Source organism: Anomaloglossus baeobatrachus, chromosome 12 (assembly GCF_048569485.1).
Source record: "Anomaloglossus baeobatrachus isolate aAnoBae1 chromosome 12, aAnoBae1.hap1, whole genome shotgun sequence".
Taxonomy (NCBI): Eukaryota; Metazoa; Chordata; class Amphibia; order Anura; family Aromobatidae; genus Anomaloglossus; species Anomaloglossus baeobatrachus.
Window position 1 is genome coordinate 114,470,701 of NC_134364.1, and position 288,358 is coordinate 114,759,058.

Genomic DNA, 288,358 nt, shown 5'->3' on the forward strand with positions numbered 1-288,358 from the left:
CCTGTGGGGAGCAGTACCACCATTGCTGCCATTCCATCACCCCGGAGGCCTCACACAGCTTAATAGCCGCAAACCACAGGTGGCGTCACGAACATTATAAACTTTAACAATCACCCCCACTGAAGCCATCTTAATTGACCCCACCAGGGCCACGGAGTCGGGCCCAGCCACCACTGACAAACCCCGGACTAGTCCGGCCCGGCACCGGGTGTCCCATAGCCCTGGGGTGGGCGAGTCAATCAGGACTTTCAAGAGCAGAGGGTATAGATGGATTGACTTGGAACAGTCTACTTAATTAGTAGACTTTGGAGAAACTGGTCACTGACGCTGGAAAGGAGCTGTCCAGCACTCCAGATAGCTCAGTAAGCAAATCATTGGGATCATATCCTGATGGTAATGCTTCATTTGCCCTGTAGAGGCACTGTTGGGAAAATTAACACTGACTTCATGCTTGCTTCCCCACATATTACAGCTGTCATGGTTGACAGACAACCCTGTGGTGTCCGGCTGCAGAAGGTCGCTACGTTTGACTGCACAAACTGCTCCTTAATATTCCATTATTTCTTCCGTGATGTGAATGGAGTTAGGGTTAACTATTTCCCATGGTTTTATTTTACCAGAGGTCACCATGTTTCCCCTTCCGTAGAAACAAGGTTCCCGCCCCCCCGTTGTCAATATTCGTCTGGTATTCCCTCACACCAATCATGAAAACAGCCAATGGCAGCAGTGGGAAAAGCTTCTACCAATCAATATTTTTAGGGCTGGAAACCCCTCTTTTCATGGCCCCTAAAGCTGTGAAGGGGTCTGTCCCTATCATAGATGCTGTCACTTAGGCTGCTTTCACACATCTGGTTTTTGCCATTAGGCACAATCTGGCAAAATGCAGATAAAATGGATCTGGCGCCAGATCCGTTTTATTCCCCATTGACTTCTATTAGTGCCGGATGTCCTTGCGTTGCATGAGGCGTCCGCCGGATCCGGCAAAATTTCTTTGTCCAGCTGCCGGAAAGGACGCAGCATGCAACGTTTTTTGTCTGCGGCAAAATCCGGACCACGCCTGATCTGGCGCCGTCCAGCATGTTGTATAAGGTTGCTTTCACACATCAGTTTTTTGCCATCAGGCACAATCCGGCAAAAAAACTGATGTGATGGATCCGTCGAAAAAACAAATCCGTTGCATCAATTTTTTCCATTTGTTTCTTCCGTTTTTTGACGGATCCGTTGTGATACTGAGCATGCTCAGTTTAAAAAAAACGGAAACCGGCGCCGGATTCTGGCATATGACAGATGATGACGGATCTGGCGCCCATAGGCTTCCATTATAAAATACGCCATATGGCGCGATACGGTTTTTCGCCGGAGACAAAAAATGCTTCATTCAACGTTCCATCCGGCCGCCGGACAAGCAAATTTTGCTGGCGAAAGCCGGATGGAACGCAAGGCCATCTGGCGCTAATAAAAGTCTATGGGGGAAAAACGGATCCAGCGGCAACGGACGTCAGATCCGTTTTTTCATGTTTTTGCCGGATTGTGCCTGGTGGCAAAAAACTGTTGTGTGAAACTGGCCTAATGGAAGCCTATGGGCGCCGAATCCGTCGTCGTCCGGCATATGATTGAATCCAACGACGGATCTGTTTTTTTGATCTGAGCATGCTCAGTATCACAACGGATCCATGAAAAAACGGAATGTATAGAAAACACTGATGCGACTGATCCGTTTTTTCGCTGGATCCGTCGCATCAGTTTATTCGCCGGATCGTGCCTGATGGCAAAAACCGGATGTGTGAAAGCAGCCTTAGGAAGAAAGTTGCTGAAGAAGTAGCTAGCTTCTCCTATTACTTCAGGAGGAATCAATAAGACTTAAGGGGGCTTTACACGCAACGACATCGCTAACGAGATATCGTTGGGGCCACGGAATTCGTGACACACATCCAGCCTTGTTAGCGACGTCGTTGCGTGTGAAACACAGGAACGACTGTTAATGATCAAAATTACTTACCTAATCGTTGATGCGTCGTTCCTTTCCCGATTATTGTTGCTGCTGCAGGACGCAGGTTGTTTGTCGTTCCTGCGGCAGCACACATCGCTACGTGGGACACCGCAGGAATGATGAACATCTCCTTACCTGCAGCCGCCGCCAATGAGGAAGGAAGGAGGTGGGCGGGATGTTACGTCCCGCTCATCTCCGCCCCTCCGCTTCTATTGGGCGGCCGCTTAGTGACATCGCTGTGACGCCGAACGTCCCTCCCCCTTAGAAAGGAGGCGGTTAGCCGACCACAGCGACGTCGCTAGGCAGGTAAGTAGTGTGATGGGTCTGAGCGATGTTGTGCGCCACGGGCAGCGATTTGCCCGTGATGCACAACCGATGGGGGTGGGTGCTTTCACCAGCAACATCGCTAGCGATGTCTGTGTGTGTAAAGCCCAATTTACGCATTCTAACATTGCAGTGAGAAAGGTAAAACAATTCTATAGCAGATTCATTGTATATCCTTGCTCTATTGGATCATCTCTGTATATAAGCAGGAAAAATTTAGTATTTTACTTGGAATCCTGGTTGATCAGAGGTCAGCTCAATCTGCAGTATAAAATGAAGGATGGCTTTTTTTACGGGGCCGTATAATCTGTCTCCACTTGTGAGATGTAAGACACATCCTTATTTACCGCTCCGAAGCGCACAGTCATGGTTATACAAATAGACTTTAAATAGGATTACTAATTATGGCCGCTGATCTGTAGGCTTGAATCATGTTGTTTACCTGCACCGTCGTCTGTTCTGGGAGGGTTGGAGTAAAAAAGACAGCTGCAGACCCAGCACAATCTGTTTTCTCTTACTCGCCCGGGTAGACATATGTTAGCTGCACACCATCGTTGATTGCAAAACAGTCTGTCCTTAGCCACAGCCTTATCACCAAGCCACCAGATCATGCACATATCTATACTATATATACGTGCATTTGTATTCAACCCCCTGAGTCAATACTTTGTAGGACCCCCTTTCACTGTAATTATTGCTACAAGTCTTTTGGGGGATATCTCTAGCAGCTTTGCACATCCAGAGGTGACATTTTTGCCCCTTCTTCGCACGTCAGCTCTAGCTTAGTGAGATTGGATGGGGACGTCTGTGAACAGCAATTTTGAAGTCTTGTCACAGATTCTCAGTGGATTTCGGTCTTGCCATTCACACACTTGAATATGATTTGATATAAACCATCCATTGTAGTTCTATCAGAATGTTTAGGAGCATTGTCGTGCCAGAAGGTCCCATCTTTTGCAGCCTCTAACACGTTTTCCTCGAGGATTGCCTTATATTTAGCTCTATCTTCCCATCAATTCTGACCAGCTTCCCTGCCCCTGCTGAAGAAAAGCTCCCTCAAAGCAGGATGCTGCCACCACCATGTTTGGCTCTGGGGATGGTGTTTTCAGGGTGATGAGCAGTGATAGTTTTCCGCCACATATAGTGGTTTCGCATTTAGCCCAAAACGTTCTAAAGGGGTCTCATCTGAGCAGAGCACCTTCTAAAATTTGCTTGCTGTGTCCACTACATGGCTTTTTGCAAGAACAAGTTATTATGGCTTTCAAAAATGGCTTTATTCTTGTCACTTTTCCATAAGGGCCAGATTTGTTGAGTATACGACTGATCATCCTGGTCATCCTGAGGATAGATTCTCCCCCCTGAGCTGTGGATCTGCGGCTCCTCCAGAGTGACCATGGGCCTCCTGGCTGCTTCTCTAATTAGTACTCTCCTTGCTTGGGATGTGAGTTTAGATGGACAGCCATGTCTTTGTAGGTTTGCAGTTGTAACATACTGTTCCCATTTTCAGATAGTGGATGAAACATTGTTGTTTTTTTTTTTTATATATATATATATCCTAACCCTGCTTTACTCTTCTCTTGATCCCTGACCTGTCTGGTGTGTTCCTGTTCCTTGGCTTTCATGAGCCTGTTTGATGTTTGATCCCTAATGTTCTCAAACAAGCCTCTGAGGCCTTCACAGAACAGCTGTAGTTATAATGAGGATACATTACACACAGGTAGACTTAATTTACTAATTAGGTGATATATATATATACGTACAATACACAAGCAGTCAGCAAAAAAACTCCAAAGGTGTGTGCACAAGACGTCTTTTAAACAACCGTATACCAGTCACATATCTCTAAAGGACGCACGAGTTGAAAGGTGGTGTTTTTGCTGAAGCCTCTTTTTTTTGGCAAACTCTGTCGTTTTTTGTCTACATTTTTTTGTTTTACAGTACTTCTACGAGTGTTTAACTGAAAAAAAAACCTCGGATCACGTTCCATTTTTTTTCCCACCGTTTTCCAAGCAGAAGACACTTTAGGAAACTTTCCTTTTCTCAGCATTTCTTTTGTTGTTTTTTTCTGAATGTTTTATTTTTTTGTGGGTTTATTTTCTCAATTTTGAATATTCTTCTAGCATTTTTTTTTTAACGTTATGTTTTTTTTTTAGTTATTTACTTGCTATTTAGTTTACGTCAGCTATTTTTTTTTTAGCTATTTATCTGCTATTTAGTTTACGTCAGCTATTTTTTTTTTAGCTATTTATCTGCTATTTAGTTTACGTCAGCTATTTTATTTATTTATTTATTTTTTTAGCTATTTACTTGCTATGTAGTTTACGTCAAGTATTTTTTTTTTTAGCTGTTTTCTTGTATCTCAATTTATTGATCGTCTTCAGAGCGGGAAACAGAAGCGACACTTGGCATCTTTTGAAGACCTGAAGCACCTTAAAGGGAACCTGTTAGGTCCTGTTTGCACCGGGAACCACGAGCAGTTCTGGGTGTATATTGCTAATCTCTGCTTAACCGTCCTTGTATACACTAGCATAGATAAAGAGATTTTTAGCGACGCTCCAGCGATCCCACCAGCGATCTGACCTGGTCAGGATCGCTGGTGCGTCGCTACATGGTCACTGGTGAGCTGTCAATCAGGCAGATCTCACCAGCGACCAGCCCCCAGCCAGCAGCGACGCGTGGAAGCGATGCTGCGCTTGGTAACTAAGGTAAATATCGGGTAACCAAGCGCTTGGTTACCCGATATTTACCTTGGTTACCAGCGCACACCGCTTAGCACTGGCTCCTTGCACTCCTAGCCAGAGTACACGTCGGGTTAATAAGCAAACCGCTTTGCTTATTTACCCGATGTGTAGTCTGGCTACGTGTGCAGTGAGCAGGAAGCTGGCACTGACAGCCTGAGAGCGGCGGATGCTAGTAAGCAAGGTAAATATCGGGTAACCAAGCAAAGGGCTTCGCTCGGTTACCCGATATTTACCTTGGTTACAGCTTACCGCAGGCTGTCAGAAGCCGGCTCCCTGCTCCCTGCACATTCAGATCGTTGCTCTCTCGCTGTCAAATACACCGATGTGTGCTTCACAGCAAGAGAGCAACGTCCAAAAAATTAACCAGCAGTGTGTGTAACGAGCAGCGATCTCACAGCAGGGGCCAGATCGCTGCTCAGTGTCACACACAGCGAGATCGCTAATGAGGTCACTGCTGCGTCACAAAAACCGTGACTCAGCAGCGATCTCGCTATGTGAGAAGTACCCTTAAAGATCTTTTATCTTATACTAATGAGCGTGGGGACTAGTCCCAAGGGTGTTATATTCCCTTGACTAGTCCGTCCTCTAATCACGTTAGTACGCCCACAGGGGTGTACTAACATGCTATTCAATGCAGCGTCACCAGTGGTGATGTGTGTACCTGTGTCCGCGGTGAATGCTGAGCTGAATCCCGGGCACTTCTAATCATGCGCAGTATGAAGGCGGGTATCCGTGTTCTGGCTTCAGAGAGGTCTAGTGCGCATGACTGGAAGTGCTGGGGACTTCTGAAGAGCGGTCACAGCAGACACAGGTACGCACAGCACCACTGGTGATGCTGCATTGAATAGCATGTTAGTACACCCCTGTGGGTGTGCTGCCATGTTAAGTGGGCGGACTAGTCGGGGGACATAACTCACTTGTGACTAGTCCCCTCGCTTATTAGCATATAAAATACTTTTTTCTATAGACCCCTTTATCTATGCTAGTGTATACAGGGACGGTCAGGCAGGTATTAGCAATATACACAGACCTGCTCGTGGTCCTGGTGCATATTACACCTGACAGGTTCCCTTTAAAAGTCTAAACTTATGAGCAGCAAGTGGTTTTTCGGGTATATTTTCACGCAGAGGTCTCTTTTGGTTCATTCTTCTCCTAAATCCACCCGAAAAAAAGTGCTATAAAAGAATAGACCCTACAATGCTGAGACGGCTTGCTGGGCACGGCTTTGACCCCTCGCAGTTTTCCTGAGAAGAAATGGGGCAGAATTTTGACGTTTCGGGGCATTTTTGTGGTTTTGAGGAGGATTTGGAGACGTTCTGCTTATTTTCTGCCCCCAAAAAATAAAAAAAAAATTATCTGCATATAAAAACGAAGTGAAAACGCCTCAAAAACGTTCGGAAATACGTCTGGCATTATTTCTTAATCTTTTCTTTTGTTAGATATGGAGGGGCTTCCATTTGAAAAGCTGAAGCCTGAACAGCAAGTTGTGAAGTGTCTTTCAAGTGTTTTTGAGTGATTTTTTTCAGACTCCTCCAAAAAAAACCAAACAACTATATGTAGCAACCAATCACAGTGCAGCTTTCATTTACCAGAACAGTTTGAAAGAATGAAAGCTGAGCTGTGATTGGTTGCTATGGGCAATAGCTCTGATTAGGCCTCATTTATTTATTTAATAGAAGAGCTGTTGGTTAACCCTAGCAACCAATCGCAGTGCAGCTTTCATTTACCAGAACTGTTTGAAAGAATGACAACTGAGCTGTGATTGGTTGCTATTGGCAATAGCTCTGATCAGGCCTCAGCTGTTGGTTGACCCTAGCAACCAATAGCAGTGCAGCTTTCATTTCCCAGAGCTGTGTCCTGATTGGCTACCACTAGCAATAGTTTTAATTGGGTCTCATTTATAAAAAAAAATAATGTCTATTAATCACAGCAACCAATCAGATCTCGACTTTCACGACTTAATCTGGGTTAGTAAAATAAAAGCTGCTCTGTGATTGGTTGGGAATGGGCTATTGCGTAACGGGCAGGATGATGGCTGAGTCACTGTCCGCAGTGGATTAGTGCTCGGTGTGAATCATGGTATCGGTCCCCCGTACATGGCGCAGGAAGCTGATGACGAGCACATTCCAGCATCACCTGCCGCCACCGGCTCGTTCTGGCCGCAGACACAAATGCTACTACGCAGAGGGGCGTATGGCGGGCAGTGTCCCACACACCTCCGCATCGCGCCCCCCGCATTGGTGGAATGGAACAGCCACGCTGACGTCACAGAGTGGGCGGAGCCCGGAGTGCTCTGGAGTAGCCTATGAAATCCCGCTGTCAACACATTGTGCTGGATCATCAGCAACAAAGAGCAGCAGAGACTCCGCAACCGACCATGGCGCTGCGCACCGGCATCCTCAGCCTGCTGCACCGGAGCCTGCCCGGGAGCCGGCCGCACTCCACCGCCGTCATCGGGGCGCCCTTCTCCAAGGGGCAGGTGAGACAGCTCCAGACACCATCAGTGTTTTACTGTCATCTCCACACAGCATTGTAATATTACCTGTCACTGCGACATCTTTACACAGCATTGTAATATTACCTGTCACTGCGACATCTTTACACAGCATTGTAATATTACCTGTCACTGCGACATCTTTACACAGCATTGTAATATTACCTGTCACTGCGACATCTCCACACAGCATTGTAATATTACCTGTCACTGCGACATCTCCACACAGCATTGTAATATTACCTGTCACTGCGACATCTTCACACAGCATTGTAATATTACCTGTCACTGCGACATCTCCACACAGCATTGTAATATTACCTGTCACTGCGACACCTTTACACAGCATTGTAATATTACCTGTCACTGCGACATCTTTACACAGCATTGTAATATTACCTGTCACTGCGACATCTTTACACAGCATTGTAATATTACCTGTCACTGCGACATCTTTACACAGCATTGTAATATTACCTGTCACTGCGACATCTTTACACAGCATTGTAATATTACCTGTCACTGCGACATCTTTACACAGCATTGTAATATTACCTGTCACTGCGACATCTCCACACAGCATTGTAATATTACCTGTCACTGCGACATCTTTACACAGCATTGTAATATTACCTGTCACTGCGACATCTTTACACAGCATTGTAATATTACCTGTCACTGCGACATCTTTACACAGCATTGTAATATTACCTGTCACTGCGACATCTTTACACAGCATTGTAATATTACCTGTCACTGCGACATCTTTACACAGCATTGTAATATTACCTGTCACTGCGACATCTTTACACAGCATTGTAATATTACCTGTCACTGCGACATCTTTACACAGCATTGTAATATTACCTGTCACTGCGACATCTTTACACAGCATTGTAATATTACCTGTCACTGCGACATCTCCACACAGCATTGTAATATTACCTGTCACTGCGACATCTTTACACAGCATTGTAATATTACCTGTCACTGCGACATCTTTACACAGCATTGTAATATTACCTGTCACTGCGACATCTTTACACAGCATTGTAATATTACCTGTCACTGCGACATCTTTACACAGCATTGTAATATTACCTGTCACTGCGACATCTTTACACAGCATTGTAATATTACCTGTCACTGCGACATCTTTACACAGCATTGTAATATTACCTGTCACTGCGACATCTTTACACAGCATTGTAATATTACCTGTCACTGCGACATCTTTACACAGCATTGTAATATTACCTGTCACTGCGACATCTTTACACAGCATTGTAATATTACCTGTCACTGCGACATCTCCACACAGCATTGTAATATTACCTGTCACTGCGACATCTTTACACAGCATTGTAATATTACCTGTCACTGCGACATCTTTACACAGCATTGTAATATTACCTGTCACTGCGACATCTTTACACAGCATTGTAATATTACCTGTCACTGCGACATCTTTACACAGCATTGTAATATTACCTGTCACTGCGACATCTTTACACAGCATTGTAATATTACCTGTCACTGTGACATCTTTACACAGCATTGTAATATTACCTGTCACTGCGACATCTTTACACAGCATTGTAATATTACCTGTCACTGCGACATCTTTACACAGCATTGTAATATTACCTGTCACTGCGACATCTTCACACAGCATTGTAATATTACCTGTCACTGCGACATCTTTACACAGCATTGTAATATTACCTGTCACTGTGACATCTTTACACAGCATTGTAATATTACCTGTCACTGCGACATCTCCACACAGCATTGTAATATTACCTGTCACTGCGACATCTTTACACAGCATTGTAATATTACCTGTCACTGCGACATCTCCACACAGCATTGTAATATTACCTGTCACTGCGACATCTTTACACAGCATTGTAATATTACCTGTCACTGCGACATCTTTACACAGCATTGTAATATTACCTGTCACTGCGACATCTTTACACAGCATTGTAATATTACCTGTCACTGTGACATCTCCACACAGCATTGTAATATTACCTGTCACTGCGACATCTTTACACAGCATTGTAATATTACCTGTCACTGCGACATCTTTACACAGCATTGTAATATTACCTGTCACTGCGACATCTTTACACAGCATTGTAATATTACCTGTCACTGCGACATCTTTACACAGCATTGTAATATTACCTGTCACTGTGACATCTTTACACAGCATTGTAATATTACCTGTCACTGCGACATCTCCACACAGCATTGTAATATTACCTGTCACTGCGACATCTCCACACAGCATTGTAATATTACCTGTCACTGCGACATCTTTACACAGCATTGTAATATTACCTGTCACTGCGACATCTTTACACAGCATTGTAATATTACCTGTCACTGCGACATCTTTACACAGCATTGTAATATTACCTGTCACTGTGACATCTCCACACAGCATTGTAATATTACCTGTCACTGCGACATCTTTACACAGCATTGTAATATTACCTGTCACTGCGACATCTTTACACAGCATTGTAATATTACCTGTCACTGCGACATCTTTACACAGCATTGTAATATTACCTGTCACTGCGACATCTTTACACAGCATTGTAATATTACCTGTCACTGCGACACCTTTACACAGCATTGTAATATTACCTGTCACTGCGACACCTTTACACAGCATTGTAATATTACCTGTCACTGCGACATCTTTACACAGCATTGTAATATTACCTGTCACTGCGACATCTTTACACAGCATTGTAATATTACCTGTCACTGCGACATCTTTACACAGCATTGTAATATTACCTGTCACTGCGACATCTCCACACAGCATTGTAATATTACCTGTCACTGTGACATCTTTACACAGCATTGTAATATTACCTGTCACTGCGACATCTCCACACAGCATTGTAATATTACCTGTCACTGCGACATCTCCACACAGCATTGTAATATTACCTGTCACTGCGACATCTTTACACAGCATTGTAATATTACCTGTCACTGCGACATCTTTACACAGCATTGTAATATTACCTGTCACTGCGACATCTTTACACAGCATTGTAATATTACCTGTCACTGTGACATCTCCACACAGCATTGTAATATTACCTGTCACTGCGACATCTTTACACAGCATTGTAATATTACCTGTCACTGCGACATCTTTACACAGCATTGTAATATTACCTGTCACTGCGACATCTTTACACAGCATTGTAATATTACCTGTCACTGCGACATCTTTACACAGCATTGTAATATTACCTGTCACTGCGACACCTTTACACAGCATTGTAATATTACCTGTCACTGCGACACCTTTACACAGCATTGTAATATTACCTGTCACTGCGACATCTTTACACAGCATTGTAATATTACCTGTCACTGCGACATCTTTACACAGCATTGTAATATTACCTGTCACTGCGACATCTTTACACAGCATTGTAATATTACCTGTCACTGCGACATCTTTACACAGCATTGTAATATTACCTGTCACTGCGACATCTTTACACAGCATTGTAATATTACCTGTCACTGCGACATCTTTACACAGCATTGTAATATTACCTGTCACTGCGACATCTTTACACAGCATTGTAATATTACCTGTCACTGCGACATCTTTACACAGCATTGTAATATTACCTGTCACTGCGACATCTTTACACAGCATTGTAATATTACCTGTCACTGCGACATCTTTACACAGCATTGTAATATTACCTGTCACTGCGACATCTTTACACAGCATTGTAATATTACCTGTCACTGCGACATCTTTACACAGCATTGTAATATTACCTGTCACTGCGACATCTTTACACAGCATTGTAATATTACCTGTCACTGCGACATCTTTACACAGCATTGTAATATTACCTGTCACTGCGACATCTTTACACAGCATTGTAATATTACCTGTCACTGCGACATCTTTACACAGCATTGTAATATTACCTGTCACTGCGACATCTTTACACAGCATTGTAATATTACCTGTCACTGCGACATCTTTACACAGCATTGTAATATTACCGGTCACTGCGACATCTTTACACAGCATTGTAATATTACCGGTCACTGCGACATCTTTACACAGCATTGTAATATTACCTGTCACTGCGACATCTTTACACAGCATTGTAATATTACCTGTCACTGCGACATCTTTACACAGCATTGTAATATTACCTGTCACTGCGACATCTTTACACAGCATTGTAATATTACCTGTCACTGCGACATCTTTACACAGCATTGTAATATTACCTGTCACTGCGACATCTTTACACAGCATTGTAATATTACCTGTCACTGCGACATCTCCACACAGCATTGTAATATTACCTGTCACTGCGACATCTTTACACAGCATTGTAATATTACCTGTCACTGCGACATCTTTACACAGCATTGTAATATTACCTGTCACTGCGACATCTTTACACAGCATTGTAATATTACCTGTCACTGCGACATCTTTACACAGCATTGTAATATTACCTGTCACTGCGACATCTTTACACAGCATTGTAATATTACCTGTCACTGCGACATCTTTACACAGCATTGTAATATTACCTGTCACTGCGACATCTTTACACAGCATTGTAATATTACCTGTCACTGCGACATCTCCACACAGCATTGTAATATTACCTGTCACTGCGACATCTTTACACAGCATTGTAATATTACCTGTCACTGCGACATCTTTACACAGCATTGTAATATTACCTGTCACTGCGACATCTTTACACAGCATTGTAATATTACCTGTCACTGCGACATCTTTACACAGCATTGTAATATTACCGGTCACTGCGACATCTTTACACAGCATTGTAATATTACCTGTCACTGCGACATCTTTACACAGCATTGTAATATTACCTGTCACTGCGACATCTTTACACAGCATTGTAATATTACCTGTCACTGCGACATCTTTACACAGCATTGTAATATTACCTGTCACTGTGACATCTCCACACAGCATTGTAATATTACCTGTCACTGCGACATCTTTACACAGCATTGTAATATTACCTGTCACTGCGACATCTCCACACAGCATTGTAATATTACCTGTCACTGCGACATCTTTACACAGCATTGTAATATTACCTGTCACTGCGACATCTTTACACAGCATTGTAATATTACCTGTCACTGCGACATCTTTACACAGCATTGTAATATTACCTGTCACTGCGACATCTTTACACAGCATTGTAATATTACCTGTCACTGCGACATCTTTACACAGCATTGTAATATTACCTGTCACTGCAACATCACCAGACACCGTGACATCTCATGCCATCACACTCCACCAGACACCGTGACATCACCAGACACCGTGACATCTCATGCCATCACACTCCACCAAACACCATGACAGCACCAGACACCGTGACATCTCATGCCATCACACTCCACCAGACACCGTGACATCACCAGACACCGTGACATCTCATGCCATCACACTCCACCAGACACCGTGACATCACCAGACACCGTGACATCTCATGCCATCACACTCCACCATCCACCGTGACATCACCAGACACCGTGACATCTCATGCCATCACACTCCACCATCCACCGTGACATCACCAGACACCATGACATCTCATGCCATCACACTCCACCATCCACCGTGACATCACCAGACACCGTGACATCTCATGCCATCACACTCCACCATCCACCGTGACATCACCAGACACCGTGACATCTCATGCCATCACACTCCACCAAACACCGTGACATCACCAGACACCGTGACATCACCAGACACCGTGACATCACCAGACACCGTGACATCACCAGACACCGTGACATCTCATGCATCACACTCCACCATCCACCGTGACATCACCAGACACCGTGACATCTCATGCATCACACTCCACCATCCACCGTGACATCACCAGACACCGTGACATCTCATGCATCACACTCCACCAAACACCGTGGCATCACCAGACACCATGACATCTCATGCCATCACACTCCACCATCCACCGTGGCATCACCAGACACCATGACATCTCATGCCATCACACTCCACCATCCACCGTGACATCACCAGACACCGTGACATCTCATGCCATCACACTCCACCATCCACCGCGACATCACCAGACACCGTGACATCTCATGCCATCACACTCCACCAAACACTGTGACATCACCAGACACCATGAAATCTCATGCCATCACACTCCACCATCCACCGTTACATCACCAGACACCATGACATCTCATGCCATCACACTCCACCATCCACCGTGACATCACCAGACACCGTGACATCTCATGCATCACACTCCACCATCCACCGTGACATCACCAGACACCGTGACATCTCATGCATCACACTCCACCAAACACCGTGGCATCACCAGACACCATGACATCTCATGCCATCACACTCCACCATCCACCGTGACATCACCAGACACCGTGACATCTCATGCCATCACACTCCACCATCCACCGCGACATCACCAGACACCATGACATCTCATGCCATCACACTCCACCAAACACTGTGACATCACCAGACACCGTGAAATCTCATGCCATCACACTCCACCATCCACCGTTACATCACCAGACACCGTGACATCTCATGCCATCACACTCCACCATCCACCGTGACATCACCAGACACCATGACATCTCATGCCATCACACTCCACCATCCACCGTGACATCACCAGACACCATGACATCTCATGCCATCACACTCCACCATCCACCGTGACATCACCAGACACCGTGACATCTCATGCATCACACTCCACCATCCACCGTGACATCACCAGACACCATGACATCTCATGCCATCACACTCCACCATCCACCGCGACATCACCAGACACCATGACATCTCATGCCATCACACTCTACCATCCACCGTGACATCACCAGACACCATGACATCTCATGCCATCACACTCCACCATCCACCGTGACATCACCAGACACCATGACATCTCATGCCATCACACTCCACCATCCACCGCGACATCACCAGACACCATGACATCTCATGCCATCACACTCCACCATCCACCGTGACATCACCAGACACCATGACATCTCATGCCATCACACTCCACCATCCACCGTGACATTATCCACCACGTCATCACCCGTCACATCTGCCACATCTCCAGACATCATTAGTAATGTTATCTTATTATTTCACTGCAACATCACACATCATCACTGCTACATCACCATACACCCTGACATCACCATCCGCCGCGTCATCATCTGCCGTGACATCACCCGCCATCACTACTGTCTGCGACATCACCCGTCACCATCTGCCTCAACATCATACGTCACCGTTAACCGCAACATAATCTGCCGCGACATCACCCATCACCATCCGCCTCATCATCACCATCCACCGCATCATCACCCCCATCACCATCCACCGCATCATCACCCCCTTCACCATCCACCGCATCATCACCATCCACCGCATCATCACCATCCACCGCATCATTACCATCCACCGCATCATCACCATCCGCCTCATCATCACCCCCTTCACCATCCACCGCATCATCACCATCCACCGCATCATCACCATCCGCCTCATCATCACCCCCATCACCATCCACCGCATCATCACCATCCGCCTCATCATCACCCCCATCACCATCCACCGCATCATCACCATCCACCGCATCATCACCCCCTTCACCATCCACCGCATCATCACCATCCACCGCATCATCACCATCCACCGCATCATTACCATCCACCGCATCATCACCATCCGCCTCATCATCACCCCCTTCACCATCCACCGCATCATCACCATCCACCGCATCATCACCATCCGCCTCATCATCACCCCCATCACCATCCTCCGCATCATCACCATCCACCGCATCATCACCCCCTTCACCATCCACCGCATCATCACCATCCACCGCATCATCACCATCCACCGCATCATCACCATCCGCCTCATCATCACCCCCTTCACCATCCACCGCATCATCACCATCCACCGCATCATCACCATCCGCCTCATCATCACCCCCATCACCATCCACCGCATCATCACCATCCACCGCATCATCACCCCCTTCACCATCCACCGCATCATCACCATCCACCGCATCATCACCATCCGCCTCATCATCACCCCCTTCACCATCCACCGCATCATCACCATCCACCGCATCATCACCATCCGCCTCATCATCACCCCCATCACCATCCACCGCATCATCACCATCCACCGCATCATCACCCCCTTCACCATCCACCGCATCATCACCATCCACCGCATCATCACCATCCGCCTCATCATCACCCCCTTCACCATCCACCGCATCATCACCATCCACCGCATCATCACCATCCGCCTCATCATCACCCCCATCACCATCCACCGCATCATCACCATCCACCGCATCATCACCCCCTTCACCATCCACCGCATCATCACCATCCACCGCATCATCACCATCCACCGCATCATCACCATCCACCGCATCATCACCATCCACCGCATCATCACCATCCACCGCATCATCACCATCCACCGCATCATCACCATCCACCGCATCATCACCATCCGCCTCATCATCACCCCCTTCACCATCCACCGCATCATCACCATCCACCGCATCATCACCCCATCACCATCCACCGCATCATCACACATCACACCACGATACCAGATGCCGCGACATCTTACGTCACCATACGCCGCAACATCACGTCACCATCCGCCATGATATTACCCATCCGCCACGTCATCATACGCTACCATCCGCCGCAACATCACCCACCATCACCATCCACTGCGTCATCACACATTACACTGCAACACCAGATGCTGCAACATCACCTGTCACCATCCGCCATGACATCACTTGTCATGATCTGTTACGACATCACACTGCATCAGGGGAGAATAGGGGCAGTAGTCCTGTGTGTAGTGGTCTGTCATCTATAGGTGATAATGCGTCATCAGGAGGCGTCACACGTGATCCATAGAGATAGCTGTAGAGGGGATTGTATAAGAACAGCCACAGGAAGAACCTATCTTTCCTTATCTGTCTATCCATCCCACTATCTATCATCTATCTATCTATCCCTCTATCTATCCCTCTAGCTATCTATCTATCCCTCTATCTATCTATCTATCTATCCCTCTATCTATCTATCTATCCCTCTATCTATCCCTCTAGCTATCTATCTATCTATCTATCTATCTATCTATCCCTCTATCCCTCTATCTATCCCTCTATCTATCCCTCTATCTATCCCTCTATCTATCCCTCTATCTATCTATCTATCTATCTATCTATCCATCTATCCCTATATCTATCCCTCTATCTATCCATCTATCCCTCTATCTATCCCTCTATCTATCCATCTATCCCTCTATCTATCCCTCTATCTATCTATCTATCCATGTATCTATCCATGTATCTATCTATCTATCCCTCTATCCCTCTATCTATCCCTCTATCTATCCCTCTATCTATCTATCTATCTATCTATCTATCTATCTATCTATCTATCTATCTATCTATCTATCTATCCATCTATCCCTATATCTATCCCTCTATCTATCCATCTATCCCTCTATCTATCCCTCTATCTATCCATCTATCCCTCTATCTATCCCTCTATCTATCTATCTATCCATGTATCTATCCATGTATCTATCTATCTATCTATCTATCTATCTATCTATCCCTCTATCTATCTATCCCTCTATCTATCTATCCCTCTATCTATCTATCCCTCTATCTATCTATCCCTCTATCTATCTATCTATCTATCTATCTATCAAATCAAATCAAATCAAATAAGTTTTATTGGCAGGACCAAATACAAATTAGTTTTGCCAAAGCAAGTGTACATTAGGGACTGGGGCTGTGGGGATGGTGGGTGGGGACTGTAGGAAGGATGGATGGGGCACATCCAGGGTGGGGACTGTGGGGAACTTCTAGGATGGGGGCTATGGAAGTCCATGGCTTATGATGGGGCATATCCAGGGTGGGGACTGTAGTAACGGTGGTTGGGGCATATCCAGGGTGGGGATTGGGGGGGCCACATCTGGGATGGGGGGCTATGGAAGTCCATGACTTATCATAGTTCTCTTTCTCGAAGTCTATGACATTCGCTCACATACCGCGCTGCTATCTCCACTGCGCTCTCTTCTTCCCCCAGCAGGATATATATTTTCTCTTCCTCCTTCATGGAGCTGAAATCCGGGAAGAGATGGGAGAGTCTCCTGAAGTGAGTGTGCCTCACTGCTGAGTACTTGGTGCAGTGTAGCAGGAAGTGGGTTTCATCCTCCAGGGCCTCCAGGTCACAGTGTTGGCACAGTCTGTCCTCCCTGGGCTTGTAGCTCTGCTTGTGTCGGCCGGATTCGATGGCTAGACTGTGGGCACTGAGTCTATATCGGCTCAGGGTCCTGCGGTCTCTGGGGTCCGGGAGTTTCTCCAGATATGGGGCCAGTCTGTAGTCTCTCTGTAGTCTCTGGTACGTGGTCAGTTTCTGTGAGGTGTTGATGTCGGTCCTCCAGTCACTGACATACCTCTCCTGGCCCTCGTCTACCATCTTCCTGATTCTGGTTCTTGTCAGGCTGCTGTGATTGGTTATTTTGTCCAGTTGGGTTTGGGAGAGCTGTGCCAGGGGTCCTGGTTCATCTGGCCCACGTATATATAACAGAGCTTTGTGGTGATGGGAGCTTGGATTGCTACTCTGTAGGTGAGCCTGAAATGATAGTGACCTCTTCAGAGCTGCTAGGTGTAGAGGGAATCTGCCCAGCTCGGCCCGACAGGCGCTGTTGGAGGTGCTTCGATGGACCTGGAGAAGGTGCTTACAGAATTCCAGGTGGAATATTTCTGTTGGGCTGGAATCCCACCTTGACCAATCTGGGTAAGTGTGAGGGCCCCAGACTTCGCTGCCGTACAGGAGGATTGGGACGATGATGGAATCGAAGATTTTTAGCCAGACCCTCACTGGTGGCTTCAGATGATACAATGTCCTTCGGATGGCATAAAAGGTTTTGCAGGCCTTGTTTTTCAGGGTCTCTATGGCTTGTTTGAAGCTCCCTGACTGGTGAATTTCCAGGCCCAAGTAGGTGTATTTGTCTGTTCCTGTTAGAGTGCAGCCGTTTAGGACAAATGAAGGATGCTGGTCAAATCTTCTTTTTCTCTTCTGGAACACCATGATGTTGGTTTTCTTTAGATTGATCGGTAGTGCCCATGTGGAGCTGAATTTCTCCAAGATCTGTAGGTTGTCTTGGAGGCCTTTCTCGGTTGGTGACACCAGCAGTAGGTCATCTGCATAGAGCAAGAATTTCACCTGGGCGTCATGGAGTGTGAGACCTGGAGCAGGTGAAGATTCTAGAGCAGTAGCCGCTCATTGATGTAAATATTGAAGAGCGTTGGACTTAGGCTGCAGCCCTGTCTGACTCCTCGGCTCTGCTGGAAATAAGCCGTTCTTCTACCGTTCACACTCAAAAGCAGAGGTTCTCGGTGTAGGAGCTTTTGATGACATCGTAGGTCTTTCCTTCTATTCCGCTTTCCAGCATTTTTAAGAACAAGCCCGGGTGCCACACTGAGTCAAAGGCCTTTTTAAAGTCTACAAAGCAGGCATATATCTTCCCATGCTTTGTATTGTGGACATGGCTCTGAATGAGACTGTGCAGGGTGTAGATGTGGTCCGTGGTGCGGTGGTTTGGCACGAATCCTGCTTGGCTTTTGCTCAGGACATTGTGCTCGGTAAGGAAACTGATGATCCTTTTGTTTAGGATGCTGTTGAACAGTTTTCCCAAGTTACTGCTGACACATATGCCTCTGTAGTTGGCAGGGTCATACCTGTCCCCACTCTTGTGGATCGGTGTAATGAGTCCTTGGTTCCAGGTACGAGGGAAGTAACCACCACTCAGCACAATGTTGAACAGTTTAACCATTGCAGCTTGAATTTCTGGTGGGCTGTACTTCAACATCTCTGGGGGGATTCCATCCAGACCACTAGATTTTTTACACTTTATGGAAGTGATTTTCTCTGCAACTTCCTGTAATGTAATTGGTGTGTCCAGTGGGTTTTGGAAGTTTTTGATTTTCTCTTCCATTGCCTTTAGTTTTGATGTTATGTTTTCCTGCTCTTGGCTTAGTCCTTCTTTTGGGATGTCTTTGTAGAGGTCTCTGAAGTACTGGAGCCAGATGTTGCCATTTTGGATATGGGTGTCATTCTTTTTCTTGCTCTTTGTGTCCATGTGGCTCCATATTTCCCAGAAGGAGTTGTCTTGGAGGGCGTCTTGGAGTTGGCTAAGTTTGGTAGAGATGTAGCTCTGCTTCTTCCTCCTGAGGATGGTTTTGTACTGCCTTTGTATGGTGTCATAGGCTTCCCTCAGGTCTGGGTTGTTGGGGTCTCTCTGTTTATTGTTTGAGGCTGTTCTATCTATCTATCTATCTATCCATGTATCTATCTATCCCTCTATCTATCTATCCCTCTATCTATCTATCCCTCTATCTATCTATCCCTCTATCTATCTATCCCTCTATCTATCTATCCCTCTATCTATCTATCCCTCTATCTATCTATCCCTCTATCTAGCTATCCATCTATCTATCCCTCTATCTATCTATCCCTCTATCTATCTATCCCTCTATCTATCTATCCCTCTATCTATCTATCCCTCTATCTAGCTATCCCGCTATCTAGCTATCCCTCTATCTATCTATCCCTCTATCTATCTATCCCTCTATCTATCTATCCCTCTATCTATCTATCCATCTATCTATCCCTCTATCTATCTATCTATCCCTCTATCTATCTATCTATCCCTCTATCTATCTATCTATCTATCTATCTATCTATCTATCTATCTATCTATCTATCTATCTATCTATCTATCCCTCTATCTATCTATCCATGTATCTATCCATGTATCCATCTATCCATCTATCTATCTATCCCTCTATCCCTCTATCCATGTATCTATCTATCTATCTATCTATCTATCTATCTATCTATCTATCTATCTATCTATCTATCTATCTATCTATCTATCTATCTATCTATCCCTCTATCTATCTATCTATCTATCCCTCTATCTATCTATCCCTCTATCTATCTATCTATCTATCTATCTATCAAATCAAATCAAATCAAATAAGTTTTATTGGCAGGACCAAATACAAATTAGTTTTGCCAAAGCAAGTGTACATTAGGGACTGGGGCTGTGGGGATGGTGGGTGGGGACTGTAGGAAGGATGGATGGGGCACATCCAGGGTGGGGACTGTGGGGGCACTTCTAGGATGGGGGCTATGGAAGTCCATGGCTTATGATGGGGCATATCCAGGGTGGGGACTGTAGTAACGGTGGTTGGGGCATATCCAGGGTGGGGATTGGGGGGGCCACATCTGGGATGGGGGGCTATGGAAGTCCATGACTTATCATAGTTCTCTTTCTGGAAGTCTATGACATTCGCTCACATACCGCGCTGCTATCTCCACTGCGCTCTCTTCTTCCCCCAGCAGGATATATATTTTCTCTTCCTCCTTCATGGAGCTGAAATCCGGGAAGAGATGGGAGAGTCTCCTGAAGTGAGTGTCCCTCACTGCTGAGTACTTGGTGCAGTGTAGCAGGAGGTGGGTTTCATCCTCCAGGGCCTCCAGGTCACAGTGTTGGCACAGTCTGTCCTCCCTGGGCTTGTAGCTCTGCTTGTGACGGCCGGATTCGATGGCTAGACTGTGGGCACTGAGTCTATATCGGCTCAGGGTCCTGCGGTCTCTGGGGTCCGGGAGTTTCTCCAGATATGGGGCCAGTCTGTAGTCTCTCTGTAGTCTCTGGTACGTGGTCAGTTTCTGTGAGGTGTTGATGTCGGTCCTCCAGTCACTGACATACCTCTCCTGGCCCTCGTCTACCATCTTCCTGATTCTGGTTCTTGTCAGGCTGCTGTGATTGGTTATTTTGTCCAGTTGGGTTTGGGAGAGCTGTGCCCGGGGTCCTGGTTCATCTGGCCCTATCTATCTATCTCTATCTATCTATCTATCTATCTATCTATCTATCTATCTATCTATCTATCTATCTATCTATCCCTCTATCTATCTTTCTATCTATCTATCTATCCCTCTATCCCTCTATCCCTCTATCTATCCCTCTATCTATCTATCCCTCTATCTATCTATCTATCTATCTATCTATCTATCTATCTATCTATCCCTCTATCTATCTATCCCTCTATCTATCTATCCCTCTATCTATCTATCCCTCTATCTATCTATCCCTCTATCTATCTATCTATCCCTCTATCTATCTATCTATCTATCTATCTATCTATCTATCTATCTATCTATCCCTCTATCCCTCTATCCCTCTATCTATCCCTCTATCTATCTATCCCTCTATCTATCTATCCCTCTATCTATCTATCTATCCCTCTATCTATCTATCTATCTATCTATCTATCTATCTATCTATCTATCTATCTATCTATCTATCTATCTATCTATCTATCTATCTATCCCTCTATCCATCTATCTATCCCTCTATCTATCTATCTATCCCTCTATCCCTCTATCTATCTATCTATCTATCCCTCTATCCCTCTATCTATCCCTCTATCTATCTATCTATCTATCTATCTATCCCTCTATCTATCTATCGATCCCTCTATCCCTCTATCTATCTATCTATCCCTCTATCTATCTATCTATCCCTCTATCTATCTATCCCTCTATCTATCTATCCCTCTATCTATCCCTCTATCTATCCATGTATCTATCTATCTATCTATCTATCTATCTATCCCTCTATCTATCTATCTATCTATCTATTCCTCTATCCCTCTATCTATCTATCTATCTATCTATCTATCTATCCCTCTATCTATCTATCCCTCTATCTATCTATCTATCTATCTATCTATCTATCTATCTATCTATCTATTCCTCTATCCCTCTATCTATCTATCTATCTATCTATCCCTCTATCTATCTATCCCTCTATCTATCTATCTATCTATCTATCTATCTATCTATCTATCTATTCCTCTATCCCTCTATCTATCCCTCTATCTATCTATCCCTCTATCTATCTATCCCTCTATCTATCTATCCCTCTATCTATCTATCCCTCTATCTATCTATCCCTCTATCTATCTATCTATCTATCTGTCTATCTATCTATTCCTCTATCCCTCTATCTATCTATCTATCTATCTATCCCTCTATCTATCTATCCCTCTATCTATCTATCTATCTATCTATTCCTCTATCCCTCTATCTATCCCTCTATCTATCTATCTATCCCTCTATCTATCTATCCCTCTATCTATCTATCTATCTATCTATCTATCCCTCTATCTATCTATCTATCTATCTATCTATCTATTCCTCTATCCCTCTATCTATCTATCTATCTATCTATCTATCTATCTATCCCTCTATCTATCTATCCCTCTATCTATCTATCCCTCTATCTATCTATCTATCTATCTATTCCTCTATCCCTCTATCTATCTATCTATCTATCCCTCTATCTATCTATCCCTCTATCTATCTATCTATCTATCTATCTATTCCTCTATCCCTCTATCTATCCCTCTATCTATCTATCCCTCTATCTATCTATCCCTCTATCTATCTATCCCTCTATCTATCTATCTATCTATCTATCTATCTATCTATCTATCTATCCATCTCCCTATAGACCGGTCCGCAGTGTAGGTGACTGTTCACACTGTGCCTCGTTACAGGCGGTTGTCTTGTATGTTTTCGCTATTTCGGGTAATTGCTGCTGTTGCTATTTCTGGAGTTTTCTGGAGTTTTCTGGTCGGGGGCAGATATTTCGTCAGTGTTACATCAGGGGGTTTCTCGGCTTGTTTTGGTCGGACTCACTTTAGACATGTGACCCCTTCCATCAGGACTGAGCTATTTCATCCTGTAATCTGTATGGTCTAATGCGAAAAATAGCAACTAAATCCTAACTTTTATTAAAAATCAGTGATTGTGTTACACTGAATGCCTCTACTAATATAACAACCGGCGGTGACTGTCATCCGGCATCCTGAGGAGTAATATACTGCAGTTTATGCAGATCTATCACCAGATTTCACAATATAAACTGCATCCATTATCAAGTAGATCTCTTAGACCTGATGGAGCTGATGTATTTACTCTGAAAATCCAAGTCTAAATCCTAACACTCCTTTTTAATATTAGGTTTGGAAACTTTCAAAGGGGGTTATACAGCAATTACAATGTGTGTGTGTGTGTGTGTGGGTTTCATAGCAAGTCCACCAGCCTCATCAGGTCCAAGAGATGTGATTTATGATGTTGGAGTTTGTTTTGTGAAATGTGGTGACCGATAAACCCACTGCAATAGTCGGATCCCTCCATGTCATGTCTTGGGACCTATATGGCATGGTAAACTAGCCGCGATTTCCCGACAGTGCCTCCGCAGGTGGAACGGAGCATTACATCAGCAGCTTTAATCTTTTAACAGGTAATAGGCCACATTGCCATCTTGGTGCAGTGTCGGGTCACGAAAAATGGCAAAGGGGTGTTATGTTTTATCCAGAGCTTAAACATCTTAATTTTTCAAGATTCTTATTATATATTGTATATACTATGCAATATTAATAGCGGATATTTTTTTAAAGGGTTTTTTCTCCTCTCCATAAATAGGTATTATCAGATAGAGCTAGCAAAAACAAGCACTTTTGCAATTTACTGCTTTTTAAAATTTTCAGCCGTTCTTGAGATATTAACACTTTTTTTGTGTCGTCATGGAGACCGACCACCTCTGTAGACAGCAGAACATGCGCAGCTCTTACAAGCTTTTTTGTCTTTAGCTAGTAAGCACAGTTTTGATGCTGGTCAGGATCATTGGAGTGCGCTTTCAGCATTTAATAATGGCCAGCTTCAGCGCAGAACTTATAAGCTGGATAACAGCGGTGGTCGGTCTCCTTGACAACGAGCTGTAAACAAAAGAAAAGTGTGAATATCTCAAGAACGGCTGCAAATTTTAAGAAGCAGTAAATTGCAAAGTGTTTGTTTTTACAAGCTCTATCCAAAAATATCCATATCGCAAGATGCGAATAACCCCTTTAAGTGCCTCACCTCCATTGCAAACCCCATTTTTAGACATAGGAATCCATATACCTTCTTCTCAGACCCTCTTTCAGGCCTTTTAAAAAAAAATCAAATTTTTATTTTGAGAAGTTCTTTGCATATCTTTTTCTACATTTTCTTCCAACGTGTAACTTTATTCCAAAGGAAACGTTCTATTCCTAGGACCTGTTTTTCCTCCGATGCCGGTGCTAAAGCATCTAATTATAGAAAGATTGTGCAATTGTAGCGGGTTCTTTCTCCGGCACCGTCTTATCCAGGACGAAAAATAAAAGCAGCTGCCGCATATTAATTTCGCTTGGCACAGAGTTTGAAACTCTGCAAGCACAAGAATTTGCTGCGTGGGGCACGGCCCGACCTGGTCACCTTCGTACCTATCAACTTCCAAAAAGGGGCACCCGATAATATGGAGTTAGGCTGCTATATCAGCTTTTTTACAAGATCTTGCCCATTTGTGAGGTCAGACACTGATGTTGGGAAGACGTTGGCCTCACAATCCTCATTCTTGGAGTTCTAGGTGGCCAGTCGGTCATGTTCTTCCACCCCAAACTCCCCTCAACCAAGTCACTCATTACCTTGGGATGGACACACTCCTTTCAGCCCATGTCCTCGTATGACCCGAGATGAAGCGGTCGACTGATTTCATGTCCTGGACAATGTCCCGGAAGATGAGATGTTTCCGGACCTTACCCTGCCAAGTGGGTAAAGTTGTGAAGAATCTTCTTCAGTATATGTTATTGAAGTCCGGTTAGTGTCCTACTCATTTCTTCTTTTCAACGTCGCCCCCTAGCCTTTTCAAAATGGCCACATTATATAGATCGAACCATCCCCATGAGTCACAATCTCCTGATTTACCTCTTGGGTTGGTGCTCTACCAGGTTTTTAAGATTACTCTTCCTGGATAATTTAGAAGGCCAACTCCAACTACAGCTATACCTCTCAATCTACCACCTCTGGTCAGTGTGTTCTCAATAGGCACCTCCCTTGAGAATAAAAGGATTGGGCATGTTCTGTTCTAGCATGCCCAATCCTTTCCAGGATAACCCCCTTAAACTGCAACATTCCCTTGAAATCAGAAGGTCCAATAAATGATTATCTCATGTATAATTCGAGGGATTGTCCACCTTTTGGTGACACATCTCTTTCCTTACTTGAATTCATGTATCTGGTACTTTGCTATTGATCATCTAACCTTAGGATAGTTCATCAATATCAGATTGGTCAAGGAATCACACCGGCCACCCCCAATGATCTGCTGTGTCAGCCAGATATCCTTCGCCAACTGCATAGTGACCGTAGTGCACATCCAGTCCCATTCTATCAAATAGGGGCAGATGCATTATACCTGGTCGCGCCCATTGTGCACCTGATGGCGCTCCACAACTGATCACCTCCAGCCACCTGGGGGTGTGTAACGCTGCGTCCCTTCCTCTCCCCTCTTGCTGGGACACGCATTGGCTCACCACCGCGGTCGGCTCCCTTGCTGCCCGGCGTCCCTGTTCACTCCTCCACTTGAGTTCCTCTTCCGCCCGCCTCCCGGAGTCTGTGCAAGTCACAGGACCCCCAGGAGCGCTCCTTGGAAGTGTGCGCATGCCCCTGCCCCGCTCTTAAAAGGCCAGCGTGCTACTCCCAGAAAGTGTCTCTCTGCCTATCGCTGAGAGAAACTGAATATTTAGGGCAATCTCCCTGTAGCGGAGTTGCCTGTTCAACACCTGTTAGTCAGTTCGTTCTGTCTATTCAGTTGTCAGGTCACCTGTTCCATCTGGTCCTGTTCCTGCCTGTCCCATATGGTCCTTTATTGTATTCAGCCCTGTCCTGCCCGTACCTGATCCCAGTCTGTTCCGCCCTGTTGGGCACCTGGTTCCAGACTTGTCCTGCCCATACCTGGCTACTAGCTCGTCCTGCCTGTTGGCGCCTGGTTCCAGTCCCTTCCTGCCTGTACCTGGACTGCCTGCCCTGTTGGTATTAGAGACTCTGCCTGCCCTGGCCATTCCTTCTGCCTTGTTGGTAACTTTACCTGTCCGTCCGGCCGTGTTAGTGGTAGAGACTCTGCCTGTCTGTCTTGCCAGTACTACCTGTTGGGAGCTACTCTGGTGGTGCCTGTCCATACTTGAGACTCAGTCTTGTCTACCCCTGTCCTGGGGGTCAGCTGCCACAGTCCCGGTCCTCTACCTCATGGAACGGTATGCCCGGTTTTCCCCTGTGGTCCACTTCAGCTCGTCACAGCACCATCTTCCGGCGGCAAGCATGACAGTGTGGAATCTCTACTAATCTGGTGCTGATGATCTATCCTAAGGATGGGTCATCAGTATTAAAGTACCGGACAACCCCTTTAGACCCAATATATTTCATGTAATGTCTTCTTATTTGTCACCTTCACTTAGGAGCAGTTACTCCATCCTCTCGGCCTGACTCGCCCCCGTACAGGAAGGACTATGCTCGTAATCTGAGTCAGACTACATGACTAATCTCATTTATTTTAGGAAGTGACGTTCTAGCAGCCGCACTTAGCATGAGAAGGTTCTCGGCTGGATCGCTAGCTGACAGTCTCTTGAAGATTATACATACCGCATTAGTATGATGATCTGCAAGTAGGGATTATTTTTGGAGGAGGGCTTATATTTTAAGCATACTCCGGAAAGACCGAAAAATCCTGCTAGGGCTTATTCTTGGAGTAGGAACTATATATATCATATGCAAATACTACAGCTAAAGTAGGATATATATAGTCATGCCTCATTCTACTAATGTTTTTACTGATTTTTAGCTCCTGAGCAATGAAAGCACTTGAAAAATGAAAATTCTCTTTGATAACAAGCTTGTAAGTGCTGCTCTGAAGATTCGATGTCCCTGTGCTCTGATGCTGCAGCATTAGCAGTTGCACAGCTCAGACTGGAGGTCTTTAGACCATGTGGTGCTAAAGGGGAAGTGGCAGTGCGACCTCACGTAGCAGCAGATATTGGTTTGGATTTTTTAACACTAGCTCTCGGGAATAATACCAGAACTTGCCAGAAGTCCCGATTTTTGCAAGGATAATCCTAAGAACCGAACCATAGAGAGATAAGGCTCATACCAGAAATGGGTATTTTGAAGGTTTAAATGTCTCATTTTGGGACATCAAAAGGTTGTTAAGATTTGGCGACCTCATTCCAGTCTGAAATGGCTTATAACAAGGAGAAATAACGCCAGGTTATTCACCTACCCTCCCAAAAAATGAAGACAGTTCTTAGTGCTAATCAGTCATGCGTTGGAGGAGAAGGAAGTTGCAAGGAGGGACAGAGGTCGAAACAAAGCTCAAAGCCTCAACCATTTCTAGGGTTCTACATAGAAGCAGTAGGTTGGCCGTCGATCCCTGGGGGAGGGGGAAGGATGACTATGATGATGGGGCACTATCTTGGTATAGTCCCATCCGTGCTTTCCAGACTCAGTGTTTGAGGACCACCTGATGTTTGATGGTAACCCTAAAGTCCCTAACGATGTCTCACGATCATCCTATATCTCCTGTAGGGCGGTAGAACATAGTATCCAGCTTCAGTTTTCTTAGTAGTTCTTTACATAGGAAGCTCATTTTAGATGACCGCTTTCACTCAAGGCAAGACATCTCTCGGAAGGACACGGGGCACTGAGTTCAAGTTATAATTACCTACAGCAGACATAGACCTCCTGCCAACATTTGCTCTCAATGATCCCTATTCTAGACAATACCCAAACACTTACGGAAGATTACAAGATATCCATAGGATAGGGTATGAGGTTCGGATTGGTTGGAGGCTCTATATTCATGTCTTGGATGGAGCAGAGGTGTAAATTCTTGATCTCTTCTCCACTCATCGCCTATGGGACTGGCCGAGTACCGCACTCGGCTCTTTCCGACATTCCCCTAGGATGAGTGTCTGCACCACCACCGCTCCGTTCTTGACCGTAGTCCCATTAGTTGGACCCCAAGTGATCAGTAATTTCTCTCTTATCATATTTGTCACTTTGGGAATAACCATTGGTCAGAGCTGGGCAAAAATGGCATGAGTTCGGAAAATCATTGTATTTTAGCGCAGCCTTGAGAGTCGCCAAAATGTTGCTAATTTTTGAAGCTTTGATTACTTGGGCTTTCAAAGCTTTTGGAGCAAAAACGAAGTGGAAAATCTATATTTTCTAAGGAAGATTTGAGAGAGTTTCTAGTAAAAAAAAATGTTCAGACGCCATCACCGATGCAGCCACCGACTTTACCCAGGAAAAGCGGGCAACTGCTTGACTAATGAGCATGTCACTTCTTTTAACATCTCCAGGGCTTCCGAGACTTCAATCTCAACCCTGTACTGCAACCAGAGGACTATAAATGGTTGGTGGAAAGGTGAATCCAATGTGTACATCATGTTCTTTCAGTGATCAGGCAGAGTATGAGCGCTCTGCCTGATCACTAAAGAAGTGGTTAGGGGGGTGGTGACCTGACTACAAGTTATAAGACTCAGGGACTTTTTAACAAGAACTATTTAATTTAGAGAGTCAGAGAAACGCGTATAGACGCCCGACCAGTGACCGTCCGGTATCTATTAACGAGCTATGTATTAACCAACTTTAGTAATTCAGGTTCAGCAAGTTGCACATAGGAAACACCCAAACACAAGTCTGATCAACCCCATCATTACATCATTCTAGAGTCTTCTGATCCACTTATTATTCACACTCAATGTGATAGTTATCAAATTAGCACCAAGCATAAGCTATGTCAGTAGCACATGGCCTACTTATTGATGGTTTCCATGTAACAACAGATTTCATTTTTTTTCTTGCACAAACTGAAAAATACATAAACCCAGTCATGGTTCCGGTACATCGATGATCTAAAACTTTGCACTTTTATTTTTCAGAAATGGCAAGGCGTAGAACACGGACCAGCAGCTATCAGAAGTGCCGGACTCATTGAAAGATTGTCAAGCATTGGTAAGAGTCCGCTTGTGATTTTTAGGAGTATTCCACGCTTCAAAAATGTGGTCGAGCGTGACGCCAATGACTTATGAAAAAAATAAATGTCATCCATACAGATTTGATGGAGCTTCTGCTAGTCAATTTTATTGATATTTCAGTCATCTGTACTTTTCTTTATCTCTTACCAACCACCTAAATATTCCCTGCCGTTAAAGTGGTCAGCTTTTCCTTTTTTTTTTTTTTTTTATTCCTTCTCCTCCCCTATTTCATAGTTTGTTTTTTTATCTTTTAAATCCATCATACGGTTCTAGAAATATGGACCGTTTTATGGTTTTTATTATGGGGGTGTGGCTCATTGGGTATTTATGCAAATCAGCCTAAAGACACATATCCGAGGATCATTCCTTACATTAAAAATTAGCATAAAATTAAATAGCCCATATGTTGGTTTAAAAAACCCAAAGGTATATTCAGGGGATCAGTGAGAATAAAACATGAGCAACATCTCGCCACTTTTGATCATGTGACAGATTCTCTTTAAGTGAAAAATATCCACTTGAGAGGGGGACCTGTTGTGAATACATTTTCCAGTTTGGGGCTCCCTCTTGTGGTTAGTGCTGGCTGTGCAGTTGACTTGTGGAATGAGAGCCACACACATGTAGAGGACTGGTAATCAGGTCTTTCAGATTGGGCCTATATAACTGAGTAGTTTTCTCCTGTTACTTGCCGGTGCTCAATGGATCTCCTGTGTGCTAAGGACATTCTGAAACCAGCCCTTTTCTCTACCAGAACTTCTCTCAGATAAGTGGTCTTTGTACCTCTGTTTATTGTTTCCACTTTCTTGGTGTTTTTTCTGTTTTGATACTAATGCTTGATTCCTATTTTGCCTGTGCGGAGTTCTTGGTGGAATTGGATCATTCCCTGCTGGGAGTGTGTGTATACTTAACTCCGTGATTCTGCTATGTTTGGTGTTTTGTCATGCTTGGTATTAAATTCAGTCCCTCATCTATATTAGTGTTTTTGGCCTCAGGGTCTTGCCATATCAGGCGTGCTGAGATTTATTAGCGTTTTTATGGCTGCAGGCAGTGCTCTTTCCTATCCTTTCCTATAAAGATAGTTTGGGCCTCATCTTTGCTGAATCTGTTTTCTGGCTTTGTATTGTGTTTTCCTATATCACAGTAGTCTTTACATGTGGGGGGCTATCTATGTCTTTGGGGATTGCTCTGAGGCAGATTAGCTTTTCTAATATTTCTATCTGTAAGAATATTTAGTTCTCCGGCTTTGTCGAGATGACTAGATTATTGTAGGCTCGTCCCACGGCTACTTCTAGTTGTGTGTCAGGATTAGGTCTGCAGTCCGTTAAGGTTCTAGCCACTCTGGTTACTTTTTGGGTTTCCGCATTTTTGATCCTCCTCGGTCACTGAATCATAACAGGGACCCACACCATTTAAAAACTGGTAGGGGGACCCACACCATTTAAAAACTGGGAGGGGGATCCACACCATTTAAAAACTGGGAGGGGGACCCACACCATTTAAAAACTGGTAGGGGGACCCACACCATTTAAAAACTGGGAGGGGGACCCACACCATTAAAAACTGGGAAGGGGACCCACACTATTTAAAAAGTGACAGGGGGACCCACACCATTTAAAAAGTGACGGGGGAACCCACACCATTTAAAAAGTGACAGGGGAACCCACACCATTTAAAAAAGTGACAGGGGGACCCACACCATTTAAAAGATGGGAAGGGGACCCACACTATTAAACTAGAAGGGGGACCCACACTATTAAACTGACAGGGGGACTCCCACTATTTTAAAACGGACAGGGGGACCTACACCATTTAAAAACTGGTAGGGGGACCCACAACATTATAAACTGACAGGGGGACACACATTATTTTAAGGCTGACAGGGGGACCCACACCATTTAAAAACTGGGAGGGCGACCCACACCATTTAAAACTGGGAGGGGGACCCACACCATTTAAAAACTGGGAGGGGGACCCACACCATTTAAAAACTGGGAGGGGGACCCACACCATTTAAAAACTGGGAGGAGGACCCACACCATTTAAAAACTGGGAGGGGGGCCCACACCATTTAAAAACTGGGAGGGGGACCCACACCATTTAAAAACTGGGAGGGGGACCCACACCATTTAAATAGTGACAGGGGGACCCACACCATTTAAAAGATGGGAAGGGGACCCACACTATTAAACTAGAAGGGGGACCCACACTATTAAACTGACAGGGGGACTCTCACTATTTTGAAACTGACAGGGGGACCTACACCATTTAAAAACTGGGAGGGGGACCCACACCATTTAAAAACTGGGAGGGGGGCCCACACCATTTAAAAACTGGGAGGGGGGCCCACACCATTTAAAAACTGGGAGGGGGGCCCACACCATTTAAAAACTGGGAGGGGGGCCCACACCATTTAAAAACTGGGAGGGGGACCCACACCATTTAAACAGTGACAGGGGGACCCACACCATTTAAAAGATGGGAAGGGGACCCACACTATTAAACTAGAAGGGGGACCCACACTATTAAACTGACAGGGGGACTCTCACTATTTTGAAACTGACAGGGGGACCTACACCATTTAAAAACTGGGAGGGGGACCCACAACATTATAAACTGACAGGGGGACCCACATTATTTTAAAACTGACAAGGGGACCCACACCATTTAAAAACAGAGAGGAACCCACTGAGAGGAAGACCCACACCATTTAACATCTGGGAGGGGGACCGACACCATTCTAAAAATTCTTAGGAATTTAGGGGATAATTGATTATATTTGAAGACTGGGATACCCTTTAAGCTTTAAAGAATCTTAGAATAACCAAATAATATAATTTGTGTCCAGTTTTGGCAATTTCTTTTAATATTGTTGTTAGTAATAATAGTAGTGAGGAGCCTGGTAGTTATTGAGCCTCTGTTTTCTTTCCCAGGATGCAGCGTATATGATGTCGGAGATCTGAACTTTGTCCAGGTCCCTGATGATGAACTGTACAATAATACCGTCAAATACCCGCGGACAGTCGGGCTCGCCTGTCATAGGCTGGCTAAAGAAGTGAACAGAGTAATCGGAGCCGGTCACACATGTGTAACCCTGGGAGGAGATCACAGGTGCGTCTGAGGGCCGCGTTACCCAACATTAGCAGTAGCCATAGGCTAATGTGCGGTCACTATGGCGGTGGACATTTTACTATGTACACTACTAACATTTATTTATCTTTTGTCTCTCAGTTTGGCCCTTGGCTCCGTGAGTGGCCACGCTCAGCATTACCCAGACCTGTGTCTGATCTGGGTGGACGCACACGCAGATATCAACACACCACTGACCACGCCATCGGGGAATCTGCACGGGCAGCCGGTGTCCTTTCTTTTAAAGGAGCTGCAGGAGAAGGTGATTAGAAATAAACAAATGAATTGGTCAATCGTCTATGGCCATCAGATCAAAGGTCTCCCACCGCCCGGCTTCCCAGATCCTTATTTGATTTGTATGCCTGGTGCAACTTTGCGCAGTAACAAAAACTACAAATCAGAAAAGCCGGGAAACTGGCAGGAAGGAGGCGTTTCGCAGGGCTCTGCATCATCAGGGGCCTGTGAATCAATTACTGGTGATATTTTTTTTTTCAAGCTATATATACAGTATATATCCATTATTTTGAGGTAGAAGGAAATCTATTAGACACAAAGGAGAATTTTGTTACATGCGGCCCCTCAGATCTGCAAGATTATTGCTTTACATTATTGCTTTATTTATACATTTAGGCCGGTGTCCCACTTGCGATTGCCTCGCGTGTATCTCACGCGAGTTTTCACTGTGCATCACCCTTCACGGACTCACTCTGCTCACAGGAGCTGGTCGGTTGCATAGAGATGCACGCAACCGACCCGCTCCTGTGAGCAGAGTGTGAGTCCGTGCCGAGTGATGCACAGTGAAAATCGCGCAAGATACACGCGAGGGAATCGAAAGTGGGACACCGGCCTGACTTGAACTCTAGCGTCATCTATTGGAAGTAGCAATTCGAAAAGTCAGTATCAACCCCTTAACAAGCCTTGCCTCTTAACCAGAATCTCTATATGGTGACACATTTTTCAGGGTATTGTCCCTCATCAGTGCAAAGTCCTTTTGCACAACACTAAAAATAATAATAAAAAAAAGTACAGTATAATATTTCCAGGGATTCTACTAATTCTCCCCCTTTTAGTGAAAGTGTCCTTCTTTTCGGCATTCTGCCAGCACTATAGGTGCTGGAGCATCCCTTCCTCCGAATTCTATTGCTGCTGCCATTTTCCTATGGATTGGATGCCCTGACCCGAAAGCTCGCATGTTACTGGTACATCTGTATGCAATATGACAGACAGGAGAGCAGGAGCAAATAGATAATGTCTCACCCCCTCTTCTTGTAAAGAGAAAAAGATCCGTACCCCACTTCCTGTAATATATTTCGGTGTCTGCCCATATAAAATAAAACTCTGGGCAATATTTCAGGACTGATTTGGAGCTACTGTGGTCACTTAGTATACTGGAGTTGTATCATTTTTCACTCGGTCCCCTATATACACACACACAATACCTTCTTTATACCACATTTGTTTCTATCTTATTTTTTGTAGGTGCCTTTAATTCCTGGTTTCTCTTGGACAAAACCCTGTATTTCCACATCGGACATCGTATACGTCGGATTACGAGACCTGGACCCAGCTGAGCAGTAAGTTGAGCAATCATTTTTTTATATAACATACGATTCAGTCACATTTCAGAAGAATTTGACTTGTTTAAAAATTAGTAGGGGCTTCAGACTCTTCCAGATGTTATGCCATGCTATAAAACATGGGAATCTGTCCTTAGATATTTGCCTAAAATGAGAGTAGTATGATGTAGAGAAAGAGATCCTGATTCCAGCAGTGAGGCACATACATGGCTGCTTGCTGTAGTTTTTATAAAATCAATGTTTTATCAGCAAGAGATTATCAGTACAGGACTGGTTGTCTTGTGCCATGTAGTCCTCCTGCTCTGTGTGACCACGCCCCCAAAACTAATTGGCAGCTTTTTGCCTATGCACAGTGCACAAGAAAGCAGCTAATCAATGCTTTCTTTACACAGGTGACATCAGGACACTGTTTTTCACATCCATGGAGGTCCTAGCATTTGGACCCCCACGGATCATACCTTTTATCACCTGTCCTGCTGTTTGCAGGGTTAAACGTTTTTTTTTTTTTTTTTATTCTAACTAGGCCTTTAACCCCCAGGAAAGTTTACAGCCCGTGCAATGCTCCTCTGAGAAATTAAATGTGCACATATTCTCTTCAGGCAGAAACAGGATAGGAACTTTAGTGCCACGGAATGGCGCAAGACATCCTAAAAATGAATATTTACCCGTTATAGAAGGGCCTTGCCACACAACTTAGGTTAAAAAGCCAAATCAGACACTACTTCCGGACGCGTGTTTCGGGGTTTTTGCTCCTCATCAGTGCAAAGCAGGAGAAAAAGGTTGGCTGGATGATACACAATAACAGTAAAGGGCCTGTCACACACAGAGAAAAATCTGTGGCAGATCTGTGGTAGATCTGTGGTTGCAGTGAAATTGTGGACAATCAGTGCCAGGTTTGTGGCTGTGTACAAATGGAACAATATCTCCATGATTTCACTGCAACCACAGATCTGCCAAAGATTTATCTCGGTGTGTGATGGGGCCTTTACTGTGCATTATCCAACCAACCTTTTTCTCCTGCTTTGCACGGATTGTCTGGATGAGAGGCTGTTGATTAAGGGGGGAGGGGGTCCTCAATACTTGGACTCAGTCTTTGTAATTGCCCAGGACGGGGTCTTATTGAGAGTGAATGTAGCAGAGAAGCACATATGGGACCGTCTCTCTATCCAAAGGAGCGCTGCAAAGTCCTCCTTTCGGGATTGGGGGGCGATTGGCAAGTTATGTATCCTGTAAAGTTCCTTCCATAGGCAAATGGTCAATATGAACATGGACCTTTTTGTATTGCAATCTACTTTTACAGCACATTCACCAGTCGTCTGTCATTTCAGGTTCATCCTGAAGAAGTACAATATCACATATTACTCAATGAGGCAAATCGATCGCATTGGAATCCAGAAAGTGATGGAGAGAACATTTGATCAGCTACTGGGAAGGTAAGAGTGGATGATGATTTATGATGTGTGTATAATAATCAATATCTACTGGATATTGTCTACTGGATATTGTCTAGAAGATATGTGGCACCGCAGTGTCTTCTGGAGATTACATCCTGGGCTTTCCCAGTGACGGTGTGGGTGGTGACGTGAATGGATCTCACAGAGTGTATCCCTTTCCTATTAGGAGACAGAGGGCCATCCACCTAAGCTTTGACATCGACGCCTTTGATCCAACCTTGGCCCCAGCTACAGGAACCCCGGTGATTGGAGGACTAACCTACAGGGAAGGAATATATATAACAGAGGAGATCCACAACACTGGTGAGTATCGGAGAAGGAAATCAGGGGGAAGAGGCGGATGATATACACTGGGGGGAGAAGAGGCGGACGTTATACAAGGGAGAGCGAGGGGGAAGGGAGAGTGTGAGGGGGAAGAGGCGGATGATATACACTGGGGGGAGAAGAGGCGGACGTTAGACAAGGGAGAGCGAGGGGGAAGAAAGAAGATGAGGGGAAAGAGCCGGATGTTATACACTTGGGGGAGAGGAGGCGGACGATATACAAGGGGGAGCGAGGGGGAAGGGAGAGTGTGAGGGGAAAGAGACGGATGTTATACACTGGGGGGAGAGGAGGCGGACGATATACAAGGGGGAGCGAGGGGGAAGGGATAGTGTGAGGGGAAAGAGCCGGATGTTATACACTGGGGGGAGAGGAGGCGGACGATATACAAGGGAGAGCGAGGGGGAAGAGAGTGTGTGAGGGGAAAGAGCCGGATGTTATACACTGGGGGGAGAGGAGGTGGACGTTACACATGGGGGAAGGGGGAGGGGGGGGAGAGAGAGAGTTCGAGGGGAAAGAGCCAGATGTTATACACTGGGGGGAGAGGAGGCAGACGTTATACACTGGGGGAGAGGAGGAAGGGCCAGATGTTATACACTGGGTGGAGAGGGGGTGGATATCATACAGTGGGTTTACACAGGGAGTGAAGGGCCGGATCTTATACACTGAGGACAGAAGGTGAACATTATACACGGGGGGGGGCTGGATTGCTGGGGGGAGAGACGGATGTTATGCACAGGGGGAGAGGGGGAAGCGCTGGATGTTATACACTGGGGGGAGAGAAGGCGGACATTATATACGAGGGGGGGGGGGGGGGGGACTGAGGGGGAACCGCTGGATGTTATACACTGGGGGGGAGAGGAGGCAGACATTATATACGAGGGGGGGGACTGAGGGGGAACCGCTGGATGTTATACACTGGGGGGAGAGGAGGCGGACATTATATACGAGGGGGGGGGGGGACTGAGGGGGAAGCGCTGGATGTTATACACTGGGGGGAGCGAGGGGGAAGGGCCAAGGGCCGGAAGTTATACACTGGGGGCTGTGTGAGGGGGAGGGGGGGTGGCGAGGGGCTGGATGTTGTGCATGATGAGGGGAGTTTTGGGTGAGGGGTCGGATGTTATACACGAGGGGGTGGGGGTGTAAGGGGATGGTTGAGGGGCTGGGTGTCATACATGAGAGGTTAGTGGTTTAGGCGAGGGGCCAGATGTTATACACTGCGGGTTGGGGGCTAGATAGGAGCCGGATGTTTTCTACTCTCCACTCAGCAGTAAGTCCTGTTACTACTTTCTCCCTCCAGGAATGCTTTCCGCTCTAGATTTGGTAGAGGTCAACCCCATCTTAGGAGCTACCTCTGATGAAGTGAAGGCCACCGCCAGACTAGCCGTGGACGTAGTTGCGTCATGCCTCGGTCAGACAAGAGAATGTGCTCACGGGATCATAGACGAGCTGCCGACCCCTGGCGCGGCCTTCGACTCCGACAATGAAGAACAGATACGGATTTAAAGGGACGAGGCTGCTCCACGCACAATGACTTTTTAGGAAAAGAACAAAGCACTTACGGACATCACTTAAACGCACCTTTGCGACTTTTGCCAGTGACTGTAATAAATAGAGACCAACGGCAATAGCAGATCAATAGTTTGGAGGATTAGGCAGCAATAGAGACCGTTCCAATGTTATAGTTGGGCGGCACACTAGCCAAAATAGTCTACCAATGGCGCAATCTACTGACACCTTAGGGTTCTCTTATATCTTATTCCTTCTTGCATTTTTTTTGTGTTCGTTTACTTTAAAAGGGAACCATCGTTCTTGAAGATTTTAAGCCCCGGCGCATGGAGAAGTGTTTTTTGTTTTTCCCGGGAAATACCTTACTAATGCAGTAGAGCAAACTTTCATGCAATTTCATGGACTGAAATCCACCGTCATTCACACTGGACACTGAAGACCCAAAACCACTGACAGTACCGACGACGAGGGTCGTTAGGAGCATTACCTGGTGCTACATTAATGCTGTTTTATAAGGTTTGCATGAGAAATATAAATCTTTGAAGATGCTGGGAATTGTAGTTCTACCAGCAGGTCGTACACCACTAAAGACTCCACTACACATATGTAATATGGCTCCCTATGGCACAAGGTGGGCCGGAGACTCCAAATAGAAAACTGCATGAATGGGATCACAACGGAGTATCCTCATCTGAAACAATACCTTTGGAGACATTATAAATATATATTTATTAAATTAAAATTATTTGGGACCAAAAAACATTTTTGCAATTGGATTTCATTAAAAAAAATTGCAGTCAACTTTGATGTGGTCATAAATTAGCCATTTAAAAAAAAAAAGCAAGAGTTTCAAACGCTCTTACAAATGTCAAAATGAGCTCACTGATGGTTTCTCAGTTTACTCAATCTGCACCCAGCATTAGAAAGTACAACATTTTTTCTTGAAACCCAATTGCAAAAATGATTTTTGTCCCCAAATACATGCATTTAAACAAAAATAGTCCCCCACAGATGGACAACCCCTTTAAAGCGCACCAATCACCAGGATTTTCCTATGTAACCTAAAGCCAGTGCTATACCTGCGCTATCAGGCTGATTCTATACATACCTTTAGTTGTCAGCTAGGATGTGTAATGTTTTGAAACACAAGCAAGTTTGTAAAATGAGCAGCTTTTTTAATAACAGCCGCTGATAGCTGGGGTGGGTATTCATAGAGAGTCCCGCCCCCCTGCCTGTTACTCCCCCTTTTATTTATGCTAATTCTATTATAGAATCATTTTACTAAGTGACTTAAAGGACCTGTGCTGATGTCATACCCATGTGACAAGAAGGGGCGGGGCTTCAGCCAACATAACTGATACCAGGAAGTCGTATTTGTTGTTGGCTGAGGCCCCGCCCCTTCTAGTCACATGGGTATGACATCAGCACAGGTCCTTCTAGTCACTTAGTAAAACGATTCTATAATAGAATTAGCATAAACAACAGGCGGCGGGGATAACTATGAATACCTACCCCAGCTATCAGCTGCTGCCACTCAAAAATGTGCTCATTTTACAAACTTTAGCTGTCGGCTCGGATCTATAGGTTTTGAAACACAAGCAAGTAAAAGGTATATATAGAATCAGCCTGATAGTGCCAGTATAGCACTGGCTTTAGGTTGTATAGGACAATCCTGGTGATTGGTGCGCTTGAAGGCTACACCAGATAAACTATTAAATATAGAGGCCTATAAGCTACAAAATGAATGGAGAGAGTATGGGATAGCTGAGAATTTTTTTGGGAACTCCAATATAAGTGAGTGAAGGCAGCTGCGCATCCACTAAAGGAGTCCCTATATGGGACCGGCGTATTGTAGAATTGTCCCATCCTTAGTAAAACCCAAGCACCCATGTTGGAGAGAGAAGAATAGCGAATACGCAGACCAAATAGCCGTCGTAGATGTAGATCTATCGATGGCCCCTATTTAGCGTTGTGTCTAACGTCTTACTACAGATAAGTATTAAATATATTCTCTAAATTATAGTTTGAATTTACATATTTTTTAATAAAACTTCTTGAGAATGGAAATTGTCTGGTCTTGTGTGTCTTATATTCTTCAAAAGGGTCCATTCAAGCCGACCAACCCCTACCGGAGGGAAAGGGGGGGGGGAATAGGAGGTGGGAGTGTCACTGGGAGTCCTCCTTAACCAGCATGTTGTCACCCACCACTGGAGGAACTTAAGGGGACAGAAGCCGGCGGCATCCAATGAGTTACCCAGTTTCAGAGCAGCGCTTACAAGCTCTATGGTAAAGTGCTTGTATGTGCTGCACTCCTTGCCTATCAAAAAAAAAGCAGAAGTGGCTAGTCAGGTAGACAACTAGCCGTAAACAAACTACAATCCTTTATTTCTTCACAACGGAGATTTTTTTTTTTTATTCCTCACCTTTTTCACCCAAAAAATAAACTAGATGTGTTATCGTACTGGGACGACATGGAGAAAAAAACCGAAAGTGTAAAAATGGAATTTGGCCAAGTTGGGAAGGGTTTAAAGAGCCCAAGAATAATCCTCTAAGAGTTGTTATCGATTGGGACAGCTCCCGACTACATTCCCCAGGATCCGTGCTTACGCCTTCCTTCTAGGCCGCAGAAATACAGCGATTTTCACTTTGGCAGTGACCAAATATCCATGGTCACCCACAAGTAGATCTTCAAAAGGAGTTTTCCGAGACTTAGGTCATCAATATCAAGTTTGTGGGGGGAGGGGATGTATTCAGACCACCGATGACTGTAACCAAACATGGAGCCAGAGCGCCGTGTAGTGGCCGTTTTTAGGTAGTGCAGCTCAGGTCCCATTCACCTCAATCCGAGCCTTACCACTATACGGTGTAAGTCCAGCTCCACCATGGGACCTGCAAACCAATTAATCATGAGGGGTGCTGGATCTCATCCCCCTGACAAGCCATCAATATGTACGTTTTGGACAATCCCTTTAAGTCCTTGTTCATACATGCAAAAAAGAGACATATAAGAAAGGCTTGTTTGTTCTTTTTTAATGGACTTTCAGAAGTATAAATAGCAGCAACAAAATGTAATCATTTCTTATTAATTTCTGTAATTATCAATGTGTATAAAGTAAGACATAACGGTTTCTTCGGACTCCTTGCGAGTGACCCATCGAGACGTCTTCATCGTCCGCTTAGCCGGAGAAGTGATCCAGAAACACTGCCGGCTGCACCAGGGTGATTATTTTCTGTACATATATACATCATTACCCTCCGACGGGCACAGTCACACTTCACGGCCCATCAGAAATCCATAACCGGCTCACGTTTTACGGAAGAACTTGACGTAGACCACGCCGCCGAGGATGGCCAGTTCTAGGATGATGATGATGGACAGGAGGAGTTTGTTGGTCACAATTCTACAGAAGAGACGAAAAAAAGGTAAAAGCCATAAAACATCAATTTATCAGCAGTAACTTGTAATTGTGAGGCTTCACGCAGGAAGTTCTAGGACAGAAGTGGCCACTGAGCTTAGAGTGTCACCAGCAGGTTGTCCAGAGACACAGAGAGACTGGAAGAGTCACAGAAAAGCAGAGAAGGATTTTTAGGGGATGGGGGACTGTATTTTTCGCTTTATAAGACGCACCCCAAATTTACAGATAAAAAAAAAATACATAATATGGGGTCACACGAGGCAAGGGTGGTACAACAGTACAGTGATGCTGCGGGCTGTGCAAAGGGGGGGCCCCGAAATACTCACTGCTGGCTGCGGCAGCGGCTCTGTGCTGTGGCAGCGTCTCTGTGCTGCGGCAGACTGCGTCGGCTCTGTGCTGCGGTAGCGGCTCTGTGCTGCGGTAGCGGCTCTGTGCTGCGGTAGCGGCTCTGTGCTGGTGCTCGCTGCGGGCGGTGAGGCACTGGCCATTCCGAACATATCAGTGGTGTGGGCTTCAAAAAAATGGCAGCCGGAGTCGGCGTGTGCGTAGATGAGAACCTGAACCAAGAGCGCCATCTGCGCACGCGCCGACTCTGGGCGCTATTATTTGAAAACCTTGCTTCCCGTCGCACAGAGCAGGCCCGCAGAGAGCAGCACAGCACTGCCCTGTGACTGACTTGATCAGTATCAAAACTTTGGACACACTCACTTCCGAGACATGGCGCGCAGAATCTTCCGACTTCTGCTCAAGTTTTCACCGGTATTGATAAGCTGCAAGAAAACACAAATCATTTGTTAACAGCCACGATCAATAAACCCTTCCCACAGCGGGCAATGTTCACTTTTGCAGTTGACTTTTTTGTTCTCCTCCCTTTAACCATTCGCTTTAGGCTATGTGTCCACGGTAGAATGTTGCTGCGGATTTTTCTGCATGAAAATCCGCGGCTTTCCCGCAAAATCTGCACCTTTTCAAAAGGTGCGGATTTACCGCGGATTTTTTTTTTTCCCAATTCTATAGCCAAAATCCGGATCAAAATCCGCAACAATAATTGACATGTTGCAGATTTTTCCGGATCAAAATCCGCGGCAAATCCGCCGCGGAAAAATCCGCAGCATGGGCACAGCATTTCCAAAATGCCATAGAAATGGCTGGGAAGTGCCGCTGCTGCAGATTTTCAGAAAATCTGTGGCTTTTCCGCGAGAAATCCGCGGCAAAATCCGCGCATTTTCCGCAGCGTGGACACAAAGCCTTAGTCTTTTCTGTTACAAGCGGATGGTGACTGTGTAACACAGTCGGCATCTGAGTCGGCGCCAAACATGGGAACCAAGGTGTAGCGCTCACTCACACGATCCTTGGTTCGCTCCAGCTGCTCCCTTTGTCCTCCAAGCTCTTCCACAATATTCTGGCCAATAGTATCGGTTTCGGCCGCTATACGGTGGGATCTGGCGACACTGTCTGTGGTCCTGTTCAGACTCTCGTGACCTTGGAGAAACAGCGATCTTTGTGGATCCATCACCGCCTGTAATAACATACTATAGGCTGTAAGGATAAATGTAGTATGCAACAGCACCTGTGTGCTACAAGTAGTCACAGCAGCGCTCCTCTACATTACAGAGCTTCTAGTAGTCACAGCAGCGCTCCTCTACATTACTGAGCTTCTAGTAGTCAGAGCAGCGCTCCTCTACATTACTGAGCTTCTAGTAGTCACAGCAGCGCTCCTCTACATTACTGAGCTTCTAGTAGTCACAGCAGCGCTCCCTCTACATTACTGAGCTTCTAGCAGTCACAGCAGCGCTCCCTCTACATTACTGAGCTTCTAGCAGTCACAGCAGCGCTCCCTCTACATTACTGAGCTCCTAGTAGTCAGAGCAGCGCTCCTCTACATTACTGAGCTTCTAGTAGTCACAGCAGCGCTCCTCTACATTACTGAGCTTCTAGTAGTCACAGCAGCGCTCCCTCTACATTACTGAGCTCCTAGTAGTCACAGCAGCGCTCCCTCTACATTACTGAGCTTCTAGTAGTCACAGCAGCGCTCCTCTACATTACTGAGCTTCTAGTAGTCACAGCAGCGCTCCCTCTACATTACTGAGCTTCTAGTAGTCACAGCAGCGCTCCTCTACATTACTGAGCTTCTAGTAGTCACAGCAGTGCTCCTCTACATTACTGAGCTTCTAGTAGTCACAGCAGCGCTCCTCTACATTACTGAGCTTCTAGTAGTCACAGCAGCGCTCCTCTACATTACTGAGCTTCTAGTAGTCACAGCAGCGCTCCTCTACATTACTGAGCTTCTAGTAGTCACAGCAGCGCTCCTCTACATTACTGAGCTTCTAGTAGTCACAGCAGCGCTCCCTCTACATTACTGAGCTTCTAGTAGTCACAGCAGCGCTCCTCTACATTACTGAGCTTTTAGTAGTCACAGCAGCGCTCCCTCTACATTACAGAGCTTCTAGTAGTCACAGCAGCGCTCCTCTACATTACTGAGCTTCTAGTAGTCAGAGCAGCGCTCCTCTACATTACTGAGCTTCTAGTAGTCACAGCAGCGCTCCTCTACATTACTGAGCTTCTAGTAGTCACAGCAGCGCTCCTCTACATTACTGAGCTTCTAGTAGTCACAGCAGCGCTCCCTCTACATTACTGAGCTCCTAGTAGTCACAGCAGCGCTCCCTCTACATTACTGAGCTTCTAGTAGTCACAGCAGCGCTCCTCTACATTACTGAGCTTCTAGTAGTCACAGCAGCGCTCCTCTACATTACTGAGCTTCTAGTAGTCACAGCAGCGCTCCTCTACATTACTGAGCTTCTAGTAGTCACAGCAGCGCTCCTCTACATTACTGAGCTTCTAGTAGTCACAGCAGCGCTCCTCTACATTACTGAGCTTCTAGTAGTCACAGCAGCGCTCCCTCTACATTACTGAGCTCCTAGTAGTCACAGCAGCGCTCCCTCTACATTACTGAGCTTCTAGTAGTCACAGCAGCGCTCCTCTACATTACTGAGCTTCTAGTAGTCACAGCAGTGCTCCTCTACATTACTGAGCTTCTAGTAGTCACAGCAGCGCTCCTCTACATTACTGAGCTTCTAGTAGTCACAGCAGCGCTCCTCTACATTACTGAGCTTCTAGTAGTCACAGCAGCGCTCCCTCTACATTACTGAGCTTCTAGTAGTCACAGCAGCGCTCCCTCTACATTACTGAGCTTCTAGTAGTCACTGCAGCGCTCCTCTACATTACTGAGCTTCTAGTAGTCACAGCAGCGCTCCTCTACGTTACTGAGCTCTTAGTAGTCACAGCAGTGCTCCCTCTACATTACTGAGCTTCTAGTAGTCACAGCAGCGCTCCCTCTACATTACTGAGCTTCTAGTAGTCACAGCAGCGCTCCTCTACGTTACTGAGCTTCTAGTAGTCGTCTATGTACCCTTCGTCACCCGAGCTCGTTTCTCACCTCACTTTATACTCACCCTCTGCTCATTTTCCTCGCTGTAAAACCCTTTTCTGCCGTCATCTTTCATAAATCCAACGTTCGCATTTCTCGCGTCTCGCTGCACATCTCCGAGGCCTTTTCTATACGTGCGCATCTTATTTGACATTTGATTTTGGAACAATCTTGGGGCACCTTTTAGTTCTTCTTCCATTTGCGAAAGCTAAAATAATATAATAATAATTAAGAAATTATATTCCTATATAAAATTGTCATAGCTTGATGAAGCGTGAGTGTTGCTGACTGGTAGTATTTATTAATACCATTTGGGGGTAAATAGGATGTTCTGATCCTTTTTTATTGCATTTTTGGATGGAATTGTGCTGACCACCCCCCTCTGGGTATGAAAAAAAGATTTTTGGGTACTCACCGTAAAATCTCTTTCTCTGAGTCTTCATTGGGGGACACCGGAAACTATGGAAGGTTTAATGTAAATTTATGCTGCTGCCACTAGGAGGCGACACTAGGCAAAAAATGAAAGTTTAACTCTTCCGCCATAGTATATACCCACCTACCGGCAGGAAGTTATTTAGTTAGTGATAAAGCAGGAGGAGGGGACGTAGTGCTAGTAATTATTTTAATGTACATTCTCTTTGAATGTGCATAAATATATATATGGGCGGGTGCTGTGTCCCACCCAATGAAGACTCAGAGAATGATTTTACGGTGAGTACCCAAAATCTTCTTTTCTCTTTTGTTTCATTGGGGGACCCAGGAAACCATGGGGCGTCCTAAAGCAGTCACTTAGGGTGGGACGTCTGTTATACATTTACATTACACATTCCATAGTTTCCTGTATCCCCCAATGAAATGAAAAAAAAAAATGGAGGCGACAGACCCCTGCGAGGAAGTGATTGTACAATTATAACGTTAATTAGCTGCTATCGGCCCCCTGCCCTGTATGGAGCGGGTCTGGCCTCACGTCGGCAAAGAGTTAAGGGGGCTTTACACGCAGCGATATCGCTGATGAAAGCACCCGCCCCCGTCGTTTGTGCGTCACGGGCAAATCGCTGCCCGTGGCTCACAAAATCGTTAGGAGTTGTCACACTACTTACCTGCCTAGCGACATCGCTGTTGCCGGCGATCCACCTCCTTTCTAAGGGGGCGTTTTGTGCGGCTTCACAGCGACGTCACTAAGCGGCCGCCCAATAGAAGAGGAGGGGCGGAGATGAGCGGCCGTAACATCCCGCCCACCTCCTTCTTTCCGCATTGCCGGTGGACGCAGGTAAGCTGTAGTTAGTCATTCGCGAGGTGTCACACGTAGCGATGTGTGCTATCACGGGAACGACGAACAACCTGCATCCTCAACAGTCAACGATTTTTTGAAAATGAACGACGTGTCAACGATGGACGATAAGGAGTATTTTTAATCGTTAACAGCCGCTCGTTGGTGTCACACATGCAACGATGTCGCTAACGATGCCGGATGTGCGTCATGGAATCCGTGACCCCTGCGATATATCGTTAGATACGTCGTTGCGTGTAACGGGGCCTTTAAGCTCCTCATTGCCTGAAATAGAATATTATTTCCACCCCGAGATTCGGCTGAGACTTGGTAACACTGGACACAGACGGGCGGTGACAACTCAGGGCTAGAATACATTTACCATCTCGTTTGCTTCTAGATGCTTCTTGTCAAATTCTCGGAGTAAACTTTTGTGTTGCTCTGGGGAAAGAGAAATAAAAAATATGGTTTAGGTCGTGTAAACAAAAAGGCCTGAGCACGTCCATTTTTCCTCACTTTCCATTGAGCCGAACTGAGCAAATGGGAGTGTGCCGGTGTGATCTGCGCACGGGTGCTGAGGAGTGAGCAGACAGCCAGGTTTATGTAAAGGAGGGAGGACCCACGGGACGGGCTCAGTGCTCCGCTCTGCCCCACCACCCCATGCATTTAGGCCCTGTGCGCACGCTGCGGTTTGTACTGCGGTTTTGCAGAAAATGTTTATAATCTTGCTGCAGTCAATACCCAGCAAAACCTATGGTAAAAAAAAATAAAATGCTGTGCGCACAGTGCGGTTTTTTCACCAACAGGTTTTGCTGCATGTTTTCTGCAGCAAAAAGAATTGTCACTTTTTTTTGCGCAGGTACCTGCGGTTTTCACCATAGATAATGGTCAAAAACTGCAGGGAACAACCCTGCGGAAAATTTGTAGCAAAACCACGGCAAACCATGGCAAATTGCGGTTTTCGGGTGCGGTTTGCTGCGTTTTTTTTACCTCGGGTGCGGTAATCTTTCAGAGCCTGCAGAATTTTCTTCAGAAAATTCCATTTTCTAGTGCGCACAGGGCCTTAAGGCCCATTTACACACAACGATATCGCTAACAAGATATCGTCGGGGTCACGGTGTTGGTGGCGCACATCCGGCCTCGTTTGCGACGTCGTTCTGTGTGACGCCTTTTTGCGATCAGTAACGATCGCAAAAAGGTGTCAAATCGTTCGTGGTGTACACATAGTTCATTTTTAAAAAATTGTTCCTCGTTTGGAACGCAGGTTGTTCGTCGTTCCTGCGGCAGCACACATCGCTACGTGTGACACCCCGGGAACGAGGAACATCGTATCTGCGGCTGCCGGCAATGAGGAAGGAAGGAGGTGGGCGGGATGTTACGGCCGCTCATCTCCGCCCCTCCGCTTCTATTGGGCGGCCTCTTAGTGATGCTGCTGTGACGCCGCACGAACCGCCCCTTTAAAGGAGAGATTGTTCAGCGATCACAGCGACGTCAGTGAAGAGGTAATTGCGTGTGACGCTGCCATAGCGATATTGTTCGCTACGGCAGCAATCACCCCGTGACGCGCCACCGACGTGGGCGGCTGCTATCGCTAGCGATGTCGCAGCATGTAAAGCCCGCTTTACTCTTTTACTAATTGTGCACAAGAGCACGGTCAGACAGAGCGCTGCCCAAAATTAATCCGTGGCTATGACCATGCACTGCCCAAGAACAGCAAGCGAGCGCACGCAGGCACACATGGTAAGGCGAGTGTCCACTCATTCCCCATATTCTTTCTGCTGCTCCCTCCTCACCGTAGCAGACAGGAAAGAGGCATGTGAGCGTGCACTGACACTGCTCACTCACTCATGCTTCTGCAGTGTCAGTGTGAGCACTTTCTTCTATCTACATTGGTTAGAAGCTACTGTGTGACCCTATGTGCAGCAAACAAACAGAGAAGGATTAAAGTGCAGACTGTCACTGTGTGCAATCTCTGTGCTTCTGCAGTGTCAGTGTGCGTATCCTCATACCTCTCTTCTGTCGTCTTTGGTCAGTAGTTACTATGAGATCCCATGTACAGCGAGCAGAGAGGAATGAGAGGGTGCACTGACACTCTGTGCTCACTCACTCATTGTGATCTGCAGTGTCAGTGCGCGTTCATCCCTCTCTTCAATCTGTGTTGTTCAGAACGAGTTGTGTTACTATATATGCAGTGCGTATACAGAGAAGGAGGACAGCATGCCTTGACACTGTGCTCACTCAAACATTATGTTTCTGCAGTGTCAGTGCACACTCATTATCATTTTCTTCTGTCTGCACTGGGCTCATGCTGCTATGTGACCCTGTGTGCAGTGAGCAGACAGTAGAAAGAGATAAGAGCACATCACCAACACTGTGCTCACTCACTGTGCTTCAGCAGTGTCAGTGTGAGCGCACTTTCTTCTATCTGCGTTGTTTATAAGCTACTTTACCCTATGTGCAGCCAACATACAGATGGATGAACGTCCAGACTGTCACTGTGTGTGCGCTCATCCCTCTCTTCTGTCTGCTTTGGCCAGTAGTTACTGTGAGACCCTATGTACAGTGGGCAGAGAAGAATGAGAGGGTGCCCTGACACTGTGTGCTCACTCACTCATTGTGCTCTGCGGTGTCAGTGTGCACGCGTTCATCCCTGTCTTCAATCTGTGCTGTTCAAAATCTGCTGTCTTACCCTATATGCAGCGCGCATACAGAGAAGGATGAGGGCGTGCACTGACACTGTGCTCATTCACACATTGTGCTCTGTAGTGTCAGTGTGCGCGCATTCTGATCCCTTTCTTCTGTCTGCATTGGCCTCATGCTATTATGTGACCCTGTGTGCAGCAAGCAGACATTAGAAAAATGAGAGCACATCACTGACACTGTGCTTAATCTCAGCACTTCTGCAGTGTCAGTGTGCACACGCTCTCATCTGTCTTCAACACCAAACTACTATGTGACCTAAGTAAATCAGAGAAGGCATCACTGACGCCATGTGCACACACTAGCTGTCTGTCTGCAGTGTCAGTGTGCTCTCATCCTGCTCTACTATCTACTTCGACTGCAGACAGTGGATTGATGGGAGCGCACCTGCACTGACACTTTTTGTGCGCATTAAGTCATTGGACTCCTGCAGTGTCAGTGTGGCCGGGGATTTCAATCCTGGTCCATCAAGCTCAGGGGGAACAGTTGAGGATGATAAAGGGGGTGGAACAGAGGAACCCTCTAGTGCACATGTACTAAAACTCTGCTTACTTACAGTCTATGTGCACGTGACCGCTGCAGACAATCACTGGATGTCACTGTTGAGGCAAGCAATTAGCTGCAGCAAGCGATTAGGTGCAGCGGTCATGTGCTCACTGATGCAGGAAGTAAGCAGACAAGAGGCGGATGGATACCATTTCCTGGTATAAGCGGTGCATCCCTTTAAGATACCGCAGACCAGGCTTCCTGCACTCCTCTAGAGCACCCCTTTACCCTGCATTGTACACACTCAGCTGATACCCCCCGCAGTCACCTCCTCTGCAGCTCTCCAGCCGGGCCGGCATCCTCTTCAGCTGCTCATATCTCTCAACGAACAGATCATGCAGCGACTCGAACTGCTCAGACGACATCGCTGTACCGACACCGACCGGTCACTGAGGGGTCATGTGACTACAGGGGCATGCCGGTGACGTCACCTGCTCACGTGACCAGGCGCCCTTCCCCTTCCTGAATCAACTGTGTTGATGTGCGCATGCGCACACAACGAAGCCGCTCTCGACACCCTCAGTCAGAGGTGCCCTGTTCTTGGTGCAGTGCAGACATGTTTTGGTGTCTCCTCTGCGGCTTTTAGTCTATAACTGAGGCCCTGTCATAAAAAAAAAAGGAAAATTAATCAGTCTAAAGGGGTTGACAACTACTTAACCCCGTAATGACCAGATGAAATTTTAAAAATGTGACCAGTGTCACTTTATGAGGTGAAAAAACTAAATTATGAGGTAAAATCTCAAACGCGTCAACGAATCCCACTGACCCTTACTTTCCTTACATATTGTACCTCATGTCAGTGGTAAATTTAGGATATTTTGTGTAAAAAATGAAAATTAGCAAAAATTTCATCAATTTTCCAAAGTGGAATTTTTAGGCCCTTAAATCCGAGCGTTCTGTCACACAAAATGGCTAATACATAACATTTACCACACAATTTTGGAAAAATAATTTAAGGGGGTCAAAGTTTATCAGCAATTTCACATTTTGGCTACAAAATAATATTTTTTTAGGGACCACATCACATTTGAAGTGACTTTGAGGGGCTGAGGTGACAGAAAATACCCAGAAGTGACCCCATTCTAAAAACTGCACCCCTTACACTGCTCAAAACCACATCCAAGAAGTTTATTAACCCTAAAGCAATGTGGAAGGAAAAAAAATATAATTCATTTTACCATAAAATATTACTTCAGCCCCAAATCTTTTATATTCACAAGGGTAACAGGAGAAAATGTACCAAATTTCTCCTAAGTACACTGATACCTCATATGTGGTGGAAATACTGTTTGGGTGCTCGGCAGGGCTCGGAAGGGAAGCAAGGAGCGCTATTTGACTTTTAGTACACAATTTGGTTGAAATAGATTGCGGACGCCATGTTGTAGCATGTAGAAACACCAACAAGTGACCCCATTTTGGAATCTACCCCTCAAGGATCTTATCCAGGGGTATAGGGGGCATTTTGAACCCATAGGTACTACCCAGAACTTTCTAAAATGTGAAAAAAATATTTTTTTTTCTGCTAAAATGTTGTTTTGTAATTTTGACAATAGATAATAGGACAAAACAGACCCCATAATTTGTTATTGGAATTTTTTTACCAAAGTACAATGATGCCCCATATGTGGTGGGGAACTACTATTTGGTCACATGGCAGGGCTCGGAAAGGGAAGAAGTGATATTCTGCTTTTCGAGCACAGATTTTGCTTATATAGTGTGTGGTCGATGTGTGCAGAGCCCTGTAAAGGGCCAGTATAGCAGAAACACCTCAAAAGTGACCCCCATTGTAGAAATGGCACCACTAAAATAATCTACAACTGCAGTAACTATTTTGTGGCATCCACACCGCACTCTTTTCTGGAGAATTACAAATATGCCAGTTTAGTGCCCATACATTTTGCCCACATACATGGTGCCCACATATATTATAGCACCCCCATACATTGTGTCCTTATATATTGTAGCACCCCCATACATTGTGTCAATATATATTGTAGCGCCCCATACATGGTTCCCCCTTACATGGTGCTCACATATATTGCAGCGCCCCATACATTGTGCCCCCTTACATAGTGCCCACATATATTGTAGCGCTCTCATACATTCTGTCCCCCTATGTTTTAGCGCCAACATACATTGTGCTCCCATGTATTGTAGCTCCCCCATACATTGTGCCTCCATATATTGTAGCACCCCCATACATTGTGCCCCCATATATTGTATTGTCCCAATACATTGTATTCCCATATATTGTAACGCCCCCATATATTGTGCCCCCATACATTGTGTCCCCATACATTTTAGCGCTCATACATTGTGTCCCCATACATTGTAGCTCTCCCATACATTGTCGCGCCTCCATACATTGTGTCCCTATATATTGTAGCGCCCCCATATATTGTGTCCCCATACATTGTAGCGCCCCCATACATTGTGTCCCTATATATTGAAGGGCCCCCATATATTGTGCCCCCATACATTGTGTTGCCTCCATACACTGTGTCCCCAAATATTGTAGCGCCCCATACATTGTGTCCCTATATATTGTACTGCCGCCATACATTGTGTCCCTATATATTGTAGCGTCCCCATACATTGTGTCATTGCATTTACCCCATAGATTGTGCCCCTATACATGGTGCCCACATATATTGTAGCACCCCATACATTGTGTCCCTATATATTGTAGTGCTCCCACTGTTCCCATCTTCTGCTTCTGGAGACATGCACCCTGTATATAAAGTGCGCTTGCCCCACTACAATAATGCCAAACAAGTAACCACTTATTGCCGTTTAGGCACAGGGGGTTCAGAAGGAGGGGGGCATTTAGCTTTTGGGTGCAGAGATCACTGGATTATATTTGGGGGTGGGCATTTTAGCGCTGTGTTTCCAGTGACAGATGACTGCCCTGAGTGGGAGCTGGTTTTGTGGGGGTAAGTTAGGCATACCTCACAACTTCTGAAAAATATAACTGTATAAACTGTGGAGGAAAAAGCACAATAGGGTCTTATCAAAATAGACCTAAGGTAATAAAAAGAGTGAAAACTCACTTCTAGGAGTTGTGCCAGTCACAACCCCTATAGCCGCATTTAGTATCCAGGTGAAACGCTGCAACCCCGGTTTTAGCGGATGGAAAAGGAAGAAGGAAGAAATCGGTTTGTGTAGCTGCGCTAGTCACCACCTCCGGAACTTATGAATGATTAATGTCTTCTTATTTTCATGCACAGGTCATCGTGTCTCAGGAGTACTCAGCTCCCTTCATCAGGACAACGGGCAAAAAAACCCTTCAAATCCCCCTCACGAGGGTAATCTCCACGGCCGTCGGGTTGATCTGCAGGACCCGCCTTTAATTCTGATATCCAGCTCTGACTTTTTTACATGCAAGTTTGATTTTGACCGATATGCAGGTCTTTTGTGAGTGATACATCTTTGCTTGATGTCATAATCTATCATGAGGATGCTTACAGCATTGGTTTAGGTTGCCGGTGTACATATTTGTTGTTTTTGTATATGGGGACATCTTGTGGTAGCAGGGAATATTACACTGCCCATATTTAATTACCCATATAGTTATTATGTAATTGCTAGGACGGGTCCAGGATATATCTTGGGGTTCATGGAATTTTATCCTGTGTTTGTTGTTTTTCTCCACCCAATTCTATGTCTTTTTGATCTCTAACAATAAAATTTGTAATGTCATATATTTGGGCGTTTGATCGTGTTTTCTCTTTCTTTTGCTTTGGCAGTAGCTCAGTGGTAGAGCTGCTGTCTATGGACAAATGAGTTTACGAGTTTGAGTCTCAACCGTCCCGGTAAACCAGAGCAGAAGAGAATTTAATTTATTAACTGCACTGAGGGGAGGAGCCGGGACAACAGCTGTGAGCCGCGGGACTGCGGGAGAGAGCCCAGATATTGGGACAGTCCAAGGACGGTTGGGACATATGAGTTAGGTGTTTTAGTGGTAACATTTTGGGGTGCAGAACATTTTTTGAGCCCTTTCAGTATAAGGCTGGGAATGACACTTTTGTGTTCTGTGCTATATATATATATATATATATATATATATATATATATATATATATATATATATATATATATATATATATATATATATATATATATATATATATATAGATATCTATATAGATATCTATATATATATATATGTACCGACCAAAAGTTTGGACACACCTTCTCATTCAAAGAGTTTTCTTTATTTTCAGGACTTTGAAAATTGTAGATTCACATTGAAGGCATTAAAACTATGGATTAAAACATGTGGAATGAAATACTTAAAAAAAAGTGTGAAACAAGTGAAAATATATGTCTTATATTCTACGTTCTTCACAGTAGCCACCTTTTGCTTTGATTACTGCTTTGCACACTCTTGGCATTCTCTTGATGAGCTTCAAGAGGTAGTCACCGGAAATGGTTTTCCAACAGTCTTGAAGGAGTTCCCAGAGATGCTTAGCACTTGTTGGCTCTTTTGCCTTCACTCTGCGGTCCAGCTCACCCCAAACCATCTCGATTGGGTTCAGGTCTGGTGACTGTGGAGGCCAGGTCATCTGGCGTAGCCCCCATCACTCTCCTTCTTAGTCAAATAGCCCTTACACAGCCTGGAGGCTGTCCTGTTGAAAAATAAATGATGGTCCAACTAAACGCAAACCGGATGGAATAGCACGCCGCTGCAAGATGCTGTGGTAGCCATGCTGGTTCAGTAGGCCTTCAATTTTGAATAAATCCCCAACAGTGTCAACAGCAAAGTACCCCCACACCATCACACCTCCTCCTCCATGCTTCACTGTGGGAACCAGCCATATAGAGTCCATCCGTTCACCTTTTCTACAAAGACACAGTGGCCCCTACATCTTGCTGGTCTCAGATTACATAGCAAAAACCTGCAGACAGATTCACTTTAAATAAGACAACTCAAATTTAACCCACTCACGAACAGTGACGTACCTGTACATCATCAGCCATGTCCCTACCTTTGAGGGCTTACACGCTGAGTCTACATCTTTCCCTGTGCATGGCAACTGATTTAACCAGCACCCGAGTGCCTTTTAGGCCATGTGCGCACGTTGCGTTATTTCACGCGTTTCCGCAGCGTTTTGAGCTGCAGCATTTTAACGCAAAATTGCACGAGTTTTGATTTCCAGGCAAAGTCTATGGGAAATAGGGCTTTCTTGTGCGTACGATGCTTTTAAAAACGTAGCGTTTTTGGTGTTAAAAATTTGTCAAAATCTCTGCGTTTGAAGAAGCAGCATGTCAATTGTTTTTGCCATTTTGGCAGCGTTTTGGCTAACATTGAAGTCAATGAGAATTATCAAAACGCATCCTTAAAGAAATTTCTAGCGGTTTACATGCTTTTTTGACAAAATCAGTGCATGCGTTTTTGGTATTATAGTGAGATCAAGAGGTTTCCATTTGCCCTCACATCCATTCCGACTTTAAAAAATATGAGTCAAACAATACTTTATTTTTTTTTTCTTTAACATAATTATTAAATCTCAATAATCATTTTCGGTAAATTATCATTATAGTGTTTGATTTATAGGTTATTCATTTTTTTCATACTGTTTGAATGCTCAAACTTTATTTAGTTGTGTATTTGTATTGAAAACGCATCTCAATTTAAGCACTGAAATGCATGTAAAACGTGGTCAAAACACAGCAAAAACGCTATAAAACGCATTCGTATTTCCTGCGTTTATGTGGTCAAAACCAAATTTGACAATGACAAATTCTGCCAGAGAATGCGTTCATTTCTGCAAGTTACTGAACGCAACGTGCGCACATGGCAGTAGCTGCAAGCGACTTTCATAGGAAATAATGATTCTGCTGTACAGATTCTGCTCTGTACAGCACAAGTGATCGGATGATTGCAGCTTCAAGTCCCCTAAGGGTATGTGCGCACGTTGCTTTTTACCTGCTTTTTACCTGCTTTTTTGCTGCTTTTTCTTCTGCGCTGTTTAATGCCAAAATGGATGTGTTCTTCTATTCAAGCAAAGTCTATGGGAATTTGGGTTTCTTGTTCACACTATGTTGTTCAAAATGCTGCCTTTTTGTGGCAGAACTTTGGTCAAAAACTCAGCTTTTCAAAGAAGCAACATGTCAATTGTTTTTGCCATTTGGGTTTTGCACTGCAAAGCTGAGTTTTTGACCAAAGTTCTGCCACAAAAAGGCAGCATTTTGAACAACATAGTGTGAACAAGAAACCCAAATTCCCATAGACTTTGCTTGAATAGAAGAACACATCCATTTTGGCATTAAACAGCGCAGAAGAAAAAGCAGCAAAAAAGCAGGTAAAAAGCAGGTAAAAAGCAACGTGCGCACATACCCTTAGGCTATGTGCGCACTTTGCGTTTTCCTATTTGCAGTTGTAAACGCACGTTTTAGCCTTAATTGATTTAGCCAAAGTTGCCTTTTCCAGAAATTTAGCGCAGAAAACGCATGCGTATTTACCGCGTTTTAGATGCGTTTTCAGCGCTTTTTACATGCTTTTTCCCTTGCGTTTTGACAGATGCGTTTAGAACATCAAGACTGATAAATAAAGTTTAAATAGTCAAACTCAATGAAAAAAATGGAAAAAAAGAAACAAATTATATTTTTGTGAAAAATAATGGAAATAGATTAATTTAATAAAATTATAGCGGTCATATGGTATTTATTGGAAAAATAGCAAAAAATTATTAAAAATCTTAATTTTAATTGTCGGAATGTGTGTGTGTGTAAAGGGACATATGAAATCATTATATTGATGTCCAAAACGCATGCGTTTTTGTAGTCTAAAACGCATCTTTTCTGCACTGGAAACGCAGGTAAAACGCTGGAATTTGCAGGAATCTTGTTTTTTGCCATTTCTCATTGACTTCAATGTTAGCAAAACGTACCCAAAATGGCAAAAACAATTGACATGTTGCTTCTTTGAACGCATGGTTTTTGCCACAAAATATGCAAATTAAATGCAGCGTTTAGAAAAGCAAAGTGGGATCAGGAAATCCACTATTTCCATAGACTTTGCTGGGGAATCAAAACGCATGCCTTTTGGCATGAAAAAGGTGCTTCTCAAAACGGACCTAAAAAGCACCTAAAACGCAGGTGGAAACGCAAAGTGGGGCCCTAGCATAAGGGGACTAGTAAATACTCTAAAAAGTTTAAAAAAAAAAAAAAAAAAAACAACAAACCTTTTGCCCCATCGAAAATAAAATAAGAAACACTGCACATATTTGGTATCATCGCTTTCAGAAATGATGCTGTCTATCAAAAGAAAAGAAAAAAAATAAGAAAAAAAAACACCAAAATTCCGTTTTTTTGGTCTCCACAACATTGCACTAAAATGCAATAACAGGTGATCAAACCATCACATCTACCCAAAAATGGTATAATTAAAAACATCAGCTCCAGACGGAAAAAAAATAAGTCATTACTGAGCCCCAGATTCCGAAATATGAGAACGCTGCGGTTCTCGGTAAATGGCAACAAAAGGAAAAATGTTTTGTCAAAAATTCTGACTTTTTTTCACCACTTAAAAAAAAAAAAAAAAGCACCTATATATGCTTGGTATCTGCATACTTCTGGCTGGTGGAATCATAATGCCAGGTCAGTTTTATAAAATAGTGAACATGGTATATAATATATACAGTGCCTACAAGTAGTATTCAACCCCCTGCAGATTTAGCTGGTTTAGACATTCGGAATTAACTTGGCATTGTGACATTTGGACTGTAGATCAGCCTGGAAGTGTGAAATGCAGCAAAAAAGAATGTTATTTCTGTTTTTATTTTTTGTTTTTAAATTGTGAAAAGTTTATTCAGAGGGTCATTTATTATTAAACCCCTCAAACCACAAGAATTCTGTTTGGTTCCCCTAAAGTATTAAGAAGTATTTCAGGCACAAAGAACAATGAGCTTCACATGTTTGGATTAATTATCTCTTTTTCCAGCCTTTTCTGACTAATTAAGACCCTCCACAAACTTGTGAACAGCACTCATACTTGGTCAACATGGGAAAGACAAAGGAGCATTCCAAGGCCATCAGAGACAAGATCGTGGAGGGTCACAAGGCTGGCAAGGGGTACAAAACCCTTTCCAAGGAGTTGGGCCTACCTGTCTCCACTGTTGGGAGCATCATCCGGAAGTGGAAGGCTTATGGAACTACTGTTAGCCTTCCTCGGCCTGGACAGCCTTTGAAAGTTTCCACCCGTGCCGAGGCCAGGCTTGTCCGAAGAGTCAAGGCTAACCCAAGGACAACAAGGAAGGAGCTCCGGGAAGATCTCATGGCAGTCGGGACATTGGTTTCAGTCAATACCATAAGTAACGTACTCCACCGCAATGGTCTCCGTTCCAGACGAGCCCGTAAGGTACCTTTACTTTCAAAGCGTCATGTCAAGGCTCGTCTACAGTTTGCTCATGATCACTTGGAGGACTCTGAGACAGACTGGTTCAAGGTTCTCTGGTCTGATGAGACCAAGATCGAGATCTTTGGTGCCAACCACACACGGGACGTTTGGAGACTGGATGGCACTGCATACGACCCCAAGAATACCATCCCTACAGTCAAGCATGGTGGTGGCAGCATCATGCTGTGGGGCTGTTTCTCAGCCAAGGGGCCTGGCCATCTGGTCCGCTTCCATGGGAAGATGGATAGCACAGCCTACCTGGAGATTTTTTCCAAGAACTTCCGCTCCTCCATCAAGGATCTTAAGATGGGTCGTCATTTCATCTTCCAATAAGACAACGACCCAAAGCACACAGCCAAGAAAACCAAGGCCTGGTTCAAGATGGAAAAAATCAAGGTGTTGCAGTGGCCTAGTCAGTCTCCTGACCTTAACCCAATTGAAAACTTGTGGAAGGAGCTCAAGATTAAAGTCCACATGAGACACCCAAAGAACCTAGATAACTTGGAGAAGATCTGCATGGAGGAGTGGGCCAAGATAACTCCAGAGACCTGTGCCGGCCTGATCAGGTCTTATAAAAGACGATTATTAGCTGTAATTGCAAACAAGGGTTATTCCACAAAATATTAAACCTAGGGGTTGAATAATAATTGACCCACACTTTTATGTTGAAAATGTATTAAAATTTAACTGAGCAACATAACTTGTTGGTTTGTAAGATTTATGCATCTGTTAATAAATCCTGCTCTTGTTTGAAGTTTGCAGGCTCTAACTTATTTGCATCTTATCAAACCTGCTAAATCTGCAGGGGGTTGAATACTACTTGTAGGCACTGTATATGTGTGTGTGTATATATATATATATATATAACACCATTGTGCACACTTTTTTTGCAGTTTCACTGCACTTGGAATATTTTCTCCATTTTCCAGTACGATATGGGACAGAGTGAATGGTGTCATTCAAAAGTACAACTCACCCTACAAAAAAACGTAGCCCTCATATGGCTATCTTGGTAGCATAATAAAAAAAAGTTATGGGTCTTGGAAGAAAGGGAGGGGAAAAAAAAACGGAAAATCGTCAGCTGGTGAAGGGGTTAAAAGTGGCATAAAACATATAGAGAATAAGGAGCAATTGTTATGTCAGAAATCACAATAATGAATCGGGGACATGAAGTTGTGGCGATTGCTGTAAAAAAATAAAAAATGAATATATATTTTTCCAATACATTATTGGTGCCATTAAAGGGGACTTCTGTCACAATGCGTAGTGAATGATCACTGCTGGGTCAAAGAATAAGAGCTGGCATGCAGCACCCGGCAGTGAGCACTACACTGATGGAGACTGGAGAGGAGCTGCCGAATACTGGGGGTGACCGGAGTCGGATCCCACCAATCTGATATTGATAATATGTCCAATTAAAAAGGAAAAATTGCAACATGCACTAGTCTTTAATTTTTCTGCGGAGACAAGCCTAGGTTGTTGTGGGTCTGACCACTGGGATCCCCCATTAATCACAATAGTCTCAAAGTCCGTAGTGTGATTAGAGCAGTATGACCAACTCTCCATAGACTTTTCATATCTAGGCTGCTATTAATCTAACACCAAAATGTCTCCTTAATCATAACCCAGAATAAGGTGACAAATGCTCTAACTATCTCAAGTCTATTAAAGAAAAAAGTGCTTTACCAAGTCTTTCCACTAGATGGCGCTGCAGCATAAGAAAAAAGTTAAAAATATGCATTGCTTTTACTGTCCACTAGAGGGTGCAAGGTACAAAAGAGATGCATATAGCCAGAAATTGGGATTTAAAGGGGTTGTCTGGGCATGTGGAGACTGGTGTGGGTGTTGTACTCTCCTTAATCAGCTTAGACCAGCCACTATTTTCTTTACCTCCATAGCTAATAGATGGGGTTGCCCGATCGATCTGACATTAATGACCTGTCCTAAAGATCCGATCTTTACTTCTTTTAGACTCCAGCTTCCTGTTATTTCAGGAAGAGTTTTCATCAGTCTCCTTATCATCAGGGGCAGATAATGACAGATAAAACTTCTACACACAGCTAGTGACATATGATCCACCAATCACTATAGATGATATAACTGACCCAGCAGATCAGGGAACGTTTATGTCCAATGGTGAACTTTAATACCGCTGCTCCGCTCGTTCCCTATGGGGTGAGCGTAGTGCTCGACCGCCACATAGGGAATGGAGGGCTGGTGCACTTGGTCACTGACACTCCTTTCTTACAGGGGTAAGTAATCGCTTGTTATATCAGACGAACCTTCCATTCAGTTGACTATCATTTCCCTAGATGCCTTCAGATTTGGCTCTGACTTCAAAGGGTTGGTCAAATTCCTGCACTTTTCCCTGATCTCAATAACATTTATTTCTCACTCATTTTAAAGAAGGTGTGGGGAACAGCCTCTCCTTTGTCCACTACTATATTAATGAACCTATTCATGGGATGGGTCATAAATATATGAATCGCGGGGGTTAGATAACTGCTGTTGTAAACAGTTTATCATAATTATGTACACTGGGGGCGCTGCAGATCTGCTCCAATTGACAGGAATAGGCAGAGTGTTCTTTCAGTCTGTGGTTAGCAAAGGAAAGCTCAGCACATTGTAGAGAGGGTCCCCATAGTGGGCAGATGCCACTGCATCTATTCAATATGTGGCCGCCGGCACTCGTAGAGGTCCAACAGTGAGCAAAGACTATGTGAAATGCCAATTAACGTGTGTGATGCAGCTTTGAGTTGGTGTAAGGGAGTACTGCAGTCTTATTGATATTGTTTTATGGAAAAAACTATGGATGGATGGATAGAGAAAGCGAGAGCGCGAGAGAGAAGGAGCAAAGAGCGCGCGCGAGAGAGAAGGAGCAAGAGAGCGCGCGCGAGAGAGAAGGAGCAAGAGAGCGCGCGCGAGAGAGAAGGAGCAAGAGAGCGCGCGCGAGAGAAGGAGCAAGAGAGAGAAGCAGCAAGAGACAGCGCGAGAGAGAAGGAGCAAGAGACAGCGCGAGAGAGAAGGAGCAAGAGACAGCGCGAGAGAGAAGGAGCAAGAGACAGCGCGAGAGAGAAGGAGCAAGAGACAGCGCGAGAGAGAAGGAGCAAGAGACAGCGCGAGAGAGAAGGAGCAAGAGACAGCGCGAGAGAGAAGGAGCAAGAGAGCACGGCAGAGAGAGAAGGAGCAAGAGAGCACGGCAGAGAGAGAAGGAGCAAGAGACAGCGCGCGAGAGAGAAGGAGCAAGAGACAGCATGCGAGAGAGAAGGAGCAAGAGACAGCGCGAGAGAGAGAAGGAGCAAGAGACAGCGCGAGAGAGAGAAGGAGCAAGAGACAGGGCGAGAGAGAGAAGGAGCAAGAGACAGCACGAGAGAGAGAAGGAGCAAGAGACAGCGCGAGAGAGAAGGAGCAAGAGACAGCGCGAGAGAGAAGGAGCAAGAGACAGCGCGAGAGAGAAGGAGCAAGAGACAGCGTGAGAGAGAGAAGGAGCAAGAGACAGCGCGAGAGAGAAGGAGCAAGAGACAGCGCGAGAGAGAGAAGGAGCAAGAGACAGCGCGAGAGAGAGAAGGAGCAAGAGACAGCGCGAGAGAGAAGGAGCAAGAGAGAGCGCAAGAGAGAAGGAGCAAGAGACAGCGCGAGAGAGAAGGAGCAAGAGACAGCGCAAGAGAGAAGGAGCAAGAGAGAGCGCAAGAGAGAGAAGGAGCAAGAGACAGCGCGAGAGAGAGAAGGAGCAAGAGACAGCGCAAGAGAGAAGGAGCAAGAGAGAGCGCAAGAGAGAAGGAGCAAGAGACAGCGCAAGAGAGAAGGAGCAAGAGAGAGCGCAAGAGAGAAGGAGCAAGAGACAGCGCGAGAGAGAGAAGGAGCAAGAGAGAGCGCAAGAGAGAGAAGGAGCAAGAGAGAGCGCAAGAGAGAAGGAGCAAGAGAGAGCGCAAGAGAGAAGGAGCAAGAGAGAGCGCAAGAGAGAGAAGGAGCAAGAGAGAGCGCAAGAGAGAAGGAGCAAGAGAGAGCGCAAGAGAGAAGGAGCAAGAGAGAGCGCAAGAGAGAAGGAGCAAGAGAGAGCGCAAGAGAGAGAAGGAGCAAGAGAGAGCGCAAGAGAGAAGGAGCAAGAGACAGCGCGAGAGAGATGGAGCAAGAGACAGCGCGAGAGAGAAGGAGCAAGAGACAGCGTGCGAGAGAGAAGGAGCAAGAGAGAGCGCAAGAGAGAAGGGGCAAGAGAGAGCGCAAGAGAGAGAAGGAGCAAGAGAGAAGCAAGAGCGCGCAAGAGAGAAAGAGCAAGTGAAAACCTCCATAAGTTACTTTAACGCGTGACAGCAAACTAATTTGCACACGAACATAAAAGAGAGCCATTAATACCTGCCATACTTTAAAGACTGCCGAGACCCACCAACCGGTTCCCCCTCCCCACCGCGCAATGAAGGAGACCACACATGGAATATCTTTCTTTTGTACTTTATTGAAGGTATCCACGTAACACCATTCAATGTTGATATAAAAGGGGGTTGCTTGTTATTTTGGCCACAGCTTTAACCACAGGCACAAATCCGCCTTAAACCTGAGGGAGGAGGCCCGATGCCTACGGCCGTCCGTGGCAGGTTGGCTCTCACCAAATCCCTCTTCCACCGGCTGTGACTTTGAAATTGAACCATAACCTTTTTCCGTAGGCACAAAACCGCCTTAAACCTGAGGGAGGAGGCCCGATGCCTACGGCCGTCCGTGGCAGGTAGGTTCTCCAAATCCCTCTTCCACCAGCTTTGACTTCCGAACTTGTAACAAAACCTTCTTAAGGGAGGGAGGGCGGGCGATGCTCACCCTGAGGGCAGATGTGGTAAGAGGAAGGAGGGACTCCGGCAGCTGTTTATATGCCCTGGAGGAGGTCCCAGCAGGGAAGGGGGGTCAGCGGGGGGCATTGCACAATGGGAAGGAGGGAGAGGTGACCATGGGGGACGTAGCGAGGGGCTCAGCAGTCAGGGGCAGCGGCATCGGCCGCAGTGCCCTGCAGACTGCCGAGACCCACCAACCGGTTCCCCCTCCCCACCGCGCAATGAAGGAGACCACACATGGAATATCTTTCTTTTATACTTTATTGAAGGTATCCACGTAACACCATTCAATGTTGATATAAAAGGGGGTTGCTTGTTATTTTGGCCACAGCTTTAACCACAGGCACAAATCCGCCTTAAACCTGAGGGAGGAGGCCCGATGCCTACGGCCGTCCGTGGCAGGTTGGCTCTCACCAAATCCCTCTTCCACCGGCCACGGAGTGGCGAAGGCCCAAGCCTGAGCTGCGACCCCCACACAGGGCCCTTATGGCCCGCTCAACCCCGTCCTTACTGTCCGACAGGAAATTGTCTAGGCCTATATCATTAAGGCTAAAACCATCCTCTAGCACCAAACGGCTGACCTCTGATTCCAGCATCTCGTGTCCAGGCACTATCCCTCTTCCTGACGCTATAAATTTGGCGATCTGCATATTAACTTGTTGCCTTGACCTTTCCACAGCTGCTATGTTCCTTGCCCCTGTACAACTCAATCTCGGTAATATACTGGACCGTACCCCACTACGTTGCTAAAGAAGCTTCTGAACTTATCTAGGAAAGAAGCTGCTGAACTTATCTAGGAAAGAAGCTGCTGAACTTATCTAGGAAAGAAGCTGCTGAACTTATCTAGGACCACTTGCATGACCGCAAGCAGATCCTGGATCCTCACATTTACTAGGTCATTTCCACCCGTGAATGACCAGCACCAGTAGGCCAGTGGCTACTCTGGATATGCTCACTACCACGGGCAGGACCTGGGCCCAGGCCAGGCCCCGAACTCTTCTCCAGTGAAACTTGAGGTCACAAACTCCCAGCACGCTTCCACCCGGTCTCGACTCAGTCCGCCGTGCTGCCCAGAATATGTGTGAGTGACCTAGGATCCAGATGCTAGGTCTCGACAGATCTAAAAGAAAAACGGTTACTTCTCTTGTATGCAAAACATTTTCCATCATCGTGTCAGTAAACATCATTGTATTAATGTTTCTTTAGGTTTGAAGGTGCTTAGATAAATAAATATATGTATATCATTTCGGTTAACAATTTTTTTTTTTTTTTTTGTGTAATATATAAACGTGCCAAACAGTGGACAACTGGTGGCAGGGAACTACAGGACTGCACGGATAGGTATGAAGCTGGCCCTTGCTGCCTCGGTTGTCGTGTCGATGCGGAAGGAGTGCATGCCATAATCTCCTGGTTGTAGGTCCAGGTAGGAAATAGACATTTTGAGCAATGCCGAAAGTTGTGTCGCCATGAGCGGGATCACTCTGCGTGCTCCAAGAAGAATTTGTTGGGAACCCAAGACTCTAAGTGTCGCTGCAAGGTAAGGATGGGACATAGGATACCTGAAAACGGGAAAATAGGGAACCAAACTCCTCTACCGAGCTGATCTGTTTTGGAGCGCCTTATGCGAACCCGTACTCCACCATTGCAAACTATAACATTGTCGCGTAACAGACCACCGGTGCGACCTAGGGACCTGCTAACTAATTCGCTGACCATCAAAGCTCCGAAGAATGCTAGCGAGAAGGCGGCCGAGAACAAGAGGACCTCGCTGTCATTGGTGCAAACGTCACCTAGCTGGTTTATTATGCCGGAAAGGATGGCGAATGAATTGGCCTTCCTGTTCTCCGTGCACCAGCGCTTTCAGCCTTTAACGGCCTGTTTGAACAGAAAGGCCTTGGTGACATCGGTCCATCCACGAACCTGAAAGTGAGAGGCTATTCCTGCAACCCGCAACTACGCTACTGTGCCCGGCAAGCCACTGGTATGTAGATGCGTTATGTCTCGAGCAACGGAATTGCTAAGAAAAACCGCGGACACCTGGCTAGGCAGCGGTTGAACTATATTGAAATCATTCGTCCCCAGCCTTACCATACAAATGCCACGTTGATGGGATGCCTTAACCAGCGGAATCAACTGTCCACAGGGACCGTCCAGAGGGACTGTGGACACTTTTGGCCATTGTTGTCAGATTCTGGGTGCAATGCTCGAAACTTCTGAAAATCAAATGCAGTAAGGCATCAGCGATAGTATTATCAATCCCCGGTATGTGGATGGCCCTGACCCAGATATTATGTTCAAGGCACTTAAGAACTAAGTATCGTAGCAAGCTGATCACCGGTGGTGAGGAAGATGCGAGGTGGTTAACGGCGTGGACGACACTTATGTAGTCAGTCCTGAAGCGGGTCCGATTGTTCGCCAACTTTTCTGCCCAAAGACTTGTAGCTACTATTATAAAGAACAGCTCGAGTAAATTTTTTTTTTTTTTTTTTTTTTTTTTGTCCACCCAGACAGGTGCCATGTGTTGGGCCAGCGATTAGCGCACCAATTGGGACCAAGGTAAAGGCCGAATCCGGTGGACCCGGCAGCATCCGAAAATAGATATATCAGCGCTGGAAACTTCCTGTTCCTGGAAACATGAACGCCCATTGTAAGTAGCTATGAAGGACCTCCATACACCGAGCTCCTCACGTAGAGCGCTGGTGATGCAAATCCTTTGATGGGAGGCAGTTATGCTCCTAGTGGCCAGGCAGAGCCTCAGGGAAAAGCCCCTTCCCATTGGCATGACTCTAAAGGCGAAGGCGAGCAAGCCTAATAGAGATTGCATTTGCGCCAGGGTTACCTTACGAACCGCGCAGAACCCGTCAATGAGCGATGTGGTTTTTTCAACCTTTTCGAGTGGTAGCCGAAACATCATGATAATTGAGTCTATTTCGATTCTCAAATGAAAAGGCAGGTCACAGGGCCAACTGTTTTTTCGGCCAACAGCGGAAACCAAACTTGTCCGCTATGACCTGGACAGATTTTAACGCGGTTGAGCATGCTTTAGAGTTGGTGTGGGAAAACGAACAAGAAATCATCCAAATAATGGGTGACCAATTTATTCTTTGCCACGTCCTTAACCACCCATTCCAGGAAAGAGCTGAAGAGCTCGAAGTGTGAGCAGGATATGGAGCAACCCATGGTAATTCACATGTGGTAACAGAATTTTTTGTTGAAATAGCGCCCTAGCAGGTGGGACAATCGGGGTGCACTAGTAGCGGGTGAAAAGCAGATGCTATGTCCGATTTTGCCATTAGTGCTCCTTACCCTGCTTTTCGCACCAGTGCGACCGCTTTGTCAAAAATGCGTAGGAAACTGCTGAGTCCTCTGTGGGGATGCCGTCATTGACTGACCGCCCAGCCGGGAAGGACAAGTAGTGTATGAGGCGAAATTCACCCTTTTCTTTCTTAGGCACTATCCCTAGGGGTGAAACGCGAGGGTTTAAGAATGGTAAATCTATAAATGGGCCTGCTAGTCGGCCTAACGCCACTTCCTTCAGTAGTTTGTTCGCCAGGACCTGTGGGAGGTCCCGGGCCGATTTGAGGTTGGGGGCGAAGGTTAGTTCTGAGGAGAACATAAAGGGGGATAAAGAAACCGTGGTTGAAACCGTCCCTAATAGCGTTGGCCGCAGCCTTATTGGGGTAACGTTCTAGCAATGGCTCCACCACGTGCACGTTCACTGGAGTCTTTGGGACTTGGTGGTGCATTTTTAGTGTGATGCCAGTCTGGTTGCTTATCGCATTTGGAGGAGGTGTGATTGCCTCCGCACGATGAGCATTCGTGCTTGTATTTGCGGAGTCCTTGAAACCTGCGATGGCCTTCATTGAAAAGCCAACAGCGACCTGGTCTACGGACATTTGCAGCTCCAGGTGTAGCGTGGTGAGAGGAAAAGTTTGGTGGGCCTGGAAACGACTGGTGGGACTTTTGCGCCATCATAAGCCACGAATCGGTGGCCTTAACTTCCCAACGGTTGGAATGCCAAGCATCTTCTAAATTCTTCGTCGTACTTCCACCACGCAGAACCCCAATGGGTTTTATAGGAGTTGAAAATGGTATTGCAGTATTTTGCGAATTGACTCTTTTCTTTGTTGACTGTTTTTTGGTCCACTGATATTAGGGAACAGATATCGCCGTATTCGTTTGCGCGAATTTTTTATTTATTTATTTATTTTAACTGTATCTGGTGTTAGGTGAGTTCCCAGCTGTGATACACAGCAGTAGAACACGTCCCTGTGTAAGTCGGGCGCTGCTGCGTTACATCCTGATGTTGTACAAACGCGGGGTTAACCAGAACTACTCCTGATGGTGTTAACAAGATCGCCCAATAAAAGTGGCGTACGTTTTGCGCCATTTTCCGAAACCCGTAGCGTTCTCATTTTGGGATCTATGGCGCAATGACTGCTTATTTTGCGTCTCGAGTTTACATTTTTTAATGGTACCATTTTGCGCAGATGCTACTTTTGATCGCCTGTTATTGGATGTTACGCAAAACACGCGGTGACCAAAAGCGTAATTTTGGGTGTTTCTCGTGTTTTTTTTTTTTTTTTTTTTGCTGCTACGAAATTTAACAATCAGATTAGGGACTCTAGATTGTGAGTTCCAATGGGGACAGCGTCGCCAATGCATACAAAGCGCCGTGGACAGCGCTACCCAAGTGAATAAAATTATTAGCATTATAGCATTATTATTCTTTAATTGACTTTATATTTTGATAGATCAAGCTTTTCTGAACTTGGCGATACCAAATATGTGTATATATGTATACATATTTATTTATTTATTTATTTTTTTTTTTAATTTTATTTATTTTTTTATTTTTTTTCTTATTTTATTTTATTTATTTATTTTTTTTTTTTTATTTTTTTTTTTTTTTTAAACTTGTCCCTTTAGGGGGATGTATGGATCAACAATTCGATCGCTCTGCACTATCTGCAGATCTCAGCTACACAGCTGAGATCTGCAGATACACTGCTTTACCCTCAATGCCGGAAGTATGCCGGCACTGAGAGCAAGTGACTCAAGGTAGCTACAGGCGTCATCACATGACCCTGTGCTACCATGGCAACCAACGAAAGTCATGTGATCACGCACGTGACTTTCGGTGGGGGCGGTGGTACGTGATAGTAATGTCCGCGCATATACATCTCGCTGCCAGACTTTGGCAGCGAGATGTAAGGGGTTACAAGTTGCAGGTGGAAGCGATTCCACCCGTAACTTGTAGTCACACATGTCAGCTGTTAAAAACAGCTGATATGTGCGCCGAACACCGCATTCTGTTGCTTTTCAGGATTCTGACGTCACTTCCGGTCCGGGACCCGAAACCGGAAGTGACGAGTTATCATGTGATCGCCGCATCACAGGAAGTGACGCGGCGAACATGGATAGCAGGATGTGACGCGACCTCCGTATGCCACAGGGAGTCACACGGGGCCGCGTCATCCCGGCGGGGGGAGGTGCGCGAGGTGGCCATGGCGACCGGCGTGATGTTGGGGGGGGATCAGGGGCTAGGGCCGGGAGCTAGGGCCGGGAGCTAGGGCCGGGAGCAGGAGGTGAAAGCGGACCGGACCTTCTGGACCGGGCCGCCCTGCGCCTGGAATCTGTGGTGGGGCTTAGACGCTGCGGTGGACGGGAGGGTCTGGAAGACCTGCGCCCACCGCTGCTGGGAACCGGCAGGAGGGAGCTGGTGCCCACAAGGGAGGCAAGCCATTCGGCTCCCTCCCGCCCGCTCCTTTCTCTTACCGCTGCTTCCAGGGGGTCCATCGGCGATGCTCACCCTGAGGGCAGATGTGGTAAGAGGAAGGAGGGACTCCGGCAGCTGTTTATATGCCCTGGAGGAGGTCCCAGCAGGGAAGGGGGGTCAGCGGGGGGCATTGCACAATGGGAAGGAGGAGGAGGTGACCATGGGGGACGTAGCGAGGGGCTCAGCAGTCAGGGGCAGCGGCATCGGCCGCAGTGCCCTGCACAACCCAATTTTGTGACTTTTTAAAAAGTTGCAATTGTTGGGAAACAAAGATCTCAGTTCATCATTGCAGTTTTTGTTTTAAGTGTTTTGCGCCTTTTTTTGTGTTTGCATCAAATTTATCTTTCCATTTATACCTTTTTTAAATCTAATTTTAGATGGCGTCTTTTCCCAGATTTAATAGTTTTTGAAAAACATTTCAATTTTTCAATGACCATGTGTGCCATTTTGATGTACTTGGTGCAAACAACGACAGCCAATACCACAAAACGACAAAAGGGACTTAAAGAATAAAAAAAATCATGCAAATGAAAAATGGAGAACATTAAAAAAGGGAACATTTAAAAATAGGTGTGATTGCAAAATCAGCAAAAAAAAAAATCATCTTAAAATTGAGCACAGTAATAAATATGGGCCCATAGTTTTTAAAAAAACTGGGAGGGAAAAAAAAAAATAATGGAAGAATAGAAAGAAAGAATTTGGCACCAAAGTAGAAATGAGCTCGGATGAGAAACAATGTCAGGATATCATTGAAGGACAGAAAGGCATTTTAAGACTTTGGCTATGGGCTTGACATTTTCACCTCGGCAAATGGATATGATAATTTTAGAAGCATTTTAATCTGGGAAGATAAACACAATAAAGTGCTCGGATCGTTCTTACGCTCTGGCAGTTCATTTGAGAACTTGTGCGACACCCAGCAAATTTGCCAAAAATGGAGGGGGGATGGGGGCAGCGATTGAAACCGAAGAGGATAATATCTCGGAGGGATTTAGTGCGTTTAGAAGGAAATGTAATGTGGAGAGGTGTAAGCTCAGGCACTTAGGACGTGAGAACGTATGTCATTATTACATGTTTAATGGGATACACTTGTGTAAAAGCAGACGTGGGAGAGGATTTACAGATATTAGTGTACGTTATTGCTAAATCGTGCCAGTGCCAAGGCAAATAGAATCACATAATGCAAGAAAATTGAGATAAAAACATTGCACTACTAGTCACCGGGACCAGGAAAACCTTCTCTAAAAATTACAGAGCCACCTCTCTCCATATATCTTATTTCCTACACTTGGGGTATACAGTCCCTGACAAAAGTTCTGTTGCTTGTCCATGTTATGTAAATAAAAGCTTATAACCTGACTTTAAATTCATCCATTGGTTTTATAAATTACTCTTTTGAAAGCTGAAACCCTCCCAAATTTGGTTTAGGTTATGAAAATAAAGTTGCTGCAAAGCTGAAATATTGATCATTTAATGAACACAGAAAGGTCAGATTTTGGCAAGACAAAAGTTTTGTCTCCTTGTCATATAATGCACCCAATTCTAGTTTACATCCTCACCTGTGCTCACTAACTGATCGGTTAATTAGTGGGTGTGTATAAAAAGAATCCCAGCACCCCAGACCTTCACTTGAACTGCAACTTGACCTCTGACAACATGCCAAAAATCCACCCTGCGACCAAAGCCTTGATTATCAAGAGGCTGGAGACCAGATCCACTGCAGAGGTGTCTGGCACCTTTAATGTGTCTCAGCGTCAAGTGCAAAAAAATAAAAAAAAAGATTTGAAGAGACTGGAGATGTTTTTGACAAGCCCAGGTACGGCAGACCCCGCAAGACAACTGCTCAGGAAGAACGTTTGTTGGTTAGAAAATCCAAAACGAACCCCTCTTCCACTGCAGCAGAGCTCCAACAGGCCTGGTCACCTCAAGTCCGTGTGTCAACTAGAACAGTTTGTATGGTGCATGTGAACTGAGAGAGGCTACTGACACAGAGTGTCCGGAATGGGCATTTTATTCTTGTGAAGACGGCCACAATGATGATAAGGATGACTATTTAAACTGGCAGATTTCCATGAGCACGGGCTCCCCTGATGATTTCTATGTGGGGATGAAACGCGTAGGTAGTGACCGGAGGCCTGCTGCTAACATTTTTTGAGAGATAAATATGAAGAAGATTTATCAGTGAATATCCTATCCATGAGAATTTTGAAGCTTGCAAGTCCTTGGCGAGACCGTTCCAACTATTATAACCATATTATTTAAAGAAATGGTATATGTTTAATGGCGGTCGTTTACACCAGTTATCTACACATAATATTGGAGGTACAGGGTGGAGGGCGGTTCCCTGTACGTGTGACCTCTAATATAGTACTGAGGTGACATAATAGTGACCCAGTCTAGATAGTGTTTTGTGCGCTGTACCCAAACCAGGGTCCATTTGAGCTTGGTGACCACTGCTTTGGGTATTCTCATTTTATACTCATGTTTTTATGAGGTTTACTCGTTTTAAAGGAGCACCATTAAAAGTTATATTTTAATGTTTAGTGTGCGGTTGCACAATGTCCACACATCTTGCAATATAAATTTGTCTTTTGGTAGTGTGAGTTGGTATCTTGCTATATAAGTAGAACAGTTTGTAGGATTCTGTCTCGAAATGGCCTCCATGGTCGAATCAGTGCCCAGAAGCCAGCACTAAACAAAAGGCAATTAAAAAACATGTGGCATTTTTCAAGTCCCACAGCCTGCTAAACAGATGGATGCTGGGAAAGTGGCAGAAGGTGGATTTCTCTGATGAATCTTCGGTTGAATTACACCACAGTCACCACAAATACTGCAGGAGACCTACTGGAGCCCGTATGGATCCAGAAAACAGTTAAGTTTGGTGGTGGAAAGATCATGGTCTGGGGTAACATTCAGTATGGTGGTGTGCGAAACATTTGCAAGGTGGAAGGCAATATCAATAGTCCAAAATATCAAGAAGTATTAGCTACCTCTTACATTCCCAATCATAAAAGGGGTCAGATTCTGCAGCAGGTGGTGCTCCATCTCATACATCCATCTCTACAACAAAGCTCCTCCTGGCAAAGAAGATCAAGGTGCTCAAGGACTGTCCAGCCCAGTCACCAGACATGACCATCATTGAGCATGTTTGGGGTACGATGAAAGAGGAAGCTTGGAAGACAAAACCAAAGAATCTAGATGAACTCTTGAGGCGTGTAAGATGCATTCTCTGCTATTCCTGATGACTTCATCAATAAATTGTATGAATCATTGTTGAACCGCATGGATGCCGTCCTTCAGGCTCATGGAAGTCACACAAAATATTACATATGGCTCTAATAGCTCCACAACTTCATTCACCAATGTTATGCAACATATCTCTGTATTAGAAGTTAATTATTTGTTTGAATTTCACATTACTTTCTGTGGGCGACAAAACTTTTGTCTTGCCAAAATCTGACCTTTCTGTGTTCATTAAATGATCAATATTTCATCTCTGCAGCAACTTTATTTTCATAACCTAAACCAAATTTGGGAGAGTTTCAGCTTTCAAAAGAGTAATTTATGAAACCAATGGATGAATTTAAAGTCAGGTTAGAACCTTTTATTTACATAACATGGATAAGCAACAGAACGTCTGTCAGGGACTGTATACACATGATCAAAAACTAGAAGAAATGTTCCCCCTTTTTTGCGGTTTATACGTTAAGGCTTTTCGGGTTTTTACCACTTCAGGTCTCCAAAAATGGCAAACTGTTAAAAGAGATGAGGGACCGGTTCTGCTGGAGTTTTCCCACTAGGAAGTCGCTCCATACTTTACAATAGAAGGCAACAAAAAAGGCCACCAATCTGCCCAGTGTAAACAAGGATTCCGAAAAGCAGAAAAACTCAGCAAAAATATACATATCAAGAGCATCGCAACAAGTAGACATGATGCACAGCAATATAAAAACGACGTTGCTGTGCACGTTCCGTCTTTTCTTACCTCTTTTAACCACTTCTGTTACAAGAAGTAGGATGTTCATTCTTCTGCTTTGTCTTAGGCCTCTTTCACACGTCCGTGAAAAACACGCAAGGTTTTTCACATGATTTTGGCACATGAGTGTTCTCCGTGTGCTATACGTGATAACACATGGAGAACAGAAACATTCTGCTCACCTGTCCTGGTCGTTGCTGTCCGTGGTGCAGATGTTTTCCGCTCTGCGGTCTCCGGCCCTGCTGACTCCCAGCTGCTGCTGCTTCCGGTCCTCGGTGCAGTGAATATGCAATGAGCATAATGAGTGGTGGTCGGAAGCAAGTGACAGCAGCGGCAGAGACGGCAGGGCTGGAGGAGGTGAGTAATTTTATTTCACAGAAACGTGGTTTTCTCCGGTACGAGTCATACTGATGTCACACGGATCACATCCGTACAGTCCGTATGACACCCGTGCTGCTGGAGAAACATGGACATGTCTACGTTTGGAGCACACAGACACATGTATACTCCACACAGACACATGGTCCATGTGAAAACACGCACGTGTGCGCAAACCCATTGATCTTAATGGGTGCCGTGCCCGTGTCTCCAGTAAGTGTGAAAACGGATGACACAGATGTGTGAAGGGGGCCTTAAAGACGTCCACAAGACTATGTCCACACATTGCGTTTTTACAGCATTGTTTTTGCAGTTTTTTATGCACATTAAAAGCTGACTTTTACAGTACCAGCAAAAGCTATGAGATTTCAGAAATCTCATGCATACAATTGTTTTTATTTCCCTGACAAATGGAAAACTGCGTTTGTGAAAATTTCAGCACGTCCATTCTTCCAGCATTTTTTTCACCATAGAACTCAATGAGAAAAAGCAAAAACACAATTGTTGCAATTTTTTTTCTGCTTTTTATGGTGAAATTTATTAAACATGTTCTTTAGACAAATGACACAAATAATCTGCCCCAAAAATGCTGAAAAATCCAAAGGAAAAACAAAACAGCCAAGCCTTTTTGTAAGCAAGGTTTTTTTACTACTACTAAGAGAGCAACTTTTAGCTGCAGGAAAAAAGCAACGTGTGAACATGGATTTGAAAATATTTTTGCTGAAATTCTCCAAAACCCTACTCAAAAACACAGTTTCTGCTCCAAAAATACTAAGGCTATGTGTCCACGGGAGAATGTAGCTGCGGATTTTTCTGCATCAAAATCCGCAGCTTTCCCGCAAAATCCGCACCTTTTCAAAGGTGCGGATTTACCGTGGAATTGCCGCGGATTTGATGCGGATTTTTTTTTTTTTTCCCCAATTTTAAAGCCAAAATCGGGAGGAAAATCCGCAACAATAATTGACATGTTAAAGATTTTTCCGGACGAAAATCCGCACGATTTCTGCTGCAGAAAAATCCGCAGCGTGGACACAGCATTTCCAAAATGCCATAGAAATGGCTGGGGAGTAGCTGTGCTGCAGATTTTCGGGAAATCCGTGGCTTTTCCGCGAGAAATCCGCAGCAAAATCCACGCATTTTTCCGCAGCGTGGGCACATAGCCTAAGCGGGCTCACTCTGATTTCTTCTTTTTTTTAACCCTTGTTTGGTACCATGGGGTCAATGTGACCCCTTGCAGGCTGGTACCACTACATTTTTTTTCATGGTACCAGACAAGGGTTAAGGAGCAGAAACGCTATCAAAACTGGTGTTTGTATGTTTTTTTACTCTTCGTGGAATGTGGAGAGTTAAGCCTAAGTACTTGGTGCCTTTTTGACACTCAAAAGATATGTATTTCTATGGTAAAATTCAAAGTACAGTGTTTTAAGCACTTTTTTAGGCAGATTTCATAGCAGACCTGCGTGGATAAGCCTACATTCACACTTACATTGTTTTGCATCAGTCACAATACAGCGACTTGAGAAATTACAGTATCCTGCAAAATATTTCGCAGGAATCCGTTTTTTCCCCATACACTTCTATTAGCGACGGATTGTGACTGATGGCCTTACGTTGCATCCGCCATGTGACGGATCAGCCGTTGACTGACCGTCAGGTGGGAGCAACGCTGCATGTAACGTTTTTTGGAGCGCCAAAAAAAAAATGCACTCCGCAGGTGTCCGTCGCAATCCATGAAGAGCTATAATGGATGTTTATGGTGCTGGATTCCATCATGCTCTACTGAGCATGCCCAGCATCTCTGGCACACCCACTGGACTGTCCCAAACACAAACGGATCACGACGGATGCGTCAAAAAACGGACGCACAGCGGATGTAACAGAAGCGACAGATGAGTTTTTTCACTGCATTCCTGTGAACGGATTCCTGTGAAATAACACATCCATTCCGTCAGTTGACATCTTAAAAATGACGGATCCGTCATTGTGTCGCAACGACAGACCTGAAGGATTTAAAACAATGGAAGTGTGAATATAGTCTAAGACGTTGTGTGCACTGGTACCTGCTCTTACCAGCTCCTGCCTTACGAAAAGAAAAATGTTTCCAGCTCACCCGATTAATGATCCTGGTTTCCTCTATTCAGGACGGTGCAAGGAGGTGGGCTCCAGGTGCAGGAGAACTGGTAGAAGAATTGGATCCAGCAGCATGTCCAAGATAAATGATAAAATGTAACTTTATTTCAAAAGACTAAAAACATGTTGGATGGACATCCAGGGGTGATTAAAAAACGTCTTACGCGTTTCTGGCCTAGTGGCCCTTAATCTTAGACATATTACAACCAAATAGAACACAATATATACAAGAGTACCCAGCTACTCCTTCAAACAGAAAAAAAACAAAACACAGCATTTCCGATTTAAACGTGCCCAGGTTGAATCAATCAGGCTGTTGAAAAAAAAATCACAGCATGGAAAAATCCAATTCATGGTTCCCATGCTGGCAAATTAACCCTTCCATTGATTGTGTCGGGTCCATGGATCATATTATATAAGCTTGTAAATAATTCCAGTTGTTGTATTTAATTTTTAATTGTTTGTTAATATTTTTTTCTATATTTTGTTTTATTTAATTTTTTTCTGTTATCTTTTCTATAACACCAAATAAATAATTATAATTGTTAAAGAATAATAATAATCCACGGATATCAACAACTGAATTGACTACAACCCGTTATGACAATCATGTTTTAACAGACATTTCAAAATATTAGTGAAAAAACTAGTAAATATACATAAGGTCACTTCTAATATTCATGCCGTTGGGCATACAAGAATTATACATCAGAATCCACTTGGCTTCTCTATCCCACAAAATGCGGGAGCGATCCCCCTCCTCTTCTAGGAAAGGGGATCTGCTCAATAGCATTAACCCGGAAAGAGCGAACATCGCCATCATGTTCATAAAGAAAATGTTTTTCGTCCACGGAGCTGGACACTACGGAAGGGGAGTCAGATCCCGAATGCTTGCCCACAACATCTGATAGGAATTTTTTAGGCCAAGGTTGTAGAAAATCAAAAAACCCACAAGGAGGTCGGGCAGGAAACACAAGTCAAATAAAGACACACAGTTACACGTTCAGGAATCGCAAATAACGGATGGAAATGAATTTACAGTTTTAAACCTATCAGCCACCATTCTGTCTGCTGACCAGATCAGTGTACTTAAGTAGGGTCTGAATTTTGCACCTATGAGAAATTTTGACTTGTATTCTACCTTTAAAGACGTAAACAGGTTTATTAGACGACTAACTGTGAAAAAACATTTTTTTCAATCTTCTGTGGAAAATGATGGGAGAGTTGACAGAAGGAAAGAAGGTTTTATTAACCCCTTCACGACCATGGACGGAAAGATCCGTCATGGTGCCCTGGGCCTTAACGACCAAGGACGGATCTTTCCGTCATGGCGTAATCGCGGCACCGGAGCCTCCGGTGACTGCGAAAAGTTAGCATAAACCGCAGATTCGGGGAGGAGGGGACCTGTACCTGACCTCAGGAGCTCTGATTGGAGAGATCGGCCTTGTGACCGCTGTCTCCAATCACAGTGGACCTGTTGCCGGTGACCCCCCATCAGCTTCACTTCCCGTTCCCTGCAGCACGCCAGCACAGTGAGTGTACACAGTGCAATGGCAGGGCGACAAGCTCTGGTCCCATGCTGTTATGTGACCGGAGCATGGGACCCGGAAGTTGCCGCGCTGCCATTGCACTGTATGAAACCGGCCTCCCGATCCGCCGCTGCCCTCCGCGATCTGCCACCCGCACCCCCACCCCTTGTATCTGCTGCCCGCACCCTCACCCCCACACCTCCCGATCCGCCGCTGCCCTCCGCGATCTGCCACCTGATCTGCTACCCGCACCCCCACCCCCACACCTCCCGATCCGCCGCTGCCCTCCGCAATCTGCCACCCGATCTGCTGCCCGCACCCCCACCCCCACACCTCCCGATCCGCCGCTGCCCTCCGGGATCTGCCACCCGATCTGCTGCCCGCACCCTCACCCCCACACCTCCCGATCCGCCGCTGCCCTCCGCGATCTGCCACCTGCACCCTCACCCCCACACCTCCCGATCCGCCGTCGCCGCCCTCCATCCGCCACAGCGCCACCGGTCCCCCCCGATCTGCTGCCCGGCCCCTTTCCCTCGTGATCGGCTGCTCGTCCCCTCACCTCCGTGATGTGCTGCCAGCCCCCTCCACTCGAGATCGGCTGCCCGCTTCCTCCTCCGTTATGTGCTGCCCGGCCCCGCCCCCTCTTCTTCGTTATGTGCTGCCCGGCCCCCGCCCCCTCTCCTCCGTTATGTGCTGCCCGGCACCGCCCCCTCTCCTCCGTTATGTGCTGCGCACCCCCTCTCCGTTATGTGCTGCCCGTCCCCTCCCCTCTGTTATATGCTGCGCGCCCCCTCTCCTCCGTTATGTGCTGGCCGCTCCCCCCCACCTCTCACCCCCGTGATCGGCTACTCGCCCCCTCCCCTGTCACCCCCGTGATGTGCGCTCCCTCCCCTGTCACCCCCGTGATGTGCGCTCCCTCCCCTGTGACCCCCCGTGATGTGCACTCCCTCACCTGTCACCCCCGTGATGTGCGCTCCCTCACCTGTCACCCCCGTGATGTGCGCTCCCTCACCTGTCACCCCCGTTATGTGCGCTCCCTCCCCTGTCACCCCCGTGATGTGCGCTCCCTCCCCTGTCACCCCCGTGATGTGCGCTCCCTCACCAGTCACCCCGTGATCTGTGCTCCCTCACCTGTCACCCCCGTGATCTGCTGTCCGCTCTCCCTCACCTCTCACCCCCGTGATCTGTGCTCTGCTCACCTGTCTCCTCCGTGATCTGCGCTGCGCTCCCTCCCCCACCTCTCACCCTCCCCGATCTGCTGCCTCCTTCATCTCCTGTGATCCAGCTGCCTAGATCAATCCTGTAGGGTAACTATCCCCAATCTCACCTCCCACTCCCCTTCCCATCCATCCCCCCCTCCCCCCATCCTCTGCCGCTCCTGTATCCACTGCGCCCTCTCCCATCCGCCCCCACCCTATCCCAGCCGCCGTCTCACAATCACAGATGCTCCCTTTATATGCCGCTGCCCCCCCATCTGCCGCCACCCCATCTGCCGCCCCCCCTCATCTGCCGCTGTTTTTTTTTTCTATGCCATGGGGGTCTAGTTTCCAAAATTGGGTCACATGTGGGGGAGCTCCACTGTTTCGGCACCTCAGGGGGTCTCCAAACACAGCATGGAATACGCTAATTATCCCAGACAATTTTGTGTTTGAAACGTTAAATGACGCTCCTTGCCTTCCGAGCCCTGCTGTGCGCCCAAACATTTTATTTCCACCACATATGAGGTGTCTGTGTACTCAGGAGAAATTGCACAATACATTTTATGGTGCAATTTTTCCTGATACCCTTGTGAAAAAAAAGCTACCTGGTTGAAGTAACAATTTTGTGGTAAAAAAAATGTTTTTATTTTCACGGCTCAACTCTATTAATTTTTGTGAAGCCCCCAGAGACTTAAAGTGCTCAATAAACATCTAGATAAATTCCATGAAGGGTCTAGTTTCCAAAATGGGGTCACATGTGGGGGAGCTCCACTGTTTCGGCACCTCAGGGGCTCTCCAAACGCAACATGGTGCGGCTAACGATTCCAGCTAATTTTCTGTTCAAAAAAGTCAAATGGCGCTCCTTCCCTTCCGAGTCCTGCCGTGCGCCCAAACAGTGTTTTTTCGCCACATATGAGGTATCTGCGTGCTCAGTAGAAATTGCCCAACAAATTTTGGGGGTTCAGTTAATCCTGCTACCCTTGTGAATATGCAATATTTGAGGCTAAATTAACATTTTTGTAGCAAAAAGTAAAATGTTCATTTTTTCCTTCCACATTGCTTTAGTTACTGTGATGCACCTGAAGGGTTAATAACCTTCTTGAATGTGGTTTTGAGTAGCCTGAGGGGTGCCGTTTTTGGAATGGTGTCACTTTTGGGTGTTTTGTGTCATGTAGACCTCTCAAAATCACTTCAAATGTGATGTGGTCCCTAAAAAAAGTGGCTTTGTAAATTTTGTTGTAAAAATGAGAAATTGCTCATAAACTTTGAACCCCTATAACTTCCTTAAATTTTTTTTTTTTCCCCAAAATTGTTCTGATGTAAAGTAGACATGTGGGAAATGTTATTTATTAATTATTTTGTGTCATATGTCTCGTTGGTTTTAGAGCATAAAAATTCAAAGTTTGAAAATTACAAATTTTCCGTTTTTTTCACAAAGAAACGCAAAAGATATCGGCCTAGATTTACAACTAACATGAAGCCCAATATGTCACGAAAAAAAACAATCTCAGAATCACCGGGATCCGCTGAAGCGTTCCAGAGTTATAACCTCATAAAGTGACACTGGTCAGAATTGCAAAAAATGGCCTGGTCTTTAGGGTCAAAATAGGCTTGGGGCTGAAGGGGTTAACCAGTATGACCATTTATTGTTTAAAGAGCAGATGGCCTTGCAGAACCTGACTTCCCTCAATACTCCAGGTGACAAGGAAGATCTCATTACTGACACGGACTTTTCCAGGAGGGTTCCGGATCCGGAATTTTACCCCCTGGCCTCACGTTCAACTGTCATGGACGATTATCAGCATGTTGTTTTTGAGGAATTAAAAAACTACATACTGTAAGCGCTAAAACCCCAGGTCGCAGTAACCTGACGTATTCTGAGCGAACCGCCCTTGATCAATTAAAATCAAATGACCGAATTATTATAAAAAATTCTGATAAGGGCGGCTCAGTCACGGTTTTAGATCGAAGCTTATATGAAAGGCAGATACAACTTATGCTGGAAGACAATAAAACATATCGTAAGATTGATGGGGATCCGACATGTCATATACGTACTATGTTACAGGAATTATTGTAGAGGGGAGTGGATTTGGGTCTGTTAAATGAGAGGCAGATGGAATACATGACCCCGGAACATCCCAAAGTCCCTTTGTTTCATGCATTGCCAAAGACCCATAAGGACACCTTCTCTCCATCCTTTAGACCCATTGTGTCTGGGGTGGGTGCCCTCTTGGAGAACATTGGGGCATGGGTTGATGAAAGGCTACAGCCTCTCATGAAATTATCTCCTGCCTATATTAGGGATTCCCAACATGTTTTAGTCACAATGCAGGGCATTGAATGGAAGGACAGCTATTCCTGGATCTGCAGTGATGTGACGGCGTTATATTCTTCCATACCACATGCTCTTGCCATGACTGCACTCCAGGAACAGCTGTTGACGTGCACTGCTTATTCCGAAATTCTGCAGGATTTTATCATAGATGTCACCCCCCTTTTTGCTGAGAAACAATTATTTTATTTTTCTGAAGCAATATTATATCCAGGTTTGTGGATGCAGTATGGGGGCCAGATTCTCACCTTCATTGGCGAACATCTATATGAATTGGTGGGAAAAACAGTACATCTACAACATCTGGAATCCTTTCTTATCTGATATTCTCTGGTATGGTCGCTTCATAGACGACATTTTGATTGTCTGGAGGGGACATGAGGCGACCATACCGGAATATTTCGGATATCTGAATTCAAACGACTATAATCTCAAGTTTGTTTCCAATCATCAACATGAAACCATTTCTTTCCTAGATCTAACTCTAACAGGGGACCCAGTTAATAACCGGATCAACTCAGAGCTTTATAGAAAGATTATTGCAGGTAACTCTATCTTACACGCTACCAGTAACCATCCGAACCATGTAGTGAAAAACATTCCAACCGGTGAATACACCAGGGCAAAAAGATCCTGCAGCACCCAAAGTGCTTATAGCAAAGAATGTGAGCGTATTGGTAGGAGATTATCTAGTAGGGGTTATGATAAAGCTCTTATTGATAGGGCTAGAATGAAAGTGGATCTTAAGCCAAGAACACATTACTTGCGACAAGTGAGCTCCTGTAAAGAACTAAATGATGATAATAGCTTGTTCTTTTCCACTCAATATAGCCACAGTTTTTCTAGAATTGTAAACATCATTCGCAAGAATTTGCCCATTTTATATGTTGATGAGAATCTTGGTAACATCTTGGACATGGGCTGCCGGTTTATTCCAAAACGTGCGGCCACGGTTGGCAGCATAGTTTCCCCTAGTGATTGTTTTCTGAAAAAATCTATGTGCATTAATGGAGGGAACTGGTTGCCTACATGTGGCTCGTACAGATGTGGTAGGAAGGCGTGCGGCACATGACCACATATGTATAGCACTAGGGAAAGTGTCAATTTAAACACTGGAGGACATTATGAGATTAAATCTTTTATAAATTGCGGTACTGAGTATTGTGTCTATGCCATTACTTGCGAAAAATGTCATAAACAGTACATAGGATCTACGAGTCGCACCTTGAGAAAGCGCATTGGTGAACACCTCTACGATATTTTGAATCCTACTTCTAGAAGTCTGTCCGGAGCATCAAGACATTTTCTTTATGAACATGATGGCGATGTTCGCTCTTTCCGGGTTAATGCTATTGAGCAGATCCCCTTTCCTAGAAGAGGAGGGGGATCGCTCCCGCATTTTGCGGGATAGAGAAGCCAAGTGGATTCTGATGTATAATTCTTGTATGCCCAACGGCATGAATATTAGAAGTGACCTTATGTATATTTTCTAGTTTTTTCACTGCATTGGTTGTTCACATGTTGCGTTTACTCAGGGTGCGGCTTTTTTGGATTTAACATGGTGTCTAATATGACGTTTCATGTTTTATGGTTGGAAAATCATGTTAGTGCCTTTTCAACCTTGCGGCAGACTGTGTTGTCATTGCCTTTATTATATGAATTATGTATATAGGGGTTTTTTTTGTTTTTTTTTTGTTATAGATAGTCTAGCTGGTAACAAACCAATAATATTTTGAAATGTTGTCTGTTAAAACAATGATTGTCATAACGGGTTGTAGTCAATTCAGTTGTTGATATCCGTGGATTATTATTATTATTCTTTAACAATTATAATTATTTATTTGGTGTTATAGAAAAGATAACAATGCTGTGTTTTTTTTGTTTTTTGTTTTTTTTTGTTTTTTTTCTGTTTGAAGGAGTAGCTGGGTACTCTTGTATATATTGTGTTCTATTTGGTTGTAATATGTCTAAGATTAAGGGCCACTAGGCCAGAAACAAGTAAGACTTTTTTAATCACCCCTGGATGTCCATCCAACATGTTTTTAGTCTTTTGAAATAAAGTTACATTTTATCATTATCTTGGACGTGCTGCTGGATCCAATTCTTCTACCGGTTACAGCTCCTGCTTTAGACGATTTTATTTTATAGTTTAAGGCTATGTTCACACACTGCATCTTTTACTGCATTTTGGTGCGTTTTTGAGGTCACGAAGATGCACCTATATGCATGCACTTCCTTCTCCCAGCAAAGTCTATGAGATTTTTATTATGCTGACCACACAGTGCAGCCTTGTTTGGCTGCATCTTGGCTGCGTTTTTGAAGATGCACCCAAGATGCAGCATGTCAATTCTTTTTGCCAGCGTTTTTGAGCCCTTCCAGTCAATAGGTTTGACTGAACGCATTGGGCAAAATGCGGTAAAAACGCATCACAAACGCATGCGGTTTTTTGATGCATTGTTGCCGCAGGTGTGTTTTTTGGGGCCATAAATGCTGCATCTTTGTAGTTAAGAAAAGATGCAGCGTGTGAACATAGCCTAAGGCTACTTTCACACTTGCGTTCAGTGCAGTCCGTCACTATGGAGAATAGCGCAGTCCGTTAACGCACTGCGCTATTCTCCATAGACTTGTATGGACGACACACTGTAACGCAAGTGTCAGCGTTGCATCCGCTGGACGACGCAGCGTCGTTATTTTGACGCTGCGCCGGGCGGATGGAACGCTGCATGTAACGTTTTTTGGAGCAGCAGAAACCTTTATTTTTCACTGCGCACGCTCTCTCTTTTTTCTTTTTTTTAATCCCAAACTTTATTTTATTTCTCGGTGGCCGAACGTTCAGCTGAGCGCTCGGCCGCCGGCATGTCAGGGCACTCAGCTGAGCGCTCGGCCGCCGGCATGTCAGGGCACTCAGCTGAGCGCTCGGCCGCCGGCATGTCAGGGCACTCAGCTGATCGCCCGGCCACCGGCATGTCAGGGCACTCAGCCGATCGCCCGGCCGCCGGCATGTCAGGGCACTCAGCTGATCGCCCGGCCGCCGGCATGTCAGGGCACTCAGCTGAGCGCTCGGCCGCCGGCATGTCAGGGCACTCAGCTGATCGCCCGGCCGCCGGCATGTCAAGGCACTCAGCTGATCGCCCGGCCGCCGGCATGTTATAGCGCTCAGCTGAGCGCTCGGCCGCCGGCATGTGAGAGCGCTCGGCCGCCGGCTATTAAGAGCGATCAGCTGATCGTTCACAATAGTCGGCTGCCGGTACTGTAAAGAAGAAAAAAAAAAATAAATAAATAACGCTTTCCGTTATTTTGTACGATCCGTAGCATTGCGTTGTGCCACTATATGCAACGCATCCGTTGCATCCGTCACACAACGCAATGCTACGAAAGCCGTCCAACGCAAGTGTGAAACTAGCCTAATACTTCTGATGGAAAAGAAGGCTTGTCCTCTGAAGACCTTTCTCCAGACAGAGGGAGCGACCCTTTCTCTTTTGAGGGACTTAGACAAGTTAGGACCCTCATTTGCACAAGTCCACCATCTTCTAGCTCAGATGATTTCATTTCCATCACAGGTGTTTATGAGGCAGGTGAAAGCTGCAGGTGAACTCACACCATTGTCCATTCCAGGTTGCATCTGCTGCAATAGTTCCAAGACAAAAGTTTGTGAACTGTCAAAAAAGTGATCACTTTTAGTGGGGGGAAAAATAAAATAAAAATACTTTGGTTTTGCAATATTGTTTTACAGGTCCATTGTTACCTCTGATAAAACCTAAAATAATTGCATTTTAAAAAAATAAATAAATGTGTTTTTATATACCATGCTCCAAATATATCCCCTCCAAAATTCTGTTACCTTCCTGGAATGTTTCCTAGTACCATTACCTCGAGGACACGTTCACACGTAACTTGCTTGGTCCAGATTTTTCGTAAGTAAACTACACAACAAAGTGTATTATTGTCAACTCAGTTTCATTCACTTGCTGTGTTTTCATTTTTCCATGGAATCTGCACGGAAAGCCTAATATATATATATATATATATATATATATATATATATATTCGCTTTTGGCTGAAATCTATGTAAAAAGTTCGCACCACAGTGTAATATTTTATCATGACAGTTGGTCATATAAGTAGAAGCTGCAATGGGGATTTCCTCATCTCAAACAATTTATTGAAACAAAAGCCAATAACAGTGGTGGGTATACCCCCAAAAAATGTCAGTATCTCAACTTGTCCTGTGGCCTTGAGCATCATTTACAGCTGCCAACGACGTCTCCTGCTAGTCATGTCGCGGGCGGAGGAGGGGACGCTGCGCTCTCCCACTGCTCGGGTCCGGCAGCTGCTGCTGCTCGGTGGTGGCTCGAGTGGTGGGCCGGATCCCGGGGACTTGAGCGGCGCTCCTCGCCTGTGAGTGAAAAGGGGGGATTGATTGTGGGGATTTGATATTGTCCGTGACGCCACCCACGGTTGTGGTGAGATTGGTGACACCACCGCTGCTCTGGACGGGGATCCCGGGAGCGATGACAGGGAGCAGCCTGGATGTTAGTTCTCCCCTCCGTGGGTAGGGGGTTGGTTGTCCCGGGGCCCGATGAGGTAGGTAGGGATGGATGGCAGGCGGGTTACGGGGCCTGGTGAGGTACAGGGTCGCGGGGGCAGCGCTGTGCCGCACGGCACGGTGGTACTCACTCAGCCAATGACGAATGCAAAGTCTCCGATAAAACAAACGGCTGGGTGGACGGGTCCCACAGACGGCTGCGGTGTTTATCCTCCCGTCAGGTTGGTGGTGACTGCCTTTCCCTGCACCTGTGTAGTGTGTACGGTTCCAATGGGTTCCCACCGGTAACCCGCTCCCCAGCTTGGATATGTGCTGAAGGAGCCCCTTTTGCCCGCAGGCTGTGGCCCTGGGAACTTTAGCCTTGGCGGTGACTGTGTTTCCCTCTCTCGGTTGGACTGTTGCCTTCTGTCGGGACTTGGCTGCTGGGAAACCCAGGAGGTTCCCTTTGCTAACGGATTTGACAAATTGCACGGCGACTCCAAGCCTTGTCGGGGTCCGTAAGCCCCTGCCGGATGGTGCTGGCTTCTCTTTGCGTACCGGTCTGGTACCGCCGGGCCACCGCCCGTCCACGGTCCTTACGGCTAGCTCCAATAAGCCTCTCCTGCAGACGGTCACCACCATCTGCCAACCTTGCTGATCCGTCCGGGCCACACGCCTGGACCAACTTCAGGCTCCTCAACTGCCACTTCACTCCTCTCACTTTCACTTCCAAACTCTAATCTCCTCTGCTTTTCCCGCCTCCAGGACTGTGAACTCCTCGGTGGGCAGGACCAACCGCCTGGCCCACCCCCTGGTGTGAACATCAGCCCCTGGAGGAAGGCAACAAGGGTTTTTGTATGACTTTGGTGTGCCTGACCGGGAGTGTGGGGTGTGTTGGTGTAGTGCTTGTGACGTCCTGGCTTGCCCAGGGCGCCACATTCCCCCTTAGTAAAATGCAGACCGTCCGCGGGCTGCCCGTCCATCACCGGTTTTATTTTCACAACTGAAAAAGATAAACGGTAAAACATATAAAACAGCTTGCAATCTTCCCACATCGGGAAGTATATTCTTAAACGTTGCTAACGGTAACGGCTTCCGCTCTCTCCCACCCAAGCAACCTGGCCCTGATGCTGCCCCTAAGCAAATGGGCAGCACCCCTTGACCCCAGTCCAGCACAAGTTACCCGAGCGGGTTCTGTCCTTTTCAGGGGACCCACGTCCATGGGGAACCCCTGAAACCCCCGGAGGATCGCCACCGGTTGCGGTAGTGGCGGGCCTGGGCTATCACTTCCCTCCAGGCCCATCCTCCAAATCAGCCTCTCCGGAGGCGGTAACGGTTTAGCCATAAAACATATTTTTATTTACAGACCACAAGTTTGTGGTTGCCCTGCCAGTTCTCGGGCTTGTCCGTAGTAGTTCCTACCCATAACATGTAAACAGTCCCCACGGGGACAACGGTTGCCGGCAACGACCGGTTCAATCAAGTTTTGTCAATCAGGTGAACTTCGGTTGATTACTCTTATCATTGTTTTTATTTGTTAAAACTTTCAAACAGTACTCTGGTGGTCCCAACGGGGACAACTTGCAATGGGGCTCCGCTGCCATCACTCAGACTCTTCGGCATCGGTGTGGGGAGGGGGTGCGGTAGACACTCGGGCCTCTTGGCTGCCCCTCAGCTTTGCATCCAACGCAAACTACCCCCTCTCCCCGCAGTGTCGGGTGTACTGTACTAGGTCGCCCGGCATTAGATTGCGGCCCGGGTGTAGGTGGGCGTTGACATCCCGCCGAGCTACAAAGACTTCGGCCTCCAGGCCCGGCTCATAGATAAAGCCGTAGCCCCGGCGGACATCAAACCGCCTCACCTGCCCTTCGTAGAGTGGGCCTCGGACACAGAAGGTTGCTTGACGGAGGCTTTTTCCCTGATCGTGCGGGCCACCAACTCTGCTTTCTTCCTCTCCCTTTCAGCGATCTCCGGGCCCAGCGGCGCTGGCTCCCTGTCCCAATACGGGGCTGCTGCGAGCTCCGGCGCACGGGTCGGGCCCCGCGAGACCTTCTGGACACTGCCCACCACTGGCAATCTGGGTGGAAGGTCCCGCAGTGAGTTGGCCTGGGGTGCTGCCCTGCAGCGGCAACCCGGCGCAATCTCAGCCGAGGTGTGGGGGATAGGCGCAGGGGTCCTCTTCCGCCGGGCCTCCTGCACGGAGCAGCCTTTCGGCTCCGGCTCGGGGGAAGTCTCCGCAGATACCTCCGGTTCAGGCTTCGGCACCTTCCACGGTAGCTGTTCTGGTCGATCACGGGCTCCGGCTGCAGGCCGATCCGCCTGGGCGGACGTGCGGGGTACCGCTACCGGTTGCGGTGGTAGCGGGCCTATTGGCGGGGGCGCGGTGGCCAGTACGGGTAGCGGGGGAGGTAGCTGGGCGAGCGGGTGTGGACTGGGTCCCTCGGCCGCGATGACCGACCCACTAGGGGCACAGGGGCGTGGGTCACTCACCCTCCCTTCTGAAACTCCCTCTTCCACGCGTCTCCGCACGGTCGCCACAACCTCTGCCATGTCGGCCTCCCACTCCTCCAGGAGGAGCTGCATTTTGATCTGCAGCCGTTGTTGGAGCTGAGCGGTCCGGATCTCCACCCACACCGCGGTTCCAGGCGCGGGGGCTACAGTGCTGCGGGACGGCATAAACATGGCTCTTCCAGGAACCAGCAAAAAAATGGCCGCAGGGTCCTGGCGTCCCTGCTTTTATAGCCGCGGCTACATGCGGCCAGACGCCATCAGTCCCCCTTAGTCTCTTTCCGGCTCCTCCTCTATAGGGGCGGGGTTTAGGCCTTCGCGCCTCCACTGCTCGAGGAGACGCTCGAGCGGGAACTTTTCGTGCCCAAAATGGCGGCTTCTGCAAATTTTCGGCCGGACACCTCTGGCGGTAACAATGCGCACCTCTACCAGACGGCAGAGCGGTAAGATCCTGTTCGTGACGCCAAGTTGTCGCGGGCGGAGGAGGGGACGTTGCGCTCTCCCACTGCTCGGGTCCGGCAGCTGCTGCTGCTCGGTGGTGGCTCGAGCGGTGGGCCGGATCCCGGGGACTCGAGCGGCGCTCCTCGCCTGTGAGTGAAAAGGGGGGATTGATTTGATATTGTCCGTGACGCCACCCACAGTTGTGGTGAGATTGGTGACACCACCGCTGCTCTGGACGGGGATCCCGGGAGCGATGACAGGGAGCAGCCTGGATGTTAGTTCTCCCCTCCGTGGGTAGGGGGTTGGTTGTCCCGGGGCCCGATGAGGTAGGTAGGGATGGATGGCAGGCGGGTTACGGGGCCTGGTGAGGTGCAGGGTCGCGGGGGCAGCGCTGTGCCGCACGGCACGGTGGTACTCACTCAGCCAATGATGAACACAGAGTCTCCGGTAAAACAAACGGCTGGATGGACGGGTCCCACAGACGGCTGCGGTGTTTCTTCTCCCGGCAGGTTGGTGGTGACTGCCTTTCCCTGCACCTGTGTAGTGTGTACGGTTCCAATGGGTTCCCACCGGTAACCCGCTCCCCAGCTTGGATATGTGCTGAAGGAGCCCCTTTTGCCCGCAGGCTCTGGCTCTGGGAACTTTAGCCTTGGCGGTGACTGTGTTTCCCTCTCTCGGTTGGACTGTTGCCTTCTGTCGGGACTTGGCTGCTGGGAAACCCAGGAGGTTCCCTTCGCTAACGGATTTGACAAATTGCACGGCGACTCCAAGCCTTGTCGGGGTCCGTAAGCTCCTGCCGGATGGTGCTGGCTTCTCTTTGCGTACCGGACCGGTACCGCCGGGCCATTGCCCGTCCACGGTCCTTACGGCTAGCTCCAATAAGCCTCTCCTGCAGACGGTCACCACCGTCTGCCAACCTTGCTGATCCGTGCGGGTCACACACCCGGACCAACTTCAGGCTCCTCAACTGCCACTTCACTCCTCTCACTTTCACTTCCAAACTCTAATCTCCTCTGCTTTCCCGCCTCCAGGACTGTGAACTCCTTGGTGGGCGGAGGTCGGCATCCCACTTTTCTTGAAGGGCGACCCTCAGGTCATTGAGGTTCTGGGGCACAGAGTTACGGCCTCTATGCGGCGACTCAGCTGATCCCATAGGTTTTTTATGGGATTCAGGTCTGGAGAAAGTGCAGGATGCTCAGTCTGAGGTCCCCCAGTATCCAGCAGCCGTTCCCTAATGATGAGATCTTGATGAGCTGGACCAATGTCTTCCATGAAGAGGACATTAGGCCGGTGACGTTCATGCTGAGGCATAATGATGGGATTAATGATATTATTCAAGTAGTAGGGGCTTGTCACTGCACCGTACACAGTATAGAACCGATCACAGAAATAAAAGGGGAAAATAACATTATATACCGTTATTCAAAATCAATTATAATTCCCCTATATTAGACATTAAGTCTGAAAACACTCCTACCATGACATTGAAAACCGTGTTAAAAAACACTAACTGAGTACTGATTTCATGAAAAAGTATGACATTTTTTAACAAAAAATATTGATTCATGATAAAAACATACAATTCATCACACAAGGTATTCTTAGGGAGGACTTCACAACCTCACTCACCCCTACACTCACACAGTGTAGGGCCGTTCTGTACTGACTAGACACACCGGCCCACACTGTAACACCACCCCTGCCAAAGCCTCATCTGGCGACAGCAGTGTCTGATGCATAGCGCTCTCCTTGACGTCTCCAACAATGTTGGCGACCATCATTTCTGCTGAGCGTGAATCAACTTTCATCAGTGAACAGCACTGAGGCCCACTGGTCCCTCGTCCAGTGTAGATGACGCCTGTATCTGGTGGTGTGGTCAGGTACCCTTGTAGGTCATCTAGTACGCAAATGTAAATGGTTTTGAATGGTCAGACGTGACATTAGGGAGCCTCTCACCTCCCTGAAATGTGGCTGGAGGTGTGTGGCACTCATCATCCAGTTTCTGCATTGCAATGTTCACAATGAAGCGGTCATCAATGTGGCATGTGGCCAAAGTACATCCACTTCCCTGCCTTTCTATGACTCCTTCAGTCTCTCTGTACAACCTGCTGGTGACACTCTAAGCTCAGTGGACACTTCTGTCTTAGAACATCCTGCTTGAAGCCTCACAATGCTGAGGTGTTGCCAATCAATTGTTAGGCATCATCTTGGTCTCAATGTCAACAGCGTGATGAGGACAGTTTAATACCAATTCTATTTCAACACCGAAACTCATTGGGAGATTCATAGATCAAACACCTGCTGTGAATATTGCCAATATAGAACAGTAAGGTACTCAAACATTGAAAAGTTGGACATGGACATCCAAAAGAGTAGGTCATAATGAAGGTACCTGAATAGGTTAGAGGGAATTTTAGGATCATTCTGCAATGTAAATATATATATATATATATATATATATATATATATATATACACACACACACACATATATACACACAGTGGCGTAACTAGAGTTTGATGGGCCCTGGTGCAAAATTTGGACCGGGGCCCCCCCTCCACGCACACCGACACTTAGGGTACGGGATACTGACACGGACACTCGGGGTACAGGATAATGACGCTGACACTTGGCTCTTACCCTCAGCACCCAGGTTTCCCATGATCTGAAATCCCTCTATCAGAACACAGCTTTCCCATGTTCTGATATCCATCTTGTCCTTGGCACCCTGCATCCTCATGCTCTGCTATACATCATTACCTCAGCACCCATCTTTCCCATATCAGAGCATGGGAAAGCTGGGTGCTGAGAGATGTACAGCAGAGCATGGGAAAGCTGGGTGCTGAGAGAAGATGTATAGCAGAGTATGGGAAAGCTGGGTGCTGAGAGATGTACAGCAGAGCATGGGAAAGCTGGGTGCTGAGAGATGTACAGCAGAGCATGGGAAAGCTGGGTGCTGAGGGGAAGAGCCTTTTTCTCTCAGCACAAAATATTCCCATCCCATGCTTGTATCTTTGTCCCCCCTTGTATATAGTTCTCCAAATACTATAATGGCCCCCACATAGACTTCCATATAGTATAAAGGGTCCCACATAACCCTTCATATATTAGAATGCATCTCCATAACCCTTCATATATTAGAATGCATCTCCATAGTCCTCCATGTATTATAATTCACCCTATAGTTCTCCAAATATTATACTGCACCACAGTCCTCCATGTTTTATAACGCACCCCCATAGTCCTCCATATATTATAATGTAGCCACCATAGTCCTATATGTATTACAATGCAGCCCCATAAACCTTCATATTGTATTATGCAGCCCCATACTCCTCCATGTATAATGCACCCATATAGTCCATGTATAAGGTGTCCTTCATGTTTATTATGCATCCCCATAGACCTCCATGTATCATGCAACCCCATAGACCTCCATGTATCATGCAGCCAGCCCCCCCAGGGCCTCCATGTGTCATGCAGCCAGCCCCCTCCAGGGCCTCCATGCGTCATGCAGCCAGCCTCTCCCCCCCTCCCCCCAAGGGCTCCATGTGTCCTGCACCCAGCTCCCCCCCCGGGCCTCCATGTGTCCTGCAGCCACCCCCCCCAGGGCCTCCATGTGTTGTGTCCTGCAGCCAGCCCCCCCCAGGACTCCATGTGTCCTGCAGCCAGTTCCCCCCAGGGCCTCCATGTGTTGTGTCCTGCAGCCAGCCCCCCCCAGGACTCCATGTGTCCTGCAGCCAGTTCCCCCCAGGGCCTCCATGTGTCCTGCAGCCAGTTCCCCCCAAGGACTCCATGTGTCCTGCAGCCAGTCTCCCCGTGTACTCACTGATTTATAAAAAAAAAAAAAAAAAACAAACAACAAGTACTCACCTCTCTTCTCCTTCCATTGCAGTTCTGTCCTCATCTCCTCTACTTGTTTCACCGCTGCCCGACCTCACTTCTGTCCTCGTTCCCCCGTGGCTACGGTCGGCATCCTGCTACGCTCTGTGCTCTCACAACACACACCAGTCGCATAGAAGTGACGTTACCGCGCAGGCACGGTGGAAGACTGATGATGCATAGAGCGGTGCCGGCCGCTCTATGCAATATCAAGGCAGTGTGCGGTGATGGGAGTGCGGTGACGGGAGCACGGTGAGTGACGGGAGCGCGGTGACGCCACCGCTGACACCATGCAGGGGGCCCAGTGTCAGCGGTGGCGACTGGGTCATATAGCGGCCACCGCGCCGTGTGGTCTGCGGCAGAGCAGCGCATCTCCTCTCATAGAGAAGAGCTGGCTGCTGATCTGCCGGGCGGCTGCGGGCCCCTAACCTCCCGGGCCCAGTCGCAATCGCGACCGCGGTAGTTACGCCTACATATACACATTGTATATATATATATATATATATATATATATATATATATATATATATATATATATATATATATATATACAAAGCAAGAAGGCCTGCAGAGACACTATCACATGTTTCTCAACGCTGGCAGGAAACTAGCCAGGTCTTTCACCGGGAAGGAACAACCACGGGAAGGGCAGTCTCCAGTCAAGGAGACCACCTATGCCAAACATGGTATCCATCCACAGACAGCCGTTTCGGGGTATTTGCCCCTCATCAGTGTGGAGTAGGAATCTGGCTAGTGGGACATTGCCTAGTAAAAGACTATGTGAGCAAGGATGGTTGACCTTAGGGAGATCAACATCCACCACTGCGGAGACACCATCACGTGTTTCTCAACGCAGTGATTCTAGAGCAATGCACCCTGGGAAATATTCAAATACCCCGAAGCGGCTGTCTGTGGATGGATACCATGTTTGGCATAGGTGGTCTCCTTGACTGGAGACTGGCCTTCCCGTGGTTGTTCCTTCCCGGTGAAAGACCTGGTTAGTTTCCTGCCAGCGTTGAGAAACATGTGATGGTGTCTCCGCAGGCCTTCTTGCTTTGAATATTTCCTAGGGTGCATTGCTCTAGAATCACTGCGTTGAGAAACACGTGATGGTGTCTCCGCAGTGGTGGATGTTGATCTCCCTAAGGTCAACCATCCTTGCTCACATACATATATATATACACACACACACGCACACGCACACGCGCGCACGCACGCGCGCACACACGCGCGCTGGAATCACACTTGCGAGTGTAAAATTGGTCCGATTCTCATGCCAGAACGTAGGACGATTTTAGTTCACTTTTCATCAGTGTGCTGTCAGTGTGCAATCAGTTTTTACCCTCAACAGCTGCTACTCATGTACTGTTATGTACCGGATCATTTACAGTGGTCTCTGCTACATGCGTGAAGTGTATTGAGAAAAACGGATGTCACTAGGATCGTGTATGTGCCGTCCGTGTGACATGCTTTTTTTTTTCACGCACCCATAGACTTGCATTGAAGAGACTCGTGCGAGAAACCCACCAAAACGCAGCATGCTGCAATTTTTTTCTCAGTCCGATTTGGACTGAGAAAAAAAATAGTAGGTGGGAGCTGCCTCATTGCTTAACATTGGTCCGAGTGCAATGCGAGATTTTCTCGCATTGCACTCGTGCGAGTTAATCGCAAGTGTGAAGCCGGCCAAAGGGGCAGCACAGTGACAATTTACCTGTGGTGCAAATTCTCTGGTCATCATCCAAATAATCTCACAAATAGTAAAGGCAGCACTCAAATAGAAAATGCAAAAAAAGAGGAATATTTTTAGTGGAAGGGGAAAAATCTGCAACGAAACCCCCCAAAAGTTGCAGATATGCTGACGAAAAAGCAGTACCAAGTATGCGATGTGTGAACCTAGCCTTATGGTATAGACTCAAGATTGCATAAAAAAAATTATATATATATATACACTGCTCAAAAAAAATAAAAGGTACCGTAACACTTAAACAAGGATTTTATATTTTGGTTTTCCCGTTATTTACTTGAGCAGTATATATTTTTTTTTTTATAATTTTTTTTTTTTCTGTGCATCTATTACAGAATCCAATTATTGTTCCTCCACCAACTTTCAGCAAATATTGCTAACGAGCTGCATGTGAAAGGTTTGGAGCCAAACCACAGAATTTTTTTTTTTCAGGGGGTAGGTTACTTGAAAACCAAATATTGTGGGGACAACGGAGGAAAAAATAAGGGATTTGACAGTGGGAAGCAGATTGTATAGTCACGTGTCCCTATGTTTGCCTACGACTGAATTCCCAAAAAACGGTAAAGTCCAACATATAAAACTTTGGACTCTGACCTCCTTTCCAGTGATAGCCGGACATAGTGGGCAAAAGAAGGACCCTGTCAGAAAGGAGGTAAGAGGAAACTCAAAATGTCTGATTTCAGAAGTTGGGGTCAGGCCTAAACACTTGTTCTCTAAGGCTACTTTCACACATCCGGTTTTTGCTCTGCGGCACAATACGGCGCTCTGCAGAAAAACCGCAACCGTTTTTTTTGCCGCCGGTTGCGTTTTTTTTTGCATAGACTTACATTAGTGCCGTATTGTGCCGCATGGGCTTGCGTTCGGTCCGGTTTTTGCCGCATGTGTTAGATTTAGCCGATGCCGCGGCCGGATGGAACGTTGCCTGCAAACGTTTTTTGCTCCGGCAAAAAAAAAACGCATCACGCCGCATCCGGCCGCTGCGATGCATTTTTCAATGCATGCCTATGGATGCTGGATGCGGCGCAATGTGGAAAAAACCGCATCCGGCCGCCGCATGCGGTTTCTTCCACTGCGCATGCTCAGTAGCGTGCCGCAACCGGAAAAAAACGGACCGGCCGCATGTAAAAACTTATGCAAAGGATGCGGTGTTTTCACCGCATCCGTTGCATAGGTTTCACAGCCGGATTGAGCCGCACTGCTCAAACCGGATGTGTGAAAGCAGCCTAATAGAAGCCCCAGAAGGAGCCTGATATAAATGCGGATTCCAGGACTATAGAGGTGTGTTCACACTGCCTGTGAGGCGCCTATCAAATATAGCCCATAAAGGAGCAATATGGCAGCTTAAGGACATGAGACCGGGGTGGGATACCTGCTGATCAGTCGTGTACACCTCCCTGCCGGTATGAGGACTCAATGCCCCTCACCGTCCATGAGAAAGTGAGTGGCGCTAACCTGACCCTTTTAAAATACCATCCGACAAGTCAGGTACTGATAAATTTTCTACGGCCAGAATTTAACACCTCGGAAGCCGCCAAAACCTGACTTATAAAACTTGATGTTTCTTCTCCAAAATAAAATCTCATAAAAAAAAAAGGAGTTTTTGAGGCAGATCTGATAAAAAAAACCCCCCAAACCTCCATGCATTTCTTTGTCTCTGATCCGCTTCAAAAACTTTTTCTATTGACTTCTATGGCAGTCTTTTGAGTGCCCCCCGCCCTCCCCCCCTCAAGCATTTGGTGGGAAAAAAATGCTTTTTTGAGGTTGACCCTGATGGAAAAAAACGCCAAACTTTTAAGGGTCTGTTCACATTGAGTTTTTAAAGGAGAGGAAACGGAGCGGAAACTCTCCAAAAAAAAAAAAAGAATTAAAAAAACCCCTCTAAATTTGGAGTTTTTTTCTTAAAAACTAAGGGCAGGTGCATACGTTTGGCAAATACTGAGGTAAAAAAACGCACCAAAATGCTGAACATGTGGACATGGCCTGAAAAAAAAACTGTGTGCACATACGCTTAACACATCAAGTCAAAATGGCTGCAAAAAAACATTTGAAGGTGTTTTACGCCTCAAAACTGCCAAAAAAACACCATTTTCGAGAATCAGGGGAAATTGAGCGGGAACTTCTAAGGTTTAAGGAGCTTTGAGGAAGATTTCAGGGAAGCTCCTCAAAAACTCATTGTCCTCGGGGTCAAGAACAACAAGTAACAGCGGAGTTTTTTGGTGGTTTTTTTTTATATATATATTTGTTGACGTTTTTTGTAAACATTTTAATTATTTTTGGTCATTTTTTTGCAGATTCCTTAAATCAATGAATGAAAACACTGACAAAATGCTCAAAAAACCCATCTGAGCGTGTGTTTGGGCACTTTCTAAGCATTTTCAGCTCAGAAAACGCTAAGGTTTTCGGAAAATGGCAATAAAAAGACACAAGAAAACGTTTGTGGGGAAAAATGTTGAAAAAACCCACAGAGAAATGCTGAAAAAACACCAGAAAAGGAAGCATTTCCTCAAAAAGATGTACGAAAAAAGCAAGGTTTTTTTTTTTTATTCATAGAAGTGAATAGGAAGATTATTTGTAAGTGTTTTTCCACAGAGAGACAGAAAAACCCTTGGAATTTTTCTTGTCTTTCTGTGGATTTTGGAGCTGAATCTGTGGCGGATTTCCAGGCACGAGAAATGAAAGGATGACAGGAAAGTCTTCATATTGTCACAGTAAAATGCACTGAGATGATGGATTTTTGTCTTTTTCGCCCTCGTGTAAATTGAGCCTCTCATTTTGATTCCCTCTGCAGAAAATGGCATTTTGACAGACGGTAGCCTGTGAAGTAGCAGAGAGGAGATAATGGCGGGCGGGGCCGCCGGCTGCTGGTGCCAATAGGAGGCTGAGAGGCACGGAGGGAGTGACAGGAGGAGCAGCCACTGACGTGCACCCAGAACGTGGGAGGCTGGTAGCGGCCACAGCACCCGGAGCCTGTGCCACAAAGGACGCGCCGCTCCAGCATGGCATCCAAGTGCCCGAAGTGTGACAAGACCGTGTACTTCGGTAAGACGCCATTACTGACTGCTGCACCTGCCAGAGATGTGACGGGGCAGCGCTGCTGACAATCATTGCCCCATCACCATACATTAATATGCATGTGCCTCCATTGCAGGATGCTGCACCTGCCATCAATGTCCCTGTCTGTTCTAATACATTTGCATGCCAGTGCCAGGCATCCTCACCCCTGCCAGTGCCCATCCATGCCAGTGCCAGGCATCCTCACCCCTGCCAGTGCCCATCCATGCCAGTGCCAGGCATCCTCACCCCTGCCAGTGTCCATCCATGCCAGTGCCAGGCATCCTCACCCCTGCCAGTGTCCATCCATGCCAGTGCCAGGCATCCTCACCCCTGCCAGTGCCCATCCATGCCAGTGCCAGGCATCCTCACCCCTGCCAGTGTCCATCCATGCCAGTGCCAGGCATCCTCACCCCTGCCAGTGTCCATCCATGCCAGTGCCAGGCATCCTCACCCCTGCCAGTGTCCATCCATGCCAGTGCCAGGCATCCTCACCCCTGCCAGTGTCCATCCATGCCAGTGCCAGGCATCCTCACCCCTGCCAGTGCCCATCCATGCCAGTGCCAGGCATCCTCACCCCTGCCAGTGTCCATCCATGCCAGTGCCAGGCATCCTCACCCCTGCCAGTGTCCATCCATGCCAGTGCCAGGCATCCTCACCCCTGCCAGTGCCCATCCATCTCCATTCCAGTGCCCATCCATGTCCAACCAGTGCATATCCATCTCTGTCAGTGCCCATCCATCTCCATGCCAGTGCCCATTTGATGCACTGCCTGTGCCCATCCATTGCCTTGCCAGTGCCCATCTATCTTCATGCCATTGCCTGCCATCCATCTCCATACTAGTGCCCATAATTTTGGCACCATTTACAGCACCTGCATCACATAAATAAGCAAAAAAAATTGTAAAATATGCAAAAAAAAATCAGATTTAGATAATGTAAATAGGAGTAATGGACGTAGATGACTATAAGAGGGCATTGATATAATATTCAATTAGTAATTTGTTTTGTAATATATGTATATATTTTTTGCAATAAAATAATTTATATTTTTTTGTAGTATAAATTTTATATAGTATTAATATTAAGTATTAATATATACATATATTTTTATTTTTTTGTTTTGCATCTTTTATTAGACATAGTTCTGTCATATATATATATATATATATATATATATATATATATATATATATATATATATATATATATATATATATATATATCTATCTATATATATATATATATATATATATATATATAGATATATATATATATATATATATATATATATATATATATATATATATATATATATATATATATATATATATATATAGTAAAAGATATATATTTAAATTAATAAAAAAAACCTAAAATATTATAAATGAGCGCTATAATGGTGGCATGTACCTCCGACCCAGATAGATAGATGGATATCTATCTGGGGCGGAGGTACATGCCACCATTATAGCGCTCATTTATAATATTTTAGGTTTTTTTTATTAATTTAAATATATATCTTTTACTATATATAATATATATATATATATATATATATATATATATATATATATATATATATATTGTGTGTATGTATGTATTTTTTTTTTTTTTTTTTAGTAAGTTATGCTTTATATATGCATATACATGTGTATATTTATAAATGAAAACCATAAACTATTTTTATTGCAAAAAAAAAAAAAAGAAGATATATAGATTATATTTATGTGTTATATACTATACTTATCTTTATATCTTATGTAAAAAATAAATATATGGGCAATGAGGATATAGACCAGCTCACCCGTGACCTCTTGTTGTCCTGAATGATGCACAGATCCAGACCGGGAGTAGGTCTTGAACAATGTGGTAAAAGAAGGAGGGATCCAGCAATTATCAAGAGGTTCGATTGGCATAAAACAATGAATGTATTTATTAGTAGGAAAACTAAAAAAATATAACAGAGCTGTAAATAATAAGTTGCAGGAAATAGTGCGTTACGGACAACGCGTTTCGGCGGTATAAACAGTCTTCTTCATGGTCCAAGCCAAAACAGTTACGGCTTGGACTGTGAAGACAGCGGTCTATACCGCCGAAACGCGTTGTCCGTAACGCACTATTTCCTGCAACTTATTATCTACAGCTCTGTTATATTTTTTTAATTTTTCTACTAATAAATTCATTGTTTTATGCCAATCGGAGCTCTTGATAATTTCAGGATCCCTCCTTTTTTATATATATATATATATATATATATATGTCATGTTTTACATAATTATAAATTGTGTAATGGGGTGTTGGGTGGAGGGCATGCCAAGGGGGCACCAGTATAATAATGAATATTCTAGGAGCTATTTTATTAGATTTTTTTATTTATTTACATATATTTTTTTTTGTCTGTCTATAATATTTATTCACTTCCCTTATATAGAACCATTAATTCCATAACACTTGCTTTTTATATACTGTGTGTTTTTTGCCACCATGCTTGGTGTGCTGCGTCCATTTATTATATTAAATGAAATAATCAACATATTAAAATATATTTATATATTTTTTAACAATAAAACATCTCTTTGATCTCTGTAATGATAAATTCCCGTTTTCTGGCCTCTTCAGAGGTTTTGCCAGGCATACACAGGAGTCGGGCGTGTCAGGAGATTACGTGTGGCACCCCAGCCACGCCAAGATCCTAGCAAAGGGATTTGTCTTCCAGACATACAAACAGGCGGCTTAATACGACGGACGCGAGTCACTACAATGGATATATCTACCATAAAAGCCAAATAAATGAGCTAATAAAGTTGATTGTAGTGAGCGGAAGCTTCTGCTTTCCGGATGTTTTTCTCTGTGTAGTAGTTGTGCCCGCAGCAGCCCCTGCGCTTGCTTAGTATCAGGTTTTGCATTTTTATATGATCTTTGTATTAATATTATTGCACTTTGTAGTTATAGCAGTTATACGGCTACTTGGTTTATCCACGAGGGCGTAGGACACGTCCTGCATTTATGAAAAATGGCGTAATTTGCACCAAATCTTAGAGCACTCACTTCTCCTTCACCACTTAAAAAAAAGTCTTATCTTAAAGGTGTTCTCTAGTTTGGGAAAATCTCTCTCCCCCGGGTGCAGTTTTTGTTTGTTTGTTTTTTTTTTTTGTTTTTTTTTTTTTTATAACAATGTGTTTTGCTCCCTCTCTCCTGGTCCAACGCTGAGTCTCCACCACAGCTTCCAGTGTCTGTTATAGTCTGCGGCGCTGACATCACATTGACCACACTATAACTAGTCAGTGAGCGCAGTGACTCGTGCCATCAACTCAGGTAGAACCACTGTGCACAGCGATTGGCTGCAGCACTGTCAATGTGATGTTATTCATTGATGTCAGTGATTAGCTGCAGCTCTGTCAATGTGACGTCAATTAGTGGCTGGTGCCATCAACTCAGCCAGAACTGGTTAGCACAGTGATTGGCTGCAGCACTGTTGATGTGATGTCATTCATTGACCTCAGTGATTAGCTGCGGTGCTGTGAATGTGAGAGCAATCAGTGGCTGCTGCCATCAACTTTAGCAGAACCGCTGAACTCTGTGATTGGCTGCAGTGCTGTCAATGTGATGTCATTCATTGATCTCAGTGATTGGCTGCAGCATTATCAATGTGATGTCATTCATTGATCTTAGTGATTGGCTGCAGTTCTGTCAATACGATGTCATTCATTGATCTTAGTGATTGGCTGCAGTTCTGTCAATATGATGTCATTTATTGATCTCAGTGATTGGCTGCAGCATTATCAATGTGATGTCATTCATTGATCTCAGTGATTGGCTGCAGCGCTAACAGAAACAGGGAGGAGCAGCAAAGATTCATCAATGGACCTGGGGATGGGGGAGAGGGTGAAGAACTGTTTTGTTTGGTTTCTATAATGAATCACAGCCGGGGGGGACAGGGGATCTCTGAAATCAGGAAAATCCATTTACTGACAAATTTGGAGAAAATTACTCAAGTACAATTTATTATTTTTTTTTTTATCCATGGTAGTACATGGCAATGACTTCTATGTAGAAATACACTCATATACTGTGTGTCGAAACCTCACACCAAAGGGTAAACACCTCGCCTCCTTTCCTCCATCATTTTTCCGTTTTGGCGCAGGTGTAATAAATGGAGTCGGATAGTGATAAATACGTTTTGGGCGTTTGTGACAATGACATTTCACAATTTATGTAGAGATGTTGGCGCGACGGTAATGATAAATGCCCTCCTTTATTATTAGTATTGCATTTTGGGATCCTGAAGAAGGGCTTTTGCCCGATACGTTACTGCTATATGCGAGCTACCACTGGGGTGATACGGAATCAAATGTGCATTGAAGGGATTGTGCCAGGGGGCACAAGGGGGTGTCTGCCCATTGCGACCCCCAGCGGTATCCAGACATCACATGGACCGTGGTTTGTAGAGGTGGCGTGGGAGCCGAGCTGCCGCTCCATCAGACGGGGCACCACAAGGGTCCTACCGGTCAACCTTCCAACAATCAGTATGTTCTCACCAGACCTTGCAAATTAGGGGTCCCCAATCCATGGCACGTGGTTCGCAGTTATCTGCTGGCTCAGTGCATTAGTTGTGGGAATAGTGGAAACGTGGGATGAAATGAGAGGAGTTATTAAAAGCCATATTGCTGCCTCCTCCTTGTTGGTGCCTCCAAATTTTCTTAGCTTGTTCCCACGCCATCTTCCCCATCATTGTTAGCATTCCTGTGTGTGGAGCACACTCGGAAGCGGGTGTCAGCTGTTTTCCACAGTCTGCACTCACAGGCAGGTCCCAGGACTGGAGTTAGCTCCAATCCCGGAACCTTAACCCCCCCCCCCCAAATATGCTAAGGTCAATAGGAGCTGGGATTGTTTGGGTACCCTCTTACCTTTTTATTCTAGTTGTTTCCTCTTGGTTTTACGGCTTCTATGATTTAATTAACAGAATGTGGCTCACGATTCTTCCTCGGAGCTGAACATGGCCCTCATGGTACCGAATGTTGTGGACCACTGCTCCAATCCACAATCCGCAAAACGTATTAATGGAACATGATACTGCCTCGCTGCCGAAAATTTACTCAAGTCCTGGCTGCTGGGTGTCAGCTATTTACTGTTCCCTGCCTGTTGTAAAGTGTAATCCACCTGTAGCAGCAGAGAAGCAGGCGCCGATTACAGGGGAAGAGCTTTGTGGGGAGGGTGTCACGCTAGGTACGGGGAAGTACCAAGCAGAAGGGAAAGGAAACCCTGCGTCTAGGGAAGGGAAAGATGGTGACCCCTGACCAAATCTACTACAGGTCCCTATGGTTCCTCACTACCCTAGGTAGGTTCCACGCCTATGCATTGAGACGGATACCTGACCCTAGGCATCCCTAGTGCTGGGCCCTAAATAGGGAACAGGTGGGATGAGCTCTTCATCAACCACACTAAACCCTATAGAATACACAAGGAGGTCACACTGTGGCGGTGGGGAGGAGGCATGACTTACTTATCCACAGATGACTCAGGTAGACATGCTGCAACAATACTACAGATGAGTACAAGCCACCTGCTTGCAACCAGAGCTAGAATGAACTGAATAATATCACCAGCACCAGTCCAGGGAAGATGGGTGTATTTAAGCACTAGGGGAGTACTGATAATCAGCAGCTGGATAGGAGAGATCCGCTGGGTCCTAAAGAGATGAAAACCCATCAGGAAAGCTATCTATTACGATAAATACTAACAGCAGGAACAAAAGAAAGTCAGGGAGCATTCTGCGCAGCCAAATGCTATGACCTTCTACTGCCAGAAAACACATGACGGTCTGTCACCTGTGACACACCTGTGACAGAGGGTCTCCTGTCTGCCAAACAGTTTTTGACAGACAGGAGAAAAAGAGACAAACAGCATACAGTCAAAACAGACTTTGGGGCCATTGAACGATGGCTAGAAAATGAGGTATGGGAAGTTCCAGCACCTAGTGTGCTGGCAGAATGCTGTTACAGGGAAGACACGGGATCCAGGCATTAAGGTTCACAGCACACGGTTTTAATGTCCAAACAAAAAAAAGTCCACAACAATATATACATGTGCCTCTCCAGCAGAGAGCTCAGGGAGTTGTGTTCACTCCCTCACACCTGGCACACCTGCCCTCGTTCCTGTTTCCATTTAACCCTTCCTTCAGCCTGTAGGGAAACAGGATTAACCCTAGAGTGGATTTACTTTCTATCATGGAGTGAGCACAACCGGGGCGAGACATACCGGCCGTCATAGATAACCCCGGTCACAGTCTCACATACCCCCCCCCCCCCCTCAGTTCAAGCGTGCGGGGTTGAACTCCCGCCATCAAACACGGGCCGCGGGACAAGGCATCGGCGTTGCCCTGCAACCTACCGGCCCTATGTTCAACCGTAAACCGGAAGTTCTGCAGAGAAAGGAACCACCGGGTAACCCGGGCATTCCGTTCCCTGGCGGACCTCATCCAGACCAGTGGAGAGTGATCCGTCACCAAGCGAAACTGCCGTCCCAGCAGGTAATAGCGTAGGGACTCCAAGGCCCACTTGATCGCCAGGCACTCCTTCTCCACTACGCTATAATTCCGCTCGGGAGGGGTGAGCTTCCTACTTAAGAAGGTGACGAGGTGTTCCTCCCCCTGAACCACCTGAGACAGCACTGCCCCCAGGCCGACCTCTGAGGCGTCAGTCTGTACTATGAACTCCTTCCGGAAATCAGGGTGTACAAGAACGGGCTGTCCGCACAGGACCTCCTTCAGGGCCCGGAAGGAGTCCTCTGCCTGCGGAGTCCAGCGCACCATGACGGACTTCTTGCCTTTGAGAAGGTCCGTCAAGGGGGCTGATAGTCCCGCAAAATCCTTTACAAACCTCCTGTAGTATCCCACGATACCCAGGAAGGCCCTAACCTGCTTCGTGGTCAGGGGTCTAGGCCACTTCTGGATCGCCTCAACCTTGTTAATTTGGGGCTTAATCACTCCTTGGCCTATCACGTAGCCCAAGTAGCGGGCTTCCGTGAGTCCCAACGCACATTTCTTGGGATTGGCTGTCAATCCGGCTGTTCGAAGCGCGTCCACCACCGCTTGTACCTGTTCCAAGTGGGTCTGCCAATCGGAGCTGTAAATAATGATGTCATCAAGGTACGCTGATGCATACGCCTGGTGGGGTTCCAGCACTAAGTCCATCAACCTCTGGAACGTGGCTGGAGCGCCATGTAACCCAAAAGGCAAGACAACATAGTGGAAGAGACCCTCCGGCGTAACAAAAGCGGTTTTCTCCTTGGCGGACTCCGTCAGTGGCACCTGCCAGTACCCCTTGGTCAGGTCGAGCGTGGTAAAATACCGCGCCTGTCCCAGCCTATCAATCAGCTCATCCACTCTGGGCATGGGGTAGAGATCGAACTTGGATATTTCGTTCAATCTCCTAAAGTCATTGCAGAACCTTAAGGAGCCATCGGGTTTTGGTATTAGGACGATCGGACTAGCCCATTCACTCCGGGATTTTTCGATGACCCCCAGGCGTAACATTGTCTTTACTTGCTCCGATATGGCTTGTCGTCGAGCCTCCGGTACCCGGTATGACTTCAGGCGTACCTTCAGGTGGGGCTCGGTGACAATATCATGTCGTATCAGACTAGTCCTACCGGGCAGCTCGGAGAAGACATCGGGGTTCTGCTGAACCAACCGTCTGGCCTCTCGCCTCTGAGTCTTGGTGAGGGCTTCTCCAATCCTTACTTCCGGTTCGTCCTCTCCGGAGGTCGCTGGAGCCGGAGGTGAACGACCCGAAGAAGAGGGAGATGGGGAAAAAACAGCCATCAGGCTTTCCCGTTCCTGCCAGGGTTTTAATAGGTTGACATGGTATATTTGTTCAGGTTTCCGCCTACCGGGCTGCAATACTTTATAGTTAACCACCCCGACTCTTTCCTTTATCTCGTAGGGGCCTTGCCACTGAGCCAGGAATTTACTCTCTGCCGTGGGGATTAATACCAACACCCGATCCCCGGGTTTAAAGGTCCGCATGGTAGCTTGTCTATTGTAGCGGCCGCTTTGCGCGGCCTGAGCCTCCTGTAGGTGCTCCTTCACAATTGGCATGACCGCGCTTATGCGGTTCTGCATACCCAAAATGTGTTCAATCACACTTTTATGGGGGGTGGGCTCTTGCTCCCATGTTTCCTTTGCCAGGTCCAACAATCCCCGGGGATGTCGCCCGTATAACAACTCAAAAGGCGAAAACCCCGTGGATGCCTGTGGCACCTCACGGATGGCAAACATCAAATAGGGAAGCATCATATCCCAGTCTTTCCCGTCTTTTGAAATCACCCTTTTTAGCATGGTTTTCAGGGTTTTATTGAAACGCTCGACTAAACCGTCCGTTTGAGGATGATACACAGACGTACGCAACTGCTTGATCTGGAGTAGCCGGCATAGCTCTTTGGTCACTTTAGACATGAATGGGGTCCCCTGATCTGTAAGGATCTCCTTGGGCAACCCCACCCGGCAGAACACAGCAAACAACTCCCGAGCTATAAGCTTTGCTGCAGTATGTCTGAGAGGTATCGCCTCGGGATACCGGGTGGCATAGTCAACGATCACTAGGATGTGTTGGTGCCCTCGAGCAGACTTTACGAGGGGCCCCACCAGATCCATCCCTATCCGTTCAAAAGGGACTTCTATAATGGGTAACTGTACCAACGGACTGCGAAAATGGGTCAGGGGTGCGGTAAGCTGACACTCCGGGCAGGTTTCGCAGAACCGTTTTACCTCCCCAAAGACTCCGGGCCAATAGAACCTTTGCAATATTCGCTCCTGCGTTTTCTTGACCCCTAGGTGGCCACTCATCAGGTGTTTATGAGCCAAGTCGAGGACCCGCCGACGATGCGGCTGGGGCACCACCAACTGCTCTACCCCCATGCCCCGTATTTCATCTACCCGGTAGAGTAAATCCTGCTTAAGAGCGAAATGGGGGTACCTTACCTGGGCACCGGGCAGCTGTGCCACTCCGTCAATTACTGTCACCCGACTCCGGGCATGTATTAATGTAGGGTCCTGGAGTTGGGCAGTCCCAAACGTATCCGGGGACGCCTCCAACTCCGGGATGGGTTCGACCGTCTCAGCCTCTCCTGCCAATACCTCTAGGGGCGACCTATCGGGTTCACATTCTGTCCCTATCATGGGGACGCCTACGGCAGGTGTCCCGGATTCATGATTGTAGGGCTCAGGTCCCGGACTGACCAATATCTGAGGAGACTTAGGGGGTCCCTTCCATAAAGTCCAAAAATAGGGCAGATCCCTTCCTAGGATCACGTCATAAGGAAGAGTGTTAAGAAGTCCCACCTCATGTTGCACCTGACCGCAAGGTGCTGTGATGGTGACAATCCCTGTGGGATAGTCTCGGCGGTCCCCATGTATGCAAACCACCCCCACGGTACGTCCTGTGGCCTTTACTTTAGCCCTCAAGGTGGATCGCACAAGGGTCACTAAGCTTCCGGAATCCAACAATCCTGTAACCGGACATCCATTCACCTGTATTTGGCACAAGTGGGGCTCCTTCTCTGGGGAGACCAGGTCAGCGGTACACACCACCTGAGCATACATTGAACCCCGCCGGGTAACCCCACAATCCATGGGCTCCGTGGTGAGTGGACACTGGGCTTCCATATGTCCCACCCGCTGGCACCGCCAACATCTAATGGGGACGGAAACCCCCTTGACGGGTTGTCGTTTAGGGTACAGAACCTTCCGGACCTCAGGATTGGCGGCCTCAGGCGGGACGGTAGGGGACTCCTGCACCGTTGTCGGCGGTGGGTCCTTGGCCCTAGGCTTGGAGGGGCCGGACCGACGGGCGGTACGCAAAGTCTCAGTGTCCCGTATCAAGTCCTGCGTAGCCACATGCCGCTCTACCAGGGACACTAATTGGTCCAGGGTACTCGGGTCACCCTGTCCTACCCACCGTTGAACGGTGACGCGTAAAGTGCGCACAAAACGATCCACTACTACCCTTTCCACCATCTGCGCCGGGCTCAGAGTGTCAGGCTGCAACCATTTTTTTACAAGATGCAACAAGTCATAGGCCTGGGAGCGTACGGGTTTGGCTTCCTCATAGAACCACTGATTTACCCGCTGAGCCCGTACATAGGTATTCACCCCCAACCGTGCCAGTATTTCGGCTTTTAGGGTCACATAGTCAATGGCGTCCTCGGTACAGAGGTCCAGGTACGCTTTTTGGGGTTCCCCCGTCAGATAGGGCGACAATACCTCAGCCCACTGGGGGGTCGGCAGCTTTTCCCGCTCGGCCACCCGCTCAAACACCGCCAGGAACGCTTCCACATCGTCCCCCGGGGTCATCTTTTGCAACGCTTGTCTCACCGCTTTCCGGACGCTGCCGTCATCACCCGGTCCCGGGGTTGTTGCTGCCGGTCCGGCACGGATCGACTTGGCCAGGAGAACCATCTGTTCTTGGTGCCTTTTTTCCTGCGCTTGCAAGGATTGCTGCTGACGTTCCAACGCCCGGAGCAGGTGTGCATTGGTCTGTTGCTGCTGTGCATTAGCCTCTTGTAGCTGTGCATTAGTCTGTTGCTGCTGCCTTAGTATGTCCTCCATGGCGTCACCGGGTTTGGGCTGTAGTATAGCCGCTCGGATCCAGGACATGTGCTGCTGGGTCACCAGGGATGATGCTACACCTCACCGGCTGTCATGCCCGCATTCTCCACCATATGTGAGGTAGCACGGTCGGCTGCGCTGCAGAAGACACGGGATCCAGGCATTAAGGTTCACAGCACACGGTTTAATGTCCAAACAAAAAAAAGTCCACAACAATATATACATGTGCCTCTCCAGCAGAGAGCTCAGGGAGTTCTGTTCACTCCCTCACACCCGGCACACCTGCCCTCGTTCCTGTTTCCATTTAACCCTTCCTTCAGCCTGTAGGGAAACAGGATTAACCCTAGAGTGGATTTACTTTCTATCATGGAGTGAGCACAACCGGGGCGAGACATACCGGCCGTCATAGATAACCCCGGTCACAGTCTCACAATATATATATATTATATTTAGATATATATCATGTGTGTGTGTGTGTGTGTGTATGTATGTATGTGTTATATTATATATTATATATTTTTATGTTTTGTTTTCCTCAAATATAAGAGCAAACACAATGTGATTGTAACCCAGCTTGCCCCATTTTCTCTAGGCCGTTTCCTGGCTCATTTCCCTTGGTAATTTGTGCATTCATGGTCCTGACGTCTTACGTCGTGTCCTTGTTGGTGCCAGACGCACTTATTAGAATAAACATATAGGATGCACTGTGCAGACTTCAATAGCGTCCTTTGTACTTGCCGTAAGGGCAGGGCTATTTTTTAGCCTTTTTTTTTTTTTGCAAATCATGGTAATATTGGAAGGAGCTTTGTCACCATTGCAAAAGGATTGAGACGGGGTTTGTGTACTTTTTGGCGGTTTCAGGGAGGTATATTTTAACAGTACTTGACAGCTTTTTTTTTTTTTTTAACCCAGTTATATTAATTATAGGATAACGGATAAATGTGTCACATGGGAGGCATACTGGTAAAACAACGTATACTCGCCTCCATAGTTTACTGCCTGTGCAAGCACAGCCTTTATATTGATCTTGGCCGGGTCGTGAACTGTGGATGTTGTCTGCTGGGTCAGGGGTAGTCAACCAGCGGTCAGGTTACAGGCCCACTGGAGTTTGGAGGTGAAAGTGCAGCACCCAGGGATATGGGGTACTCTGTTCTGGGCAGTGTCTCTCTTGGGGGATGTCTCGGTGGTGGCTGCTGCCAGGTTCCATGCCCTGGGCACTTTTTGTAATGGGGATATATTTACAAGGGATTAGATTAGAGGTCATACGTGACACCACTTGCGGTATTGCGGCTATATATCTAGGTGGAGCCGCCGCTGCAGAATGTCACTACAGGGGCTGGTGTTATTTGCAGCCTGAATGGTAGGCCCTCTGCAAGCAGGGCCGGGCCCCAGAGGATGGGTGATGTGACAGGTGTTAGAAGAAGGGAGTCCACACCAAAGTTTAGTGCAACAAACTGCTTTTACTCACGGCTGGCTGGTAATAACTGGTTGCCCGAGGCCGGCTGGTTTCACCTCCAGGTCCCCTTCGTCCTAGTGCCAATCTGGTTCTCTGGTACCTTCTTCCCCTGCACCTGTCTCTGGTAAGTGGGTCCCCGTGGCGTAGAGCACCTGGGGGTCCCCATCCGGTGGCTTGTCCACTTCTGTCTGCCTGATAGTAGTGTGAACCCTGTGGGGATGGAGTCTCTGGTCCTGTCCCCAGTTCTCCCTTTGCTATTGAGTCTTCGGATTCTTTTAGGGTCAGCAAGGTCCTTGATGGTCCCCTTGCTGTGCAGGTGTTCACAGGTCGGCTTGGAGCTCTTTCCTGTCTTAGGGTCCTGTACCCCATCGGTGCGTAGTTCCGGAGGTACTCCACCGTACTCCACTGGCAACTACTTCTCCTGGGTACCAGGTCACCGTTAACCCACGTCAGACCGTCCCTTCACATCCATCTTCACACACCACAGTCACAGACTACTCTCAACTACCCTCCACAGTCTGCCTCTCCCACCTGGTCAACTAGTGGACTGGAGTGGCTCCACCTCTAGGCGGCCATCCATTGGTCTAACCCTAGCTTAGTACCATTGTATGGGGGATTGTTGGGGAAAACTGGGATTGCCTGGGTTTTTGGTGTTACCGGCACTGGATCTCTGGGTCCCTAAGGGGGTAGGCCCCGAATCTTTGTGGGAATGCAGAACCTTGTAGCTCCCTGAGGCCTTCAGGGGCGCTACAAAAGTCTTTTTTACTTCTTGGCTGCCCTCTGGCTGACGAGGCCTTTAAGTCCCTATGTAAATTGCAGGTGACATCTGTGTTTATACAGCCGACACATCACAGCTAGGATCAGAGATCACCTCCAATCCTGGATGTTTATTCCCCTTGTTAACGCTTCGGATCGCGGCAACTAAGTGGTAAGACTCGGCGCTGATAGTTTGCCATGGTAGTCGGGGCTTGTTCAGACAAGTGTATAAATCGGTCCTTGTGTGGAAATTGCCTCTTCAAAAAGGACAAGGACTTTTAACGCTTTTAGGCTATGTGCTCATGGGACTCTGTACCCGCGGATTTTGCCGTGGAAGACCTGCGGATTTATCTGGATTTTCTATATAAATCGGCAGGTTTTAGCAAGTACACACACTCCCCTTGTTATCCTATGGGACATGGGGAGTGCTGTGTCCGTGCTGCAGTATGTGCGGAATATGCTGCGGATGTGCCGCAGCCGCACGTAACGGCATGTCAATTATTCCTGCGGAAATACTTGCGGAATTCCCGCTCCTCCACTATGGAGATAGAGGCCGGGACTTCCGCAGGTAAATCGCACGAATGTCCGCAGGTTTACCGCAGATATATTGCTAGAATTCCGCAGCACTGGATAGCTGCTGATTCCAGGGAGCGGCTGCGGGTAAGCTGCGGACGTACCTGCGGATATATCCGCGGGCACAGAGTCCTGCGGGCACATAGCCTTACTGGAATCCTAAAAGTCAACATCGACCCTTTTTAATGAGCTTTGGGATAAAAGCCAAAGCAGAATCTCTATTTCCAGACACATGTTTCGGTTCTTTTGCTCCTCATCAGTGCAAAGCAAGAGTTGAGATTTGGCTGCATGAAAGGCCTCTGACTGGGTTTTTTTTTTTTTCACATTCTTGCTGATTTTTATTGAGCACGTTAGATCCATCTCTTGGGCAAAAATGTACAGGTGTACTTTTTCTTTCTCTTTTAATTCCCAGACACTCGATCTGGAAAAAACACTGACAGATGTTAGACTATAATGGATTATATTATGGGGAAAAAAACTATACACAACTGGGTATCGCCTCCATCAGTTACCAACGCCGTAAAAAAAAAAAAAAAAAAAAAAAAAAGAAATGGTGTTATCAAAGCCAGAAAAAGAAATTGTAAAAAAAATGAAGTTTTCATTCATAGAAACATTCAAAGTAAAGAATAAAAAGTGCAAAAATAATTTCTCCCCCCCCCCCCAAAAAAAAAATATCTAATGAAAAATAAAATTTTTACTGGACTTGGAATAAACAGTAAAGCCTTGTTTTATCGTGCGAAGATAAAAAAAAAAAAAAAAAAAAAAATTGCTGAATTTTTTCTTTTAATTGTCAAAGAAGGCAATGCATCGCTTCTAAGTCCCGGGCTGTTAAAAAGCTTAATTGCTGTTATAAAACTTTCCACATGAAGACGTTGTGAGATTCTGTAACGTAAGAGCCCACCCGTCCCCAGAATGGAGGCATTGTGATGTGATCGCACGGGAAAATATGTCTCATACCTCCGCTGGACAGAACAAACACTGGCAGCATTTACTAATTGGATGTGAGGAGCTTCATGACTAAAGTGATGATCTCACCGTGACTTTCGAGACAAGTTGTGGAGAAAACCTAATGAAATAATGCTTTCTGAGTGGCACTGTACGGAATTAAAAAAAAAAAACCACAAAACATTGGCCGCTTTCATCCAAAAACGGTGCCGCACATTTCTGCAGTTGGTTATGCTTTCTATATACCTGCTGACTTAAGCAATGTGTGAACAGAGTTTTTCAAGGAGTTTTTGGAGCAGAAACCGAGAGGAAACCTTTCAATCTTGAAAAGCTTTTTAAAAAAATCGGTGCAGACAGAGTATTTTAGAGCAGAAACTCTCCAAATCCTTCTCACAGACTTGCAGTTTCTGTCATGAGTGTATCACGTCTACAGGTTACATCTTGTATGAAAGTGGATTTACTTTCTTTTGATACTGAAGGGGTTAAGGACTTTTTTTTTTCCTGCTGGCCGAGATTACTCTTGGCAGTATTTTGTCATCACGCCCTTCTGCTATGTATACCCACTCCTGGCTTTACTCCATGCCGGCAATAGATATTCTCTATACTGACCACGTTGAAGGAGCTAGTCTCTGCATAGCTGTAGTGTTGTTTCAGTTGCAGCTGCAAAGTTTTCTGCTGAAGAAACCCAATGAGTGCTTTTTGTTTTGTCTTTCCCCACCCATTTGTCTTACCTTTTCTTGTGGTGCTTTATTGTAAGGCTGATGTCACACTTGCGAGTGCCTCGCGTGTATCTCGCGCGAGTCTTGCATTGCATCACCCGGAATGGTCTCATACTCTCCTCACAGGAGCGGGTCAGGTGCATGCATCTCTATGCAATCAACCCACTCCTGTGAGGAGAGTGTGAGTCCATGCCTGGTGATGCAATGCGAGACTCACGCGAGATACACGCAAGGCACTCGCAAGTGTGACACCGGTCTAATAGTGGAAGTAGTGTCCCACTGGGCAACGCCCTAGTCAGGGTAAGTTCACTGTCAGAGCTTGGCTAGGCACATGATGGTGCACGGGGGAAGGCCATGTCTAGGACATTAGGGAGTGCAGGGATCAGTCACAGCTATCTCCCTATTGCCAGGGCTTTTATTTACATATTACCTGGTTTTCCCTCTGCTTATAAATGCAATGTTGCAAATTTTTGTTGTGGAATCCTGGGTAACAATAGGTCTGACAATGCCAGCCTTACTTGTAATGGGTCAGTAGCACTGCTGTTTTAAAAAGCACCAATCAGCAGGATTTTCCTATATAACCTAAAGCCAGTGCTATACTGGCACGATCAGGCTGATCTATACATACCTTTAGTTCTCAGCTCGGATGTATAGGTTTTGAAACACAAGCAAGTAAAGTTTGTAAAATGAACAGCTTGTTGAGTGACAGCAGCTCATAGCTGGGGTGGGTATTCCTAGTTATCCCCTCTCCCTGTTAGTTATCCTATTTCTATTATAGAATTAATTTACTTTGTGACTAGAGGGACCTATGCTGATGTCATACTCATGTGACCAGAAGGGGCGGGGCCTCAGTCAACACAAAAAATGTTGCTTCCTGGTATCAGCTATGTTAGCTGAGGCCCTGCCCCTTCTGGTCACATGGGTATGACATTAGCACAGGTCCTTCTAGTCACAAAGTACATTGATTCTATAATAGAATTAGGATAAATAACAGGGGGAGGGGATAACTATGAGTACCCACCCCAGCTATCAGCTGTGGTCATTCAAAAAGCTGCTGATTTTACAAACTTTACTTGCTTGTGTATCAAAACCTATACATTCGAGCTGACAACAAAAAGTGGTGTATAGAATCAGCCTGATAGCGCCAGTATAGCACTGGCATTGGGTTATATAGGAAAACCCTGGTGATTGGTGCGCTTTAAAAACAAAAACTAAAGGTGTGTATCTGGCGGCATGGCAAAAACTCAAAGGGCTTGCAATTTTGTCTTAAAATCTAACCTTACCTTTCATGCAAACTAGCACTTTTTTATCATGGAGTTTGTGATGGAAAAGTCTTCACAAGTGAGACACTTTAAAGAGATTCTTCATTCATTTTCATCAGGTATTGCTTGCCCTCACCTCGACATGTTTTATACTTTACATGCTGCAACAAAAAGTGCCAATGGACGCGGCAATCTCTACATGCATGCGCTAAAGATTGGGCCGGAGGAATTTCCTGGATCTTCGTAATCACCACCTGCCCCGAAGTGGAGACGGATAATGAGAAGCCGGTTGATTCACTTGACTACAGTCATAGTTTTATTACTTGACTTGGGCTATGTGCGCACCTTTCTGGCTGCTAAAAACGCAATCGTGGCAAAAACACAGCGATAAAACTATGTTTTTGGTTGCATTTCGCTGCGTTTGTGTTTGCAGCGTTTTTTGCAATGCATTGGATGGGTGGAAAAACGCAGAAAAAACGCTTAAAAAATGCAGCTTTAAAAAGAAGTTGTGTGCGAACAGCAAAAATGAAAAGTTATAGACTTTGCTGGAAAAGCAAAGTCAACCACTTTTGAGCCCAAAAACGCTGTAAATAAATGCTGTGTGCGCACATACCCTTAAAGATGTGAAGTCAGGGATCCAGCGTACGCACGATATGCAGATACTAAAGCCGCCTAGACACATGTTCGGTTGATCGTGGGGTTGTCAGCCATCTCTGTTGACTCTCTCATGCACAGGAGCGCTGGTTCTACCAGAAAGCCGCTGACTGGAATCTCTACCAGCGGCTCATCTCCGGGAGAACAAAGCGGCAGTCAGTCTGAAATCGATTGACATCTCAGTTGGTGCACCATTTTACTAATTTTTGTCCTCAAAGTGCAAAAACCAAAAGGCTCCTCTCGTCTTCTTTCTTCAGGAGCACACCGCTCCTGTGCCTTTCCTCTTCCTGTTTGCCGGGGCTGGGAGAGCACCGCGCTCCTGAAGAGTGACAGTTTTTTCCAGCAACATGTTTGCGCTCTCGTTTCGTACCGCTAGAAGAGGCGGGGACAATAACGCTTTCCGAATCCATCCATCTCTAATATGAAGTGATTTATGTAATGTTGCAGCACTCTTTCTGATAGTCTGGTAACCAGTAACTAGACTGTGAGTAGTAAACTACAGAATTAAAAATCCATCTGTTCTTGAAAATGGAGAGTATGTTTAGTACCTATTTATGACGAGAAAAGCCCCTTTCGTATCGGTCCTATGTTGAAGCGTTGGTTCTAATACCGCAGCTTCATCCAGACTAATCAACAAAAATAATGCATAATTTATTATTATTTTTATTATTATTTTATTATTATTATTATTATTATTATTATTATTCTCTTGGGTTGCATTTCTGCCTACGAGCAGGAGGAATACGTGCACACTCCTTGTATAATCGCGGCTGTGAGTGACAGATCCGTGGGATGAGATAGAATAAACTCCGCACATCACCGATATCTCTCACGTTCCTGCCAGATTTCATCTTATCTCAGGAATTCGAACTATGAGCGCAGCTCCGAAGAGACCGGGAGCTGGAGAGCGCGGACAATCTGCCCGTAATCACCGACGTGACTGTGTGGTAAAATCATACAATGTACAGTTACCCTAAGGGGCTTTTCATACAGTCAGGACATTCAGCATCTGTCTGGAATCAATGCTCGCCTGTAGTATATCCTCCTGGGAATATCCAGTGAACTGACTCTGCCTATCTGTCCCAACCTATGGAAATAAAAAAAACGTACTCCGCTGAGCTTACAGGGGCTAGAAAAAGTTCACAACTTTGCTGTGCTAAAAAAATAAAATGAAATAAAGCCTTACTGTGCTGGTGCAGCACTGCCTCTCTGCCGCTGCTCCTGGTCTTTAATGACCAGTTGCAATGATGACCTCCAAATGGGTCTGCCTCCTCAGAGCTTCCTCTCTACCGCTATGCAACCCCTCACCAGTCGTTATTGTAATGGCTGCAGCAGTGACGTTGAAGAAGACTGTAGGTGACCGCTACCGCTCCAGCTAAGCGATAGGCTGCAGTTGTCATGACTAGTGATGAGCGAGCACTACCATGCTCGGGTGCTCAGTACTGGTAACTAGTGATGAGCGGGCACTACCATGCTCGGGTGCTCAGTACTGGTAACTAGTGATGAGCGGGCACTACCATGCTCGGGTGCTCAGTACTGGTAACTAGTGATGAGCAGGCACTACCATGCTCGGGGTGCTCAGTACTGGTAACTAGTGATGAGCGGCCACTACCATGCTCGGGGTGCTCTGTACTAGTGATGAGTGGGCACTACCATGCTCGGGGTGCTCTGTACTAGTAACTAGGGATGAGCGGGCACTACCATGCTCGGGTGCTCAGTACTGGTAACTAGTGATGAGCGGGCACTACCATGCTCGGGGTGCTCTGTACTCGTAACTAGTGATGAGCGGGCACTACCATGCTCGGGTGCTCAGTACACGTAATTAGCAGTCGGATGCTCGGACGGGCACGTACTTGCATACCGAGTATAATGGAAGAAATTCATGGGGAACTCAGGCATGTTTCCAAAAGATCTTCCCATTGACTTCAGTTATACTTGGATACTTGAGTTGCGCCCATCTGCGCATCCAACTGCTTGCCAGGAGTACTGAGCACCCAAGCATGGTAGTGCCCGCTCATTACTAGTCATGACCACTGCAGCCTATCACTTGATCGGATCGGCTGCCTTCTTCAATGTCACCAGTAACAACTGTGACGCCCTGGACTAGCCAGGTAGTCACAGACAGGCCCTTGCACAAACACCCGTCCTCTAACAAGGTAACAGCAGCCAACCTAAAAACCCTGAGTCACCCCTCTCAGGTCTTGACATTCACACCAGGGGGTGGAGCCAGACGGTTGGCCACGCCCACCGAGGAGTTCGGATAGCCTGAGGCGGGAAAACACACAGAAGAGATCTGTTGGGGAGGAGAGTGGAGTAGTTGGAAAGTAGTAAACGTCTGTCAGGGGTCTGGGTCATAGCCCGGATACCCTGTGGCCAGGAGGCAGACAGTCGTTGCCGCCTGCAGGAGCCGGGAAGACGGTGGAACCGTAATGGACAGGGTAGTGTCCCGCCGGTACCGAACCGGGGAACCAACTGGAAACCGGAGCATCAGGAGGGGTACTCAGACCCAGAACGAGGCCCAAAAGCCACTGGACCGAGTCGAATTCACTGATTGGGGTCTGGACCTTAGGTTCTTTCCCACCCAAATCCCAACTGAAGACAACAGCCCAACGAGGGGGATAGAAAGCCTCCACTCAGGCAGAGAGATCCAACGGGCCAGCGCCTGCGAGCAAACGAGTTCCCCGACACACACAAAGCCGGGGAGCGGACTCCCGTCGCTGAAGCATAGGCAGTCAAATTCTACAAAACGAGGAGCAGGAGAAAGGCAGGAACCACCGAACTGGGTGGGGGACCAGACGCAGCCGGCTGCGGGCACCGACCACCATCCTTTTGGTTTACCAGAGACTCCGGTGTATCTGTAATAGTGAGTATAACAGTGCCCTCGGGCCACGCACCGCCCCGCATCGCACAAACACGCCCACACCTCGCAACCACCGGGCCCCGGGACCATCACCCCCTGCCCACGGAGGGGTCAACACCAGGCTGCACAACACCGTCCCCGGGAGCCTAGTCAACGGCAGTGGGGGTGTCCACACTCACCACAACCCGTGGGTGACGTCACAAACTTAAATCTCTAAACACCGCGGCCCCTGGCCGTGAACCCCCCTCACGTAGCGCCAGCTTCCCTTCAGAGCGACGTGACCCCCGGATCCGGAGGTGCTCGATCCACCCACCAAACGAGCCCGGACCAGAGCGGCTCGGCTGCAGCCGAGCGCAGGGTGCTACACAACCGTCGGTGGGAACGGAAGCTGTGAGGAGGCAGGGCCATTTTGGATCAAAAGTACTCCCATTACCGCTGGAGCAAAAAGACTCAGTCAAGTTTTTACCGACTTGCTTGACCCCCGTACCTTGCACTATCCTGCAATCCAGCGACCTGTGTTGCGGCCAAAGACACCGTGTAGCCCCAGCCTTAATTACTTTTCTGAAATCTACCAACCGTTTTTGGCTGATTAGTTCTCTATGAGCACGCCGGTGCCAGACACGGCAGAACAAAGCGATCGTCAGCCCCAAATTGGATGTGCTGGATTGGTATTTTCCCTGACAAACTATTTGGGGTGCCTATCAATATTAGTGGGTTCAGATGATTAACGCTTAACCCTTTCTCCACCACTAGAAACCTCATCCATATTACAGGGGTCCCCTCGATCAGTGTCTTGTTTATTCCCTACTCATTTGGGTTTTTTTTTTTTGTTTTTTTTAATCACAGCTCCGTCCTCTGTTCTGCTCCTCGGCTCGGATGGAGATCAGCGAGATACGTGGACAGATGTCAGGAGCGGGGGGGGGGGGGATGGAGAAAGGACTGACTGTGTTCTACTTTTTCACCCGAGCATCTGCCTTTCCTTCTCCACAATGGAGGTGAAAACTGTGCACGAGTCACTAATGTGAACACCGGGCAAAGAGGTTCCCAAAAATAGTGTGTATATACAGTGTAACCGGAGCGGGTTATGATGGTCCCGGCGCTCCCTGCTGACGGCAGGTCTATAATATTATTTCTCCCCCACGTGTTTGGAAATTGCTTCTTTAGTCTTCAATCTATAAAACAGCCTTTAAATAGCTGCGCTGACATTCGCGGCAGGATGATGATGATGATGTCTGTGGTTCTTGGCACCGATTTGTTAAGCCGCTACAGAACTACTGTGCAATTTAGATAAATATAAATCCTCGCAGGAAAACGTCAAATCCTATTCTCTGAGCACTTACAGAATGACTATTTGTTATTTAGTTTATTTTTTTTTTTATAGTTTCCTTACGGAATGGAAAAAGGCATTTTTTGTTTTTACATTTCAGGCGCAAAACACTAAGGAACCCGCTACGTTGAAGTGTTTTATGCAAGGAAACTGTCGTAAAATACTAGTCGCTAAATTTTTGCAAGGGGTTGGTTTAGCTATTGAGGCTCTGATGATGTGTCGAGCACAGGGTTGTAATAAGGCTGATAACTGAAGATTTCGACACCTTTGAAAATCAAAGAATATATTTTATTCTTCGTAATCATATTATGAACTCATTTACAATGACATTTTTTGAAAGTGGACTGTGATGCAGTCACTGCTTACGGGTGGAATGGACTGAAGAGTAGTCTGGAAAGCCGGGGTCTGGTAATGAGAGAACACGTATGAGCACAAGGAGCAAACAGAGACGTGGTCAGGTCAATATCCGAGGGTTAGAAATCCAGCAGTGCATGTAATAGGTTCAGGGAGAAAACAGAGACATGGTCAGGTCAATATCCGAGGGTTAGAAATCCAGGAGAGCATGTAATAGGTTCAGGGAGAAAACAGGACGTGGTCAAGTCAGTATCTGAGGGTTCGAAATCCAGCAGAGCATGTAATTGGTTCAGGGAGAAAACGGAGACATGGTCAGGTCAATATCCCAGGGTTAGAAATCCAGGAGAGCATGTAATAGGTTCAGGGAGAAAACAGAGACATGGTCAGGTCAATATCCGAGGGTTAGAAATCCAGGAGAGCATGTAATAGGTTCAGGGAGAAAACAGGACGTGGTCAGGTCAGTATCTGAGGGTTCGAAATCCAGCAGAGCATGTAATTGGTTCAGGGAAAAAACAGAGACATGGTCTGGTAACAGTCCGAGATCAGAAGACAGGAGGTCACAACTAGAAGAGGGAACGGGCAGAGAAAAGTCAAATAGCAATCCGGGGTCAAAACACAAATATCAGAACACTGGTAGAGACATAAACCAACAGCACAACTGCAGAACCAGAGAATACAACTGACAAAGGTCTGGGCGAGAATGCTCAGTAAGAAGCCTGAGCAATCACCAGAAAGGTGGAACACCTGAGTAAAAAGCACCAACATGAAATCCCGCACTATCAATTAAGCTGCTAGCTAGTAACACAGGAAAACGCAGCAGAGCATCTCCAAAGGCAAGATGCTCTGCACAGAAGAATCATATCACTGCCAGGTCTGCAATCCAGGAAGATGCAGCAGATCATCTTCTAGTCTGCAAGATGCTGTTCACACAGGAATCGTGACATGGACAACCCCTCTTAAACACTTTTTTTTTCTTATTTTGTAGACACACTTTACAACAATTTTTAATATTCCATATTTGGGGCTTTACGTTTTCAGTCCCCCTGTTTCCTATACAAGGATTTAGAAATGATCCCCTATCCACAGGTCAGGGGGGTTCTGATGCTGTATTCGGCAGTCCTATAAAGAACGAGTAATGATGTGCATGACCAGCCAAGGCTCCATTCATTCAGGGTTAAAAAAACACACCATAAACCTTCCTAGGATTAAAAATTCCAGAAACCGAAAAGCGGTAAAATAAAAACACTGCAAGATCCCATCTTCACACTGCTCCGATGTTCTGACTCCAGATGGAGAACTTCAGAAGAAATGTGCGCTGCCTCGTCCCATGAGATTCGTGAGGTCAACTCAACCCATTACATACAATACTATTTTTATATATCTGGATAAAACGTATTTCCTGTTTTTTCTTTTTATAGAACCTTTGACTCCGGCGATGTCTACAGCCAAAAAATATGATGATTTGTGCGATGTGATCGTAATGAGGGCCGTTTCATAGCAAAATATGTCTGATAAATGTGGGTCCGTTTTTGAGAACTTTTTAAGATATTTATCCTATAATACTCCTTTTTAAAAATAAATCTGTCAGCAGATTTTTGCTATCTAATGCAAGTGCAGCATAATGTAGGCACTGAGAGCCTGATACCATTAATGTATCACTTATTAGGCTGTGAGTTGCCAGTGTTTTATCAGCAGTAGATTATCAATACAGACTGTGTCTTATGCCTTCTAGTCTAGCCACGCCCCCAACAGTGATTGGCTGATTTCTTTCAATACACAGTGTACACAGAAATCTGCCAATCAGTGGTGTGGGCGGGGGTTATACACAGCTCAGCATTCTGAGCTCTGCTTGAGTTGCAGCAGATAAAACTGTGATTCTATTACAACTGCTGCACCCAGTAAAGTAAGTGGCACATCGCTAGAATCAGGCTCTCTGCCCCTATATCTTGTTGCTGTCAGATAACATAGCCAAAAACCTCCTGAGAGAGATTACCTTTAAATGGTCATCAAACTTTGCATAAAAAGTAGAAGAAACTTTGTGACTTATCTTATTAGATAAATTTAGCTTTTTTTTCTCCACTTATGAGTCGCTTTTTTTTTTTTTTTTTTTTTTTCCACCCATACTTCCTGAAATCACTTTCTACTCTTACATACAGCAGAAGTCTCACTTGATCAAAGCAAAACAGACTGCCACCTACTGAAATATCAGGTTTCAGCTCCTATTATACTCACTGGAAAGGGGAGTTAAGAGGAAAGGTGAGGAGCAGAGTGATAAGCGGCAGCTTCAAGCAATTGTTTGACCTCATAACTGTGCTGGATTCACAGCTACATAGGTCAGTACTGTAGTATAATGTCTTCCATTCTGCTTCTGTCTGTCACTCTCTGTACTGGAGATATAGCAGCTTGTCTCCACTCACTAGCTCAGAGAGAACTGAAAATTAGAGAGAGAACATGCAGAGGGAAAATGTAGGAAACAAGTCATATAGTGTACAGAGATGATGGCTTATTATGAATAGTTCATATTGGAGACACAGCAGCTTAGTCTCTACTCACTAGCTCAGAGAGAACTGAAAATTCTCAGAGGGAACCTGCCGAGGGAAATAAATGGGAAAAATGTGAGATATGAGTAAAGGCCGCTTTACACGCTGCGATATCTCTAGCGTGGGTACCCTCCCCCATCGGTTGTGCGACACGGGCAAATCGCGGCCCGTGGCGCTCAACATCGCACGGACCCGTCACACTACTTACCTGCTCTGCGACGTCGCTGTGACTGGCATACCGCCTCCTTTCTAAGGGGGCAGTTCGTTAAGCGTCACTGCAGCGTCACTGAACTGCCGCAAATTAGAAGCCGAGGGGCGGAGATGAGCGGGACGTAACATGCCGCCCACCTCCTTCCTTCCACATTGCGGGCGGGATGCAGGTAAGGAGAGCTTCCTCGTTCCTGCGGAGTCACACGGAGCGATGTGTGCTGCCGCAGGAACGAGGAACAACATCGTTACTGCAGCAGCGACGATATTCGAGAATGGACCCCCATGTCACCGATGAGCGATTTTTCCACGTTTTTGCGACAATTCAAAATCGCTCATAGGTGTCACACGCAGCAACATCGCTAAAGCGGCCGGATGTGCGTCACCAATTCCGTGACCCCAACGAGATCACTTTAGCGATGTTGCAGCATGTAAAGCGGCCTGTATAGTGTACAGAGATAACAGCTTATTATGAAAAGTTAATATAGGAGACATAGCAACTAACTCTACTCACTAGCTCAGAGAGAACTGAAAATTAGAGAAGGAAAGTGCAGAGGGAAAAATGATGAAAAATGTAGGATATGAGGCATAGAGTGTACAGAGATGATGGCTTATTATGAAAAGTTTATATAGAAGACATAGCAACTAACTCTACACTCACTGGCTCAGAGAGAACTGAAAAGTAGAGAAGGAACGTGCAGAGGGAAAAATGTAGGGTTTTGAGTCAGTGTACAGAGATGACAGCTTATTATGAAAAGTTTATATAGAAGACATAGCAACTAACTCTACACTCACTGGCTCAGAGAGAACTGAAAATTAGAGGAAAAAACCCGCAGAGAGAAAAAATGTGAAAAATGTAAGATGAGTCATATAGTGTACAGGGATGATGGCTTGTTATGAAAGGTTACCCTAGATGACAGGTACACTTTAAGGCCCCCTTCTCACATTCGTGTGAAAAAAAAAAAAAATAACCTGCATTTTAAGAAGTTATTCCCATTATAGTATGTTATCCCCTATCTATAGGATAGGAGACAACTTGTTGATCTCTGAGCATGTGACTTCTAGGATCACAAGTAATCCGAGGTGCCCACGATCAACCTCCGCTCCATTCATTGTCTATGGTACTGTTGATAATAATAGAGCTCTATACTCAGCAGTCCAATAGTCAATGAACGGAGTGGAGGTTGAACATGACTCCAATGAAGACTGGTTTTAGAGCCGCGCTCTTACGATTGCTGGGGGTCCTAGTGATAACTAAGTTATCCCCCTATCCTATTCATAGGGGCTAGTTTTGCTATATTGAGGGGAAACCTAAACGTTTGGTTTTTTTTTTTTGTTTTTTTCATGGTGGGGTCTAGAAAAATGCAATTTAAAGGGATTGTTTCATGAACAACAATTATTTATTTTATGAAGAATACATGAATGGTGTTTATAGGACTCTCTGCATTCACTTTTGTGGGAGTGCCGAAAAAAATCTCCTAGTAAACGCGGTGGGACCTGCATTAATTTGACATTTTGGCCTCATATCTGACAAGAAGGTGGTTTTGTAAGAACTTGTGCAAGTCTTAGAAGGCGCTGGCAGAAGAAACGGTTTATATAAAGGCATAATTAATATTACTTTGAACTTCTCCCCAATTTTAATTTTTTTTCTTTTTCTCTTTTCTGCTCATTAAGAGGCAGTAGATGCATCCGCATGTCACACACAGCCGCGTTACACATTTATTAGCTTCATGTTGCAGGAATCCTGTGATTTAGGGCTTTGGTTTTCTTTGTAGATACCTGTACAATCGCTTATAGCTCAGGGTAATTGCAGGGTGCCAGCGTTAGGGGTTTTTTTCTCATGGTCCTGTCTGAAACGCATAAGAGGTTACAATTTTGTAAAATAATCTTATCTCCATGTTACACGTCTGATTTGACAATGGTGGGGGTTTTGGTCGTGATTTACAAAAATGAGTAGTTGATTGTATAGCTTAGACTTAGGAAGCGTCTTTTTTATCTTTAGTGACTTACAGATGACTGGTGATTTGTGTTGGTCGGGCTGCTCGGATCCGGGATCGTGGTGGCTCGAGGGGCCCGGACCTGGCTTGGCGGACACTTTGATCCGTCAAAGGGGGTATTTACAGGGGATAAGTTCGTAACGCCATCTGTGGGTTGCGGTAATGGGAGTACCGCCGTTGCTGTTAGGAGTACCAGGGCAGATGCAGTTAAGCAGCCTGATGTTAGTCCCTCCACAGGTAGGGATGCCCCGGGCTCATGGTGTTGGTGGTTATTTGGGAGAGCAGGGTGCAGGGGGATCAGAGTACTCAATGCGGGTAGTCGTGGTGCTGGATGAGGATTACAAAGGAGACACACACGCTGCAAGTAAACCAAATTGTCCATGTATCACAGTCATTGCAGGGAGCCCGTCCTGGTGTCCGCTCCCACCGGTGTCGCTTGATAGTCCGGAGCCCACCTCCGTGCACAATTTAGTTGTCTGTTGTGGCCCCTTAGCTTGAAGCTGTTGGGGCCTCGCTCACTATGTGTAGTGTAGCTGTGCTCTTGATGGCTGGCACTTTGGATTTCAGTGGGCCGCATTACTGGAAAGCCCTATCCCCTGCTGTGTGCTGATGCCCCCAATCTCTAAGCTCCTAGGGAAGTTCATGAAGATCCTCTCCCTCCCAGGTTAATTATCAGGACGTTGAATCGGTTCCTGACCTAGGGCCCTGTACCCCGTCGTGCTCTGTACCGGTCAGTTTCTTTTGGGCTTGCTGGTGCCGACAGTCCTCCTAGACTATGTCCGTCGCACCCTCTTCCTATGTCGCTGCCATCGGTCCCCGACTCCTCTGGTCCCGGACCACCGTTTGCGACCCAACCTTGGTCTAGCTCCCCGGGAACTCACTCTCCCCAGTTCCTTTTTCTTTGAGGGCTCTCACTCGACTCTTCTCTACTAGACTGTCTCACTTATCTCCCACCAGTCTTCCTGACCCCTAGGTGGGTGGCCCTTTTTGAGCTGGACCAACCCACTGGTGTGTCTGACAGGTCATGATGTGAGGTGTTGATTGGGATTTGTGGTGCTGATGGTAGTGACACCGGTTTCTTAGGAACCTGGCACCATGGTGGGTAGTCCCTGCACCCTGGGTGACAGGATGCAGTTCCCTGTGGCACCCTGATATATTTAGGGGCGCCACAATTGTCCGGTGAAATTACCTGTCCACAGGATTGGTGAGGATCCGACTACTTGCTCCTCCACTAACTGATCGCCACGCCATTCATTCTCTATGGGGCTGCCCCCAAAAATCTGAGTGCAGCACTTAACAGTCACATAGAGAATGATTGTGTAACAGATAAACGTGCAGCTTCAACAGGGATAAAGGTTCTCAGACCCCGACTGATCAGCTATCACCTGTCATGATACCTTCTTTACACTGGAAGACCCCTTTAAGGGAAGGTGGGCTCAACTAGGTAAAGGTGTTTTCACGATGTGACTGTCGGATAGTGAGGGACAGGAGCTGTTATACTGTTCCTAGGCTATCTCTAACCTCCGGATTACCCCTGATGGTGGAGATGCCAGAGTCCCATACCTTATTGTTCTCCTGACCAGAAGTAGTCTGTTCTTCCCCCTCCTCCAGGGAAGGAAGGTGCAGGAATGTGATGGTAAAACGGATTAAGGCAGGCAGGGAAAAAAACAAAAGTCAAACACACTGCAAATTCACAGGAACAAACCGTAAGGCCTTGTGCGCACGCTGCGTTTTTTTGGCACATTTATGTGCATTTTTTGGGTGCAATTTTGGTCCCAAAAATCATGCATTTCCTTCCCCGGCAAAGTCTATGAGAGGTCATTTTTGCTGTGCACATGTTGCAGCCTTTTTTTTTTCTCTTTTTGTTTTGGCTGCGTCTTTGTGCGTTTTTTTTTTTTTGTCGCATTTTTGTGCGTTTTTTGGGTGCAGTTTTGGTCCCAAAACTGCATGCATTTCCTCCTGCTGCAAAGTCTATGAGACTTCATGTTTGCTGTGCACATCACAGCTTTTTTTTTTTTTTTTTTTTTTGCTGCGTCTTTGTGGTGACCACAAAGATGCAGCATGTCAATTCTTTCTGCGTTTTTTTTTTGCCAGCGATTTTGAGCCCTTCTAGTCAATAGATTAGACTTAAAAAAACGCACTGGGCAAAAACACTGTAAAAAAAAAGTGCAGGAAAATGTGGCAAAAAATGCATGTCATGGGTGTGTGTTTCTGGGACAAAAAAAAGTACATCTTTGTGGTCACCAAAAAGATCCAGCGTGCGCACATAGCCTAAGAGACTTAAGGAGAAAAGCAAGAGCAGGAAGGCAGCAACAAAAGGACAATAAGAGTTAACACCACAACTGCTCACAGCAATAAAGTACAACAACCACCAGAAAGTCTGAATCACAACCCCTCACCAGACCAGTATAGATAAACTATAGCTGGCATTAAAGGAGGTGACCAGGCAGAATATATAGGAAGGGATCGAATGTGACTGGCTCCCCCACAGCATTTGATCAAAGGAGACTAACAAGCAGCCCAGCAGAGATTAACTCTTGCTAGCCTAGCTATGAACTACCAATCTGTGGATGTCTGCGAGAGTCTGCCTGCACTGATCAGACCTCAGAGAAGTCGGCAGTCAGTGCCAGAATGTGTAGTCTCCACAGATCCTGAAGCCGCCATCACAGTCCGCGATGTTTGTGCTGAACTGTGATTGGCTATGTCTGGGAGAGATGGGTGATAGGACGCCCTCCCCAGAAAAGACTCTGTTGGTCTGCGAGTAGAGATTTCACATACTGCGCTCCATAAGCAACAATTGTGAATATCTCTGTGATGGAGCGACGCAGCACGGAACTGAAAAAAGCGACAAAATCAGGGGAGCTCAGGGATTTTTACAAGGTGTTTAGCCCAATTTTTCGAACAAGTGACAGGTCCTGTTTAAAGATATAGCAGAAAACCCCTTTTAATACAAGACCCTGTAAGCTTTTACACACTGTGGATAACTAAATGTATCACACTTACAATGCAATAACAGCCTGCGCTGTTTAGTTTGCCTTACACAGGGTGATGCTTATTGATCCTCATAAAGACTAATGCAAGTAGACAATTAGGTCAGCTGCATGAATTAATTACACAGCATTCATGGGGTCGTGTATATAGAGAAGTGGCACTAGGGAGCGGAGGAGCGGACACCATAGCAGGCAATTAGATTTTTGTTTTTAAATTTGTTACATGTGTAAAAGTTTTAGAAAGTGTACCTGCTGCTTCCTGTGACGACAGAGGCGGGGCGTCTGCTCTGAAGGTTATGGAGAACTTTGCTTAATACCTATTAGATTCACTGAGGAGGAAAGCAATAGATTGTCAGCGAGGCGGAAAGCATCATCCAAGGAGACTGGGCTGTGATTATAGGGAGGGTCATTATGGGGATCAGTAAGTCCATTTTTGGGATTCCACTTTTATCCTGAAGTCATTTTTCAGCTGTTGGAATCACTAACTGGGGAGTTTGTACAGGTCAGAAACTATTGGTGAAAGCTGAAGCATGGCATCCCTACGCCTCCTTATTCTAGACATCAATATGGTTCCTATAGGAAGGTGTCACAACTGTCTCTCTGCATTATGAGACCAGTGACAGGTTCAGGACTTGAGTCATTTCCATACCAGGAAGCAGGCTAATTACCAGCTCAGGTGTTTCTGGTTTGGAACCACTTCTAGTCCCTTTTATACACCATCTGCTACCAGGAAAAGGCGCCGGTTATTCTCTGATCCATTCTGAAGCTTGGCCTGGAGGTGAAAGGAGCTGCAGGGAGCTCTCTCTTGAAGTTACTGTGGTGGCTACAGTCTTGGCGCTGACTGCAGCAGTCTGTTGTGTTTTCCATGTCTGTCTTCCTTCCATTGTGTGTTATTCTAGTGCAGCGGTGCGGCTATCATTCCTTACCTGCCCACTCACTAACCAGGGACTATTGTAGGGTGTCTCAGGACTTTAGGTTCCTACTCGGCGACAGGTGCGGACTGGCTATGAGTGCAAAGTACAGTGGCAGGTAAGTGAAGGGGCTGTCCATCTTCCCTTTCACTAGTCCTAGGGCCCTCCATTGTTTATGTCCCTGGTGTACCCCTTGTTTGTCGTGGTATAACTTATTGTTGTCTGTTTCGGCTCACGCTGAACTGTCCTTAGTCCGCGCTGTGACAGAAGGTTTGATCAATGAGGGATTTTTTTTTTCCCTCTGCATCCAAACGATTTGACAGAGGGAGGCTGCTCCTTCTGTCACCGCACTGACTTTGCTGTAACGCCGATAGGTTGATGGAGCAGCCGGAGGTCAGTGGACCAACAATGACCACCAGGTCTACCAACTGCCTAAAACAACATTCACATAGAGTGCAGACCAAAAGTTTGGACACACCTTCTCATTCAAAGAGTTGTCTTTATTTTCATGACTGAAAATTGTAGATTCACATTGAAGGCATCAAAACTATGAATTACCACATGTGGAATGAAATACTTAACAAAATAATGTGCAACAACTGAAAATATGTCTTATATTCTAGGTTCTTCAAAGTAGCCACCTTTTGCTTTGATTACTGCTTTGCACACTCTTGGCATTCTCTTGATCAGCTTCAAGAGGTAGTCACCGGAAATGGTTCTCACTTCACAGGTGTGCCCTGTCAGGTTTAATAAGTGGGATTTCTTGCCTTATAAATGGGGTTGGGACCATCAGTTGTGTTGTGCAGAAGTCTGGTGCATACACTGAATAGACTGTTAGCTGCTTTTTTTCTTGCCATAATACAAATTCTAGGTAAATAAAAACGAATGGCCATCATTACTATCCGAAAAATTGGTAAAGCTTTGATAGTGTCCCCAAGTGCAGTGGCAAAAACCATCAAACGCTACAAAGAAACTGGCTCACATGAGGACCGTCCCAGGAAAAGAAGACCAACAGTCACCTCTGCTGCGGAGGATAAGTTTATCCGAGTCACCAGCCTCAGGAATCGCAGGTTAACAGCAGCTCAGATTAGAGACCAGGTCAATGCCACACAGAGTTCTAGCAGCAGACACATCTCTAGAACAACTATTAAGAGAAGACTTTGTGCAGCAGCCTTCATGGTAAAATAGCTGCTAGGAAACCACTGCTAAGGACAGGCAACAAGCAGAAGAGACTTGTTTGGGCTAAAGAACACAAGGAATGGACATTAGACCAGTGGAAATCTGTGCTTTGGTCTGATGAGTCCAAATTTGAGATCTTTGGATCCAACCACCGTGTCTTTGTAGAAAAGGTGAACGGATGGACTCTACATTGCTGGTTCCCACCGTGAAGCATGGAGGAGGAGGTGTGATGGTGTGGGGGTGCTTTGCTGGTGACACTGTTGGGGATTTATTCATAATTGAAGACATACAGAACCAGCATGGCTACCACAGCATCTTGCAGCGGCGTGCTATTCCATCCAGTTTGCGTTTAGTTGGACCATCATTTATTTTTCAACAGGACAATGACCCCAAACACACCTCCAGGCTGTGTAAGGGCTATTTAACTAAGAAGGAGAGTGATGGGGTGCTACGCAAGATGACCTGGTCTCCACAGGCACCAGACCTGAACCCAATCGAGATGGTTTGGGGTGAGCTGGACCGCAGAGTGAAGGCAAAAGGGCCAACAAGTGCTAAGCATCTCTGGGAACTCCTTCAAGACTGTTGGAAAACCATTTCCGGTGACTACCTCGTGAAGCTCATCAAGAGAATGCCAAGAGTGTGCAAAGCAGTAATCGCAGCAAAAGGCGGCTACTTTGAAGAACCTCGAATATAAGACATATTTTCAGTTGTTTCACACTTTTTTAAGTATTTCATTCCACATGGGATAATTCATAGTTTTGATGCCTTCAATGTGAATCTACAATTTTCAGAGTCCTGAAAATAAAGAAAACTCTTTGAATGAGAAGGTGTGTCCAAACTTTTGGTCTGTACTGTATATCTGTATAATAAAGCACACGTCTGATAAACATATGAACTTATTCCAGAACTTGTATCCAGGTCCATTTATAATATGCAGACTCCGGTGTCTGAACTTCTAAACTACACAAAACGGGGGGGAAAAAAGTCAAATTGTTTCTAGTTGTTTAAACTTCGGCACTGCTGTGTATACATCTGTACAATGGGGTATTGTGATTAGCAGCACTTTTTTCCCCTTGAAAATGGAGCCTAATTATGGCAGAAGAAGTGTTTATTTCCTGCCCGCTGCAGGCTCCATTCTTTTGGAGCTAATCTATTTGATTTCTGTTTCCTCCCTTTTTTTCGCTGTACAAAAAAATACAGAAAAAAACCCAACAAAAATAGAAAGAGGAAAACGAGTGATTATTGCTTTCTTTATAGTTGTAGAATAAAGAGAGCATTCTGCTCTATGCATTTATTTATGGCCTCCTTGTCAAGCAATCCGATATTACCCATGTGTACATTCATATTTAATAGGATGATGTATATCACAGATAACGGGGCTGTTACATTATAACACAAAAATGTAAAGAATCCACAGAAATAGGAAATACCTCCATGTGAGATTCATAGTAGATCATACACCCACAACCTCCCTTGTCAGTCCTCACCACTTTATGCCATTTGAGAGTTTTTAAAAAGTTGCCAAGACCTTTTAAAAGGTTTTTTTCTGAGATATGTTAAATGCTGCACACAAGCAGCAGTAAGGCTAAAATAATGAAATCATTCATACTCCTCCTCCATTTCAGCGCTGAGTTCCCAACAGTACAATGTTTACATTAGCTGAAGTGGTAGTACACCAGATCGTAGTGGTAGTACACCAGATCGTAGGGGTAGTACACCAGATCGTAGGGGTAGTACGCGAGATCGTAGTGGTAGTACGCCAGATCGTAGGGGTAGTACACCAGATCGTAGTGGTAGTACACCAGATCGTAGTGGTAGTACACCAGATCGTAGGGGTAATACACCAGATCATAGGGGTAGTACACCAGATCGTAGGGGTAATACACCAGATCATAGGGGTAGTACACCAGATCGTAGGGGTAGTACGCCAGATCGTAGGGGTAGTACGCCAGATCTTAGTGGTAGTACACCAGATCGTAGGGGTAGTATGCCAGATCGTAGGGGTAGTACGCCAGATCGTAGGGGTAGTACACCAGATCATAGGGGTAGTACACCAGATCGTAGGGGTAGTACGCCAGATCGTAGGGGTAGTACGCCAGATCTTAGTGGTAGTACACCAGATCGTAGGGGTAGTACGCCAGATCGTAGGGGTAGTACGCCAGATCGTAGGGGTAGTACGCCAGATCGTAGGGGTAGTACGCCAGATCTTAGTGGTAGTACGCCAGATCTTAGTGGTAGTACACCAGATCTTAGGGGTAGTACACCAGATCGTAGGGGTAGTACACCAGATCGTAGGGGTAGTACACCAGATCGTAGGGGTAGTACACCAGATCGTAGGGGTAGTACACCAGATCGTAGGGGTCGTGCGCCAGATCGTAGGGGTCGTGCGCCAGATCGTAGGGGTCGTGCGCCAGATTGTAGGGGTAGTACGCCAGATTGTAGTGGTCGTACGCCAGATTGTAGTGGTTGTATGCCAGATTGTAGGGGTCGTACGCCAGATTGTAGTGGTTGTATGCCAGATTGTAGGGGTCGTACGCCAGATCGTAGTGGTAGTACGCCAGATCGTAGTGGTAGTATGCCAGATCGTAGTGGTAGTATGCCAGATCGTAGTGGTAGTACGCCAGATCGTAGGGGTAGTACGCCAGATCGTAGGGGTAGTACGCCAGATCGTAGGGGTCGTACGCCAGATTGTAGGGGTCTTATGCCAGACGTTAATAATAGTAACCATCCCTTAGTTATACAGCAGCCCTACAACCTCTCTGTTTTTCACTGTTTGGCAGCCTTTTGTGGCAGAAGTCACTGTTTCCTTGACTGTTGTCTTTTTCTACTCTGGTACTGAGTCTTTCACCACATGCCCAGATACATCCGTATCACTTAGCTGCAGTCATCTGGGGTGTGTAAGATGTGGCGTCCGTTGTAATCCACCATATAAACGCCAACACCATGGTCTTTGGGAACTGGAGTGTTCTAGTAAGAAACGAGAGGCGTTAGCATCTTTTCTTCTCAGAGCTACGTAGCTCTATTGAGGCCTTTATAAAGTTGATTCTCTCCTTCTCAACACCACCGAAAAATGTGCTTTTATTTAGTTGTGACCCATCCGCTTGTTTATAAGCAATCTCTGCCCGACTACGGGATCATTTTATGTTCTCCATCAAAAGTTTGACAGTGTCATCTCCTCTGAAATAATATTGGCCTCTCACTCAGTAAATCCTTGTGCTCACCGAGGCATTAAGAGGCCACAGAATAGGTTTCTGAAGGTTATAACCCAGGTAGAAACCATGAATCACGCTCACTCTATCCACTGAACCCAGTCATTAGTCTAGCTGTAATTTCCACCAAATAGGGACCTCACCACAAATTGCTCAACGTGGGTGTGTAATATTCATGGTCCGCTCTTAATTGCATTCCAGAAAATTAATGTAGTATGACGAGCTGGTTCTTTTTCTTTTCTTCATTCAGAAACCATTGCACATTAACTAGAACAATACTGGAGGCTACCAAATGTGTTCCTCGACATGCACGTCCTCTAACGAAAGCCATTCTGCAGGCCGTATACCATGGCTTACTTTGGATATTGACTATTGTTTTATTTTAGGAAAGCAGAAAAGACTACGGTTTACCATAAAGTAAAAAAAACAAACATATGTCAATGGATACTGGCCCATACTTTACCAGTAGGGTATGATTTTGGCATAGGTTGGGTCCATAGTGGCCCATGGATGTGTTCAGTGCAAATGGAAAGTTACAATGAGCACATAATGTTAAGGTTGGTCGGTGACTATTTTCATCATGACTGGCCAACACTCTAATATGGATGGTGAATCCAATTGTCAAACGTAGATTTTTACAAACTTCACCAGCTTGCCATGGCGGCGTCAAGTTCTGTTCAGACTACAGATTCTGACACTCTGCCCGATAACTTCTCTGGTGTCTAGGATCAATGCAGGTAGGCTCGGGCGTCAACCTGCAGAGTGGTAATTCATTAATCTCTGCTAGTCTGCTTCTAAGGCCAGTGTCAAACTTGCGCGTGCGTCACATCACCCAGCACGGACTCACACTCTCCTCACAGGAGCAGGTCTGTTGCATACATCTCTATGCAACTGACCCGCTTCTGTGAGGAGAGTGTGAGTCCGTGCCGGGTGATGCAACACAAGACTCGCGCGAGGCACTCGCAAGTGTGACACCGGCCTTAGTCTTTTTTGATCACGTGTTGTGGCTGAGCCAATCAGATAATCACATCTGTTCCCCTCCTATATATGCTGGTTAGATTCTTCCACCTATGCCAGCTATAGTTTATCTGAGCCGGTAAAGTGTGGTTATCCTGGCAATCTGGTGGTTGTTATGCTTATCGCGAAGTGAGATTGTGGAGTTAACCCTTGTTGCCTTTTTGTTGTTACCCTCCCACTCTTGTTTTTCTCTCCTGAGTCTCTCATTAACTATTCCTTTGTGTACAGTGTATCAGAGTTTTGGTTTTCCCTTGTCTGTCTTTATCTATCTGTTTTGCGTCACAGTCCTGCTCTGTCCTTTCCTGGTGGGAGGAAGGTTTCAGAGTAGCACTGGTCAGGAGCATTGCCAGGAATGAGACTTGGGCATCTCAACCATCAGGAGTAAGTAGTACTGGTCAGGAGCATTGCCAGTAATGGGACTGTGGCATCTCCACTGTCAGGAGTAGGTAGTACTGGTCAGGAGCATTGCCAGGAATGAGACTTGGGCATCTCCATCATCAGGAGTAAGTAGTACTGGTCAGGAGCATTGCCAGGAATGAGACTTGGGCATCTCCATCATCAGGAGTAAGTAGTACTGGTCAGGAGCATTGCCAGGAATGAGACTTGGGCATCTCCATCATCAGGAGTAAGTAGTACTGGTCAGGAGCATTGCCAAGAATGAGACTTGGGCATCTCCATCATCAGGAGTAAGTAGTACTGGTCAGGAGCATTGCCAGGAATGGGACTGTGGCATCTCCACTGTCAGGAGTAGGTAGTACTGGTCAGGAGCATTGCCAGGAATGAGACTTGGGCATCTCCATCATCAGGAGTAAGTAGTACTGGTCAGGAGCATTGCCAGGAATGGGACTTGGGCATCTCCATCATCAGGAGTAAGTAGTACTGGTCAGGAGCATTGCCAGGAATGAGACTTGGGCATCTCAACCATCAGGAGTAACCCTGACATTATGGATAGATAGGATAGCGGGGGGCTGTCCCTCACACTATGGAACCCTAACAGACACCTCGTGACATTACCCATGATACATTTGTTCTCTGGGGAGAGGTATGTGGAAGCGTCTTCTTTCTAAAGAAAAAACACCTAAACGTTAAGCTGAGCCCAGTGTTTATATGTTTGGGAAGAGTCCGGAAAGATGGCTGTCTACTTAATGCTCATTATATGTGCCCCTCAAGGCCCCCATACGTAGATTAAATCTGTCCGAACCCACCGACTGTGTAATGTGTATGTTGGGCCACCGTACTGTCCCCTGATGGATGATGTCGGGAGAGAACAGGAGATCAGTAGGTTGCTTTTCCAACAGCCGATCCTTTTGTTGGGGAGGAGACTGATAGCGGCTCTCATAGATGACACATGAGCGCTGTCATGGGGGATACGGGAGAGATCGCTGTGAACCCGCCAATATTATATAATGGCGGGCTGTAATATAGTTTTATATGATGTTTTCAACATTAAATGTTTTCATCAACTTTTAAGCTTGTATGAAATTGTCCAGATCTTCCGGACTATATTTTTTTTTCTGTCGCCCATTTTTCTAAAGAGAAACCTAGGTGACTGGAAGGACTGGAGGCTAGTAATGATGGAGGTTGATGATAAACTATGAGCAAGTGTCATGTTTAGCTTAGCCGTGTGCGAACTATGTGTAATATGTATATGTGATGAATGCTCACCCGTAATACTTATCAACAGATCCTGTCAACAGCTTTCTCCAAAGAGGAGCAGATGTTCATAGATGGAATAATAGAGCTATGTAGTGTGACATTCATGCTAATCAGTGCTCCTATTGTGGGAACCGATGTTATGTGAATCTTAAAGAAAGAAACGCATATTTTACCATGGAGAACATGAAAAAAACACCTTAATAGGTCTCTGTCAGCTCAAAATGACTGTTCAAACCAAGCACTAGCACTCGGTGCACCCTTGGCATGGCCAGGTAGCCCAGTGCACCTTCACAAATATTATTTTTTTGATCTATTCCTACCGTCATCTTCCTTCATTCACAGCTCTAGTTTTACAGGAAGCAGAAGATGGACGAAATACAGTCAGGGCCAGAAATATTTGGACAGTGACACAAGTTTTGTTATTTTAGCTGTTTACAAAAACATGTTCAGAAATACAATTATATATATAATATGGGCTGAAAGTGCACACTCCCAGCTGCAATATGAGAGTTTTCACATCCAAATCGGAGAAAGGGTTTAGGAATCATAGCTCTGTAATGCATAGCCTCCTCTTTTTCAAGGGACCAAAAGTAATTGGACAAGGGACTCTAAGGGCTGCAATTAACTCTGAAGGCGTCTCCCTCGTTAACCTGTAATCAATGAAGTAGTTAAAATGTCTGGGGTTGATTACAGGTGTGTGGTTTTGCATTTGGAAGCTGTTGCTGTGACCAGACAACATGCGGTCTAAGGAACTCTCAATTGAGGTGAAGCAGAACATCCTGAGGCTGAAAAAAAAGAAAAAATCCATCAGAGAGATAGCAGACATGCTTGGAGTAGCAAAATCAACAGTCGGGTACATTCTGAGAAAAAAGGAATTGACTGGTGAGCTTGGGAACTCAAAAAGGCCTGGGCGTCCACGGATGACAACAGTGGTGGATGATCGCCGCATACTTTCTTTGGTGAAGAAGAACCCGTTCACAACATCAACTGAAGTCCAGAACACTCTCAGTGAAGTAGGTGTATCTGTCTCTAAGTCAACAGTAAAGAGAAGACTCCATGAAAGTAAATACAAAGGGTTCACATCTAGATGCAAACCATTCATCAATTCCAAAAATAGACAGGCCAGAGTTACATTTGCTGAAAAACACGTCATGAAGCCAGCTCAGTTCTGGAAAAGTATTCTATGGACAGATGAGACAAAGATCAACCTGTATCAGAATGATGGGAAGAAAAAGGTTTGGAGAAGAAAGGGAACGGCACATGATCCAAGGCACACCACAATCTCTGTAAAACATGGTGGAGGCAACGTGATGGCATGGGCATGCATGGCTTTCAATGGCACTGGGTCACTTGTGTTTATTGATGACATAACAGCAGACAAGAGTAGCCGGATGAATTCTGAAGTGTACCGGGATATACTTTCAGCCCAGATTCAGCCAAATGCCGCAAAGTTGATCGGACGGCGCTTCATAGTACAGATGGACAATGACCCCAAGCATACAGCCAAAGCTACCCAGGAGTTCATGAGTGCAAAAAAGTGGAACATTCTGCAATGGCCAAGTCAATCACCAGATCTTAACCCAATTGAGCATGCATTTCACTTGCTCAAATCCAGACTTAAGACGGAAAGACCCACAAACAAGCAAGACCTGAAGGCTGTGGCTGTAAAGGCCTGGCAAAGCATTAAGAAGGAGGAAACCCAGCGTTTGGTGATGTCCATAGGTTCCAGACTTAAGGCAGTGATTGCCTCCAAAGGATTCGCAACAAAATATTGAAAATAAAAATATTTTGTTTGGGTTTGGTTTATTTGTCCAATTACTTTTGACCTCCTAAAATGTGGAGTGTTTGTAAAGAAATGTGGACAATTCCTACAATTTCTATCAGATATTTTTGTTCAAACCTTCAAATTAAACGTTACAATCTGCACTTGAACTCTGTTGTAGAGGTTTCATTTCAAATCCAATGTGGTGGCATGCAGAGCCCAACTCGCGAAAAGTGTGTCACTGTCCAAATATTTCTGGACCTAACTGTAGGTGGAAAGTCAGTAGGTGGGAAGGGACTGAACTGTTTGGCTACACCAGGGGTGCACCAAGTGCTGACAGATTTTTTTTTTTTTTTAAATTGCTTTATGTAACGAGATGATGAATGTTATTAAAAACCTATCGAGAGATGTAAGCCTCACCCAAAAACTGAAAATTTCAGTTGTGGTTGTGGATTTTAGCTATCTCTTTCCTCCACCGAGGGTTGTACACACGGATGATCACAATCTATGTAATGGGGCAAAAATTTTTTTTTCTTTGGTGACCACTTTGTCTGCCGTAAAGAACAATGTCTAAAATTATGTTCCTCAGGTTCTTATGGTCGATCATCTTTTCCTGTTCAGAAAAACAGTGGCCAATAAATATATAGATTGTGCCTACTTCAAAGCCTAAAGGCCTCACTACACGTTAGCTTGAAGGAGATTCTGTAGGATAGGAAATAATTTCTGATTGCTAAACTCCTACCTTTTGGGATTTCTGTAGCAATCCTCAGAAAGGGGCTTTGTAGCTCCCCGTCTTTAATGCAGCGAAGGTTATCACATGGTAGGGAAACGTACAATAATCATAAAGGATACAGTAGGTGAGGGTAGAGATGGTCATGCGGTGCTTGAGTGGACTGAGGGTTACGGCAAGTTGAAGGCTTGTTGGAAGAGTTGGGTCTTCAAGTTCCTTTTGAAGCTTGTCACGGTAGGCGACAGTCTGATATATTGTGGTACAGCATTCCAGAGTATGGGGGAGGCATGGGCGAAATATTGGATGCGATTGTGGGAAGAGGAGATGAGAGGGGAGTAGAGAAGGAGATCTTGTGAGGTTTGAAGGTTACGTGCAGGTAGGTACCGGGAGACTAGGTCACAGATGTAGGGAGGAGACAGGTTGTGGATGGCTTTGTATGTCAGGGTTCGTGTTTTGAACTGGAGTCGTTGGGTAATGGGAAGCCAGTGAAGGGACTAGCAGAGAGGAGAGGTCGGGGAGTAGCGGGGGGACAGGTGGATTAGTCGGGCAGCATAGTTTAGAATAGATTTTAGGGGTGCGAGACTATTAGAAGGGAGGCCACCGAGCAGGAGGTTGCAATAGTCTAGGCGGGAGATAAGGGAATACACTTTTGTGTAGCTTCTTGGGAAAGGAATGTACGAATCCGGGAAATATTTTTGAGTTGGAGCCGGCAAGAGGTGAAGAGGGCTTGGATGTGTGGCTTGAAAGAGAGATCAGAGTCTGGAGTTACTCCCAGGCACCGAGCACGTGGGACTGGGGGAAAGAGCAGCCATTGACTTTGATGGATATGCCAGTTGAGGGGGTTGAGTGGGGAGGAGGAAAGATAATAAATTCTGTTTTTGTCCATGTTCCAATGAAGGTTACCATGATCCACTATTTTCTTTGCCGGAAATAGCAGACCTCTGTACTCTGCTTTCTCTGGCAGTTCCAAAAAAAAAGAATGGCTCAGTGGTCCAGCGCGTGAACCTTCACTTCATGGTGGACCCATTCTTGGTGCTCCAAGGCCCCAATCGCCCAGCATTTAGACCTCTAGTGATCAGCTAGCTATCTTCAAATGTTTGGGTTGGGAAAACCAATTTAGACCCATCTTGCCATATTTGTTTGGAGTGGACAACCAATGGGTATGTGGGGTCTCCTGACTCTGCCATGACAGATAATATTAGGGAATGTTTGGGGAATGTAGGGATCTGGCAGTTTGACCTTGATGTTCCATGGTTTTCCGAAAGCAACTCATTCCCTTTCCTCATTGAAATCACGTAAGTGCTCAACCCAGTAGATTGTTTATGGGGACGGAAAACAAAGCTTTTAGGCAAGCAAGCGTTGGCTGTCAGCTATTGAAGGTACGCCTTTAGAGTTAGTGCCTGATACAGTATTTGGGGACACCCATGAGTCCCATTATCATGCACGAGCCGCACTACGGTGGATCAGTTTTGGCTCTAGCGTTGCTTTCAGTTATTATAAGTGATTGGTCTTATATCATCATCTGAAAAATCAATGCATTAAAAAGCTGGATTTCTGCTAAAGATAAATGCTAATTTATTCTGCTTGTGCTGTGCATTTTGTTACAAGTGTTTTGGTTCTTTTCGCCTTGGAAACTCGTTGTAACATTTCTTCACTCCTGTTTTATAGCTTATTTTATGTAAAAAAAAAAAAAAAAAGTTTGCAGAGCATGAAAGCTGTGCGGTCAGCGTTGTACGGGGTGTAAAAACTAGTGCGGGCCAAGAGGCACTGCGGCGTTAAATGATCCTTTGCAGACGGGGCCGAAAATGACAAGGTCACTCATTCACCTCTAGTCTTTCAGCTGGAAATAGGGACTTTCTTATCTATTAGTAACCATGTCCGATCAAATGCAGTCGCGAAGAAATCGCATTCTCATAATTGATGTTTTGTACTCATAACTATGAGAATATTCTCCAAAAAAAAAAAATAAACTAGTAAAATTCTTCTATGGGGATCCTCTCTATCTGTCCACGATTCTGCCACTGATGACGTTTCGCCAGGATTCCACCTCTGGGACTTTTCATCTGAAGATACAGAAACCTAAGGTGGTGAACATTGGTTGCAATCTTGTTACTCATTATGCCTGTCATGATTCTGATTAGCGGTGCTCTGCTCTCCTGTAGAGCCTGTGGAGGACCTCATATTTTCTTCCTGTGAACTTGTTGAAGGTCTAGTCCTGTGTGGTGTGGGAGGGGCCCTTTTTTTTTTTTTTTTTTTTTTTTTGGAGCCTCATTCCAGGGTATGCTTTGCTTTATCTGGGAGGTATTTAAACCGGAACGCCACCAGTGATTGTTCGTCTTTAGCAGTGCACGTCTCTGGTTCCCGTAAGTGACTGACCTGATCTTGTCCTGCTACCTAGTTCCTCGTACTCTGTACCGTCTCTTGCCCTACTCTGTCTTAACCTACTGATCTTTGGCTTGTTCCTGACTCTCAGCTCTGCTCTCCCGTGTACCCGACGTGTCCTCTTAGCTACCGACCTCGGCTCGTACCCCGGCTCCGCTCTCTTCCTGGTACTTGATGCGACTTCCTGGTTTACAGACCCTCGGCTCACACATTGGTTTTGGCTTCTCTCGCTCCCTCTGTTACTGACGTGATCTCCCGGCTCCTGACCCCTGGCTTGTTTGACTACGTCACAGATTTCTTCCACAAGTCTATCTAGCGACTCCTAGTGATTTAGCATATCATCACACCTGGGTGTTTGGCATCGCAAAGCCACTGAAAATTTTAGCATTTTCTTTGGTTTTGCTGATCCCTTTATTTTTTTTATGAAGACATTTTTGGAAAAATACCACCCAACTCTGGGCATCTTGATGCAGTTTTATATCGGAGCGTTCAGACGCTTTACAGTGGATGGTTGCAGGCTCTGATCTTTCACTTGATTTACCTTCCACCCTTTACTTATATTTCCAGGTTTTGAGGGTGTGGTGTTTTTTTTGTTTTTTTTTATGCTGTACCCTAAAAGGAAGATCAACATTGACTGCCAGATGAAGACTATCTGTGGCCACCATGGCACACCCTCAATGTCATGATTCTGATGGATGGTGCTCTAATCTCCTGCAGAGCCTATTCTGGGCTTCATAGTTTCCTCCAAAGAATTTTTTGTTTCTGGTCTAAGTGTGGTGTGGGAGGGGGTCTATTCTTTGAAGCCTCATTCTGGGGTATGGCTTGCTTTATCCGGGAGCTACTCCACCCAGAACTCCACCAGTGATAGTTCCTGTTTTGCAGTTCACGTCTCGTAAGTGACTGACCTGATCTTGTCCTGCTTCCTAGTTCCTCGTACCCCGTTCGGTCTCCTCCCCTACTCCGTTTTGATTCTCTGCCTCCCTGACTTTTGGCTATGTTAGGTTGACCAATAGGTCACAACTGTTGCCAGCGATGACCAAATGCGGAGGGAGTCCCAGGCCCCCCCTCAGCTACCCTCAGCCCTAATGAGATACAGACAGACGCTGATATCTGCACATAAGGTATGAAGGAGTGTGCGCTCTGAAGAAGACTGCTAGTTTATTATCACATACAGGGTTTATCAACCTAATAGGGGCGTAGCTATGTCGTGTACAGAGACACAAGTTTCATTTCCCAACGAAGCATAAATGAGTTTCGATTCTTGGCGTAAGTGTAACTTTCCATTTCTCAGTAAAAACACAAATCTCATTGTCTTAGACTAGGCGCAGGTCTTATCTCTGTCCTTGGGTCTCAGCGTCTAGAGTCCTTGAATCTGCTCTCAATGTCATAGCGCAGCTGGGCTTGTTTGTTCATCTTACAAAACAACATGAATGTCCATCTATTCAATTTTAAGTTAACTCATTCCTCACAGCTACTTCCTGACTCTCGGCTCCGCTTTCTCTCATGTACTTGATTTGTCCTCTTATTTGCCAACCTCTGTTTGTATTCTGACCCCAGCTTTGCTCTCTGTCTGGTATTTTACATGACCTTCTGGTTTTCTGATTCTCGGCTTGCCCACTGACTTCGGCTTCTCTCTCTCCATCTGTTACCGACGTGATCTCCTGGCTCCTGACCCCTGGCTTGTTCGACTTTTCTGCAGATCTCCTCCCAATAGGATATCTAGTGACTCCTAGTGATCTAGCATCTCATTACTCCTGGATGCTTGGCATCATACCCAAGAAGGAGAAGCAAGGAGACCGACATGGGACCCGGCAGTACTACAAAGGAGCACTTTGAGATTGGCACTTAAGTGTAGACACTCTCCACCACTTATCTAATGGCTACCAACTGTCCATATACTTCATTGATCTGGAAAGGGAGTCGTTAGATGTGGAGAACATCACGAAACCACCAAAGCACCTTGAAATTTATCTAACTTTTTAGGTTTCTTGCTTTAGATTTCTATGGATTTTTTTATTACTATATTAAAAAATATCCAACTGGCTCCGTCTAACTTAAGACATCTGCAGTAGATCTTCCGTAAGGTTAGATCAGTCCCTATGACTATAAATATGAGCTTTTGTTTTCCATCTTCTCCACCAGAACTCGGACTAGTCCAACGTGCAGCACACACAGTGGCCGGCATGTACATAAATTCCGGATCCATTTGGCAGTCAGTTATTTGTGTCGATGAAATGGTTAATATTTTGTATAATTCCCATGAAGACGTGTCTTTGTCGAGGTTGAACATTGAGAGTGGTGGTATCAGTTGCAGCAAATTTCCACAGCTGTTCATGGAAAAGCCGCCTGGTCTATCACACGTGTTATCTGGAGGCAACACAGACGCTGCTTGTCCCAAACTTAGCAATACAGAATCGAGCTTATCGAGCTACGTTTTATTTTTCCAGTCTGTAAAATAATAGAATCTGTATAGCTGGCCACATAGAGTAGATAAATACTGACCGGTCCTGTTTCCGGAGGAGCTTATACCCGCCAGCAAACATGTCCGCTTCACAAGGCCATACATCTTCATGGGACAAACAAGTAAGATGGCAAATGGTGGAATGAACATTCGGACAATGGTGCCTTATGTTAAACGGGTTCTTTTAGAATGTGGTGTAAAACTGATTGCTACTTGTCTCATTCTCATGCACAGTTGTACATTTTACACAGATGTCGGCCATTATCTGTGGACTGCTCATGGGCAGTAGATCAAAAGGACTTTTACATACCTCCTGTATTTCTGCTTGCTGCTAGAATTCTTCACCTACCTGCTCCCTAGCCAGGGCCGGGCTTCAGATATTCCTGCTTGGCGACAGGTCAGGAACCTGTATTTGGACTGGCTAGGAGTGCAAGGTACAGCGGTAGGTAATTGGAGGAGATGTCCATCTTACCTCTCACTGGTCCTAGGTCCCTCCATTGTTAACGTGTCCCCGGTATACCCTTCATTAGTCGTGGTGTGACCCCTGTTGTGTATTTTGGCTCATGCCGGACTCTTCCCTAGTCCGCGCTGCGACACATCCATGGCTGGCATATCCTTATCAGATGCTTCAGGATTGTGACCACCATGCTTACCATAACAAATTGTTCCAATCCCAGCTCTTATGATACTGCAGAGACAAAGATGCATTGCATAGCAGCATCAAAGCGTGCACAGTTGAAGCCAGCGGCATGATCATGCTGCTGGCCTGAACTGTCAATCAAAATGGAGTGCCCGCCCCTGAGGAACCAGGAAGTAGTTTGGCTGGAGAGTAGTGCGCTCCTGAAGAACTACTATCCCTTTTAACAGTTTAATTTTAGCTGGGTATCACCTTCTAAGATTTCTGGGGTATGTATTACTTACTAAATTGAGCACATTGAACAATTATTTTAGCAGGGCAAGCGTTTTTACATTGCACAGGCCAATATTTTTAGATTAGTCACTGGAATCCGCACCAAAACTCAATGGTCTCGTGTATGCATGTTGTTCAGGTTAGGAGACCCGCGGCCCCGCTCGAAAATCGCATTCCCAAAACAGACGTGTGAAAATAAGTAGATTAAAGGTAAGGAGCTGAACTTTAAGGTCTGTTTACACAGAACGACTTGCAGAACTAAATGACCACCGAGCCGTGGTTGTTTAATAGCCTTTTTACACAGTAAATGAGCACAGAACTATCTGTAATTGATCGTTTTGTGCGAATAGGCTGCCATTGTTCTCAGTAGCACAGGTCCTGTTTACACAGAAAGACGTGCTGCCGAGAACAGTGATCTTTTCTGAAGCATGATGATCTTTTGTAAAGCACATTAAATGATGAGCAAAGATGGAACGATCTGTAATTGATCGTTCTTTGCGCATTGGCAGCCGTTGTTCTTGATAGTGTGACGCCCTGGACCCCCAGGGGTCACAGTACAGTAACACCACACACACCCCCTCCCCTGGTTAGGTGACACCACTCAAACAAAATCCTTGTTGCCACCCTCCAGGCTTTATGTCCACACCAGGTGGGGCGGAGCCAGGTGGTTGACCCCGCCCACCGAGGAGGTCACAGGCCTGGAGGTGGGAAAAAGTAGTTAGTTGAGTTCGGGAGTTGAGAGTGGAAGTGTGAGGAGTAAAAACTGTGTGTGTCTGGGTTGGAGCCCAGGCACGATCAGCAAGGTCGGCAGACGGTGGGGGCCGTCTGCAGGAGTAGGTGGAGGTCAGCAGAACCGTAGGACCGGGGTCGGGTGGTGGCCCACCGGTACCGAACCGGGGAGCAGATTGAAGCCAAGCACCAAGGCAGGGTACTCAGACCCCGACTAGGCTAGGAGCCGCCAAAAAAGTCATTCTCTGATTGCGATCTGGACCTCAGGGGTTCATTCCCACCTAAGTCCCATCAGAAGGCAACAGTCCAACCCGTCCGGATAAGTGCCACCGCCAAGGGTCAGAGTTCCAAGGACCAGCGTCTGCGGGCAAAACTGGCTCTCCCAACACGTACACGCCAGGGAGCGGACTACCCGTGGGAAGCCATAGGAGTCAAACCTACATACACAGGTGCAGGATAACGACAGCCACCATCAACCCGTCCAGGGACCGCGAGAACACCGCAGCCGGCTGTGGGCCCCGTCCATCCAGCCATTTGGTTTACCAGAGACTCCGTCCTTCTGTGTCCGAGTGAGTAGAACAGTGCCATCCGGCACCGCAACGTTGCACCCGCGCCCACGCTGCCTCCCCGCATCGGCACCTGTACCTGTACCCTCCTCCTTACCTCCCCAACCGGGGCCCCGGGACCAACAGCCCCTACCCACAGAGGGGTCAACACCTTAGCTGCTCTCCGTCATTGCTCCCGGGATCCCCCGTCACCAGCAGCGGTGGTGTCCACCATCACCACAAACCGTGGGTGGCGTCACAACCGACATCCCACCACAAACCTCCCCTTTTTTCACTCGTGGGCGGGGAGGCGCTGCTCGAGACCCGGGTCCAGCCCCGTGCTCGAGCCACCAAGGAGCAGAAGCACCGGACCAGAGCGCCAGCGATCCCAGACGAGCGGCGTTCCCATCCCCTCCGCCCGCGACAATAGCACAGGTTCTGTTTACACAGGAAGATGTGCTGTCGAGAATAATGATCTTTTGTGCATCATGATGATCTTTTGTAAAGCACATTACGATGAGCAAAGACAGAACCATCTGTAGTTGATTATTCTGTTTCATTTTACTACCATTTAGGCTATGTGCGCACTCAAAGATTACCGCACCCGCGGTAAAAAACAGCGGGAAACCGCACCCGAAAACCGCATGCGGTTTGCCGCGGTTTGTCGCGGTTTTGCCGCGTGCGGGTTGGGATGTGCTTTATTGCATTCAATGCAATAAAGCACATTGAAGAAAAAAAACAAAAAAAAAAAAACATTTAATTCTGATAGTAGATAGACAGAAGAATAGATAGAGGGATAGATAGACAGACAGAGGGATAGATAGATAGATAGAGGGATAGATAGATAGATAGAGGACAGATCGCTGCATTTCCCACGGTCGGCAGTGAGTTCACATTACCGGCCGTGGGAAATGACCGGTAATTACCTCTGCTGTCTGCTGCTTTCATTCAGCACTGTGTCTGTGACACATCGCGGCTGGATGTCAGCAGCGCAGGACCTGTGGATTATGCCGGAGCTGTGTGGATTACGCCGGAGCTTTGTTTCGGGGGGGTTAATAAAATGGTGAACGAGGCTTGTTGGTTTTATTTAAAATAAAGGATTTTTCTGTGTCTGTTTTTTCACTTTACTTACGGGTTGATCATGTCAGCTGTCACATAGACGCTGCCATGATCAAGCCTGGAGTTAATGGCGGTGATCCACCACCATTAACCCCTTGTATTACCTTGCCACCACTGCTACACGGTGGCAAGAAGAGCCGAGAACACTCCGGTAGTGCCGCATAATGCATGCGACAGTGCCGGGGCAGCTGCGGCTGATATTCTCGGCTGCCGGAGGGGGAGTGAGGCGGGGGACATTATCCCTGCCCCTCTCCCTCCCCAGCCTGAGAATACCGGGCCGCCGCTGTGTGCTTACCTCGGCTGGACGGTGAATATGCAGCGGAGCCCACGTTCTTTTTTTTTTTTTTTTTTTTTCTGATATTTCCGTTTTCTTTCTATGTGTGTTCTATGTGTCTGTGTCTATGTGTGTTCTATGTCTGTGATGTGTTCTGTGTCTGTGATGTGTGTGTGTGTTTACTCTCTGCTCCGCTTCCTCTTCCTGTAATGACATCACTTCCCTGCAAAACCGCAGACAGGCGATGTACATTACCGGAGGTAAACCGCGAAATACCGCAGGGAATAACGCAGGAAAACACAGTGCACCGCACAGAATTTGCTTCCTGCGTTATTCCCTGCGGGATTTCATGATTAACATTGGAGTCAATGGAGGGATTCCCGCAGCAAAACATGCAGCTGTCAAATTCCGCCCAGTGCGCACAGGATTTTTTTTTCTCCACAGGATTTGCTGGTGATTCACTGCAGAGATGTTATGAACATTTTCTGCAGCGAAACATGCAGCAAATCCGCGGAAAATCCGCGGCAAAATCCGGTAAGTGCGCACATAGCCTTATTCTCTGTAGGAAAGGCCCTGTTTACACAGTAAGTTGTGCTGCCGAGAACGATTATTTTTTGTGCAGCATGATGACCTTTTGGAAAGCACATTAATCGATGAGCACAGATTGAACGATCTGTAATTGATCATTCTTTGCGCATTGACAGCCAATGTTATCAGCAGCACAGGTCCTGTTTACACAGAACAATGTGCTGCCGAGAATAATAATTTTTTTTTTCAACGTGATGACCTTTTGTAAAGCACATTAAACGATGAGCAAAGACTGAACCATCTGTAGTTGATCATTCTGTTTGCTTAGGCTACCATTGTTTTCGGTAGTACAGGCCCTGTTTATACAGGAAGATGTGCTGCCGAGAACGATGATCTTTTGTGCAGCATGATGGTCTTTTGTAAAGCACATTAAATGATGAGCAAAGACGGAACGATCTGTAATTGATCGTTCTGTGCGCATTGGAAGCCATTTTTCTTGATAGCACAGGCCCTGTTTATACTGGAAGATGTGCTGCGAGAGCACAGGTCCTGTTTTCACAGGAAGATGTGCTGCGAGAGCACAGGTCCTGTTTTCACAGGAAGATGTGCTGCGAGAGCACAGGTCCTGTTTATACAGGAAGATGTGCTGCGAGAGCACAGGTCCTGTTTATACAGGAAGATGTGCTGCGAGAGCACAGGTCCTGTTTATACAGGAAGATGTGCTGCGAGAGCACAGGTCCTGTTTATACAGGAAGATGGGCTGCGAGAGCACAGGTCCTGTTTATACAGGAAGATGTGCTGCGAGAGCGCAGGTCCTGTTTTCACAGGAAGATGTGCTGCGAAAGCACCGGTCCTGTTTACACAGGAAGATGTGCTGCGAAAGCACCGGTCCTGTTTACACAGGAAGATGTGCTGCGAGAGCACCGGTCCTGTTTTCACAGGAAGATGTGCTGCGAGAGCGCAGGGCCTGTTTTCACAGGAAGATGTGCTGCGAAAGCACCGGTCCTGTTTACACAGGAAGATGTGCTGCGAGAGCACCGGTCCTGTTTTCACAGGAAGATGTGCTGCGAGAGCACCGGTCCTGTTTTCACAGGAAGATGTGCTGCGAGAGCACCGGTCCTGTTTACACAGGAAGATGTGCTGCCAAGAATAATGATCTTTCGTGGATCATAATCTTTTGTAAAGCACATTAAACGAGGAGCAAAGATGGAACAATCTGTGCTTGATCATACTGCGCACTAAAGCTGGGGTCACACATAACGACGACGACAACGACATCGCTGCAACGTCACCATATTCTGTGACGTAGCAGCGACCATAGATGATCGTTAGTAAGCTGTCAAACATGTTAGAAAAAGCAGCGACGGAGCAGCGATCATAGCGACGTCGACGGTCGTTGTGTGGTTTCAGACGTAGCGTAGCGTCGCTGCTGCGGTGTCAAACACAAGGATTATCAGCTTATCAGCATGGCGCAGCGGGATAGCAGCGATCAAAAAATGACTTCGAGCATTCAGGAGCGAGCAACGATTTCGCAGCAGGGGTCTGATCGTTGTTATGTGTCACACACAGCGACGTCGCTGTTGAGGTCGCTGCAACGTCACAGAATATGGTGACGTTGCAGCGACGTCGTTGTCGTCGTCGTTATGTGTGACACCAGCTTTAGGCTGCCATTATTATCGGCAGCACAGGTGCTGTTTACACATGTAGATGTGCTGCCGATAAAGATGATCTTTTGTACAGCACTGTTCATTGTGTGATCGGAATCTCATGTGTTAATGCTCCTTTAAACCCAAAAAGCTTAAAACCTTAATTCTGGTTAATTCATTCCTAGTATTTATACTATTTGGTTATTCTGTTTCTCTTTATTTTTTGTTTTTGTTTTTTTTTTACTTTTTTGTTTTATTGTTAATGAAAATGTAAGAAGTTATTTAGTGTATTTTATGTTCCTTGCGTCTTCCTTGGACTAGACAGGCCGGACAGTGGAGAATAATCACTCGCATTGTACCCGCTGTGCCAGAAATGACAATGCTTATCCCTGAGTTTCCACATTCTAAGTGACAGATAACAGAGGTGACGTCAGGAGCCCCACCAGGCCTGATACATGTCAGCGGGAGCGAGATAACAGCCGAATTCACACACTGGAATTACCTAGCCTCTTCTGCTGACATTTCCATCTACAATCTTTTTGGGTGGGTGCTTTGTACAGATTCCATTTTTACTGTCCAGGAAAAAAAGAAAAATTATCATTATCATCCTTTTATGTATATTTCTTTTAAAAATAATGTTCAAAAATATAAGAAAAGGTACTTTAACCAATTTGTCCATTGCTATCTAACCCTCGGAGCTGCTACTCTCAGTATTGATCGGAAGGTGTCAGAGCGGTGTACGGGGACGCGCATGCAGAATGTTAACGATCATCTTTCAATTCATTCATACGTTACCGGATCACTTACGGACACGTGATCTACATGTAGGCCACACTTTGTTAGCAGTGGGCTTAGGATTTGAGTTGCTCAATTTAGGACAAGTGCCAGCTGTATAATACAGCCAACATCTGCTTCTTACAACAGCTTGTGCCACTCTCTTGACACGTTGTAACGCTTGCAGGCTGTGTAGGGGCAGCAAGCGGGATTAGTGCACCTACTGGACCACTTGAGAACCCGAAACCCAGGCTTACCCTTTACTGGGGGGAGGCTTAATTAAGTGCCCAATTAAGCGAGGTGGACGCTAGGTACCACTCCAACGGCAGTGGCAGCTGACCCCTGGGACAGGTGATGAACTCAGGTATAGATGGGTACAGGCTGGGTGACTGAGGCAAGCTGGCCAGGCAGGTTAGGACAGGAATGGTGGGCACGGTTGGGATAGACAGGTATGGAAACAGACACCGGGTTAACAGGGCAGGAGCTCAGGAACTGACAACTAGCTAGATAGCAGACTGACTGACTAACTAAAGGTGTTGCGCAGGCACCTTCCCTAATGGGAGGGTGCCTTAAATACACAGTGCCTGGCTTGCAGGCCCTTTAGGAGGGCCGGTGTGCACGCATGCATCTTAGGTGGACTCCCAAGAACCCTGTGCGTCATTTATAGGGCCCGGGAGGGGAAGGAGGCAGCATCACATGTGGATGGCCGGGGAAGTGCAGGGGAGGAGGTGACCTGGCCGGGTGGTGAGTAAGTCGGCGTCTCTGCAGAGCTGCCAACGCTACACACGTGGGTGAGCTGATTCTGATGCCCATTGGTCTTCTTACGACACGATTGCTTAGTGACGAGTGGTGGCCATGGCAGCCTGAAGCCTATTGAAGGCACCAATCCCAACCATCTTTAAACTCCCAGAATACCCACGTTTTATAGAAGATACTATATACTGAAGATTAAGTCCTAGGGAAACCTTCTTACACCAACAATTTGTGCTACTGTCAATCTATTGAACCCTTCACAATATGATTGTCTAGTGTCGAGGGGTGGCCATGGCAGCCTGAAGCCTTTTAATGAGTCATTCATCCCCACCATCTTTTTACCTCCCATAAAGACCTTGTTTCATAGGAGATAGCGACTTTTACTGAAGGTTGAAGTCCAATTGAAACCGAAAAAAAAGTGAAAAGTAAAAAAAAAGTTGAAAAAAAAATAACAACATATAAAACCACTCCCCTTTCTACTAAATTGAAAAATCTTAAAAAAAAAAAAAAAAAAAATTAAAAAAGAAAAAAAGCTTTGACTGTTGGAAGAAGGGGAGAAAAAAGCAAAGGTGCAAAAAAAGAAAAATTGCCACAGCGGCAAGTGGTTAACGGAGAAATGGACCTGGAGATCTCACGGCCATCTATAAATTCTGGAGCTCCCCTGTAAATTATGGATATTTATTCTAAATATTTGTGTAGTGAAATACATTGCTGTTATCAGTAAGCCCCAAAGATTTAGTGAGCGGGAGACGCTGAGGAATGGAGGGTGAGTTCCTTGCAGTGATAAATCCATTTTATTTCTCGGTCTCACCAGAGATCTAGGCCTTGCCGTGCACCGGTAATTACTTTTACAAGAAGGAAATTGAATTATGTAACTACTGGTTTCCATTTATACCCGGGATCCAATTAGATTAAAATGCTAATAATTCAGGCCGCTCTGACCTTTCCATCCCTCACATTGCTAATAGGATTGTACATTAAACATAATATTTCTCTTTTTTTTTTTTGTTTTCCTGACAATCTGCAATTTTTGGGGGACTGTGAACACAATGGGCATCAATGAAATTTGCATTGACTAATTAATAAAAATCATCAGAAAAGGAGGCTATGCTCAGAAAATAGTGGAGAAAATTGTAATTTTTATATCCGCAGCCCAATGTTATACAATTTTATGAATCACCTGAGGGTTAAAATTGCTCACTAAGTCCCCTAGAGGAAATCCTCTAGAGGCGGTTTTCAGAATGGGGTCACTTGTGGGGAATTTCTGCTGATGTGGCTTTAAATCGGAGACAAATGTTCCAGCCAAAATGGAACTTTTTCCCTTCCGAGCCCTACCGTGCACCCAAACAGTAGTTTTACACCATATATGGGGTATTGCTGTACTCCAGGAAAACAGCACAATTCATTTTCTCCTCTTAGTCTTTTATAAAAATTAAAATATTGGGGTTTAACACCAACAAGGCACCGGGACCTGACGGTTTCAATAGTGAATTCTATAAGGCTCTGAAGGATCTGATCTCGCCGGATCTAACCTCAGTCTTTAATGCTTTCCTGGGAGGGGCGGAAATACCCAAAAATTCCAACATAGCATATATTAAATTACTCCCCAAGGGAACCAAGGACCTGGATGATCCCTCTAGTTATAGACCTATATCGCTCATAAATCAGGATTTAAAAATTATGTCCAAGATCATGGCTAATAGACTGGCCGAGATCTTACCTAGGATCATTACGAATCACCAGGTGGGGTTTATTAAGGGGAGAAATGCCGTTACCAATATCCGAAAGACAATTCTAGTGGTAGACGCGGTTAGACTGGGTCTCACTGAGGGAGGGGCTAGACCTGCCCTAGTTACACTTGACGCAGAAAAAGCGTTTGATAATGTAAATTGGGGGTGGTTAGACAGGGTAATGGAGGCCATAGGGATTGTAGGCAAGATGAGACTTTACATTAGAAACCTTTATGCCAACTCGGGAGCTAGGGTACACACTCCGGGCTTTCTATCAGACGTGTTCCCTTTGATGAAGGGAACAAGACAGGGCTGCCCATTATCTCCTCTTTTATTCAACCTGGCAATCGAGCCGTTGTCAAGAATACTACAGGGACAAAATAGCTTTAAAGGAATCAAGATAAGGGGTTCAGAAGTAAAGACAGCGCTTTTTGCTGATGACATCATACTTTATATGGGGGACCCCGGTGCGGATTTGCCACAGACTCTTGCCTTGATTGAAAAATTTGGCTCATTCTCCGGTTTCAAACTGAACAAAAAAAAATGCGAGATCATGTTCCTAAAGGGGCATCATGGGACAATGGGGGGACAAATAAGGGATGGCTGTCTATGTGGAATTCCTATAGCACAATCTTCAATTAAATACCTGGGAGTGCATATAGGAAGATCGGTGGAAACAATCTATAACTTGAATTATGGACCGCTAATCAGGAAAATTACAGTTCAATTAAAGGGATGGAAAGGTCTGCCACTTCCATTACTGGCAAGATGCCACCTGATAAAAATGATGAGCTTTCCTAGGCTGCTGTATCCCTTCCAGACAATCCCGCTATTGCTAAAACTAAAGGATGTGAATAAGCTCAACTCCGCGTATACAGAATTTCTGTGGAGGGGAAGGAAACCCAGAATAAAGCTGCGTACGCTGATGAAGTCAGCAGAGGAGGGAGGTCTAAACTTTCCAGATGTCCAAGGGTATAATCTTGTATGTATCATGAGGCATGTAATTGATTGGGTGAGAGGAACGAGTAGGCACTCAGATCATGCGATGGAAACTAAATATGCGTCACCGTGGGATCTGACGTCCATTCTACACTCCCCACTATCCAGGGTTGAAGGGCACATAAGGAACTCAATTATATTCCGAGACACCATGCTAACATGGAAGTCGGTAAGGAAAAAACTGGGGCTCTCATGGAAAGTGTCCAAGTACTTGAACCCCTGGGCATTCCCAAATTTTCCCCTGGGACGAGAAAACAAGCTATTTACTAGATGGAAAGAGAGGGGAGTCAGGAGAATGATAGATGTTATGAATGTGGAGGACAGGAGGTGGATGACAGGTCGGGAAGTGTTGGATAAGTACAACCTTAATAGCTCACATGTCATCCAGTATGAACAATTGAAACATGGAATAATAGGAGACCTGGGTGTGGTTGGAAGAGAGCTGAACAGAAGTTCGATTGATGAGTTACTGGAATGTGATGTAACAAGTATAAATGTCTCTAAAATTTATCGATCGCTAAGGGGGGTGCTTATCTCACGGGAGGATAGTCGGACTTTAAAAGCGTGGGGGAAACAATTGGGAAGGGAAGAAGTGGTGGATGATATACTGAGAGGATGGGTACAAGTGCGGAAACATATTACCAATGAGAGATGGAGAGACACTCAATTCAGAATTCTACATAGGGCCATTATAGGTTTCAACATACCAGGTAGGGATAGGTGGTGTCCTAAGTGTCAAAAAGAAAAAACGGATATGCTACATGGGCTATGGGAATGTGAGACAATCGCTAGGTTCTGGAACCAAGTCAGACTATTTGCCCAGTCAACATGGGGAATTTTCAGCAAACTAGACTTAATGGTGTGGATTTTCCACTCCTTTGAGGGAGGAGTAGGTGGAGGACCGAACACGCCGGAAAAGAGGAAATACGCAATAATGCATGACATAGCCATGATAGCTAAGCGTTGCATCTTAAAACACTGGATTCAAAGGGAGGGCCCATCCATAAAGGAGGTTGTGGGCGAACTACACAACCTTCTGAGGTGGGAAAAACTAGAAGCGGAGAGGGATAAAGATGGGTTGACAGCCAAGTTTTTTGTGAGATGGAGACATTTTATTGAAAGCCAATTCACACAGGGAGACATAATTAACCTGATGGCACCTTTTGTTCACTCAGAGTGGTATATCCTGAGCGATATTCAGGACAGCCTGGGTAAACTGAGAATCACCTAGGAGGGGGCTCTGGCGGGAGGGGGAGACGAGACGGTTGGGAATACCAAGACACGCTAGCAAAATTGAAATCATTCAGGGACGACACAGAGATTTAACGAATTGTATTGCATATGTTATATTATATTTCATTACCTATGTTTTGGTTTAATGTTACTGTATACTATCTTAAATCGAACAGCAACATGGAACTCCAAATTGGGGTATCACCCACCTCTATGTCACATTTTGTCAGACGAATGTTCTTCTTTTGCAATGATACTTGTCATGTTTTTACAAATTTGAAAAATCAATAAAAAACGTTTTGGAAAAAAAAATATTGGGGTTAAAGTAACATTCTTGTGGGGAAAAAAAGTTTTTGTTTTTTTTTTTTGTTTGTTTTTTTCACAGCACCATTTTATAAAGTCTGTGAAACACTTTTGGAGGATTTCCACTTTTTAGGTACATCAGGAGATCTCCAAATGTGACATGGTCTCCGCTAACTATGCCAGACAATTCTTCATTCTCTTCCGAGCCCTGCCGTGCACCCAAACAGTAGTTTTCCACCACATATGGGGTATCTGTGTACTTAGGAGAAAATGCACCATAAATTGTATGGTGCACTTTCCCCTGATACCCTCGTAAAAATGCTAAATTTGTGGCTAAAATAACATTTTTGTTGGAAAAGGGGAGGAGGTGGGAAGAGAGAGGGGTGGGAGTGGGGAGAAGAATTGATGGTTGGGAGAGAGGAGGGGGGAGTAGAGGGAAAAAGGGAAGAGGGGAGGAGAAGAGGGTGGGTGGGCAGAGAGCGGGAGGGGGACAGAGGTGGGGAGAAAGGAGTATAGAATGGGTTTGAATGTGTGGGTGACATAGAGGGGTGGGGGGAAGAGGCGGAAGAGAAGGGGGTGGGGGGGTCAGAGGGGGAATTAGAGGAGGGGAGGAGGAGTGGGTGGGCGCTAGGGAGGGGAGGAGGAGGAGGGGGGTGGGGCCAGATAGGGGGGGAAGTGGGGGGAGAGGAGGAAGAAGGGGGAACAGAGAGGGGAGGAGGATGGGGTGGGGGGGCAGAGAGGGGAGGAGCATGTGGTGGGGGCCAGAGAGGGGGGAAAGGAGAATGAGGGGGGGTAGAGGAGGGGGTGTGGGGGCCAGAGAGGCGGGAGAGGAGGAGGAGGTGGGGGACAGAGAGGGGAGGAGGTAGGGAGAGAGGAGAAGATGGGGGGGGAGATTGGGGAGGAAGAGGAGGGGGCTGAGCGGGTGGTAGGGGGGCAGAGGGAGGGGAGTGAATCAGCGAGAGTAAAAGAACTTGAAAACTGGACACTTTTGACCTAGTGATGTCCTAAAAAGCTTAAAAGGGGTATTGCCATCTCCAAGATCCTATACCAGTAAGTAGTAGTAGCAGTAGCAAATGCTTCCAATTAGTAATGTAGAATAATTCTCCTGATATAGCCATGTTTCTTACCTCATGTGCAGGGCATTGCAGCTTAAGTATCCATTACGGTTACGACCATTCACATAGTGACAGTTAGTTGTTTGAGGTCGTAACCATGGATACCTATGCTGCAATGCCCTGCACATGAGGTAACCTACATGGCTATAACAGGAGAACTATACTACATTTCTAATTGGAGGTATTTGCTAATATTTATTATTCTTACTACATATTTGGATAGGATCTTGGAGATGAGAATACCCCTTTAAATGCAGTCAGTCCCATTAATATTAGGTCTGAGGGGACTCTGTGGCTATACAATTGCTGCCAGATGTCCCTGCTGTCACTGCTCATACAGAGATTGTATCTGCGGCGTTTCCGGTAATTGTTGGGGGTGATGTCACCACATTGGGGAGTCGTGAATGATTGGGTTTCCTAGTGGGCATCCGATTTCTCTTTATGCACGGGATGCGCTCCTTTCGGGACAGTTTGGGTCTGCAGCTGCCCCTCAGCCAGCAATAGACTCATGGAGGGGATTTGCAGGTACACTCGCCCTTTTCTATGAAGGAGTAATTGCTGGCACCTGGAATTATCTTTAGCATGGGATGGGATATAATAGTTTCCGAACACTACTTAATTATTTGCCTATATAGCGCCAACATATGCTGGAGCACTGTACAGATCATCAGCATTTACAGGTCTATAAATCAGTGTGACGTCGCCCCGTCCCCTGGGCTCCAGACATTGGTGCCGCCGGGAGTCAGTGCAATAATTATAATAAAAACCAATTGCAAAAATTATTCTTGGACCCAAATACATGAATTTAGGCAAAAAAAATTGGCCCCAAAAAATGGAAAACTGCTTTAAACCTAAATGATTAGACATCATATTGAATTTTAGACTTTACTCGTTGATTTCACCAATATCGTTGACTTGGTAAAAAAAAAGTGTGAGGAGATAAAGCTGCTGATCATGTATGTCTGATAGCAGTAGGCCAAACCGCTATTCCTGCTGATTATCACCAATGCACATGCACACTTGGCCTGACTGAGCATGCATGTTGTGTGAATGGGGATAGAGGAGTAAGCCTCTGTCCCTGCGAAAGGGACATACTACTCCAGATCAGACTTCGAAATCCTTCATGCTTCGGGAGAAAGTCAGGAAGCCTACATTCACATTAGATGTAAAGTTGCACCCCCTTCCCGGTCGGTTGGCACATCATTATTCATTAAAGGGGTTGTCCAGTTAAAGTATATTTTAATAAACAGATCTTGGCATAATACGTTTCTGGCCAAGGAAGGAAGCAAAAGAGTGTACACAACATGAGATCATAGCTAATTCTTTATGTGAGGTGAAACTGGTTTTTCTGTGAGGTGAAACCGTTTTTTCTGTGAGGTGAAACCGTTTTTTCTGTGAGGTGAAACCGTTTTTTCTGTGAGGTGAAACTGTTTTTTCTGTGAGGTGAAACCGTTTTGCTGCGAGTTGGAACCGTTTTGCTGCGAGTTGAGTCTCAGCTGATGGGGATTCTGTTTTTCTGTGAGGGGATTCTGTTTTTCTGTGAGGGGATTCTGTTTTTCTGTGAGGGGATTCTGTTTTTCTGTGAGGGGATTCTGTTTTTCTGTGAGGTGAAACTTTTTTTTTTTTACATGCAGGGAAATGTTTTATTTCACGGAAAGAAGCTGTGATCCCATGCTGTCCTGTCTGTATGTTCTCTTTGGTGCCCTCCCTGATCCAGGAGCTGTGCTATGATCAGACCATGTTCCAGTACGGTCAGACACAGCCATTACACAGTACACAGCAGGGGCACGTTTAACAAATGATTTACTGATCTTTGGCTTCTCGGGGTGGTAAGCTGCCTATAGAGATGCTTGATGACAGCTTACTTCTCTCTCTCTATAATAGAAAAACAACCCACATGCACGCTCGGCCAACGTTCGGGAAAGATGGCTGCTCGTCTGACTAATATATGGCAAATTCAGCCATGGTCCTTAGATGTCTCCAGGTCTGTGAGGACACAGATATTCCATTACGCAGTGACGTCTGTTCAGCTGTAAAGCCAAAACAGTCAGATATTTCCCTGTATTTCATCCTCCCCTGATTTCCTCTGCAATCCGGAGAATGTCTCATCCAGTGGCCACCTTATGTAATCATGGTGCCCGTCCCTCCCCTACAGAATATGTCCATTCCTGCTATTTTTAGCTTCGGCATGACCTGAATCGGTCCCGGCGGGGAGAGTCTATGAAGCCTCAGTATTTCTGGATGTAATCCTATGCCGAGGACAGACACAAAGTGATGGATTCGGGCGGCGATTGGGAACTTAAGGGATGATTGCAAAAACAGCAGGTTCATCGGCATTCATCAGGAGGCCTTCACTGCGCTCGCTCCGAGCACGGCTTGTGTCCAGGAATTAGCCCATGCCACGCCAGGAAGATCAGTCACTGTTTAGTTGCCTCCATCCTTAGTATTCAGACTGCTATAAATGGCCTTAAAGAACGCCCATAGTATAGGAATACAATATTTAAAAATCACATTAATGGCAGTTTTTGCAATTATTGATGAAGCTGCCACTCTCTGACCTTTCTGCTTCACACATTTCTGCTGATTCAGATGCTGCCAAAAAACAAACAAAAGGAACCAACCAGTTACTGCGGACATTCAGCCTGGTATTCTGCCCTTTACTGTGGGCCATTAAAGGGTTATTCCCATCTCCAATATCCTAGTCCAATATGTAGGTGTAATAATATTAGCACATACCTCCAATTAGAAATGTAGTATAGTTCTCCTGATTAGCCATGTCTCTTACCTCATGTGCAGGGCATTGCAACAGCTTAGGGATCCATGGTTATGACCACTACCAACTAACTGTCACTATAGAAGTGGTCGTATCCATGGATATCGAAGCTGCTGCAATGCCCTGCATTCTTCATTCATCAAACCCAGACTAATCCATCAGACTCCAGATAGAGCAGTGTGATCCATCACTGCACAGAACACGTCGCCTCCAGAGTCTAGTAATGGCGGCTTTATGTAGTACCCCTGAGCCATCAAGAGCTACAGGGAACTGCATCCTGTCAGAGATGCAGGGCCTACCCCAGGGACCCAGAAGACCAGTGCCAATAATACCCAAAACACTGATACAACCCTGTTTTTTCCTCTCCCCCCAAAACTGATGACGGGCTAGGATTGGAACCAATGGATGGCGACCTAGGGGTGGGACCGATCCAGTCCATTAGACCAGAGGTCCCCAACCTTTTTTGCACCAGGGACCGGCTTTAAGCAAGACCAGTTTTCCATGGCCCGGTGGGACATGGGCGGAGCTTTGGTCATATGGGGGTGGGGTTATGGAGGGGTGGAGCATACTTATAATATAATTACTACAGTATAGCACTGCTATATGCACCAGACAGCGCTGTATGGGGAGGATGCTGGCAAGACCTCGGTGTACAGCGCTGCTAAGTAGCAGCACTGTACATCGAGCGTCAGTGTATACAGCACTGCTGCTTAGCAGCGCTACACACTGGACACCGGTACCGGGAGCCACGTCAATGAGGCCAGTCTGCTGCCCCGCCCCGGCACGCCCCACATAAGATGTTCTGCCGGGGGCGAGTCAGTGATGAGAGCCTGCCGCCCCACCCCGTCAAGTGCATACCATGCTGTGCTGGAGGGGCGCCTCACTAAGACCCGCCCGATGCCCCGCCCCATCCTGCATAATGTTCTCTGCCGGGAGCTGCGAGCTGTCACGGCTACGGCAGAGAACATTATCAATCCACACAGAGCGTGCTCTGACCAGGCGCAGGGCCGCAGAGCTAGCTGTCAGCGGCGCCGCGGACCGGCTGAAAACCCCCAACGGCCTGGTCCTGGTCCGCGGACCGGCGATTGGGGACCTCTGCATTAGACGACAACCAGGGAGAAGGGGTCAGACAGTCAGTAAGTGGAAGTGAGAGGAGACGGACGTAACGGTACTGACGGCAGTGTGTAACGGTGACCTGTCAGGCACAGGCGTGTGGTTGCCGCTTGAGTACGGTGGAGTACTCTCGGAACCGTAGCACCGACTGGGTACAGAGCTCTAGGTCAGGCAAACTCTCCAGGCAGACATGATAAAATCTGCACGGTGAGGGGACCATCCAGGACCTCACCGACCGTAAAGTTCGGGGCACAGCAGTGACAGGAGAACCTGGGACCGGGGACTGAGCGCTGACCCTACAGGGTTCAAACTGCCTGCTGTACGGAATAAGACTGAAAGACGACCAGGAGGGAACCCCCAGAAGCTCTAAGGCATAGGGACCCACCAACCAGAGACAGATGCAGAGGAAGTAAGCCACCAAGTCACCACATCGGCACTGGAACGAAGGGGACCAGTGGTGAGGACCAGACTCCATCAGGTTGCCAGCAACATCTCCGTGAGTAAAGAACCAGTTACACTGCAATCCCTTGTGCGGCCTACCTTCCTTCCACACCCCGGACATAAATAACAACCACCATCATCTACCCCTGGGGCCTGGCCCTACTTGCGGAGGGCCCCAACATCCAGGCTGCCATTAACATCAGCCCCAGCAGTGAGAGACTGTGCAGCGGCAGCTCTATCCATATAGCCGCAACCCGCAAGTGGCATCACAACAAAAACTTTATTAATCATCCTTGTAAATACTCCCCTTTTAAAAGCGACCCCCCTTTCCTCCCCCCAGGGTCAGGGAACTGCACACCGGCCATCACACCCGGGGGGCGAGGGGCCGGATGTCATACACCGGAGGGCGAGGGGCCGGATGTGATACACGAGGGGGGGGGCGAGGGGCCAGATGTGATACACGGGGGGGGGCGAGGGGCCGGATATTATACATCGGGGGCGAGGGGCCGGGTGTTATACACCGGGGGAGGGGGCAAGGGGCCGGATGTGATACACCGGAGGGTGAGGGGCCGGATGTGATACACCGGAGGGTGAGGGGCCGGATGTGATACACCGGAGGGTGAGGGGCCGGATGTGATACACCGGAGGGTGAGGGGCCGGATGTGATACACCGGAGGGTGAGGGGCCGGATGTGATACACCGGAGGGTGAGGGGCCGGATGTGATACACCGGAGGGCGAGGGGCCGGATGTGATACACCGGAGGGCGAGGGGCCGGATGTGATACACGGGGGGGCGAGGGGCCGGATGTGATACACGGGGGGGGGCGGCGAGGGGCCGGATGTGATACACGGGGGAGGGGGGGGCGAGGGGCCGGATGTGATAGGCCGGGGGAGGGGGCAAGGGGCCGGATGTTATACACTGGTGACTGCACTGTACTGCATCAGGCGGATAAGTGCAGTGATTGCCTGCAGTGGTCATGTGTTGTAGTTGTGACATCACCACTCCAGCCTGTCAAAAATCAGAACAGTGGCAGAAAGGCAGCCCTGGACCTGGGGAGGGTGAGAATTGATGTCAGGCATTTTCTTCGTCTTCAGTCCTATGGGTATTTGTAGTGAGCCCAGACAACCCTTGTGACTGTAGTGTGTAAGTGTCACTTTTTGGCATCTTTTTAATGTATCATTGTTTGGAAAGGTAATTAATTTCCCTTAGACGTGTAATTATGTCTCCCATTATTTTCATGATCCCCGGTTTTATGGGACAGTTTGACACAACATGTGGAAAGAACGAGGAGTGGAGCGCTGTATTTATAGCATTTACAGGAAATAAGGTCATTTCTTCCATGAAAAGCCTTTTTCATAGGAACACATCAGGAAATGAGGGAAAGAGACTGGCGTGTAGAGTGAAGATCACACCCCGAGGGCGCTCGGCAGGCCAAGTGTCTGCAGGACCATAATGATGAACAGCAAAATCGGAGGTGATCAGCATGGCCACGTGTGCAGGGACCGCGTAGGGGAAATATTTCCCAGCTGGTAAAAATGGAGAAAAACATAATCATACTGCCACTAAAACTACCATAATCCATAGTGTGATCATCAGCATGGTTTTTATCACATGGAGTTTTGCACAAACTTCGCCGACTGTCATGGCGGTGTTGGGCGCTGTTCAGATTGCAGATTCTGACACTCCCCACCCAATAGTTTTTCTGGTGTCTGGGATCAACACAGGAAGACTCGGGCGTCGATCTTCTGTGTGCTGATTCATAGGCAGGCTAGCAAGAGTTAATTACTGCTGGTCCGCTTGCTCCTTTAATCACATGTGGGGAGACCTATCACATCTCCCCTCCTTTTTATGCTGGTGGAATCCTTCTACCCATGCCAGCCAATGCTTCTACCCATGCCAGTTTATTATATGTTGGTCTGTGAGCTGTGGTGTCCCAGACTCTCTGGTGAAAGTTGTACTTTTTGCTTGGTGTGGTTGTGGAGTTTACCCATGCTGTTTTGTAGCTTCCTTCCTGCTCTTGTTTTCCTCCTGAATCTCTTATTTGTTTTTACCTTTGTGTGTGCTGTGTGACAGCGTTTTGGTTTTCCCTTGTCTGTCTTTATCTGTGGTTTCTAACAAACTCCTGTCCTGTCCTTCCCTGGGGGGAAGAGAATTCAGATCAAGACTGGTCAGGAGCAGGGCCAGGAAGGCGACTCAGGCCTCCTCACCATTAGGAGTATCCCTGAGATTAAAGATAGCATAGGGCCCCTTAGCTTGAAGGACTTGAGTGTTGTGTGGTCCCCTGCATTAGTAATAGAACATTTGGTGGTTGTTAAATTAATATATCACATTTAGGACATTTGCTTTTTTGCTTATAGATTAGTGGCTATTTAAAAAAAAAAAAATCATTTAGCTTCGACATCCTCTATGTATTACAGTACATGGAAGCTCATCTGATGGCAGTGGTCTGTAACACTTTGGTCATTTAGTTTATAAGGTTCAGGAGCAGAGCGATGAGCATTACACATCCCCTGCCGTCACACGAGCTCACTGACAGATTCACTGGTAACTCATTCAGCTGATTGCTATGTACACTGATACGCAGAGGATGTAGAAGCTAAATGGTATAAAGAAACCCTATTACAAAAATGCTTCAAAAGTTGTCCATATTCTTTAATTTTGCTTTTGAGAAATCCGGTTACATATATAGTTGTTGCGTCCGAGGATCCTTGAATCCATGGGTAAATCAATGGGGGACACAAGCAACGATAGCTATAAATGCCGCTGCACGATATTGGAATCTGTGCTGTTTTCTCTCCTCCACACAGCAGTGAAGATAGTGGAGCCTTCCCAACCTGCAGCGACGGCTGAGACCTCTTCAGCACCATGAAAATACATTTTATTTTTTTCTCCTCTAATGGCCTATTTGGACACAGATGCTGATGACTTTACAGGGAGGGGGGCTGCTTGTGATCCACTTTAAATGTCTCAAGTGGTTTGGGTTGATTTACAGTTGCTGCCTGAAATGGAAAATTTGACTTTACCCATTAGTCAATTTTAAGCAAAGCATGAAAGCTGCGCGTCTTTCCAATAGATTTCTCCAAAATTTGTTGCCCAATAAAGTAAGGCAAAATATATAATATATATATATATATATATATATATATATATATATATATATATATATATATATATATATATATATATATATATATATATATATATATATATATATATATATATAATGTCTGTGTGTGTGTGTTTTATTTTTGCTTTTAATTTATTGTCAAAGCGAACAAATAGTAAAAAAATAAATAGATGAGACTTGAAAGAAAAAAAATACGGCAGCTCCAGCCCAGGAAAAAGTAACGTTGACACAGCAGTTCCTTCACTTCTGTGATGCTTTGTTGATGGGGCATTGGTGCTGACATTATGTTGATTGACAGGTGGCTCCCTGCTGCCAAACTGCGGGGAGGCGACTGTGAATTAACATGATGTAGACAGTGCAGAACAGAAGATAAGGAGTTGCTCTGCCGATGTGACAGAAGAGAAGGAGTTGCTCTGCCGATGTGACAGAAGAGAAGGAGTTGCTCTGCCGATGTGACAGAAGAGAAGGAGTTGCTCTGCCGATGTGACAGAAGAGAAGGAGTTGCTCTGCCGATGTGACAGAAGAGAAGGAGTTGCTCTGCCGATGTGACAGAAGAGAAGGAGTTGCTCTGCCGATGTGACAGAAGAGAAGGAGTTGCTCTGCCGATGTGACAGAAGAGAAGGAGTTGCTCTGCCGATGTGACAGAAGAGAAGGAGTTGCTCTGCCGATGTGACAGAAGAGAAGGAGTTGCTCTGCCGATGTGACAGCACCGCAAGGGGGAGAATCTCCAACAGGAGTATTCTGTAAGCTCTCCGAGCCAGATAAGATCGTAACAGGCAAGTAGTTAGCAACTCCTTTAAGTGCCAGAAGTCCCATTAACAAATCAGTATTTATACCATCTCGTTCAAACAGTAACAAAGTGATACATATGAGAGAGTAAATTTTAGTAATGTCTCTTGTAGTACTGTCACCACATCTGCCAGCACTTGTGCTTATACAGTCAAGGCTGAAAGTGTTTGCATCCTTGAAATTGTTGCAAAAATGAAGTATTTATCCTTGAAAATTATTGCAATTTTGTTATGCTCATATTTCTTTCCTTTTGTTTGTGTATTACAACAACAAAAAAAATAGAAAAAGACAAATTGGACATAACTTCATACAAACCCCCAAATATGGGCCTTACAAAATTGTTGGCACCTTTCCAAAATTGTGGGTAAACAGCTTTGTTTCATGCATGGGATGCTCATACAAACTCACCTATGGCAAGTCACAGGTGTGGGCAATATGAAAATCACACCAGAAACCAGATCAAAAGGGCGGAAGTTGACTTAATTTTTGCATTGTGTGTCTGTGTGTGCCGCACTAAGCATGGAGAACAGAAAGAGAAGAAGAGAACTGTCTGAGGACTTGAGAATCCAAATTGTTAAAAAGTAACAATCTCAAGGTTAAATGTCCATCTCCAGAGATCTTGATGTTCCTTTGTCCACGGGGTGCAATATAATAAAGTTTACAACCCATGACACTGTAGCTAATCTCTCCGGATGTGGACGGCAGAGAAAAATTGATAAGTTGCAATGCAGGATAGTCCAGATGGTGGATAAGCTGCCGACATCAAGTTCCAAAGAAAGTCAAGCCGTCCTACAGGCTCAGGGGGCATCCGTGTCAGAGTGAACTATCCGTCCACATTTGAATGAAATGAAATGCTGTGGAGGAGACCCTGGAGGACCCCACTGCTGACACAGAGATATAAAAGCTAGGCTGCAGTTTGCCAAAATGTACGTGAGTAACCAAAATCCTTCTGGAAAAGCGTCTTGTGGACAGTTGAGACCAAGATACAGCTTTTTGGTTAAGCACATCATTCTACTGTTTACTGAAAACTGAATGAGGCCTACAAAGAAAAGAACACAGGACCTACAGTCAAATATGGCGGAGGTCAGAGATGTTTTGGGGGTGGTTTTGCTGCCTCTGGCACTGGGCACCTTCACTGTGTACAAAAATCATGACATCTGAAGATTACCAAATTATTTTGGGTCACAATATAGTGCCCAGTGTCAGAAAGCTGGGTGTGTGTCCTAGGTCAGGGTTCTTTCAGGAAGACAATGACCTCAAACACTTCAAGAAGCCCCAGAAATGGATGGAAACAAAGCGCTGGAGAGTTCTGAAGTAGCAGCAATGAGCCCGGACCTAAATCCCATTGACACCTGTGGAGAGATCTGAAAATTGCTGTTGGTCGACGAGAAGAGAAGACGCCTTCAAATATGAGAGACCTGGAGACGTTTATAAAGAAGAGTCTGAGATTCCGGGTGAGAGGAGTAAGAAGCTTGTGGACGGGTATAGGAAGCCAATGATGGCAGTCATTTATTCCAAAGGGTAAAGTGTGCAACCAAATATTAAGTTGAGGGGGACGACCATTTTGTCCGGCCCATTTTTGGAGTTTTGGGTGAATAATGTCATGTCCAATTACCAATTAGCTTTTTTGAAGCTGCCCCAAAACACACAAAGGAAATAAACGTGTATAAGAAAATATGTGTAATTGTAATAATTTTCTGCGAGAAATACTTTTTCTGAAACTCTCTCGAGAGCGTACACATTTAGCAATGACTTGAATGTGGTGTGAATCTGTGCAAGACATGTTCCATCAGGCGCATTAGCAGATTTATAGAACAACTGTAACAATGGTGGATCTACTTTCTGTGAAGCCAAGCTTCGGCTTCATAGTTGTACACAGGTGACTATGACTGGGACCTTCAGGAGGCTTCAGACCTATGGGGGAGAATTGGATACTCGTGGCAAATATTTCTTTGCATTGTTACATTGGTTTTGCACCGCTTTATTTCAGTTGCTTCTTACTTTGTAACCACTTTGTCATCTCTTGTGTATTTTGCAGCTGAGAAAGTATCCTCCCTGGGGAAAGATTGGCACAAGTTCTGCCTGAAGTGCGAGCATTGCAATAAGACACTTAACCCTGGTGGACATGCTGAGGTAAGGTCCAAGTGAAAAGGTTTTGGTCCCGTGTTAGCCAGTTGAAAAATTATTGAATGTTCTCAGTGAGCATAACAAAATTATAATCTTGTGATACCTTTTAATAGCTAACTAAAATAAAATAAAGTGATGTTACAAACCAAGCTTTCGAGACATCTCAGGTCCCTTCATCAGGCATGGTATGACAAAATATCTGAAGAAACACAAATATATACACAAACAGAGCAGAGGGATGGCATAATAAAAAGACATTTAAATAAACAAACACTGAGCTTAGAAAGTGAATCCTTAATTAGCTTTGATTAGTGGTGTGAGAGTTTTATTGTCCCAATATCCATGTAGGATCAGAGGTCTGGTCAGTCTCTGGAATACACTCCTCAGATTTGTAACGGGCCATAAATCCTCCTGACAGGTTGAGTCCTGTGTCCACAGAGAGGGAAAAGGTTTTGGTACTGTGTTAGCCAGTTGAAAAATTATTGCATGTTCTCAGTGAGAGGAACAAAATTCTAATCTTGTGATGCCTAACTAAAATAAAATAAAGTGATGTTACAAAGCAAGCTTTCGAGACATCTCCGGTCCCTTCATCAGGCATGGTATGAAGTGAGGTAAGGTCCTGCACAGATAGAGAACATCCACAGGACAGTGCAGTGGCTACGCCCACCCGTCCAATTAAGTGCCGGCGTTTTGTTTACCAGAAATACTACTCCTGTCATGGCCTAACCCCTTCTCCCTTGGCCAATTTTCCGTTTTTCGGTTTGTTTGTTTTTTACTCCTTTTATTCCAAGAGCCATACCTTTTTTTTTTTTTCCCGTCAATCTTGCCATATGATAACTTGTTTTTTGCGGGACGAGTTGTACTTTTAAAAAGGAATCCAGGAGTTTTACCATATAGTGTACTGGAAAACTCCCAAAAAAATCCGAGTGCGGAAAAATTGCAAAAAACTACATGCGATTGCATGATTATTTTGGGGGTATTTTATACACAGTGTTCACTATATGGTAAAACCGATGATGGGTCGGTGTGATGGCTCAGGTCGGTACAAGTTCGTAGACACCAAAAATGTATAGGTTTACTTTTATCTAAGGGGTTAAAACATTTTTCGAAAGTTTTTTTAAAAAAAAAAAAAGTGGCACACTTTTTGCGCCTTTTTCCGCGAACCGTTGCAGTTTCATTTTTCGGGATCTATGTCTCGGTGACGGCTTAGTTTTTGCCTCTCTAGCTGACGTTTTTAACGGTACCATTTTTGCACAGATTCTACATTTTGATCGCCTGTTATTGCATTTTGAGCAAAATGACCCAAAAAAAAAAATGTTGGCATTTTTTGCCACTACGCCGTTTACCAATCAGATTAATAGATTTTATATTTATTAATAGATTTTATAATTTGATAGATAGTGTTTCTGAAAGCGGCGATACCAAATATGTGTGTGGGTTTGTTTTTTAACCCTTTAATTTTTAATAGGGCAAAAGGGGGGTGATTTGAACTTTTAATTTTTTAAAACTTTCTTTTTTTTTTTTTTTACTAGTGCTTTTAGGGGACTATAAGGATCAGCAGTCTGATCACTCTTTCATTTTTGTTGATCACAGCTGCACAGCTCAGATCAGCTGAAATGCTTATCTCTTGTAACAGCGGATTCTCTGCTGCCTATTACAGGAAGTGAGTCATGTGAGCTACAGAAGTCATCACATGACCCTGAGCTACCATGGCAACCATTGGCTCACAGTGGTCATGTCATGGCGCCGCTGATGGAGCCAGGTAACTGCACGTTTACCGCGGCGAGCATTTAAATCTCTGTCACATTAACTGGCATGGGTGGATCGTGGATCCACCTGTGCCTGCGAGGTACACATGTCTGCTGTATAAATCAGCAGACATGTGCATGGATTGCCGCAGGCTCACCGCAGCAGCCGGCGGTGATTACCCAGACATGACTTAGGATGTAGCAGTACGGCCTGCGGTCGTTAAGGGTTTAAAGGGTCTTTTCACAAATTAAAAAATAAATATTATCAGGTAGAGCTTAAGAAAACAAGCCTTTTTCCAATTTACTGTTTATTAAAATTTGTAGCCGTTCTTTAAATATTAACACTTTTGTTTAGATCTTGTTGCCTAGGAGACCGACCAGGCAAAAGAAAAGTGTTAATATATCAAGAACCACTCAAAATTTTTACAAGCAGCAAATTGCAAAATGTCTTATATTTACAAGCTCTATCCGAAAATACCCATTGGTGAATTTGAAAGTAACCACTTTAAATTGGCATTCTGGGATTTTACACTTTTTTGAAGCAGAAATGACACTTTTAGGAAGGCATACAGTCGCCTTTAAATTTTCTTTTATACAATTTAATATACTGAACCCAGGAAATAAAGCTGTAAGCTCGGACACGATGGTTTTCCAGGCAGCGGGGTGCTCAATTTTATACGATTTGGGATATGGTGTGAAGTTTTCTGAGCCTCCACACGTCCAGCTGCGACTCCTCTGATCTTGAAACATTAGCATGTTAGAGCCTTTTCACGGCTTAGGAGAAGTCTTCTCGATTTCGTGTTTGGTTGCCATGGCGACCCTCCATTTCCACGCCACTGACAATAGAAATATTGTCTGCGGTTGGGAACAGGTGGTTCCCAGGAGGGCGCTGTAATCCAAAAAAATGACTCCGGGATTGGAGCAGTCGCCCATCATGTTACATTTCACCATCTCTTGTTTTTTCTTCTCCAAAACTGAGATTTCTTCAAGGGTAAGATTTACGCCCTAGTAAAGAAAGCAGAATTATTTACCCGTCCAGATTTATTAAAACTTAAGTCATTAATTTTTCTGAGACTTCGGAATGTTTCATAACAGGGGGGTTAAATGGATAGAAGATGGAGGAAGGCTGTATTTCTTAGTTCGAAGGGCAAAAAGGATAGATGCTGTAACATTGGTGGCCGGTGTAGGGGCAGTGAATGGGATTAGTGGACCCACTGGACCATGGGAGAACCCGGGCTTACCTCTTAGTGGGAAGGGTTTAACTAAGCACCCACCACGAAGCAGATGCCAGGTACCACTCCCAGGGCAGTGATCGGGATTGTGGCAGCTGCCCCCAGGACAGGTGACGGACTCAGGAATGGCCGGGTACAAGTGGAGTGACTGAGGCGAGATGGACAGGTGGGTACAGACAGGAATGGTGGCCATGGCAGGGATAGACAGGTATGGGAAGGCAGGTTCTGGACACGGACAGGGATAATGGGACAGGAGTTCAGGACCTGAGAGCTAGCTAGGCAGCAGACTGGGGTCTGACTGACTAACGAGAAGCATTGCACAGGCACCTCCCCTAATGGGAGGGTGCCTTCAATACACAGTGTCTCTCAGCCATAGACTGAAAGGCATTTCCTGGAAATGGCATGCCACCCCTGTAAGAGGAGGGTCGGTGTGCGTGTGCTTGTTAGGTGCACTCCGGAAACCCTGTGCAGCATGTACAGGGCCCGAGAGGAAAAGGAGGCAGTAGCACATGTGGATAGCTGGAGGAGGACACGGGGCAGTAATTCAGTCGGCGTCTCTGCAGAGATGCCGGCGCTACAAATACAAACCGGTATGTGAAAATACCTAAAAATCAGTACACCATGAAATGTCAATCTAAACAGTCACTTAAAGGGAAGACCTCATCAAAAAATTACCCATTGTTTAAATCAAGTTTTTGCGTTCAGTGGAATTTTTTACATTTTTTTTTCTTTTTCAACTACAACTTTTATCTTTCTGTATCACAATAAAAAAGTGTCAATTTTAACTTTTTTGGGACTTTCCATAGCTCCAGGAAACAACATGTGTACATGAACAGACTCCTTCTATATTTTTGTATTGAAGCGTCTAATGAGCGTGTGCAAAGGTCACTACAAAGGTCGCTGATAGGTGGATCTTGGGTTATCAGCTTTAGTCTGTCATTTTGTAATCCGGACTTTGATGATAATGAACCTGCTGAAAAGGACAATAACTATATATATATATATATATATATATATATATATATATATATATATATGTATATATATATATGTATATGTATATGTGTGTGTGTGTGTGTGTGTGTGTGTGTATATACATATAATATATATTTATTACTAGCTGTACTGCCCGGGTTAATAACTGTTAACAAAATAGAATGTATTAACATTCCCAGGATAGAATGTATTAACGGCCGGGATAGTAACGGTCTCTCTGTTTCTCTTCCATTCTCTGTCTTTCTCCCCCTCTGTATATATCTCTGTGTCTCTCTCTCTCTCTATCTCTTTGTCTGTCTGTCTCTTTCTCTGTCTGTCTTATCTGTCACTTTCCCTGTCTGTCTCTTTCCCTCTCTTACCCTGTCTGTCTCTTTCCCTTTCTTTCCCTGTCTGTCTGTTTCCCTGTGTCTGTCTCTTTGTGTCTGTCTCTTACCCTGTCTATATCTGTTCCTTTCCCTGTCTGTGTCTGCCTCTTTCCCTGGCTGCATTGTGACACGCCAGCATTCCATATAAGGGCGTGGCTGCGCATTCTTCTGAAGTTCTGGCTGCACTGTGGCTCCCAGCTCCATTCGCTTTAATGGAGGCAGGTTTTTTGGTGATTAATTGTAAAGCGCGGGGTTAAAATTTCCCCTCAAAACATAGCCTACGACGCTCTCGGGGTCCAGAAGTGAGTGTGCAAAATTTTGTGGCTGTAGCTGCGACGGTGCAGATGCCAATCCCGGACATACATACATACATACATACATACATACATACATACATACATACATACATACATACACACACACACACACACACACACACACACACACACACACACACACACACACACACACATTCAGCTTTATTATTATTATTTATTATTATAGCGCCATTTATTCCATGGCGCTTTACAAGTGAAAGAGGGTATACGTACAACAATCATTAACAGTACAAGACAGACTGGTACAGGAGGAGAGAGGACCCTGCCCGCGAGGGCTCACAGTCTACAGGGAATGGGTGATGGTACAATAGGTGAGGACAGAGCTGGTTGCGCAGTGGTGTACTGGACTGAGGGCTATTGTAGGTTGTAGGCTTGTTGGAAGAGATGGCTCTTGAGGTTCCTCTTGAAGCTTTCCACGGTAGTGGAGAGTCTGATGTGCTGAGGTAGAGCGTTGCAGAGTATGGGGGATGCACGGGAGAAATCTTGTACGCGATTGTGGGAAGAGGAGATAAGAGAGGAGCAGAGAAGGAGATCTTGTGAGGATCTGAGGTTGCATGCAGGTAGGTACCAGGAGACTAGGTCACAGATGTAGGGAGGAGACAGGTTGTGGATGGCTTTGTATGTCATGGTTAGTGTTTTGAACTGGAGTCGTTGGGTGATGGGAAGCCAGTGAAGGGATTGGCAGAGTGGCGAGGCTAGGGAGTAGCGAGGGGAGAGGTGGATTAGGCGGGACGCAGAGTTTAGGATAGATTGGAGGGGTGCAAGAGTGTTGGAAGGGAGGCCAGAGAGCAGGAGGTTGCAGTAGTCGAGGCGGGAGATGATGAGGGCATGCACTAGTGTTTTTGAGGATTCTTTAAGGAAAGCACGGATCCGGGAGATATTTTTGAGTTGTATTCGGCATGAGGTGAAGAGGGCTTGGATGTGTGGCTTGAAGGATAGAGCAGAGTCGAGGGTTACTCCAAGGCAACGAGCTTGTGAGACTGGGGAGAGTGAGCAACCATCGAGTTTGATGGAAAGGCTTGTTGGAGGAGATGAGTGAGGAGGAGGAAAGACAATGAACTCTGTTTTGTCCATGTTCAGTTTTAGGAATCGTGCAGAGAAGAAGGATGAAATAGCAGACAGACATTGTGGGATTCTGGTTAGTAGAGAGGTAATGTCAGGTCCAGAGAGGTAGATCTGTGTGTCATCGGCATAGAGATGATACTGGAAGCCGTAGGACTCGATGAGCTGTCCCAGGCCGAAGGTATAGATGTATAGATATATATGTGCAAGATTATTAATTTTATTTTATTTATATATAATCTAAACTTTTTTTTTTTTTTAAAAGAAAGCTTGTTATATGGGGGGGGGAGTCCAGGATCATCAAGACTTCCTATCTCTGTGATTTAGCCTCTTGGAATCAGTCAGCAATGATTAATCGGGTAGACAGAGGAATGAGGCTTCTTCTGTCACCTCCTCGCCCTCTTTGTAAACTGTCAATCACACTTTCGGAAAGGTGGTCAGGCAGCATTTTACCGCTATTCACCTGCCTAGTCAGTGTCTGTGCGCACACTGATTATTTTGGCAATTGCAGTCTTTATATCGTGCAGCAAAGGAACGACCTGCAGAAGAGCCGAATGCATCATGGATAATGAATGAGACTGGCTGAAACTCCAGCTCCCTGCAGGACTCAGCACTGCGCTGCTTTATCTGTCAGTGCAGCTGTCACCGCGAGTGAGGAGCAGATGAGGAAATCAGAGGACTGTAGGGTGGAGCCGTCCGTTCTGCACGGGGCGAGCATCTGTGTCCGCTGTGACATCTGCAGGCCCCGTGCGGAATCTGAGCTATGTCCTGATACTCTGCATAGCATTATCCCATTATTTTCGTTGCTTTAAGAATCAAGTTTGATGAGCCCATATCTATTTATCTCCTTTTCTGTATTACGGAGCTGGATAACCCAGATAATTAATATTCCTATAAATCATTACTTATTTTATTTTGCCCTCTAATTCCAAAAATTAGAACCTTTTTTTTTATTTATTATTTTTATTTTATTTTTTTAAGTTTTTTTTTATCCTGGTTAAATAGTTTTTTGTTTTTTTTTTTAATTTTGCCCTTCGTTCCAAAAATTAGAACTGTTTTTTATTTATTTTTTTTTTTTTTTAGCCTAGTTACTAAAAATAAATCCAGTTTACAGTAATTTCTTTTTTTTTAAAAAAAAAGGAAGCTAAGGGCAGCAAGAGGAGCCATTGATTTATGTGGTTGTGTGTTATTGAAATCACTGGAGTTGGTGTGAATCGATCTGTGCATATCGCTGAGTCTCCTTTTGCCTCCGATCATCCGCAGCTCTTCTTTTGATTCGTCAGCCTGTAGAGGCGTGAAGTGGCACCAGGCTGGCTAATCAAATGAAGAGCCGCGGATGTCGGGAGGTAACAGGTTCCCGGGGCTCCCATCCAGCAGTCACAGATTACTGATAAGGCAGATAAGCTGAGTCCTATGAATCGCCTTTACACCGATTTCTAGAAATCACTTCTTATGTTGGGTTTAGGAGTCCAGTGGGCGGTCCTTATCAGTGATTCACACATCTATTTGCTCACTTGGATAACTGGAAACCCAAAATGAATAACATCAATTTTCAAACATAGACCTAGTAGTGACTACTGATGAATGAGCACTACCATGCCCGGGTACAGGTAACGAGGAGCCGGACACTTGGATGAGCACGATACAACTCAATGAAGTTATCCTGAAAAAAGCTGGACTTGCCCAATGAATTTATACTTGGTTACTCGAGTCACGAGCGTCCGACAGATTGTTATGAGTACCGAGCACCCGAGCATGATAGTGCTCACTCATCACTAGTTACCAGTACTGAGCACCCGAGCATGGTAATGCTCACTCATCACTAGTTACCAGTACTGAGCACCCGAGCATGGTAGTGCCCGCTCATCACTAGTTACGAGTACCGAGCACCCGAGCATGATAGTGCTCACTCATCACTAGTTACCAGTACTGAGCACCTGAGCATGGTAGTGCCCGCTCATCACTAGTTACCAGTACTGAGCACCAGAGCATGGTAGTGCCCGCTCATCACTAGTTACCAGTACTGAGCACCCGAGCATGGTAGTGCCCGCTCATCACTGGTTACCAGTACTGAGCACCTGAGCATGGTAGTGCCTGCTCATCACTAGTTACCAGTACTGAGCACCCGAGCATGGTAGTGCCCGCTCATCACTGGTTACCAGTACTGAGCACCCGAGCATGGTAGTGCCCGCTCATCACTAGTTACCAGTACTGAGCACCCGAGCATGGTAGTGCCCGCTCATCACTAGTTACCAGTACAGAGCACCCGAGCATGGTAGTGCCCGCTCATCACTAGTTACCAGTACTGAGCACCCGAGCATGGTAGTGCCCGCTCATCACTAGTTACCAGTACTGAGCACCCGAGCATGGTAGTGCCCGCTCATCACTAGTTACCAGTACTGAGCACCCGAGCATGGTAGTGCCCGCTCATCACTAGTTACGAGTACTGAGCACCCGAGCATGGTAGTGCCCACTCATCACTAGTTACCAGTACTGAGCACCTGAGCATGGTAGTGCCCACTCATCACTAGTTACCAGTACTGAGCACCCGAGCATGGTAGTGCCCGCTCATCACTAGTTACCAGTACTGAGCACCCGAGCATGGTAGTGCCCGCTCATCACTAGTTACCAGTACTGAGCACCCGAGCATGGTAGTGCCCGCTCATCACTAGTTACCAGTACTGAGCACCCGAGCATGATAGTGCCCGCTCATCACTAGTTACCAGTACAGAGCCCCTGAGCATGGTAGTGCCCGCTCATCACTAGTTACCAGTACTGAGGACCCGAGCATGGTAGTGCCCGCTCATCACTAGTAGTGAGGTTTGATATTCCCAATAGTAAATTAATTTTCAGGATTACATTACGTACATTATTTGGCAGATGATGTAACGCAGGCTCTTTTTAAAGTGTAGCTCAAATACCACAAACACTCCGGCTGTAGACACGTATAATTGCCGGGTTCCTGTTCACAAAGAAACCCTTTTTTACTTCATAAGAGGCTTTGCCAACATGATGTAATGTAAAAACAATATGTAGAGGCAAAAACCCCTAAAAGAATACACAAGTCAGTGGCTCTAATAACAATATGCAATTGATATTCCAGAATATTTCTTTCTCCAAGGTTAGTTCATAGTGAGAATCCAGGCGAATACAGAGAGTAACGCCTAATGAGATTATGTGATCGGGCCTCGTTAGGATCGCCTGTAGGCAAATAAAACAAAGCCTGATAAAAATAGGGATATAACTGATTACACGCCCCATTTATTTACACCTAACTTGCTGATTGTTCGGGGTCAGGCTGCTTGGACCCTCTGCATCCAGAGATTTCGGCAAAACCCCGAAATTCTGTAGCCTGGCCTTAAGTATGTGTGAATGGGCAGCATCTGCTAGATTCATTGTCTATGGGATTGACGAGTGCAGCATTTCCGGCAGTTCCATAGACAATGAATGGGGCAGAGGCTGAGCATTCGTTCTATTTAGAAAAGGATTCCCTAATCCTGTTCTCTGAGTTCCAAAACCACTATCTTGGTATCGCTGGGGGTCTCAGCACTTAGTCAGTTGGGAGTGAACATTTTTTTTTTAAACTAAATTTTTTAATTTAAACTTTCGAATGATGGTCCCATAACTCTCTACATACAGTATAGTATGAAGGTCACACAGCCCTCTACATGCAGTATGATCACCCCATGGCTTTACTTACATACAATAAGATGGCCCTACAACCCCCCTACATATAGTTTCATGGACCCACAGCTTCCTACATACAGTATGATGGCCCCCAGAACCCCTTACATATAGCATGATAGCCCTACAGCCCCCTATATACACTATGATCGTCCCACCATCCCCTACATATAGTATGATATCACCACAGCTCCTTACATAGATTGATGGACCTTCAGCCCCCTACATACAGTTTGATGGGCCTACAGCACCTTAGATTTAGAGGGGAGCCAGCACAATCTGAAAATGGCATGCATCATATAAAAAGTGCAAATTCACAGATTTATTCCAACTGTACTGTAATATAAATGAGATTTTTAGCAAATAATTGATCAATTTTTTGAGCCACCCCTGCCAACGTCACGGCAAATCTCAATAGGGGGGGCCTACTCTACATTCTGTATTTCATGTGCCATGCGGCCTCCTAGATAAAGTTAAAAGCAGAACCATAATGGAGCACACATACCTGTAACCTGTATATAACCGCTTCTATGTTGCAAAAAAGGCACTTGTGGATAGAGACCAGCCCAGGTCCCAGCATGTGGAGCAAGCTCTACACATACCAGGACTATATCAGAACTGACCCTCCCAGTGCCAAACAGCAACCATTGATAAAGGCGGACCAGATCCAAGATGGTGCTTAATTAGCATTGCCTGTGGAAAGGGGTGAGGTAACTGAATGTGTACAGCTACCAACAGGAGGAATACATTGCAAACCAAGATCAGGCGTTCCTTTTTTGCAACATGGAAGCGGTTATATACAGGTTACAGGTATGTGTGCTCCATTATGGTTCTGCTTTTAACGTTATCTAGGAGGCCGCATGGCACATGAAATACAGAATGTAGAGTAGGCCCCCCCTATTGAGATTTGCCGTGACGTTGGCAGGGGTGGCTCAAAAAATTGATCAATTATTTGCTAAAAATCTCATTTTTTTTATTATAGTACAGTTGGAATAAATCTGTGAATTTTCACTTTTTAAATGATGCATGCCAATTTCAGATCGTGCTGGCTCCTTTTTTTCAGCGCCTTAGATTTAGTACATACAATATAGTAGCCCCACAGCTCCCTTACATACAGTATGATAACCCGAGAGCCCCCTTGCATACAGTATGATGGCCCCACAGCCCCCTTCCATACAGTATAATGGCCCCACAGCCCCCTTTCATACAGTATGATTGCCTCACTGCCCCCTTACATACAGTATGGTGGCCCCACAGCCCCTTTACATACAATATGGTGGCCCCACAGCCCCCTTACATACAGTATGGTGGCCCCACAGGCCCCGTATATACAGTATAATGGCCCCACAGCCCCCTTATATACAGTATAATGGCCCCACAGCCCCCGTATATACAGTATAATGGCCCCATAGCCCCCTTATATACAGTATAATGGCCCCACAGCCCCCTTTCATACAGTATGATTGCCTCACTGCCCCCTTACATACAGTATGGTGGCCCCACAGCCCCTTTACATACAATATGGTGGCCCCACAGCCCCTTTACATACAATATGGTGGCACCACAGCCCCCTTACATACAGTGTGGTGGCCCCACAGCCCCCTTACATACAGTATGGTGGCCCCACAGCCCCCTTATATACAGTATAATAGCCCCACAGTTCCCTTATATACAGTATAAATAGCCCCACAGCCCCCTTATATACAGTATAATGGCCCCACAGCCCATTTATATACAGTATAATGGCTCCACAACCCCCTTACATACAATATAATGGCTCCACAACCCCCTTACATACAGTTTAGTAGCCCCAAAGCCCCCTTACATACATTATGATGGCCCCACAGCCCCCTTACATACATTATGATGGCCCCACAGCCCCCTTACGTACAGTATGATGGCCCCACAGCCCCCGTACGTACAGTATAGTGGTCCCACGGCCCCCTTACGTACAGTATAGTGGCCTCACAGCCCCCTTATGTACATTATTATTATTATTATTATTATTATTATTGTTTATTTATAGAGCACCACAGCCCTTAATATACAGTATAAAGCTCCCTACATACAATATAATGCCCCCCAGAGAGCTTACCTTTGGCTATTTGGCTCGCCTCCTTTCCAGCCCGGTTACTTGGAGATCCTCTCCGGCGGGTACAGGCAGTATGACGTCACTTAGCAGACACGACTACGCACTGTGAACTGGGAGGCCGTGTCTGCTATTCTGTGACGTGGTTAGGACTGCCCCTCTACTACCCAATCCTAACTCATCCCTGGCTGTATGTCACAAAAAATGATTTGGGGTCTGCACCTTACAGTCACATGTTTGATATCCCTGAACTAGATAATGCAGTTGCTTATGATGATCCAAGCTTTATAATACTACTTAAAACCCGCGCTCCTTATCAAGTCTATGTACTTGAATCATGCACACGTACAGCAGTATCCACAAGCTGATGACATCATTTTGGTATTGTAATTTGAAGAGGCATTTTTCCATAGACATGAATCATTTCTCCAGTGAGAGCCAGGTGTCTGCGAAAGTGTCTTCTTTTATGTCTCGCGCCCCCGCCATTCCTATCACAGCAAGATATACGCCATAGCAAACTGACCGGCATTGTTCCCTAAATACCTAAAATACATCTTTTGTGCTAAGGAACGTCTTGTGATTATTATTATTATTATTATTATTATTATTATTATTATTATTATTATTATTTTATTTTTTATTTCTTTTTCTTTTTTTTTTTTTTTTTATGCAATTTTGATCTTATATTTAGAATAAACTATATTGGGGTCCAACCCCCTTATGAGGATGTCTCTAACCATCTTTACCCTTCCTAAATCAGGCTGACCACATGTTTCCTTGTCTGCCCCATACACATGCACTCTCATCCTAGGTGAGCATGCTTGCATTCTGGAGAAATTATAGCAACATATTGCCTTTGTGAGCTTAATTCATTAGTGTTGTCTCACTTTCTTATGATGGAGAACCTGCTAAGATTTTTTTTTATAAAAAAAATCTACCTCTCCTCATAAAGTATTGGGAGAATGATGAAGCTTAAGTGTTTAAAATATATATTTTAAGTTTGTTTTGGGGTTTTTTTTGCAGTAGTTATACATTTTCCATTCCTCTTCATATCATTTCAGCATGATGGAAAACCTTACTGTCACAAGCCTTGCTACGCCTCATTATATGGACCAAAAGGTGAGAGATTTCATTATGCCATATCAGCTTAGTGTGAATAATTTGTAGGCACCCTGCCCGGAGTTATTTTGTAAGAATTTTGCTGGTAAATTGAACTGTACAAAGTGGAAATTGAAGTCCAATCTTCAAAGAAAAATAATTGAATGTAAACCCCCCTGAAGAAGCAATTTCAGGGAAACACAAGATACAACCCCTGAAGAAGCAATTTCAAGCAAACACAAGATATAACTGCTAAAGAAGCAATTTCAGGGAAACACAAGGTACAACCCCTGATGAAGCAATTTCAGGAGAAACACAAGCTATAACTGCTAAAGAAGCAATTTCAGGAGAAACACAGAAGATATTAACCCTGAAGAAGCAATTTCAGGGAAACACAAGACATAACCCCTAAAGAAGCAATTTCAGGGAAACACAAGATATAACCCCTAAAGAAGCAATTTCAGGAGAAACACAAGATATAACCGCTGAAGAAGTAATTTCAGGAGAAACACAATATATAACCACTGAAGAAGCAATTTCAAGGAAACACAAGATATAACTGCTAAAGAAGCAATTTCAGGGAAACACAAGATATAACCCCTGAAGAAGCAATTTCAGGAGAAACACAAGATATAACCCCTGAAGAAGCAATTTCAGAGAAACACAAGATACAGTCACTCTACACTTGGTCTTTTTTCCAGCTATGCATGCTGGGAACTGAGAAAAAAGGATAGACCATTTTTCTTGTCCAAGTTTTCTGTGAAATAACAGGTGTTTAAAATGAAAAGCTCCCTCAGGGGCTCACTGATAGTTCCATTCACACCAAGATGATTTTGATGTCTTCCTCTGTTTCATAGACTTTGCCCTTGTTCAATTATTTCAGGTGTTAATATTGGAGGTGCCGGGTCTTACATCTACAGGAAGCCAAGTGAAGACAAACCAACATCTCCTACCGAAGTAGCTCCAAAGGTGGAGGAGAGGAAAGTCAGTGCGCCTCCAAAGACTCTCAACAAAGGTGAGAGACCAGGAAAATGACTCACATCTGATTTACTAACAAAAACACAAGACAAACACTTGTCAGCTATCCCTTTCGACCTCCCCATAGGCACGCATACTTTTATTTCAGTGAGGAGGATTGTCATCACTTCTGGTGTGGTGATGCCCTCTCCATCAGGCACCTGACTGCTGCAGTCAGTCAGTGGCTTCAGCTGGTGCTGAGTCAGGACATCACTTCTGAACCTGACGAAAGGCTTCGATAGGCTTTGCTGCAGGCGCCATTGTCCTTTCAATTGTAAGGATCTCTATCCTCTGTTAACTTTTCAAAAGGAGCGAAAATTCCCCTTAAAGTACCAGTTAGTGCTATATAGTAAAATACAGGTATACATGGCTACTCCACCCCGAGATGTGGATGACTGGTGCTTCAATCTTGATACTTTGTAAAGTGAAGTATAAATCTTATAGATTCTTCATGAGATATAAATTATAAAGTCACTAATAGCCCGGTTGGTTTGCATTGTTCCCAATTTTTGGAGACTCCTAAACTTTTGTCCTAGAGAACGGAATCTGATTCCTAGTCTTAAAAAAGAAAGTCCTTTAAGGTTTCTTACGGCTTTTGCTACACAAGCTTCCTCCCATCATTAGCTCACACAGTGGAATAGCTAGCAGAGCCGGGTATTGTGAGGTGGAGAACAATTTCCAATTGTTTAACGCTCAGATCACAGTGACCCGCAGTAGTATCAGGTTTATTCTTCCCAGTGCCAGTGCCAGTGCATACCAAGCAATAGATCTGGAAAAGAAAAAGAAAATACATTTTGTTTAAGAATTTATTAGTATATAAAAGACAATATACTCATTAGATATCATCACTAGTGGTATCTGCAGATGAGTCTTTGGTTTGCCTTTATGGCAGTGTTTCTCAACTCCAGTCCTCAAGACCCACCAACAGATCATGTTTTCAGGTTTTCCTCAATCAGGTTTTCAGGATTTCCTTAATGTTACACAGGTGATGGAATTATTCCCTGTCTAACATTGAGGAAAACCTGAAAACATGATCTGTTGGTCTTGAGGACTGGAGTTGAGAAACAATGCTTTATGGGGTTAAACTTAGGATTGGTGGGGGTTTGACACCCGACGCCCCCCAACACCCAACAATCCGCTGATATCTGGAGCCGCAGTTGGGCGAAGTTCATAGTATACAGAGCCAGAATACCACAGCTCCTTACATTGTGTAGTGACCATTCTTGGGTACTTCAGCCCAGATCACATTAACTTCAATAGGAGCAGAGCTGCAGTACTGAGAATGGCCACTACAGGTTGTAAGGAGCTGTGCTGTCCTCCTGCTTCTACAACCAGAGACTGTGTCCGCGGCGCCAGCTGCTGAGGTACCGTTGATCCCCCTGGGGCTGCCTTCTGTCGGACACCTGTCTATCGCCACCTTCTGTGACGTTAGTTGAGTCTCGGTAGCTTCCATTGGCCGCGGCTTCAAGTATCATCGATTGCTAGACCGCTACCAATCTGTTCTACAGAAAGTTCATCAATACCATAGACCAAATTAGTTTATGGAGTCCGACATTAACTTAGATGGCACTAGAAAGACAGATTTCTATTTTTATGGGGAGTAAACCTATTTTGCATAGTTTTTCCAAGGAAGAATTGGCCTGAGGACTTCTTACTACATGGGCATTTGCAAACAACCATTATATTCGCAAAAGCTCCCATTTAGAAACAGATTATGGAATTACAATTTAAAGAAGTTCCCTGAGAATGTGCTGAAAATGGCCGTAGTCACATATTTCAAACTGCAACCTGTCCTAGTCCTATGTCGGTGCAGGTTACAGCCTGAAGAAACACCACTCCAGATGTGTCTACACTGTCAGAGGAGCAGCTTTGTGGGCAAAAATACAGTACCTTGTCTGCTCACTCAGCTGAGGTACAGGGTTGGAGCAGGAGGAAAAAAACCTTCTCAGTTGAGTCGGCACAAGGGTTTTTTTCCAGCCTTATCCAGCTTTTTGCTCATTTGTAAACCTGTTGTCCACAACTGGGCTTGGAAACGGACACAGACAGGAGAAAAAAGTAGATTTTTGGTACTCACCGTGTTCATTGGGGGACAAAAAAACCTAGGATAGTCTGTTGACACCTGGAGGCAGACACTGATCATGTGAAAAGAGATGGAAGGCACTCACCAAATATGCGGTAAAAGAAGCTGTTTTATTCGACCATCAGGTCATGGGGAAAGCTGTGAGGGAGGTGGGAACACACAATCCGTCGGGCGACGGCCGTTTTGCGTCTTTACAACTGACGCTTCCATGGACTCATGGAAGCATCAGTTGTAAAGACGCGAAACAGCCGTCATCCGACGGATTGTGTGTTCCCACCTCCCTAACGCCTTTCCCCATGACCTGATGGTCGACTAAAACAGCTTCTTTTACCGCATATTTGGTGAGTGCCTTCCGTCTCTTTTCACATGGACTGTATGGATTGTTGTCTTTTGGAATGAGCAACGTGGCCAGAATGCAAGGACATTTACAAGCCATATAATGCGTGTATAAACCTGAAATAGGAAGATTGAGCGATTAGCTCGCTGAATGGTGCCAGTGTTTCCTCCTCTCTCTGTTTTGTCTTGGAGGCAGACACTGATATTACAGAGCAAAGCAATTAGCTCCTCGCCAGCAGACTGTACCTTGCTTGCTGGTCCCTGATGTCTTGAGTTTAATGAGAAAGCAGTAGAAGAAGCAAACAAAAGTAAAAAAAACACAAACACATGCCTGACCGGGCAAGAGGGAAGGGAGCTGTGTCCCTCAATGAAGACTAACAAAAAAGCAGATTTTATGGTGAGTATCAAAAATCTACTTTTCTTGGTTGCTTCATCGGTGGACACCTAACCCCTGGGATGTCCTAAAGCTGTCCCTGGGGTGAGAAAAGACCCAAGATAAATATTCTGTAGAGAACACCGAACTTACTGGTGAAGCTCAAGTGGAAACTTGAGTGATTACTACCTGCAAATTTGTCCTGCCCAAGCTTGCATCAAGGTATGGACCCTGTAACATTTGGAAAATGTATGTACATAGCTGCTTTACAGAGCTACAAGGCCTCGGCCTGATGATGAACTGCCCAGGAAGCCCCTGCTCACGTAGAATGTGCCTTGATGTTAAACAAGGGAGCTCTGTCCTTCAGTTTATCGTGCCCCGCTGTCTCCAATGGTTGCTTTACTCCAGGGAGAGATGGTCACTTTGGCGATAGCGGTCACATTTTGCAGGACAAATAAGAAATCGGATCGCCTAAAAGGGGCAGTGAACGATATATAATAATGCACGGCCATAACCACATGCAGTCTGTTTGCCATCAGATGAGAAGCAGAGGGACAAAAAAGAAAAGAATGACAGGAAACAACCTTGGGAAGGAAAGTCGGAGTCACTAGGATTACCTGAATTCCCTCTACTCTGATCTTCGTGAGATGCTTGGGGAGACGAGGAAGAAATATGGATGCTGCAAAGCTCCGCATTTCCTGAATAGCCGGCTTGCCCTTGCTTGAGGCAATAATCTTATGTTTCGAGACAGCAGAAACGGAAGTCTACTGAGAGGCTTCCTTGAGGCCAGATTCGTCCTCCAAACTCTGAGCCACAACATGCAACGATTAGCCACGCAGCCTGAGAGGACCACTCTGCTACATCCAAAGATGCAGAACATAAATACCTAGCTGCCTGCACGATCTGGTCTCCTATTTCAGCCAATTCTACCTCCTGTGAACCAGCTAAGTGGCTGGAGCATAGGCACTTAGCCCAAGCTGACACAGCCTTCGCAACCAAAGTGACAGCGAAGGCCATGGAAAGGGTAGAACCTGCCGCCTCAAGGTGAACTTAGCCTTTACATTAGACCTTAGTCAATACTTCAGTCTGTAGGATTCTTCAAAACAGCCACCTCGCTGAGGGACAAGACAGTGGATCTAGAGAGGTGGGATATGGGAGTGTTGGCCACCGGCAAAGTAGACCAAGATGCCACTAAGTTCTGTGGGAAAGGGTACAATACGTACATGCAACTACACTTCTGGAAATGTTTGTATATGTTCCCCCAGGCCTTCTGTCATACTTCCGTAAACTCCTCATGGTCCACAAAGGATTTCAACACCCGTTTCTGAAGAAACTTGCTTCATTAGGTGGACAGAGGTCCGCTGGTCTGACTGCTAGGGAAAACTCAACAGCAGTTGAGGCCTTTAATATTGATAAGCAGTCATAGGAGGGTCTGACTTGCTAGGGGAGTCGCTCAGAGCTCCCCTGGGCGCTGGATGTCACCGGAAGACGATCCGTACCAGCACCCAAGGTCTTGGATATCTTGGTTAGTTCAGTAACAGTCCAACTAAGATCTAGAGCCCAGAGGGGAGAGTCATATTCTCTTCTGACACCATTCGAGTTTCCAGAGCAGGCATCTGTAAGGGGGGAGAAGTGTAGGCAGCACAATAGGGAACAGATTGCCCAGAAGAAAGGTTATTACCACAAACCGAACATGCATAATAAGTGACTAGTCCTGGCTGGCCCAGAGTGCGAATACAGTCCTCTCTAGACTCAGACATCCTAGAGACAGAGTGAGCAGGAGAGAGGTAAAGGAACGCTGCAGAAACAATCCTACCAAGACTGCGATCCACCGGCACCACAGTGAATAAATCCAATCCTATTGAACTGGAGAAGCGCATGCCGAAAAATGGCGCCACCACCTGCAGGAGTGTAGGCAGAACTAGACGTCACGCGACAAAGGGCGCAGCAAGTCGGACAGCAGCTACACTGTTTGGACGGGCGCTGCAGGAAAACTCGTGGCTGGGAAGCATGCCCCCGCATGGGAGCGAAAATGCGGCAAACCTGGATGGGAACGAAGCCTGTCCACGCTGCAGGATAAGTCATGGCCACCACACAACTCTGCTACAGGCCCCCTGACCACGCCACAGCCAGATACCCAGGGCCGCATCACATACCTACATCACCCCATAGCCAACACACAGAGGAGGCGTGCAAGGAGACACGATAGGGAGGGAACACTTGAGAGGGTAATACTCACCTGTCCTGAAGACTGCACCTCCTTCTGCCCTATGTACACGAATGATATGTGGGGCGGAGGGGCAGGAGTCTACTGGCGTACGGACCACCGCCCTATACCTCATCAAGGTACCCAGGTCTGGCCAAATGACTTGAGAGGATACAGGTTGCGAGTACATACTGTACTCTCCGCCACAATGTGGGTGAAACAGAGTGCGCATTTACACCCGGTTACCCAGATAAATCTGAAAAATAAAGGATAAAAAAAAAAGTTAACAAAACCTTTGAGACCGGTCAGAAACACATCCTCCAACTGATAAAAAAAATGAGGACATCGGGGACCAGCAGGTGAGGTGAGTCTGCTCCGGTGGAACTAATTTCATGTCTATGTAATATCAGTGTCAGCCTCCAGGTGGCAGCGGACTATCCCGGGGACTATCCCAGGAACTATCCCAGGGTTTTGTGTCTCCCAATGAAGCGACCGAGAAAAGGTCGCTATGCTCAGTCACCGGAGTTTTTATTTTTGTCTCCTTCTTCAGCAATGCACCTCGGCGGAGTGAGCAAATCCGTTATGGTTGTTCACGGTGCTGCAAGGCTCATATCCCAAACACTGCAAACCGTCCCGACACGTGAATAGGACAGGTTGTAGATTGAGATATGTGACTACGGCCATTTCGACTTGTCATTTAGCAGTCAGATATATTGACTGGCAGCAATCAAAGTTATGACTGTAACAACTTGACCAAACCTTCAGGTCCCCTAAAATCAGAAGATTTAGTTAGTCCACGAGCAAAATTACAAGTGTAACAGTCTTTTTAATTTTTTTTCTAGATATCAATAGCAGACATGAAAATAAGATACTTTGTAATATATCATCAGAAAAATGTGCTTTTTCATCTCTCAGACTGATCACTTATACTGAAAGCCCTGTATTCAGTGGTAATATCTGTAGTCAGTGAAGACAGATGTTTATATTCCTGAGAAAGGAGGGGACAGTTGGTCCTCGTAAGATTCTATAGAGAGATGGGGGCAAGCTAGAGGCAGACATATATTCTACTGCAATTGCTCCTGAAATGAAGAGGGAGGAACTAGAGGCAGACAGACATTCTACTGCAAGTTCTCGTGAAAAGAGGAGGAGCGTGAGGCAGACGGACATTCTACTGAAAGCTCAACGGAAATGAGGAGAGAGGAATTAGAGTAAGACGCATTCATTCTACTGCACGTTCTCCTGAAATGAGGAGGGAGGAGCTAGAGGGAGACACATTCTACTACAAGCTCTTCTGAAATGAGGAGGGAGGAAATTGAGGACGGCAGTTATTGTACTGCAAGTTCTCCTAAAATGAGGAGAGAGAAATTAGAAAAAGACAGACATTCTACTGCAAGGTCTCCTGAAATGAGGAGACAGGAGCTAGAGGCAGAACAGACAGTCTACTGCAAGTTATAATGAAATGAGGAGGGAGGAGCCAAAGACAGACACATTCTACTGCATGTTCTCCTGAAATGAGGAGGGAGGAGCTAGAGGCAGACACATTCTACTACAAGTTCTTCTGAAATGAGGAGGGAGGAGCTAGAGGCAGACACATTCTACTACAAGTTCTTCTGAATTTTGAAGTGAGGCGTTCGAGGAAAGCAGACATTCTACTGTAAGTTCTACTGAAATGAGAAGAGAGGAACTTGAGGTAAACACAGACCTTCTACTGCAAGTTCTCCTGAAATGAGGAGGGAGGAGCTAGAGGCAGACACATTCTACTGCAAGTTCTACTGAAATGAGAAGAGAGGAACTTGAGGTAAACACAGACCTTCTACTGCAAGTTCTCCTGAAATGAGGAGGGAGGAGCTAGAGGCAGACACATTCTACTGCAAGTTCTACTGAAATGAGGGAGGAGCTAGAGGCAGACACATTCTACTGAAATGAGTAGACAGGAGCTAGGGAAGCGGTATACCATCCAATTTGTATAGGAAGTTTAGGCAAAGTTCCCCCACCTATATGTGAGGGGGGCAAAAGAATCATTGGATGTTCCCAAGTCCCCCACGCCCCCCGAGGAGTCTCTATTTCCTGGCGGCTGTGTAATGTACATGTGGCTTGCTGAAGTCTGTGTATAGTTATAGACTCACCTGTTTACCTGTTGTCTTTTTCAGCTTCAAGTATAACCACTTTTACAGGAGAACCCAATTTGTGTCCTCGCTGTGAAAAGAAAGTGTTTTTTGGTAAGAAGATGCATATTTAATATTACTAAATAATAATAAAAAAGTTAAATATTATTGCTATCTATTGATGCTTTTTTTTATCAGATTAGATAAGCAATTTATGTTGTTTAATTTCTGTTTTATTTCTTTTTTTTTTTTTTTTTTTCTCCTGTAGCTGAGAAAGTGACCTCTCTTGGAAAGGACTGGCATCGACCTTGTCTGAGATGTGACCGCTGCTCGAAAACTCTAACTCCCGGTGGCCATGCTGAGGTGAGAAATATTTTTTATGTATATGCTTAGCCTAAAAATGTTAGCACCCTTAAAGGGATATTTCCATCTTTGAATATTTTATAGCTTTGATATGCTATCATCCAATGGTGACTGGGGGTCTGACAATTTGGAGCCCCAATAACCCTGAGATTGAAGGGTCTGCAGCGCTGTCGTAGTGCTGCGTCTTCTTGGTTTTGCCTTACCTCCGGAGCTTCCCACTCGTTGCAAATGAATGGAGCCAATATGTGATTTCCTGCTCAGCTGTGAAGGGAAAGGATCTCCCTGGCCCTTTCATTTTCAGGATTAGTGAGGATCATGGAGGATTGACCTCCTGTGATTATTAAGTCCTAAGAGCATGCCATCACTTCATAAGATGGGAAGACAAGGCAATGATAATGTTGTCCTACATCCCTTCATGCATCTGTGTGTGTGTGTAAGTAGCCGTGTAGTTTTTTGGGAATAGTACAATTTAAAGGGGTTATACCCTTTAGCCCTAAAATGTGTTTTATCGGATAGTGCTTGTAAATAGAAGCAATTTTACAATTTACTGATTGTTAAAATTTTCCATTGTTCTTCAGATATTAAGAGTTCTGATTGCATCTTGTTGCCTTGGCGACCGACCACTTCTCTTAACCTTCGTCAGGCTGCATAATTTTACAACGTTAACAGCGACCCCTTATCTCGGAAGGGGGTGGAGACATTTTATTGAAATTTGGCCAATATATTCTGGACCAAAACTGCAGAGATGTCACGAAATTTCAGCCCTCTACGGCTTTTGTAAAAAATAATTTATTGCAATTTTAAAATGGAATAGTTACAATTGTACCTATTCAGCCGGACAAAGGTAAAATGCACTATATGTGCTGTGCTTGCAAGTTGTGTTTTGTTTTTTTGTTGTTGTTTTTTTTAATAGAGCTGGATAGGGTCAGTGGAGCGCTATTACCACCTAATGCCGGTCAGCTTTAGTGTAGTGCTTAAAATCTAGGCAGCAGTGGTGGTCGGTCTCTTAGGCAACCAGCCATAAATACAAGAAAAGTGCTAAGAACGGGTGAAAATTGCTTGTTTTTAAAGGGCTATCTGTCACGGCCGTCTCTCTGTATTTTGAAATTAGTGACAGAATCAGCACTAGACACTCACATATTAAATGTGTTTTCTTTCTTTGGGTGGGGCAGGGGTTAATGTCAGTTTTCCTTGCCAGCAGCTTCTGACTCCTGGTCAGGTGTTTCCAGTTTGGGACCACTCCCAGTCCCTTTATATACCTTTTACTCCCAGCAGAGGGTACTGGTGATTTTCTGATCTCATTTGGATGCTTGGCCTGGAGGTGGAAGGAGCTGCTGGAGTCCTTGCTGTTGGTAGTGGTGTAGGTTGGAGTAAAGGTGCCTGACTGCAACCTAGTTGTTGGAGTTAGCCTGTTGTTGTTTCCCCCCATCAATCTTACCTCTCCTTGGTGTGTTGTTTCAATGCATCAGGGGGACTATTGATCTTTACCTTCCCACTCACTAGCCAGGGCTCACTGCAGGGTCTGTGAGGGCTTCAGGTTTCTACTCAGCGACAAGTGAGGATCCTGTATAGGGACTGGTTAGGAGTGCAGGGTACAGCAGCAGGTAAGTGGAGGAGGTGTCTAGCTTCCCTCTCACTAACATCAGAGCCCACCGTTGTTAATGTGTCCCCGGTTAGAAATGGTGACTATAGAACCTTTAAACTAATTTTATACTAATCTCTTCCTTAAATTAAAGTCAGCACCCCCTTTTTAGGGAAGTTATTCGGCTCTACATTACATCCAAACCCCCCTATGGTTGTCTAAATCAAACTTAGACCGCCATGTGGTGATGAGACTTCGGCGCCGGCATCTGGAAGCGAGATATTTTTGACAAATAATCGCGTATCTCACTGATAATCTGCCAGCTAATATAAAAGAGCATAAAAGCTGCGGTCTGTTCTGTCCAGGGCTCTGCGGCATGCCTTTCTCATATATCACATCTGATATTAATGCTGGATAATAAAATGAGAGGTTCTCAGCTGCTGGCGTTGGCCGGGGAATCCCATTACACATATGGTCTACAATATGTTTTATTTTAATACACACAAACAGCTGCTTTCCCTAACAGTGCATTATGTCAGTCCTGCGTATACTTGTGCACAATCAGGTACGCTCCTACATTTAGGCAAGGGCTACAAAGCAACAATGATGTGCCTTGTCTATAGTGGTATACAGCCAGCTTTGGCCATGCAATCTAAAAGGAATTGTTCACTACTCAGAAAATCCGTTCTAAGGCCCTGTGCGCACACTGCGGTTTTACCCGCTTTTTTTGCGGTTTTGCTGCAGAAATTAATAAAAAAAATGGTTGTAACCTTTCTGCAGACATTCCCCAGCAAAACCTATGGAAAAAAAATTAGCTGTCACACACAAACGGACATATATAATACACATAGAAATGAAACGTACAAATTAAATATAAAAAGCGAAAAAAAAAAAACAAAAACGTGGGCTCCGCCATATTTTTACCGTCCAGCCAAGGTAAGCACACAGCGGCAGCCCGGTATTCTCAGGCTGGGGAGGGTGAGGGCCATTTGGTATTGCCCCCCCCCTCCTGCAGCCAAGAATATCAGCCCGCAGCTGCCCCAAGAATGTTGCATCCATTATGCAACAGTCCCGGCGTGTCACCGGCTCTTCCCGGTTGCTGTGATTTGGTGGCAATCTGACTAATAAGGAGTTAATGGCAGCCCATAGCTGCCACTAAGTACTAGGTTAATCATGGCAGTATCTATGAGACACCTCCAATGATTATCCTGTAAGCTAAAGTAAATAAACACACACCGAAAAATCCTTTATTTGAAATAAAACACAAAAAGCCCCCTCTGTCACCACTTTATTAACCCCCCCAAACACACAGCTCCAGCGTAATCCACACAGGTCCCACAACACTTGCAAACTGATCCAGCCGCGTCTGACCCACAGTACTCAATACAGCCTCGTTTAGTGGGCGATGCTGCAAGGGTAACTCCAGGACATTTCTCACGGTCGGTGATGTCAACACATTACCGCTCGCGAGAACTTCAGAACCTCACCAGCGGTAATAGTGACATCACCGACCCTGCAAGAACTCAGATACAAGGTCCCGCGGGGTCACATGTACCAACCCACGGTAAAACCGCATGCGGTTTGCTGTGTTTTTTTGCCGCAGATGCGGTAATCTTTGAGAGGGTACAGAATGTTCTTAAGAAAATTAAATTTTCTAGTGCGCACAGGGCTTAACACCGTTTTTCAAGCAGCCAATCAGTGGCATAACAATGTCAAATGAGTCCTGGGAAGTCCAACATCAATTTAAGAAGGGGTTGTCCAATTTGTGAACAGCCTCTTTAAGCCGCCATGTACCCCCAGCCTTAGCTTTTAGCTTGAGACCTGAGACAGACTGCTATCTAGCTGTCAAGATTGTTGCATATCATGAGCAGTAACCCTCATGTCACAAATTACTAGACCGCTTGGGGTATAGCTGATATCACAGGATACACCAGTCACTATAAGCATTGTCATAGCTCAACTCCTCCTCCTGTATAATAACTTATAACACCTTTATACATAGTAGATAATACAAGATCCACCATTCACAATAGGTGATGTCACAGCTCACCTCCTCCTCCTGTACAATGACTAATAGCACCTCTATATAAAGTAGATAACACAGGATCCACCAATCATAATAGGCGATGTTACAGCTCACCACCTCCTCTTGTATAATGAATAATAACACCTCTAAATACAGTAGATCACACAGGATCCACCATTCACAATACATGATGTCACAGCTCACCTCTTCCAGTACAATGACTGATACCTCTATATAAAGTACATAATACAGGATCCACCTATCACAATAGCTAATGTCACACCTCACCTCCTCCTCCTGTACAATGACTGATAACACCTCTATATACAGTAGATCACAGAGGATCCACCAGTCAGAATAGGGGATGTCACAGCTCACCTCATCCCTCTTCCCAATAACATTATAAAAAAACCTTTCGAGAGCATTTCAATATTTAAATACTGTTTGTTTTTTAAATCCTATTTCTCTTGCAACTGGTGCTGTTCTATTGGCCCAAGTTACAGGGGATATGGAGCCTCCCTCCTGTATAGTAGAGCTGTTTGGGTCTCCTAGGACCTATCCGCTCCTGCTTTCTCCAAACATACACTCAGTGATAACATTACCACTGGGCCTGGAGAGGAAGCATTATTAGCGCCTCTTTACTGTGTTTACAATGATCAGGAAGGCAGAAACGTTCATAAACCACCTCTGCCTCCTCTAAAGCTTTTCAATCATTTTTAAACACAATGAGTATAGTTACTATTTCTCCCCAGCTTCATCATTACCATCTCTATTAGTCTCAACTGTGTAACATTAATAAACCCTGAAAAAAAAAGTTAAAAAAAAACCCTGAACTTGCCGAACCCTTGGTTCGTCTGGTCGCCATGCAGGCAGCCTCCATGCACAATTAGTTTGTCACCGCATCTCTATAGAAATTATTGATGTGATTGCTGGGAAAATTGTAAATATATGTTCCATTTCTTTTAAGCTAGTGGGTGCCACGGAGAGGTAAACGGATCAATAAGTCTGTCCTTATTTTTCTACTATGAAGCCAAGGACGGATGCGCTCTGCTCGGTGTTGCCGAGTTATATGTAGTTTACCACTACCCTCGTGTGACTAAAGGGTTAAAGCAAAGGGATTGGTCATTGACAAATATAAATACATCTGTCTGCATGCGTGAAGGATTTCACATTCTTGTGCAGCAAGTGTCCTGCGGATCCATTATCTGGGTGTTTGTGGTCAGCTAGGGAAGATTAGTCTTATCCATTACACACACACGAGTGATAATGGAGCAAACTAAACCGCCTGTAATATTCTGCTCTTTCTTATCACAACTTTCTCATATTAGGCACAGTTGGTTTTAATATTTAGTGACGAGTACACGTGAGTGACAAGACACATATACAGCAGCCCCTGGGATCTTGTTCCGCCAGGTATAAGGGAACCCCCAGCAAGCACCGCAACAAACTGGGTACATCGGGAACATGATACAATGGTGGGCCCTTGTGGGTCAATTCCTTACACTCATCTGAAGCTGATCCCTACGCTCCCTAACATCCCTATACCAGTCCTTCCCCTCGTCGACGATCACGTGCCTATTCCCTGATTTGCCCTGAACTCACCCTGGCTAGTGAGAAGGCTGGTGAGGGCACTAGTCTAACCACTGCAATAATACAACACAGGGGTAGAGAGACAGACGGGGGAAAATAGACACAAAAAGGAAAACACTCCAATGCAGCTAACACCATAACTGCAGTGGTAACAAACTTCAGCTTCTTCCAGAGATGGGCTCCTTCCAAAGTGTTCAGTATAAGAATGATGAGATTCTATAAATGGCATCAAATGTTAACACACAGGACTATTTATAGCCAAGGAGAATGGTCACAAAGAGCTGCATCTGAGATCAAGGCTCCAAAGGACAGCCAGAGGGGAAAATGTCGCGTGTGGCCCTGATTGGACCATAGCGGCGCAAATCTTTTGGCACAACTCCGTTGCCCACAATTAGTACTATATTTTTCCAGTAGGGGCAGTTCGGAAACGGTGATGCAATTAAAAGAAGTACCATTCTCATTCTTGAGGCCTTTTCCATTAGAAGTCGCCCACTGTCTGTACTTCACGGTATAGAGTTAAAGACACCATATGGCAAAACCAGTTCCGAAACTCAACCGCCGGCATTTTCCTGAAGCAGAATTGCCTGGAAAAAGTCAATGGCTTGCCTAGTATCTGAATGACACTGGGTGCACATAGCCTAAAGGGGATGTTAAAGGGGATATTAGGACAAAATAACCTGGTATGCAGTGACACGGCATTGCTCAAAGCAGAGCGAGGAGACAGACAAGGCAACATACTGGCACCATTTCTCTTCAATTTATGTACAGACGCTATTTTCAGGAAGGCTGGACTTGCCGAAAAAAAGCTGGAATCCAAATTGCTGGACGACTCAACGACAATTTTAAATACACCGACGATGCAACATTTATAGGAACAAGCGTAGATGGAATGAAGAACGTTACGGAGGGTCAGGCTCAAACATGGGACTCTTAGGGGTACTTTGCACACTGCGACCGCGGTGACGCAGGTAAGCTGATGTTCCGCGCTCCTGCGGCTTCTCACACAGCGTTATGTGCTGCCGCAGGGGAACGAGGAACAACATCGTACCGTCGCTGCCGCGCAATTATGAAAATGTCAGACACTACACCGATGATACGATTACGACGCTTTTGCGCTCGTTAATCGTATCAAAAACGCTTTACACACTACGATATCAACTGCGACGCCGGATGTGCGTCACTTTCGATTTGACCCCACCGACATCACAGCTGCGATGTCGTAGTGTGCAAAGTACCCCTTACTCAATACAAAGAAGACAAAGATGCTGACTGCTGCCAGGTACGACCGGGACACATGTGACATGGATAACGATAAACTAGTAGTGTCTCAGATTGATGATCACCCAAGATGCAGCGATGATACCAGAAATCAGCTTTGGGCAAATCAACAATGAAGTCACTGGACAAGGTCCTGAAATCAAGGAACATTTCACTGGTGACAGAGACACTGCTTGTACATAGTTTGGTCTTGGCTCGTACATAGTCTGGTTATCTCTGTAGTGTTACGTCACCACCGGAGGCCGCTCCAGCGACTTCTACTCCGATCTGTTACAGTTGACGGCGCTCTGTTGCGTAGCTCTATAACAGAGTAGTTCCGTCTGAAACCGGTGGCATTAGGAACAGCTGATCGGCGGGGATGTTGGGTGTCATACCCCCACCAATCAGAGATAGATGACCTATTGTGAGGATAGGTCAAAGTCCTGGACAACCCTTTTAAAGACCACAATAAAAAGCAGACTTTTGCCCAGATTTTTTTTTTAAAGGGTTTAAATATGGCTTGTTCTTCTGTGATCTGCCATTTTTCCCTGTTTTCTCAAGCTCCGGTGTTCGCTCCTCTCCTGTTTTGTAAGCATTCTTGGCTTGAGTTGAGCGTCCGCAGGTGATTTGGCGTCTTTGCGGTGTTGGACATCTATAATACCGTGTAGATGAATAACTGCTCATTCAGGCAATAATGTCACAAGCTCCTTCAATTACCCCCCGTCCCCAGCGCCATAACGGATCTTATTGTTCCAGGAGTCTGCGGTGTTGAATGTCTTCTATGATTAATTCATGCATTGTTGTTTCTGGATTCCTTTACAACAGCTCATCGGCTCCATTATCTCGTTACCTTCACGGAAGCCGTTAAACGTTTATATCGTTTGTCCACCGCTAATAATAGGCTTTCCATTTTCCCTATCTGCACGTGCTAATATTAAGACATTTCTTACAAAATACCTAAACAAATTCAGCCCAGTTGTGAAATTTATATACATTCCCCGCAGATGGCGCTATGAGTCTTTTAGAAAACATATTGGGCTTTACTCACCCTCCCCGGGTCCAGCGCTGAGTCTCCACTTGATGTGATCTCTGGGGGGATTTGGGATCAGAAGGTCACATTATATCGTTGATCGCAGATCTGCTTTAGTGCCCGCTCGTCGTTTACCCTGAGTTGGAGCATATTTAATTTCATCCTGTACTGAAGAGGTTAAGTTTACTTTCTATCTTGCAGTGATCTAACAGGTAGCCTTTCCCTTTTGCTAGAAATCTCTGCTCCTCACTCCTCCCTATGCCGGTTATAGCTCATACCTATCCTGTCCCCTTTGAAAGAGTCAATTTCTTGAGAAGCTGAAGTGTTGCTTGTGTTGCAGCTGAGAAGTTCTTACTGGAAAAGTTGTGGAATGTTATTTCTTGTGTCTTTTGCCACCTGTTTGTCTTACCTTCCTTGTGTTGTCTCGCTTACCTTCTCTAGTCAGGGTGAGTTCAGGGCCAGGAGGGGTCTAGGCATGTGACTGAACACGGGAGAAGGACCCTACTAGAGACATGAGGGAGTGCAGTGATCAGGCTCAGGTCAGTGATAGGCGGTGAGCCCACTCCCCTCTGTATAGTGACAAAGTCTTCCGTTGTATTGCTACCCTGGTCTTCCCTCTTTGTAGCTCCGCTCGTTGGGAGTCCTCTTGTATTTGACATGATATCTGCAGTCACATGGTGACATCGCCGCTGCTCCTTGTGGTCATTAACTTGTGCCGTCAATTTGGACACAATTACTAATCAATAGTAAAGTTCTGGCAAATATTACCGTTAACTGATGTCAGGTGACTAGAACAGTGCAGCATCTGATTTTTCTCTCACCTGACTGCTGCAGCCAGTCACAAGCTTTAGCGGCCCTGCGACAGAAGAATCTAATATGGCTTTAGGTATAAATTTGCCAGGCTTACTTCTGCTTAATCCACAGTCACATAATAATTTTCTTTATTTTTACAGCATGACGGGCAACCCTATTGTCATAAGCCTTGCTACGGAATCCTTTTTGGACCAAAGGGTAAGTTTGCAAAAAGGTGGAAAATGGAAAGAATAATTAATGAAATAATCCAGCAAAGCACATGTAATTTACTATTAATCACATCCCTTACCTGGAGAGAAAAAAAACGACAAGGCCAGCACGCTTATAATATTAAGATAGTATGCACATATGAGTGCATGTATGCACGTATGATGTGGCCAATATACAGACCTATATAATGCACTGTGCAATCAGTGTATGCAAGTTCCACTATTGCTACACGTGTAAAAAAAAAAAGTGAGCGGTACTTAGTTTACAGTTTTGATCAAATTGAGTAAGTCCACACACCAGCGACAAGGTGACCTTGTCCATCCACCAGTGGCGAGGTGACCTTGTCCAACCACCAATGGCGAAGTGACCTTGTCCAACCACCAGTGGCGAGGTGACCTTGTCCAACCACAAGTGGCGAGGTGACCTTGTCCATCCACAATTGGCGAGGTGACCTTGTTTGATGGGCCCGGACTCTGATAACCTATCTCTGTATATGCCCAGTCAGGCCTCTTTGTTCTGTATGTTGAAAAAGGAAAGGTCACCTTGTCGCTGGTGTGCGGGCTTGCTCAATTTTGATCAAAACTGTATACTAAGTACCTTTCACTTTTTTACATGTGTAGCAATACTGGATACTTGCATAAATTGATTGCAGAGAGCCGTTGCATAGTGTCTGCATATTGGCCAGTGCAAATTAACACAATAGTAGTGTATATTTTTTGAATTGTACATTTGTGGTATGATCGCCCACCTGTTCCTACACCATTATCCACCCATATTTCCAAGGTAGGTTTTAATTACAGCTAAGCTGGCTCCTATCTCTTCCCAAATTCATTTAGGCACATAAAAAAGTGAGCCATTAGAACTGGGCTTCCTTTTGGGATGAAGTCCATGGTGGATGGGCTTAGGTAATTTTGATCAAAACTGTATAAGTACCTCTCACTTGTAACGTGTTCAGCAATAGAAGAATTCAGGTATCAGTTACTTCCTGAATTCTTCTATTGCTGCACATGTTAAAAATGTGAGTGTCAAGATAACTTTGGGGATAGCAGGAAACTGGTGCTCCTATGCTGACTTTCAGGCTAGGAGGCCCTATGTTATCACTAGTCTCAGTGATACTCCTAAAGGTGGGGGATTCCTGAGTCTCCTTCCTGGTCCTGCTCCTGAGCAGACCTGATCTGATACCCATCCCCCTCCCCAAGGGGGGGGACTGGGACCTGAGTAAGATTAAACCCACAAAAATAAAAAGGGGAAACCAAAATTCTGTCACACAGCATGCCCTCAGAGGTATAAAATAATAAAAGATAAGGGGGAAAACAAGAGCAGGGAGGAAACAACAAGACGACGGGTAAACGTCACAATCACTCCGGGCAAAAAGAAACACTTTCTAGCTAGTCTGAGACACCAAAACCCACAGACCAACACAGTATAACCTATAGCTGGCATGGGTAGAAGATGGCATCCAGCTTAAATAGGAGTGGAGCTGATGGGATTGGCTTTCTCACAACATGTGATCAAAGAAGCCTAACAAGCAGGCTAGTAGAGGTTAACTCTTGCTAGCCTGACTATGACTGAGCACACAGCAGGTTGACGCCCGATTCTGCCTGTGTCAATCAGAGACACAGGAGAAACCATTGGGCAGAGTGTCAGAATCTGCAATGTGAACAGAGCCCAACAGTTCTGGCAAAACTACTTGTGACAGTGAGATACTTGTTGTACAGTTTTAATCAAAATAACCTAAGCCCATCCACCAGCGACCTCATCCCAGAAGGAACCCTAATTTGTATGAAAGGTGTCTTCTAATTATGTACCACAGACTTGTTACTACACACCTTTGTCAGGGTATATACATTTTATGAAGGGGGGTTATACCATTCAGACATAGACTGATACTTTTTTTTTTTTTTTTTAGTCTTTGCGGATATTTGAGAAAGTGAAAATGACTCTGAATAAAGCTAGACGAGTTACCAGGGAAGAGAGAGGAGACATCTGTTGGCGAGAGCGTACTTCAGTTACACTTCACGCTTACTTAGATGTACACATGTGTACTTGGCTTACAGAACGCTCTCCCTTTCTTGTCTGCGAAGTTTAAATCCGTTTCATATGTTAAAAGCATCTTGATGATGCATTTTTCTGGGATGGAGAAATATTGAAGAGGATGTGGCAGTGAACAGAAAACCAATGGGTCAAGGAATAAGACCTCTCGTATATCTATAGACAGTGGGTGTGTATGCATGGAAGCGCAAACATTAAGGAATTCTTAAGGCCCCGTCACACTAAGCAACATCGCTAGCAACATCGCTGCTAACGAACAACTTTTGTGACGTTGCTAGCGATGTTGCTAGTGATGTCGCTGTGTGTGACATCCAGCAACAACCCGGCCCCTGCTGTGAGGTCGTTGGTTGTTGCTGAATGTCCTGGGCCATTTTTTAGTTGTTGCTGTCCCGCTGTGAAGCACAGATCGCTGTGTGTGACAGCGAGACAGCAACAACTGAATGTGCAGGCAGCAGGAGCCGGCTTCTGCGGAGGCTGGTAACCACAGTAAACATCGGGTAACCAAGAAGCCCTGTCCTTGGTTACCCGATATTTAACTTTGATACCAGCCTCCTCCGCTCTCACTGTCAGTGCTGGCTCCTGCTCTGTGCACATGTAGCTGCAGGACACATCGGGTTAATTAACCCCATGTGTGCTGTAACTAGGAGAGCAAGGAGCCAGCGCTAAGCAGTGTGCGCTGCTCCCTGCTCTGTGCACATGTAGCTGCAGCACACATCCTGTAATTAACCTGATGTGTGCTGTAACTAGGAGAGCAGGGAGCCAGCGCTCAGTGTGCGCTGCTCCCTGCTCTCTGCACGTGTAGCTCCGTGCGCTGGTAACCAAGGTAAATATCGGGTTGGTTACCCGATATTTACCTTAGTTACCAAGCGCAGCAGCTTCCACGCGGCGCTGGGGGCTGGTCACTGGTTGCTGGTGAGCTCACCAGCAACTCGTGTAGCGACGCTCCAGCGATTCCTGCCAGGTCAGGTTGCTGGTGGGATCGCTGGAGCGTTGCATTGTGACATCTCACCAGCAACCTCCTAGCAACTTACCAGCGATCCCTATCGTTGTTGGGATCGCTGGTAAGTTGCTTAGTGTGACTGGACCTTTAGTTGCAGGAGATAAACCAAAACGATATCACCTATCGTTAGTATAGATGATAATTAGGGGTCGCACTGATTTCAAGATAAGGACCCTCGAGTGCTTTGTGTTAATGGAGCTACAAATTCCTGTTTATGGAACAACTAGAAATAGTTGAACATTGTACCCAGCTACCTCCAATAGTCTTGTAGATAATGAGAAATATGGTGTTATTCTGATAGGACACTATCTAGAGCCCCGAATTTGAGATTGATGGCAGCTCCTGCAGTCAGCAAATTATCAAATATACTCTGGATAGGTGACACCCCATCATTGAGAAAAGTTTCTTATTTGGGACCATCCTTCATTTGAGAGTATCTGTGTCACTGGAGAAGCCAGAACATCCCTGTGTTTCTGCACACTAATTTTAATACGTGTCTTGTAATACATCACTTCACCTGTGGTGGCATTATTGAGTAATTAATAAGGACCTGTCACCATATCAAAAGGGACTTAGCTTTTCTTTCATTTTATTCCCACTGCCCCCTGAGTATTTTTCCCTTACAACTGCCGTACAATTCCAGAGATTTGGGTTCATAGGCTCCTCGTGGGTGTATCATTAGGCTGATTTGCATTATTTCCTTCTAAGCCACGCCCCCTTGATAAAGACTATAAAAAGTAGCACAAAATAAAAAGGCCCTTATATCTATAATCTTATGGCAGATCTAAACAAGAGAAAACAAATATTATTCAAGGGATGTCACAGTGTGTTATGTTAACTGGGAGGAGTCGTGCCTAGACTGGCCCTCAGACTAGGGAAGCCTAAGCTGTCCGTTATTCCAGAGGTATGCCTGATGGTGGCGAGGTCTGGACCGCCAGCATAGCCCTAACTCCTGAAAAGTCCTGGTCTAACACCCTCACACCGCCACCTAGAGTAGGGACAGGAGAAATGTATCCCACAAATAGCGACATACAGGGGACACCAAAGCTCAAACTAAAAGTAAGCACACATAGAGGAAAAGACAATACGTGCTCAGGGAGAAATAAAGTACAGGGAGGAAATAAACAAGCTATAAGAGTATTTCCACAACATACCAAATAGCATACAACAGATCATCAAAGCTGGAACAAATGCACAGGACCGGTACCGCTGGAGCAAAGCTAGAGCTATCATCGGCAAAGGATCACCAATTCCACCATCTGTTAAAGGGTGGAGGCGGCTGTGATAGGTCTTCCATAACCTGTGCTCACAGCAGTATTTCACAGACCAGCAGCCATTAACTCCCGCTAGACTGGACACCAGAGAGAACAAAACCAGGTGGGCACCCTGCTCTGACTGAGCAACTTAACTGCACCAGGTGACGTGTCAGATTCTGCCGTGTGCACAGTTTTTGAAGCCACCTGGTGAGTTACGAGCAGAACACCGCATAAACAAAGAGCAAAAACTGTCCACTATTATGCTGGTGACAGGTCCCCTTTAAACACACTGGCAGGTGCACAACTGATCTTTGAGGGCCATATGTTCACTTATTTTTTGAGGGACCTTTTGTTTTAGTATCTATTGTCAGAACAGATTTTGACTAACCACATTAATCCTTGACCTCATTGGGGTTCACGCTCTTTGAGGTAGGAAACTGTAACTCCCACCCATGAGGAGAACATCGAAGCCCCATGTAGGTGTTGTCTTATTAATAGCTGCAGGGTGCTTTACTGACCTCCTGGAATTGCAGCACTTCTATACTTAAAGGCATGTGTCCCTAGCCGGTCTCTGAGGGATCACAAACTTTCGCAAGATACTAAGGAGTTTTTATTTTTTTTGCATTTCCAGGTGTGAACACTGGAGGAGTCGGAAGCTACATCTACGATAAAGATCCCGAGATGAAGGATCAACCCTAAGACCACATCCCTCTCTTTCAGCTGCTACGGACTCCTCTCCCACCACTTGTACCACTTCTAGCTGATAACACTATAAAGCTGACGATCGCGGGAACATGTAGATAAAAAAAAAAAACCTTTAGAGCAGTTTCAATGAGCGAAGTGCACTCCTGACAATTCTGTATTTTGTACCGAGCATTATTTGCCTACCTGATTGATTACTGACGTGACGATGGAAGGCGTGAAGTCTTGTGCTATGTGTATAGGGGTCTATGTGCTACTAATATATTCTGTTTTATTTGGGGTTTTTTCGGTTCAGGGATGTTTTCGATATTATATATATAAAAAAAGACACGTTTCTACTTTGGGGTTAACTCCGGGTGAATAACAAAACCTTAAAGGAAATCTATAACCGGTATAGATCTTTGACTTATACACTACAGCTAAATTTATAGGTTAATATTGTGTCCGTTAATTCCCCCCCAAAATAAATATAATGGGGTCAGAATAACGCTGATATAACATATGTGCTTTCAGCCAGTCAGAAGTGCCAAGAGAGATCATGTGACTCTGGGACTACTTCCTGCTTCTAAGGAGTCCTGAGTCATGGACTGTATCAGTATTATAGAGTCCATAGAACAAAAGGGAAATGCAGTAGAGAAGTAGATTTTTATGGGGTTTTTTTTTTTTAGGAATTCTTACCCCGTTCATCATCTACAAATTATTAGCCATCAAAAAGGGAGGATATACTGTAGGTCTAAATAAAAATTTAGAGGAAAAACTAAAAAAAAAAAGGAAGAATATATTTCAATCTAATACCAGTTGAAAAGGCATCAAAACTGCACTGTGTGAACAACACCTTTCATCAAAGATTTTTTTTATTTTCTTTTTCCTTTTTTAGTCAAAATCTGAAATTACCTTAAGAATATTTTATTTTATTTTTTTTCTGCATTTTATTCACTTGGGTAAATCTTAAGAGTCATTTGCACTGTAAATAGTGGGAGCAAGGGTCTAAGTCGATTATTTTACAATTCACAGGGATTTTCCTGGGTATGAACTCACTTGTAGAATCTAAATAAGTAGTAATTAATATTAAAAATAAATACATTTTATTAACAAAATCACCGTGACTGTTCTGCCAGCATGGTAATTTCCATCGTGGTCCAGTTCAACCAGAGACTAGAGCATCGGCACGAGTACTAGATAAATATGACTTCCATGGCTGTTATTAAATGACTGTTGGGTTCCTGTCGTCTAGAAGATGGAGTTTCCCCCTTCATCATCCCAGGTTTGATGATGAAATCACTCCGCAGATGCCTAGGTACTAACGTTAGGCCTTTTCGAGTGGCTCCTAGACTAATGCCGATTGGAGCAGAACCAAAACCAAGAGCCACTACTCATCTTTGCATCCACTCCCGATTTTTGGCTTGGATATACAGTATATCTCAGGTACTTATAGTATTTCCGTGGGATATGGCACAAATGTCTGATCATGTGGGCACAAATCCATCTCGGAAGGTTGGAGATTCGCAAATCTTCTTATCTAGTGGCCAGAGACTACTGTTGTACCCGATGGACCAGAGCCCCAAGAAGCAATCTACCCATTGAAGCTACCTTTCCATTCTCCGAAGCATGAAATGGGGACCAGCTAGTTTGGGGCAAATTGATTCACACGTCCCAATCCATCGCCCACGATGGCAGTCAGTATTCGCCCAACAGGAGTTGGAGAATGGCCTCTTACTTGATGGCATCCACTCCCGTTGCTCTTCTTTTCTCTGGCCAGAACATCATTGCACAAGTTTTATGATTAAAAAGAAGGGCAAAGTAAGAAGTGATTCTCCTCCCGTTAGTCGACTACTGATTACTCTCATGGCCGATTGACTGAGATGTCCGAATCAGTTCATAAGGTAGGAGGCTCGCAAATCTTCACATCTAGTGGCCAGAGACTACTGGTGCACCCAATGGACCGGAATCCTAACAATCAATCCATCCATCTCTACCAGCTACCATTCTTCGATGTGTAAACTGAAAAATAAGGAGCGCTGATAGTGTAATACCAACAGATCAGTGAGGTAGATCAGGAAAAATACACTCACCTGAAAAGGTTGTGAGATAGTCACAACCACTGATAGAGCATAGGATGAAGGCGTCTGCTGCAGCCCCACAAGGATGTGCATACAAATCAGAGTGAAGAGGGGGTTAATGCCGCGCATCAGCCAAAATGAAGATGTAGCACGTTGATGTTATAAACGTATTCTTTTATTCAATCGGTCTACGCGTTTCGAGGATACACCTCTTCTTCAGGACCAGTGCATCAACATATGCTATGTTGATGCACTGGTCCTGAAGAAGAGGTGTATCCTCGAAACGCGTAGACCGATGGAATAAAAGAATACGTTTATAACATCAACGTGCTACATCTTCATTTTGGCTGATGCGCGGCATTAACCCCCTCTTCACTCTGATTTGTATGCACATTCTTCGATGTGTGACATGGGGACTAACTAGTTTGGTGCAAATTGACTCACGCATCCCAGTCCATCGCCCATAATGGCAGCCAGTATTTGCCCAACGGGAGCTGGAGAATGGCCTCTTACCTGACGGCATTCGCTCCCGTTGCTCTTCTTTTCGCTGGCAAGAACATCATCGCACAAGTTTTGCAATTCAAAAGAATGGCCAAGTAAGAAGTGATTTTTCTTCTCCCGTTCGTCGACTACTGACTACTATCGTGGTCGATGGACTGAGATGTCTGAATCCATTCTCCTCAAACTAGTTGATCCCCCATTCACGCTCCGAAAAAATGGAGAGTTAGAATATTGATTGTCAGGACTTCGGTCCATCGGCCAGGTCAGTGGATGGGGGATTGGCAAATCTTTTACCTTCTGGGATTCCCTATGCGGATTTTGATTAGCGGGACTGGTGCAACGTCCTGATAACTAAACACCAGACAGGCTAATCAAAGCTGCATCAGGAATCTCTGGACAGCAAGAGCTTTGCGAGCGTCCCGCCCTGTGGTCAGAGACTACTGACCTGGCAGATGGACCAGAGTCCCCCACATTGATCCTCTGATCTCTAATAGCTGCTCATGTGCAGTTCTCTCCACTCCACATTCTTGCAAGATCAAAATGCTTGCTCATCTCTTCATGTCCAGGCACATTCCCAAATAGGCGGAGGTACAACCTGCATGGATCAGACACTTATGCCATATCTTTCCTTAGATCTAGTCAAAATTTACTTGAATGGGGAAAGGAAAAAACTCATTTTTTTCCTGGCAGAATGGCAATTTTTCACCGACTTTGCTGATGACTACAAGGGAAGAACAAAACTTTTCAAGATTTTTTTTACACCACCTGAAGACGGTATTGACTACTTCCCACACATTAGTTCTAACCTCTCCTTATGTCTTATTTTACACGTGTATACTGGGAAGATCTCTAATAAGGTGCGAATGAGTCCGGATTACGTAACAATTGCTCTACGAAACCAAAAATGGAACAAGATCCAAAAGATATTCCAGAAATGTCCCTGTAATAGTAAAGTTGTATTACTTTTCGCCAATGTTGCATTTATCCTAGAGGTATATTACAGATATAATGCAGTATTAATGATATTGTACACACGCCTTTTTCTGCATGCCTTTTTATCCTGCTGAAATAAATTATGGCAATGAACATGGTGTCTTGTCTGGGTTTCTGGCAACACAAAGCATTGAGGTTCTGACCAATTTAGATCTCACAGAAGTTCCAGGGACTATCTAGAAGCTACATGTACAACATTTTGTGGCAGTGTCTAACATTGTCCATCTGGGCAAAATTTTCCCCCCACTGTAGATAAAGTGGGTGTGATCAGTAATGGTTTGTGACATTCATATGTTATAATGTATACAAGGGATTTGAGTAGACAGGTGGTCCTCCAAAATGATGTTCCGTTCCTAAAAGGCTATTACAACTTCAACAAGTTAACAACTATCAACAGTATTGATGATTACTGAAAGGTCCGCACTGATCGGGTGACTTGAGGTTCTCGTTCTCCCTTGTCCGAAATAACACAGCCAAGAGGAACATGCACCATCTCTCTATTGAAGTTCATGATACTGAAGATACAGAAACATAACCTTGCACTGATAACTTCACCAGTGTCAAACACTAGAATCGAGCTGCAGGGCGCATGTGCGGCCTGCTGCACCAATCCGTTCCAACTGACCACAATCTTTTGGCCCACTGGAGAATGGCAGAGAGAAGACCTAAACTCTGGTAATCGGTGGAGTTCTCAGGGATGGGGCCCACATTAGTTTGAGTTCCTATCTATATAGTGGATTTATGCTAAGTTTATGGGTCCCAAATACCCACTTATGCTAAGTGTCCACAATGTATTTATGTGAACTTTTTCACCCTCTCCCACTGTATGTATTAGAGAGTCCTGACCCTAAATAGCAGACTGTGAGTGCTGTTTACTGCTGCCTAATGGTAAAGCACAAGAACCAGATAGTATTATATTCCATCACTTTGTTTCACACCTGACCATGGTCCATTAAAGGTTTTTGAGTTCAGCGTCCTAGCCTGGAGTGGTCCATGTGATCAACTTCCTTAGCCGATTTAAGGGTTTCCAAGACACATAACTGGGTCTTGGTATTAGGACCTCCTGTTTGCCTGTGGCTTCTTGTACCTTTACAACCTGCCTGCGGCTTCCAGTTCCACAGTGGCTTACCTGCCTGGGGTTTCCAGCATTGCTACCGCTCTGCCTGCAGTCTCAAGTATCCAGGAATTGTTCCTGGCTGTCTGTGGCTTCCAATCCTTGAGTCTGCACTCTTCCTGTGGTCTTTAGTAATTCTGCTACTGGTTAGTAGTCTTGTCATGTTCGTCTCTCTGCTGTTTGGAGACTATTGACAGGTTTTGGACTGGAGCCTCTCTTTTCCATCTTGACTCCTCATTTAAATTAAGTTTTCTTTTAGCAGTGCAGGTCAGCTGTAGCTGCTTTGAGCCTACGCCCTTTTGGTTTAAATAGTGGGGTTTCCCAGCAGTCCTTGCTGTTGATATAATTCATTCTATTCTGGCTATCCTGGTGGAAGGAGCTGCTGAGGAACTGTCCTGTGCCCATCCAACTTCTACTTTGGAGTCTGTCTGCAGCCGTGGATTTTTCGTGTTTGTATCCTTCTGTTTATCCCCCTGTTTTTACTTTTCCCTCTGTGTTTATTAGTGCAGCGGTGGGACTAGTGTCTCCCGCTGACCATCTCACTAGCCAGGGGTGTTTGCAGGGCTAGCTAGGGATTAGATATCCAGCTCGGCGACAGGTTGAAACACCTCGTATTGAGAAACTAGGGAGCTCACATAACACCCCTCTTCCTAGCCATAGGGCCCACCATTGTTAAAGTGTCCCCCTTTGTGGTGCTTTTTGTAGTGCGTCAGACGCCCGTCAGTGTGAACGCATGTGTCCCATGGTGCATACGGACTTCTCCAACCTTGTGCGTGACATTGCTTCAGGACTTCACCTGTTTGAGGTTTCTGGTAAGCTACATGTCCATATGCTGCTTTCAGGACGTCTCCTCTCCGCTTGCGGCTTCCATGACTTTGTTAAAACTTTTGATTTCCATAATTCTGCTTCCCGTTTTCCATGTCCAATAGACACCCATGTGCCCAACCGAATCTTGGGCTTAGAAGATCCACCTTAACCATTAAGCCCTCTTACTATAACACAATGGTCATCTAGGGACCAGTAGCAAAGATACAAATGGACCCCCTTATGGTGTTTGTTGATACTAGTACGGACCTAGCCAAATGGGACTAATGAACTTGGTGCTTATTTGTCATTTCATATTTGGGTTACTTCTCCACACTCTTATATCGATGTATTGCGGAGAAGAGATCTGCTTTGCCACCCATAAAATAAAAGATACACCAAACATGAGTCTGAACTTTGTATTGACTCATCAGTCTGCCCCCAGAGGGGGTATGCCTAAATATTTGATTTTCTCTTTTTAGTGATCTCAGTTTCACTACTGTGACTGACATATCTAATAAATAAAGCTGTGTGTGTGTGTGTGTGTTTGTGTGTCCGGGATTGACATCTGCACCGTCGCAGCTACAGCCACAAAATTTTGCACACTCACACTTCTGGACCCCGAGAGCGTCAGAGGTTATGTTTTGAGGGGAAATTTTAACCCCGCGCTTTACAGTTATTCACCAAAAAAACCTGCCTCCATTAAAGCGAATGGAGCTGGGAGCCACAGTGCAGCCAGAACTTCAGAAGAATGCGCAGCCACGCCCTTATATGGAATGTTGGCGTGTCACAATGCAGCCAGGGAAAGAGACAGACACAGACAGTGAAAGAGGCAGACACAGACAGGGAAAGAAACAGACCTAGACAGGGTAAGAGACAGACACAAAGAGACAGACAAAGAGACAGACTGACAGGGAAAGAGACAGACAGGAAAAGAGAGGGAAAGAGAGAGACAGGTTAAGAGACAGACAAAGACAGGTAAAGAAACGGACAAAGAGACAGACACAGGGAAAGAGACAGAGGGGACAGGGAAAGAGACAGACAGGGAAAGAGAGACAGGTTAAGAGACAGACACAGACAAAGAGACAGAGACAGACACAGGGAAACAGACAGGGAAAGAGAGGGAAAGATACAGACAGGATAAGAGACACTGAAAGAGACAGACAGGGAAAGAGAGAGGCAGGGTAAGAGACAGACAGGTAAAGAGACAGACAAAGAGATAGAGACAGACACAGGGAAACAGACAGGGAAAGAGAGGGAAAGAGACAGACAGGATAAGAGACAGACAAAGAGACAGACACAGGGAAAGAGACAGACAGGGAAAGAGAGGGAAAGAGACACAGGGAAAGAGACAGCCAGGGAAAGTGACAGAGATAGACAGACAGGGAAAGAGATAGATACACAGGAAAAGAGATTGAGACAGATGGAGAAAGAGACAGAGACAGTCAGAGAGAGACAGGGAAAGAGAGAGACAGAGAGATATATACAGAGGGGGAGACAGACATAATTACATTTCTATTTGTTTTGTGGTTTTTGTGTGCAGAATACATTTTTGTTAATACATTCTATTTTGTTAACAGCAGTTATTAACCCGGGCGAAACCGGGCAGTACAGCTAGTGTTCCTATAAACACGTAATCCTTACCAGACTCCTTAGTAATCCGGAGAACCTACCAGCTGGTACCATGAGCCTGGTCCTGACTAGTGACTTGGCTTGTAATGGACGCCAAAGAAATAGAGAAGGCATCTCAGGAATTTCACTGCATGGTAAAAATGAATTGTTTGGTGTTGATATATTTGTTATCACTTACACACGGTACAGACATAATATCCATGTGGATTGCACACTATTAATAGGTGTCGCTTGTATTCCAGATATTGTGTTCATTATCAAAATACTAATGGATACTAACTGATAAAAAGTAATGTTTAATCTACTAACATTGGGTTGATACTATGTATTATATAACTTCATACATCCGCAGCAACTGAATTCATAGTAGCACAGACCTGCCTTTCTACCATACTACTTTATAGCACCTTAGTAATTGTAAAGCCTTATCCACTAAACCTATACACCAACTTGATGCCACATAAAATAATGAGACTAGGCGAATATACAGTGTGTCCACCCATATCCTGTCCACCGCCATTCACTTGAGAATGGCGGCAGCTATAGGCATAGAAGTGGTGTCTAGGTATAGTAAAGTAGCCATGTGCTACGCAATGAAACCACCTATAGCGCCACCTGGTGGAAAATAACGGAGGTAGCATTTTTATCTCGAAAACGGAACGAGATAGAGAAAAAAAGTGAATTACAAAGTTGTAGGGCATCATCAATTCAATACGAATCGACACCTTGCATACAGAAATGCTATGATTAGAACGTGTAAAACTCACAAAGCTGCTGACGTGAAGCGATACCTCATGGAGACCTTCCTACAAGTCATTGGGTATGGTGGCTGCGTGCAGTGGCCTCCACGCTCACCTGACCTGACCCCATTGGACTTCTTTCTGTGAGGTCACATCAAACAGCAGGTGTATGCGACCCCTCCACCAACCTTGCAGGACCTACGACGACGTATCACAGATGCTTGTGCAAACGTGTCACCTACCATATTGCACAATGTGCAGCAAGATACAGTATGCTGTGCAGAGGCCAGATGTGCATTGCAGCTGACGGCGGCCACTTTGAGCATCAAAGTTAAATGAGCGCCATATGCCTGACCAGCATTCAATCTTTTGGGGGGGGGGTCATGGGTTTCATATCATAGCATTTCTGTATGCAAGGTGTCGATTCATACTGAATTGATGATGCCCTACAACTTTGTAATCCACTTTTTTTCTCTCTCGTTCCGTTTTCGAGATAAACATGCTAACTCCGTTGTTTTCCAGCAGGTGGCGCTATAGGGGGTTTCATTGTGTAGCGCATGGCTACTTTACTATATTTAGACACCACTTCTATGCCTATAGCTGCCGCCGTTCTCATGTTAAAGGCGGTGGACAGGATATAGGTGGACACACTGTATGTGTAATTGGATTAGCAGCTGGTCCATTGATAGGAAACAGAGGGTGCTTATATGGAGCACACTCTGACAGCATCAGTGTTAACAGTGGTGTATCACAGGGATCAGTATTGGGCCATTTTCTTTTTAACACATTTAATTAATTTACTTTTAAATAGAGGATAAAAATTCTTGAAGAGCCTCCTGGCTAGATGTTTCCAGTGCTGGTCCAGATTTATTGACAGGTTCACAAGAAGAGACTAGTCAATATCATTTAGTGGTGCAGGGAAACGTTCTTTAAATTGTATTTTCTCTGAAATGTTTTGGCAATTGTTCAGCAAGGCAAGGCTTTAACTCATGCTGCTTGTGTTTAGGACATCATGAATAAAGTGACAGGTTCCCACTAATCATCATCACAGATATTGATTTTACTGTATGAGAAATGAGACCATTAATTATTTACTGTATGACCAGTGAGACTATGGTCTCTTGACTGTAAGATTAATAGACTATGGATTTTTTACTGCATAAGCAATGAGACTATGGATTCTTTCCTGTATGAACAGTGAGACTATCAATTCTTTACTGTTCGAGCATTGAAACTATGGATTCTTTTCTTTATGAGCAGTGAGATTGGATGCTTTACTGTATGAGCAGTGAGACTATGAATTATTTACTGTTTGAGAACGGAGGCCATGGATTCTTTACTGTATGAGCAGTGAGACTATGGATTCTTTACTGTACGAGCAGTGAGACTATGGATTTTTTACTGCATGAGCAGTGAGACTATGGATTCTTTACTGTACGAGCAGTGAGACTATGGATTCTTTACGGTACGAGCAGTGAGACCATGGATTCTTTACGGTACGAGCAGTGAGACTATAGATTCTTTACTGTACGAGCAGTGAGACTATGGATTTGTTACTGTACGAGCAGTGAGACTATGGATTCTTTACTGTACGAGCAGTGAGACTATGGATTCTTTACGGTACGAGCAGTGAGACCATGGATTCTTTACGGTACGAGCAGTGAGACTATGGATTTTTTACTGCATGAGCAGTGAGACTATGGATTCTTTACTGCACGAGCAGTGAGACTATGGATTCTTTACTGTACGAGCAGTGAGACTATGGATTCTTTACGGTACGAGCAGTGAGACCATGGATTCTTTACGGTACGAGCAGTGAGACTATGGATTCTTTACTGTACGAGCAGTGAGACTATGGATTCTTTACTGTACGAGCAGTGAGACTATGGATTCTTTACTGTACGAGCAGTGAGACTATGGATTCTTTACGGTACGAGCAGTGAGACTATGGATTCTTTACGGTACGAGCAGTGAGACTATGGATTCTTTACTGTACGAGCAGTGAGACTATGGATTCTTTGCTATATTAGTTGTGAGACTATGGATACTTTGCTGTATGAGCAGTAAAACCATGGATTATTTACTGTATAAGTACTGAGACTATGGATTTTTTACTGTATGAGCAGTGAAACCATGGATTTTTTTACTGTATAAGTACTGAGACTATGGATTTTTTACTGTATGAGCAGTGAAACCATGGATTGCTGTATGAGCAGTGAGACTATGGATTCTTTGCTATATTAGTTGTGAGACTATGGATTCTTTGCTGTATGAGCAGTAAAACCATGGATTATTTACTGTATAAGTACTGAGACTATAGATTTTTTACTGTATGAGCAGTGAAACCATGGATTTTTTACTGTATAAGTACTGAGACTATGGATTCTTTACTGTACGAGCAGTGAGACTATGGATTCTTTGCTATATTAGTTGTGAGACTATGGATTCTTTGCTGTATGAGCAGTAAAATTATGAATTTTTCACTGTAAGAGCAACGTGACTATATATTCTCGGATTCTTTACTGTATGAACAGTGAGACTATGGATCTTTTGTGATCACTTGGTTTAGTTAATTTTTTTTTGTTGTTATCCATTTTTTTATACCTAGGAGAATAGCTCTGTTAAATTTATTCCAGCATAAAAAATAAAGTGAAATGACCCGAACAAGCTGACACCAATGTTCTTTCAAGGCCAGTGATATTTAGTTATATATATAATTTTTTAATATATTTTCTATTACTTTTTTTATTTTCTTTTATCATTATTATGAATGCCAGAATATGATCTTTACAATCGATTGAAGGTAGAACGAGAGCAGTGTAAATTCATGTTTCCACCACCAGAGAGCGCACTTTACAAAAGAGAAGACTCATCGGGATGACATTGGTGCGACGTTAGTGAAAAAGCTGCAAAAACTACTGTGTATAGCAGGGGTGGGCAATTATTAATCCCCGTAAGAGACCGTGACTGGTGTGGAGGGCCGGATCAATAGAGTGCGCAATTCTACTCAATATTAATATTAACATATTAATTACAATTAACAATAATATAAAATAATTATATCACTTAATATTAAGCAAAATTAAGTATGCTAACATCTCATTAAACACAGTATAGTAGACACAGACCCGTATATACAGTATGAGCCCACACATAGCATCATAAATACAGTATGAGCCCTCACAGCCTCTTATATACAGTATGAACTTTCCACATAGCCTCTTATATTCAGTTTGAGCCCCCATATAGCCTCTTAAATAAAGTGAGTCCCCTCATAGCCTCATATATACAGTATGAGCCCCCACATACTCTTATATACAGTATGAGCCCCCTCATATATACTGTGTGAGCCCCCACGTAGCCTATTATATACAGTATGAACCCCCACATAACCTATATACAATATGAGCCCCCACATACCCTCCTAAATACATTTCTGAGCCCTCATATAGCTTCCTATACAGTATAAGCCCCCACATAACCTCCTATATACATTTCTGAGCCATCACATAGCCTCAAATACAGTATGAGCCACCACATAACCTCTTATATACAGTATGAGCCCCCACATAGCCTCTTATATACAGTATGAGCCTCCACATAGCCTCTTATACACAGTATGAGCCCCCACATAGCCTCTTATATACAGTATGAGCCTCCACATAGCCTCTTATACACAGTATGAGCCCCCACATAGCCTTATATACAGTATGAGCCCCCACATAGCCTTACAGTATGAGCCCCCACATAGCCTCTTATACACAGTATGAGCCACCACATAACCTCTTATATACAGTATGAGCCCCCACATAGCCTTATATACAGTATGAGCCCCCACATAGCCTTACAGTATGAGCCCCCACATAGCCTTATATACAGTATGAGCCCCCACATAGCCTCATATACACAGTATGAGCCCCCCACATAGCCTCTTATATACAGTGTGAGCCACCATATAACCTCCTATATACAATGAGCCCCCACATAACCTCTTATACACAGTATGAGGCCCCCACATAGCCTCTTATACACAGTATGAGCCCCCACATAGCCTCTTATACACAGTATGAGCCCCCACATAGCCTCTTATACACAGTATGAGCTCCCACATAGCCTCTTGTACACAGTATGAGCTCCCACATAGCCTCTTGTACACAATATGAGCCCCAACATAGCCTCTTATACACAGTATGAGCCCCCACATAACCTCTTATATACAGTGTGATCCCCCACATAGCCTCTTATACACAGTATGAGCCCCCACATAGCCTCTTATATACAGTGTGAGCCACCACATAACCTCCTATATACAATATGAGCTCCCACATAACCTCCTAAATACTTTTCTGAGCCCCCACATAACCTCTTATACACAGTATGAGCCCCCAGATAGCCTCTTATACACAGTATGAGCCCCCACATATCCTCTTATACACAGTATGAGCCCCCACATAACCTCTTATATACAGTGTGAGCCCCCACATAGCCTCTTATACACAGTATGAGCCCCCATATAGCCTCTTATACACAGTATGAGCCTCCACATAGCCTCTTATACACAGTATGAGCCCCCACATAGCCTCTTATACACAGTATGAGCCCCCATATAGCCTCTTATACACAGTATGAGCCCCCACATAGCCTCTTATACACAGTATGAGCCCCCATATAGCCTCTTATACACAGTATGAGCCCCCACATAGCCTCTTATACACAGTATGAGCCCCCACATAGCCTCTTATATACAGTGTGAGCCACCATATAACCTCCTATATACAATATGAGCCCCCACATAGCCTCTTATACACAGTATGAGCCCCCACATAGCCTCTTATACACAGTATGAGCCCCCATATAGCCTCTTATATACAGTGTGAGCCCCCACATATCCTCCTATATACAATCTGAGCTCCCACATAACCTCCTAAATACTTTTCTGAGCCCTCACATAGCTTCCTATACAGTGCAAGCCCCCACATAACTTCGTATATACAATTTCACCATATTTAAGGGAGAATGGATGGGGTCTAATATCGCAAGATTTAGGCCAACAACCTCCTTCCCTCAGTAACCGTATTGAAGATGTGTCGTGGCTGGATCTTCCAGCGTGACAATGCCCTGAAAAACAGCCAGGGCAACTGAGGAGCGGCTCCGTAAGAAGCTTTTCAATGTCCTGGAGTGGTCTAGCCCATCTCCAGACCTGAAACCAATAGAAAATCTTTGGAGGGAGCTGAAAGTCCATATTGACCAGTGACAGCCCCAAAAACTGAAAGATTGAAAGATCTGGAGAAGATCTGTATGTACAAGTCACCAAAATCCCTGTCGCATCAATGGTGTAACTGCTGGACAGAAATAGGAGCATGGCAACCAGTGCAATGACTGGCACAGGGTGGAGTAAATGGTGTAACTGCTGGACTGAAATATGAGCGTGGCAACCAGTGCAATGACTGGGACAAGGTGGAGTTAATGGTGTAACTGCTGGACTGAAATATGAGCATGGCAACCAGTGCAATGACTTGCACAGGGTGGAGTCAATGGTGTAACTGCTGGACAGAAATATGAGCATGGCAACCAGTGCAATGACTTGCACAGGGTGGAGTCAATGGTGTAACTGCTGGACAGAAATATGAGCATGGCAACCAGTGCAATGACTGGCACAAAGTGGAGTCAATGGTGTAACTGCTGGACAGAAATATGAGCATGGCAACCAGTGCAATGACTGGGACAAGGTGGAGTCAATGGTGTAACTGCTGGACAGAAATATGAGCCTGTAAATCAGAAAAAAATCACAGCACATATTAATGGCAAACTAAACTTCTGAGTGGGTCCCTAACCAGGTAACCATTGGTAGAGCTATGATGTCCCTGAGTCCCCCCTGTACACAGTATGACATCCTCAGCTCCCCTATACCCTGTATGCCCAACACTACAGGTTACACTCAGTATGGCCATATTAATACTGCATGGTATTGTAAATGCATTTTCACTCTATGGTAAATGAAGAAGATGGTATTACTGCTCATGTCATGTCTTTTAATATAGTGAAACCAAGGAAAAAATTGTGAAAACATACCCTGCTGTAACTAAATAAAAGCATAGTGCATATAAACATAGGGGACTTAGTAAACACTGTTTTTGATCAAAAAAAGCATAAAGCTATCCCACCAACGCCAAGGTGTACCCAGTTGGGATAGTACCTACACTCTCTAATATTAAAACCTTACCATGGGTCTAAAATAGGCCTCGATGTGGCTAAGGGCTGAGAGCGACCGGGTCCCAACAGGACACACACAGTCAGGGGGATTCACAGAATCCCCCTGACTGTGTGTGTCCTGTTGGGACCCGGTCGCTCTCAGCCCTTAGCCACATCGAGGCCTATTTTAGACCCATGGTAAGGTTTTAATATTAGAGAGTGTAGGTACTATCCCAACTGGGTACACCTTGGCGTTGGTGGGATAGCTTTATGCTTTTTTTGATCAAAAACAGTGTTTACTAAGTCCCCTATGTTTATATGCACTATGCTTTTATTTAGTTACAGCAGGGTATGTTTTCACAATTTTTTCCTTGGTTTCTCTTTGTCTCATGGCCAGTGTGAACATGGTCTCACAAGTTCCATGTATACCATCTCATACTCCGGCTCACTTTTTTGTCTTTTAATATAGTGTATACAGCAGACATGGAATTTTTCAAATTCAGTTAGTATGCCTGTGATTTACCATTGTACCAGAAGGTGGCAGCATACACAAAAGCATTGTCCTGCAGTAATGATAGTATTGGCGATTGGGAGATAATAATAGTTCAGCGCTTCCGAAAAATTAGAAAATAATTTATTACTATTCTGACCTGCGGTGAGTCTTTGAAATCCATAATATGTCAATTTCTCGCTCGATAAATATGTGTTTTATTTGTGGACTTTATCCATAGGCATGAATGACGTGAGAAAAATCAGCAAGTATCCAAAACATGACATACAAAAACCACAGGAGAAAAAAATGTCGAAAATGAGGTAAAAAAGAGCATAAAGTGACTCTGTCTCATTTATCAAAGAGAATCTTACCTGTCCTCAAATGCTGTTAACCTGCACATTTAGGGTTAATAGTGTACAATGCTGTGCGGCTGTCATACTGGAAATGCGGCTACTGGGAAAAATTAACTTTATTCCTCCCAGGAGCTGCTGGCTTTCAGTTACAGAGGCAGTTCAGGAAGTGGCTACAGTCACCGCTCAGTGACTGACAGCTGACGCTGCACAAATGTGCTGCAGAGCTGGCTGTCAATCAAAGTGCGGGGGCGTTGCTTACAGCTGCTGATGACTGTATATGTCCACAACAGACAGACCTGTATGACTGAAAGCCGGCGGCTCCTGTGAAGAATAATGTTCAGTTTTTCTAGTACCTGCATTTTCAGTATAAAAGCTGGGAAGCATTGTAGAGCTATGTATCTGCATATTAGCAATATATATGAAGGTTAATAATGTTTAGGGACATGACAAACTCCCTTTAAAGGGTTATTCCCATTTCCAAGATCCTATCCCAATACGTAGTAGGTGACATATTAATAATATTAGAAATGTAGTATAGTTCTCCTGATGTAGCCATGTCTCTTACCTCATGTGAAGGGCATTGCAGCTTAGGTATCCATGACTACGACCACTCATCTGTTGATAGTTAGTTGCTCATGGTCATAACTATGGATACCTAAGCTGCAATGCCCTGCACATGAGGTAAGAGACATGGCTAATTAGGAGAACTATACTACATTTCTAATTGGAGGTATTTGCTAGTATTATTACACCTACAACATATTGGGATAGGATCTTTTAGATGGGAATACCCCCTTAATCAACGAGCCCAGCAGTGGATCCGCGCAAAGCTGCAAACTGAGGCCCCGGTGCAGCCACTCAAGTGTACCAAAAGCGTGATGTGAACATTGCCATAGCCTTCGGTCTCATTCATATGTCCGTTTTTCTTGTATGAGTGATACCTCCTTTTTTTTTACCTATGATAGTGAATAGGACCATGGTCCGTGCAAAATCAGGGAAACGTGTCCCATTTTGAGTGTCAGATGAAAATGGGCAATTCAAGTCTATGGGTTAGTGAAGAAAATTGGACGGCATTCAGGGTCTGATTTTCACAGACTTGGAAAAAAAGGGTTTTTTTTTAATTATTTTTCACGTAACAAAAATCCATGTCATTTTGATCAAACTCTAAGGGGTACTTTGCACGCTGCGACATCGCTAGCATCGGCTAGCGATGCCGAGCGCGATAGTCCCCGCCCCTGTCGCACATGCGATATCTTGTGATCGGTGCCGTAGCGAACATTATCGCTACGGCAGCTTCACATGCACTTACCTGCCCTGCGACGTCGCTCTGGCCGGCGACCCACCTCCTTCCTAAGGGGGCGAGTCGTGCGGCATCACACGGCAGGTGGCCAAAAGAAGCAGAGGGGCGGAGATGAGCGGGACGTAAACATCCCGCCCACCTACTTCCTTCCGCATAGCCGGTGAAGGCAGGTAAGGAGATGTTCCTCGCTCCTGCGGCTTCATATACAGCAATGTGTGCTGCCGCAGGAACAACATCGTATCTCCGATTGGTGCGACATTATGAAAATGAGTGACGCTACACAGATCACCGATTTTCGACGCTTTTGCGATCATTTATTGGCGCATCTAGGCTTTACACATTGCGGCGTCGTTACCGGCGCCGGATGTGCGTCACTTTCGATTTGACCCAGACGATATCACAGTAGCGATGTCGCAGCGTGCAAAGTACCCCTAAGGCCACGTTCACATGTTTTGTATTTGGTGAGTTTTCTACCTCAGTATTTAAAACCAGGAGTGGAACAATCAGCGGAAAAGTACAATAGAAATGTCGCGGGCGGGGGGTGCGCTGCTCGACCGCGCTTGCGGCCCAGGTCCGGCTGCTGCTGCTGCTTGGTGGCTCGAGCGGTGGGCCGGATCCGAGGACTCGAGCGGCGCTCCTCGCCCGTGAGTGAAAGGGGTGGTCTGTTGGGGTTTGGGATGTCGGTTTGTGACGCCACCCACGGTGTGTGGTGAGGTTGGGACACCACCGCTGCTCTGTACGGGGATCCCGGGAGCGATGACAGGGAGAAGCTGAGATGTTTCTCTCCCCTCCGTGGGTAGGGGGATTTTGGTAGTCCCGGGGCCCGGAGTTGTTGACTGTAGGGTGGATTGCGGGGCTTGGCCAGGTGCAGGGTCGCGGGGGCAGCGCAGTGCCAGACGGCACGGTGGTACTTACTCAGCCAGTAACGTACACGGAGTCTCTGGTAAAACAAACGGCTGGATGGACGAGTCCCACAGACGGCTGCGGCGGTCACTCCCGGTTGGTTGGCGGTAACTGTCTCTCCCTGCACCAGTGTTGTGTTTTCGGCCCCGATGGCTTCCCACCGGTAACCCGCTCCCCAGCGGTATATTTGCCGGAGGAGCCCCTTTTACCCGCAGGCGCTGGCCCTGGGAACTCTAGCTGTGGCGGTAGCTGTATTTCCCCTTCACGGTTGAGCGGTTGCCTTTAGTCGGGTCTTTACTGCTGGGAAACCCCGGAGGTTCCCGGTTTAACGGCGACTCCAAGCCTGGTCGGGGTCCGTAGGCCCTGCCGAATGGTGCTGGCTTCTCTTTGCTCCCCGGTCCGGTACCGGCGGGCCACAGCCCGTCCCCGGTCCTTACGGTTGTGCGTAAATCGGCCTCGCCTGCAGACGGTCACCACCATCTGCCAACCTTGCTGTTTCTGTGCCCGGGCCAGGTACCCGGACACGGCCAGTCAGCTCCTCCACTACTACTTCCTCCACTCTCCAAACTGTCCTTCTCTCAACTCCCTTCCTTTTCCCGCCTCCAGGACTGTGAACTCCTCGGTGGTGGAGCCAACCGCGTGGCTCCACCCCACCTGGTGTGGACATCAGCCCCTGGAGGGAGGCAACAAGGATTTTGTGTGTGCGGCTGATGTGCTTAACCGGGGTGTGGGGTGTGTTGTTGCAGTACCTGTGACGTCCTGGCTTGTCCAGGGCACCACAGAAACATGGGCACCACTTCTGGATTTATTACCCACTGCTGATTTTGGCTACAAATACTCAGGTAAAAAAACTCACAAAATGCTCAACGTGTGCACGTGGCCTAAAAGACGTTGTGTGCACAGTACCCTTAGGCTATGTGCCCACGCTGCGTAAAATGCGCGAATTTTGCCACGGATTTCTCGCGGAAATGCCGCGGATTTTTCAGAAATCTGCAGCACAGCTACTCCCCAGCCATTTCTATGGCATTTGGGAAATGCTGTGCCCACGCTGCGGATTTTTCCGCAGCGGAAATCGTGTGGATTTTCGTGCGGCAAAATCTGCAGCATGTCAATTATTGTTGCAGATTTTCGTGCGGATTTTGCCTATTCAATTGAATTTAAAACAAAAAAAAAAAAAAAAAAAATCGCAAAATCCACAACAAAATCCGCGTCAAATCCGCAACAAATCCGCACAAAATCCGCACCTATGAAAAGGTGCGGATTCCGGGGGAATGCTGCGAATTTAGCTGCAGAAAAATCCGCAGATACAGAGTCCCCTTGGCACATAGCCTTAGGGCTCATGCTCACATAACTGCTGAATATTCTGCAGCGATTTGACAGCACATGTGCGCGTCAAATCGCTGCAGAAACACTGCATAATGGATGCAGTTTTTCTGTACAAAAAAAGCCGATTTCATGCGCTCTGGCTGCTGCCCCCACCATAGACAGAGTGGGACCTGCATCCATAGCACACGGAATAATTGACATGCACATTTTATGAACACACGGATTTGGGTCCAAATTTTAGCACCCAAATCGCTGCGTTCATAAAAGCAACGTGCGCACGTATCATGCACAATCTTCATAGATTGTGCAGGGGATGCAGGATGCATGCATTTACGCTGCAGTGCAATACGCAGCGTAAATGCATGCAATTACGTAACGTGCGCATGAACCCTAAGGCCACGTGCATATACTTAGTGTTTGTTGAGTTTTTTTACCTCAGTATTTGGTACATTTTTTACCTCAGTATTTGGTGAGTTTTTTACCTCTATATTTAGTGAGGAGTTTTTTACCTCAGTATTTGGTGAGGTTTTGCCTTAGTATTTGGTGCATTTTTACCTCAGTATTTGGTGCATTTTTACCTCAGTATTTGGTGAGTTTTTACCTCAGTATTTGGTGAGTTTTTACCTCAGTATTTGGTGAGTTTTTACCTCAGTATTTGGTACATTTTTTACCTCAGTATTTGGTGAGATTTTTTTACTTCAGTATTTGCTGAATTTCTTACCTCAGTAGTCTCTGTATTTGGTAATTTCTTTTACCTCAGTATTTGGTCAGTTTTTTACCTCAGTATTTGTAAGCCAAAACCAAGATGGGGTGAAAAATACAGAAGCGGTAACGTCTATTATATTTTTACTCTGATTGTTCCACTTCTGTTTTTGCCTACATATATCTAGGTAAAAAAACCTCACCAAATACTCAATGTATGACTCCCGGATGAAACGCTGATCGAATAAAGTTGGTCCGTTTTTCTCAGATGTGAAAAAAACTGAAGTGTGAATAAGGTCTTAAATCTCCTGTGCATTCCCTCGATCAACTTCATCACGCATCACCTGGAATGGCTCCCAAAGATCAGGTACGCCTCGTCAGAAGTTAATTGGTGAACATGGAAGAACAAGGAAAACCACTGTATGAGCAGGTGTGTCATTTCTTACTGGTCCTGTATACACTATAGAATATTACTATATTATCCTGGTAATTGCTACATTTCTTTACTCTGTGGTACTATATGAAGGACCATATTTTTCTGTACATCCCAATATATTATACTATATCACACTAGTAATACGAATATAATGAAATGTATCTCTGCTCATTGTGTGGATAGGAACGCACGTGATCCGCAGCCCGGGAGTCGGACTCTGCGCCTATATAGTAATCACATAATTAAAGGATCAACTGAAGGTTTTTTGTTTTTTTTTTGATGGACGCACAAAATAGGTTAAATGCTGTAAGGCTGATTCCCAGTGACAGCCAATGCAATAATGGGAGCTAAATGCTGATTTCCAGCAGACAGGTAAATGGAGTTGAACAATTTCACTGTCTGGGCAAAAAAAAGGATTAGTGATTCATACAGTTAATGTAGGGTGATCCATACAAAATCAATTAGGCGATGTACGCTCGCTGCGGTGATATTGACTAGTGTGTTGTGATGTGAGCGCTCTATTAATATATATACAGTATATATATATATATATATATATATATATATATATAATATATGCAGGGTGATTATAAAAGATTCATCGGATTTCAAAGAGGTAAATTCCTAAATGAGTTAAAGGGAACCCTGTCGCCTACTCACCAGGAGGGCGGTCGGATACGGTCTGGTCTGATGGGCGTCATTGTACCTGGGTCCGGACCCTCCTCTCTTCCGTCCATCGCCGTCCTCCTTGCTGCGTGTGGATGACACGTCCTACGTCACACGACGCACATCTATGCGGTAATCCAGTTTGACCCAAACGCGCTACAGCTTGTCCCCCATCGATGGTCATTAGAGCAGCGGTAATGAGGTCTTGAAGCTTATCCAGTGTTGCTGGCAAAGGCGGCACGTGAACAAGGTCTTTGATGTGACCCCAAAAGAAGAAGTCACACATAGTCAGATCGGAAGATCCAACGGGCCATCTGATGGGTGCCAAGTCCACACCAGTACACCGGTTTGTGAGTTCCCCATTGAGATAATGAAGCGCCTCTGAGTGCCCGTGGTGTGGAGTTTCTTGAATTCATTGTCACCATTCTTGTAACATATCGAGGTACGATGTACCCATAAAAAAGGGGCTCATACACCTATGTTTTCCAGATTGCACAGAAAACTTTTTGGAGAATCTCTTTCGATTTCTACATAGCATTGCGATGCTGTGGTCGGCTGACCGTAAATGTTGGACTATAGTTTCTGACACAGTCGCCATTGCAGAATCTTCCAGACGGCTGAGGAATGCCAAGTTCACGACTCGCGCGACGCCTTGATTTCTGGGGCCACGTATAAAGGCCTCTCCACTGCTTCACCGGTAACACTCGGTTGTCCGAAAATTGTCAATACCACTGGTGATTATTTTGGGATCTGATACCAGCCATCATGCTGGTGATCCCACCTAAAAATGGGGATATAGATATATTGGGAGCATCTGTAACAGGGCCTCAGTGTTTAGGGGGTCGTCAGTGAACATCGACTTCTATAGGACTGAGTTTCACTACCTCCGCCAGTCACGTATGCACATTTTCGCTCCATTCACAGAAGTTATCTCTGGGACTTTTTAACTGTGGGGGTCCTAGTGCTCAGACCCTACAGTACACTCTTACCATGTGGAAAATTGGCCGCATACTCTGGCACATTATCTACAATGGGTCTGTACACACAATGGACCACACAGAAGCAGATTATACACTCATCTGAATAAGTCCGCATATGCAAAAACATCTACTATACCTCTACTACTTATCTGCTTTTTTTTATTTTTTATCTTATCATTTTGTTCTATTTTTGCTCTATTGGTCGTTGGAGAATAAAATAAAGGGAACCTGCCTCCTATGCAATCATGTCCACAACCTTTTAACCCTTCCTGCAACACCTTTATAAAAACCCAGCTGGAAAACTGCCCTTAATAATTGTACCTAGTTTGTGCAAAGGGTTCAATCGTGTTTTTTTTTTATGTTTTTTTTTTTTGCTTTGATTAAATGGATGTCTCCTACTTAACCAGCACAACCTCATTAAGAACGGTTTCATAAAGCCAAGATCATCGATCTGATCTCGGATCGGAAGGCATGGACTGGCCACACGTCTCCTCACTTGATGTGTCCGCTTCATATATTCCTAAGGCCCCCTTCACACGTCCGTGTCTCCGGTACGTATTTGGTCCGTTTCCTCACGTGCCGGAGACACACCATTAAAATCAATTGGTCTGCGCTCATGTGCGTGTTTTGCCATGGACTGTGTGTCCGTGTGGAGCATACGTGTGCCCGTGTGCTCCACACGTAGACATGTCCGTTTTTCTCCGGCATCACGGGTGTCAAACGGACCGCACACGGAACTGCACGGATGTGATCTGTGTGACACGCACCGGAGAAAACACACGTGTCTGTGAAATAAAAAGTATTTCTATACTCACCTTCTCCAGCGCTGTTGTCTCTGCCGCTGCTGGCACTTGCTTCTGACCCCTGCTCATTATGCTCATAAATATTCACTCCACTGCGGGCCGGAAGCAGCAAGCAGCGGGGAGTCTGCAGGGCGGGAGACCACAGATCAGCACCATGGACAGCAACGCCAGGGACAGGTGACCAGAAAGTTCCTGTTCTCCGTGTGTTATCACGGATAGCACATGGAGAACACACGTGTGCCATAAACACTGCACATGGAGGGCAATACACACCTTTGACACGTCCGTGAAAAACATGCGTGATTTTCATGGACTTCTGAAGGGGGCCTAAGAGATCGGGCCAGTGCCTTGCGATCCAAGATCAGACCGAAGGTCATGGACCTCTGAAAGAGCCCTAACCCTTGCGCCTGCACAGTAAAGAAGAAGACCTAGAGTAGGAGGAGAAGATAAGAATTTTTCCCCCCCCCATACGATGCAACGAAGATTGTAAAAAATGATGCACGGAAAAAAGCACAATGGAAAAAAACACGACTATTTTTCACTTTTGGGGAAAAAAAGGATGTGTGAAAGCGGCGATAAAACAGGGTGTCGTCAATTGTTTTTGCCATTTGGGTTTTGCCCTGCAAAGCTGAGTTTTTGACCAAAGTTCTGCAACAAAAAGGCTGCAGTTTGAACTGCATAGTGCGGACAAGAAACCCAAATTCCCATAGACTTTGCTTGAAAAGCAGAACACAACCATTTTGGCATTAAACGCTGCAGTTGAAAAAGCAGCAAAAAAGCAGGTAAAAAGCAACGTGCGGACATAGCCTAAGGCCAGGTCCTCCCGTGCACAGCGGTTGGCAACTATTGGGCCTGTAAGTCAGGGAGGCCTGGCACCGCTTGACAGATAACTCTTCACCCATCCATCGTCATAATTTCAGCAGCATCTGTATCCTCAGGACTCAGATTCCTTTGAATAGAATCCACCATTCAGCCAGTGAGTCTGAGACTTCATGCACTGCGCCAACAGTGTGGAGCCTCTGTACTGACATTGCACAGAACAGCGCAGCATGGCAGGGGGGATGGAGTGTGGCTAGTAGTTTGGTTTTTTTATGTCAGTAGCTGTAGGGACCCTCATACTGAGCGGGAGGTGGTTGACATCCTGCTGGGTTTGGGATATTCTACTGAGTGGTGGGGTTGTGTGCCGTCCCCGTGTCAGCAGCCGGGTTGCTCGGATCCGAATCCGCGGTGGCTCGAGGGGCATCCGGACCTGGAGGGGGGGGAATCTCGCCGCCACTCGAATGAAGGGGGGTATTTACAGGGGATTATATTTAGAGTTTGTGACGGCACCCGTGGTGTGTGGTATGGTGGAGTACCACCACTGCAACTGGGAGTACCCGGTGGCAATGGAGTGGGCAGCCAGGTGTTTAACCCCTCCACGGGTAGGGGGGAATGCCCGGGACTCGGTGATGGTGACTAGGATGTGCCATTGGGGAGGTAAGGGTCACTTGCGTACTCACTCAGTCCAATAACGCTAATGTGACGCCCTGGCAAAACCAGGGTGTCACAGAGCCTGCAAAATCCAGCAAAGTGCAGGCCATTCTCCTCCTTGTTAACCTGAACCCACACCAGTGCAGCAGGACAGACCCCCCCCCCCCCCAGTGTAAGAGCTAAACAGAGCAGGAGGGGAGGGGCTGGAGCAGAGTGAGTTTGGAGTGTGAAGAGAGCAGACCAGGAGAGCTAGCTCCTGGCTGCTATAAGGAAGAGAAGCTGTAGGGGGGAAAAAGCGCAATAGGGTCTTACCCGGTATGAGGGTAGAGAGACAGAACAGAAAGAGAGACACTCACCTGGTAGGGTTGTGCCAGTCACAACCCCCTATGATCACATGTGAGTGGTTTTATGTGGTTTAGCAGCGGCCCCGGAAAGCAGGTTATCATATAAATCAAATAGAAAACCGGTTTTAAATGCCGCGCTAAAAACCAGAGATGCTGTAGATAAAGAGATTTCCTTTATTTCACAGTTCTACGCGTTTCAGAGACATCTCTGTCTCCTTCCTCAGGAAAAATATTTGAATATGATTTCTTTTCCTGAGGAAGGAGACGGAAATGTCTCTGAAACGCGTAGAACTGTGAAATAAAGGAAATCTCTTTATCTACAGCATCTGTGGTTTTTAGCGCGGCACTTAAAATCAATTTTCTATTTGATTTATATGATAACCTGCTTTCCGGGGCCGCTGCTAAACCTCATAAAACCACTCACATGCGATCATAGGGGGTTGTGACTGGCACAACCCTACCAGGTGAGTGTATCTCTTTCTGTTCTGTTTTTAGCGCGGCATTTAAAACCGGTTTTCTATTTGATTTATATGATAAGGAAGAGAAGTGAGAGGAAGGGGCCCGAGGTGGCCGGGGCAGGGTAGTGGCCCGCCGGCATCCAGGGGTGGCCCGGATCACTGCAGGGGGAGTGGGCACCCCGTTCCCGACTGAGGAAGGAGAAAGAAGCATCTGGCTGCAAAACAAGACCAGGATCCTGCTGTACTGTGTGTGGGACCCCAAACACCCTCCGCACCGAAGGCTGCAGACACCGGCAATTTCTGGTTAATTCCTGACTCTGTGTGAATTTCCTTGCAAAGCGAACTGTGAGTAACAACATCCCCCGGTCCAACCGGGCGCACAGCTCTCAGACGATCTCCATCTCCTCCCTGCACCACCTCACCGGGGTCCCGGGACACCAACACCCTACCCGTGGAGGGAAATCACCACCTTGCTGCCCACCACCCTCCCCGGGATCCATTTACCGGCAGCAGCAGTGCTCCGTTACCTCACTACACACCACAAGTGTCGTCACGGACAATCTCCCTTACCTAATCCTCTTCTTACTGTGGAGCCTGGGATCACAGACTGGGTCACGCCACCGTGATACCCACAGAAGTGACCCCGTGGCCCGGATCTGAGTACCCCTTATCCCAGGGCGACACATTTGGCGTCACGAACAGGATCGAACCCGTCCACTTACCGGTGGAAGTGCGCCTTGTCTTGTCCGTCAGCGGCGTCCTGCTGAGGAAAAATCCCGAAGTCCGCCATTTTAGCCTCCATTTTAGGCGCCAAAAACAACAGCTTGGTGCCTTCTTCCCCGAGCGGTGGGCGCGAAAAAGAGGCTCCGCCCCCTGAAAACGCGGGCGGAAGCGAAGCTCCGGAGGACCGGAAGCGAAAGGAAAACTTTAAAAGTTGCTAGAAGGACTGCTCCCGAGTACCAAGGGGGAGCAGTAGGAAGGAACTGCAGTTCATGTGACCAGGACTGTAAAGGCAGGGACGCCAGGACTTTGCCTAATTCCGTTCCTGGACAAGCAGTAGCCGCAACCCCGATGACATCTCACCCGGCTCCGGCAGTCCGCCCGGCCGCAACAGTGATGACGTCGGCTCCGGCAGTCCGCCCAGCCGCAACGGTGATGACGCCGGCTCCGGCAGTCCGCCCGGCCGCAACGGTGATGGCGCCGGCCCCGGCAGTCTGCCCGGCCACAGCAGAGGCGACACTAGACCGGAAGTCTGCCCCAGATGCGGCGCCAGCCGCTCCCAGGTACCCCGTCCCGGCTGTGGAGCGGCCGGAGTGCACCTGCAGGGAGGAGGAGTAGGCCACTGAGCGATGGGGCCCTCAGCAGTTAGCGAGGCCGGTTGTAGCCGGCGCCGGGGGCATCCAAGTGGGCCTGGCTCCTGAGCAGGAGGCAGAGCACGGGACCCGTGCCCCGTACTGTGAGTGGCGGTAGCAGCAGTGGTAGCGGAACCTGGACGGCTACCTGCAAGTTAAAAAAAAAAAAAAAGTTGACTGTTTTATGGACTGTCGCCCCTGTTCAACGTCCTCAAGTTCAGGAGGAGGCCATCTGCACTGCAGGTGGGGGTGGCAGAACAGTTTAAAGTTTTAGTAAACGTACCTCCCGATGTGGGAAGATGTATAGTTGTAATGTGTGCACTTTCTTTTTTTTCGTTACAATAAATATTGGTGCCCCAGACAGCCCGAGGACGGGCTGTGTTTTACCAAGGGGGTGTGTGATGCCCTGGCAAAACCAGGGTGTCACAGAGCCTGCAAAATCAAGCAAAGTGCAGGCCATTCTCCTCCTTGGTAACCTGATCCCACACCAGTGCAGCAGGACAGACCCCCCCCCCCACTGTAAGAGCTAAACAGGGCAGGAGGGGAGGGGCTGCTGCAGAGTGAGTTTGGTGTGTGAAGAGAGCAGACCAGGAGAGCTAGCTCCTGGCTACTATAAGGAAGGGAAGTGTGAGGAAGGGGCCCGAGGTGGCCGGGGCAGGGTAGTGGCCCGCCGGCATCCAGGGGTGACCCGGATCACTGAAGAGGGAGTGGGCTCCCCATTCCCGACTGAGGAAGGAGAAAGAAGCGTCTGGCTGCAACACAAGACCAGGATCCTGCTGTACTGTGTGTGGGACCCCAAACCCCCTCCGCACCGAAGGCTGCAGACACCGGCAATTTTTGGTTAATTCCTGACTCTGTGTGAATTTCCTTGCAAAGCGAACTGTGAGTAACAACATCCCCCTGTCCAACCGGGCGCACAGCTCTCAGACGGTCTCCATCTCCTCCCTGCACCACCTCACCGGGGTCCCGGGACACCAACACCCTACCCGTGGAGGGAAATCACCACCTTGCTGCCCACCACCCTCCCCGGGATCCATTTACCGGCAGCGGCGGTGCTCCGTTACCTCACCGCACACCACGGGTGGCGTCCCGGACAATCTCCCTTACCTAATCCCCTTCTTACTATGGAGCCTGGGATCACAGACCGGGTCACGCCACCGTGATACCCACAGAAGTGACCCCGTGGCCCGGATCTGAGTACCCCTTATCCCAGGGCGACACACTAACACCGACAACTTTAGTAAACCAAAGTTCTGGACACCGCTGTTGCTGAGGGGGAGCACGTTTGGGTCCTGTGTCTGCTGGTGTTGCCTGTTGATCTGTGACCTTTCTCTTGGCACCTTGTTTCCTTTTAGTTGGTCCCTGTAGCTTGAAACTAGTCGGGTCCTGCTCCCCAGTGTGGCTATCTGAGGGAACTTGCTCTCAGGGTTCACACTTGGGATTTCTTGGACCGTATTTGTGGAAAGTCCTATTCCCCTCGTTGCCCTAGTACCCCAATTTTGGAGCGGGTTGAGAGCGGATCTTGAAGGCTCCATTCTCGTCCGGGGAATTGTCAGGTTGCCTGAAGCTACTCCCTGACTTAGGGTACACATACCCCGTCGTGCCCTGGTCCCAGCCCGGTGATGGTACAAGGCCGCTGGCTGTCTTCCACGGCAATACCGTGCCCCTTGTCATGATCCCCTGCGACCGGGGTCCAGATCCTACGAGGCCCAGACCAACGTCTGCTACATAGTAGTTCCAAGGAACCCAGCTCCTGACCTCCTCTCACATTCACTTCCAACACTACACTCTTCCTTTCTCTGACTCTAATTCTCACTGACTGACTCCTGACCTCCCCTTAGCCAACCCCCCACGTGGGCGACCCTATTCCACTCAGGCCGTCCACTGGTGTGTCTGGTGGGTGTGGTGCAGAGTGTTTCTAGGATTTTGATTAGCTGGTTTTGGCAACACTAATGGTTAGGGACTAGTGATGAGCGAGTACTAAAAAGCTCGGGTGCTCGAAGCTCGGGCCGAGCATCCCAAGATACTCGTGTACTCGGGCCGAGCAACGAGCCCAATGTTATCCTATGGGAGACCCGAGTATTTTTGTGAAATGACCCCCCGGCAGCATGGAGAAACCCTAAAAATGTCACAAAAGTCTCAGAAGAGTGCTCAAATGACATGGCAACAGCATGGGGAAGACCCCTTGAAGCATTTATCACTGAAAAGTCACAGCTGTGAACAATTTTGTCCGCGTTTTACGCCATTTTTACGGACTCACCAGAAAACCTTCCAAAATGACCCCAAAATGATTTTTCATGGCGGAAATGTTAAGGGCACATACCCAATAGTGAGATAGAGCTGGTGTATGTTACTTTTTGAGATTAATACATGAAAGATTTTACGTGAAAACATTGTGTGGCACTCCGATGTCCCTGAGAAGAGACATACATGAAGGCCTCTTGAGTCTAATGTGCCCATTTTGAGGAAGTGAGTCTTTGTAGTATTTTCCTTTGCCAGGGCAGTCCAAAATTGTGAGGTTCACCAATGCCCCTGCATACAGACGTGCATGAGGGCCTGTAAACCTGAAGTGCCCATTGGAAGGAAGTGGGTCTATTGTAGTAAAGCCCTTAGGCAGGGCAGCCAAAAATTGGGAGGCTCCACGTTGTCCCTGGGTAGAGACGTGCATGAGGGCCTTTAAACCTGAAGTGCCCATTGTAAGGAAGTGGGTCTATTTCAGTATAGCCCTTTGCCAGGGCAGCCAAAAATTGGGAGGCTCCACATTGTCCCTGGGTAGAGACGTGCATGAGGGCCTCAAAACATTAAGTGTCCATTTTAAGGAAGTGGGTGTATTATAGTATAGCCCTTAGGCAGGGCAGCCAAAAATTGGGAGGCTCCACGTTGTCCCTGGGTAGAGACGTGCATGAGGGCCTCAAAACATTAAGTGTCCATTTTAAGGAAGTGGGTGTATTATAGTATAGCCCTTAGGCAGGGCAGCCAAAAATTGGGAGGCTCCACGTTGTCCCTGGGTAGAGACGTGCATGAGGGCCTCAAAACATTGTTCCCATTGCAAAGGAGCGGGTCTCCTGTCGTTGTAATGTCCATTCTGCAAAGAATGGGCGAAAAAATTTACCACTGGGGGTATACCTGAAACAAAGGCCTAACTATTGTAACGGTCATCATGGTGGCGCATGAGGAGAAGGAGGAGGAGTCCAGCGATTATCCAAAGTCCAGAAGTGTGTACCCATGGGTGAGTGGAGGTACATGGCAAACTTTAAATTCCGCTCTCATTTGCTGGTGGTTTGGTGAAGTCTGGCCCAATCCAACCCTTGTTCATCTTGATCAGAGTCAGCCTGTCAGCATTTTCAGTTGACAGGCGGGTGCGTTTATCTGTAATGATTCCACCTGCGGCACTAAAAACACGCTCTGACAAAACGCTAGCAGCAGGGCAGGCCAGGACTTCCAAGGCGTAGAGAGCCAATTCATGCCACGTGTCCAGCTTGGATACCCAATAATTATAAGGCACAGAGGAATGTCGGAGTACTGTTGTTCGATCTGCAAGGTACTCCTTCAGCATCTGGGCAAACTTAGGATTTCTTGTGGCACTACCCCGCACCTCAGGGGCTGTGGTACGTGAGGGGCTGAGAAAACTGTCCCACATCTTAAAGACTGTTCCCCTACCTCTGGCGGATTGGACTTGTGCCTCTCTCGGCTGTACGCCTCGGTTGTCCACTGATTCATGACCTATGCCGCTAGCGTTTTGTGAGGGGAATGCTTTGCCTACTTCCGTGAGTATGGCCTTCCGAAACTGCTGCATTTTGGTTGACCTCTCCTCCACGGGAATAAGAGACAAAAAGTTCTCCTTGTAGCGTGGGTCTAACAGTGTTACCAACCAGTAATGATTGTCGGCCAAGATGTTCTTAACGCGAGGGTCACGAGACAGGCAGCTTACCATAAAGTCAGCCATGTGCGCCAGACTCTTAACAGCCAGGACTTCAGTAGCCTGACCAACAAGATGACTGAACATGCTGTCCTCCTCCTCCTCCTCCTCCTCCTCCTCCTCCTCCTCCTCCTCATCTACCCTGTCCTCTGGCCAGCCACGCTGAACCGAGGATATGACTGGTGTGCATGTCATATCCTCAATTTGGCCGGAGAGTTGCTCCATGTCTTCATCCTCCTCCTCGTCATAGTCCTCCACTGCACGTTGTGATGAGACGAGGCTGGGCTGTGTGTTATCTCCCACACCCACTACTGTTTCTTGCTGCAACTCATCGCGCTCCGCCTGCAATGCATCATGTTTGTTTTTCAGCAGAGACCGTTTTAGAAGGCAGAGTAGCGGTATGGTGACGCTAATAATGGCGTCATCACCACTCACCATCTTGGTGGAGTCCTCAAAGTTTTGGAGGATGGTACATGGGTCTGACATCCATCTCCACTCCTCAGGTGTTATGTGTGGAGTTTGACCCATTTCCCGACGGCTTAGGTGATGCAGGTACTCAACAACTGCCCTCTTCTGCTCACATATCCTGACCAACATGTGCAGAGTTGAATTCCAACGCGTGGGGACATCACACACCAGTCTGTGAGCCGGAAGATGCAAACGGCGCTGAAAGCCGGCAAGGCCGGCTGAAGCAGTAGGTGACTTTCGAAAATGTGCAGACAGGCGGCGAACTTTTACCAGTAGATCAGACAGCTCTGGGTATGACTTTATAAACCGCTGAACCACGAGGTTGAGCACATGGGCCACGCATGGAACATGTGTCAGCTGGCCTCGCCTCAAAGCCGCCACCAGGTTCCGGCCATTGTCACACACGACCTTTCCTGGCTTTAGGTTCAGAGGTGTGAGCCAGTGATCTGCCTGCTGTTTCAGAGCTGTCCACAGCTCTTCTGCATTGTGGGGTTTGTCACCTATGCAGATTAGCTTCAGCACAGCCTGTTGCCGCTTCGCCGAGGCAGTGCTGCAGTGCTTCCAGCTTGTGACTGGTGTGGAGGGCACAGTGGATGAGGATGCGCAGGAGGAGGAGGAGGCTGAAGAGCATGACATTCCGGAGCTGTAGAGTGTGGGTGAAACACTGACTGAGGTAGGGCCTGCAAACCTTGGTGTGGGAAGGACGTGTTCCGTCCCTCGCTCAGACTGGGTCCCAGCTTCCACAATATTAACCCAGTGTGCCGTCAACGAGATGTAGCGGCCTTGCCCACAAGCACTTGTCCACGTGTCTGTGGTTAGGTGGACCTTGGGTGAAACAGCGTTGTTCAGGGCACGTGTGATGTTTTGTGACACGTGGTTATGCAACGCGGGGACGGCACACCGGGAGAAATAGTGGCGGCTGGGGACCGAGTAACGTGGAACAGCTGCCGCCATCAGGTCACGGAATGCTTCAGTCTCCACCAGCCTAAAAGGCAACATTTCCAGCGCAAGCAGTCGCGAAATGTTAGCATTTAGAACTGTGGCATGTGGGGTGTTGGCAGTGTATTTGCGCCTGCGTTCAAAGGTTTGCTGAATGGATAACTGAACGCTGCGCTGGGACAAGGACGTGCTTGATGATGGTGTTCTTTCTGCGTAGGCAACTGCAGGTGCAGGAGTGGAGGAGGCTTGTTCGCAGGCAGCATGGACAGAGGATTGGCTCGCATGCACAACCAGCGAAGACGTAGCAGTGACATCAGCAAGCACTGCTCCTCGACTCTGTTGTACTTCCCACAAAGTCGGGTACTTGGCTGACATGTGCCTGATCATGCTGGTGGTGGTCAGGCTGCTAGTTTTGGTACCCCTGCTGATGCTGGCACGGCAGGTGTTGCAAATGGCCTTTTTTGAATCATCTGGATCCAACTTAAAAAACTGCCAGACTCGGGAAGACCTAACATTTGTACAGGCACCTTGTGTCGTCGTGTTGTTCCGGGGAACGGTTGCCTGACTTCTGCCTGGGGCCACCACCCTGCTTCTTACTGCCTGTTGTGATGCTACGCCTCCCTCCCCCTGTGCACTGCTGTCCTCGCTCTGCATATCCTCCTGCCAGGTTGGGTCAGTTACTGGATCATCCACCACGTCGTCTTCCTCTTCCGCACCCTGCTCCTCCTCCTGACTTGCTGACAATTGTGTCTCATCATCGTCCACCACTTGTTGAGACACGTTGCCAACTTCGTGAGAACGTGGCTGCTCAAATATTTGGCCATCTGTACAGACGATCTCCTCATGACCCACTTCAATATGAGCTGGCGAGAGGCCAGAATGTGTGAATGGAAACGTGAACAGCTCTTCCGAGTGTCCAAGTGTGGGATCATTAATGTCCGAGGAGGACGTGTACTCAGCCTGGTGGTAGGAATGAGGATCAGGTTCAGAAATGTGCGGTGCAGTATCACGGCTACTGACACTTGACCGTGTGGAAGACAGAGTGTTTGTGGTGGTGCCAATCTGACTGGAAGCATTATCTGCTATCCAACTAACAACCTGTTGACACTGGTCTTGGTTCAAGAGCGGTGTACTGCTGCGGTCCCCAAGAATTTGGGACAGGACGTGCGAGCGACTAGATGTGGCCCTTTGTTGTGGCGAAATTAGAGCTTGCCCACGACCTCGGCCTCTGCCTGCACCACCATCACGTCCACTTCCTTGTTCCTTGCCAATGCCCTTGCGCATTTTGCAATGCTGTGCACTGCTGACGTGTATATTCACTACTTGTGCGTTATATCAAAGTGTGTGGAAATTGCACACAAGTGCACCTGTACGCTGCCACCAACAGGCACACACGTGCGGTTTTAAAAACCAAGCACGGACGCAATAAGAACCTAACAGGTTTTTTTGGGGAGCGACAATTACAGACAAGTCAGACACTATCTGGACTGTTTTACACTGTGTACACCAGCCCCAGATATGATGAAGGCTGGTATACGGTCACCACTACCCTGCCTGCCTGCCTGTATACTGGTACAATAGTCCTGACAAGGACTCTTTTGGTCACTAGCCTGTATTCAGACCTGGCTATACCCTGCCTGTATATAGCAACAGTAGTCCTGAGAAGGACTCTGCTACTGTACTCCGACCTGGCTATACCCTGCCTGCCTGTATACAACTAGAATAGTCCTGAGAAGGACTTTTGGTCACACTGTTTGCAGCCCTGCAACTGAAAAAGCTATAAAGGGCCGCAAAGCTTTCCCTGAATCAGCGACACTCTCCCTACACTGACTGTCTGAATAGCTGTGAGCAGAGCACAGCGCGCCGGCCGATATAAAGGCTCGGTCACGCTGTGCAGGCCGGCCAATCACTGCAATTCCACAACTAACAGGGCTGTGGCATTGCAGTGGTCTGCCAGCCAATCCCTGCATGAGGGCTGGCTCTCAAAAGAGCGCCAACATGCAGAAATGAAGACCACGAGTACAGCACGAGTATCGCGAGATTACTCGGTCCCCGCCGAGCAGCCCGAGTACAGCGATACTCGTGCGAGTACCGAGTAGTGACAAGCATGCTCGCTCATCACTATTAGGGACCCGTAACCAAGGAGGAGGTGGATATTGCACAGAAGGGCAGATTGCACAATACCCTGTGACGACCTGATAGGCCAGGGCGTCACATTTGCATTGGGAGTCATTATATTGAGTGCAGGGGAGTCCATTATACTGAATGAGGGGCAATCATACTGTGTAAAGCGCGGCACCCAGGGCACAGGGGGATAACCTTATTCGTCGCCGGGCCAGTAGTGTCGGTTGTCATGTCCCGATGTCATGGGCGATCCTGCCCGGCTTCTTGCCCCGAGGTGTCCACAATAAAAGGGGGGTTAAGAGGTGGATGTTTGTCGTGACGCCACCTGAGGTACGCGTCCAGGGATTAGCCGCCACTGCTGTTGCTGTCCTCCGGGGCGGATGGTAATAGCAGGTGAGATGGTATTGCTCTTCAGAGGTGGAGCGAGACCTGGAGAGGATGATGAGGGGAGTATTGGTAGTGGCGGTGGCCGTTGGCTCCAAGGCGTGAGGCACCAGCGCCGGTAATAAGAGTCCGAGTTGACTGCTGCAGTTGCAGGTGTCTTTACTCACAGTTCTTTAAGTAACCTGGTTGCTGCCACAGTAGCACTGGTCACCGCTGTGATGGGCCCCATTGACCTCAGATAAGTTGGAAGAAGCCACCGGTGTTTGGAAAAGGTTCTTTGTAAGAGTTGCCCCTCCAACAGTGAGGAACCCGGGCTGAACGTTCCGCTCCAGGCCTAGGCTCTGTGAGAGAAAAAGATGAAGAGAAGATGGGGGTGTCGTGTCCCCAGAACTGATGTCCTGGGTATAGTGACTGAAGATTGTGTGAGTTATTCCTACTTCTACCCCAAGTGAAATCCGCCCCCAGGTGGTTGTCCTAGTGACTGGGAAATTCCCATGCTTCGTGATGGCCAACCCCCCCTGCCTACCCTAGACCAGCTCCCCAGTGAGAAGGCTCCTAAGCTTTATGTAAAATGTGAATGTGGAACTCCGGTGATTAACCCCCTCCTTACCCGAGGTGAATACCGCACCTTAACTGAGGTGCAATACACTGTGGTGACTGGAGCTGCAGAGGCACCACATAAGGCACTGTGGGGACCATGATACTGGGTGGTGTGAGGGGACTGTGCTTCATCATACTGAGTGGGGGTTGTGGAAGCATCATGCGCGGGTCTGTGGGAACATCATACTGAAGGGTAATCATACTGTGTAGGGTGCTGTGGAGACCATGATCCTGTTTAGTGTGAAGGGGCTTTGGGTCATTATACTGAGTGGGGGCTGTGGACGTAACATACTTGAGGAACTGTGGCAATCTGATGTGTGTGTGTGTGTGTGTGTGTGTGTGTGTGTGTGCGATACACCGCAGGTCCTCCCATTCAGCATCCGGTAAGTATGATTACAGGGTCTTCTTTCTTCTCTCTTTTGGGGGTGTCTGATTTCTATAATGAAGTGTCCTACAGTACTCTTTATCTCTTTTAGCTGCTTGGACACTTCATTATTGAACCGCGACTAGGGCTTATTTTTGGGGTAGGCCTTATATTTAAGCCTTACACCGAAAATGCAGAAAATTCCTGCTACAGCTTATTTTTGGGGTAGGGCTTATTTTTGGACAAACATGGTATAAACATGTCCCTGTTTATAAAAGTGGGCAGATATGACTGTTCAACACTGCTGAATATATATATTTTTAAGGGAGGGGAGCAATTAAAACCTTTTGCTATGGGGCCTAATGGATTTTTTGTATGCCCCTGCCTAAGGGTACCTATTTATTTCATGTCTGGCCACTGAAAACTCAAACATTTTATTTTTCTGGGCACCGTGTAATCACGATAATGCAGGATATAATTTTATTTGCCTTTTTGCTCCGTACTGTAATCATCTAACATACGGGCGACGTTCCCCTATATAATAACAGTCCTCCATGTAACGCTGTGTCTGTAGAAGCAACTGAGTTTTTCCCACAGGAAAAAAAAAATCATCAACTGGTAATATATTTAGCGTTTCCTGGTGAGTTCAGCGTTCCCCGCTCTCCCTGGAGGTCACTCCTCGTCCCAGCGTTCTTTCTTGTAAATTAGATATAATTGGAATATGTGAGGAATGCCGGGTTCAATCCAGTCTGTGACAGTTCCCAAATGTTCTTCCGACTTTAGCAAAACACCAGTTTAGGACAAATTTAGATAAAAGGAATTTCGTTATAAAAAAGGCAATAAATTAGGAAACATTCCTGCAGAAAATAGCAGCGCAGCAAACCTTATATCCAGAGGCGCGTTTCGCTCTCCATTCACACTGCTTTGGGCTATGACATGACTGATGCCTCCAATGTATATACTTGTGTTGCGGGCGGAGGAGGGGACGCCGCGCTCTCCCTTCTGCTGCTCGGGTCCGGCTGGCACCGCGGCCTGCTACTGCCGCTGCTCGGTGGCTCGAGCGATGGGCCGGATCCCGGGGACTCGAGCGGCGCTCCTCGCCCATGAGTGAAAAGAGGGTTTTGTTTTTGGGTGTGGGGATTGTTTATTGTCCGTGACGCCACCCACGGTTGTGGTGATTTGTTAGCACCACCACTGCTCTGTATGGGGATCCCGGGAAGGATGGCATGGAGCAGCCAGTTGTTGTGTTGCCCCTCCGTGGGTAGGGGTTGGTGCTCCCGGGGCCCAGTGATGAGTTAGGAGATGCAGGGCTTGGTGGGCGCAGGGACGCGGGGGCAGCGCTGTGCCTTGCGGCACTGTGGTACTCACTCAGCCTGAGACGATGACACAGTTCTCGGTAAAACACACGGCTGGAAAGACGGTTCCCACGGACGGCTGCACTTGTTTTTCCCCAGTAGGTGACGGTGATGGTCACTCTGTCCTGCACCTGTCGCGGGCGGGGAGGAGGGTGTCAGCACACTACGCTCACCCCTTCTGCTCGGGTCCGGCGGCCGCTGCTCAGTGGTGGCTCGAGCTGTAGGCCGGATCCCGGGGGCTTCTCGAGCGGCACTCCTCGCCCGTGAGTGAAAGGGGTTTGTTGGGTGTGGGGATTGTTTATAGTCCGTGACGCCACCCACGGTTGTGGTGATTTCACCACCGCTGCTCAATACGGGGATCCCGGGGATGGTGATGCGGAGCAGCCAGGTGTTGTGTTGCCCCTCCGTGGGTAGGGGTTGGTGATCCCGGGGCCCGGTGATGGCTTGGGGGGTGCAGGGCCTGGTGGGCGCAGGGACGCGGGAGCAGCGCTGTGCCTTGCGGCACTGTGGTACTCACTCAGCCTGAGACGTTGACACAGTTTGTACGGTAAACCAAACGGCTGGTAAGACGGTCCCACGGACGGCTGCAATTGCTCTCCCAGTAGGTGACGGTGATGTCCCTCTTCCTTGCACCTTGTGTACTAGTTGGTTGCGATGGGTCCCCACCGGTAACCCGCTCCCCGGCTTCAAGCTGGGCTGGAGGAGCTCTACTCTTTGCCCGCAGGCGCTGGCCCTCAGAAACTGGTGCCCTGGCGGTGGCGGTGTCTCTGTTGTACAGGTTGGGCTGTTGCCTTCACTCGGGACTTGGTTGTTGGGGGATCTACGTCCCCTTCACTGACGGATTCGGCAATTTACGGCGACTCCAATCCTTGCCGGGGTCCGAGAAGCCCCTGCCCTGGTGCTGACTGTCCTTCGGAACACTGCTCCAGACCACCGGGCACACAGCCTACGGGGTCCTTCCAGGAACTTCCAAACGGTCCCCCTCCAGACAGTCACCGCCGTTGCTGACCTTGCTGACCTGTCCTGCACACAGCTGGACTACTTCAGGCTTTTCTCTCTCTGTCACCACTCTTGCTTTCCTCCGTTACTCCTTTACTTTCCTCACTTTCACTTAGCTGTTTACTCCTTTTGAGCCCTCAGCTAGACTTCACTCTTGCCCTGCCTGGGCTAATCTGCTATTCACTCGTTCATGTCCCTCACTGGACTCCACTCAGTTGTTTCCTCAAGCTCGTCCCTGAGCTGACTGCCTGGTTCTTCCTGCCTCCAGAGCTGTGATCTCCTCGGTGGGCGGAGCCAACCGCCTGGCCCACCCCCTGGTGTGAATCATCAGCTTCTGGAGGAAGGCAACAAGGATTTTTGGTTCAGCTTAGATGTTCCTACCTGGGATGTAGGGTGTGGTGGTGTGTGACCTGTGTCCCCTGGCTTGCCCAGGGCGACACATTCCCCCTTAGCAAAATGCAGACCGTCCGCGGGCTGCCGTCCAACACCGGATTTATTTTTTTCTGCAAAAAGGGATAACAAGGTAAAATAACACATAAATACATTTTCAATAACTCTTCCCAAAACGGGAGGCACATTTCCTTTTAACGTTGCATAACGGTTTACGGTTACGGTTTCCGCTCTCTCCCACCCAAGCAACCTGGCCCTGATGCTGCCCCTAAAGCCCAGGCAGCACCCCTTGACCCACAGTCCAGCACACGGTACCCGAGCGGGATCTGTCCTTCCCTCCAGAGGGTAGCCACCGGTTCCTTTGGTGGCTGGGCCCCAGCCTGCTCCGCTGAGGGCCCTCCCTCCAACCTGCCTCTCCGGAGGCGGCCTGCGGAAACGGTAACGGCAAACAACTTATTTACAAGCCACTAACGTCTGTGGTTGCCCTGCAAGTTCACGGGCTTGTCCATGGATAGTTCCCATGCAAAACTTTTTAAACGGTCCCCACGGGGACAACGGTGCCGGCTCCAGCCGGTTGCAAATCAACAAAGCAAATCAGGTGAAACTTCGGTAATCATCTTTTTCTTATCATTCTTTCAAACAAACAACAAAGTGGTGGTCCCAACGGGGACGGTATTGCGGGCATCCACTGCCCTACTCCGGTTGCTCAAGCTCTGATGCCGCTGCCAGGGGAGGGAGGTCTGCGCTCGCTCGGGCCTCCGGGCCCCTCCTTAGTTTGGCGTCCAGCGCAAACCACCCCCGCTCCCCAAAGTACCGGGTGTATTGTACAATGTCACCCGGCATCAGATTGCGGCCGGGATGTTCCTCAGGCAGGTGGGCATTCACATCCCGCCGGGCTACAAAAACTTCGGCCTCCAGGCCCGGCTCGTAGATGAACCCGTAGCCCCGGCGGACATCAAACCGCCTCACCTGCCCCACGTACAACGGTCCTCGGACACGGGAGGTTGCTTGCCGGAGATTCTCTTTCTCCCGGATCGCTCTGGCCACCAGTTCGGCCTTCTTTCGCTCCCTCTCGGTGATCTCCAGGCCCAGCGGTACCGGCTCCCTATCCCAATACGGCGCTGCTGCCAGCGCCGGCGCACGGGTCAGGCCCCGCGGGACATCCTGGACGTTGCCTACTGTCAGGAGTATGGGCGACAGGTCCCGCGGTGTCTTGGCCTTGGGCGCTGCCTTGCAACAACAACCCGGCGCTACCTCAGCCGAGGTGTGGGGGATGGGCATAGGGGCTTTCCGCTGCTGGGCCTTCGGCTCGGAGCGGGTCATCGGCTCCGGCTCGGGGGGGTTTTCAGGGGATGCCTCCGGTTCCACCTTCGGCGTCTTCCACGGTAACACCTCCGGTGTGCCGCGGGCTCCGGCTACAGGTCGGCCCGCTTGGGCGGGGACGCTGGGTACTGCTACCGGTTGCGGTGGTAGCAGGCCTAGTGGCGGGGTCACGGCCTCCGGAACGGGTGGCGAGGGAGGCAACGGGGGGAGAGGGCTTGGACCGAGCCCCACAGCCGCGATGACCGGCCCTACAAGGGCATCGGGACGTGGGTCACTCACCCTCCCTTTCTCCGCCTCCTCCTCGCGTCTCCGCACGGTGGCTACAACGTCCGCCATGTCGGCCTCCCACTCCTCCATGAGGAGCTGCATCCTGACCTGCAGCCTTTGGTAGAGCTGCGCGGTTCGGATCTCCACCCACGCCGCGGTTCCAGGCGCGGGGGCTACGGTGTCACGGGACGGCATCCACATGATGGCTTCTTCTTTTGCTTCCAGGAACGGTATGTTTGCAGAGTCCTGGCGTCCCTGCTTTTATAGCCGCAGCTACATGCAGCCAACCGCCATCGCGTCCCCCTTAGCTCTTTCCGGCCCCTCCTCTCTCGGGGCGGGGTTTTGGCCTTCGCGCCTCTACTGCTCGAGAAGACGCTCGAGCGGGAACATTTCGCGCCAAAGATGGCGGCTTCTGAAATTTTTCTGCCGGATACCTCCGGCGGTAACAAGGCGCACCTCTACCAAACGGCAGAGCGGTAAGATCCTGTTCGTGACGCCAAGTTGTCGCGGGCAGGGAGGAGGGTGTCAGCACACTACGCTCACCCCTTCTGCTCGGGTCCGGCGGCCGCTGCTCAGTGGTGGCTCGAGCTGTAGGCCGGATCCCGGGGGCTTCTCAAGCGGCACTCCTCGCCCGTGAGTGAAAGGGGTTTGTTGGGTGTGGGGATTGTTTATAGTCCGTGACGCCACCCACGGTTGTGGTGATTTCACCACCGCTGCTCAATACGGGGATCCCGGGGATGGTGATGCGGAGCAGCCAGGTGTTGTGTTGCCCCTCCGTGGGTAGGGGTTGGTGATCCCGGGGCCCGGTGATGGCTTGGGGGGTGCAGGGCCTGGTGGGCGCAGGGACGCGGGAGCAGCGCTGTGCCTTGCGGCACTGTGGTACTCACTCAGCCTGAGACATTGACACAGTTTGTACGGTAAACCAAACGGCTGGTAAGACGGTCCCACGGACGGCTGCAATTGCTCTCCCAGTAGGTGACGGTGATGTCCCTCTTCCTTGCACCTTGTGTACTAGTTGGTTGCGATGGGTCCCCACCGGTAACCCGCTCCCCGGCTTCAAGCTGGGCCGGAGGAGCTCTACTCTTTGCCCGCAGGCGCTGGCCCTCAGAAACTGGTGCCCTGGCGGTGGCGGTGTCTCTGTTGTACAGGTTGGGCTGTTGCCTTCACTCGGGACTTGGTTGTTGGGGGATCTACGTCCCCTTCACTGACGGATTCGGCAATTTACGGCGACTCCAATCCTTGCCGGGGTCCGAGAAGCCCCTGCCCTGGTGCTGACTGTCCTTCGGAACACTGCTCCAGACCACCGGGCACACAGCCTACGGGGTCCTTCCAGGAACTTCCAAACGGTCCCCCTCCAGACAGTCACCGCCGTTGCTGACCTTGCTGACCTGTCCTGCACACAGCTGGACTACTTCAGGCTTTTCTCTCTCTGTCACCACTCTTGCTTTCCTCCGTTACTCCTTTACTTTCCTCACTTTCACTTAGCTGTTTACTCCTTTCGAGCCCTCAGCTAGACTTCACTCTTGCCCTGCCTGGGCTAATCTGCTGTTCACTCGTTCATGTCCCTCACTGGACTCCACTCAGTTGTTTCCTCAAGCTCGTCCCTGAGCTGACTGCCTGGTTCTTCCTGCCTCCAGAGCTGTGATCTCCTCGGTGGGCGGAGCCAACCGCCTGGCCCACCCCCTGGTGTGAATCATCAGCTTCTGGAGGAAGGCAACAAGGATTTTTGGTTCAGCTTAGATGTTCCTACCTGGGATGTAGGGTGTGGTGGTGTGTGACCTGTGTCCCCTGGCTTGCCCAGGGCGACACACACCTATGTTTCTGTATTGGTAGCGATGGGTTCCCACCGGTAACCCCCTCCCCGGCTTGGATATGGGCCGGAGGAGCCCTACTTTGCCCGCAGGCGCTGGCCCTGAGAAACTGGTGCCCTTGCAGTGGCGGTGTCTCTCCTCAATGGTTGGACTGTTGCCTTCAATCGGGACTTGGTTGTTTGGAGACAGACGTCCCCTTCACTGACGGATTTGGCAAATTTACGGCGACTCCTAGCCTTGCCGGGGTCCGAGAGGCCCCTGCCCTGGTGCTGACTGTTCTTTGTATACTGCTCCAGACCGCCGGGCCACTACCCGTCCGCGGTCCTTCCAGCAACCTCCGAGCAGTCCCCCTCCAGACTGTCACCGCCGTCTCCTGACCTTGCTGACACTGTCCTGGCACTCAGCCGGACCAACTTCAGGCTTTGCTACTCTCTTCTTCTTAGCTCCACTACTACTTCACTTCCACTTCACTTAGCTCCTCTATCACTTCCTAACCGAACTCAACTGCCTGGTTCTTCCCGCCTCCAGGGCTGTGTACTCCTCGGTGGGCGGAGCCAACCGCCTGGCCCACCCCCGGGTGTGAACATCAGCCCCTGGAGGAAGGCAACAAGGATTTCGGTAGCCTTGGTGTTCCTAACTGGGGTGTAGGGTGTGGTGGTGTGATGACCTGTGACCCCTGGCTTGCCCAGGGCGTCACATTTGTACCAGACTTTGTGCAAAAAACAAAGCTATACCAATAAAATCCAGCCTGGCGTGTACCTAAAGGACACAATTTTGGCTTCTGTTGGACACATTTGGGTCTATGAACATATTCATTGTTGCTCCGCGAGCAATTCCTGGCAGAAATGCAGAGCAAATGCTGCAGTGTGAATAGATCTTTCTTCCTTTCTATTCACGTCTTTCACTCTTGTGAAAACTACTCCCGTTTTTGTTTCTGGAGAATACAAGGGAAAATTGTATGTATTCTGCATAAATTGTAAAGCCCACATACAGTCACAGCCCACATGCACTCCATAGAAAACAGAAATGCAAACTTAACTAACCGAGAATTAAATTCTGCTTCTTTCTCCACTTATGAGCCACTAGTTCACTGCCAGTTCACTGAGGAATCCGATTATAGTTCCCCATTTACGTATAAAAAGTGGGGAGCAGAGTGAAAAATTTTCATGCTGCTTTCTAGTGAGTGTTTATCTCACCTCTTGCTGGATTCACAGCAACTCTGCTCAGTACTTCTGTATGATGTCCTCCTTGCTGCTGCTTCTTCACAGCTATTCTGCTCAACACTGCTGTATAATGTCCTCCATGCTGCTGCTGCTTCACAGCCACTATGCTCAGTACTGCTGTATAATATCCTCCATGCTGCAGCTGCTTCACAGCTACTCTGCTTAGTACTGCTGTATAGTGTCCTCCATGCTGCTGCTGCTTCACAGCTACTCTGCTCAGTACTGCTGTATAATATCCTCCATGCTGCTGCTGCTTCACAGCTACCCTGCTAAGTACTGCTGTATAATATCCTCCATGCTGCTGCTGCTTCACAGCTACTCTGCTCAGTACCGCTATATAATATACTCCATGCTGCTGCTGCTTCACAGCTATTCTGCTTAATACTGCTGCATAATATCCTCCATGTTGCTGCTGCTTCACAGCTATTCTGCTTAATACTGCTGTATAGTGTCCTCCATGCTGCTTCTGCTTCACAGCCACACTGCTCAGTACTGCTGTATAATGTCCTCCATGCTGCTGCTGCTTCACAGCTACACTGCTCAGTACTGCTGTATAATATTCTCCATGCTGCTGCTGCTTCACAGCTTCTCTGCTCAGTACTGCTGTATAATGTCCTCCATGCTGTTGCTGTTTCACAGGTACACTGCTCAGTACTGCTGTGTAATATCATCCATGTTGCTGCTGCTTCACAGCTACTTTGCTCAGTGCTGCTGTATAATGTCCTCCATGCTGCTGCTGCTTCACAGCTACTCTGCTCAGTACTACTGTATAATGTCCTTCATGCTGCTGCTACTTCACAGCTATTCTGCTCAGTACTTGTAATGCCTGCCTGGATCCACAGACTCAGACGGGCTGTAATGGACAGGCAAGAGGGAAGCCACTCACCAAGCAGGACCCCTAGAACCCTGAAACCCTTTAACCCCTATACAGGGATTTGGAATTACACAGGGCCCAAGGTGATCCCTACCCGTGGAAGGTTGCAGTCCAAGAAAGTAGTCGTCAGGTAGGGTCAAGCCAGGAATTGCTGAGCAGGGACAGAATCGGCAGGCAAGGACGTAATCAGAAAACAAGCAGTGGTCAAATCCAGATCGGGCAGCGAGGTACAAAAACAGCAGGCAGGAGAGGTAGCCAGGAAACAAGCGGTAATCAGCACACAAAATCACAGAACAGAACGGAACAGGAACCAGAATTTTAAGAACTATCTCTGGCAGAGGTCATCAGACAGGAGGGGCATTAAAAAGGGTGTGGTGTCTTCCTATAGGCTGTGTTTTGTTTTTTTTTTCCCCCATAGGCTGTAGCTGAATGATGGTACTTCAGCTGGGAGACACCCGCCACCTACAGTCAGCCAGTGGCACTGTAGATCCCCAGGAAACCCAGACCAGTGGATGAGCGCAGCCTGCACCCACCAGTGCCGCTGGCATCGACTCCTCTCCCATCAACAGCACTAGCCATGGCAGGAACACGGTGTCGCCTGGCGATCGGAGTAGAAGTCGATGGAGCGGACTCCGGTGGTGACGTAACAGTACTGCTGTATAATATCCTCCATGCTGCTGCTGCTTCACAGCTACTCTGCTCAGTACTGCTGTATAATATCCTCCATGCTGCTGCTGCTTTACAGCTATTCTGCTCAGTACTGCTGTATAATATCCTCCATGCTGCTGCTTCACAGCTACTCTGCTTAGTACTGCTGTATAATGTCCTCCATGCTGCTGCTGCTTCACAGCTACTCTGCTCAGTACTGCTGTATAATATCCTCCATGCTGCTGCTGCTTCACAGCTACTCTGCTCAGTACTGCTGTATAATATCCTCCATGCTGCTGCTTCACAGCTACTCTGCTTAGTACTGCTGTATAATGTCCTCCATGCTGCTGATGCTTCAGTGCTACCCTGCTCAGTACTGCTGTATAATGTCCTCCATGCTGCTGATGCTTCACAGCTACTCTGCTCAGTACTGCTGTATAATGTCCTCCATGCTGTTGCTGCTTCACAGCTACTCTGCTCAGTACTGCTGTATAATATCCTCCATGCTGCTGCTTCACAGCTACTCTGCTTAGTACTGCTGTATAATGTCCTCCATGCTGCTGCTGCTTCACAGCTACTCTGCTCAGTACTTCTGTATAATGTCCTCCATGCTGCTGCTGCTTCACAGCTACTCTGCTCAGTACTGCTGTATAATGTCCTCCATGCTGTTGCTTCACCGCTACTCTGCTCAGTACGGCTGTAAAATATCTTCCATGCTGCTGCTGCTTCACAGCTACCCTGCTCAGTACTGCTGTATAATGTCCTCCATACGGTTGCTTCACAGCTACTTTGCTCAGTACTGCTGTATAATGTCCTCCATGCTGCTGCTTCACAGCTACCCTGCTCAGTACTGCTGTATAATGTCCTCCATGCTGCTGCTGCTTCACAGCTACTTTGCTCAGTACTGCTGTATAATATCCTCCATGCTGCTGTTGCTTCACAGCTACTCTGCTCAGTACGGCTGTAAAATATCTTCAATGCTGTCATCACTTCTGAATATGTACTGAATAGAGACAGGACATTAGGAATCCCTCATATTTCTGTGTGCCATGTGTAGGAGACATTGTAGAACCTAATCTCCTCCTATTAGTTCAGTGAGTGGCAATTCAAGAGAGAACCTGCAGAGAGGAAATCTAAAAAATAACATTCTTCTTCTTTCTCCACTTAGGAGTTACTTCTTCACTGCCAGTTCACTGAGGATTCAGATTACAGTTGGTCATTTACATATGTGGAAAGAGGAGGAGAAAAGAGGAAAGAGAAAAATTTTGCTGCTGCTTTCTAGTAAGTGTTTATCTCACCCTTTGCTGGATTCACTGCTACACTGCTTACTACTGCTGTATAATGTTCGCCCAGCTGCTATCACTTGTGAACAAGTGCTACATAGAGCTAGAGGAGCAGGAGTCCCTCATATTTGTGTCCTGTGTGTAGTTGACAATATTAACCCTACCTATTAGTGCAAGGAGTGTAAATTATAGAAGGGGAACACTGGTAAAAAAATAGGCACGATATAAGGCATAAAATGGCCAGAGATAATGCTATTCATATCGAAACACGGTGTGCACAGTGCCTTAAAGAGGACCTATCTCTTCACATGTTAAATCGGTCTTTAAGTTGTCACACGATGAAGGGACTCTTTATCCACACCAAGTCTTCAAATATTTCCAGGAGGAATTACAGAGGGCAACAGACATGCCAGAAGATCTAGTTTACACACATGACCTCACACGCTATATACAATATACTCACAAATATTTATATCCTTTTTTTTAATGCACGACTAATTTATCAGCCTTTGTAGCTTCTGCTTGGCATTGAGTTCTACCTCTCTTAGCATTGTTGAATAACATAGAAAAAGGAGTCTCCTGCTCACACAAGACTATAATGGGCTTTTTGTGAGCTGTTTTTTAGGAAAGTCCCTCCAACAACTGTCAGTCAAATATTTCTTGTTCCAAAAACTGGGGGCAGGAGACGTCTAGAGCCCAGACATGAGAGAGGCTGCACACAAGGCATCGGGAGCAGTTTTCTTTGGCTGCCTGGACGCTTTAATCAGAGTTAGCTGAAACAGATTTGCATCTAAAGTATGCTTAATACTGCCAAATTATTCATTGAAAAGGACTATAGGATCATTTCCAAATCCCCATAATAGTTAGTGCACTCAACAGTGTCGCCTCTACACCGATATCTCTGTTATACGTCCCAAACCTGGGCCATTTATAATGATAGATGTCATCCACCTTAAATTTATTGTTGCACAGATTATTTTATAGTCAAATTAATTAATAAGTAAGTCTATAAGAGCGAAGCGGCAGCAGAAAATGCCTGTGACGTGCTACTGGAAGAGATATTATATAAACCTGTACACTCTAACACACCATGCGGGAGCAGGACTAGAAAATATATATATATATATATAATTAATATATATATATATATATAATATATATATATATAATACAGTACAGACCAAAAGTTTGGACACACCTTCTCATCTCTAGAACAACTGTTAAAGGAGTTGTCCGACATAAACTCAAAAATTTTTGTTAAGCTAATCTGTGCTGTATTGTCATATAAATCACCCCTACATTGTTATTTTTCGTTTTCTAACTTTTGTTCCTCTTGAATTATCCCTTTATTGTCTGCAGCTCTTGTTTACATTCAGCTCCAGCAAACATGACCACTTCCTGTGCAAAACCTCAGTCAGAGCTGGCACCGCCCACCCCAGTGTCCAGCCCCACCCCAGTGTCCAGCCCCACCCTCTGCCCGCCCCCTGCACACACATTCCCTGTCAGTATTCTTCCCCAGCACCTGACCTGGTATCACTACAGCATTGCAAATAACAGCCCCACATCGGGCTCTGCACCGCACACGCACACATATGGCTCTGCACCGCACACATATGGCTCTGCACTGCACACGTATGCTCTGCACCGCACACATATGGCTCTGTACCGCACACATATAGCTCTGTACCGCACACGCACACATATGGCTCTGCACCGCACACATATGGCTCTGCACCGCACACGTATGCTCTGCACCGCACACATATGGCTCTGTACCGCACACATATAGCTCTGTACCGCACACGCACACATATGGCTCTGTACCGCACACATATAGCTCTGTACCGCACACGCACACATATGGCTCTGCACCGCACACATATGGCTCTGCACCGCACACGTATGCTCTGCACCGCACACATATGGCTCTGTTCCGCACACATATAGCTCTGTACCGCACACGCACACATATGGCTCTGTACCGCACACGCACACATATGGCTCTGTACCGCACACATATGGCTCTGTACCGCACACATATGGCTCTGCACCGCACACGTATGCTCTGCACCGCACACATATGGCTCTGTACCGCACACATATAGCTCTGTACCGCACACGCACACATATGGCTCTGCACCGCACACATATGGCTCTGCACCGCACACGTATGCTCTGCACCGCACACATATGGCTCTGTACCGCACACATATAGCTCTGTACCGCACACGCACACACATGGCTCTGCACCGCACACATATGGCTCTGCACCGCACACGTATGCTCTGCACCGCACACATATGGCTCTGTACCGCACACATATAGCTCTGTACCGCACACGCACACATATGGCTCTGTACCGCACACATATAGCTCTGTACCGCACACGCACACATATGGCTCTGCACCGCACACATATGGCTCTGCACCGCACACGTATGCTCTGCACCGCACACATATGGCTCTGTACCGCACACATATAGCTCTGTACCGCACACGCACACATATGTCTCTGTACCGCACACGCACACATATGGCTCTGTACCGCACACATATGGCTCTGTACCGCACACATATGGCTCTGCACCGCACACGTATGCTCTGCACCGCACACATATGGCTCTGTACCGCACACATATAGCTCTGTACCGCACACGCACACATATGGCTCTGCATCGCACACATATGCTCTGCACCGCACACATATGGCTCTGCACCGCACACATATGGCTCTGTACCGCACACATATGGCTCTGTACCGCACACATATGGCTCTGCACCGCACACGTATGCTCTGCACCGCACACATATGGCTCTGTACCGCACACATATAGCTCTGTACCGCACACGCACACATATGGCTCTGCACCGCACACATATGGCTCTGCACCGCACACGTATGCTCTGCACCGCACACATATGGCTCTGTACCGCACACATATAGCTCTGTACCGCACACGCACACATATGGCTCTGTACCGCACACGCACACATATGGCTCTGCACCGCACACATATGGCTCTGTACCGCACACATATGGCTCTGCACCGCACACGTATGCTCTGCACCGCACACATATGGCTCTGTACCGCACACATATAGCTCTGTACCGCACACGCACACATATGGCTCTGCACCGCACACGTATGGCTCTGTACCGCACACGCACACATATGGCTCTGCACACGCACACATATGGCTCTGCACACGCACACATATGGCTCTGTACCGCACACGCACACATATGGCTCTGCACACGCACACATATGGCTCTGCACATGCACACATATAGCTCTGCACACGCACACATATGGCACTGCACATGCACACATATGGCTCTGCACACGCACACATATGGTTCTGTACCGCACACGCACACATATGGCTCTGCACACGCACACATATGGCTCTGCACACGCACACATATGGCTCTGCACCGCACACGCACACATATGGCTCTGCACCGCACACGCACACATATGGCTCTGCACCGCACACGTATGCTCTGCACCGCACACATATGGCTCTGTACCGCACACATATAGCTCTGTACCGCACACGCACACATATGGCTCTGCACACGCACACATATGGCTCTGCTCCGCACACGCACACATATGGCTCTGCACCGCACACGCACACATATGGCTCTGCACTGCACACATATGGCTCTGTACCTCACACGCACACATATGGCTATGCACAAGCACACATATGGCTCTGCACACGCACACATATGGCTCTGCACCGCACACGCACACATATGGCTCTGCACCGCACACATATGGCTCTGTACCGCACACGCACACATATGGCTCTGCACCGCACACGCACACATATGGCTCTGCACCGCACACGTATGCTCTGCACCGCACACATATGGCTCTGTACCGCACACATATAGCTCTGTACCGCACACGCACACATATGGCTCTGCACACGCACACATATGGCTCTGCTCCGCACACGCACACATATGGCTCTGCACCGCACACGCACACATATGGCTCTGCACTGCACACATATGGCTCTGTACCTCACACGCACACATATGGCTATGCACAAGCACACATATGGCTCTGCACACGCACACATATGGCTCTGCACCGCACACGCACACATATGGCTCTGCACCGCACACATATGGCTCTGTACCGCACACATATGGCTACGCACACGCACACATATGGCTCTGCACCGCACACGCACACATATGGCTCTGCACCGCACACGCACACATATGGCTCTGCACCGCACACGTATGCTCTGCACCGCACACATATGGCTCTGTACCGCACACATATAGCTCTGTACCGTACACGCACACATATGGCTCTGCACACGCACACATATGGCTCTGCTCCGCACACGCACACATATGGCTCTGCACCGCACACGCACACATATGGCTCTGCACTGCACACATATGGCTCTGTACCTCACACGCACACATATGGCTATGCACACGCACACATATGGCTCTGCATACGCACACATATGGCTCTGCACCGCACACGCACACATATGGCTCTGCACCGCACACATATGGCTCTGTACCGCACACATATGGCTACGCACACGCACACATATGGCTCTGCACACGCACACATATGGCTCTGCACCGCACACATATGGCTCTGTACCGCACACGCACACATATGGCTCTGCACACGCACACATATGGCTCTGCACATGCACACATATGGCTCTGCACACGCACACATATGGCACTGCACATGCACACATATGGCTCTGCACACGCACACATATGGTTCTGTACCGCACACGCACACATATGGCTCTGCACACGCACACATATGGCTCTGCACACGCACACATATGGCTCTGCACCGCACACATATGGCTCTGCACCGCACACGTATGCTCTGCACCGCACACATATGGCTCTGTACCGCACACATATGGCTCTGTACTGCACATGCACACATATGGCTCTGCACACGCACACATATGGCTCTGCTCCGCACACGCACACATATGGCTCTGCACCGCACACACACACATATGGCTCTGCACTGCACACATATGGCTCTGTACCGCACACGCACACATATGGCTCTGCACACGCACACATATGGCTCTGCACCGCACACGCACACATATGGCTCTGCACCGCACACATATGGCTCTGTACCGCACACATATGGCTCTGCACCGCACACGCACACATATGGCTCTGCACACGCACACATATGGCTCTGCACCCCCCCCCCATAGGGAACACATGTGGAGTACATACTCACCTGTCCTCGGTCCCCGCCGCTCCTGCACGTTCGCGCGCTGTCTGTGCTCTGGACATATCAGCACAGTAGTGACGTCACCGCTGTGCTGAAGAGAGCACAGACAGCCGGGCAGTGATGAGAAGCTGCGCTGCGCTGCTTCTCATCAGCACTTTCAAATGTACCGGCATCGGTGATCTGTGATGCCGGTACATTTGAATGTGTGATCCTGAGCAAGGGGCCCGGTGCTGGAGCTGACACCAAGGCAGCTGCCGCCAGGCCCCGCCCCCAGGTCACGGACCCCACAGCAGTGCAGGGGGAGGTTACTGGAGGTGCGAGGGGAATGTGTGGGAGGGTGCAGGGAAGGGGGCGGGGCTCATCACACTGTAGACACCCAGCAGGGAGGCGACATGCTGTTTCCACATTTGCATGTCAACATGGCCCTGCCCATGCTGACATGAAATGACCGGAAGCAGCAAAATCGCGGCAGGAGTGTGAAGCCCCACGGGTGTTGTATCGGTGCATACCTTCAGGGACTCCACGTAGCTGGTGCTGATCACAGGTAGGGAATCTTCGGTTTTGATCGTGACGCCACTCTCAGTATTGCGGTCAGTAGGGACCGCCACTGCAGGTTGAGGGTCGCCTGGGGCTGATGGTGTGTGCAGTTAGTTGGAATAGCCTCCTGAGAGTGAGGCAAGCCCCAGGGCCCAGTGTAGGTTTGTAGTACCACAAGTCGCAGAATGACTCACACAGGCAGAACTGTCTTTCAAGGGCTTTACTCACATTTGATGGCAGGGTGAGTAGCCCGGGCGTAGCTGGGATGAACCAGATGGGAACCAGGTATCCTTCAGGCTGACTTTATGAGGGTGACTACTGACTCGCCTTCCTTAGCCCTTGGTGGTTTGGGGTGACCCCGACTTTGAGTCCCTATGGGGGTCACCCAGGGAAGATGCTGCAGCCTCTCTCCCCCTTTTGTTTGCCGTTTGCTTGTTCCCCGGACCAGGCCACTCCAGCTGCTTGCCTCCTGTGACCTATGGGCCCTCACTGCGGTTACGTGGCTGCGGCTTTTGTGGTGTTGTGGTGTGGGCTTTGAGAGCCCCACACCGGCAGGTTTAGCAGAAGAAAGCTGGATCTATCTTCGCTTCGGGATCTGCCGCCCGGTTGGGCCTGGTGCTCTCTAGCAGTCTCCTTACTTCCCACTCCGTGCTTTCTCTCTAGCTGAAGCTGGCTTTCAGGTAGCACTCCTAGTTGACCGTTCTCCCCCGTCAGTAGCCACTGCGCGGGCGCTGTTAGACAGCAACAGCCCCACAGGTCTGCTCCTCACTGAGCCCTCTGGAGTTCTCCGCTCTAACTGACTCACTGCTCCTCCTCTCCTGTTCTTGCCTACGCCACCTAGCAACCAGACTCTCTTACCACACCCCTTGAGAGGAGATGGAGGCTTTTGGCCCCCCTCCACTATTCCAGTGAAGGTCAAGGCTTTGCCCCCTCCTGGGACCCCCAGGGGTCCTCTCATGGGTACATGTGTGAGAGCTGATTACTATGCGCCTGTGTTCCACACCCCTGTCAGCCTTCTGGATTACCTGTATTGTACTGTCCCCAGCATGGGTGCAGTACTCAGTGGTGCCTGACCAGGTCAGGGGCGCCACATTCCCCCTTAGTTATCACCAGCACGTCCTCGGGCTGCAAGACAACATTTTAAAATGCATAAAACATTAAAACATGTTAAAACATTTAAAAGCACCAGGTACCATACATCACCACCCTCCACCCACAAGTCCGTTAACCCACCCCAAAACCCTTTCACGTTGGCCGCGACTTCAGCCACTTCTGGCAGGATGTAGAGGCGGCTTACTTGGGCTGGTGGTTTCAGGGTATACCTGGCCTGGTGGATCCGCGCCTTCAGCCTCTTCTGGCAGGATGCAGAGGCGGCCTCCACAGTTGGTGCTGACCAGGTACCCTCTTTGTGGTGGAGAGCCAGGCCCCATAAACAGGCATGCTCTCTGGTTGCAGGTGAGCCAAGGCCCTATATACGGACGGGCTCCTCCTGGTTGCAGACGAGCCAAGCCCCTAAACAGGCTGACTCTGGTGGCGGTGGTGCCCTCTGGTGTAACTATTTACACTGCGAGAGTTTGTGGCTATAGCCAGTTCATAGCCTAAAGGTTTATGGTTTTTCTCACAATAGTTTTTGTGGGCACATTCTTAAACGTAAACGTTGCAAAACAAAACTTTTCAAACTTCAACTGGTAACTTCTTTCTTTACTTTACTTTACTTTTACTCCTCTTTACCAGGGCTTGAGCCTGTATGGCGGTGGCACCTGCTGCTTTCCTGCTCTTTATCGTCGTCTGTGGTAGTTTCATCTGTAGGTTCCTTGTCTTTTCTTTCTTGATCTTCATCTGTGTCTTTATCTCTGTCTTTTCTTTCTTGTGGCATGGGGTGGCTGTAAGGTTTGCTGGTGCATAGTGCTACGTCAAGCGCGTACAGTCCTCTTTCGCCTTCATGCATAGTGAATTGTACTGAATCCCCCATCTTTAGGTTTCTGCCAGGGTGTCCTCTAGGCAGATGAGCGCTCACATCTCTTCTGTTGACAAATATCCCTTCTTTGATACCAGGGGCTACAATAAAGCCATATCCGCTTTTCAAGTTAAAGTCCTCTACTACTCCTCTGCAAAGGGGTCCTCTGACCTGGGCTTTGGACCTTCTCAGTAACCTTTTCTCCTGTAGGTCTCTGGCTGTGACTTCTCTCTGCTCTGGAGACTGTGGTGCAGGGGACAGCGTTGTACTGTTGCGACGCCTTGTCTTGCGGCCTGAACTCTGCGTGGTACAGCTTGCAAACTCCCAGGTGAGACTTTTAGGCAGATCTTCGTCAGCGGACGGTGTCAAGTCCTCCTCATCCCAACGGGAATAGGGTAACATCTCCGGCTCTGGGTATGGCTCTGGAGTCAGCTCCTCAGCTTCCTGGCCTCCTCTCCCCCTTAGTTCTTCTTGGCACTCCTTTGGTGGCAGTGCTGGGGATGGGCTTTCTTCAGCTGGTCTGGGCGGTGGACTCTCTGGCGCGGCTGCAGGGGTTGCCTGAATCTCCTTGGGGGTATGCGGAGGGAGCAGATACCGATCAACCATCTCTTGTGGGAACTTAGCTTCCAGGTCGGCTTTTAGCTGCCAGTATGCGGAGTCCTCACCTACCAGGGATTGCCTAGCAGGGACTTCCTGAACCTGGGGAGCCTTGTCTGCTCTGGCCTTGCGGGCCGGGGTAAATGGTACGTCAGCCTTGTCTTGGCGGGCCGCGCCTGGCATGGCGGCGGCCTGGTCTTGGCGGGCCGCGCCTGACATGGCGGCGGCCTGGTCTTGGCGGGCCGCGCCCGGCATGGCGGCGGCCTGGTCTTGGCGGGCCGCGCCCTGGATGGCGGCGGCCTGGTCTTGGCGGGCCGCGCCCGGCATGGCGGCGGCCTGGATCAGCGTCGCTGTTGCAGGGGGCTCTGTGCAGGCTGGGCTGGACGTCGCTGCAGCAGTCTGGGCTTGGCGGGCCGCGCCTGGCGTGGCTGCGGCCTGGTTCAGCACCTCACTTGCGGCGCGGACGAGCGTTGCTGCGGCGGTGGGGTCTCGGCGGGCCGGGCCTAGCAGGGCGGCGGCCTGGGTCAGCGTTACGCCTGCGGCGCGGATGAGGGTCGCGGTGGCAGCCGGTTCTTTGCGGGCCGGACTGGGCGTTGCTGCAGGGACCGGGTCTTGGTGGGCCGAGCAGGGCATCGCTGCGGCCGCTGGGACTTGGAAGGCCGCACCTGGCGTGGCTGCGGCCTGCTTCAGCGTCGCCGCACCGGACGCCTCTTCGGGGACCGCGGGCGTGGCAGCAGGGGTCGGGGCACTGGCGCTGGCCGGGGCATCACTCGACTCACCCACCGGTGGCAGCATCGGGGTCTGCGTCATCGCCGTCCTGTCTGGCACTCGGCGCGCGGCTCTCCTTTCATAGGCCCGAACCGCCGCGGTCATCTCCAGCATTTCCATTCGTTCTTCCCGGATCTGCTCCACAACCCGGGTCTCCAGTCGGTCGCAGAACTGGGCCAGCTCCCGATACCACCAGGCAGCGGAGCCCGGTTCTGGATTTCTGCGGTCAGACGCCATTTCTTCTGCGCCCTCTTCTGCACGACTCTCCAGCTGTGGACTCGCCGTTGCCTCTGATAGCAAGCTGTTCAGTTTCCGCTCTGCCTCTTTCAGCAGCTCCTCTCCCAGCAGCAGGCTTGTGGCTCTCTTTCCTTCCCGCCGTCTCTGGACGCTTCCACTCTCATAGCTGGCAAGGTCAGAACCCTGCAGGGGATCTCTGGGTAGCCACACCTCTTCGTGGGCGGTAACTTCTTCCAGCGCGGGCTGCTGTTGTTTTTCAGCGCGCTTTTCATGGTGGCAATATGGCGGCGCTTCCAATTTTTCAAGCGGACCGCCCAGGCACATGGTCACCTGTCTGAACAGGTCTAGTCCTTATCCTGTTCGTGACGCCAGATGTGAAGCCCCACGGGTGTTGTATCGGTGCATACCTTCAGGGACTCCACGTAGCTGGTGCTGATCACAGGTAGGGAATCTTCGGTTTTGATCGTGACGCCACTCTCAGTATTGCGGTCAGTAGGGACCGCCACTGCAGGTTGAGGGTCGCCTGGGGCTGATGGTGTGTGCAGTTAGTTGGAATAGCCTCCTGAGAGTGAGGCAAGCCCCAGGGCCCAGTGTAGGTTTGTAGTACCACAAGTCGCAGAATGACTCACACAGGCAGAACTGTCTTTCAAGGGCTTTACTCACATTTGATGGCAGGGTGAGTAGCCCGGGCGTAGCTGGGATGAACCAGATGGGAACCAGGTATCCTTCAGGCTGACTTTATGAGGGTGACTACTGACTCGCCTTCCTTAGCCCTTGGTGGTTTGGGGTGACCCCGACTTTGAGTCCCTATGGGGGTCACCCAGGGAAGATGCTGCAGCCTCTCTCCCCCTTTTGTTTGCCGTTTGCTTGTTCCCCGGACCAGGCCACTCCAGCTGCTTGCCTCCTGTGACCTATGGGCCCTCACTGCGGTTACGTGGCTGCGGCTTTTGTGGTGTTGTGGTGTGGGCTTTGAGAGCCCCACACCGGCAGGTTTAGCAGAAGAAAGCTGGATCTATCTTCGCTTCGGGATCTGCCGCCCGGTTGGGCCTGGTGCTCTCTAGCAGTCTCCTTACTTCCCACTCCGTGCTTTCTCTCTAGCTGAAGCTGGCTTTCAGGTAGCACTCCTAGTTGACCGTTCTCCCCCGTCAGTAGCCACTGCGCGGGCGCTGTTAGACAGCAACAGCCCCACAGGTCTGCTCCTCACTGAGCCCTCTGGAGTTCTCCGCTCTAACTGACTCACTGCTCCTCCTCTCCTGTTCTTGCCTACGCCACCTAGCAACCAGACTCTCTTACCACACCCCTTGAGAGGAGATGGAGGCTTTTGGCCCCCTCCACTATTCCAGTGAAGGTCAAGGCTTTTCCCCCTCCTGGGATCCCCAGGGGTCCTCTCATGGGTACATGTGTGAGCATGTGAGCATGGGTGCAGTACTCAGTGGTGCCTGACCAGGTCAGGGGCGCCACAGGAGCGGTCACATGACCGCTCTGAGCCGGGGGAGAGGGGCTGACAGCAGGGCAGGTAAGTGGTCTCTATCTACTTACCTGCCCCAATGTAGCCCAATAGGGAAATAAAAAAAAAGTCAAAGAAGCCGGATAACCCCTTTAAGTGGAGACTTTGTGCAGCAGCCTTCATGGTAAAATAGCTGCTAGGAAACCACTGCTAAGGACAGGCAACAAGCAGAAGAGACTTGCTTGGGCTAAAGAACACAAGGAATGGACATTAGACCAGTGGAAATCTGTGCTTTGGTCTGATGAGTCCAAATTTGAGATCTTTGGATCCAACCACCGTGTCTTTGTAGAAAAGGTGAACGGATGGACTCTACATGGCTGGTTCCCACCGTGAAGCATGGAGGAGGAAGTGTGATGGTGTGGGGGTGCTTTGCTGGTGACACTGTTGGGGATTTATTCAAAATTGAAGGCATACTGATCCAGCATGGCTACCACAGCATCTTGCAGCAGCGTGCTATTCCATCCGGTTTGCGTTTAGTTGGACCATCATTTAGTTTTCAACAGGACAATGACCCAAAACACACCTCCAGGCTATGTAAGGGCTATTAGACTAAGAAGGAGAGTGATGGGGTGCTACACCAGATGACCTGGTAACCACAGTCACCAGATCTGAACCCAATCGAGATGGTTTGGGGTGAGCTGGACCGCAGAGTGAAGGCAAAAAGGGTCAACAAGTGCTAAGCATCTCTGGGAACTCCTTCAAGACTGTTGGAAAACCATTTCCGGTGACTACCTATTGAAGATCATCAAGAGAATGCCAAGAGTGTGCAAAGCAGTAATCAACGCAAAAGGTGGCTACTCTGAAGAACCTAGAATATAAGACATAGTTTCAGTTCTTTCACACTTTTTTTGTTAAGTATTTCATTCCACATGTGTTAATGCATGGTTTTGATGCCTTCAATGTGAATCTACAATTTTCAGAGTCTTGAAAATAACGAAAACTCTTTGAATGAGAAGGTGTGGTTATATATATATATATATATATTACAATTTGTTAGAATAGGAATTTGTCCTGGTAATTATGTAAAGAAGTCAAATAGGGCCCTGCTTGCAAGTTTACAATCTAAGAGGCAGATTTTACTCTTATTTTATTCCTCTTGCTTCCCTGAGTATTTTTATTATTTTAATTTTTGTTTTAATTTCAGATGTATGGGCCTTTTCATTTACTTTTTATTCTTATGGGGCGGTGCTGATAAGGTAATAATGCAGAGCTGTCTATTGACTCGCCCCTGAGGATCCTGGAAGCACCTCCCATGAAAAAAATCTTAAATGAAAAGGTCCATAAGGCAGATTTACAAAAAAAATGAATAGGGGAAATAAAATAAGAGTAAAAATTTGTCACCTTTGAACTGGAGATTGGGCTACTTTAATGATAGATGGTGTGAGACAATAATATACATCCTTCCTTCATGGTCATTGGATGGCAGCGCTACACCAACTGCCGAATTGGCTGCTCTATGTTGATCCTGTAACTTCTATTTACTTTTTATCTCTGCTCCTCACTGTCTGGCTGCAACACAGACCTCCCTGATGTTCTCCACTGTGTCTGCAGGGCCCTAGGTCCTGTGCCCACCACTCAGGTCTCTTGGGAGCGCGCACCTGCTCCCTGCCTCTTAAAGGGGCAAGAAATGCCTCCAGCCTATGATTGAGACACTAGATGCTTAAGGCATCCTCCCCCTTAGGAAGGTGCCTGAGCAAGATTGTTCCCAGTTAGTCCTATATCTACTATTTCATTGTCAGGTCCCTATACGTGTATCCCGCCTGTTCCCCAACCTGTCCTACCTACCTATACTTGTACCTCTCCTGACTGCCAGGACCTGTACCTATTTAGTCTGAACCTGAACCTGTCAATTTCTATAATTCGATCCTGTCCGACTGTTTGTACCCGAGTCCGCTCCTAAACCTGCCTAGTCTGATCCTGCCATGCAGTCTGAAGAAGACGTCCCATCCATACCAGTAAAAGCGTACACCCTGCCTGTGACATTTATCAGCCCTACTTGTTAAACTGAGCCTCCGTATCTGCGGCCATGACCCCTGGGGTCAGCTGCTGTAGTCCAGGGACTGCCCTGGAGTGGTACCTGGCGCCTGCCGGCAGCAAAGCCCAACCTCACCATCAAAGGCTCTGTTGGATATCCAGTACGCACTTAGTCACGCCCCTTCGGGGTAAGCCCGGTCCGTGGCTCAGTGGGTACACACCAACGTGCCTGACATATTTCTTTGGGCTATTTTTAATATTTTTATTATTTTTATTTAAATTTTTATACTGAATATATTCCAAAACTGATTGGCATTTATGTCATTGCTCATTCATCTGCTCGTTACGGCTTACCGCCACACCCGGGCTTATGTTTTGTTGCTGCGGAAACTGGAAAATAAGCAAATATACAGCTAGTTGCTATGTATTTTTTTTTTATCAGTTGCGGTTGGAGAAGACGGACTGGCAAGAAGTGAAGGGAAGATAAGCAGGAAATGCGCCATTATGGTCAGAGGGATGAGTCACGGCCTATACAGTAGTAACTATGATTTAGAGAACTATGTGATTCCCATCCCATTACCGCCTGTGTTGTGGCTATAAATACCAGACTGCCGGCCGGTAGACTGTTACTAGTGTGGGTGAGGGAAGGACCGCAGTATCAGGCTGTTCTGTGAGCCATTCATTTATATAATGCAAGTTTAAAGAACGTGAACCCATCCGTCCCCTGTTCTTTTTAGCTAAATGCATGTATTTTGTGTTACAAATCAGTTTTACGGTAACGATTTTGCACCGATTGCCTTCTATAGTCTCTTTATTGCAGAATGAGGTAACTGAGAATCGCTCAGTGAGCTCCTTCTGGTTTATGACCTCAAACAATATCATGTTTTAATTGTCTCTTATTGCATTATTTTGCATTGTTGCAGAAGCGAACCCCCCACCCCTCATAATTCTGGACTTTCAATAATTTTTTCTTGTTATGTAGTTTACTGATCAGATTAATTTATTTTACATTTTGATAAATCAGACTTTTACAAATGCAGCGATACCAAATATGTGTATTTATTTATTTGGGGCAAAAACATTTGTATTGTTTTATTTTCTCAATATTTTTAAAAACAATTTTTTATCTTTTTACTGCATTTATTAGTCCTCTTAGGGGACTTGAACCTGCGATTATCTGATTTCTTGTTCTATACATAGTAGTGCATCAGCACTGCTATGTATGGCGAAATCACAGTCTCTTATGAACAGCCTGGTTTTCAGAGGAGAATTGTCATGATAAGCATGGACGTCTTCAGCAGATCACAGGCTGTCATGGCAGAGCATCGGCGCCCCATGATCATGTCACGGGCACGTCGATGGGCAGGTAGAATGACATACCTTTGTCAGCTTGCATTAAATGACGCTGTTAGAGAATGACAGTGGCATATAACAGGTTTTTACTGCATTTATGAGTCCTCTTACGAGACTTGAACCGGCGATCATTTGATTGCTTGTATTCTACATAGTAGTGCATAAGCACTGCTATGTATGGCGAAAATCACAGTCTCTTATGAACAGGCTGGTTTTCAGAGGAGAATTGTCATGATAAACACGGAGGTCTTCAGCAGACCACTGGCTGTCATGGCAACCCATCGGCGCCCCTTGATCATGTCAAGGGCGCGTAGATGGGCCGATAGAATAATGCACCCCTACCAGGACACATTAAATGACGCTGTTAGAGAATGACAGTGGCATATAACAGGTTTATACTCTTAGGAGACTTGAACCTGAGATCATCCAATTGCATGTATTATACATAGTAGTGCATAAGCACTGCTATGTACCACAAAAATCACAGTTTCTTATGAACAGGCTGGCTTTCAGTGGCGAATTGTTATGACAAGCACAGAGGTCTTCAGCAGACCATTTGCTGTCATGGCAACCCATCGGCGCCCCTTGATCATGTCACGGGTGCGCCGATGGGCAGGTAGAATAACGCGACCTCAGCAGGCCGCATTAAATGACGCTGTTAGAGATTGACAGTGGCATACAACAGGTTAACAGCCGCAGACTGAGCTCCACCCCAATCAGGGCCGTAAAAGACAGATGATGTCTGAATCCTTCATCCATCATCAGCCTGGCTTCCACGTCATATGTTGGTAAGGGCGAGCTCGTTCTGAGCTGTTCTCGGCTGATATTTGACCATAGATCACATCAAAATTCGTGCTAATTTTTCTGATCTTTACAAGGTGAAAGTGCTTATAGAACATTATTGTAGAGCAGCCTAAGGACACGCCCCCGAGGATCCTGTAGGCTCCACCTCTTTATAAAGGCCATAACAATTAAGAAGGCCCATATCTCTGGGACTGAATGGCAGATTTAAACACAAAACGAAAGCAATTGAATATTCAGGGGTGCAGCAGGAATAAAACAAACATTCCACACTTGCCTAGGATACAGGTTTTCTTTAAACAGAGCTGTGAATATGAGCAGAATATAGCAGACATACGTTTAGTTACATTCCCTTTCCGTACAGATGTAGCAGAGCTGAATGTTAAATGGAACTGTCTTTCAACTGGAATCTCTGCTTTTAATGAATAATTTATACCTCTCTTTAGATAAATCAATGTTATATATTGAGCGACTTATCTTGTTCTGACACACATCACTCCAAGGCTGGTTTTCTGTTTTAAGCAGTCAACTTTTTATGTAGATTAATATTTGGGCCTGGGTCCCCATCTGCATGCTGGTCAGATATATGGGCTCATACAGCATTGAAGATCGTAAAAAGATGTGTGTTCACTGCTAATGTAATCATGTCCCCTATTTTGGCATGTTCCTGCAATAAACTCCCCTGTCCTAGCCCCTTCCCATAATAATGTCACCATCCTGGGTCCCTTCCTATAATAATGTCCTCCACCCTGGGTCATTCCACTAGTAATGTCCCCTATCCTGTATATTTCTAGTAATAATGCCCCCCATCCTATAACAATGTCCTCTATCCTATTCCCCTTCCTATAATAATGGCCTCCACCCTGGGTCATTCCACTAGTAATGTCCCCTATCCTGGATGCTTCTAGTAATAATGCCCCCCATCCTATAACAATGTCCTCTATCCTATTCCCCTTCCTATAATAATGGCCTCCACCCTGGTCCCTTCTACTTATAATGGCCCCATCCTGGATGCTTCTAGTAATGATGTCCCCCTTCCTGGACCCCTTCCTATTATAATGTTTTCCACCCTACGCCCTTCCAGTAATAATGTCCCCCATCCTGGATGCTTCTAGTAATAATGCCCCCCTATCCTGGGTCCCTTCCTATAACAGTCCCCTATCCTGGGTCCATTCCTATAATAATGGCCTCCACCCTAGGCCCTTCCAGTAATAATGTCCCCCATCCTGGATGCTTCTAGTAATAATGTCCCCCATCCTGGGCCCCTTCCTGTAATAATGTCCCCCATCCTGGACCCCTTCCTATAATAAAGTCCTCCACCCTATGCCCTTCCAGTAATAATTCCCCCCATCCTGGATGCTTCTAGTAATAATGTCCCCCATCCTGGGCCCCTTCCTGTAATAATGTCCCCCATCCTGGACCCCTTCCGATAATAATGTCCTCCACCCTACGCCCTTCCAGTAATAATGTCCCCCATCCTGGATGCTTCTAGTAATAATGCCCCCCCATCCTGTGCCCCTTCCTATAACAGTCCCCCATCCTGGGTCCATTCCTATAATAATGTCCTCCACCCTAGGCCCTTCCAGTAATAATGTCCCCCATTTTGGATGCTTCTAGTAATAATGTCCCCCATCCTGGGCCCCTTCCTAGTTAGTTTAGTATCTCCCATCCTACGCCCCTCCAGTAATAAGGTTCCTCGTTCTTCTCCAGCACATTTTAAAAAAAAGCAAATGATTATTCTCACCTTCCACTGCTCCCACAATTCACGGTGTCCTCTTCTATAGTTGGCACAGAAGCGAGCAGCTGACTTTGGCATGCTGGTACGGGCAGCGCGTGACATCACTGCCATTCACCACTTGTCATGGGCAAGACGATGACTGCTCCTGGCCTCTGATTGGCCAGCAGTGAGTATTGCACCGCAGGGAGCTGACAAGTCTCTGGACCGCAATACATTTGAGCTAAATGTGCATTTGAAGACGCATACCCAGGCGAAATAGACCTTCCGTTGGTAGGCCCTATTGCCATATGGGCCCGTTATGGGCAGAGGATGCGACCGTGATCATTTTGCCCCTGCTCATGATCAACCAACACTCCATTCATTCTCTATAGGGCTGAGAGAAAAAGCCAAGCCCCCCCGAAGTCTCTCAGAGAATAAATACAGCTTTGGTCAGGAATGCCGACTTATTCCAAGGGGGATGTAAGTGCTCTGTTTTGCCGATTGGTGGAGATGCCAGCCAAAACCCCACCGGTCTATAAGTTATCTCCTATTTTATGGACAGGTGATAACGTCTCTCCACTGGACAGCCCCTTTAAGGTAAAATAGTAGTTATTCATTATGTGGAGCAAGTAAAAACAGTGGTATTTCCTACGTCAGATACTAAATGTACTTTGCACGGGGCGCAGTGTGTAGTCAATAGGTCCGTACAAAGCCTTCATCTTCTTCGAGTGTAGAATTGAGTCCCTGGGAATCGGCGTAGTCTATAAACTCCAGAGAAGACATGGGAACACTAAGCTTCCTATAGATCCCAGGAGGAAACCAGAGGCTATTAAGTGGAAGTCTTGTCGTTTTTTATTATCTGTGATCCGTGTGTTACGGGTGCGAGAAGGATAGACCTTGGATTGAGCGTTATTTCCTCATAGATACTAAAAGCAGACTTTGTTTTCATTGTACACAGTTTCTTCCAAAAATAGACCTCGGACCTCAAACTTTCCTCTACACTTCCCCTCTCTGTAGGATCTGATCCCAAATTTGGCTGAGCAGAACGAATACCTGCGGCAACCACGTATGATCTGTGCGGTCAGAACGGTTGGAATTTACTTCTTGTACTTGAGAGTTTACGTAAACCTCTTTGTGAAAAATCTCTCCAAATATCTGAAGTGGCACCACATTTATTATGCTGTTGAGACATCAGAGCTTAAAGGGGTTTTCCACATTATCAAATATATTTTTTAAAAGGGCTAACGCCGGTGGTTAATAGAATATAAGTAATACTCGCCCTAAACGATCCTCAGTAGCTCCCACTCTGATTCTCTACCAGTCCTCACCCCTGTAAAATCCCTACCTGGACCCACTCGAGCAATGTCCGCTTGTGTTGCCATGCTCCACCATTTTGAGTCAGAGGACACTAATGTCGCTGGAACTTGTTGTGACTCCGTGACAAACACAATGGGGGGTGCTGTTCTCCCTGCGGTGGCCATAGGGGCAGCACAACATCCTACTTAAACTCCTAGCAGAATGCTGGCAATTGCCATTTATTGTATTTGATTTACGTCCTGATACTATTCTTCTTTTGTGCTTACTGAGTTCTTGACCTTGACTATGTCTCTCTGTGTGATCTTCCCTGATCTGACCTGAGTTTATCTGACTTTCATTTTGACTACCCCAGCTATTCCTTTTCCTTTGGTTTCTGTGCCTGGTTCTGTTACTTCTGTTACTCAACTGGTAGCTAGATGTTTTTTGCCTCAGTTTCACTTCTGCGGTCAGCAGCTTCTCTGTAGATGCAACCACGGGAGCCCATTGTAAGTCCTGATGTGACGAACTGCCACTAGGTGTCACTGGATGCAACTAGTATTGGGGAAGTCAAACAAACCAGAAGTCAGGAGCCAGGAGGTCACGTATGGAACACAGGGAAAGCTGAGGTCAGAGCATAAACCAGGGGTCAAAAGCCAGGAAGTCACGTAAAGTACACTGGGGGAAAGCAGAGCTGATGTCAGGAAACAAGCCGGAGGTCAGAAGCCAGGAAGTCACATAAGGTACACTGGGGAAAAGCGAGCCCAGGTCAGGGTACAAGCCGGAGGTCAGGAGCCAGGGAACAACGTCAGATGCAGGAACATGGGAGGAGAGGGGTAACAACAGGTCCAGGGTAGGAGGACAAGATCAAAGTACAAACGGGAGCCAGATCACTGACTGCAGGCAGGAACTATGACTGGCAGCATTCTGGGTGAGATTGCTCCCTAATGAAGCAGAGCAATCACCCAGAATGAGGCACCTGGAGAGAGGTCCCTCCCAACACCAGTGCAGGAACCGAGGATGGTAAACCACCTGTCCACCGGCGCAAAATACAAAACAGAACATTGGGTCTGCTAGAGAGCAGAGCACAACGGATCAGAACCATGAGACCTGATCTGCAAAAAGGGGTTAAAGAATGAAGGCAGGGATTCCTCTAGGCTCTGATAGATAAAGTGACTATTGTCAAGTCTGTCGACGGTAGCCTCTTTAAGCTGACGGCCTTATACACACTTTCCAATCAGAAATGGCAAGAAGTGCCACTCAGCCAAACACTGGCTGCAGTATAATGAACACAGAAGAAAAAAGGACTCGCCGTGCAAAGGAAAAGTATAGTCATATTCAGTCAAAATCACAACCTCTAAAAGTGCATATAAAAAAATCACTTTTATTATAAGACCAAGTAAAAGGCCGGTTGGATTAACATCATATATAAATATATAGTTCAGTACAAAAGGTAGAGATCATGGAGTAACGAGGACAAAGGAAAAAGCAGCACATAAACCCAAACATGGAAGAGAGTAATAGGCTGATAAACACTTCACCCTATGGTTGTTCAAAGTAGCTCACAACAGAGTAGGAGTGATGTCCCATAGGGGGGAACCAGGGTAAGTAAGGTTAGTCAGATTAATACAAGGAAAATGCATCACATGCATGTATCAAAAAGCTCCATGTGCTGTATCAATATTCAGGGCTGAAGCAGCCCCACAAAGAGACAGAAGCGTGTTACATGGAGCATATCAGGGAGCATGTCAGAGATCTAATCACACTTACCCATGTGTCAAATTATATCAGCCAGATCGCAGAGTCGTGTGCCCCTACGCGTCTCGCCTATAGCTTCATAAGGGGGAGGTACTCTTCTGTCGCAGGCGGGTAGGAGGGTGTCAGCACTGCGCTCACCCCTCTGCTCGGGTCCGGCGGCTGCTGCTCAGTGGTGGCTCGAGCGGTGGGCCGGATCCCGGGGGTTCTCGAGCGGCGCTCCTCGCCCGTGAGTGAAAGGGGATTTGGGTGTTGGGATATTGTCCATGACGCCACCCACGGTTGTGGTGATTTCACCACCGCTGCTTTGTATGGGGATCCCGGGAGTGATGATGTATAGCAGCGAGTTGTTGTGTTGCCCCTCCGTGGGTAGGGGTTGGTGATCCCGGGGCCCGGTGATGAGATGTGGGATGCAGGGCCTGGTGGGCGCGGGGGACGCGGGGGTAGCGCTGTGCCTTGCGGCACTGTGGTACTCACTCAGCCTGAGACGTTGACACAGTTTTACGGTAAACCACACGGCTGGAAAGACGGTTCCCACGGACGGCTGCACTTGCGGTCCCCAGTAGGTAACGGTGATGTCCCTTTGTCCTGCACCTAATGTTCGTGTGTTGGTAGCGATGGGTCCCCACCGGTAACCCGCTCCCCGGCTTCAAGCTGGACCGGAGGAGCTCTGTTTGCCCGCAGGCGCTGGCCCTTAGAGACTGGTGCCCTGGCGGTGGCGGTGTCTCTACTGTAATGGTTGAGCTGTTGCCTTCAATCGGGACTTAGTTGTTGGGGGATCTACGTCCCCTTCACTGACGGATTCGGCAAATTTGGCGACTCCTAGCCTTGCCGGGGTCCGAGAGGCCCCTGGCCTGGTGCTGACTGTCCTTTGCACGCTGCTCCAGACCGCCGGGTCACCACCCGTCCGCGGTCCTTCCAGGAACTCCCGAACAGTCGCCCCTCCAGACAGTCACCGTCGTCTGCTGACCTTGCTGACCCTGTCCTGCACACAGCTGGACCCACTTCAGGCTTTCTTACTGTCACCTTTCACCTTCCTTCAGCTTCTCTACTCCTCCTTTACCACTTCACTTCCTTAACTCATCTTAGCTGTTTACTCCTTCAACTCCCTAACTGAACTGCTTGGTTTTCCCGCCTCCAGAGCTGTGGACTCCTCGGTGGGCGGAGCCAACCGCCTGGCCCACCCCCTGGTGTGAACATCAGCCTCTGGAGGAAGGCAACAAGGATTTTGTTAGCTTTGATGTGCCTAACTGGGGTGTAGGGTGTGGTGGTGTAATGACCTGTGACCCCTGGCTTGCCCAGGGCGTCACACTTCCTCCTATACCTCCCCCTTATGAAGCTATAGGCGAGACGCGTAGGGGCACACGACTCTGCGATCTGGCTGATATAATTTGACACATGGGTAAGTGTGATTAGATCTCTGACATGCTCCTTGATATGCTCTATGTAACACGCTTCTGTCTCTTTGTGGGGCTGCTTCAGCCCTGAATATTGATACAGCACATGGAGCTTTTTGATACATGCATGTGATGCATTTTCTTTGTATTAATCTGACTAACCTTACTTACCCTGGTTCCCCCCTATGGGACATCACTCCTACTCTGTTGTGAGCTACTTTGAACAACCATAGGGTGAAGTGTTTATCAGCCTATTACTCTCTTCCATGTTTGGGTTTATGTGCTGCTTTTTCCTTTGTCCTCGTTACTCCATGATCTCTACCTTTTGTACTGAACTATATATTTATATATGATGTTAATCCAACCGGCCTTTTACTTGGTCTTATAATAAAAGTGATTTTTTATATGCACTTTGTGATTGTTGTGATTTTGACTGAATATGACTATACTTTTCCTTTGCACGGCGAGTCCTTTTTTCTTCTGTGTTCATTATATTGCATTTTAAGGACGTGCTTGAGCGGTCACAAGATAGCCGCACTTATGATTCCACAACTGCGGATTTGTTTATTTATACTGGCTGCAGTATAGACTCGTCTCAGCCAATGATAAACATGTATTTTAGTTTTTTGTTTATAAAATGTATACATATTTAGCTTTGCATAATATAACAAACTTATGGCAACTCAGCAGTTTTAGGCAAATGGGTTCTGTGTTCCAGGAAACCTCTTTAATTTTCCACTGAACAAGAGACATAAGTTGAAACGTCAAGAATGGGGATCAGAGATCATGGAATGGTAGAGTTGGAAGGGACCTCAAAGGCCATCGGGTCCAACCCCCTGAGAGTGCAGGTTTTGCTAAATCATCTCAGCTATATGTTTATCCAGTTTCCGCTTGAAGATTTCCATTGATGGAGAGTTCACTACCTCCCATCTACCTCCATCTGTCATAGATATTTGACAACAGATTTTTCAAAGATTTTATTGACTGATGGGATGAGAATGATTCTTGATGGATCCGAGAGTTGGGCCCATGGCTGGATCAGAAATGGTCAAAGACCTCCGTTTCCATTCAGATGCCAGCAAGGTGGAGGTGGCGTACGTTCACATACTAATCTGCCCTTACCCATTATCTTTTAGGCTTGGGGGCCTTGTCACTAATGTCCCATTCTCTGGACCCTTCTACCTACTGCCACTTCTCTAGAAGGTCCGTCTCTAGCTTCAGCGTTTTCTCTTCTGTGTCTGTCACATCCCCACCGGAGTCCACTCCTGCGACTTCTGCTTCAGTCACCAGGTGCCACCGTATTCCCACAGTGCTGATGATAGGGGAGGAGTCAGTACCAGTAGTTTTGGTGGGCGCAGGCTCTGCTCATCCACTAAGCTCGGTTTCCCTGGGACCTGCAGTACCACTGGCTGACTGTGGTAACGTGTATCTTCCATCTGAAGTTTCCACCTTTCAGCTACAGCCAATGGGAAGGCACCACAAGCTTCTAATTCCCCCTTCTGTCTGGTGGTCGCGGCCAGATATAGTATAAGTATTACTGCTTGTCTCTGGTTCACACCCGGCTCTGTATATTGATCTTTGTGTTTTGACCCCTGCCTGCTCGCTGACTACTCTCCTGCCTGCTGTTTTTTTACCTTGCTGCCATCTCTGGTTTTGACCTCTGCCTGATTTCCTGACTATGCTCTTTTTCGACGATTTTGTCCCTTTTCAGTATTTCATGGTTTGACCCTGCCTGATGACTACTCTCCTTGGACTCAGCCTTCCACAGGTAGCGATCTCCGGTGCCCTGTAGTAATTCCAAATCCCTACATTGGGCTAAAGGATTTCGGGGTTCTCAGGATCCTGTTTAGATTTTCTTCTAACCTGTCCTTGACAGCCATTCTGAGACTGTGGTTCCAGGCAGACATTACAGCGTCATGGTCAATGCTTCAGAAAGGATCACTCTGTCTCATTTCGGTTTCCTCATTCTCTTTCCTGCCACGGGTCACCCACTGCATGCAACCTTGACGACCTCTGAGACCATAGCTCTGCTCTAGTCACATGCTGAGCCCAGTATGTGACTAGAGCAGACCTATGGTCTCCGAGGTTGTCAAGGTTGCATGCAGTGGGTGACCCATAGCAGGTCCCCACTGAAGCACCACTGAAAACCGTCACAACACCACCCATTGTGGGCTAGTTCCAACACTTAACTATCTCTTACCCTATCATCTGGCAAACAACACAACATTACTGCACATTATGCATCACACTTCACATTATACATGATTTACAAACACGCAGAATACAATTCACATTACATCACATGACAACAACGCGATTGGTGTCTTCAGCGAAGAACGTGACTGCAGGTCCACCTCCTTACATAACAGCATAGAGGACCTAAGGACTAATGCATTTCTAGATCTGAATTGACCCATTAATGGTTCCATTACTTTTCTCTTTGCTCCTAATACTGATCTGGTTCCAGAATATGGGTTTTATCCTCTCAGATGTAGATCAGAACATGATACACACATGCAAAAAAAGAGAGCAGCATTCCATTTATGGTCAAGGACTTGTGAAAGGGCTACTTCAAACACTAGTAAAATCCTCTTGCCCTTCATGGCTAAAAATCCCTCTGGTTAAGACGATAATTAGAAGCAGAGAACATTGTCAGTACATGTTTATGTGTTCAGAATATACTATGATTAAGAAAAGCCGGGTAGAGAGATGCCTTACAGCAAGAAAAATGAGACAATTGACAAGGCTGTGAAGAAACGGTAGTTCTCAAGTCAACGGCTTCTATTGACCGTACTTAGAAAACTCGTGAGAAATTCATGATGTGAACCAATCGAGAATCTGAGAAAGAAAAGTGTAAATTAAAGCCAGATGTGAAGTTAAAGATTCAGAACCGTTAGGTCAGCGGATGGAATTAATTTAGAGGAACACTTTGGGCAATAGTGACTGAGTGATGACTACACCAAAGACAGGATTCTTGTATCCTTGGATGGAACTGAAGATGTGTGAAGGACCTCGGAGAATTTACAGACTGACCCTGTAAGCTCTGACAGGATCACTGACAGAGAAACGCTAACAACTCCATTCATTTGGAGGAGGAATAAATAGTGGAACAACACAATACCGAGTTCTAAGAAGAAATAAAAAAAATATATATTTTATGGGAAAATTATATATTTGAGAAAACAGATGAAAGCTAAACCTGACCATACACGTGAGATAGTTGTCGGGCTGTTCGTTTGAAAACTATCTTAACTATTTCTCGACTTTTCCATGCATATGATGTCACGGGTGACAAACAGTCCTGTGGTGTCCGGCAATACAAAGTCACAGCGTTTGACTGTGCAAAATTCTCCCAGACTTTCTATTATTCCTGCTGTTAGTGTTCATTGTACTAGGTATCTTCTCTGTTGGGTTTTCATCCTTTTCCCTTTAGGACCCTGCGGAGCTCCTCTTCCCTTCAGCTGCTAATCACCTGTATTTCCCCTTGGGTTTAAATACTCTCATTTTCCCCTGGACTTGTGCTGGTGATATTCACTTCCTTCACAAGCCCTGGATGCAAGCAGGCGGCTTTCACTCATCTGTAGGATCATTGCTGGTCTTTGCTGAAGGTCTTCCTGAGGCATCAGGAGATAAGTTGTTTATGTACTTTCCCCATGTATGTGCTCTTTGTGTCTTCTTTAGTGTTTAGTGGGATTGATGAAGAGCTCATCCCACCCATTCCCTATCTAGTTCCCAGCTCTAGGGTCATCTTAGCGTCGGGTATCTGGCTCGGTGCATAACTGCAAAACTAATCTAGGCTGGAAAGGGACCCCAGGGGCCAGTGGTAGGTTTGATCAGGGGGTCATCATCTCCCCCTTTCCTAAACGCAGAGTTTCCCTTCCTTTTCAACGTTCGCTTGGTACTCCCCCATGTCTAGTGTGACATATGAGCATTTGACTTGGCCAAGTAGTCATGTTTTTGATGGGAAAAGAGAAGAAAGTAACTGCCAGACAGAAGAAAGGGATGAAAACAAAAGGATCGGGCATTGAAATTCCAACTGCCTTATTGAAAGACTTGCAGGGCCACCATACATAATGGATGGTCAGACGGTAATGCTAGAATTGGTGGCTTAGCCAACTTCCATCTAATCTGTATGGGAAAATAATCTAGTGCTTAAATCAAATTTTTGTGTTAAATGTATTTGTTTTTTAGAAACTTTTGGCATTTTTTTTCCATAATATAATCTATATTAAAAGTAAAACTGAGAAAGGTAGCAATTTTCAGAATTTTCACACCGGCCACTGGGTGTCCCATGGAATTTCACTCAAAACTGAGCAAGTGTCATGGTGGCATCAGATGCTGTTCACACTACAGAATCTGACACTCCACATTATGATGGTGGAATCTGTCTTCCCATGCTGACTATAGTCTATTGCTGAGTTGGTCTGTGTGCTGCTGTATCCCAGTCCTGCTGGTGATTATATTGCATGGTGCTTGTAGTTGTTGAGGAGTTCTCCCATTGTCTTGTTGTTTCCTCCCTGCTCTTATTTTCCTCCTTACCTCTTATTACCTGTTTCTTTTTATGTAAGCGTTCTGTGAGATAGAGTTTTGGTTTTCCCTCTTTGTCTATCTCTATTGGTATTATCACACTCCTGTCCCCTGGGGTAGGCGGCTCAGACATCCTCACCTTTAGAGGTAACTCTGAGATAAGGGATAGCTAGGGTCCTCCTAGGCTGAGGGCCAGTCTAGGAGCCCTGGTCCTCGCTCCTCCCGATCATCGTGACACTGGGGCTTTTTAAGACTCTAACTTTCTTTTCTTTCAATAAACAACGCACGTACATTAGAAGCAATGAATAGACCCCCAGCCCTATCTGTTGTATTGAAGCATCTAATGAGCGTGTGCAAAGGGAGGGGGAGCAGAGTCAGTTGTGAGATCACCTGTATTATCTCCTGTGTTTAGCGGTGTTATCAGTCCTTGCAATCCTGCCTCTGCTAATAAGGAAACTGCTGAAAACTCTTTCTGAAAAGCCAGGAAGTTTGAGTCTAAAAAAGAACTAGGAGCCACAAAGAAAATTGAAAGATTAATAATTTATTTTTTTTTAATTTGATTAAACAATTCCAATTTTTTTTTTTTTAAAAAATACATTACATCCCTCTTTAGAAAAAAAAAAACTCTGAAAAGCCACAGATAAAAAAGACAAAGAGCCAGGTCCAGTCATGAGCAGTGAAATCCAAAAGACAGCACTGTCCAATGTGTACACCCGTGTCCTCATGAAAGCACTCGTGGTCTGTGCACTCAGTGTTATCACAAGGACATTGAGCCTCATAGTAGCTGAGCTCTTCTCTCGGCAGACATACCTCTGTATGCGTGGCTTGTAAATGTCCGCTCTGTAAAGGGGCTAGTTTTGTATATAAAATCCGCTATCAAGAAATGAAGGAAATTCCATTCTCTAATTGTTTGTTATTGCAGATATGAAATGTATACAGATGAGAGGTTGGCTGGCGCTCGCACTGCAGTTAATGGCTTACAGCTCCTAGTAATTGTACCCAGTAGACATAGGTTTGCTGTAACTGGTCCCAGTAAAAGATATTAAAATATATGATGAGTATAATTATATGCTTGCTTTTATTGTGCCCTCTTGCTTATGAAAACATACTCATCGCTTAAGTAAAAGCATAGGCTTGTTATCCTCAGCACCCACAAGAAGCTAAAACCTCATTTGTGCACATACCGGTCTAATATGTCCCAAAACTATCCAGAGTCTCCTGCTTTGTAATTTGCTATTCACTTTTTTTGAAAGGACATTTCAGCAGTTTTTGGCCAGGACAATAAGTAGAAGTATAGGAACTTGCTTTCTGTATCTATTGGCATACATGGCTCCAGCCAGTGTCCAATGGATTGGCTATTTGGAACTAAACGTTTGCCTCTCTCTATTAGGCCGGTATGCATATGCCATATGATGGGACAGCAGGAGTACTGACAAAGACCCTCCCCCACTTATTGTGGAGAGATTGACCCACCCCCACTTACTGCAGAGAGATTAACCCACCCCACTTACTACAAGGATAAGTCATCACAAATTCCTGCAGAGATAAAGAACTGCCTCACTTGCTGTAGAGAAAAAAAAACACCTGCCCACACCTACTGCAGAGAGATAAAATCCTGCCCCATTTACTGCAGAGAGCTAAAGACCCACCCCCACTTACTGTAGAGAGATAAAGACCCACCCCCACTTACTGTAAAGAGATACAGACCCACCCCCACTTACTGCAGAGCGGTAAAGAACCACCCCACTTACTATAGAGAGATAAAGACCTACCCCCACTTACTGTCGAGAGATAAAGTCCCACTCCCACTTACTGTAAAGAGATAAAGACCCACCCCCACTTACTGCAGAGCAGTAAAGACCCACTCCCACTTACTGTAGAGAGATACAGACCCACCCCCACTTACTGTAAAGAGATACAGACCCACCCCCACTTACTGCAGAGCAGTAAAGAACCACCCCACTTACTATAGAGAGATACAGACCCACCCCCACTTACTATAGAGAGATAAAGTCCCACTCCCACTTACTGTAGAGAGATACAGATCCACCCCCACTTACTGTAGAGAGATACAGACCCACCCCCACTTACTGCAGAGCAGTAAAGAACCACCCCACTTACTATAGAGAGATACAGACCCACCCCCACTTACTATAGAGAGATAAAGTCCCACTCCCACTTACTGTAGAGAGATACAGACCCACCCCCACTTACTGTAAAGAGATAAAGACCCACCCCCACTTACTGCAGAGCAGTAAAGACCCACTCCCACTTACTGTAGAGAGATACAGACCCACCCCCACTTACTGTAAAGAGATAAAGACCCACCCCCACTTACTGCAGAGCAGTAAAGACCCACTCCCACTTACTGTAGAGAGATACAGACCCACCCCCACTTACTGCAGAGCGGTAAAGACACACCCCTACTTACTGTAGAGAGATAAAGACCCACCCCCACTTACTGTAGAGAGCTAAAGACCCACTCCCACTTACTGTAGAGAGATAAAGACCCACCCCCACTTACTGCAGAGTGGTAAAGACCCACCCCCACTTACTGTAGAGAGATAAAGACCCACCCCCACTTACTGTAGAGAGATACAGACCCACCCCCACTTACTGTAGAGAGATACAGACCCACCCCCACTTACTGCAGAGCGGTAAATACCCACCCCCACTTACTGTAGAGAGATAAAGACCCACCCCCACTTACTGTAGAGAGCTAAAGACCCACTCCCACTTACTGTAGAGAGATAAAGACCCACCCCCACTTACTGTAGAGAGATAAAGACCCACCCCCACTTACTGCAGAGTGGTAAAGACCCACCCCCACTTACTGCAGAGTGGTAAAGACCTACCCCCACTTACTGTAGAGAGATAAAGACCCACCCCCACTTACTGTAGAGAGATAAAGACCCACCCCCACTTACTGTAGAGAGATAAAGACCCACCCCCACTTACTGTAGAGAGATAAAGACCCACCCCCACTTACTGTAGAGAGATAAAGACCCACCCCCACTTACTGTAGAGAGATAAAGACCCACCCCCACTTACTGTAGAGAGATAAAGACCCACTCCCACTTACTGTAGAGAGATAAAGACCCACCCCCACTTACTGTAAAGAGATAAAGACCCACCCCCACTTACTGCAGAGTGGTAAAGACCCACCCCCACTTACTGCAGAGAGATACAGACCCACCCCCACTTACTGTAGAGAGATAAAGACCCACCCCCACTTACTGCAGAGTGGTAAAGACCCACCCCCACTTACTGCAGAGTGGTAAAGACCTACCCCCACTTACTGTAGAGAGATAAAGACCCACCCCCACTTACTGTAGAGAAATAAAGACCCACCCCCACTTACTGTAGAGAGATAAAGACCCACCCCCACTTACTGTAGAGAGATAAAGACCCACCCCCACTTACTGTAGAGAGATAAAGACCCACCCCCACTTACTGTAGAGAGATAAAGACCCACCCCCACTTACTGTAAAGAGATAAAGACCCACCCCCACTTACTGCAGAGTGGTAAAGACCCACCCCCACTTACTGCAGAGAGATACAGACCCACCCCCACTTACTGTAGAGAGATAAAGACCCACAGATATTTACTGCATAAAGACCACCCCCACGTAATGCATAAGACCCACTCCAACTTACTGCAAAGATTGACCCATCAACATTTTTACCGTACAGAAAAAAACACTCCATTAACTGCAGAAAGAGAACACCTTGCCACAACGTTTTGTCAAAAGATAAAGTCCCCACTGACTTTCTTGGAAGGGACAAGACCCATACCAATTTCCTGTAATCCATCTTGGAGGTTCTGTTGCTAGACACTAATTACATTACAACAGGAATTGGACAGAAAGTTAGAAATGAGATGCTTCGTCGTTGGGACCTTAGAGTTATTTTTTCAAGGGTAAGGCAACATATATACCGTGTTTCCCCGAAAGTAAGACAGTGTCTTACATTCTTTTTACCCCTAAAAGTCCCACTATGTCTTACTTTCGGGGTATGTCTTATATTGGAAAAAAATCCCACAGCAATCTCAGCAAGTCTCCATGAAATGTACCGTATGGGGACTTGCCACGATTGCTGCACATGAGGGCACTGAGGCTGCGTGTTTTTGTATGTTGTCCGTGGTCCTGATGGACCACGGACAACATTACTGCAACATTTCTCGGTGGCCGAGCGTTCGGCTGAGCGCCCGACCGCCGGCATGTGACAGCTCTCAGCTGAGCGCTCGGCCGCCAGCATGTCAGGGCGCTCGGCTGAGCGCTCAGCCGCCGGCATGTCAGGGCGCTCAGCTGGGCGCTCGGCCGCTGGCATGTGAGAGCGCTCTGCCGTCGGCTATTGGGAGCGATCAGCTGATCGTTCACAATAGTTGGCTGCCGGTACTGTAACGAAGAAAAAATAAATAAATAACGCTTTCCGTTTACTATTTCTTACTTTCGGGGTACGTCTTACATTAGCCGACCCCCCCAAAACCCCCACTACGTCTTACTATCGGGGGTGTCTTATTATCGGGGAAACACGGTAGTGTCCTCACATATAACAGTGCTTGGTGTGGTGTGGAATTCCTCCTGCCGTCTGGTTATTTCCTCCCTGCTTTAGTTGTCCTTACTACTTGTCTGATTACTCTGTGTGAGCATGCTGTGTGATAGAGTTTTGGTTTCACCTGTTGTTCTTTCACTGTTGGTGTTTACAAGCTCCTGTCCTGGCCCTCCTGGGATAGGGAAGGAGGGGGTACTAGATCAGGGCTGGTCAGGAGCAGGGGTTGGAAGGTGGCCCAGACATCATCACCATCTCTGGGATCAGGGACAGCTATGGCCCCAGTTTAGGAGCCTCAGTCTCCTGTTATCCCCTGCCAACCCATCACACTAGCGAGGTACAGGGAGCTCCTATACTGTTGGTGAACCTTAACCTATCCCCAACCTCCGGATTACCCCTGATAGTTGAGACACCAGAGTTCCATGCCTTACTATTCTCCTGACCAGAACTAAACTGTTCACCCCCTCCCAGAGAAGGAAGGGGCAGGACTATGATGGAAATACATATTAAGAGAGACAGGGAAAAAACAAAACTCAGACACACTGCAAACTCGCAGAGATAGACTGTAAGAAACTACAGAGAAAAGCAAGAGAAGTAAGGCAGCAACAAAAAGACAACATCCATCCACAGCAACAAAATCCTAAAACCACCAGTTAGTCTGGATTACAACACTTCACCAGACCAGTATAGAGAAGCTATAACTGGCATTAATGGAACAATATATAAACAAAGGGAGTGAATGTGACTGGCTTTCCAATAGCATGTGATCAAAGGAGACCAACAAGCAGCCCAACAGAGATTAACTCGTGTTAAGGCCCCGTGACACGCAACGACGTATTAACGATATATCGCCAGGGTCACGGATTCCGTGACGTACATCCAAATCGTTAGCGATGTCGTTGCGTGTGACACCAACGAGCAACCATTAACGATAGAAAATACTCACCAAATCGTCCATCGTTGAAACGTCGTTCGTTTTCAAAAAATCGTTGATTGTTGAGGTCGCAGGTTGTTCGTCGTTCCCGAGGCAGCACACATCGCTATGTGTGACACCTCGGGAACGATGAACTACAGCTTATCTGCGGCCGCCGCCAATGAGGAAGGAAGGAGGTGAGCGGGATGTTACGGCTGCTGATCTACGCCCCTCCGCTTCTATTGGGCGGCCGCTTAGTGACGCCGCACGAACCGCCCCTTTAGAAAGGAAGCGGTTCGCTGGCAACGTCATTAGGCAGGTAAGTCCATGTGATGGCTCCAAACGATATTGTGCGCCACGGGCAGCGATTTTCCCATGACGCACAAACGACGGGGGCGGGTACGCTCGCTAGCGATATCGCTGCGTGTGACGGGGCCTTTAGTCTGCCTATGAACCACAAGTCTTTGGGTTAATGCCCAAGTCTACCTGCGTTGATCACAGGCATCCGAGAAGTGATCAGGCAGAGAGCCAGAATCTGTAGTCTAAACAGATCCTAACGCCACCATGACAGTCAGCGATGTTTGGAAAAACTTCCTTGTGACAGCAATTGGGACAAGCAGCTAAAAATGCCTTCTGAGTGCCCCCTTTTAAGAATTTTGCACCACATTGGCCCCTGCACTTGTACTTGTGACTAAAGCCTTCCCAATAGAAATGCATAAATTGATTTGCAGGACCCTGATCTAGTTGCCACTTTTGTATTCCATGGCCGCCAGTCGGGATACTTGTGACCTGCTTCCTACCTACTGGAACCCCGGGAGCCTCTTCTGATTTGTCATCCTGGAGCTACATCATTATTGCGGTGTTGTGTATGCATGAATTCATACCAGGCTTAGTAGTCAAAAGAGATATGTGGATGCCGGCAGGTAGGGTGAGGTTTGCATAGGTCCTGTCCAGCGGCCATGGACATTGTCACGATTCCTCTGTGCAGAGCATCTTGCACACTAGGAGATGCTCTGCTGTGTTTTCCTGGACTTCTGGATAGCAGGTTGATTGACAGCGCTGGCTTCCATGCTGGTTCTGTGAGGTGCTGATTGCTCAGGCGTTCCATCTTCTGGGTAATTGCTCTGTTTCTTTAATAAGTATGCTCTCCCAGAACCTCACCAGCTGTACATTCTGGTTCAGTTGTTGTGCTATTGGCCTGAGTTCCTGCCTGTGTTCTGGTCTTGGTTTCCTGACCACAGACTGTTGTTTGACTCCTCACTACCTCCTCCTTGTTCCTGACGTGACCTCCCGGCTTTTGACCTTGGACCATTACCTGACCACGTCTCAGCTTACTCCCTGAATTTATTACGTGCCTTCCCGGAATTCTGACTCTCAGATTGTGACCTGACTATGCCTCTGTTTACTGCCTGTGTCGATATGTGCCCTCCTGTTACCAGACCTTGGCTTTCCTGGCTACTCTACCATTTGTACTTCCCATAAGTAGTGACAGCATTACAGACAAGTCCCCTAGTCCAGGGTCCTGCAAATCGATTTGCTCATCTCTAATTTCCAATATTCTATCATATCCATAAATTCCTCATGTATTTATTAGATTTTATGTGAAAGAACATTATGTAAGTCAGTCTAAAACTATGGTCTTGCCCTTCTATCTTCTCACCAGGACAATTTGTACTAATGTTGTACAGACTGGACATTTGCCGAGCTTTCCATTAGCGCACAACTCTTTTCCCACCACACCCGGATAAGCACACGACCACGCTACTTACAGAATGTTCTGTTTATTAGCACTTAGATATTTTGGTGTTTTCTGGATTTAGTTTTTTTCTCACTTTCAAATTCCACTCACAAGCGAAACTGCACTTAACGACAATATATCACCCCACGTCATGATCGCAGGGAATGAGAAAGCTGAGAGATTTGGTGTCTTTCTCGTTTTAAGCTTTACTTGACTTTGAGGATCATCATTCATTTGTAAGAACAACTCCTGAAAAATTGCATATTGATAGAAGCAATCATTACTAACATGATTAATATGCTGTGCCTTAAAGCTGGGGTGGGTAACATTTTCTGGTACACTGGATACAAATTGGGCCCATCCCTTTTGAGTGAAAGATGGAAAAAGCAAGGTGTTAAGACTTTCTGCACTGCACAGGGCATGCTGAACAAGTTTTTACATTGACTTAGTATTGGCCCCATTATGCCTGAGTGAATTCCTTTGAAATACTCAATGTGCCAGCGTCATATGCCCTATGTATGCTCACAATGTCCAAAAGATTCCTCAAAACTTGGAGAACTCATATAAAGTTTGATAGGGGCTCTGTCCCGTCTAAATACTCAGCACTTTCCATTTGTACATTTGCTGTCCTCCAAGGCTCCTCCTCCCAAAATACCATAACCCTCTAGCTGATGCCAAGTTGTTGTCTGCATCCATACCCAGGGTAAAGAGGAAGGCAATCTGTATGAACAATTGGGAACAGCACATGCAAAATTTGATATGTTTTGGAGAAATTTGGTCTGGGTTCTGTATCTGTTTAAGAGACTGTGTTTAGATATTGTAGTTTGGTTTGGGTCTGTATTTGTTTAGGGGTCTTGTTTGGAGTCTGTATTTTTTTAATGTGTCTGGTTTGTATGTTTTAGGAGTGGTCTAGGGTATTTAAAGGCGTTGTTCATTACTCTGCAATAGTGGCCATATCCCTGTAAAACTGATAGGGAAGGCTTTTTCTAATTACATTGTTTAGCCAATTCTGCCTGTGAGCGGCGCTATTGCGTTCTGCTCATCCCAATGAAGTGACACCCCCCCCCCCCTCCCGAGCTACGTGACCTCTCAGATCTGGTGATGTCAGGTCAACTTCCAGTTGACCTGACGTCACTGAGGTGGAACCAAGTCTCCCTGAGTGACTGGTCTGTGGGCGGCGTTTCACCGCTCATCACAACCCATCATGTCATGCGCACTCTCCTTCACTGCAGAGGGCTGCAAGCAGGAGCGATGCTGGCCTGTGATGACGAGCGGTGACACGTCGACTACATGCATCATTCAGGAAGATTGGAGCCAGCCTCGGTGATGTCAGGTCAAATGGAAGTTGACCTGACATCACCGGATGCCAGAGGTCACGGAGCCCGGAGGGTCATTCATTGGGATGAGCAGAACACGATAGCGCCGCTCAGAGGCAGAAATGGCTGAACAAGGTATTTAGAAAAAGTCTTCCCTATCAGTTTTACAGAGAAGTGGCTACTATTGCAGAGTAGCGAACCAATTCTTTAATTGTTTGTGAGATATGGTCATGGGTCTGTATCTGTTTAGGGGGTCTGTGTAAATCTAGTTTGCGAACAGAATTTGTTTGGGGTGTGTATTTGCTTAGCATATTTGGGTTCTGCGTCTGTATTTGTTTTTGGTGGTTGGGTCTGTTTTCATTTAGGGCACCAGTGTCCGTATTTGTTTTAGGCTTTTAGTTTCCAATTTGTATTAATTTTGGGAAGTGAGGAAGACGGTTTGTACATTAATGGTGACTCAAATGCTTTAGATTTCAGAATGACCCAATATACAGTGGGTAAAATAAGTAATGAACACATCACCAATTTTCTAAGTAAATATATTTCTACAGGTGCTATTGACATGAATGTCTCACAAGATGTCGATAACAACCCATCCAATCTACGCAGGCAAAGAAATCAAACTATGTGTAATAATGGTGATGACAACTTCAACATGCTTCTTGTATGGAACAACTATTGCCAGCATTGCTCAGGATTGAGTGTGGTTCCTTCTTCCACGCAAACACTCTTCATACAAGGAGCCCACGGGACCTTCAGCAAGTGAACGCTTAGTTTTAGTTCCTTCATTAAGTTTTCTGTTGGATTCAGCTCCGATGATCGGCTCGGACATTCTAACAGATTTATTTTCTTTCTCTGTAACCAGTTGAGCGTTTCCTTGGCTGTGTGTTTGGGATCAATGTCTTGCTGAAATATCTACCCTCATTTCATCTTCATTATCCTGGTAGATGTTTATCACAAATGTCTTGGTAAATTTATCCACTCAGCTTTCCTTCAAATATATGTAGTTTGCCATGGCCGTATGCTGAAAAACAGCCCCACACCATGATGTTCCCACCTCCAAAACTTCACTGTTGTGTTGTTGGTGGTTGTGTTTTGGTGAATTGCTTTTTGGCCTCCAAACATGAGGTTTATTATGGCTTCCAAAGAGTTCAATTTTGGGCTCATCTAAGCAGCTTATAACCTCCCAGTATTTCACAGACTTACTAAATGTTGAGCACTTTTTAAACACGCCTGAACAGGCTTTTTGTTCAGCTATGGAGACTTGCGTGGTGAGTGCCATAAAGGATGAGGGCATTACTTTTTGTTTTCTATGAAACAACTGTACCTACTGACTCGAGCTCTTCCTGTAGCTCTCCACAGGTGGTTCTTGGCTCTTAGACAACTCTTCTGATAATGCTTTTGACTCCTCTGTCTAATGTTTTGAAGGGAACACCTGGTCGGGGATAGTTTATGGTAAACTTATGCATTTTCAACTTCAGGATTATGGGCATTGGAATCTTCAGTAGTTTAGAAATTCTTCTATAACCATGCCATCAGTGTGTTTTGCAATAATAACATTGCAAAGGTTTTGAAACAGCTCATTGGTTTTACCCATCATGAGATGTTTCTTGTGTGGCACCTTGGTAATGAGACACCTTTTTATAGGTCATCAGTTGAACCAGTGGCAGGATTGCTTTCTAATGACTGATTTCAGCCTTTGTCGTGACTTTCCATGGATTTATGCACCTCTCTTTCTTCATGTGTAACACAGAAAAGCCGATGTTACGTAATGGATTCATTCCTGATTGGGCTCACCTACTCGATGGAGCCCTGTGCAGCTGAACTGTCATCACCCAATGTAGATTATTTTCTTCTGAGGTCACAAAGGAGGGGCAGTCATTTTCATTTTATTGGATATTTACTTAATTCTTTGCTCTTTATTATAGCTGGATTTTGCTGAAACACTAAATGAGCTACAAGCTCCACTGAAACATTTTCCTGTTCTAAATGTTTTTTTCTTTCTAGGCATATTATTATTAATTATTATTAGTATTATTGAACACATATATTTCTATATGCCAGGATATAATATCTTAAAAAAGCTGAAAAGTTGAAAAGTTCAATTCTTTTTTTCCGTAAACAAACATAAAAATAATGGCAAAAAAGCAATTACAATAATTGCATTTTTTAATACAATTTGATAAGTAAACATCATAAAACCATAAATAATATAAGCATATCTGGTTGACACTTTATGGTTATTGGTAAATGATGTAAATTAAAATGGTGCAATTTATTTCTTTTAATACATTAACCCATAATAATAGTTAATGTTTATGCCTACATGGCTGTATTAGAAAAAGATACCTAAAATAAACCAAGCAGCTCATCTCACAAAGAACAAGATGTTATATAGTGATGATCACTGTCACAGGTGACACAGTCATGTGGTTTCTGGCTATAGAAGATCACAGCATTTGTCTGTACAGAATGCTCCCTGACTTTCCATTGTTCCTGCTGTCAGTATTCATTGGTATAGGTAGCTTTCCTACTGGATTCATCTCTCCCCTTTTGGACCCAGCAGGAACTCAATTTCCACCCAGCTGTTGATTGTTTGGTGTCTAAATACCCCTTCTTTCCTTTGGACTGGTACTGGTGATATTTTCAGTTCCTTGAAGCCACGGTTGCAAGCAGGTGGCTTGTACTCTTCTGTGGTATCGTTGCTGAAAGCTCTTGTCTCTTATGGCTCTGCTCTACAGTATGCAGAGCCATTGTGTCCTAGGTGTTTTCTTGTCTGTATTTTCTGGGTTCAGGCTATTCGGTCATGCCTCATTCTGAATGATCGCTCTACTTTACGTTGGAGCTGTTTCACCTGGGATATCTAGGGTCAGGTATCCGGCTTGGCGCACAGGTGCAGAACCTATCTAGTGTGGTGGGAGACCTCAGGGACCAGGAGTAGGCTTGATCAGGGGTCACCATCTTTCCTTTCCCTAGACACTGGGTATACCCTTCCCTTTCGCCCTGCGCTTGGTACTTTTCCATATCTGGCATGACAATGACTTGGGGAAAGTGAAAACAAATTACCCAGGTCTGCAGTTGTAAAATTGTTTGAAAAGTAGGAGGTGATTTTTAAATTCTTTTAATCTCTGGACTCAGTAAAAATATGAAAAAATTTTCATCACGTACAGTTTTTTTTCACAAACACTGACTCCATAGGCTTTTTCTTCTATCATACTTTGACCCCTTTGAGTGACTTTTGGTGGATGATTTTGTTATCAGATCGATGGGAAATTAATAGACGCTTAAAGGATTCTAAGAAAACTTTCACGCTAGTCCCAATGAGACACAGCTTTTTTTTCACAGCTCAAATTTAGTAATCTAGTCAGGGACTTGGATCTTCCTAAAAATTCTGCTGAGCTTTTAAACTCTAGAACCTCCTTGCTCATGGTACCTGTTTTTAATGTTACAGAAGCAAAGAAATCAATGGAATTCCTTCCATACTTTTCTCAAGACGGTGCTGAAGTGTATGGCAGTGATGTTCCTGGGCTGATGGAAAAACTTAACATTGAGTAAAATGTGAGCGAGTGGAGACTTTTTATTGATTCATCTGTGACGCCCTGGCAAAACCAGGTAGTCACAGAAAGAGTTAATTCTCCCTGGCAGCTACACAATCCCCACACAGATGTACACCAGCCAATCAGGCCCTACTCACCCCCTCCCCAGGAAAAAAGGGAGGGGGCGAGAGGAGCTAAGGAAGTAGAGGAGTAAGGTTTCAGTTTGTGTTTAGGCAGTGGAGAGCTAACAGGGGAAGCTTGGAGCTCCCCGGAGAGAAGGTGGTAGCCGGGGTTGGAGCCCTGGACTACCGGACTAGGTGGCCGTGAGGGCCACAGGCGATGAAGATCCGGTCGCGGGGATCCTGAGGCGACCGGTTCAGCGTTGTATCCCGCCAGTGCTGGGAGAGGGACCCGTTTCAGAGGCCATTCAAATGGACTAGTCCAGACAAGAAAGAGACAGACAGAGAGTGTGGAAGGAAGGGCCCCTGGCTGTACATCTGGGTGTGGGACCCGAAGACACCCGCCAAAGGTGACCGGCCATTTGGCAAGTTGGTTTACAAAAGACTCTGTGTTTACTGACCCTCCACATCAATACAGTATCATCCAACACCAGGACAACTGAACTGTAAGTGTGCTGATCCCTGCATTCCCTGCCACCACTACAACTCCCAACTGGGCCCCGAGACTACAACTCCCCTACCCGTGGAGGGGATCCCACCTTGCTGCCCCACACCATCAGTCCCGGGCACGGTCCCCAGCGGCGGTGCCACCATCTCATCACCGCAACCCACGTGTGGCGTCACAGACAATCTCCCTTGTAAATATCCCCTTTTCACTTGTGGGCCGCAGACCGCTGCTCGAGCCCGGGTCCGGTTCACACTCGAGCCACAGTAAAGCCCCGGATCCGAGCATTCACGAGCAGCTCACTAGCTACGGTCTGGCCCCCCCTCCAAAAAAGTCTGAAAGCTGCTACTGCACAATGACAGCGAGTATACTTCACTGCCTGTAAGGCAATCTGTGCAGTTGAAGGAAAGGTATGAAAATTTAGACTTTATTCTGAAGAAATATAACTATGAGGATTAAAGATGGTCAATATGTTCTAATCTGAAAGTTCTCTCTTTGCTCCTTGGGCAGCGAGGAGGATAGACGAAGTACCCATGCTTTTTGTGTGAATGGGACAGCCGGGATACGAATTGGCCAACGAGATCAGAGAACATCTTTGCAACCAGGACTCAAAAACATAGTTGCGGAAAGTTTAGTTGATCCCAGTAAAGTTCTTCTTCTACCACTCCACATTAATCTTGGACTGATGAAGCTGTTTGTGAAAGTTCTACTGAAATAAGGACAGACTTGTAAGAACCTGTGTACCAAATATCAAGGACTGTAAGATGCAAAACTGAAGGAAGGCATTTTTGTGGGTCCAGATATTGGGAAACTCATGAAGGACGACATGTTTGAAACGAAAATGAAAGCTGCTGAGAAAAGGGCTTGGGATTTTTTAAAAGAAATTGTGAAGAAATATCTAGGTAACAACAAAAATCCAAAATTTAGGTCAATCGTGGAGAACTTGCTGAAATGTTCCAAAGCCTTGGGTTGTCTGATGAATTTGAAGTTACATTTTTTACATTCCCACTTAGACTACATTCCTGAAAACCTTGGTGCTGTTATTGAAGAGCAAGGCGAAAGATCTCATGAGGATACCAAGGAGCTGGAACGGCGATACCAAGATAGATGGAACGTGAACATGATGGGGGACAATACCAAGGTAGATGGAACGTGAAGATGATGGGGACGATACCAAGGTAGATGGAACGTGAAGATGATGGGGACGATACCAAGGTAGATGGAACGTGAAGATGATGGGGACGATACCAAGGTAGATGGAACGTGAACATGATGGGGACGATACCAAGGTAGATGGAACGTGAACATGATGGGGGACAATACCAAGGTAGATGGAACGTGAACATGATGGGGGACAATACCAAGGTAGATGGAACATGAACATGATGGGGGACTATAACAAGGTAGATGGAATGTGAAGATGATGGGGACGATACCAAGGTAGATGGAACGTGAACATGATGGGGGACGACTACTGGAGGCTTCAAAAAGAAGATCTGCAGCCTTCTATAGGAGAAAAGGGATTAAAAGAAAAGGAAAAGGGGAAAGAATGAATTTCCAATACAGTTGCAGAATGAATGTTCAATATATTTATACATAATATTGTGGACATTTTTGGTTACAATAAAGATATTTCTTGTTCATCTCGCTTGTACGTAATTTTACTTGCGTTTTGTGCAAAATCCATACGTGATGGTTAAAACTAGAAGTGGGCTTTTTTAAATGGTATATAAAAAAAACATAAGAATCAGTCATTTGATTTGTAACACTTTCCATGAACTCTAATTTTTCATACTTGTGTAATTCTCAAGTGCAGCACCAAAATTTCTATCCATAAATACCTTCAATTGCAAACTTTGCAGGATGCAGCTGCCCCTTTATTTTATGGTATGTTCACACACACACACACACACACACACACACACACACAGTTTTTGTGTTCTGACAGGAAAATATATTTATACCACTTTTATGTGTCTAATGTGTATATACACGACTCACAAAAAGTTCGGGATATTTGGCTTTTGGGTGAAATTTATGTAGAACGTAAAACGTTCACACTACTGTGACACTTTATAGTCTGGCATTTAAGTGGAAGCAGCAATGGTGATTTCCTCATCTCAAACAATTTATTGAAAAAAAAGCCAACAAAACTGGTGGGTATAACTGTTACGAGTATGTCATGGCCTGATGCAATCTCTGGGAGATCTGGGATAAGAAGGTTGCAGCGTATAGTTGATTGCAGATCTGCTTTAGTGCCCATCTGGCACTGAATGGTTAAGGTTCCTTTCTATCCTGCAGTGATTGAACAGGTAGTTGTAACCTCAACTGCAGCCACTGCCTTCTGCAATAAATATCCACTCCTCCTTTTGTCAGATATAGTCATACTACACTATCCACTCTGAAGGAGCCTGTCTCTGAAGGAGCTTAGGTGTTTGTTTCTGTTGCAGCAGAGAGGTTTCCTACTGGAGAAGCTGTGAAGTTCTATTTCTTGTGTCTTTAGACTCTGTAACACTCTAAGTTATTTGTTAGAGAAAAGCAAGTTGCACAAAAAAGCTGCAACATTGAACACTTGGGCATGTGCATCCAAAAGATTAGAGAAGGTGACATTAAGTTCACCTGAAAAGGTTAAAGTGTATTTTAGCATCATCCTGAAATTCCCCCCGAAAGCCAAATATCCCTAACTTTTTTGAGTAGTTTATGCGTAATTTCTATATGCATTCGTAATGTATGTGAATGCTGAGAATGTGTATGGGCATATAGAGAGGAAGAGAACTTGAAGCTATTAGATATAGCAATCCTAAAGGTCAGTCTCAACCCTTTAACGAGCTTTACAACATGATGGAATAAGAAGCCAAACCAGACAGTCCATATGAAGACACATGTTTCTGGGTGTTTGCCCCTCATCAGTGCAAAGCAGGAGATCTGATTTGACTAGCTGGGAGGCCTATACAGACAGACTATGATCAAAACACATATACTCCACATGGGCCCTTGGCTGTAAGTGTCTGCTGCAGCATCACACCATACACCAGACAGTGTTAGATGACTACAACATAGTATGCCAGCTATATATGCTCTCAACAGTATCTTCCAAGCATGGCCTCCACAAAAAAATACCTGCTTGGCCACCTTTGTATAGATTGACCATGGTATAGATTAGCTTTTTTTCTAGCAGTCTAGTGTCCGATCTACTTATTGTCGCAGGTGTGTCACGAGTGACAGACAGTCATGTAGTTTCTGGCAATAGAAGGTCACAGTGTTTGGCTGTTCAGAATGCTCCCTGACTTTCTATTGTTCCTGCTGTCAGTATTCATTGTTATAGATAGCTTTCCTGCTGGATTTTTATATCTACCCTTCTTGGACCTAATAGTAGCTCTCCTTCCTCCCATCTGCTGATCATCAGTATTCTCTTGGTGCTTAAATACTCCCTTCTTCCCCGGACTGGTACTGGTGATATTCAGTTCATAGAAGCTCTGGTTGCAAGCAGGTGGCTTGCTCTCATCTGTAGTATCGTTGCTGAACTTCTACCTGAGTCATCTAATGATAAGTAGTTCATGCTTGTTCCCCTGTGTGTCCTCCTTGTGTCCAACACTAGTGATACCTAGGGTTAGGTATCTGTCTCGGGGTATAGGTGCAGAACCTATATAGGGTGGTGAGGGACCTCAGGGACAAGCAGTAGGTTTGGTCAGGGGTCACCATCTCCCCCTTCCCTAAAAGCAGGGGTCTCCTTACTTTACGTTTTGCCACTCGCTTGGTACTTCCCCGTACCTAGCGTGACACTTACATGGAAGGTGGTCATAATCTGCTTTCCCCTGATGGATTGCAGCCCAGTGTTGGAGACTATGAATCTCAACGCACTGAACATGGTGATTTAGATAATACAATGATCTCAGGAAACACTACTTTACCAATTCTCGAATGTATTTCTGTGTGTTGTTCACCTAAGCTGACCCTAGATTTTGGAGCATCATACAAGCAGCTCTAACATATCAACATCAATATAACAATATTTTATAGGAAGAAGAACACAAATGTTTTATTAATTATTTTTATGTTTTTATAATTAAAAGCAGAACATTACAGAATCAATGTAATGTGATTTATTTATAACTCAACATAAATGAGAATGCTTTGGCTCCAGCTGGAGAAACACAAGCTTGGACTGAAACGCATCGGGCGTCTGGGTTTGTGAACAAATGATAATGTGTAAAGATCACGTTTTCAAGATGTAACATTACCTTTGGTGAACTTCACTAATCTACTGATCCCTTATAAGTGAGAGTGTTTGAAAAATGAGAAAGTTGTTCCTAGTTAATGCTCAGAATGCACTGTGTAATCTTTAATTTTTCTATAGTTTCTTGACGTGTTTAAAGTAAGTGGTGTCATGATTCATGCATGGCTCTGCCGTTCCGGAGCCGGTGCACGTATCCTGCCTCTGGAGTTTAGGTCCCTTGGGAGGGGCCTGTTCGTTCTGGCCTCGTTTCGGGGGTCACGCCGCCATATCTTGGTGCTGCTACCTCCGGGAAGCCGCCAGTAATATTTCCGGGTCTACTGCATGCACTGTTCCTGAGAGAAGTTCTCTGTTTCTTGTCCTGTTACCCGGTATTGTTCGTCCTGACCTCTGTTCCACTTGCCTGACCTAACTTCTGTCCCTCCTGCCTGACGTGACCTCCGTCCCCCCACCTGATCTGTCCTCTATCCCTCCCTCCCGACCTTACCTCCGTTCCTCCCTGTCTTCCAGACTCCGGTCCTGTTCCGTGTCTTCCTCTCCCTCCCTGGTGCTTACTTGCTCTCCCATTACCTGACCTCGGCTTGTTTTCGCCTCAGTACAGACTTGACATCCCTGCTTAGACCCTGACTGATCAACTATCCCTGCTCTTGTGTTATCGACCTCTAGTGGGCTTCTGGCTACCTGCACTCAGGAGTTTTCTTTCTACCTGAGTCCCAGAGCCCCCTAGTGGTAGCCGGAAAATGGAAAAAAAAAAGTGTGACAATTATGTAGATATGTGTGGCTCAGTCAGTTGGTATAACAATAGTCTGTGGCTCAGTTAGTGTTGGCCTAAAGCTGCAGCTGGCGGTCATATTCTCTAATGTGTCGGCGAGCTGCAACTTCAGTATGTAGCAGACCTGGGATCATCATGGGACCTTGTGTGAATTGTTGGACTTAGGTGTTTGGGGGGTTGATAAATTAAAGAAAAAAAGGTGGGCTTTTTGTATTTTATTTAAAATAAAGTATTTGTTCGGTGTTTGCCTATATTTCTTTTCATTTACAGGATTAGTAATGGGGGGGTCTCATAGACCCCATACCCATTACTAATTAGGGCTTAGTGGCAGATGTGAGCTGTCATTAATCACTTAAATTACCCCGATTGTAACCGCATCAGGGCAATCAGGATGAGCCGGATAAAGCGCCGGAATTGTCAAATTTAATTGATGCGACAATTTTGGGGCGGCTGTGGGCTGATATTTTTAGACTGGGTGGGGCAATAACCATGGGCCTCGCGAATCTGAGAATACCAGACTCCAGCTGTTGGCTTTATCATGGCTGGGTATCAAAATTGGGGAGGTCTGCACGCCATTTTTTAAAAATGATTTATTTAAATCCTTTTTATAAAAAACCTCATAGGGTTCCTCTTTTTTTGATACACAGCCAAGATAAGCACATGGCTGGGGGACTGCAGCCTGCAGCTGTATGCTTTATCTGCACTGGGTATCCCAATATGGTGGGACCCCATGCCATTTTTTATATTTATTTTTACACCTCTAGGGAAGCAAACAGCATTTGTCTTTCCAATCAATCACAGACGCTGTCACACTGGGTGGGGGAGCGGTCTGTCTTCAACCAATCACAGATGCCAGCAGTGAATATGTATGGGAGTTAATGAGTGGACCTGGAAGTAGTGTTACCATCGCGCAGGAGATTCAGTAAGTATATCTGTGCTGCTTTGTAGTCCCCTTGCCCTTTCTACTATCATTTTACAGCACAATGTTCTGGTCCCTATAGAACTATATGGGGATCAGCGTCCGGGTAGATGATATTGTTCATTTCCAGTCCTTAACTGGACTGTCATGATTCTGATTAGCGGTGCTCTGCTCTCCTGCAGAGCCTGTACTGGGCCTCATATTTTCCTCTGGTGAACTCGTTGTTCCCGGTCTACTCCTGTGTGGTGTAGGGGGGGGCCTGTCTTTATAGACTCGTTTCGGGTGATGCTTTTCTTTAGCTGGGAGCTATTTCACCCACAATGCCACCATTGATAGTTCCTGTTTACCAGTGTACGTCTCTGGCTCCCGTAAGTGACTGACCTGATCTTGTCCCGCTACCTAGTTCCTTGTATACTGTCCTGTGTTCTCCCATACTCTGACTTGACTCCCTGACCTTCGGCTTGTTTCCTGACCCCAGCTCTGGTCTCTCCCATGTACCTGACACGTCCTCTTGGCTACCGACCTCGGCTCGTACCCCGGCTCCGCTATCTTCCTGGTACTGGACGCGACTTTCTGGTTTACAGACCCACTCGCACATTGACTTTGGCTTCTCTCTCTCCCTCCGTTACGGATGTGATCTCCCGACTCCTGACACCTGTCTCGTTCGACTGCCCCGCAGAGCTCTTTCACTAGTGCATCTAGCTACTCCTAGTGTTTTAGTGTCTCACCTGGGTGTTTGGCATCACATGGACCTTTTTTTTAAAGTGTGGCCAGACCCGCCGGACCCAAACATCTGCAGATTTGCCCCTCTCTACTTACTGCCACTACACATATAATTACACATTATACATTCTTCTAAAAGCAATGATGTCTTCTGGGGCTTGCAAGTAACATGTCACTCTCCTACATACTCCCTGATGAAGACGACACCGAAACGTGCGCACGTCGGGGTGGGCGTCACACACAAGGATTAGTGCTTCAACTCCCTTCTGGTAAATCTTCTCATTTACTTGTACCTATTTTGTGCCTATTACTGGCTTTATGTAAATCCATATGAATATTTAGCATTTGGCTATCATTCATAGTACTAGTTTACAATTTTTTACCTGCAACCCCTTATGGCTAGTATATATTCTATTGTAGCCACATATTTGGTGTAGGCTACACATATATTTGGTAAATAAATCTATGGTTTCACCATTGTTGCATATTGAAGCAACAATTAGGTGTACATTTTGTGGCTTAATTTATGGCTACTCTATTTGAGCACGTGACACTTTATTTCCCTTGCTGTTAATAATTTTTGTACTTACCCCTTTTTTTTGCACATATAAATATATAAACAAATCTTCTTTCCTTTTGTATACTGTGGTTTCCAGGTTCCCTTTTTGTGACGCCTTTTTCCTTCCAGCCAATGGTTGTGTTTTTTAAAAAATATTTAATATTTGCTTTTTATTTGAATACCAATAAAGATATTGTTATTTGTGACCTCTTATTCGGTTTTTCTTTTTTGGTTTTGTACTCTCCTACATAGGTTTGCAAACTATGAAAGACTGGTGA

General features: G+C 46.4%; 3 protein-coding genes across 3 annotated transcripts; 2 read left to right on the forward strand and 1 right to left on the reverse strand.

The window, feature by feature from the left end:
- The first annotated feature begins 7,346 nt into the window (after positions 1-7,346).
- On the forward strand, positions 7,347-38,977 carry ARG2 (arginase 2). The gene is made up of 8 exons (XM_075329829.1): positions 7,347-7,534; positions 29,590-29,662; positions 32,616-32,793; positions 32,914-33,073; positions 34,291-34,385; positions 35,717-35,821; positions 36,009-36,145; positions 37,464-38,977. Exons 1-8 carry the CDS (start codon positions 7,361-7,363, stop codon positions 37,667-37,669), a joined length of 1,128 nt encoding a protein of 375 aa, XP_075185944.1. The 5' UTR covers positions 7,347-7,360; the 3' UTR covers positions 37,670-38,977.
- A 1,710-nt stretch (positions 38,978-40,687) lies between these two features.
- On the reverse strand, positions 40,688-49,457 carry VTI1B (vesicle transport through interaction with t-SNAREs 1B). The gene is made up of 6 exons (XM_075331009.1): positions 49,300-49,457; positions 46,168-46,226; positions 44,541-44,723; positions 42,434-42,607; positions 41,797-41,858; positions 40,688-41,073 (listed from the first exon to the last, which is right to left on the reverse strand). Exons 1-6 carry the CDS (start codon positions 49,394-49,396, stop codon positions 40,977-40,979), a joined length of 672 nt encoding a protein of 223 aa, XP_075187124.1. The 5' UTR covers positions 49,397-49,457; the 3' UTR covers positions 40,688-40,976.
- Positions 49,458-95,562: 46,105 nt separating this feature from the next.
- Positions 95,563-198,379, forward strand: LOC142258533 (cysteine-rich protein 2). Its single transcript, XM_075331159.1, has 8 exons — positions 95,563-95,717; positions 163,226-163,320; positions 175,890-175,947; positions 176,810-176,941; positions 184,089-184,157; positions 184,312-184,406; positions 192,845-192,902; positions 197,854-198,379. Exons 1-8 carry the CDS (start codon positions 95,675-95,677, stop codon positions 197,919-197,921), a joined length of 618 nt encoding a protein of 205 aa, XP_075187274.1. The 5' UTR covers positions 95,563-95,674; the 3' UTR covers positions 197,922-198,379.
- Positions 198,380-288,358: the final 89,979 nt, after the last annotated feature.

Excerpts from the sequence above, each read along its gene's own strand:
- ARG2 (XM_075329829.1), top strand. The coding sequence starts at position 7,361 with ATGAAATCCCGCTGTCAACACATTGTGCTGGATCATCAGCAACAAAGA. Across the intron at positions 32,794-32,913 it reads ACCCTGGGAGGAGATCACAG|TTTGGCCCTTGGCTCCGTGA; the intron begins GTGCGTCTGAGG and ends TTTGTCTCTCAG. Across the intron at positions 34,386-35,716 it reads GACCTGGACCCAGCTGAGCA|GTTCATCCTGAAGAAGTACA; the intron begins GTAAGTTGAGCA and ends CTGTCATTTCAG.
- VTI1B (XM_075331009.1), bottom strand. The coding sequence starts at position 49,396 with ATGTCGTCTGAGCAGTTCGAGTCGCTGCATGATCTGTTCGTTGAGAGA. Across the intron at positions 46,227-49,299 it reads GCTGGAGAGCTGCAGAGGAG|AGCAACACAAAAGTTTACTC; the intron begins GTGACTGCGGGG and ends CTCTTTCCCCAG. Across the intron at positions 41,074-41,796 it reads CTGCGCGCCATGTCTCGGAA|AATTGTGACCAACAAACTCC; the intron begins GTGAGTGTGTCC and ends TCTCTTCTGTAG.
- LOC142258533 (XM_075331159.1), top strand. The coding sequence starts at position 95,675 with ATGGCATCCAAGTGCCCGAAGTGTGACAAGACCGTGTACTTCG. Across the intron at positions 95,718-163,225 it reads TGACAAGACCGTGTACTTCG|CTGAGAAAGTATCCTCCCTG; the intron begins GTAAGACGCCAT and ends TGTATTTTGCAG. Across the intron at positions 176,942-184,088 it reads TCCAAAGACTCTCAACAAAG|CTTCAAGTATAACCACTTTT; the intron begins GTGAGAGACCAG and ends TGTCTTTTTCAG.